The 284,634-nt window shown below is 39.2% G+C and overlaps 4 protein-coding genes, 2 non-coding genes and 1 pseudogene across 12 annotated transcripts; 2 read left to right on the top strand and 5 right to left on the bottom strand.

The window, feature by feature from the left end:
- Positions 1-13,190: 13,190 nt before the first annotated feature.
- On the bottom strand, positions 13,191-13,331 carry LOC118632824. Its single transcript, XR_004960084.1, has one exon. It is a non-coding gene; the product is annotated as a small nucleolar RNA SNORA48 (small nucleolar RNA).
- Positions 13,332-46,629: 33,298 nt separating this feature from the next.
- PARG (poly(ADP-ribose) glycohydrolase) lies at positions 46,630-213,509 on the bottom strand. 4 transcript variants are annotated; one of them, XR_004959961.1, is made up of 19 exons: positions 212,991-213,509; positions 207,734-207,800; positions 205,737-206,720; positions 204,667-204,850; positions 196,903-197,025; positions 196,701-196,784; positions 184,762-184,836; positions 145,026-145,118; positions 140,827-140,984; positions 127,993-128,072; positions 121,508-121,568; positions 116,191-116,266; positions 103,092-103,239; positions 84,395-84,473; positions 79,486-79,594; positions 67,889-67,994; positions 53,889-54,017; positions 52,885-53,100; positions 46,630-46,672 (listed from the first exon to the last, which is right to left on the bottom strand). XR_004959961.1 is itself a non-coding variant. In XM_036264636.1 (18 exons), the coding sequence occupies exons 1-18, from the start codon at positions 213,208-213,210 to the stop codon at positions 52,946-52,948; spliced, it is 2,931 nt and encodes a 976-aa protein (XP_036120529.1). In that variant the 5' UTR covers positions 213,211-213,509; the 3' UTR covers positions 51,923-52,945. The 4 variants fall into 4 exon arrangements, 3 of the variants coding, with proteins under 3 accessions (XP_036120529.1, XP_036120530.1, XP_036120531.1); XM_036264636.1 differs by lacking the exon at positions 46,630-46,672 and having other exon boundaries at positions 51,923-53,100; XM_036264637.1 differs by lacking the exons at positions 46,630-46,672; positions 212,991-213,509 and adding an exon at positions 207,982-208,170 and having other exon boundaries at positions 51,923-53,100.
- LOC118632663 lies at positions 123,780-125,462 on the bottom strand (annotated as a pseudogene).
- Positions 213,510-213,548: 39 nt separating the features above from the next.
- Positions 213,549-237,185, top strand: LOC118632530 (mitochondrial import inner membrane translocase subunit Tim23). 2 transcript variants are annotated; one of them, XM_036265722.1, is made up of 7 exons: positions 213,549-213,794; positions 215,990-216,048; positions 223,275-223,368; positions 223,572-223,656; positions 226,228-226,286; positions 228,514-228,624; positions 236,644-237,185. In XM_036265722.1, the coding sequence occupies exons 1-7, from the start codon at positions 213,689-213,691 to the stop codon at positions 236,757-236,759; spliced, it is 630 nt and encodes a 209-aa protein (XP_036121615.1). In that variant the 5' UTR covers positions 213,549-213,688; the 3' UTR covers positions 236,760-237,185. The 2 variants fall into 2 exon arrangements, with proteins under 2 accessions (XP_036121615.1, XP_036121616.1); XM_036265723.1 differs by lacking the exon at positions 236,644-237,185 and adding an exon at positions 228,942-228,985.
- LOC118632808 lies at positions 225,532-225,734 on the top strand. Its single transcript, XR_004960071.1, has one exon. It is a non-coding gene; the product is annotated as a small nucleolar RNA SNORA74 (small nucleolar RNA).
- Positions 237,186-237,879: 694 nt separating the features above from the next.
- On the bottom strand, positions 237,880-257,196 carry NCOA4 (nuclear receptor coactivator 4). Of its 3 annotated transcripts, none has more exons than XM_036265720.1 (10): positions 257,083-257,196; positions 245,780-245,931; positions 244,628-244,768; positions 244,400-244,488; positions 243,994-244,102; positions 243,362-243,451; positions 242,579-242,722; positions 240,333-241,343; positions 239,787-239,927; positions 237,880-239,428 (listed from the first exon to the last, which is right to left on the bottom strand). In XM_036265720.1, exons 2-10 carry the CDS (start codon positions 245,915-245,917, stop codon positions 239,423-239,425), a joined length of 1,869 nt encoding a protein of 622 aa, XP_036121613.1. In that variant the 5' UTR covers positions 245,918-245,931; positions 257,083-257,196; the 3' UTR covers positions 237,880-239,422. The 3 variants fall into 3 exon arrangements, with proteins under 3 accessions (XP_036121613.1, XP_036121614.1, XP_036121612.1); XM_036265721.1 differs by lacking the exon at positions 257,083-257,196 and adding an exon at positions 256,452-256,645; XM_036265719.1 differs by lacking the exon at positions 257,083-257,196 and adding an exon at positions 251,090-251,239.
- A 2,990-nt stretch (positions 257,197-260,186) lies between these two features.
- Positions 260,187-270,041, bottom strand: MSMB (microseminoprotein beta). The gene is made up of 4 exons (XM_036265724.1): positions 269,830-270,041; positions 264,972-265,077; positions 263,411-263,516; positions 260,187-260,432 (listed from the first exon to the last, which is right to left on the bottom strand). The coding sequence occupies exons 1-4, from the start codon at positions 269,830-269,832 to the stop codon at positions 260,303-260,305; spliced, it is 345 nt and encodes a 114-aa protein (XP_036121617.1). The 5' UTR covers positions 269,833-270,041; the 3' UTR covers positions 260,187-260,302.
- Between the last annotated feature and the right edge of the window lie 14,593 nt (positions 270,042-284,634).

The following is a 284,634-nucleotide window of genomic DNA, read 5'->3' as shown; positions in this document are numbered from 1 at the left end:
GCATTTCTCTTAAGATCAGGAATGAGATAGAGATGTCCACTTTCAGCACTCTTGTTCAACATAGTATTGGAAGTCTTAGAGCAATTAGACCAATTAGACCAAAAAAAAGAAAGAAAGAAAGAAAGAAAGAAAGAAAGAAAAGGTATCCAAATAGAAAAGAAGTGAAACTGTCATTATTTGCAGATGACATGAAACTATATAGGAAGAACCCTAAATATTTTATCAAATAATTATTAGAACTAACAAATGAATTCAGTACAGTAGCAGGATACAAAATTAATATTCAGCCCTGGCCAGTTTGGCTCAGCGGTTAGAGCGTCGGCCTGCGGTCCAGAGAGACCCGGGTTCGGTACCCGCTAAGGGCACGTACTTCGGTTGCAGTTTGTCCCCGGCCCTGGTTGGTCGTGCGGGTGGCAGCCACTCGATGTGTCCCTTCACGTCGATGTTTCTCTCTCTCTCTCCTTCCTCTCTCTCCCTCCCACTCTATCTGTACAAAAAATGGAAAAATATCCTCGGGTGAGGATAAAAAAAAATAAAATAAAAAAAATAAAAATAAAAAAATTAATATTCAGAATCAGATGCATTTTTATACACCAATAATGAACTATCAAAAAGGGAAAGCAAGAAAACAATCTCATTTTCAGTTGCACCAAAAAAACAAACAAACAAACAAAAAACTTATGAATAAATGTGACCAGTACTGTACTTGGAAAAGTGAAAGACATTGAAGAAAAGATACAAATAAATTGAAGCATATACCATGCTCATGGGTAGGAAGAATTAACATCATTCAAATGTCTACTCTACCCAAAGCAAACAATAGATTCAATGCAATCTGTCAAAATACCAATGCATTTTTCACAGAACTAGAAAAAATAATTCTAAAATTTATATAGAATCACCAAGACCCCAAATAGTCACAGCAATCTTAAGAAAGAAAAACTAAGTTGGAGGTATTATGCTACTTAAGATCAAACTATACTACAAGCCTATAACAATCAAAACGTCATGGCAATGACATAAAAACAGACACATAGATCAATGGAAAAGAACAGAGAGTCCCAAAATAATCCCACACCTATATAGTCAGTTAATTTATGACAAAAAGGTAAGACTATACAGTGGGATAAAAGCAGTTTATTCAATAAGTGATACTTGAAAAACTGGACAGAAAAAAAAAAATGAAACTAGACCACCTTTCCACACCACATACAAGAATAAACCCAAATTGAATAAAGACCTAAATGTAAGAACTGAAACCATAAAACTCATAAAAGAAAACATGGGCAGTAAACTCTCTGACAATGCTCTTAGTAATGTTTTTTTCCTAATATATTTCCCCTGGCAAGAGAAACAAAACAAAGAATAAACAAATGGACTACATTAAACTAAAAAGTTTTTACACAGCAAAGGAAACCCTCAATAAAATGCAAATATAACCTACCAATTGGGAGAAGATATTTACCAATAATACATTTCATAATGGATTAATATACAAACTTTATAAGGAACTCATATAACTCAACACCAAAAAAAAAAAAAAAAAAAAAAACTCAAACAATACAATTTTAAAAATAGACAGTGGACCTGAACAGACATTTCCTAAAGAGGACAAACACATGGCCAATCGACATGAAAAGATGCTCAGTGTCACTAAGCATCAGTTACTAGTGGTTGGTCAGATATATGGTTTGCAAATATTTTCTCCCAGTCTGTAGCTTGTCTTTGCATCCTTTTAACAGGGTCCTGCACTGAATAAAAGTTTTTAATTCTAATGAAGTCCAATTTATTATTTTTCGTTTATGGCTTATGCTTTTTTTTTTTTTTTTTTTTTTTTTTGCATTTATCTTCAGATAGAGTGGGAGGGAGAGAGAGAAAAACATCAATGTGAGAGTGACACATCAACTGGCTGCCACCCACACAATTCTAACCGGGGCCTGGGACAAACCGCAATTGAGGTACGTGCCCTTAGTGGGAACCAAACCCAGGTCTCTCTGGCCCGCAGGCCGACGCTCTAACTGCTGAGCCAAACCCGCCAGAGCTGTGGCTTATGCTTTTTCTTTCCAGTCTAACTTCTTGCCTAACCCTAGATCCTGAAATTTTTCTCTTCTATTTTTTCTAAAAGTTTTCTGGTTTTACATGTATACTTAAGCCTTTCATTCATTTTGAGTTAATTTTTGTACAAGGGGTGAGACTTGGATTGAGGTTTGTGTTTTGTTTTTCCTCTTCTCCCGCCCACCCCCCACCCCCCACCCCAGATGCCCAATGGCTCCATGCTCCATGCTCCATACTCCATGCTCCATGCTCCAGCACCATTTGTTAAAAGGCTCTTCTTTTCCCATTGATTACTGCTGCACTTTTTTGTTGAAGTTTATTTGGGCATATCTGTGTGATTCTACCAATGGACTAAGCTTTATTGAGATATAAATCACACCACAGAATTCACTCATTAGAATGCACCATTCAGTGGTTTTCCAAATATTCCCAGAGTTGTGCAGCCATCACCACAATCAATTTTAGAACATTTCATGACCCCAAAAATAAACCAAAAGGAGCACTTCTACCATCTTAAGAAAAACAAGTTGTTCCTGTGGGTGCCCCAAAGTGGAGAGCAGGCTTCCTCTGATAATCCTGTGATGCATCAGAAGTCTAGTCTAGGTCTGGAGTGGTCAGTTCCTTCAGAAGTTCCCAGAGCACTTTGAGAAGCTCCCCATGGTCACAGCTGCCTCCCACAAGTCTCACCTGCCCCCAGCATTGGGCCTGGTTCCCAATCTCCAGAGACAAGTAAGACTTTCATCCAAACCCACGCTGCCAAGCCTCTGCATCACCTCTTCACCTCCAGCTGGACCTTCACTCTGCCCCGGGCCATGTGGGGTAGGCATAGAGCCTTCAGTGACTGGGGCTTGTTTGGAGCAGCAATATCCAGCTGGAAGTTCAGCCCCAACCCCTGCAGCTTCCTCACCTGCAGCTACTGAGCACACTCACCTCCCAGAGCAAGCCAGCAGGTGGATCACCGCCAGGTTAGTGGAACGAAGGTAACAACAACCCAGGTGTTGCTCTCACTCCGGGTTCGGCATCTGCCACAGCCCTTCACAGGTGTCTGCACCTCAGGCATACAATTATTTTCCTTTCCTTCTTACACTGAGAATTTCCACCTTTCACTGAGAGGATGCACCTGTTACGGCTCGTTGAAGATCTGAATTGCCAGCGTCTAGCACGTTGGGACCATGGCTGAGTGAAATCAGGGCTTCTTGCACACAGCTCTGTAGTACCGTGAGTCAGTCCGACAACGGAGACAGCGCTTTGTGACTGATGAGTGGGGAGTGTCTAGAGTGGATATGCTGGACAAAGGGACGATTAATGTCCCAGGCAGGATAGAACAGGACAGCCTGAGGTTTCAACACGCTCCTCATAATGACATGCAATATTTTTGTTGTTTTGTTAATCCTTATCCGAGGATATTTTTTATATTAATTTTTAGAGAGAGTGGAAGGGATGGGAGAATGGGGAGAGAGAGAGAAACATTGATGTGAGAGAGACTGAACCTGCAAGCCAGGTACGTGACCTAGACGGGCAACCCTTCAGTGCACTGGCCAATGCTCTAACCTCCAAGCCACGCCGTCCAGGCCCAACAAGCAATTTAAAACTTATGAGTTTATTTCTGGAATTATCTATGTAATATTTTTGGACTGCAGTTTACTACAGTTAATTAAAACTGAGAAGAGCAAAACCTCCAAAAAGAGGGGACTACTGTATAACCACCAGTGTGTTAGAAGTTTGACGATTATATAAGGAAGCAAGGAAGGAAAACAATAAATAAGCTTAAGTGGTTGAATTTCAGTGGAAGGATATCAATATTTTTCCTCATAATTTTTTTGTGCTTTTAAGCTTTTCTATAATGAGCAGGCATTGACATGGCAATAAAAATTTTTCTTGACTCTAAAAAGTAATTCAGCCCTGGCCGTTTTGGCTCAGCGGTAGAGCGTCGGCCCGTTGACCAAATGTTGCAGGTTTGATTCCAGTCAAGGGCACGTACCTTGGTTGCGGTTGGTCCCCAGCCTTGGTCAAGGTCACGTGGGAGTCAAACAATCGATGTGTCTCTCTCATATCGATGTTTCCTTCTCTCTCTCTCCCACCTTCCCTCCCTCCACTCTATCTTAAGAAAAAAATGGAAAAATATCCTCAGGTGAGGATTTTTTAAAAAAGCAATTCAATTAAAAGTGCCTGCCTTCTGAATTGTTAACCACTTTAGTGCTCTTGCTTTTTGTTTTATTCTCTTGGTTTTTCTGTCCTGCTTTCTCTGCACATTCAGAGCTGAGGGCTCTACTGAACCGCCTGAGAGTGGGCTATACATACTCCGAAACCACCATGACAGCAGGGACTGTTTGGGTCTCTCTCCCCACTGAGCTCATATTAGTTCTCCAAAGGTAATGAGGAAACACAGTTTTCTTGGTGTCAAACATTAAGCTCTGCCTGAGGCAGGACTTTCTAAGAGCCACCTCCCTACTAAGCACGGGGGTCTTGGGCACACCTGCAGGGGGCTGGAATGCACCCTTGACCCTGCCTCCCTCATGATCCACTGCCAAACTAGCCCACCCCACCTGATCCCAGCTCTGTAATATTCTACCACGAGTCCCTACGCCTAGGCCTGCTGGTGTAGTCGCAGCTCACACAGGCCTCTCTGCCTCTCGGGACTGGGGAACCCGCCCTGCCCTGCCTTGCTCCCTGCCGGTCTTCCATCACCTTCCAGCAGGTTTTCACTAAAATAAAGTTACAATAAGTGCCCTATTTTTAAGCCCTGAAGAGGCTCCAAGGAACCTTGAGGACTCAAATGTCGGGTAGAAATCTGAGGTCCTTTGCTGGGCCTGGGTGATGTTGCCATTTTAACTTCGAGCCTGGCCACAGAGAGCCCTCCTCGCTTGCCTTACCAGATTTGGCGACAACACTCCCCTCCCCTCCAACAGCCTTTCCTTTTTGTTCAGAAAGCCCTCCCTGATACATCTGCCCTCACTCCCAGTCCCCAAGAGGGCAACCTGGGGGCATCAGGCTGCCTGTCTCCATTTTACAGGAAACTGAGGTCCCTTTTAAGAGAGCTGGAGCTCTCCCGAAGCAAGCCACATCTCTCCACATCAGGGAGCTTCCCAGGATAATCCCTCAGGGGGTTCTTCAGGGTGGGCACAGGTTTGCCTCCCAGGTGCCCACTCCCACACACAATGGGCACTGTCAACCATGCCAACCCATGGTCACTGGCGCCAATTCAACGCAAATAGGAATCCCCAACCAGGAATGCTGTGAAGACAGAAACTTTATCTAGTGCAAAACAGCTCAATTGTGAAACACCACCTAGGACCAGGCGGCCCGGGGGCCAGGTTCGTCTCCAGCTCAACAGTTCTACTCTGCTCTGCTCCTCAGTGGTCTGCTTTGTGCTGCGTTGGTGTGCTCAGGGGTGCTTGGTCTGCTCCGTACAGTGCCAGTCTGCTCAGGCCTATGCTGGTCTGCTCCTCCCTGGCAAGACATCTTTGGTGTTTCTGCTCAGCCACAGAGAGTCTTCCATGGAAAGGAATAGGGCACTCTCAGAGCCACAGTGGAGCTGGCTAGTACAGACAGAAGTCCCAGCCCCTGCTCACTGACTGGCCCATCCTCATGCAGAGGAGGACTCCAAATCCGCATAGTTTGATTGGTTCAGTGACTTAGAAACTACAACAAAGAAAGAACTCATGGACATGGACAACAGTGTGGTGATTATGGGGAACTGAGGTGTTGGAGGTAGAGGAGGGTAAAGGGGGGTTAAATGGTGATGGAAAAAAATGAAATATACATATTTAAAAGTGGGGTGTGGAGAGATTCCAAAATGGTGGCAGAGTGAATGGAAGCTACACAGACCATCTCCCAGGACCAAACTGGAATTACAACTAAAATAAAGACAGATTGTCGGGGAAAAGAAACAGAAAAGAACTGGAGAGGACCCATATAACCAGGAACAGGAAAAAAGGACACTGAATAGAGCTTGGTAGGTCTGCGGAGGGGTGAGAGTGTACGCTGGGAGCCCACAGACAGCAGCTGTTTTAGCTGTGAGCAGCTCCCTCAGGGTTAAAATCCCAAGCCAGCTCCACAGTGCAGAGGGCTGGCCCGGAGCACTAAATTAGCTACAGCCACTCACCTTGGGCTCCAGCAGGAGGGTGAACTGGACTGGAACGATCTGGGGACACCCAGAATTTGGAGGGTGCTCAGAATTTTTGCTGAGTCACACCCTCATAAGACAGTAGCCATCTTGCTTGGGAGCCCCTTCCCAGAGCCCTGAGGAGAAGCAGCAGCTCCTCCCTTTAACATTTTAAACCCACCCAGCTGGGTCAGAGAAATGCCAATTGAGGCTCATTAACAACCAGCATCTGTTCCACCTTATAGAAATCCTATTACCCTGAACACCTGAGGGAGTTTTTCATTCGGTTGAGGGCTACAACCCAAGGCTTATCAAGTAACTGAGACTAAAAAGCATTCAGGCAAAGAAGCTAGAGGATAACTGAACCTTTCCTGGGCTTGCAAATCTACCCAGGAAAGTAAGACTTGAGAGTGGGGTTTAATGTGGGTCCTCCCACACTCATCCAAACCCAGTAGAGGGAGCCACAAAAAGCAAAACACCAATACCCACAGGGAAAATTTGGCAGACTCTAAAACCCACTGAGATAGCCAAAATAGTGAAACAAAGAAACAAATCCCAAATGAAAGAACAAGAGAACCCTACTGAAGATTAGATAAATGAAATGCAGTTAAGCAAATTATCAGAGGTAGAGTTCAGAGCCATGATTTTGAGGAAGCTTAACAGCATGAGTAAGGAGCTCAACACCAGGAGTAAAGATATAGAAACATTGAAAACCAAGTGGAAATGAAGAATGACATAGCAGAAATAAAGAACACATTGGAAGGACTAACTAGCAGAGTAGAGGAAGCTGAGGACCAGATCAGTAAATTAGAAGACACAGTAGAAAAAAATCACCTAATCAGAAAACCAAAAGGCAAAAACAATTTAAAAACAGGAAGACAGATTAAGAGAACTATGGGACAACTGAAAACATAACAACATTTGCATCATAGGAGTTCTAGAAAAAGAAAAAAATGAGCAAGGGTTAGACAATATATTTGAAGAAATAGTGACAGAAAACTTCCCTAACTTGGTGAAAAAAGAAGGCATTCAAGTTCAAGAAGCACAGAGAGCCCCAAATAAAAAGAACCCAAACAGGCATACACCAACACACATAGTAATTAAAATGCCAAAACTTAAAGATGTAAATAAAATCATAAAGGCAGCAAGAGATAAGCAACAGGTTACCTACAAAGGAACCCCCATTAGGCTCTCAGCTGACTTCTCAACAGAAACACTACAGGCCAGAAGGGAATGGCATGAAGTAATCAAGGTCATGAAAAACAAGGATCTGAATCCAAGACCACTCTATCCAGCAAGGTTACTATTCAAAATAGAAGATCAAATAAAGAGCTTCCCAAACAAACAAACAAAAAGGCTAAGGGAATATATTAGCACCAAACTAGCACTGCAAGAAATGTTAAAAAAAAAAAAAAAAAAAACTACTGTAATTAGCAGAAGGAATAAGAACAAAAATATAACCACAATAAAGAAAAATGGCAATAAATAAGTACATATCAATAATAACCTTAAATGTAAATGGATTGAATTCTCTGATCAAAAGACACAGAGTAGGTGATTGGATAAGAAAGCATGACTCACATATATGTTGTTTACAAGAGACGCGCCTCACAACAAAAGACTCACATACTGAAAGTGAAGGGAGCATAACCCTTAAGAACGGGAACAAGACAGGGATGCCCACTTTCGCCACTCTTATTTAACATAGCACTGGAAGTCTTTGCCACAGCAATTAGCCATGAAGAAAAAATAAAGGGGATCCAAATTGGAAAGTAGGAGGTGAAACTGTCATTATTTGCAGATGACATGATATTGTACATAGAAAACCCTAAAGACTCCATCAAAAATCTACTAGACTTAATAAATGAATTTGGCAAAGTAGCAGGATACAAAATTAATGTCAAGAAATCGACAGCATTCTTATGCACCAATAATGAAATCACAGAAAGAGAAACTAAAAAAACAATCCCATTTACCATCGCAGCAAAAAAAATTAAGATACCTAGGAATAAACTTAACCAAAGAAGTAAAGGACCTCTTCACAGAAAACTACAGGTCATTAAAAAAAGAAATAGAGGAAGATATAAAAAAGTGAAAGCACATACCTTGTTCTGGATTGGAAGAATTAACATCATTAAAATGTCCATACTACCCAAAGCAATCTATAGATTCAATGCAATCCCCATCAAAATACCAATGATATACTTCACAGAACTAGAACAAATACTTCGAATGTTCATATGGAACCAAAAAAGACCACAAATAGTCACAGCAATCTTGAAAAAGAAAAACAAAAACATTACCAGATTTCAGGTTATACTACAAAGCTACTGTAATCAAAACAGCCTGGTACTGGCACAAGAACAGGCAGATAGATCAATGGAACAGGATAGAGAACCCAGAAATTGTCCCAAGACAATATGCTTAATTAATATTTGACAAAGGTGGCCCTGGCCGGTTTGGCTCAGCAGTTGAAGCGTTGGCCTGCGGACCAGAGAGTCCCGGGTTTGGTTCCCACTAGGGGCACGTACCAAAATAAAAAAAAAGAAAGAAAGAAATATTTGACAAAGGTGGCAAGAGCATACAGTGGAGTCAAGACAGTCTCTTCAATAAATGGTGTTGAAAAAATTGGACAGCTACCTACAAAAAAATGAAGCTAGAACACCACCTTACACCATACACAAGAATAAACTCAAAATGGATAAAGGACTTAAAAGCAACTCGTGAATCCATAAAAATTCTAGAAGAAAATGTAGGCAACAGAATCTCAGACATTATACGCAGCAGAATTTTCACTGATACAACACCTAAGGCAACAGAAACAAAGGAAAAAAATGAACACATGGGACTACATCAAACTAAAAAGCTTCTGCACAGTAAAAGAAACAACCATCAAAACGCAAAGGGATCCCACTATATGGGAGACCATAATTGCTAATGATGCATCAGATAAGGGGTTAATTTCCAAAATATATAGAGTTCTCATACAACTCAGCAAAAGCAAGACAAAGAACCCAATTAAAAAATGGGCAGAGGACCTAAATAAACACCTCTCCAAATAGGACATACGAATGGCCAAGAGACATATGAAGAAATGCTCAACATCACTAATCATCAGAGAGATGCAAATGAGAACAACTATGAGGTATCACCTCATACCTGTCAGAATGGCCACCATCACCAAGTCACCAAAGAGCAAGTGCCTGTGAGGGTGTGGAGAAAAGGGGACTCTAGTGCACTGCTGGTGGGAATGCAGACTGGTGCAGCCACGGTGGAAAACAATATGGTGTTACCTCAAAAAATTAAAAATGGATCTGCCATCTAGAATCTGCCATCAGTGATCCCACTTCTAGAAATATATCCTGAGAAGCCTGAAACACCAATCAGAAAGAATGTAAGCATTTATGTTCATAGCAGCACTATTTACAATAGGTAAGATCTGGAAACAGCTCAAGTGTCCAGCAATAGATGAGTGGATAAAAAGCAGAGGTACATATACACAATAGAACACTATGCGGCTGTAAGAAAGATCTCTTATCCTTTGAGATGATATGGAGGGACCTGGAGAGTATTATGCTAAGCGAAAAAAAGCCAATCAGAGACAGACAAATACCACATGATCTCACTTATTTGTGAAATATAATGAACAAAGTGGGCTGATGAGTGAAATAGAGCCAGAGACATAGAAAGCAGACTAAGAAACCTCAGAGGAGGGGGGCAGGCATATGGATGAAATGAACCAAAGAACTTATATGCATATTTGCATAACCAATGGACATAGACAACAATGCTGGGGAGGGGGCTACGGGGGAGGTGGGTGTCTAGGGGGGGAAAGAAGAAACTTCTGTAACAAAAATAAATTAATAAAAATAAATAAATAAATTGGGGCGTGGGGGACTACAGTAACCTGATGAGCTTTAGTGGGTCAAGGTTAGTTCATAAGATTGGGATCGTCTGCCATACATGGAGCCAGAGATGACAGCCTTAGGGAGTAATCAGTGCCAGTTTTGGTTGGGTTTCGATTTATTTCATAAGGAAAAACTGAACTATTGAAACATCAGATGGAGACGTTTTCTCATTTTTAAACTCCAGCAAAAAAAAAAAAAAGAGTTTGCAATATATTCTCAGTAGTTCACCCAGGAGAGGGAAGGAGATATCTGTCTTTATTCACACTGTGACCTCTCTGCTGACCTCTAAGAAAACTTTAGGGACTAGGCTCTATGTTTTTAGCTCAGAGAAGCAGAAGCACAAGTGCTCACATCTCCTAGGAACTGGGCTCCCCCTCATCCCTCTTCTCACTCCTCTGCTTGGGGTCTATAAACTAGAAGCATCAGCATCACCTGGGGCATGTCAGCAGGCCCCGTCCCAGACCCACGGAATCAGAATCCGTAGTCAGACAGCATCCCCAAGAGATGTGCACATTACATTTGGGAAGAAATGCTCTCTGTAGCACCAAGAACACTTCAGTCCTTTGCCGTCAGAAAAATTGACTATTATGTTCAAGAATTCCAATCTTCGAGAATATGTCTCCTTTTCTTCTTTCCAGAATGAAATTATTTTTCTACCCAGAGGCGTTGGGGAGTGTTTCCTACTGTGACTTTCCTGGAAGATTGGAGGAATATGAAATATGAGGGTCTTGCTTGTGTGTGGTTCATGGACATGTCTTCTTAGGAAGGTTTGCGTCGAATTTTCAGTAAATACATTTTCAAAGTTTCTGTCATTTCTGAGCATTTATGGCTAGCTATATTTCTTCTCCATTGGCTCTTATCATCAAGCAGACCCTGGCTCAGAGAAAGGGGCCCGTGGAACCGGACAATCCCCTTGGTGAGGGCATGGGGAGAAATACGTCTCTGGAGAGGCTGAGGAGCTGTGCTCTTAATTCTGTGGTGGTTAAGAGAATCCTGAACTTATTGCCTCCAACCTGCTGAAAACCCATTTCTTTACAATTAATCAGCACCTTGTTTCTTTATCATAGGAGAAAAGCCACGACGAAAGGAGAAGACTGAAGACTTAAATTGAAACCCCAGATCTGCCACTGAGTCGCCCTGGTCAAGTTTCAATCACCAGAGTGCAAACTGGGGACATGACAGCCACTGTGAAGCCTTTGGCATGCCTCAGGAGCGGGATAAAGGTGTGCAGCAGTCTTATAAAGATACAATTTTGGGTCACTAAAATCTGATCAGTTCTTCTACGAATGACTGGCAGATGTGTGCTGGCATTTGCTTTGATGAATTATGGTTTTCTTTGGTATTTCTCAGAATAAGAGCACTAACACCAATGTACAAAATGCTGAGTCATGTTGGAAGAGACCAGAGCAGGGAAGACGGGGCTTAATGATACACCAGTTGCTAGGCCACAGCCTAAGAGCACCCTTCTCCAAAAGGCTGGGCTAAGCCTGCAAGCAGACATTAGCCAGTGACTCCCTGATTGCCAAGCCTCTCCTTTTCCTGCAAGCAGATTCTCATTTTACTGGAGCTGTCTGTGTGCCAGACACTGTGCCGGGGACAGCGACCATGGCATAATCCCTGCCCTCAAAAGGCCCACAGTCCGTGCTGAGTCAGAGAAGTAAACAGGAAATTCCAGCCCAGCGGGATGAGTCATGTCTGATGGAAAGTGCAGGGTCCAGGGCCTGAGAAGAGGTTCAAGCTGGCATGATGTGAGTCAAGAGAAAGAAGAATAGAAATTTTGAGTAAATACAAATATACCTGGAACCTAAAAAAGGAAAATTAGCTTGCAGAGGCCCAGAGGGGACTCCGAGTCTCCTGGACTCAGGAAGCATGTGGTGGGGGCTCGTCTTTACCATCAGGTTTCTGGTCCTGGACGGGATGTTCTCTCCACCTGGTTTCTCTGCACTAAGTCCGAACTGAAAACAGATTTAGACCAGATGATCTCTGCAGGCTTTCCAGGTGGGGACATCCTGTGGCTGCTTAGTATTTTTTTTTTTTAATCCTCACCTGAGGATATTTTCCATTAATCTTCAGATAGAGTGGGAGGGGAGAGAGAGAGAGACAGAGAGAAACATCAATGTGAAAGAGACACATTGATTGGTTGCCTCCTGCACGACCCCACCAAGACCCGAGACCAAACTGCAACCAAGGTACATGCCCTTGACCAGAATGGACCCTGAGAATCTTTGGTGACTCTTTGGTCCACGGGCCGGTGCTCTAACAGCTGAGCCAAATTGGCCAGGGCTGCTTAGTATTTTTAAGTGGTACAGAAATGCATCATCTCAAATGCTCACTGCAATTCATACACGCATCTTGTATCTTTTTTTTATTCTGAACCCAGAAAAAGATAAGTGCTCATATATTAGCCACACCTGTACCAGGCCCCATTTTAAGTGCTTCTCATGGTTCGTCTCCCCTCAACTCAGATATGCACTATCATGGAAACACTTTTCAAACACATTCTGGTTCCTGAGAACATATGACTCACAATAACTGCTCTTGAAATAATTGCAATATGGCTGACCATACCAGACCCCACACGAACGTTCTGAAGTCCAGTCGTGGCCCACTTACATCCACCTCATAGCATCCAGTGTTACGGGTGGAATGACACATATCCATGTCGCATGGCACAGCTGCCACCAAAACTGTTAGGTGATATGTTCACTCTTAAAAAGCCTGGCCAGTGTGGCTCAGTGGTTGAGCGACGACCCATGCACCAAGAGGTTGCCGGTTCGATTCCCGATCAGGGCACATGCCCAAGTTGTGGGCCTGATCCCTAGTGAGGGGCATGCAGGAGGTGGCCAATTGATGTTCTCTCTCATCAATGTTTCTATCTCTCTCTCTTTCTCTCTCTCTCTCCCTTCCTCTCTCTCTAAAAATCAATAAAGAAAAAAAATTTTTTTTTTTAAAAAAGCGTGTTCTAGACCTGAGGGGCCTAGAATGGAGTTGTAGTAGAACTACTTACATTACCACAGAGTAATCACAACACCCCCACAAAATATTTTAAACCACACCTCCCAAACCTCAGTTAGTAATCTACTTATGAGACCAGTGTTTCTGATCGTCCAGGAATTATAATTTTATGTGCCTAAGGCACGCAGCTCTGGCCACCAACACAGGCATCAAGCTAGGATGGACAAGGACTGTGCATTTGCTCTGCCCCTGACTGATACAAGACCAACCCCACCAATCAGGTGTCTCCTTGCCCGATGTCAGGGGGTCGCATCTTGTATCTTTTCATGATATAATTTAGTTTTGCCTTTGTACCAGTTGTATATATCAGACTACAAAGCTGTGCAATTTTTTAAAAAGACAAGCCAGCCCGGCCAGCGTGGCTCAGTGGATTGAGCGTCCTCCCAGGGACCGAGAGGTCCTGGTTGGATTCCGGGTCAGGGCACGTGCCGGGTTTGCGCTCAATCCCCAGTAGGGGGCGTGCAGGAGGCAGCTGATGGATGTTTTTGTCTCACATCGGTGTTCCTATTTCCCTCCTCCTCCTCTCTCTCTGAGACATCGATAAATACACACAAACAAAACAAAGACAAGCCAGAGAGAAGGAAAAGAATGGCTTGGGACGTGACCCGGGGTGAGGACGCCAGACCCTTTAACTCTCGAGTCCTTGTCATGCAGAGAAGCCACGAGTGTCCTGGGACGGGGTAGACGACGGCCACTCATCCTTTCACAGCCGGTACCCTTCTTCCACCACCCTCAAAGCACATCTAACACTGGGCTGCACTTGGGCTGGAATCTCCTGAGGGTGACATCAAGCCCCGCCCCGGTCTGGGCCCCGCCCGAGGAGCAGGGACTGAGACCGCAGGAGGGCCGGTCCGAAGGCCCCAGAGAAAGCCCCGGGCTCTCCCCTTCATGACCTGCCGACCAGGGAGGCTTCTCTCCGGGTCTGTTTCCTGGGCGAAAAGGCAACCAGCAGCCTTTGTTTGCCTAGAAGTAAAGTGAACACCCAAAATGACAGGCCTCCCATGAAGACGAAGAAAAGACAGTGGCGTGAACATCTATAAGCGCCGTGAGGTGGGGGAGGGAGCGGGCGTTAGCAAGGTGAGGGGGGGGGGTCCGCATTCAGCAGATGTTGGACCTGTGCTGTTGGCTCTGCCCTCGGTGCTGGGCATCGGAGGTGGAACAGCCAGTGGCTCTTCTGCTAGAGCAGGAGGAGACTCACACACACACGCACACGCGCACACACGTGCACTCGCACACACATGCACACGCGCGCACTCACACACGCGCACTCGCACACACATCATACGCGCGCACACGCATGCACGCGCTCTCGCACACACACATGCACACGCACGCACGCACACTTGCACACATACAAGAACAAAACCTCGTGCTGAGCACTCCGTGTTCTGATCATTCAGTGTGTCGCCATGGACCACCAGCGTCACACTCACCTGGGTTTTGTTGGAAATGCTCCAGAACCAGAACCAGCATTTTAACAAGAACCTCCCAGTTTGAGGAGCATTGCTCCATACGGTGAGGGCTGTGGTCTGTAGTTTGGGGAGCAGAGGGGCTCTGGCTGAGGGTCGGGAGGCTTCCTCGTGGTGGTCACGTGTGGGCTGGATCTCCAAAGAGGAGTGGCACCTGGGAAGGACATTCCAAGTAGAGTAAGGGGCAGGATGAAAAGGCAGCACAGACTGAGGCAGGCGAAGCTGAGCTAGAAACATAGGCGGATCTGATTTTGAAGACACCTGCTGTGTTGAGGAATCTGTACACACTCTTACTTCCTAAGGGTGGGAGAGGCCCTCCAGGCACCACACCTGGACGTCAGGGGCAGGGCGTTGATTGCACAGCACAGGCAATGACCTTGATCACAGTAGAAATATGTTTCCAGGGAGGAAAAACCAGGACAGGCCAGGGCCCTGCAGGTTTGCTCACAGAGAGTGCAGAATGTCCGTGAATTTGAAAGGAAACAGAAGAGAACATTTCCAGCGAAGGACGTTTTTTACTAAAGGCAATAAAGGCAAGGAAATTATTGATTCCTCTAAAGAGTATTAAACAAACACAGTGCCAAGGGACTGGAAATTAATTTTTCTTAGAGGCAAAGTAGCAACTGTTTAATCTTTTAAACAACCTCATGAAAAGCCAAAGCAGATAGAGACATCTTGCCTCACTTTAGCTGAAACTTAGTTCCAACTCAGGACTCAAAAGTCTGGTGTTCTGATAAGGACAGTTGATCAATACCCAGGTCAATCAGATGCTGAACGGTTGCCCAGGATCTTGGCTCTGAGTGTGATTGCCATCCCCAAGAAGGCACAGGCCTTCCTTCATCTTCCACCTGGCTGGGTTATCTCAGTGAGGACCCAGAGAAAACCAGGGGGCTTTTCAATGTGGCAGGAGACATTTGTCCTACTCTGCTATTATAATGATTATTGATTTCTTAAGTGGTCCTGTGAGTGTGGAATAAGATAGTGCATCAAATCTAGCATGGATAATTCAGACAGCTCCCATCTTTAGAGAAAAATGTATTCTGGTGTCTGTAAGTGTCTCATAGCAGAAGCCCTGGCGCCGCTGGGGCTGTAAAGAGGCGGTGAAGCGTGAGAAGCGGAGCAGGGCGTCTGCGGGTTGGACGAAACCATGCTGCGGGGTGACCGGGCTGGCAGTGCTCGCACCCCGCACGTGCTTTGCAGTGCCCTCCTCGCTCCGGAGCCCTGGGCACTGCCATCAGCCCCAGTTTCAAACGAGGAAGCCCGGGCCCAGTAAAGGTGCTGGTTAGGGTCCCCAGGATGTGCGGAGCTGTGACTCACGTACAGGTCAGACTTTTTGTTGACAACTGCCCACGCCCCCAGCGTCCGGAGTGCACCGCCCTGCCTGTCCCTCAAAGTCCAGAAGCCTACGAGTTGGCTGCAAGTTTCTTTAGCCTTCAGAAAATTCTCCAGGACAGCAGGACAACAGGCAGAATCCGCACAGCTAAAACAGACTACTAAGCAGTAAGCATCAAATTTGTAAATTATATGTAATCATATATAATAATGATAGTTATATTTTAAAAAGCTTCACGTCACCCTGGCCAGTGTGGCGCAGTGGATTGAGCGTCACCACATGGCCTGAGAGGTCCCGGTTAGATTTTGAGTCAAGACACATGGCCAGGTTGCGGGCTTGATCCCCATTAGGGGGCGTGCAGGAGGCGGCCGATTGATGTTTCTCACATTGGGGTTTCTATCTCTCTCCCCCTCTCTCTCAAAAATCAATAAAAACATATTTTTAAAAAATTTCACTTTACAAAAACCTTCAGCATAAGTTTTATATATCCAGCTTCTAAATGCACTCAAGATCATGTTTACAGATATTTAGTTTTCATATCTCTGTTTTATACACGAATGAGTATTTCACATAAATGCAAATCAGTGAATCCACTGGTTCCTTGAGACACAATAATAATAGATAAATAAACATTTGTCTATTTATTCTATGAAAGACGCTGTGCTAAATCCTAGAAGAGAAATGATAAGGTCACAGGTCCTGCTCTAAGGAGGTGTCACTCCAGGAGGGGGGATAATCAAGCAAGTAAAGAATGATGTAAAAGCCCTGGCCGGTTTGGCTCAGTGGTTAGAGCGTCGGCCGTGGACCAGAGAGACCCGGGTTCAGTCCCGCACAAACCTCGGTTGCAGTTCCTCCTCCAGAATAAGGGGGAGGGAGGGGGGAAGAATGATGTAAAAGAGTTGATGTTTATGCTAGTGACAATAGGGGAAAAAAATAAAGAAAAAGAGAGAGGAAAGGTTTTACCAGACTAACTAGTATTTAGAAGATACTCAGAAAGGAGAGATGGATCAGAGACCGGAGGATTAGGGAAAGCTTTGTCGAGTGGACTCATGGCTGGATTTAGTAGGGAGATAAATCTTGAAAAGCAAAAAGAGAATGTATTTATCAGGCCCAAACAAAAGTATAGAGGAAGATCCCCTTAGAGAAGAGTAAGCAGTCTAATTTGAATTTGAAGAAACATTTGCAAATGGACTAAAGTTTGTTCAGTCAGAAGCAGGGTCCCTCACCACACACCACAGGTAAACATGAGCTCAAATGGGATCACAGACCTAAATGTGACAAAGCTAGAAAACTCTTAGAACAAAATATAGAAGTAAATCTTTGTGATCTTGGGTTAAGCAATTATATCTTAGGTACATCAAAAGCACAAATGATTTTTTAAAAAACCTGGTACATTGCCCTGGCTGCTTTGGCTTGGTGGTTACAGCCGTGGTCCTGGGACCCAAGGGTCACAGGTTTGATTCCCAGCCAATTGATGTGTCTCTCATACCCATGTTCCTCTCTCTCTCTCTCCCTCCTTTCCACTCTAAAAAAAAAAAAAAAAAAAAAAAAATCCTGATAAACTGAATTTAATTTAAAAAATTAAAATTTTGCACTTCAAATACCATCAAGAATAGAAAAAACCTCCCAGAGACTGGAGAAAATATTTACCGCCATGCCTTGTTTTGTTTCGTTGGGTTTTTAAAAAACCTTTTTCTTTATTGATTTAAGAGAGAGGAAGAGAGAAAGATAGAGAGATAGAAACATCGATTGGCCGCCTCCTGCATGCCCCTAACTGGGGATCAGGCCCAAAACCTGGGCACACGACCTGACTGGGAATCGAACCAGCGACCTCTTGGTGCAGGGGTCCACGCTCAGCCACTGAGCCACTGGGCCGGTTTCATTGTGCTTCTCTTTATTGAACTTTCAGACATTGCTTTTTATACAAATGGAAGGTTTGCGGCAACCCAGTGTTAAACAAGTCTATCAGCACCATTTTCCAACAGGCTCAGATGATGGTTATCATTTTTTAGCAATAAAGTATTTTTTAATTAAGATGTGTATACATAATGCTGTTATACACTTAATAGACTATAGTATAGTGTAAACATAATTTTTATATGCATTGGGAAAGCCCCAAATTCTTGTGTGTCACTATACTGTGATATCGCTTTATTGGGGTGGTCTGGAATCAAACCTTCAATGTCTCTGAGGTCTGCCTGTATATGTACGTGATACACCCAATGAGGAACTTAAATCTAGAATGCTTTTAAAAATCTTTTACAACTAATCATAAAAAGACCAAAAAAAAATTTTTTTATCCTCATCCGAGGACATTTTTGCATTTATCTTCAGATAGAACAGGAGGGAGAGAGGGAGGAAGAGAGAGAGAGAAACATTGATGTGAGAGAGACACATTGACTGGCTGCCACCCACACAACCCCAACTGGGGCCGGGGACAAACTGCACCAGAGATACATGCCCTTAGCAGAAACCGAACCCAGGACTCTCTGGTCCGTGGGCTGACACTCTAACCGCTGAGCCAAACCAGCGAGGGCGACAAAAAAATTTTTAATGGACAAATGATTTAAAGAGACATTTCTCCAAAGAAGATATACGAATGGCCAGTAAACACATAAAATATGTTCAACATCATTAGTCATTAAGCAATTGCAAATAAAAATCACAGTAAGATACCAATAAAAAGTCAATAACAAGTATTGGTGAGGATGTGGAGAATTAAAATCCTCATACACTGCTTGTAGGATTGTAAAATGGTGCTGCCACTTTGAAAAATTGTTCCTCAAAATGTTAAACATAGAAAAGTGACCCTACTATTCTTTTCTTAGAAAAATTCTCCAAGAGGAAAAATATATACATTTTCATACAAAGACTTGTGTGTGAATGTTCATAGCAGCATTATTCACGAGAGTCAGGATAGTGAAAACACAAATTCCATCAAACCCGATAGAGCAAGGGCAGCATATGGAATCTTATTCAGCCATGAAGGGAAAGCAGTACTACGCATGCTGCACTTGCATGGACCTCAGAAGCATTGTGCACAGTAGGAGTCAGACACGGAGACCACACTCTGCATGGCTTGACTTACCGACACGTTCAGAAAAGACACACATCTAGAGACAGGACTGGATGGAAGAGCAGGGAGTAAGTTGTCATGAAGTTTCTTTTGGGATGATGGGAATATTGTAAAATTATGTTGCAGTGATGGTTGCACAACTCTGTAAATAGACTAAAAATCACTGAAGTGTACACTTAAAACAGGTGATTTTGATGTTGTCAGTGTTTTTTGAGTTAGCTATTTGCAAGTTTTCTTTGATAAAGTTCAAAACTTTTGCCCAATATTGAGTTATTTCTCTCTGTGTTGTAGGAATTCATACATTTTGATACCATTCCTTTTTTTTTTTTTTTTTATCATCCTCACCCGAAGACATTTTTCCATTCTTTGTTCAGACAGAGTGGGAGGGAGAGAGAGGAACAGAGAGAGAGAGAAACATCGATGTGAAAGGGACACATTGAGTGGCTGCCACCCGCACAACCAACCAGGGCCGGGGACAAACTGCAACCGAGGTACGTGCCCTTAGCGGGAACCGAACCCGGGTCTCTCAGGACCGCAGGCCGACGCTCTAACCACTGAGCCAAACCGGCCAGGGCGATACCATTCCTTTATCAGATATTTATTCCTCGCCTGTGGCTTACCTATTCATTTTCTTTTTCTTTTTAAGATTTTTTTAAAATTGATTTTTAGAGAGAGAGGAAGGGAGAGGGAAAGAGAAACATTGATGTGAAAGCGAAACATTGGTTGACTGCCTCCTGCAAGCCCCCTATGGGGGATCGAGCCCACAACCCCAGCATGTGCTCTGACCTGGAATCAAACCAGCAACCATTTGGTGCACAGAAGATGCCCAACCAACTGAGCCACACTGGCCAGGCTCTATTCATTTTTTTGATGTGTCTTTTTAAGAGCATAAACAGTTACTTTTGACAGTATACTTAATCAATTTTATCTTTTATACTTAATATCTCTTTACCCTGCCTGGGAAATTTTAACCTACGTTCAAGTCATGAAGATACTCTTGCCCTGGCCTGTTTGGCTCAGCAGTTGGAGTGTCAGCTTGTGGACCAGAGAATCCTGAGTTCAGTTCCCACTAGGGGCACGTACCAACAACAACAACAAAAAAGATACTCTAAGTTTCCTTTAACAGTTTTATTTACAGCTTTAACTTTTATGTTTAGATCTGTAGTCCATCTCAAATTAAATATTGTTTATGCTGTGTGAGGTAGGGGTTAATGCTCATTTTCCCCGTATGGATACCCAGTTATTCCAGCATTTCCTTTCCCCATAGGATTTTTCAGGCAACTTTGTTGAAAATCAAATGACAGTGTAACTTAGGGGTCTATTTCTGGCTCTCTGTTCTATTCCATTGACCTACTTCTTGATCCTTCCTATAGTACCAACTGTCTTGCTTCCTGTAATGTTCTAACAATTCTTGAAGTTGAATAGTGAATTCTAACAATTTTATTTTTCTTCAACTTCGCTTTGTATATTCTAGATTCTCTGCATTTCCATATACATTTTAGAATTAGCTTATTACTTTTATATGTTTGATGGGATTTTCATTAGGACATGTTGAATCTATGAATCAGTTTGAGGAGAATATCAACAATACTGAACCTGCCAACCCATGGGGATGATATAATTCTCCACTTATTTAGATCTCCTTTAATTTCTTTCAGCAAGGTTTTGTGGGTTTTAGTGAATAGGTCTTACATATCTTTAGTTAATTAATTCCAAAGTAATTTGTGTTTTGTTGTTATTATTGTAAGTATAGTTTTAAATTTTTTTATTGTCAGTCATTTTATTATTGCTGGTATATAAAAATACAACTGAGTTTTAAAAATTATTAACCTTTATACTATGACTACAAAAGTCACTTATTAATTTTGTTAGTTTTTTTATTTATTCTTCAAGATTCCTTGTGTAAATAATCATACCATTTGAAAACAGAAACAGTTTTACTTTTTCCTTTCTGATCTTTATATCATTTCATTGTCTTGCATTATTAGAATGACTATAGGTCTTACATTTCAATATCGAATAGAAGTGTTAGCAGTGAGCATTCTTGCCTGTTTCTGTGGTTAGGGGAAATGTTGAATATGTCATACTTAATATGATATTAGTTGTAAGTTATTCAGAAATGCCCTTGATCACTCTGAAGAAGGTTCCTCTACTTTTGTGACTATGCATTTGACTACTCTAGTTACCTGATATAAGTAGAATCACACGACATTTGTCCTTTTTTATCTGGGTCATTCACTTAACATAACATATTGACGGTTTATGCATGTTGTAGCATATAGCAGAATTGCCTTACTTGTGAAAACTAAATAATATTCCACTGAATACATATATCACATTTTGTTGATCGGTGCATTTTGTAGCTGGACATTTGGGTTATTTCCACTTTTTTGTTATCTTGAATAATGTTGCTATGAACACTGTTGTGTAAATATCTGTTTAAGTTTCTACTTTCAATTCTTTTGTGTATATACCCCAGAGGTAGATTAGCTGGATTAAATGATATAGCAATATTCAGTTTTTCAAAGAACTGCAAGGTCATCAAGATTTAGCCCTATATTTTCTTCCTAGAGTTTTTGTTTTTGTTTTTGTTTTTTATCTTCACCTGAGGACATTTTTGCATTTATCTTCAGTTAGATGGGAGGGAGAGAGGGAGGAAGAGACAGAGAGAAACATTGATGTGAGAGAGACACATAGAGTGGTTGCCACCCACAAGACCCCAACCAGGGTGGGGACAAACTACAACCCAGGTATATGCCTTTAGTGGGAACCGAACCCGCGACTCTCTGGTCTGTGGGCCAACACTCTAACTGCTGAGCTAAACTGGCTAGGGCCTTCCTAGAGTTTTATAGTTTTTGTTTTTACTATGGTCTTTGATCCATTTTGACTTAATTTTTATATATGGTGCTAGGTAAGGTTCCAACTTCATTCTTGCCATGTGGCTATCCAGTTGTCCCACCACCACTGTTGAAAAGGCTATTCTTTCCCCAGGGAATGGTGTTGATGCCCTTGCAGAAAATCAGTTGACCTTAGATGTATGAGTTTATCTCTGGATTTCCAATTGTTGTAATGTGTCAGCGAGATAATCAGAGACACACAGCCAAATTGTAAAGGAGCACTTTATTCACTGGCGGGCTGCAGGGGGCATAGTCTCCACAAATCAACAGCCTCGAGCCTTCTTTGTTCCTTGCTTATATAGGCACAAACTACAGGGGGGAAAAACTACATTCTCTTGGTGCCGCTTTTGGCACCACTAAGGGGTAGGGGCACTGAAACAGAAGGGGCCAGAGGAGCTGTTACAGGGGTCAGGGCAACCATTAGTCTCTCTCTCTCTCCATGGTTCCTCTGAGTTTCCCAAGGCCATCGTTAACCCCCTTATCTTTATATTTTTCTCTGGGTTTCTCAAGGCCCTCATATTTACAAAACAAAAACAAAAACACCAGGCTGTGTACATGCAGTCACTGAGGGTCAGAATGGAGTTACTTCACAATCTATTATATTGACCTATATATCCATCCTGGTGCCAGTAAGTTTGAAACTGGGAAATATAAGGTCCTCCTACTTCCTTCTTCATTTTCAGTATTGTTTTAGCTCCTTGCAATTCCATGTGGAGTTTAAAATCAGCTCAAAAGTTGGTATGAAGAATTCAACTGAGTTTATATAGGGAATACCTTGAATCAGTAGATCAGTTTGGGGAGTACTGGTACCTTAATAATATTAAGTCTTTTGATTCATGAACATGTGAAGTTTTTCCATTTATTCAGATCTTTAAGTTATTTCAACAATGCATTACATATTTAAGAGTATAAGTTATACACTTCTTTTTTTAATTTACTCCTAAGTACTTTATTCTTTTTGATACTATTATGAAAGTAATTGCTTTATTAGTTTCATTTTCAAATTGATCATTGCAAGACTATAGAAATACACTTAATTTTTGTATATTGTTCTTGTATCTTGCAACTTTGTTGATCTCATATATTAGTTCTAAATGGTTTTCAGTGGGTTTTTAAGGGTTTTCTATATACAATATCATATAACCTATCATAGAAATAGTTTTACTTTGAGTGGTTGGTGTGGCTCAGTGGGCTGAGTATCATCTCATGGACAGAGGGGTTCCTGTTCAATTCCCAGTCGGGGCACATGTTCAAGTTGCAGGCTCCATGCCCATTAGTGGGTGTCCAGAAGGCAGCCAATTGATGATTCTCTCTCACATCGATGCTTCTATCTCTCTCTCCCTTCCTTCTCTTTCTAAAAAATCAATAAAAACATACTTTTTAAAAAAGAAATTGTTTTGCCCTGGCTGATTTGGCTCAGCAGTTAGAGCATTGGGCCTGTGAACCAATGAGTCCCAGGTTTGATTCTGGTCAAGGGCACATTCCTCAGTTGCATTTTGTCCCCAGCCCTGATTGGGGTTGTGCGGGAGGCAACCAGTCAATGTGTCCTTCTCATGTCAATGTTTCTCTCTGTCTCTTCCTCTACTCCTTTCCACTCTATCTGAACAAAAACCAAAAAATATCCTCAGGTAAGAATTTTTAAAAAAAGTTTTACTTATTTTCTAATCTAAATGTCCATTATTTCTTTTTATTTTTTTATTTTTTGCCTAATTGCCATGGGTAGCACCTCCTGTACAGTGTTGAATAGAAGTGGTGAGAGCATGCGCCCTTTTGTTCCTGATCTTAGGTGTAGCCACCCTGTCTTTCACCATTAAATATGATGTACACGTGGGGGGTTTGTAGATGCCTTTTATTAAGTTGAAGGAATCCCCTTCTGTTTCTAGTTTGTTGAGTATTTTTAGTCAAGAAAGGTTTTGGATTTTGTCAAATGCTTTTTCTGCATCTATTGAAATAGTCATGTGATTTTTGTTTTTATTTCTGTTCTTTGAAATATAAAATATTTATGTGCATTTATTTTTTTAATTAACTACTTTATTTTTGTTACAGATGTTTCTCCTTTTCCCCTCACTGGTTCCCTCCCCAACCTGTCCCCAGCTTTGTTGTCCATGTCCATTGTTCATGCATACATGCATATAAGTTCTGTGGTTAATCTATCCCCCCAACCCCTCAACTGGGGATTGTCAGTCTGTACCCCACTTCCACATCTCTGGGACTACCCCATTCCTCAGACTTTTATGTTCATTATATTCCATAAATAAGTGCAATCATATGATACTTGTCTTTCTCTGTTTGGCTTGTTTCACTTACAATAATACTTTCCAGGTCCCTCCACATCGTCTTAAAGGATAAGAGATCTTTCTTAAAGCTGCATAGTACTCCATTGTGTACCTGTACTACAGCTTTTCTATCCATTCGACTATTGATGAACATTTGGGCTGTTTCCAGATCTTAGCTATTGCAAATAGTGCTGCTACGAACATGGGAGTACATATATTCTTTCTGATTGGTGTTTCAGGCTTCTCAGGGTATATTCCTAGAAGTGGGATCACTGGGTCAAATGGAAGTTCAATTTTTAATTTTTTGAGGTAACACCATAGTGTTTTCCATAGTGGCTGCATCAGTCTGCATTCCTGCCAGCAGTGTACTAGAGTCCCCTTTTCTCCACACCCTCGCCAACACTTGTTGTTTGATGATTTGTTAATGGCGGCCATTCTGACAGATGTGAGTGATACCTCATTGTTGTTTTAATTTGCATCTCTCTGATGATTCGTGATGTTGAGCATTTCTTCATATGTCTCTTTGCCATTTGTAGTATGTCCTGTTTGGAAAGGTGTCTATTTAGTTCCTCTGCCCATTTTTTTAATTGGGTTCTTTGTCTTTCTTTTGTTGAGTTGTATGAGCACTCCATATATTTTGGAAATTAACCCCTTATCTGATGTGGCATTGGCAATTATGCTTTTCCATAGAGTGGGTTGCCTTTCCATTTTGATGGTTGTTTCTTTTGCTGTGCAGAAGCTTTTGAGTTTGATGTAGTCCCATGTGTTCATTTTCTCCTTTGTTTCTGTTGCCTTAGGTGATTTATCAGTGAAAATTTTGCTGTGTATGATGTCTGAAATTTTGTTGCCTACATTTTCTTCTAGAATTTTTATGGATTCATGAGTCACATTTAAGTCTTATCCATTTTGAGTTTATTCTTGTGTATGATATAAGTTGATGGTCTAGTTTCATATTTTTGCATGTAGCTGTCCAATTTTTCCAACACCATTTATTAAAGAGCTGTCCAATTTTCCCAACACCATTGTATGTTCTTGCCCCCTTTATCAAATATTAATTGAGCATATTATCTTGGATCAATTTCTGAGTTCTCTATTCTGTTCCACTGATCTATCTGCCTGTTCTTGTGCCAGTACCAGGCTGTTTTGATTACAGTGGCTTTGTAGTATAACCTGAAATCTGGTAATGTGATCCCTCCTACTTTGTTTTTCTTTTTCAAGATTGCTGTGACTATTCGTGGTCTTTTTTGGTTCCATATGAACATTTGAAGTATTTGTTCTAGTTCTGTGAAGTATGTCATTGGTATTTTGATGGGGATTGCATTGAATCTATAGATTGCTTTGGGTAGTATGGACATTTTAATGATGTTAATTCTTCCAATCCATGAACAAGGTATGTGCTTCCACTTTTTTATATCTTCCTCTATTTCTTTTTTCAATGACCTGTAGTTTTCTATGAAGAGGTCCTTTATTTCTTTGGTTAAGTTTATTCCTAGGTATCTTAATTTTTTTTGCCGTGATAGTAAATGGGATTGTTTTTTTAGTTTCTCTTTCTGTGACTTTATCATTGGTGTATAAGAGTGCCATCGATTTCTTTTTTTGTTTGTTTTTATCCTCACCCAAGGACATTTTTGCATTTATCTTCAATAGAGCAGGAGGACAAAAGGGGGGAAGAGAGAGAGAGAAACATCGATGTGAGAGAGACGCACTGAATGGCTGCCACCCACACAACCCCAACCGGGCTGGGGACAAACTGCAACTGAGGTATGTGCCCTTAGCGGGGACCAAATCCAGGACTCTCTGGTCTGTGGGCCAACGCTCTAACTGCTGAGCCAAACCGGCCAGGGCTGCCATCGATTTCTTGATGTTAATTTTGTATCCTGCTACTTTGTCAAATTCATGTAGTAAGTCTAGTAGATTTTTGATGGAGTCTTTGGGGTTTTCTACATATAGTATCAAGTCATCTGCGAATAATGACAGTCTCACTTCCTCCTTTCCAATTTAGATCCTTTTTATTTTTTCTTCCTGTCTGCTTGCTGTGGATAAGACTTCCAGTACTATGTTAAATAAGAGTGATGAAAGTGGGCATCCTCGTCTTTGTTCCTGTTCTTTTTTTTTTTTTTATCCTCACCCGAGGACATTTTTTCAGATAGAGTGGGAGGGAGAGAGAGGGAGAGAGATTGAGAGAGAGAAACATCGACGTCAAAGGGACACATTGAGTGGTTGCCACCCGCACAACCCAAGCAGGGCCAGGGACAAACTGCAACCAAGGTACATGCCCCTAGCGGGAACTGAACCCAGGTCTCTCTGGACCGCAGGTCGACTCTCTAACCACTGAGCCAAACCGGCCAGGGCTTGTTCCTGTTCTTAAGGGAAATGCTTTTAGTTTTTGCCCATTGAGTATGATGTTGGCTGTAGGTCTTTCATATATGGCCTTTATTATGTCGAGATATGATCCCTCTATTCTCAAATTGCTGAGCATTTTTATCAGAAATGGGTGCTGGATTTTGTCAAATGCTTTTTCAGCATCTATTGATATGATCATATGATTTTTATCTATAATTTTATGTGGTGTATCACATTTATTGATTTGCAAATGTTGTACCAGCCTTGCATCCCTGAGATGAATCCCACTTGGTAATGGTGAATAATTTTTTTTTTTTTGATGTATTGCTGGATTTGATTTGCTAGTATTTTGTTCAGGATTTTGGCATCTATGTTCATCAGGGATATTGGCTTGTGGTTTTCTTTCTTTGTGGTGTCTTTTCTGGTTTTGGAATTAAAATTATGCTGGCCTCATAAAATGAGTTTGGAAGTCTTTCTTCTTCTTGAAATTTTTGAAATAGTTTGAGGAGAATGGGTATTAGTTCTTTTTTGAATGTTCGATAAAATTTTCCCATGAAGCCGTACGGGCCTGGGATTTTTTTGCTAGGAGATTCTTGATTACATCTTCAATTTCTTTTGTTGTTATTGTTGTGTTCAAGTTTTCTATCTCTTCCCAGTTCAGTTTTGGGAGACTATGTGTTTCTAGAAATTTGTCCATTTCACTTGTATTGTATAATTGTTTATAATATTTGTTAACAATCCTTTGTATTTCTGTGGTGTCAGTTATTATTTCTCCTCTTTTATTTCTGATTTTGTGTATTTGGGTTCTCTCTCTTTGTTTCTTGGTGAGTCTAGCTAAGGGTCCATCAATCTTGTTTATCTTTTCAAAGAACCAGCTCTTTGTTTCATTGATCCTTTGAATTGTGTTTTTGGTCTCCATGTCATTTATTTCTGCTCTGATCTTTACTATTTCCTTCCTTCTACTTGCTCTGGGGTTTTTTTTGTTTGTTTGTTTGCTTTCTAGTTTTTTAAGTTGTGAGGTTAGATAGTCAATTAGAAAGCTTTCTTGTTTCTTGAGGTAGGCCTGTAGTGCTATGAATTTCCCTCTCAGAACTGCTTTCGCTGCATCCCATAGATTTTGTGTTGTGTGTTCATTTACATTTGTTTCCAGGAAGTTTTTAATTTCTTCCTTGATCTCCATGGTAACCCATTCATTGTTCAATAACATGCTTTAGCCTCCATGTTTTCAAATGTCTTTGCATGTTCTTGTTGAAATTGATTTCTAGTGTCATACCATTGTGATCTGAGAAGATGCTTGATATGATTTCTTATTCCTTTTTTTTGAATCCTCAACCATGGATATTTTTCCATATATATATATGTGTGTGTGTGTGTGTGTGTGTGTGTGTATAATTTTTTAGATAGAGTAGGGAGGGAGGGAGAAAGAGAGAGAGAAACATTGATGTGAGAGAGACACGTCAATTGGTTGCCTCCCACATGACCCCAACCAGGGCCGGGGATCAAATCTGCAACCAAGGTATGCACCTTTGACCGAGAATCAAACCCAAGACTCTTGTCCGTGCACCAGTGCTCTAACAGCTGAGCCAAACCAGCTAAGGCTGTTTTTTTTTTTTTCTTTTGCAATGATATATTACATTAATTGATTTTCAATGCTAAGCCAACCTTACTTTCCTGAGAGAAATCTCACTTGATCAAGATGTATCACTCATTTTATGTTTGCTGGATTTGGTTTGTAGTCTGTTTTCAAGGATTTTTGCTTCCATGTTCATAAGATATATTGATTAGTTTTTTTGTACTGTGTCTGGTTTCAGTATTGGGGTAAGAGTTGCCTCATAAGAATTTGGAAAGTGTCACTGCCTCTTCTAGCGTTTAGAAGAATTTGTGAAGAATTGGTATTAATTACTTGAATGTTTAATAGAGTTCAGCAGTGAAGCCATCTGAGCCTGGGTTTATCTTTTTGGTTAGTTTTTTAAAATTACATATTTGATTATTTTACTTGTTATAGGTATATTCCTATAGTCTGTTTCTTCTTGAATAAGTTTCAGTAGTCTGTGTCTTTCTGGGAAGTTGTTCATTTTATCTAAGATATTTGAGTCTTCTCTTTCTTTGTCAGACTAGCTAAGGGTTTGTCAATTGTGTCAATCTTTTCTAAGAGCCAGCTTTTTGTTTCATTGATTTTCTCTATTGTTTTTCTATTCTCTATTTCATTTTATTTCTGCTATCATCTTTATTATTTCATTCATTCTACTCAGGTCTGGTTTGTTCTGCTTTTCCTAGTGTCTTAAGGGGCACATGTAGATTATTGATTTAAGATCTTTTTCCTTACTGGAGGCACTTAGAGAGATAACTCTGTATCTAATCACTGTTTTAGCAGCATCTAAGTTTTGGTATACTGTGCCTTGATTTTTATTATCACAAAGTGTTTTCTGATTTTTCATTTGATTTCTTCTCTGACCCATTGGTTATTTAGGACCATCAATCATTTAGATTATACATATGTATATGTTTCTACTCTTTGAATGATTACTCATAAACATTTTAAATGCATATTAACATTCATATTTAGCAACATTTTATACCTCCACTTGAAAAATACAAGAATGTCAGAATATTATTTCTGATCACTTCCCTCCAAAATTCCATGATACTGCTATTCAATGTTTTACTTTAGTTCTTGTTTTTAACCTAACAAATTAGGCATTAATATTATTCCTGTCATATCAACAATGTTTTTTAAAATTATATTTACTCATACATTACTATTTTATTTGTTCAGCACTCCTTGCATCACTTATTCTGAAATCATGTACCACCTTCCTAAAGTATATTATTTTAGGATTTGCTTTAGTAAAAGCATAACAGATAAACACTTAATTTTTGTTTTATCTAAGAATGCCTTTATTTTTATTCTCCAAAGATGGTCAACTGGGTTAACAATTCTTTCAGCAGTTAAAGATATTATTTCATGAATTTTTATTCACTAATATATCATTTTAGTCATTATTATTATAATTTACTATATAATTACAATAATTTTCAAGAAATAAAAAGCAACACACAATATACTGTAACTTATTAAAATTATATTATCGTTAAATATAATGTTATAATAATATTTTTATTTCATTAATTGTATTTCTTTGCAGAGTTTTGCTTTTTTCTATTTTGCTGTTTTTAAGATCTGTTTGTAGGCTCTGCAGTTCTGGAAGTTCATGCTAATGTCTTCAGGTATGTATTCCATTAGTTCCAGAAAATGTCAACTATTTTCTCCATCCATTTCCCCTATTCTTTTATGGAACTCTGGCTAAATCTATTTTAGATCTAGTCTGTCCTCCACTTATCTTAATTAATTTCAATTTTTTTTCTTCTTTATTTTTGGTACGCACCCCTAGCGGGAACCGAACCCGGGATTCTCTGGTCCGCAGGCCGACGCGCCAACCGCTGAGCCAAATCCGCCAGGACTAAAATGTTTTTCCACATAAAAGCATCTTTATGGTTCCCACCTGGTCTAAGTGTGGAATGATGTCTGGGGAGCATGAAGCAGTGGCCCTGGGGATGGGGGAATAGTTCCGGTGGAATTCCAAGGCCAGGGGACTGTAACCGCGCCCGAGATGGCCACTGACTTGAGGAGGCCACCGATCATGCTAGACCGGAGTCTTTCAGAGAGGTGCTACCCAGGCTGGGCCCGCAGCTGTTAGAGGGTCAGAGCCACTGATGCTTTTCACGTCCTGCTTCAGGGCTTCTCCAAAAAGCACCAGCCCTGGAGAAACTCCTACGAGGACTTCCGGTCAGGGTGGCGGGTAGGTAAAGGCGGTATCACGTCCTCCCACAACCACATCAAAGTTACAACTAAACTACAGAACAACCATCATTCAGGGCCGCCTGACACCGAGCTGAATGGAAGTCCTACAGCTACGGAATTACAGCAGCAGCTGCATGGAGACTGGTAGGAGGGGCGGAGGGGAAGGGCTGGTCCCACACCCACGTGTGGCGGATAAAAATCAGGAGGACACCTCGGCTGGGAAGGTCCTTCCTGAGGACTGAGGGGTCCCCGTCCCACACCAGGTGCCCCACTCAGGGTTCCAGTGCCAGGAAGAGAGTCCCCATAACTTCTGGCTGGAAAAACCAGCAGGAACTGAGGCTCAGGGAGGCTGAGGCTGCTGGAGCCCCAGGCAGCTCCTTAAAGGGCCCGCGCTCGGACTTATCGGACTCTCTCCCTCTAAGCTTGGAGGGGAGGCAGCTCAAGGGGCACCAGAGACATACAGGGGAGAACTGAGCTGTTTGGCACTGGAGCGAGGGCTGGAGAGGGGACTTTCTCCGGGACAAACGTGCTGTCAGAGGCCTTTGTTCCTTTGGTGAGCCCTGCCCTGGGGCAGCAGACAGCTGCCATATCTGGGACTCCAGCAACCTGGGTCACACTGGTAGCCCCGCCCTGGTGACTCTCTGAGGCCCCGCCCTACCCCACCCAACTTTCAGGCCACCCAAGCTGTTGCCACTTGCTTAACCATAAGATTGGCCTGTCTTGGATCCTGCTTCAGGTTTTCCTAAATTCTTTCAAACAAGCAGCATCTGGTCTCAGCTAGCTCCATACCACTCGTTAAGTAATACACAGAAACAAACACAGGGAGGCAGCCAAATTGAGGAGACAAAGAAACAGGTCCCAAATGAAAAAACAGAACAAAACTCCAGGTAAAGAGCTAAGCGAAATGGAGATAAGCAACCTAACAGATGCTGAGTTCAAAATACTGCTTATAAGGATGCTCAGTGAACTTAGCGAGGGCCTCAAGAGCATTAAAAAAGACCAGTCAGAAAGGAAGGAGGCACAGTCAGAAATGAAGGAGGCACTAAATAAAATTAAAAATAATTCAATAGTAGAGTAGGTAAAGCCAAGAAGCAAACCATCGATTTGGAATATAAGGAAGCAAAAAACGCCCAATCAGAACAGCAAAAAGAAAAAAGAATCCAAAAAAATGAGGATAGTGTAAGGAGCCTCTGGGACAACTTCAAGCGTGCCAACATTCGCATCTTCGGGGTGCCAGAAGGAGAAGAGAGAGAACAAGAAATCAAAAACCTGTTTGAAACAATAATGGCAGAAAACTTTCCTAACTTGGTGAAGGAAACAGACATACAAGTCCAGGAAGCACAGGGAGTCCCAAACAAGATGAATCCCAAGAGGCCCACACCAGGACACATCATCATCAAAATGCAAAAGGTTCAAGACAAAGAGAGAATCTTAAAAGCAGCAAGAGAAAGGCAGCTAGTTACCTACAAGGGAGTTCCCATAAGGCTGTCAGCTGATTTCTCAAAAGAAACTTTGCAGGCCAGAAGGAAGTGGCAAGAAATATTCACAGTGATGAAAAGCAAGAACCTACAACCAAGATGACTCTATCCTGAAAAGCTGTCATTTAGAATCGATGGCCATAGAAAGACTTTCCCAGACAAGAAAAAGTTAAAGGAGTTCATCACCACCAAACCGTTATTATATGAAATGATGAAGGGTTTTTTTTTTTTTTAAGAAAAAGATAAAATATATGAACAAACAAAATGGCAATGAATACATATCTATCAACAATGGAATCTACAAATAAAATGAACAGGCAGACAGAAACATTCTCATAGATATAGAGAACATTTTGTTGGTTGCCAGATGGGAGGGGGTTGGGGGAATGGGTGAAAAAGGTGAAGGGATTAAGAAGTACAAATTCATTGCTAGACTGACAAACCTCAAAGGGAAAGGGGTTGGGGGTTGGGGGGTGGGAAGAAATAAACCAAAGAACTTATATGCATAACCAATGGACACAGACAACAGTGTGGGAAAAGGAGGGAGGGGGGCGGGAGTGGGGAGGAGGGGGTCAATGGGGGAAAAATGTGGAACATCTGTAATACATTCTACATTCAACAATAAAGATTTAAAAACAAAAAAGTAACAGCCCTGAGGGGCTGAGCTAGCAGAGCCCAGAGGGTGCAGAGCTGGCAGGGGGCGGGGGGGGGGGGGGGGGAGGGGGGAGTGTGTACAGCTTCAGATTCTCTCCTAGAACCAGGAAGGCCTCCAAGGCATCCAAAGTGTGACCTGATGCCTCTTGAGACAGCTTCTGCTTTTCTTCTAAGAAGGCACTGTCACCACACTAGATTCCCCAAGAGGCACTTGGTTCCCTTGTGTTTCTGCCTTGCCAGCCCACAGATGTGGCACACACCGTCTAGGGCATGCATTGCAAGTGAATTAGTCATCCAAAGAGACAGAGGTTGGAGGTCCACAAGCACAGGTTGGCCAAGGTAGTGGACAGTGGCTTTGGCTTCATTGGAACAATGCTGAAGGCTCTGGGAGCTCTTGCTGGAAACCAGACACTAACTACAAAACAGGGCGCTGGCTGCGCTCGTGGGGTGTGTCGTCTGAGACGCAGCCCGGAAGCTGAAGCTGGACGGGAGGCCGGTGGTTAGCGCCTAGAAGCGGAACAAGCCTGAGGTGTCTTCCATCCACTGCTGAATCAAGAGGCAGATCCATGGGGGCCTTCAAATACACCATCTCTTAATTATTTTAAATTTTTTTCCATGGACTTGTCTTTCTGTATCTCACTTTTAGTAATTTCTTCAGACATTTCAGCCAGATCTCAATTATTTAACCAGTTTTATATTGTTTCTTTAGGTTTGGTTTATTCTTTTTCTAATCTTCCCAGTTATTCCCACTTCCTTATTGGCCCCAATTTTATTAATGCAAATTATATTGTAATTATTGGAACCTACCCTTAGGATAATCCTATCTCCCTCATTTGCAGTGCTTAGCTTTAGTTTTAACTCACTTATGGGGAGGTGGGAGGGAGGTGCAATGTTTCAAGGACAAAATGCCATGAAGGCATGTTATATCTAGAACATAGTTGTTCTCAGCATTTACTCCACCTCACCGTTAGCAGCAGAATCCTCTGGGCCCCTTCATATTCGCAATGTCAGTAAACCAAAAATCCAGTATAGGGAGCAAATGCTTGTTGAATTTAGGCTTACTGGTTTTTGTTGTTTGTTTGTTTTTTTAGAGTGCTGCAATTATATTTGTATTATTTTTTATTGTTGCCAGTACCACAGATGTCCCCCAATTTACCCTCCCTTCATCTCTTGCCTCCCAGCCCCTGCCTCACCCTAGACCTTCACCACATTATTATCTGTGTCCACTATTTTCTGGACCTATTCTGTACATCAGTTTATTATGTTTGTTAGATTCCACTTTGAAATGACATCGTGTGATATTTGTCTTTCTCTGACTGGCTTATTTCACTCAGCATAATACTCTCCAGGTCCGTGCATGCTGTCACAAAGGGTAAGAAATCTTTCCTTTTTTACAGAGGTGCATTATTCTATTGCGTAAATGTACCACAGGTTTTTTATCTTCTCCTCTGCTGATGGGCCCTTGGGCTGTTTCCAGATCCTAGCTATTGTAAATGATGCTTCTATGAACATAGGGGTGCATATATTCTTTCTGATTGGTGTTTCAGGCTTTTTAGGCTATATTCCTAGAAGTGGGATCACTGAGTCAAATGGCAGATCCATTTTTAATTTTCTGAGTAAATTCCATACTGTTTTCCACAGTGGCTGCACCCGTCTGCATTCCCACCAGCAGTGCACCGGAGCACCCTTTTCTCCACACCCTCATCAGCACTTGTTATGTGTTGATTTATTAATAGTAGCCATTCTGGCAGGTGATATCTCATTGTTGTTTTATTTTGCATCTCTCTGACGATTAGTGACATTGAGCATTTCTTCATATGTGTCTTGACCATTTGTATGTCCTGTTTGGAAAGATGTCTGTTTAGCTCCTCTGCCCATTTTATAATTGGGTTTTTTGTCTTCCTTTTGTTGAGTTGTATGAGTACTCCATATATTTTGGAAATTAACCCCTTATCTGATGTATCATTGGCAATTATGCTCTCCCATACAGTGGATTCCATTTCCATTTTGGTGGTTGTTCCTTTTTCTGTGCAGAAGCTTTTGAGTTTGATGTAGTCCCATGTGTTCATTTTCTCCTCTGTTTCTGTTGCCTTAGGTGATATATCAGTGAAAATTCTGCTGTGTATGTCTGAAATTTTGTTGCCTACATTTTCTTCTAGGATATTTATGGATTCACAGGTCACATTTAAGTTTTTTATTCATTTTAAGTTTATTATTGTATGGTGTAAGTTGATGGTCTAGTTTTATTCTTTTTCATGTAGCTGTCCAATTTTCCCAACACCATTTATTAAAGAGTCTGTCTTTACTCCATTGTATGCTCTTGCCACCTTTGTTGAATATTAATTGAGCGTAATGTTTTGGGTCAATTTCTGGGTTATCTGTCCTATTTCATTGATCTATATGCCTGTTCTCGTGCCAATATCAGGCTGTTTTGATTACAGTAGCTTTGTAGTATAACCTAACATCTGGTATTGTGATCCTGCCTACTTTGTCCTTTTTTAAGACTGCTGTGGCTATTCAGGGTCATTTATGGTTTCATATAAACTTTTGAATTATTTGTTCTAGTTCTGTGAAATAGGTTGTTGGTATATTTTGATAGAGATTGCATTGAATCTGTAGATTGCTTTGGGTAGTATGGACATTTTAATGATGTTAATTCTTCCAATACATGAACAAGGTATATGCTTCCACTTTTTTATATCTTCCTCTGTTTCTTTTTACAATGTCCTGTAGTTTTCTGCATTTGGTCTTTTACTTCTCTGGTTAAGTTTACTCTTAGGTATCTTAAATTTTTTTGCTGCTGTGTTCATCATTGGTGTATAAGAATGCCATCGATTTTTTTTTTTTTATCCTCACCCGAGGATATTTTTCCATTTTTTGTACAGATAGAGTGGGAGGGAGAGAGAGGAAGGGAGAGAGACAGAGAAACATCGACGTGAAGGGACACATCGAGTGGCTGCCACCCGCACGACCAACCAGGGCCGGGGACAAACTGCAACCGAAGTACGTGCCCTTAGCGGGAACCGAACCCGGGTCTCTCCAGACCGCAGGCCGACGCTCTAACCGCTGAGCCAAACTGGCCAGGGCGCCATCAATTTTTTTTATGTTAATTTTGTATCCTGCTACTTTGCCAAATTCATTTATTAAGTCTAGTAGATTTTTGATAGAGTCTTTAGGGTTTTCTATGTACAATATCCTGTCATCTGTGAATAATGATGGTTTCACTTCCTCCTTTCCAATTTGGCTCCCTTTTATTTTTTCTTCATGACTGATTGTTGTGGCTAAGACTTCCAGTACTATATTAAATAAGAGTGACAAAAGTGGGTATCCCTGTCTTGTTCCTGTTCTTAAGGGAAATGCTTGTAGTTTTGCCCATTGAGTATGATGTTGGCTGTAGGTCTTTCATATATGGCCTTTATTATGTCAAGATATGATCCCTCTATTCCCACATTGCTGAGTGTTTTTTTTTTATCAGATTTGGGTGCTGGATTTCATTGAATGCTTTTTCAGCATCTATTGATGTGATCATGGGGTTTTTATCTTTTATTTTGTTTATGTGGTGTATCACATTTACTGATTTGCAAATATTGTATCAGCCTTGCATCCCTTGGATGAATCCCACTTGGTCATGGTGAATAACTTTTTTAATGTATTGCTGAATCCGATTTGGTATTATTTTGTTAAGAATTTTAGCATCTATGTTCATCAGGGATATTGGCCTGTAGTTTTCTTTCTTTGTAGAGTCTTTTTCTTGTTTTGGAAATAGAATTATGCTGACCTCGTAAAACGAGTTAGGAAGTTTTCCTTCTTCTTGAATTTTTTACAATAGTTTGAGGATACTGGGTGTTAGTTCTTTGAATGTTCAGTAAAACTCCCTCCTGAAGCCGTCCCTGCCTGGGCTTTTGTTTGCTGGGAGAATCTTGATTACATCGTCAATTTCCTTTGTTGTTATTGGTCTGTTCAAGTTTTATGTCTCTTCCCAGTTCAGTTTTGGGAGACTATATGTTTCTAAAAATTTGTCCATTTCAATTAGATTGTCTAATTTGTTGCCATATAATTGTTCACAGTATTTGTTAATGATCCTTTGTATTTCTGTGGTGTCAGTTATTACTTCTTCTCTTTCATTTCTGATTTTATGTATTTGGGTTCTCTCTCTTTGTTTCTTGGTGAGTCTAGCTAAGGGTCCATCAATCTTGTTTATCTTTTCAAAGAACCAGCTCTTTGTTTCATTGATCCTTTGAATTGTGTTTTTGGTCTCCATGTCATTTATTTCTGCTCTGATCTTTACTATTTCTTTCCTTCTACTTGTTCAGGGGTTTTCTTTTTGTTTGCTTTCTAGTTATTTAAGTTGTGGGGTTAGACAGTCAATTAGAAAGCTTTCTTGTTTCTTGAGGTAGGCCTGTAGTGCTATGAACTTCCCTCTCAGAACTGCTTTCACTGGACCCCATAGATTTTGTGGTGTTGTGTGTTCATTTACATTCATTTCCAGGAAGTTTTTCATTTCTTCCTTGATCTCCTTGGTAACCCATTCATTGTTCAGTAACATGCTATTTAGCCTCCATGTTTTCAAATGTCTTTGCATGTTCTTGTTGCAATTGATTTCTAGTGTCATACCATTGTAATCTGAGAAGATGCATGATATGATTTCAATCTTCTTGAACTTGTAGAGACTTAGTTTGTGCCCTGACATGTGGTCTATCACTGAGATTGTCCCATGTGCACTTGAGAAGAATGTGAATTCTGCAGTTTTGGGGTGTAATTCTCTGTAGATATCTATTAAATCCATATGATCCAGTGCTTCATTCAGAATCTCTGTTTTCTTGTTAATTTTTTGTCTACAGGATCTATCCAGTGATGTCAGTGGGGTGTTGAAGTCCCCTGCTATGATTGTATTGCTGTCAATTTCTCCTTTGAAGTCCTCCAGAAGATTTTAAATATATGTTGGTGCTCCTATATTGGGTGCATATATATTTACCAAAGTTGTATCTTCCTATTGGATAAATCCTTTCAATATTATGTAGTGACCTTCTTTGTCTCCACTTATGGCCCTCATTTTGAAATCTATTTGATCAGATATGAGTATTGAAACACCAGCTTTTTTTTCCTTTTTGCCTGCTTGGAAGATTTTATTTCCATTCCTTCACTTTCAACCTATGTGAGTCTTCTGTTGTGAGACGGGTCTCTTGTAAACAACATATATATGAGTCATACTTTCTTATCCAATCTGTTACTCTGTACCTTTTGATCAGAGAATTAAATCCATTTACATTTAAGGTGATTACTGATATGTACTTATTTACTGCCATTTATGTTTAGTGTGGTTATATTTTTCTTCCTATTTCTTCTACTAATTACAGCAGTCTTTTTAACATTTCTTATAGTGCTACTTTGGTACTAATATATTCTCTTAGCCTTTTTTTTTTTTTTTTTTGGTCTGGGAAGCTCTTTATTTGACCTTCTATTTTGAATAATAACCTTGCTGGATATTGTAGTCTTGGGTTCAGATTCTTGTTTTTCATGATGTTGATTACTTCATGCCACTCTCTTCTGGCCTGTAGTGTTTCTGTTGAGAGTCAAATAATAGCCTAATGGGGGTTCCTTTGTAGGTAACCTGTTGCTTCTCTCTTGTTGCCTTTGGGATTCTCTCTCTGTCTTTAATTTTTGGCATTTTGATTACTATGTGTCTTGGTGTGTGCCTGTTTGGGTTCTTCTTACTTGGGGCTCTGTGCTTCTTGAACATGAATGCTTTCTTTCTTCTCCAAGTTAGGGACATTTTCTGTCACTATTTCTTCAGATATATTTTCTAACCCTTGCTCATTATTTTCTTCAGGGATTCCTATGATGCAAATGCAATTATGTTTCCAGTTGTCCCTCTGTTCTCTTAAACTGTCTTCCTGTTTTTTAATTGTTTTTTTTTCTTTTCATTTTCTGGTTGGTTGATTTTTTTCTACCCTGTCTTCTAATTCACTGATCCGATCCTCACTTCCTCTACTCTGCTGGTTAGTCCTTCCAATGTGTTGTTTATTTCTGCTATGTCATTCATCAGTTTCACTTGGTTGGTTTTCAGTGTTTCGATATCTTTACTAATGGTGTTGATGTCCTTACTCATGCTGTTGAGCTTCCCCAAATCATGGCGCTGAACTCTACCTCTGATAACTTGCTTAACTGCATTTCATTAGAGTTCTCTTGTTCTTTCATTTGGGACTTGTTTCTTTGTTTCACCATTTTGGCTATCTCAGTGGGTTTTGGAGCCTGTTACATTTTCCCTGTGGGTGTTGGTGTTCTGCTCTTTGTGGCTCCCTCTACTGGATTTGAATGAGTGTGGGAGTACCTGAGTTAAACACCCCTGTCAAGTCTTACTTTCCTAGGTAGATTTGCTAACTCAGGAAAAGTTCAGGTATCCTCTAGCTTTTTGCCTGGAGGCTATTAGTCTCAGTTACTCAGGGCCTTGGCTTGTATCCCTCAGCTGCATGCAAAACTCCCTCAGGTGTTCAGCATACGAGGATTTCCAGAGAGTGAGACTGATGCTGGTTGTTAATGAGCCTCAATTTGCATTTCTTTGGCCCAGCTGGGGGGGGGGGGGGCTTGACTCTTCAAGGGAGGGGCTGCTGCTTCTCCCCAGGGCTCCGGGAAGGAGCAAAGTGGCCACGGTCCTGTGTGACCACAACTCAGCAAAATCTCTGAGCACCCTCCAAATCCCCAGTGTCCCCACACAGTTCTAGTCCAGTCTGCCTTCCCTCTGCCAAAGCCCAAGGTGAGTAGCTGTAGCTATTTAGTGCTCTGTCCCTGCCCTCTGCGCTGTGGAGCTGGCTTGGGATTTAACGCCGAGGACACTGCCCACAGCTAAAACCACTGCCGTCCGTGGGCTCCCAGCCCACCCTTTTGTGCACCAGTGGACCTACCAGGCTTGTTCAGTGTCCCTAGTTATATGATCCTCTTGAGCTGCTTTTCTGTTGATTTGTCTTTATTTTAGCTGTAATTTCAGTTTGGATCTCAGGAGATTGTCCGTGTAGCTTCCATTCACTCTGCCACCATTTTCCGATTTCTTTTGGGGTCTTTTTTGGTTCCATATAAATTTTGAGAATACTTGTTCTAGATCTGTAAAATATGCCGTTGGTATTTTAATAAGAATTGCATTTAGTCTATGGATTGCTTTGGGTAGTATGGACATTTTAATGATGTTAATTCTTCCAATCCATGAACACGGTATATGCTTCCACTTTTTATATCTTCCTCTGTTTCTTTTTTCAATGTCTTGTAGTTTTTAGCATACACATTTTTTACTTCCTTTGTTATGTTTATTCCAAGGTTGTTGTTGTTTTGTTTTGTTTGTTTGTTTTTTTGCAATGGTTAATGGGATTGGTTTTTTTTTTTTTTTTTTTTTTTTTTTTTTAGTTTCTCTTTCTTATAGTTCATTACTGGTTTATAAAAATGCCATGAATTTCTGGATGTTGATTTTGTATCCTGCTACTTTGCTGAATTCATTTATTAATTCTAGTAGTTTCTTGGTGGAGTCTTTAGGGTTTTATATGTACAATATCATGTCATCTACAAATAATGACAATTTTACTTCCTTTTTTCCAACTTGGATGCCTTTGATTTTTTCTTCTTGTCTGATCACTGTGGCTAAGACTTCTAGTACTATGTTGAATAAGAGTGGTGAAAGTGGACATCCCTGTCTTGTTCCTGTTCTTAAGGGAGGCACACTTAGTTTTTGCCCATTGAGTATGATCTTGGTTGTAGGTTTGTCATATATGGTCTTTATTACATTGAGGTATGATCCCTCTATTTCCACTTTGCTGATATCTTTTGTCATAAATGGGTGCTGGATTTTGTTGAATACTTTTCTGCATCTATTGATATGATCATGTGATTTTATCCTTCATTTTGTTCATGTGATATATCATATTTATTCATTTGGCAGTATTGTACCAGCCTTGCTTCCCCAGAATAAATCCTACTTGGTCATGGTGTATGATCTTACTGATTGTTTGCTGGATTGGATTTGCTAATATTCTGTTGAGGATTTTGGTGTCTATGTTCATCAAGGATATTGGCCTGTAATTTTTTTTTCTCTTTGTAGTGTTTTTATCTGGTTTTGAAATTAGGACAACGCTGGCCTCATAAAACGAGCTTGGAATTTTCCTTCTCGCGTTTTTTGGAATAGTTTGAAGAAGATAGGTGTTAGTTCTTCTTTGAATGTTTGATAAAATTTGCCTGTGAAGCCATGTGGGCCAGGACTTTTGTTTGCTGGAAGTTTTTTTTTATTATTGCTTCAATTTCATCAGTTGCTGTCAGCTTATTCAAGTTTTCTGATTCAGTTTTGGAAGATTGTATTTTTCTAGGAATTTGTCCATTTTGTCCAGGTTGTCCAGCTTGTTGGCATCTAGTTATTCACAGTATTTTTTTTTTTTTTACAATCCTTTGAATTTCTGTGGTGTCAGTTGTTACTTCACCTCTTTCATTTCTGATTTTATTTATTTGAGTCCTCTCTCCCTATTTTTTCATGAGTCTGGCTAAAGATTCATCAATTTTGTTTACCTTTTCAAAGAGCAAACTTTTGGTTTCATTGATCTTTTTGTTTTTAATCTCTGTGTCATTTATTTTTACTCTAATCTTTACTGTTTCCTTCCTTCTACTTACTCTGGACTTTTCTTGTTTTTCTTTTTCTAAATCTTTTAGTTGTGGGGTTAGATTGTTTATTTGAGCTTTTTGGTGCATGGGTCAACGCTCAACCCCTGAGCCACACCAGCCGGGCTATTTGAGCTTTTTCTTGTTTCTTGAAGTAGACTGGTAATGCTATGAACTTCCCTCCCAGGACTGCTGTGTCCCATAGGTTTGGCATTGGTGTGTGTTCATTTTTATTTGTTTCCAGGAAATTTTTTATTTCTTCCTTGATCTCATTGGTAACCCATTCATTGTTTAATAACATGCTCTTTAGCCTTCATGTGTTGGAATTTTTATGAGTTTTTTTAATTGTAGTTAATTTCTAGGTTCATGCCATTGTGGTCTGAGTTTTTTATATTATTCCAATCTTCTTGAACATTCTCAAAGATAGACCCTAACATGTGGTCTATCTTTGAGAATGATTCATGTGCATTTGAGAAGAATGTATATTCTGCCACTTTTGGATGAAATGTTCTGAAAATATCAATTAGATCCAACTGATTTAGTGTGTCATTTAAGGCTGATTTTTTTTTGTCTGGAAGATTTATCCAGTGATGTCAGTGGGGTGTTAAAGTCCCTTACTCTAACTGTATTGCTGTTTATCTTTCCCTTAAAATCCATCAAGAATATATATATGCTCCTGTATTGGGTGTATACATTTTAACAAGGGTCATATTTTCTTGTTGGGTTGATTTCCTTAGTATTATGTAGTGACCTTATTTATCTCTTGTTATGGCCTTTGTTTTGAAGTCTATTTTGTCAGATATGAGTATTGCTAACCCAGGGTTTTTTTTTCCCATTTACATGGAATATTTTTTTCAATTCCCTCACTTTCAGTCTGTGTGAATCTTTTGTTCTAAGGTGGGTCTCTTGTAGATGGCACATTACGAGGCATGTTTTCTTATTCATTCAGCTACCCTGTGTCTTTTTTTAAAAACATATTTTATTTTATTTTATTTTTTAAATATGTTTTTATTGATTTTTTTAGAGAGAGAGGAAGGGAGAGATAGAAACATTGATGTGAGAGAGATACATCAGCTACCTCCTGCACAACCCCTACTGAGGATGGAGCCTGCAAATGGGGTATGTGCCCTGACCAGGAATCAAACCAGGACCTCTCAGTCCATGGGATGACGTTCAATCCATTGAGCCACACCAGCCAGGCTATGCTGTGTCTTTTGAGCAGAGCATTTAGTCCATTGACATTTAAGGTTATAAATGATAGGTACTTATTTGTTGCTATTTTATTCTTTATGCCTGTGTTTCTCTCTCTCTCTCTCTCTCTCTCTCTCTCTCTCTCGTTTTTTTTTTTTCTTTTTCTTTTGAAAGCAGTCTCTTTAGCTCAGCAGTTCTCAACCTGTGGGTTGTGACCCCTTTGGGGGTTGAACCACCCTTTCACAGGGGTCATCTAAGACCATCGGAAAACACATATTTCCAATGGCGATTCATAACAGTAGCAAAATTACAGTTATGAAGTAGCAACAAAAATAATTTTATGGTTGGGGGTCACCACAACATGAGGAACTGCATTAAAGGGTTGCAGCATTAGGAAGGTTGAGAACCACTGCTTTAGCTGGTTTGGTGGTAATGTATTCCTTTACCCTTCTTTTGTCTGGGAAGCTTTTTCACCTTCAATTTTAAATGTTAGCCATGCTGGATAGAGTCCCTTGCTTTTCATTATTTTATATACTTCATGCCATTCCCTCTGGCCTGAAGTGTCCCTGTTGATAAATCAGCTGGAATTCTGATGGGAGCTTCCTTTTAGGTAACTTTCTGTCTCATTCTTACTGCCTTTAAAATTCTTTCTTTGACTTTAACATTTGCTATTTAGTTATTTAGTTATTTATTATTTTAATCCTCACCCAAGGACATTTTTTCCACTTTTTGTTCAGACAGAGTGGGAGGGGGAGAGAGGAAGAGAGAGAGAGAGAGAAACATCAATGTGAAAGGGACACATCGAGTGGCTGCCACCCACACGACCCAACCAGGGCCAGGGACAAACTGCAACCAATGTATGTGCCCTTAGCGGGAACTGAACCCAGGTCTCTCCGGACCGCAGGCCGATGCTCTAACCGCTGAGCCAAACTGGCCAGGGCAACATTTGCCATTTTAATTTTGATGTGTCTAGGTGTGGGTCTTTTGGGGTTCATTTTGATTGGAACTCTCTGTTTCCTGAACTTGTGTGACTTTTCTTCACCAGGTTAGGGAAGATTTTTATCATTTTTTCTTCAGACAGGTTTACTATTTCTTGCTCATATTTTTCTCCTTCTGGTACTCCTATGATGTGGATGTTGTTATAGTTCATATTGTCCAAAGCTCCCTAATCTATCCTCCTGGTTTTTAATTTTTTTTAGTAATTGCTACTCTGATTGGGTTGTTTTTTTGTTTCCTACCTTGTCTTCTAACTTGCTGATTTAGTCTTCTGCTTCTTTTTATCTACTGTTGATTCCTTCCAGGGCATTCTTTATTTCAACTATGTCATCCTTCATTTCTGAATGGTTCTTATTCATGGTTTCTACATCTTTTTTTATGCTAATGTAATTCCCACCAAGTTCCTTGTAGTTCTCATTAAGTTGCTTGCAGTTCTCACTAAGTTTTTTGAACATCCTTATAACCATTACTTTGAACTCTGTATCTGATAAATTGCTTGTCTCCATTTCATTTAGATCCTTTGTTGGAGATTCCTCATTTTCTTTCATTTGGGGGTCGTTTCTTTGTCTCCCCTTTTTAGTTGTCTCTTTGTATTTGTTTCTATTAAATAGAATATATCGTTGGGTCAGTCACGCCAGGTCATGAAGGCAAGTCCGGGCATTCAGAGGTGCTGGGTCATGGTGGCAGGGCTGGGTGTAGCAGGGGCACTGGGTTGCATCAGCAGGGCCAGATGTGCTTGTCTGTGGCCTTGGGGTTCTGCTGGGTCACTGCTGCTCCCCACAGCCTCCCCCAAGGAGGACCACGTGGATCCTCCAAAATGGCACACTCTCCAATACCAAGCAATGAGAAGCTCCCAGCTGAGCAGCACACAGCAGGCAGTCAGGCTCCCCCACCAGGAGCTTCTGAACTGCCCACCCTGAGTCCCCACACCAACAGACAGATGCCCAACCACACTCACATGCATGCGTGCTCTCCCTCGCACCACTCATCTGCTCACACTCACCCTTACTCTGGTCCTGCCCACTACCATGTTGGAATTCCAGAATGCTGTCCAGCTTACTATCTTTAAAAAAGGAATGGAGCCCTGGCCGGTTTGGCTCAGCGGTTAGAGCGTCGGCCTGTGGTCCCGAGAGACCCAGGTTCAGTTCCTGCTAAGGGCACGTACGTTAGTTTGTCCCCAGCCCTGGTTGGGTCATGAGGTGGCAGCCACTCGATGTGTCCCTTTCATGTCGATGTTTTTTTCTCTCTCTCTCTCCTTCCCACTTTATCTGAACAAAAAAAAAAAAAAGGAGGAATGTCCTTGGGTGAGGATAAAAAAAAAAAAAAAAAGGAATGGAGGAGCTGATATTTTCATAGATACATAAAGGTGTAGAGAATTACATTTCAATAGACCAATGAAAAAGTCTGATGACTTTCATCATCATTAAAAAGCCCAGAAATACTGGTGTTCAATCATAAAACCTTAACACTGGGCACTTATGTCCTACCAATGGCTCATTATTCTTAGGAACTGCAATCTTCAATGCAACTCAAAGCCATGCAAAGTCTGGTCCCATAATCAGTTCATACTATTCTCGCTCTCTTTTCTAAAAGAGACTATTTTTTAGAGAAATTTAACATTTACTGAAAGTTAAGCAGATAAAACAGAGTTCCCACTTCCCTAGAGTTTCCACTATTCTTGACATCTTGCATTAGTGTGGTATGTTTGTACCTGATAATATTTATACATTATTATTAATTAAAGTCTATATTTATGTTGGTTTCCCACTTTGTGTTGTTGTTTTACAAGTTTGACAAATGCATGATGTCATGTATCCACCATCACAGTATCATAAGTTATGGTCTCAATACCCTAACAATACAGTACTCCACCTTTTATTTATTTTTTTTATCCTCACCCGAGGACATTTTTTCCATTTTTTGTTCAGATAGAGTGGGAGGGAGGGAGAGAGAGGAAAAGAGAGAAACATCGATGTGAAAGAGACACATCAAGTGGCTGCCACCCACACGACCCAACCAGGGCCGGGGACAAACTGCAACTGAGGTACATGCCCTTAGCGGGAACTGAACCCGGGTCTCTATGGACCACAGGCTGATGCTCTAACTGCTGAGCCAAACTGGCCAGGGCACAGCACTCTACCTTTTATTTATACTTTTTAAATAGCTAATATTTCTTTTTAAAAATATGTTTTTTTGTGTGTTTTTATCCTCACCCGAGGACATTTTTCAATATTTGATTTAGATAGAGTGGGAGGGAGGGAGAGAGAAACATTGACATGAAAGGGACACATTGAGTGGTTGCCATCCACACGACCCAACCAGGGCTGGGGACAAACTGCAACTGAGGTATGTGCCCTTAGCAGGAACCGAACCTGGGTCTCTCCGGACCGCAGGCCAATGCTCTAACTGCTGAGCCAAACTGGCCAGGGCTTAAAATATGTTTTTATTGATTTTTTAGAGAAGGGAGAGACAGAAACATCAATGAGAGAGAAACAATTCGCTGCCTCCCACACACTCCCTACTAGGGATGGAGCCTGCAACCTGGGAATCAAACTGGTGACCTCCTGATGCATGAGATGATGTTCAGCCAAGTGAATCAAACTAGCCAGGGTCTGTGTTTCAACTTTTCACCTCTCCCCACTCCAAACTCCTGGCAACCACTGATCTTTTCACTATCTTTATAGTAATATAGTTGGAATCACACCATACATAGATTTTTCACTCAGTAATATGTGTTTAGAGATATTCTATGTCTTTTTGCGATTTAATAGCACATTTGTTTTTGTCACTGCATAATATTCCAATATATGGATATACCACAATTTATCCATTCACCTACTGAAGGACATCTTGGTTGCTTCCAGTTTGGACAATAATGAATGAAGCTGCTATAACCATTTATGCAGAAGACTTTCTATGGATATATGTTTTCAAATTATTTGGGGAAATATCTAGGAATGTGACTACTGGATTGTATGACAAGACTATGTTTACCTTTGTAAGAAACTGCCAAACTGTCTCTCAAAGTGGCTGTACCATTTTGCATCCTCACTAGCAGTGAATGAAGAGTTCCTGTATATCCACAGCCTCATCAGCATTTGGTATTGTCAGTGTGAATTTTAGCCATCCTAATACAGGTGTAGCAGTTATTATCCCTCTGATAACCACCATACTATTGTCTGTATCTATGAGTTTTTGTTTTTGTTCATTTGTTTTCAGTTTTATGTTCCACATATGAATAAAATTATATGGTTCTTGATTTTCCATTTGACTTCACTTAGCATAATATTCTCAATATTCATCTATGTTGTCACAAATCCCAGTATTTCATGTTTTCTTCACTGAATAGTATTCCACTGTTTATACATACCACATCTTCTTTATCCAATTATCTACTGACGGCCGCTTTGGTTGTCTCCATGTCTTGGCCACCATGAACAATGCTGCAAGGAACACAGGAGTACATATATCTTTACGGATAAATGTTTTGAATTTTTCCGATGCTGAAGGAAAAGGAACCCTCATTCCCTGCTGGTGCAAGTGTGAAATGCCTTGACTGGAAATCAGCCTTTGCTGTACAGGATGATACTCGATCCAATTGAGCCATACCAGCAAGGGTGGGAGTATATTTTTAAAATACAGTTTTAGAGCAGTTTAAGTTCACAGCACAATTGAACAAAAGGTACAGAGATTTCCCATATAGCCCCAGTCCCCACATATGCACAGCTTCCCCCACTATCAACAACATCCTGCACCAAAAAGGTACTTTTTGTTTGTTTGTTAATCTTCATCCAAGGATACTTTTTCCATTGCTTCTTAGAGAGAGTGAGAGGGAGGGAGGGTTGGGGGGGAGGGAGGGAGGGAGAGAGAGAGAGAGAGAGAGAGAGAGAGAGATCAATGTGAGAGAGACACACCAATTGGTTACCTTCCGCATGCAACCCAGGTATGTGTCCTTGACTGGGAATCGAACCTGCAATCCTTCAGTATACGGGCCAATGCTCTAACCACTGAACCACACCAGCCAGGGCCAGAAAGGTACATTTGTTACAATTGATCAACTATACCAACACATCATAATCTCCCAAAGTCCATAGTTTACACTAGGGTTCACTCTTACTGTTACAGCCACCCCAATAAATTTGATAAAATTTTTTAAAAAGGATGCTCAATGTTATATATCATTAGGGAATTGCAAATTAAAACACATGACATGTACACAGCTGGGCAAAAGTATGTTTACAGCTGTGAAAGCTTATTCTTGTATTATTATTTATTAATTATATTATTTTCCATATGAACAACTTTAAACCTACTTTTGCCTACCTCTATTTGGTGTCTGATGGGTACTAGACTTATTGGAGTGATCACTTTGTAAGTTATATAAACGTCTAATCCCTGTTGTACTCCTGAAACTAGTCTAATATTACATGTCAACCATAATTCAAATGTTTACATTCAATGGGTTTTGACAAATGTATAATGGCATGTACCCACTATAACAGCATACAGAATAGTTTCACTGGCCTAAAAACCCAGTGCTTCAACTACGCATCCCTCCCTACCACCTAATTTCTAATCAGACAACCATACAGTTGGAATCATACAGTATGTAGCCTTTTCAGCTTGGATTCTTCCACTTACTAATTTGCATTTAATTTTCCTCCTTATCATTTCATGCCTTGGTAGCTAATTTCTTTGTAATGCTGAATAATATCTCACTGTCTAGATATACCACAGAATATTTATCCATTCACTTACTGAAGGACACCTTGGTTGCTTCTGAGTTTTGGCAATTATGACTAAAATTGCTATAAATATCCATGCAGAAACCTATCTGTGTGGACATAAATTTTCATCTTCGATACCAAAGAGTGTGATTGCTGGACTGTGTAATAAGAGTATCTTTAGCTCAACTGGTTTGGCTCAGTGGACTGAGTGTCGTCCCATGTACTGAGAGGTCCCAGTTCGATTCCCAGACAGGGCACATGCATGCGTTGCAGGCTCAATCCCCAGTGGGAGGCATGCAGGAGGCAGCCAATAGATGCTTCTCTCTCCCCCTCCTCTCTAAAAAAATCAATAAAAGCATATATTTCTTTTTTTAAAAAGTATGTTTAGTTTTGTAAGAAATTGCCCAACTATTTTCCAAAGTGGCCGTACCATTTTATGTTCCCACCAGCAATGAGAGTTCCTGTTGCTCCACATCCTCACCAGCATTTGGTGTCGTCAATGTTTTGGATTTTCATTAATCTAATAGGTGTGTAGTGGTTCTTTTTAATTGGACCATTTTAATGTTGAGTTTGAGTTCTTTGTACATTCAGGTCTTTTACCAGATATGTCTTGCCAATGTTTTTCCCCAGTCTGTAGCTTGCCTTTTCATTTCCTTAATAGTGTCTTTTCAGTTATTCATTTTAATGAGGTCCAACCTATCTATTTTTTCTTTCATGAAGGTGTTTTTGGTGTTGTATCTAAAAACTCATCACCAAGCCAAAGTCACCTAGGTTTTGGCTTGTGTTATCTTCAAAAAAACTTATAGTTTTGTATTTTACATTAGTTTATGGTCTGTGTGTAGATAATTCTGCGAAAGGTATAAGGTTAGTGTCTAGATTAATTTTTTTGCATGTGGATGTCCAGTTCGAACATTTGCTGAAAAGACTGTCCTTTCTCCATTGAATTGCCTATGCTCCTTTGTTAAAGATCAGTTGATTGTATTTATGTGGTTCTATCTCTGGGCTCTCTACTTTGTCCCACTGACTATTCATCTATTCTTTTGCTAATAACACCTTGTCTTGATTACTGTACTTTATAGTAAGACTTTAAGTTGGGTCCTATCAGTCTGCTGACAATGCTCTTCTTGTTCAGTATTGTGTTGGCTATTCTGGGTCTTTTGTCTTTCTATATAACTTCAGAATCAGTTTGTCTACATCCCAAAATAACTCACTGTGATTTTGATTAAGCTTGTACTGAATGTATAGGTCAATATTGAGTCTTCCTATCTATGAATATGGAATCTCTCTCCATTCATTGAGATTGTCTTTTTTTGTTGTTGTTAATCCTCACCCAACGATATCTTTCCATTGATTTTTAGAGAAGGAAGAGAGGGAGGGAGGGGAGAAGAGGGAGGGAAAGAGAGACAGAGACAGAGAAACATCAATGTGAGAGAGACACATCGACTGGTTGCCTCCCACATGACCCTGACCAGAAAGGGGATCAAACCTGCAACCCAGGTATGTGCCCTTGACCAGAATCGAACCTGAGACCCTTTAGCTCTAACCGCTGAGCCAAACCAGCCAGGGCTAGATTGTCTTTGATTTGTTTTCATCCGAGTTTTGTAGCTTCCCTCAGATACTGCACATATTTGAGACTGATACTTTATTTTGGTGGTGCTAATGTAAATGGTAGTTTTTAATTTCACATTCCAATTGTTTGTTGCTGGTATGTTGAAATGCAATTGATTCTTTTTATATTAACCTTGTGTCCTACGAGCTTATTATATAAGCTTGTTAGTTACAGGAGGGTTTTTGTCATTTCTTTAGAATTTTCTACAATAATCATGTCATTGGGAACAAAATCAGTTTTATTTCTTCTTTCCCAAATTATGTGCCTTTTACTGTCATGTTGCACTAGCTCGAACTTCCAGCATGCTGGTGCACAGGAGTGGCGAGAAGGAGCCCCCTTGCGTGGCTCCTAGTCTTAGCAAGAAAGCATCTCGTTTCTCAATGTTAAGTATGACATTAGCAGTTATTAAACAAGAGTTTTCTGTCTTGTTAGGCTGCCCCTTTCCTGGCCCTTTGACTCGAGAGAGCAGGATTTTCTGGGATCTTGATTTGCACTCAAAATTTCCAGGTTGTCGCTTTCTCCAGTAATCAGTATAGGATATGTGAGGACATATAAAAATCCATGAAACTCACCACTGTATTGTTCTTTGGTCCCCCAGACCCCTGGCCAATCTGCCTCCTTCCCTTCCACCTGCCTTTCATAGTCTTATGTTTGTTTTATATACCATGTTCAAGATTTTTAGCTGCACTTAGCAGAAAAGATGGGGAAAAGAAATCTGGGATCAAAAGTCCTTTTTCTATTATTTTAATGTGTGTGTGCGACAATAATGTGGTAATGTCTTTTAGACATTCACTTCAGTTGAACTATAATGTCTGAGATAAACTTCAAATGCTTTGGGGTGGGTAATGGGTAGGCACAGAGCAAGCGAGGTTAGCTATGGCCTGGAACGGTTGAAGGTTTCTTCTGTTTTAGCTGGAAATACACTGTCTCAGCCTGAATACTACACATTGAATTGATGAAAATGAAAACAATTAGCTTAACAAATAAATTTTGATATCAAAGTATTTCAAAATATGGGGACCTTAAGGATAAAACAATAAAAGGGGTCCTTGGTGGTGAGAAGGTGGAGACCATCATGTCAGAATGTTGCAATTTATATTGAGGTCTGTGACAGTAATCTATAAACTTAGACATCAAAATTCAGTATTTAAGAAGAAATGTACTCACTACAGAACTGGTGACAACCTAAAGTATATGCCCTAATCTGTTGCTGAACATGTACGAAGCACCGTATTTCAGAGTATTCATTCCATAGATACCATATTTCATTAATTCTAAAATGAACTTTTTTTCAATTGTGGCATCTGAAATCCAAATACTTCTAAAAACTGTTGGTATACCATAATCTAATTTGCAGTAATTAAAAAAAAAAATGGTATACATAAAAATGTATTTTATGTGGGTGGTCTTCTTACTGGATATAACAACTTAGCTTCCAAGAGCCATCCTATACTTTTCAGTGTTTTAGAGAACTGTTCACTCAGTCTTGGGGCTGGGTGAGAGGGAAACATACAGAGACAGAATAAAGAAATAAAATATAACTTTGAGTGTTTACCAAAGCATAGAATGAGTTGGAAAGGAACAGGAGACTTTAGTACCAGGAGACTTTAGTACCAATAGAAATAAAGCCAGACACCTCAGATTTAGGGAGATGAATAAAAATCTTAGTTACTATGGTAAAGAGTTTCATTAATGCCCTGGCAGGTTTGGCACAGCAGTCAGAGTGTTGGTCGCAGACCAAAGAGTTGTGGGTTTGATTCTGGTCAAGAGCACGTACCTTGGTTGCTGATGGATCCTTGGCCCTAGTTGGGGTCATGCAGGAGATAGCTAATTGATGTGTCCCTCTCACACAGATGTTTCTCTCTCTCTCTCCCTGCCCTTACTCCCTCCCACTCCATCTGAAGATAAATGGAAAAATATCCTCAAGTGAAGATTAAAAAAAAAAAAGAATTTCATTAATAATAAGTGGCTGCCTTCAGATGCCAAATTCCATTAACCTCTCAATCTATACAAACAACAAAGTTACACACATTGGCCAAGCCCCAATTTTTCCCCTGCCAGTGCTGATACCCAGGAGTTCTGGGTCATCTACCAACACTCCTTATTGATAGGATCTGACCTCCAATAGCTTTTCTTGAGAGTTGACTATAAACCAGAACTTCAACAGTATAGTTAGGATTATTTTAGAAATAGAAATAAGTGCTTTTGTGATCGAACTCTACTCTATTAACATAGAATTGGTATTGGCTTCACTTGAAAACTTTGAAAGACATTATTTGTTTGTTGCTAGTTTAAATGGACACAATTGTAAATAAAGGATTTGAAACAGAGGCCCTGATAAAGCTTAAACATAATCATTTTCCACAACTCCAGTTTTATTTAGATTTTGTGTGGTTGCACACAGACACACTTAAAGAAGATATATTTATATTATATATAAAATATAGATAATGTGGGAGTTTCTGACAAATGATTGTTAATGAAAATTTATTAACTATATAACCTTGAATACCAGAGAAACTTCATTATGTACAAATCAGCACTAAGTTCCCAGTTCGTAAACTTTGGTTGTATGACGATGCCTCAAGCACCAAGGAAAACCAATAACCCTAATTTAAAAGGGAAAATAAATCCTAAGAAACAAAATATCCTTTACCTCTCTTGAATCTATTTTTTTTAAATAGGTTTTGTGGAAATTCTCTTTTATTCTACCTTTTCTTCCATCTTGGTCAGTTTCTAAAACCATTATCAATAAAAATTGGAGAGACAAACCATAACAGATAAAGGTGATGTCTCCAAAGAACTATTTCTGGACATTATTCTGTCTTAAACACAAAACTGTTTTAACCTTGATTTGCACTGTGTAATATGCATGAAAAAAGCCCTGACTCTCAATTTCCAAAATTCGAAAACTCAGACAATGCAATCATAACAAGAGTTGGGGATGACAGGCTCACGGAGAGCTTGTTAGCGAGTCCAGCTCAAGAGATTCTTGGATTCCAACGTCTTCCCTGGCCTCACTGGCATCTGCTGGCTGCAGAGGCAATTTGTACGAAATACAGTCTCAAAAAAGAGACTTGAGGGGATGAGCACAGCCTTTCGTGGGAGTTCACAACAAGTCTGATGCGCAAAAGAAAGAACAATCGAAGAGTGAAGACTGAAATAGAAAAAAGCGAAAAAATATACTAAGTCTATGTAAGTCAGGATGGAGGGGCTTAGAAGTACAAACTGACAACTGCATGTGTGTGGGTGGGACTGCATCCTTGCGCACAGTGTGGATTATACACATGTTTATATTAAGTCAGTTTATATATTACACCTGACAATTCAAACAGGCTGTTTCAGTAAGAGGTGGAAGGAGGTTCTATGCACTTCGCTACTCAGGCCCCAGTCCTCTGTCCTGGCTGGGCGGCTGTCTCTGCGCAGGACTCAACAGCATGGTATATGAATGGGTAGAGCTTCACGTCTGGTCCGGGGGTGGAACAGTTTCTACATTCTTCATTGTAATAGCGTAGCAACAGCTTATATACTTCTCCTGGGGAGTAAAAGGCCAGACCAATTTGCACATTAAGGTATGCAGATGGATTAAAACTACTAAAGAACACTCAGTTTTATCTTAATCTAAATAGCATATGCTTAAGTTTGACTACTGAAAATAGAGTATGAATTTCATATGCCTGGATGGCTTTTCTGACATAAAGATCATTTTTTTAAAAAATACCTTAAAGAAACTACTTATTAACTCATGTTACAACAGGGTAGGGCAAAAGTAGGCTTACAGTTGTGAATGCATGAAACAGTTTATTCTTATGTGATCATTTGTTATCAATTGCATTATTTCCCACGTTAACAACTGCGGAGCTAATTCTGCACCCGTGCCCCATTTTGGGGGTCTGCAGGGGCTCTCCGCCTTCCCCAGCTCCCGGGCAGCAGCTCATGCGCAGCTGACACACACTCGGCGAGCGTGCTGCACATCCCACAACCAGGGCTCAGCACGAGGCCTCATGGGTTTGAACTTAGCCCCCTACACTGTCCTTCTTCTAAGTTTCTGTACACACACACACATAAAAATGGACACTAACTCCAGCTTCTTAGCCTTATTTAATAAGCTGATATACTCTCTCAAGATTGTGGATGACACTTTCCCAGAAAAAATGACTCTACAAATGCTCTCTCTCTCTGTACCCCCAACTGTAAAAAAAAAAGAAAAGAAAAGAAAATCACACTTCATTCTTCTTATTCACTGTGATCCATCCAGATTTAGCAGGTGTTCCTCCTGCTAAATCCATTTAGATACCAGTGCCAAGACTGTCCCCGACTTACCAACAGTCAATTTCCTCTCAGTGAGAAAAGTGTGCATGCTGTAAATGTCTCTCATCAACTCGGAGTCCCCGAAGGTGAAATAAACCACATCTCGCTCAGCTGCAGCAGCTGCCAGTATCTGTATTAAGGCTGCAGAAAAGAGAAGAAACACAGCTATATTATGACGTGTCCCATGAAGACACCTTTAGTTCTTTCAACCAGCTAAATTATAGTGGTGTGCCAGGGACTTATCCTGCATTAAAGAGTTACAAACCCAATATACACATTATTAGAAAAGGCAAGTACAGGATAGGTATAAATTACCTAGTTGTGTGACTTTTCAGACATGCTGCTGAGACTGTCATTAAGCCACAGAATTCCCATCAGGCAGGAAGGGCCCTAGCCGGTGTGGCACAGTGGTTCGAGTGTCAGCCCGCCCACCAAAGGGTCGAAGGTATGAGTCCCGGTCAAGGGCATGTGCCTGGGTTGCAGGTTGGACGCCCAGCCCAGCTGGAGTGCGTGTAGGAGGCAACCGATTGGTGTGTTTCTGTCACATAGATGTCCACCCCCCCAGCTCTCCCACCCTCCCTGGAAAAAATATCCTTGGGGTTGGGGTTAACAGAAAAGGAAGGTGCATTTGAGGCAGCACAGTCAAGGCACTAAGGTGGCACTTCTTGCTTGCATCAATCTGGAACTAAAATGTCTGTTTGCACTTACCTAACTATTGTGTCTCATAGCCACTGGTCTTTTGTTCTGCAGGAGTCTCGGCGACTTTCCTTGCCCAGTGTACTTGGAAGGTTCTAATGCCCTCATCAACGCTACAGCCCACACTCTCATCTCTCCGGCCTCCCGCCCCCACCCAGGCACTGAGGAGTGGAGTGGACCTTACTGAAAACACTGGACAGTAACTCTGGCGCTGGAAGGGCAAAGTCACTCAGAACCCTGTCTCCAGGAATCAGTTACAAACACTGAGACTCAAGTATGTTTCTAAAAATTAAGTTTCTTTATAATCTTCATCTCAATAGACCAAATTTATTTTAAATAACAAAACTGAACATAGGTACAATAAATGCTCTTTTGCTAGGTATATATCTTTTTCCTTAATAAAAAAAGAGGTGGAAATCAAACTAAAACAAGGTAAGTTATGATTTTTGAAAGCATGTTAATATTCTACATTTCAAAAAATTAAATTAAAACAATAAGAATGGGCCCTGGCCGGTTTGGCTCAGAGGTTAGAGCACTGGCCCGTGGACCAAAGAGGCTCATTCGATTACCTCAGTTGCAGTTTGGTCTCGGCCCTGGCTGGGGTCATGTGGGAGGTAACCAATCGATGTGTCTCTCTCACACAGATGTTTCTCTCTCTCTCTCTCCCCACCTCCAACTCTATCTAAAAATAAATGGAAAAATCCTTGGGTGAGGATTTAAAACAACAACAAACAAACAAAAACAATATGAATGGGAATGAGGAGGAACTTATAATTGAAAGCAAACTAAAACAACTGAGCCTAATTTTATCTTAAAAGAAAAACATAACTACATTGAAGGGAAAGAAAAAAGGAAAGGATGAAAGAAAGAACTAGTGTAATTTATGAACACAATATTTGACTAATATACCCTCAGTCCTGGGCATGGAAAGAATTACAACAAATTCCTCACTCTTTTTACTAGGTTTGCCCACCACAGTAGTATAGGCAAAGCAATTCTGAAAGTAAATATATTTCAGGATTGAGCAAATGAATAAATGTTGATAATGTTGGGAGCTGGAGTTCTCTCTAATGGGAAAAGACAAAAAACTCTGAGAGGAGATGCACTGAAATGGAAGATAGTGGTGTGTGCTCAGGACATCTAAAATACGTGTGGGGGGGGGGAGAGGGAGAGGGAGAGGGAGGGAGAGAGAGAGGGAGGGGGGGGGAGAGAGAGAGAGAGAGAGAGAGAGAGAGAGAATCTCTTAGCTTTGTCTGCTGAAAAAGTCCAAAAGACAATATCCCAGTAGCAATGAGCACAACCAGTGCTCAGATCTTGGTATCTAATACCATCCGCCCTAAAAGGAGCAGGATTTCTCAGGGAAATGCCTGATTCCAGTGTTGGGACAGGACAGGCCCAAATGTTTTGTTGCACCAGAAAGTAAGGAATATTTTTTAAAAATCACTGGAGTAAAATTTGATGGGAGCTTGTCATATAGATATAGGAGCCAATTGCAGAATTTCCATTAGCCAAATCTGGAAGCTAAGCACCAAAATATTAAGTACAATAATAAATTACAAATGAAGGAAAACATGAGTTTCTGAGTCCACAGTGATCAACAACAGAGAAAAGGAAGGAGGCTCTGCTCACAGGAGAAAGCGGAAGACCAACCCGCACGCACGGAGAGACTGCCAGAATGACATAATCCTCTTTCTGGAACCTCTGTGGCAAACACTGGATCTGGCAAAAATTGTTAAAGGATATTAAATCCAAGGTAAATTTTGTCTTAGTGTTTTCCTATAAACTGCTTATTAACTACAAGGGAAAAAACTCAAAATCTATACAGTGGAGAAGTCAGAGAACATCTTCACTGGGTGATCCAAATTCACATCACCAGGGGGGTCAGATGGCATCAAGCCTCTAGCCAAATCACCCTCACAGGGCCCTGGCTGGGAACGCACAGCCTCCAGCGAAACAGGGGGAAACAACAAAAAAACTCAGGAACACTGTGTTCTTAAAACGTGTCAATGTCATAAAAGACAAAGAAGGCTGTGGAGACAGTCCAGATTCAAAAGGAGGCTGCAAGACATGACGATTAAATACAATACCTGTCTCTAGTCCCTGCACTGAAGGGCAAAAAGTCTATAAATGGTTGTATTAGAACACCTGACAAAATTGGAACATAGATAATAGAGAAAATAAGAATACTATCAATGCATGATTACAAAATTAATAACTAAAAGTGTTTTATATAGAAAATATTTTATTCTTAGAAAGCACACACTGAAATATTTAGGAAAAGGAGCATAATGTATATAACAAGCTCAAATGGTTCAGAAAAAAATTGTGTGTATATGTATACATATATACATAGGTACACACATATGTATGTATATACACAGAGAGAGAGAGAGAGAGGTGTTAATTTTACTTTTTGTAACTTTTATAAATTCAAAATTATTTTAAAATAAAAAAATTTTAAATTATATAGGAAGAAAAAATTATTTTTAACTTAAATTAGTAAATTTGATATAGTTGAGTTTCCCCAGATTTGAGGAAGAATATAATGTGAGATTCTTTTTTGTTGTTGTTAATCCTCACCTGAGGATATATTTCCATTGATTTTTAGATAAAGTGGAAGGAAGGAAGGGGGAGAGAGAGAAAGAGAGAGAGAGAGAGAAAGATCAATGTGAAAGAGACACATCGATTAATAGCCTCCCACACTACCCTGACTGGGGCCGGGGATAGAACCTACAACTCAGGTACGAGTCCTTAACAGGGAATCGAACCCGCAATGCTTCAGTCCTTGGGCTGACACTCTAATCACTGAGCCAAACCAGCCAGGGCATAATGTGAGGTTCTAAAATACCAATCTTTCCTAATTCCCAAACTAATATTTATTGAGTATCTACAACATGACTAGGCCTCATTAATCTCAGAGTACTGAAAGTAATTAATCTCAAAATAGAGATGTTTTAATTAAAACTGCTCAACCAACTTGTGCATACATTAAAGCTTCAATACACTCAATTTCAAAAGGTTCCTAATTAACCTAAACTACATATAAAAATGGAAACTAATGAATCGTCATCTTCCTCTACCAAGAGGTATCATTTCTTACCTTTAACTTTGAATGAAAATTTAGCTTTAAGTATTTTCTACTTGAAACAAAGAGAGAAAGCGAGAGGCCCAAAGAAATGTCCTTTTAGTCCTATTTTCTCCTTATAAACAGAAATACTACACAACTGGTCATTAGCCATTCAAGAAAATGAAATAATGGTAAAACATTGACAATTTATCTCCATATAAAGCTTATTTTTAGAGTGCTTCAACGGCCAGGAGCATCTGAGATCTTGTTCCCTGCATATGTTGTCAGTTTGGCTCAAATAAACACTTATAAAAATTTTTAAAGATGAAAGGCCCTGGCCAGTGTGGCTCAGTTGGTTGAATATTGTCCCAAGCACCAAAATGTCACTGGTTCAATTCCCAGTCAGGGCACATGTCTGGGTTGCGGGCTTGATCCCCAGTAGGAGGTGTGCAGGAGATAGCTGATACATGTTTCTCACTTCAGTGTTTCTCTCTCTCCTTCTGTTTCTTCAAATAAGATAAATTTAAAAAATGCTTCACAGCCCTGGTCAGTTTGGCTCAGCGGTTAAAGCGTCGGCCTGCGGTCCGGAGAGACCCGGGTTCGGTTCCCGCTAAGGGCACGTACTTCGGTTGCAGTTTGTTCCCGGCCCTGGTTGGTCGTGCGGGTGGCAGCCACTCGATGTGTCCCTTCATGTCGATGTTTCTCTCTCTCCCTTCCTCTCTATCTGTACAAAAAATGGAAAAATATCCTCGGGTGAAGATAAGAAAAAAAAAGGCTTCACAGGCCATTTGTCCCTGTGGACAGGGATAAGCCTGACAAAGCTACCAGAGGCCAGCTCCTAGTAAGACACCAACATTGCGTTCTTGACTTCACATCTCCTTCCGTTTGGGTGCACACTGTGACACAACGCGTCAGACACGCTGGGGCTGGAGACAGGAGACCAGCTCAGTCCTCGCTGTCACTTTCCCAGCATTTCCTCACCTATGCAGTGAAGGAGCTTAGCCAGATCCCTAAGACTCTCTTGAGTGTGGAATTCCATAATCTCTGCTATAATTTATATCCTTTCATTGGATACTACACTATAAATTCAGAAATATAAATTACATCAGCAATCACTAATAAAAGATCATTTTAAATAGAACTGTCTTTAGACACCATCTACCACATTCCCCAGACCTTAGTAAATCTAAAGAATTGTGTTCTGTGAGCTAAGTGAGCTCTCTTGCATCACAAATCTAATAGGATGTGTGGACTGACTCCAAGTATGATATAAAAGCATTAAATTCTAACTTCAAGCACAAGTAGGTGCCAAAATAATCACTTAAATTAATCTGCAGGGAGCTTGGTTTTAATTTGCTTTTTGGCATCAATGTTAAGCTATGAAAGAAGTTCAAATAAATATGAATAACACCAAAAAATAATTCACAGTGTCCTCGTGCAGCAGCCGAAGCAGACGAGGCGACGGACACACCGCAGGCGTGAGGCCACCGGCGTGCGGCTGCGGAGCCGAGCTCCGTCTCAGAGCATGTTGGGCGGTTCCCACAGCTCCAGAAGCACAATCTCAAGATTCACAGTGATTAATTCACCTAATCCTTACAAGAGCTGTAAAAGGTAAATATTAGTAGTGTCTCCATTTTGAAAATAAGAAAATACAGCCACCAAAGCTTAAGCAATTTGTTTAAGGTCACAGAGCCGAAAAGGAGGGCAGCTGAGAGTCAACCCTGGCAGTCCGACTGAAAACACGCCCTCCCCCACTAAGCTGTGAAGCTGCCCTGCCTAGTCTCACTGCTCTACTCCAAGCATGTCACTATCTGCCAGTCAGCAGAACTGCCTCCGAATGCTCATTTACATCATTTCCATGCACGCTGGCAGGCAGGCTAAAGCAGCACAGATCTGAAAATACTACGGATGTCCTTCTTCATTAACCCAGGCTGTTTTGTTAACTGACACACCTGCTTATCTTGAAATCTCAAGGACTGCTACCAGCCCCAAAGGCTTCAGCTACTCTTCAGCTACTCTTATCCTCGATTGATCTTGTCCTCTGGCTACCATTTTTAATCTTGACGCCATCTGCCCGCAATTCCCCACCAACCTCCCAGTGGATATTACTAAAGGCTCAATCTTTAGTCCTTTCATCTGCTTTAAAAGCTCCCTCTACGCCCTGGCCGGTTTGGCTCAGCGGTTAGAGCGTCGGCCTGTGGTCCGGAGAGACCCGGGTTCAGTTCCCGCTAAGGGCACGTACTTCGGTTGCAGTTTGTCCCCGGCCCTGGTTGGTCGTGGGGGTGGCAGCCACTCGATGTGTCCCTTCACATCGATGTTTCTCTCTCTCTCCTTCCTCTCTCTCCCTCCCACTCTATCTGTACAAAAAATGGAAAATATCCTCGGGTGAGGATAAAAAAAAAGTTCCCTCTACAAGAATTCAACCCACATTTCTGGAATGCCAACTCCTACGTCCACATCCAGATCCAGATCCAGATCCAGATCCAGATCCACATCCAGATCCAGATGCAGAGTGTGGGCAATTACGTAATAGCAAGAGCACAGACACCAGGCTCTCAGCAGCAATCCTGGTTTGAATCCCAGCGCTGCTACTTGATATCCTGGTGACCCCAGGCTACTTCCTTCCTTCTCTATTCCTCAGGTATCTCACCCCTAAAGATAAATAAAACCCACAGCCCTTGCTTAGTGGTTAGAGCATTGGCCTACAGATCAAAGAGTCTCAGGTTTGATTCCGGTCAAGGGTATGTACCTCAACTGCAGTTTGTCCCTGGCCCTAGTCGGGGTCATATGGAAGGCAACTAGTTGGTGTGTCCCTCCCAGGTCGATCTTTCTCTCTCTCTCTCTCTCTCTCTCTCTCTCTCTCTCTCTCTCTCTCTATCCATCCTTCCCTCCCATTCTATCTGAAGATAAATGGAAAAAAATATCCTCAGGTGAGGTCTTAAAAATAATAATAAAAAAAATAAAACCCACTTACTAGGCTGTTATAAGTGATGTAAGAAAAGCACTCAGTACAATTTCTGGAACATAGAACGTATTCAACATTTTAATAATAATAGCAACAAGAACATATATTGGTTTTTGAGGATGCAAAGTCAAGTTTGAATGTTGGTCCTGACACTTACTGGCTGTCTTTCTCAACAGGTTTATCATCCTCTCTAAAAACCTTGGCCTCCTCATCTTAGAAATGAAGCTACGAACTGAAGGGTAACTACACAAACTAAAGAAGAGAATGCAGCATTTCTTCCCCGTGGCTGATCATCAGCAACTTCCAGAGTTCAAAAAAACCCAAAAGGCATTTCCTAGATTCACTAACTCAGTGGCATCTCCCACGTGCTGACAATAACCACCCCACTCACTCCAGTCGCTTTGAAGCCCTACCATACAAGACCGCAGTCCAGGCACTGGGCCCACAGAAGAGAACAATGCAGAAATGTTAAGGGCGGAATAGCCACTCAAGTACACAGGAGCAAGGCTGTGAGCGAAATGGAGAGTATGATGTGTTCTGACAGAAGGAAGCAAAGAGGAGACAAACCTGTAATAGAAAAACTGGGGTGACCTGGGCCATAATTATATTCTTCTATTTTCCATTTTTTGTTGATATTTACCCCTCCCCCAATTCCACAATCATACCTCCCACAAAACCCAGCCAAAGGGATAGGCATGATAGAAAATGATTTATCAGCATTGCCCAGGTTCCAATCCTTTCTAGAACATTGGTTTTTCCAGAATTTAGCTATCTTGATTCCAAAATGGCAAAATAACTAGTAAACGCATCATTTGGGTTTGATATAAATGGAACATAAGTTATATTAAAAAAAATTTTCTATAAATCCAGAAAATTTTTTGTTTAATGTAAGGATGTAATAAAAATCAACTGGATATCTTCTTAATCTCATTATGGGATGTATTTATGCAGTCTTTAATGACTCCCTGGTTACAATGGTTTGGTCCAAGGGAGGGGAAAGGGATCTAAGTTGGTCAAATTAGATATTTCCACAGATTTTTTAATCTAAAGAGTCTTCCTTTATCCTAGGGACTCAACTGCAATATTGTAAGCCTGGAATGATTTGGTTATGGCTCCTGCCATGCAGAAACAGCCAAAGGAAGTAGAAGAGAACAAGGCCATCATCTTTAAAGAAGCACACAGGGCAGGGACCAACACACACAAGAGGAAGCATGTGATCTCAGGATCCAGTCATCCCAGAGCCCAACTCTACTCTGCCTTTTTCAGCCAATTAAATACCCTCTCATGCTTAAGTGATAAGGTACATTAGTGTCTCTTGATCCTAACACAGAGCTGTTTTGCAGAGTGGGATAGTGGGGTGAATGAGAAAGGAAGGGGGAATCTTTGTGGAATAGTGAACACTAGAGTGGAGTCTTAAAGGAACAGAAGGAATAAGCCAGACATAGACAGTTTAAGAATATGTAAAACTAGCCCTGGCAGGTTTGGCTCAGTGGTTGGAGCGTCAGCCTGCGGACCAGAGAGTCCTGGGTTCGTTCCCACTAGGGGCACGTACCAAAAAATAAAAAACAAATAAAAAATATGTAAAACTGAAAAAAAAGTGCAAAACTGTACAATAACAAAAGGCATACAGAAGTTGTTGAATAAATCTGTTAAATAGAAATTATTTGTGTATACTGATTTGCAAGTCACTTTTGGGTAATGAAAGTCAATATCAAGATACACCTTAATTATGGTAAACTACAAAGGCGTAATCTCTCACAAATCAGGTAACAAAACACGGAGACCTAAAAAATAAACACTGAAGGAAATGCAAAAAGAAATGGGTAAAAACACAAAACAAAAATGACTTGAGTGCACTACTCTATCTTTCTTGGTGCACTCAATCCCTTCACAAAGCAAGCTTACAAAATTAGAACAATAAAGGGTCTAATCTAATGGTATAAAATCTATTAGATACAGAATAAATTCTACACCATTCACAGACATCTTTCAACTACCAACATAATATCTACAACAAATGACTATGTTAGGCCACAAAAAGAAACTCAAAACTCTCCAAAAAGTAGAAATAATATTGTCTACATTGTTTGACTACAATGCAATAAAATTAGAAATAAGAAACATTAAGAAACAAAGCCAACCGTTTAGAAATGTTTTAAACGGCCTCCTAAGGCCTCCTAAAGTCTCACGGTGCCTGGTGGTGCACTGCAGGAGCACTCACCAGCCTCTGCTGAGAGGAGATAAATACAGCTGCAAAACAACACACTGCTTCCACTTTAACAATGAAAAAAGGCCAAGTGATCTACAAAATCATAACTTTTCCTGAGTCTACCAGGGAGCTGAGTTTGCAAAGTAACCAAAGTATGACAAGCTCCTTCAAGAAGAGATGAAACACAGATACTATTATCTCTGAAAGGGCACAAAAAAAGAGGGGGCCACCATACAAATGGGCAAAAATAAATCAGTTAAAACTAACAAAATGTTAAAAGCCATGTGGGGCTGAGGGGTCACTTTGGAATAGCTTGGAGCCTCAGAAATAAGAAGAGTTCACAATCACTCAAAAGCTTCCCACAGGCCTCTGCAGGGTGCTCAGAAAGATTGGGGCATGGTCAGGCAGGACAGAAAGTGCCCCTTTGGTAGCACTGGTGTGCAGGAAGCAACTGGTTGCTGCTGGGGGACAGGCACCAAGCCCCTCCCTCTTCCCCATGTCCCTTCTTTCCTACCCTCTGGCTCCTAGGGCCATTAGTTGCCTGGGACAGAAAGTTGTTAATAAGTGTCTGTTGAATGAGTAAATATGTGAAAACGATTCTCTTAATAGCTGTAAGCATAATATACAATGAAAGCAGTTCAAAATTTGTTATAAATTGCAAAACTGATGTACAACTAGGTAACATATATATTAAAAACATTTGTGCCTTATTTCTAATAAGAGAAGTACAAGTTTAAGCATGTTTTCCCTCTATGATTTTATTTTTTTAAACTATCCTTTCTTCTTTCTTTCTCTTATAAGGTAGGGAGAGCACCTGATGGTTCAGAAGAGTCTTCACGAAAGGTTCAGTAAGACCTAGGAACAGATAAGGATGGCCAGTTGAAAAAATGTTAATATTGGCCCTGTGTTTATCTGCTCTCAGGGGGTTTTAGTTTCCCAACTCTGTATCATCTACCAATACTCTGAGTTGGACGAGAACCTCTAATTCGTCTTTGTGTAACTGCTCTAGCTCCCGAATACTGGCTCATTAGCAAACATATCTCTCTCGGTGCTCTCTTCTCTTGGAGATTAATCTAGGAGTTAAATGCCCCCCTGCTCATGTCTGTGATGTGAGTAATAAGAAGGTGGGTGTATAAAAGGAGCTTATACTATTCCAATGGCTGACTTTGTAAAATCACAATATAACTGATCTATAACATTATATTAGTTTTAGGTATACGACATAATGATTTGATATATGCATATATTGAAAAATAAATGATCACCACAGTGAGTCTAGTTAACATTCATCTCTATACATAGTTACAAAAATTTATTTTCTTGTGATGAGAACTTTCAAGATCTACTCTTTTAGCAGCTTTGAAATATACAATATAGTATTATTAACTATAGTTGTCATGCTGTACATTACAGCCCCATGATTTATTCATTTTATAACTGGAAGTTGGTACCTTTTGATCCCCTTTACCAGTTTCACCAGTCACCCACCCAACTTCCGGCAACCACCAATCTGTTCTTTGTATCTGTGAATCAATGAGCTTTTTCTGGTTTGGTTCTGTTTTTAAATTCCACATGTAAATAAGATCCTATGGTATTTGTTTTTCTCTGTCTCACTTATTTCACTTAGCATAATGCCCTCAAGATCCATCTATGTTGTCAGAAAGTTTTTTGATAAGATTTTGTTACAAAACCAATGTACAGTGTAGGGCAAAAGTAGGTTTACAGTTGTTCATAAGGAAAACAATTAATAAATAATAATACAAGAATAAACTGTGTTTCACGTACTCACAACTGTAAACCTACTTTTGTCCCACCCTGTATGCTCGCAACAGAGAAATACAGATTAAAAAAAAAAAAGAACATTTATATCACTCACCTAGAGACAACCATAGTTCATCTTTGCATACAAATAAATCAACACAGAGAATTTCAAATTTGTGTATGATACTTTATGCTCACAATCTAATTTTAAAAATATATTTATATTATGTATACTGCGCATTCATCCCCAATTTGGGAGATTCCAAAAGAATCCTTCCATGTTATCAGTTATATTTCTGCAATAGTTAATAATGGCTGCATAATATTTCATTACCCAGATATACCATAACTTCTTTTCAAAATCAGTTTTAGTAAACAATCCCTCACTGAAGGACACTATGATTACTTCTAATTTTTCAATGATTATGAAAGCAGATATAGGAGAGAATGGTCAAAAAGTCACTCAAAGTTTAAATCTTGGTAACTGAGAAAATGAATTCAAGATGAAACTCTTTGAATACTATACTTGATAGTCACCAGCGGAAGCAATCCGCATGGAGTCTGAAAGGCTTTATGCCTTAAAGAAAAAATGAAAGAAACACATTTATAAAGCTTCCTAAATTGTCCATCACAAATGACCAAGGTTTATAGCAGATGTGGTTTCTGGATTGATGATATGAATATATTCATTCATTTTACTTAAAAGAAAAACAGAAAAAAGTGTCTGTCATAAGATCAATAAGTCCAGAGTGAAAAACAGATTTCCTTAAACAAATTCAGGATGATAAAGAATTTCATAAAATAAAACCCAGAAATTTTTTTCTATAGTCTTTCAAAACACTGAAAATAACAACATGCAATTTTTGTTTCTGAGTTGAAGAAAACAGGGGCAAAAGTCATTAAAATAAAAAAATAAAGAAGATTTTTCTAAATATGGCACAAAACTGCAAACATGTAAAAATTTACTTCATATGACAGGCATATAACAACCCAACAGGCTGAAATAAATGAAAAAAACAGAAAAATACTTGCACCATGTGACAATTAAATAATATTTCTTAATATACAAAGAGTTATTACCAGCAAATGAAAAATCAAAATAACTCCCTAAGAGCTAAGTGGGCAGAAGACATGAAAAAGCAATTTGCAAAATATTTTAAATTAAAATGGCCAACAAACATATGAAATACGTTGAACCACAGAGAAATTAAAAAGATTGACAATCCTATCTTTGTGAGGGTGCCCATGTAAGGAAGACAATGGAATTTGGAAGGACAATTTGCAATATGTGTCAAAATATAAAGTATATACAACTTTTGAGTCTTAATCATACTTCTAGGAATTAACCCTAATAAAACAGTTATATACAGCATACAATTATATACTGCAGTACTGCTTATCATATAAGATAAAGAAAATAAACCCACTGTCTATGAGTGAAGCATTGGTGAAATAAATTATGGTATATAGGTACCTACAACATTAAAAATATCAACAGCAGATCTACATTTGTTGGTGTTGAAAGCTATCCATGAGACTGTAAGGTTTTCAAAATAACGTTAGAGCATAGAGTATATGGTGCGATCTTATTAATGTCAAATAGTTACATAGAAATGTCTGAAAGGATGGTCACCAAAATGTTATCAGTGAATTCTAGTGATTTTCACATACAGCAGGATAACTGTCTGGATTTCAAATATAATAATAAACATGTGTCATGTTTATAAAAATAAGAGACTCATAAGTTATTATAACAGATTGTTTTATTCCCAAACAAGATGGATTTTATCTGTATCTAGTTTGGCTATCAAGGCCAGCTGGCCAGTTAATGTTTGCTCTGTTTTATTGTTACTTTGATAAATATAGTACAACAAAGCCTCTAGTCTTAGTCCTGGGTTCCTGGCAGAGACTTCAGAAACCCTTGGAATTTCCTGAGTGACCGTGTCTTTGATATGCTAATGAGGTCACACCTAGTGGGCCCCTCCATAGCTTGGACTTTCAGCCATTGAACTCCAGGGAATAAAGGGAGAGTTGAAAATGATGTGGCCAGTGTTCCAATTAATGACGTCTGTGTATGAAGTCCCAGTAAAAACTGGACACCAATGGTCAGTCGAGCTGCTTGGTGGCGAACAGCTCTACGTGCTGGGACAGAGTGCCCTGACATCACAGGTAGAAGGCATGGAAGCTCTGTATTCTTTCCTGGATCTCACTCTACGTATACTCTTAGTGATAAAACTGTGGACACCTTTCTGAGTTCTGTGTCACTAATGAATTATTACACCTGAGGGGAATCATAGGAAGCTCCCAACTTGCAGCCAGTTGGTCAGAGCTGTGTGTTGGCCTGGAGGACACACACTGACTTATTGGCTAATGTCTGAAGTAGGGGTGGTCTTGTGGAGAACTCTGTCCTTAACCTGTGAGGTCTGCACCAACTCCAGGTAGTCAGTGTCAGGATTATGTTGCAGTGTGGTGTCAGATCAGCTGAGTTGACAAAAACAGTAACCATCCTAAGTAATGATATAATACTATTTTCTATAACTGATACACTTGAGAGTAGATATGTCATAATCCGGTAAATGGCCAAAAGCTTTGTTGATTAGGTTTTGTGATTTTTATACACAAACAATAAAATGCAAGAAATGTTTATCCTTCTTGGGTACCCAAATGCCTCCTTATCTGTGCCACCCATTCATTCCTCCTATACACTACGTACCTCTGTTACAGCACTCATTCTGTGTGCTACAACTGTCTATGCCTCTCTCTCCCATGCCAAACTGAAATCCAGAACAGGAACACACACGCTGTTCACATTCTGTGTTCTCAGAGCCAGCCACCGTGCTTGGTCTTGAGCATGGTTTTGAGGCCAGAAACCTCAGTGTCTGTATTCCTGTCTGTATGAGTGACAGCTTGATCTTGCTGGGCCAAGAGCACAGCAAATGCCCCACAAGTTTGGTGAATGAATGACTGAGTCAACGGAATAGCTCTGTACATAAAAATCACTTCCGTGAAGAAACGTGTTTGAGGGGTACTTTGGTTTGAAATTCACAGCCATTTTGGATTCTTCTCTCTATTCAACTATGTACTGTGTCTGGCAGATCAGAGAAATAAGTAACCCCTGAAGGGAAATAGTAAATAAAAAGAAGAATTCTTTTAAACACAATAAGAAAAAAAGAGGATGGTGTCAAATATTCTTTTTCTCTTTTCTTACATGTAATCTCTTATTATGATAGACCATTAGAAACCTAGTTTGAAGGACTAACTTTTCTCCCTTGTCAGAATGCTATTATCTTTCTTATAACAACTTATCCACTCACCTTTTAATCTAGCATCGCCCCCAAAGGCACCGCAGCCCCAGTTTCCCGTGGCCACTGCAGACAGATTCTCTGAAGGAACCCCAGGGCGGAGAAACCCACAGTATGCCTGCAGGACGAGAGAAACATAAAAGCACATGAGTTGCTGACTAGCTGTGCTGGGAGCAGTGTCCATTATCAAGCTTATGTGATCTCTCTCTCTTTTTCCTCCGTAGGGGCATAAATAGAGAGGAAAACAGAAAAGTGTGGAATTATACAAGAAAGAGAGTAAGAAATGATTAATTCCAATATTTATTTGCTTTGATGCTGGGAAAATCAAAGCCCTTAAACCAATAAGCGTCTCAGTTTCTTTTTTCAATTCAAAGATATATAAATGAAAATATCAGAGATATTTCAAGAACTGACAGTATTACAATTGCAGACTACCAAAAACTAACTAAAGAAAGGAAAGACATTTAAGACACTGCTTTATTTGAATGCTTTTGCTCAACCTTTTTTCATTAAGGTAAAGGGTTATTACTGTTATATTTCCTTAGCACTCTCTCTAAATTATCAGGACTAGACTAACAACTGTGAATAGCTTTTAAATGTGCTTCCTGTCACTAAAATGTTTAACAGTGAACAAGCAACTGTATTATAAAAGGGATTCCTACACCTGGCTACAAAATAACCTCAAGATCCATTCCAACTCCTAGACTCTCTAGTTTCACAGCTGTTTGAAACTAGAACATTTTAAAATATTCCTCAGTATCCTGAGAAAAGAACAGTATGTCCTGAGGATGCTGGTTAAGTATTAATTACGTGAACAGTTCATTTTGCATATGAGAAGACTGCAGTTCAAGGTCCCAGAGTTTCTGATCTACATTTTTTGCTGTCAGCCTAGTTGATCTTCCTGCCTCCTAAGGGCTCTGTTTTCTAAAACTATCAGACTATATTAAGAGGTTGAATATAAGAGCAAAGCAAATCTCCCTGGGTTCTCTCAAGTACAAAACAAAGCCAAAAAATAGCTTATGCATAATTGTAAATAAAATAAAAATGATTCGTGACAAATATTTCCAGAGAAAAACTAAGGATAAAGATGCCCCACGGCCCTGGCTGGTTTGGCTCAGCGGTTAGAGTGTCAACCTGTGGTCCACGGAGGCCTGGGTTCGGTTCCCGCTAAGGGCACATACCTCGGTTGCAGTTTGTCCCCGGCCCTGGTTGGGTCATGCAGGTGGCAGCCACTCGATGTGTCCCTTTCACGTTGATGTTTCTCTCTCTCCCTCTTGCTCTATCTGAATAAAAAAGTGGAAAAATGTCCTCAGGTGAGGATAAAAAAAAAAAAAGATGCCCCATGAAATTCATGCATAGAAATATAGTAAATTGCTCTGTGAAGTTCCCACAAAGGTATAAAAATGTATTTTACCCACTGTCTGAGTGGATTAACAAGGCTATTCCTCCCACCCCTTCCTAGGCTGTAAATCCTGACAGATATTAACGATAAGTTGCTACCAGACCATTATTTAATGATGTGATACAGAGCTTACACCAGAACTCACAAATGACCTGCATAACCAGATATATGGAGCTTCTGGAAGTCTCTTTCAGGTAAAAAAAAAAAAAAAAAAAAAATTATCAAAAAGCTGAATTTTTGGAGCAGGTTCTTGAAAGATACAGTCTCTCTGCCTTCATGCCAATAAGAAGGGAACACACTCTCCGTCAGAATAGACAGGACTGGGTTCGGGTCTCCCCTGACAGGCAGAGATGAAGAGGGAGACCTCTTAGCTCCCTAGTCCATGTCATCTGTTTTGTGCTGTCTGATGGTTTTATCTCCTCCCCACCACTGTCTACATATCTGGACTAACTTTTCTTTAATGAATGAAAACAGCTTAGTGCAACTAAAGCCTAGCAACAGAGAATCTGAAATATTAGATTATTAGAAGCAAAATCTAATGTAAAGTATTACCCAATTTTACAAAAAAAAAAATCTATCTTAAAAAATGGCCATAACTAAACCAAACTATAACACTGAAATTAACCTGCATTTGGTGTTTTTATCAATAAAATCAAATAAAACATTTAAAAGATAATCAGAAGTTAAATGATATAAAACAATTACATAGTAATTAGGTATAAAGAATAACTGTTTATAATAACTGAATACAAAATGCTTTTATTCTGGTAAAGCCAAGCATTTCCACGGTCACAGAGAGGAGAGGGATCCCTCAGGTGCTAGAAACCAGGGCAGGGACACTAATCAGGGTATCCTTTCCTTTTACAGGAGTAACTGAGCTACTTAAAAAGAAACAAAGATCAGATAAGGATAGAGACCTTAGAAGAGTTGCCAGTTCTCACTTCATGGGGAAGGGTACTGGGAGTTCTCAAGAGCTCCACTCTGGCAGAGCCAGAGCACTTGCGATTAATCAGAGCAGTAAAAGAAAGCCAGCTTAAACTTGAGTCACAGCCTGACATGACACTGACCAATGACAGAGCTACTTATTTTTTACTAATAAACAACACTAAACAAGGGGAAAAGGCAGCGTCCCTACCTCAGAACAGTTAAGTAGAAGATACCAATGAACACTGCTATTTGATGGGAAGGGAAGATAAAAGGGAAGATAAAGGTAAATTTAGAGTCCTGAAGGTTTCAAAAAGCTTTAAGAGGCGCCCTGGCCGGTTTGGCTCCACGAGCGTCGGCCCACAGACCAGAGAGTCCCGGGTTCAGCTCCTGCTAATGGCACGTACCTCAGTTGCAGTTTGTCCCTGGCCCCGATTGGGGTCATGTGGGTGGCAGCCACTTGATGTGTCTCTCTCACATCGATGTTTCTCTTGCTCTCTTCCTCCCTCTCTCCCTCTGGCTCTATCTGAGGATGAATGCAAAAATGTCCTCGGGTGAGGATAAAAAAAAAAAAGAAGAAAGAAAGAAGAGGCAGGAGGAAAATACTGGTATCTAGAATAAAAACTAGAGCCCAACCAGGAAGCAGTTAGAAAGCTAGGAAGGAAACTAAGAAAATAGTTATTAAAAACCTATACCCCAGAAATAGAGGGTACTCGGGAATAGTCCGTCACAAGCATCCACGTAGGGACATGCATGAGCACACACAAACTTAAGTAAAAACTCAGTCGTCAACGTTAATTTTAGCAGGCTCAAGTTGATATAATTAAACTATGCTTGTCACTATACTACAAATACATTACATTGTGTGCTAGATTAATAATTTAACAAATATTATTCCTAAAGAGTTCCTTATTCATAGGAAGTCAATCTACCATAATTGTTTAACTTAAATTAATACATAGTTAGTACTGATAATGATTTTCCAAGGTTTTAGAATATTGTTATTTCTTAAAAACAAACTTAACATAAAAAGACCCTTAAGAATCTTGGGAACATAGTCAGTAATATTGTGTTAACTTTGCACAGTGATAGATGATTACTAAAATTAGTAGGGTGATCACACTACAAATTATAAAAATGTCAAATCACTATATTATACACCTGAAAGTAATATAACTAATATAACATTGCATACCAACTATACTTAAAATAAATAAATAAATAAATAATATTTTTAAAAGAATCTTTTGGAAGAGAATAAAATAATATTAATTAAGAGTCTTAAACTATCCTTAGATTCAGTATTAACAATTTTGTAAATTTCTTTTGTTACTTTATTAAATAGCAACTGTATAATAGGAAAAAACCTGGGACCACCTAATTGTTCAAAAACAGTAAAGTCACAGTGTATCAATCCCACCAATTTTATGGCCATTAAATATATTATTATGAAGATTATTAGAAACTAGGAAAAATATTTGTACTATATGGTTATATTAAATAGGTAAAATACAAAATTATAGGTAATTTTTAACACATTTATATGAAACCAAATATTCATGTGAAAGACCTACACAAATGAAAACAACTATTTGGATGACTTTTTTTCTTTAAAATAATTGTAATATTAGCACATTGATTTTGCTTTTTAAAATGCAGCACAAGCCTTGGCTGGTTTGGCTCAGTGGTTTCAGCATTGATCCTCTGACCAAAGGGTCATGGGTTCGATTCTCAGTTAAGGGCACATACCTGGGTTGCAGGTTCGATCCATGACCCTGGTCAGGGTCGTGCAGGAGGCAACCAATTGATGTGTCTCTCTCACATAGATGGTTTGTTCTCTCTCTCTCTCTCTCTCTCTCTCTCTCTCTCTCTACCTCCCTCCCTCCCTTCCACTCTACAAAAATCAGTGGAAAAATATCCACAGGTGAGGATTAACAAAAAGAAAATTAAAAATGCAATATAAAATGAAAAAATTATGCAGATCTTAGTTTACTTCCTCATGTGTGAAATTGAAGATTAGATTAGGTATCTCTTTTGGTTATTCTGATTATATACTGAGACACTAAAAATGGTACATTTTGGACTAATATTCCTGAAAAGGAAAGTAACACATATTTCAAGAACATATTATAAATAATCAGATGTTGAACTTCTTAGGCATATCAGCAGCAAGTTATTGATTGGTTTTGTTAATCAAGCTCTGGTTTAATAACAAGCCCCTTCCAAATTTGGTGATGAGTAATAAAAAAAAAAAAAATCAATAAATAAATCAATTTTAAAAAAAGGTAAATGGTAGTGATTTCCTGCTGGGGTGATCTCTTCACTTTGTTAAATTTCTGACCCAGAAGCCTCCACAAAACATATTCGTTACTTAATCCCACCTGATAAGTCTAACCATGGCTAAATGCAACTTTCACAGATGATTTCTTTCTTCCCTTGCTGAGCTATTTGCCACTTTTGTAAGCAGAAGTCATAAATCTTCCCAATCGCAAAGATAATTCTCCTCTAGAATGTCACCCAGCTGATCTCTCAGAGGATTAAACACTGCCTCACAATATCAGTTAGATAAAAGGAGACCGACTCTTCCTTTTAAAAAATGACTCTAAGGGCAAAGGGTGGGCAGAAGCAGGGTCGAGGGGGGTCAATGGGGCAAAAAAAAGGGGGGGGGAACATCTATAATACTTTCTACAATAAAGATAAATTAAAAACAAAAACAAAGAAAACCCTACTCTACTTGCAGGTCAATCCAATAGAACAGGTGGACCCTAGATGAAGCAGACTGTTTCCAGACATAATAAAGCACTTTGTGGAATTGCCCTTTCAATTATTTTCTGGTGAGCAATGGCTAAAGTAGCAGATAGGCCCCTAGAGTTCAAACACCCACACTGAATTCTGATGGTGAAAACTGGTCTTACGCTTATTACTTCATTTAGAAAAATGGAGTTATTCTTTTCATGCCTACTTTCTCTCTGGTATGCAAAAAAAGTAGAATTGTATAAGTCATCTCTAACATGATTAATGTTGACTTCTGCTTTAAACTTAAGTTGACAAAACACAGTGAGATGTAAAACATTTCATATTCTCTCCAAGTTGCACTGTCAGTTTTTAGAAAACTCCCTGTTGCTTGTACTGAAAGTTATAATTAACTTTATTTTAATAGGTACATGTAACTCATAAATGATGAAATGCTTCAATTTAGGAAACCCAAAGTTATTTGGATTAGTTTTCAAATTAAGTTATCTTTAGCAGTGATATTTAACAAAACCACTTACTGCTTTCCTACTTTCCAATGAAAGAATTACAAAACTATTTCTTAGCTGAAACAGCAAACGTTATGAACACAGTAGTGAATAAAAAACCATATATTTATCAAATGGGTTCCATATGCCAGGCCTTGAATTAAGTGCTTTCTCAGTGTTAGCCCATGTGTTGATGGGCTACTTTATACCTGTGGGTATTTCCTAGTCTCGTGGGAATTTAATAAAATTAAATTTTCATGGGGAGGGAGAGGAAACCACATTTTCTTTAAAAAGTATATCAAAGAGAAAAGGATACTGAGAAAAACATCCAACTGGAAGTTTGCTCACAGTACAGGACTAGGATTAAAGGAGATGTAAGCATGGCACACATGCTTGTAGAAGATCAAGTGTTAACCAAATGCAGGAAATATTCTTAATGATTTAAGATTGAAGCAGGTAAAAAGTCTGGAAAGACAGATATAGTAATTTTTATGTGAGAGGAATTAGATTTTTTAAAAGTAATTTGAATATAAAAATTTATTTTCTCAGTTGCCCTACCCACATTTCAAATGCTCACTAGCCACAATTCCATCATCACAGAAACTTATATTGGACTTTAGGCCTTAGATTCTTTAGTTGCAAATCAGTTCATGACTAGTGACAAAATCAATCCAAGGTCAGAGAAAGACCACTACAAAGCATTAGACAGAACAGTCTCTGTTAAACAGGGCCATACCTATGTGGTGTTTCCACTAGCTGAAGCAGAAATACCCTCTGACACCTGGGATACTGTGGAGTCCTTAGAAGGGTACTTGCCTCAACAATGGTGTCAAACCAGCCCTGGTCTAAAGGATTTACCTAACAAAGCAAGCCTCAGAAGGATTACATTGTTTCCAAGTCACTGATTTCTAAAACAAAGTTCAAAATTAAAGAAAAAAATAAAAAACTCCAGCAAATAATGCAAAATTTACAGCATTTGGCATCCAATCTCAAGTTATCAGGTATACAAAGATGTAGAGAATACAGTGGGTATTGTGAACAACCAGTCACTAGAAATAGGCCTAAAAATGATGCAGATTATAGAATTAGTAGACAAGGACATTGTAACAGTTATAATTATTTCATATGTTCAAAAACTACATGAAAGATTGAGACACAGGCCCTGGTTGATGTGGCTCAGTTGGCTGAAGAGCTGTCCTGTACACCAAAGGGTTTGATTCCCAGTCAGGGCACATACCCAGGTTGCAGATTTAATTTCTGTTTGGAGGCGCATGTGGGAGGCAACCAATGTTCTCTCTCTCTCTCTCTCTCTCTCTCTCTCTCTCTCTCTTTCTCTCTAAAAATCAATAAAAATATATCCTTGGGTATGGATTTAAAAATTAGAGACATGGTAGATATAAAAATGACTCAAATCAAACTTCTAAAGGTGAAAATTACAATTTCTGAAGTGATAATATAATAGACAGGATTAACAGTAGATAGGCACTGCAGAAGAAAAAAATTAATGAACTTGAAGACATAGCAATAGAAACATCCAAAATAAAGCATAAGAAAAAAATCATAAACGTGAATATACTGTGCTAAATGAATGATGAATGATCAGTGGGACAACATTAGGCAGTCTAAGAATACGTGTAATTGGAGTCTCAGGAATGTAGGGGTGGGGACAGGAAAATATTTGAAGAAGTAATAACAGCATGTTTTCTAAATTTAATGAAAACTATAAACTCAAAGATCCAAAAAGCGCATTTAAGATTTGCTCTCTTCATCATTGATTTTAAGCAATTTGATTATGATAGCTTTGGTGGAGCTCTTTATGAATTCTTTGAGCTGCTTAGATTCATAAGAACCCAAAACAGAAAAATATGAGAGCTACACCAAGGCACAACATTTTATTTTTAAAAAACATTATGTATTTTATTCATTTTTTAAGATTAAATTAAAATATATTTTCAGTTGTAGTTGACATTCAATATTGCATTCCTTTCAGGTGTATAGCATGGTGGTTAGACATTTCCGTAACTTACAAAGTGATTCCCCCAGGAAGTCTTGCACCCACCTGACACCATATATAGTTATTACAATGTTATTGACTATATTCCCTAAGCTGTACTTTACATCCCTGTGACTGTTTTGTAAATGCCAACTTTTACTTCTTAATATCTTCACTTTCAAGGCATATCTTAATCAAGTTGCTTAAAACTAGTGAAAGGATAGTCTTCAAAGCAGACGACAACACACACACACACACACACACACACACACACACAATATACAGAGGTGTTACAGGCTGAATTGGTATCCTAAAATCTGTATGTTGAAGCTAAACCCCAGTACCTCAGAAAGGCCTTTAAAGAGTAATTAAGAGGAGGCCTTTAGGGAGGACCCTAACCCATCTGACTGTGTCCTCACAGGACGAGGGAATCTGGAAACACAAAGGGATCCCAGGGGATGCACACACAGAGGATAGACCATATGAAGACAAAGCGAGGAGGCTGCCACCAGCAAGCCAAGGAGAGAGGCCTCAGGAGAAACCGAACACAAGGACCCTTTGATGTTGGACATCTAGCCTCCAGAACTGTGAAAAAATAAATAACATTTAAGCTATAGATAGATAGATAGATAGATAGATAGATAGATTAGACAGACAGACAGACAGACAGACAGACAGTAATTTGAAGGAAGGGGAACCTGGCTTTACTGCCTATTGTGTGACCTGGGGCAAGTTAGTCAACTTCCTGAGGCTCAGTTCATTAGACATAGCTTTTTTAATGCTAAATGTCTAGCATATAGTTAGCAATCACTTAATGTTAATGATTACTTTTACTACTGTTACTTGTATAATTTTTTAAAAGTTGCTACATGCATTTGGCTGAATCCTTTTTTTTTTTTTTTATCCTCACCCGAGGACATTTTTTCATTTTTTGTTCAGACAGAGTGGGAGGGAGAGAGAGGAAGAGAGAGAGAAACATCGACGTGAAAGGGACACATCGAGTGGTTGCCACCCGCACGACCCAACCAGGGCCAGGGACAAACTGCAACCGAGGTACATGCCCTTAGCGGGAACCGAACCCGGATCTCTCTGGACCACAGGCCGACGCTCTAACCGCTGAGCCCAACCAGCCAGGGCTTGGCTGAATCTTTTATGAACTATAAATTAGGCTTAATTGCATACTGACATTAGTAATGGCAGGCTGGAAACAAATAGTGAACTGCATTACTATACATTAGAAACCAATTCATCTGCTGCATGTAGTTTCATCTGTTTCACACTTCAGTCGACACTTGGAATTACTGGGCTTTATTTAGCATTTGAAGAATATTTAGGAAATATCTATAAATTTGTAACATTTTGAATGCTTTGAGATAATGCATTTTTATCTAGAAAGTTTACCTTTAAAAACTATAGTAGTAATATGTAAGAAGTTTAATTAATTACTAACTCATTTAACAAATATTTTTGAGAACTTCCTGTAAGCAAGGCAGTGACCTAGGCATTGACTGACTTGAATGAAATAAAACTTCTTCGTTTGGTTATTTAAAGACTTTTGTTTTCTATGAAGTGTATCTCATGAGTTCTCTATATTCTTTTTTTTTTTTATTGATTTTAGAGAGAGGGGAAGAGAGTGAGAGATAGAAACACTGATGAGAGAAAAACATCAATCAACTGCCTCCTACACACCCCCTACTGGGGACTGAGCCTGGAACCTGGGCATGTGCCCTGACAGGGAATCCAACCGGCGACATTCAAATAACTGAGCCACACACACTGGCTGGGCATAAAGTCTCTATATCCTACAAATAAATGTTTTTCAGTGTTGGTAACACAACTAATAACCTATTCACATATACCAAAGCTTCACATTTTTTAAATTTCTAGTGTCTCTGGGGATGGGTAAACTGAAGGTCAGTGCTATATAAGTAAATTCAGACAACATCAGTTGGCCATGGGGAATTAAAGAGAGATGTATGCTCATGGTTATCTTTTAAAAACCATGGTTATCATATTTGTTGCCCAGCCAGAGTGGCTCAGTTGGTTGAGCGTTGTCTCATGCACTAAAAGGTTACTGGTTTGATTCCTGGTCAGGGCACATCCTGGGTTGCAGGTTTGACCCCTGGTGGGACGTGCATGGAGGGCAGTCGATCAATGTATCTGTTGTACATCGATATTTCTTTCTCTCTCTCCCTCCCTGTCTTCCTCCCTCTCCCCCTCTCTCTCTTTAAGCATATCCTCGAGTAAGAATTGAAAAAATATTGTATTGTTGATAATTTCTAAAAGTGAATTATCTAGCTCCTTCAGAAAGTATTTGTGAGAATATAAACTTTATCTATTAAAAAAAGAACATTTAGCCCTGGCCGGTTTGGCTCAGCGGTTAGAGCATCAGCCCGCGGACCAGAGAGGCCCAGGTTCGGTTCCTGCTAAGGGCACATACCTCAGTTGCAGTTTGTTCCCAGCCCCAGTTGGGGTTGTGTGGGTGGCAGCCACTCGATGTGTCTCTCTCATGTCCATGTTTCTCTCTCTTTCTCTCTCCCTCTCTCCCTCCCGCTCTATCTGAAGATGAATGCAAAAATGTCCTCCGGTGAGGATTAAAAAAAAAAACAAAAACATTTAAATTTGTGTTAATTAATATATGATTATGCTTCAATACACTTCCTTTTCATATATATCTTTCCAAACTACCTACTGCTTATAAAAGACATCCTTCGGGCAAATTTCTGACTTTCAGAGTCAGGTAAGAGAAAAATACCTTGTTGATATAACAAAGAATAGTTTTTCTGGATAGTGACATTAATTTTTTTAAACAATAAACAAATAATATCTATTATACAAGTTCAACTTTGGAAAACAGTGCATTTACTCTTCAAACTTCTTATGAGATTCCTTTGCAAATATTAAAACATTAAAACAACCTAATAAATTATATGTAAGAAAATTATGTGCAACAATAAATTCTCAAGTAGATTAGGCTATAAGATAATAAATGTAATTATTACATTTATAATAGCTACTAAGTTGTTAGTATAGTAAAAGCCTTTTGAGATTATTTGGTTGTTTATTTTACTGATACTATGAAAGGCAAGGCAGTTCAGCTGGGATAAGCAGACCACTACAGTGAGAGACCATGTCTGTGGGGAGACCCAGGAAGAAGGTGTGAAGATGACACACTGAATGCCAGATACGCCAATCTAAGGGTACCCCAACGCCTTGCAATGATACACCCAGTCTGTTGTCATTATCAGAAGTCTGTGTAGGGACTGGCACATCTGTAACCATGTAAAACCACAAGCCTCATTATCTTAATAAACAATCTCATAACTAAATCCTACTCATAAGAGTTAAACCATGGTTTTCAGAATTGGGTCAGTGTTCTTAGCTGTGACAATAATTTGAGGAACTAAAGAAAAAGCCACTGTTTTGGTAAGACCCAAAATCTAGAGAACATTATCTACTGTATAATAATATATTTATTGTGGTTAACAGTGGCGAAAATTTGAACTAAAAACAGGAATGGCTCATTTTTATACTTCTGTAATACAATTAAAAAGAAAATAATTATAGTAGACAGCACTAAGCATCACAGAAAATCATAGATTCCATAATAAATACATCTAATTACTAAATCAGTAAATAATTCACAGGAATTTTACCTACAATAGAATAATTTTAACTTGACTTTTATGGTTTACCTGTTTTAATCCTGACAGTACCTTGCAGAGAAAAACGTCATTGGGTAGGTCTAAAAAAATTTTCAGGGCTCATTCACTTCTATAGAGTTTTACAATGATAATGTTCCAAAACAGCTAAAAGTACCTGATGAGATAAATGCACGTGTGGGGCTTAAAGTCTATCTGGCATCAGTAATCAAACAATTACGAAATGGAAAGTACATTTTGTACAAGCTGACAGATCCATTAAATCAGTAGAGCTGTGGGCAGACACACTGACACTGCAAGAATTACCAGAAAGCATTAATTTCAGCATTAATAAAATGAGAGTAAATAGATGACAGCTGCCAGATGAACTAAGAAATAAGGTTGCTGGCCTTGTTAAGCTCACGTCTGATTTTCTCCGGCACAAACTGGTCGAGGTAGCGCCTGAACTGAAGGGCATCGATGGCGACAATTTCAGTGCTGCGCCGCTGCCAGCCGTCCCTGGGGCAGGACAGAGGAAGAAAAGATGAGGGACGGGCAAAGGACTCACAAAGTAAAACCCTCACAGGTTTCTGAGACTTTGGCAGGGTTAAAATATTAAAAACAAACTACGGCACAGTTTTCAGAAAAACAGGAAGGAAGAAAACACCACTTTATTTTAGACTCCAAGATATACACATTGTGGACTACCAGGCATTACACAGCAAAATGAAAAATTATGAAAAGACAGCAAATATGACATATTATAAATGGGTACATCATTTACAGTGAGTCTCAGAGGTTAAAGGATTTGAGGGAAAACAAAAGAAACTTAGGTCTTTGTTTTTCTCTAATACTAAAGACATGGCATTTGTATTTCGACAAGAGCTCATTCCTCCTTTGTTTTGAAAGACCTGATCTAGGTCACTGGGGATGTAACATCATCATATATCATCCAAGAAATAATCCCAAGAAGTCAAGTGTTACAAAAAATGTGTAACGATTCGGTACAACATTCTACCTACTGTGCTCAATTGCTGACTGTGAAATTATTTTTAAAAAGAAAAAGAAAGCAAAGCAGACAATAACACATTGCAGACAATAAAACAGACAAAATAACACACTGCCTTTGGAAATACGAAGGAATGGGTGAGATAATGATTTTGGAAACATGAAACTCCAAATATTTCTTCCCTTACAAACTTGCATATATTGATATGCCAAGCAACTTTCCACAGTGAAGAACAGCAATAAAAACTTTCATATCAGTCTGTAAATAATTATAATAAACCCAACATCCACATGGGTAACTACTGCAACCATATATTTTAACCAAAACAAAGTGAAAGAGACCAGGGGCTGGACTGAGCTATTACAAAGAATAAATTTGTATGGCTGCATGGGCAATAGCTGATCCAGCCACAATGGCTCCTTTTTTTTTTTTTTTTTTGCTTAACCCCTTCACCTTTTTCATTCAGTCCCACAATGCTCCCTCCCTCTGACAGCTGTCAGTCTGTTCCCTAACTATAAGTCTATTTCTATTTTGTTGGTTTATTTTGTTCATTAGATTCTACATGTAAGTGAAGTCACATGGAATTTGTAATTCTCTGACTGGATTATTTTACATAGCACAATGCTCTCCAGGTCTGTCCATGCTGTTGCAAAGGGTAAGATTTCCTTCTTTTTTAATGGCCCAGTAGTATTCCATTGTGTAAATGTACCACAGTTTGCTTATCCACTCATCTACTGGTTGGACCCTTGGGCTACTTCCAAATCTTAGCTACTATAAATAATGCTGCAATGAACATAGGGGTGCAAATATTCTTTTTTTTTATCCTCACCTGAGGACATTTTTCCATTTTTTGTTCAGGTAGAGTGGGAGGGAGAGAGAGGAACAGAGAGAGAGAGAGAAACATCGATGTGAAAGGAACACATCGAGTGGCTGCCACCCGCACAATCGACCAGGGCCGGGGACAAACTGCAGCCGAGGTACGCGCCCTTAGCGGAAACCGAACCCGGGTCTCTCAGGACCGCAGGCCGACGCTCTAACCTCTGAGCCAAACCGGCCAGGGCCACATATTCTTTCAATTAGTGTTTTGGGCTTATTAGGATATATTCCCAGCAGTGGAATATCTGGGTCATAAGGCAGTTCCATTTGTAATTTCTTGAGGAAACTCCATACTGCTTTCCAACAACAGTGCCCAAGGGTTCCCTTTTCTCCACATCCTTGCCAACACTTGTTTGTTGATTTACTGATGATACCCATTCTGACAGGTATGAGGTGATACCTCATTGTGGTTTTAAAATCTTTTTTTTTTTTTTTTTGGTACGTGCCCCTAGCAGGAACCAAACGCGGGACTCTCTGGTCCACAGGCCGACGCTCCAACCGCTGAGCCAAACCGGCCAGTGCTCGTTGTGGTTTTAATTTGCATTTCTCTGATGATAGTGAGCTGAGCATCTTTTCATGTCTATTGGCCATCTGTATGTCCTCTTTGGAGAACTGTCTATTCTGGTCACTTGCCCATTTTTTTTTTTTTTCATCCTCACCCGAGGACATTTTTCCATTTTTTGTTCAGATAGAGTGGGCGGGAGAGAGAGGAAGAGAGAGAGAAACATCGACATGAAAGGGACACATGGAGTGGTTGCCACCTGCACAATCAACCAGGGCCGGGGACAAACTGCAACCGAAGTACGCGCCCTTAGTGGAAATCAAACCCAGGTCTCTCTGGACCGCAGGCTGATGCTCTAATCGCTGAGCCAAACTGGCCAGGGCAGCCATTTTTGAATTGGGTTGTTTGTTTTTGTTGTTGAGTTGTACGGTTCTTTAAAAATTTTGGATATTAACCCCTTACCAGATGTATCACTGGGGAATATGTTCTCCCATTCAGTAGGTTTTCTTTTCATTTTGATGGTTTCCTTTACTGTGCAAAACTTTTTAGTTTGGTCCCATTTGTTTATTTTTCTTTTTGTTTCCTTGCACAAGGAGATATATCAGAAATATTGCTGTAACAAATGTCCAAGATTTTACTCCCTATGTTTTCTTCTAGGAGTTTTATGGTTTTCAGTCTAACATTTAAGTCTTTAATTCATTTGAGTTTAATTCTTGTGTATGGTGTAAGGTGGTCTAGTTTCATTTTTTTGTATATATCTGCCCAATTTTTCCAACACCATTTATCGAACAGACTATCTTTACCCCAATGTATGTTTTTGCCTTTCTTGTCAAATAGTGACCATAAAGAAAGACATGGGTTTATTTCTGAGCTCTCTATTCTGTTCCATTGACCAAATGTCTATTTCATGACAATACTATGCTGTTTTGATTACTATGGCCTTGTAGTTTAGTTTAGCATTAATAGTGTGATTCCTCCAACTTTGTTCTTCTTTCTCAAGATTGTTGTGTCTATTTGGAATCTTTTATGGTTCCATATAAGTTTTTGGAATATTTGTTCTAGTTCTATGAAATATACTACTGTTATCTTCATAAGAATTACATTGTATCTATATTGCGTTGGGTAGTATAGACATTTTAATTATGTTAATTCTCCCTCTCCATTAACACAGTATATGCTTCCATTTATATGTATCTTCACCAGTATCTTTTGTCAGTGTCTTATAATTTTCCAAGTACAGGTCTCTTATAGCCTTGGCTAAATTTATTGTTAGGTAATTTACTTTCCTTGATGCAATTGTAAATAGGTCTGTTTTCTTAGTTTCCCTTTCTCATAGTCCATTAGTGGTGTATAAAATGCAACTAATTTCTGGACATTTATTTTGTATCCTACTTTACTGAATTCATTTGTCAGTTCTAGTCATTTTTTTTTAGTGGAATCTTTAGCTTTCTCTATACAGTATCATGTCATCTGAAAATAATGGCAGTTATTTTTATTCCTTTCCAATTTGGATGCCTTTTATTTCTTCTTGTCTGACTGCTGCATCTAGGACTTTTAGTACTATGTTGAATAAAAATCGTGAAAGCGGACAACCCTGTCTTGTTCCCGATCTTAAGGAAACACTTGTAGTCGTTTGCCCATTGAGCATGATGCTGGCTGTGGGCTGGTCATACGGCCTTTATTATGCTGAGGAATGTTCCCTCTAGTCCCACTTTGCTGAGTTTTTATCATAAATGGGTGCTGGATTTTATCAAATGCTTTTTCTGCATCCATTGATATGATCATGTGGTTTTTATTCATTTTGTTTATGTATATTGTACCATCTTTGCATCCCTGGAATAAATCCCAGTTGGTCATGGTGTATGACCTTTTTAATATATTGCTGGATCTGGTCTATCCTAGAAAATGTTCCATGTGCATTTAGAAAGAATGTATAATCGGCTGCTTTGGGGTGAAATGCTCTCAATATATCAATTAAATCTCTCTCACTCTCTTCCTTTATGTCCATCAAGATTTACTTTACATATTTAGGTAATCCTATATCGGTACATAAATGTTTACAAGGTTATATCCTCTTGTTGGATTCCTCCCCTTGTCATTATGTAGTGTCCTCCTTTGTGTGTTATTATAACCTTTGGTTGAGGTCTATTTTGTCAGATATAAGTATTGCTACCCCAGCTTTTTTTCCATTTCCATGAAATATCTTTTTCCATCCCAATACTTTTAGTTTGTGTGTATCTTTAGGTAGGTATCTTGTAGACAGCATATATATGGGTCTTATCCATTCAGCTACCAATCTCTTTTGATTGGAACATTTAAGCCCACCCTGGCTCTTTTTCATTAGAACACACACACACACACACACACACACACACACACACGCTTTCAGGTTCCAGTTCCATAAAAAGTCACCTCTATTAAACCAATTTAGTGGGGAACAAGAACATGTAAAAATATATTTCAATAAAAAATAGAAGATAGCAGCAGCAAAGTTCATTGTAATTTCTGCTGTCAATATTTTGTAGCAGTAGGAAAATTGTCTGAATACAGGTTTCTTCACCTATGTAATCTCCCAGAAAACTTAAGGATAACTACTTAATGCTGTTTAAGGGCTTTAAGCTATAACTATTGCCTATTCTAAATAAGTCTGGCCTTGGGAGTTAATCTCCACTGAATGCTTATAATTGGCAACTAAGATGTAGGCACTGTAGAGAGCTTTGCCCTTCCTGTTCTTGATTTAGACTTTTTGGCTTTTATTTTTCTTTTTATCTCTTTGGTATATGGTAATACTGTTTTAACTACTAATGAACCTATAATACTGAGTTTTAAAAGAAAGTTAAATTTCTGAATAAGAGTAGACGGGAGACAGAATGTACAAGGCCATATTCCTTAGCTTCTGGCCACACGATACTGAAGTCAGAAATGAACTCACCGTTCACTCTCATCTTCGTGGCTCCGGGCCCAGCGGTATGTTTCAGCATAGCCTGTGTATTCACTGTACTGTTCAGTACCTGAAAAAAAAGAATCTGCCAATATTATTTTTCAGAAATATTTTCTTAAAGGCTGTAACTTCTAACAAAAACAACAATAAAAAAACCCACTGGTCTTGCCCTGGCCGGTTTGGCTCAGCGGTTGGAGCGTCCACCTGCAGTCCGGAGAGACCCAGGTTCAGTTCCCGCTAGGGACACGTACCTCGGTTGCAGTTTGTCCCTGGCCCTGGTTGGTCGTGCGGGTGGCAGCCACTCGATGTGTCCCTTTCACATTCGATGCCCACCCCCCCTCTTCCTCTCTCTCCCTCCCACTCTATCTGTACAAAAAATGGAAAAATGTCCTCGGGTGAGGATAAAAAAAACCAAAAACAAAAAACCCCACTAGTCTTAATGATTTGTTATTATTTTCCATAAATAAAAAGATGCCTCCAAAAGCCACTACAATGTTTATAAGTGAGACTAAATGTCTCAATCAACACAAAAAAACAAAACATGCTTTCAAATTCACTTCCACCTTTTATGAGGAGTGCATAAAGACTGTGTTTTATATAAGTCTGTTGTTTTCCATGTCAGTATATTTAGTTTGTATTGTTGAGAAAAGAAATTTTACATAAAGACATTCCCTGCTAAAACAAGTGTCATTAAAATTAAATCTAGGCCCTGGCTGGTTTGGATCAGGGGTTAGAGTGTCAGCCCACTGACCGAAGTATCACGGGTTCGATTCCTGGTCAAGGGCGTGTACCTGCGCTGAGTTCGTCCCATGGCCCTGGTTGAGACATGTGAGGAAGGCTACCAGTAGATACGTCTCTCTCACATTGATGTTCCCCTCTCTCTACCCACCTCCATACCTCCCTTCAAGTCTCTCCAAAAAAATCAATGGAAAAAACATCCTCAGGTAAGGATTAACAAAAAAATAAAAGTAAAAAATTAAATCTAGGATTTGCCTATTAACAAACAAGATATTTCAAAAAAATCTTTGTAAAACTAGGATATTATGGCATGAGAAGAAAGGGAGGGTAAAGAAAGGTATACTTAATATTCATCTGATGAGGATATGCACCAAGTTTGCTATATAAAGATAGATTTCTAATTCATCATACCTGAACATATCAGGAGGGATGTTGTCAAACTGCTCCACTATTTAACTAAATAAATTCATTCAAATTCCTATGGTCAACTAAATAATCACTTGACTTTTCAAGAATTAAAAAAAAAAAAAAAAAAAAAAAGGTAAAAATGAAAAGCTGAAAACCCTGAGCAAGATAATACTTAGGCATATAACAAAGAAAAATAAACAGGAAGAAACAAGACAACATTAATAACCAAGATTAATAATTCTTAGTACAATTGCCCTAACTTTGCCAGTAAATAAAATACAAGCAGCCATGGCTGGTTTGGCTCAGTGGTAGTGTGTTGGCCCATGGACCGATGAGTTGCGGGTTTGATTCTCGTCGAGGGCATGTACCTCGGTTGCGGTTCGTCCTCAGTCCTTGTCGGGGTTGTGCAGGAGGTAACCAGTTGATGTGTCCCTCTCACGTTGATGTTTCTCTCTCTCTCTCACTTTCTCTCCCTCCCACTCTAGCTGAAGATACACAGAAAATATATCCTCAGGTGAGGATTAAAAAATAAATAAATAGAATACCAGCAGACTGACTCTTTTAAACAGCTGAACTACTATTTGTTAACAAATCACTACTCATATAATAAAGGTCCAATACTGAAATATTTATGACAAAGACTTACTATTCAGGGGAAAATGACTCTAGAATATGTGGTGTATGAGGAAATATACATTTATAAAAATAGAGAACATATTGCCTGGCAGGTGTGGCTCAATAGATTGAGCATTATCCCATGGACAGAGAGGTCCCAGTTCCATTCCTGATCAGGGCACATGCCCAAGCTCCGGGCTTGATCCCCAGTAGGGGACATGTAGGAGGCAGCTGGTCGATGTTTCTCTCTCACATTGATGTTTCTATCTCTCTCCCTTCCTCTCTCTCTCTAAAGTATCAACATGAACATTTTTTTTTTAAATAGAGAACATATTTAATAAAAATAAAAAGAACAAAAATCAAATCAGGACATGCTAATTATGAACTGTCAGTTCTTTATACAAAACCAAATTAATTCACTTTTGGGACTGGGTTAATGTCTTACATGTTTACTTAACAACTCTGAAGCTTTTATACACAAAGAATAATAAATGCAGTCATCAAGATTAGAAATGGTCTCTACATTTAACTATAGAGAGAGAACAGAGGAATATACTAAATACGACCATAAAAATGTAATCAGTAAAATTCAGACCAGAGAAAATAGGACCTACAGTATGGGTTGCTTATAAAAAGAAGGGTAAGGACAGAAAAAGAAGGAGAACCTATAAACTAAAAAACAAACAAACATGAAAACTCTGTAAGAAAGTGGTCACAGTTATATTAATTTTTGATAAAACTGACTTCAAGTAAAAAAGTACTATGAAAGATAAAGCGGAACATTTCATAATGATAAAAGGATTAATTCATCAGAAAGATATAACAATTATCTTTTATTTTGGTTTAACATTTAAAAAATCAATTAATAAAATTCATCATGTTAACAGATTAAAGACCTACATAATCATATCAAAAGTTGCGGAAAACAAAATTCAACACCCATTGATTGATTAAAATTCAGCAAAACCAAGACTAAAAAGGAACTTCTTCAATCTAATTAAAGATCATTACATAAAACCGTACAACTAATTTCATAATCAATGGTGAAGATATTCTGCCTAAGATCTATTAAAAAACAAAATTCTGGTCCTGGCTCGTCTGGCTCAGCAGTTAGAGCATCAGCCAGTAGACCAGAGAGTCCTAGGTTCAGTTCCCGCGAGGGGCACGTACCTCAGCTGTTGTTTTCCCCAGCCCCGGTTGCAGTTGTGTGGGTGCCAACCACTCGATGTGTCTCTCACATTGATGTTTCTCTCTCTCTCTTCCTCCCTCTCTCCCTCCAGCTCTATTTGAAGATAAATGCAAAAAATGTCCTCAGATGAGGATAAAAACAAAAACAAAATTCTGACCAACTGGTGTGACCAACACTCAGTGGATTGAGCGTTGTCCCATGGACTGAGAGGTCCCAGTTTGATTCCTGGTCAGGGCATATGCCCAGGTTGCAGGGTTCGATCCCTAGTAGGGGGCGTGCAGGAGGCAGCTGATGGATGTTTCTCTCTCACATTGACGTTTCTACCTTTCTCTCCCTTCCTCTCTTAAAAAAAAAAAAGAAAAAAAATTTAGCTGAGTAAATATTAAGGATCTTATTGGCTTCATTTAATGATTCATAATTCAGGCAGCATCCTATCTAGCAAGATACAAAGGAGCTCCAAAGAGTTATACAAAATGAAAGACTTTTATAGGAAGAAGAGAACAGGACAAGGATGTTATAAAAGCAAAGAGCAGATTTTTCAAGCAAGATCACCATTATGGGAAGGCAGAGGTCTATCAGGCAGATTATCTCACAAATGCTAACACAGTAATTCCAGATTGACTGGTTTAAAATTCCACTCCTGGGGGAGGCAAAAACTAAGTTAGGTATTAAGTCTTAGTTTAGTGATGTGGGCTTAACACAAGTGCCTATTTTGAGCTTGTTGTCTCTTTTTTAACAAATCAAGGTAAGGATCACCACTACTATAGTGAAGGTGCTAGCTACTGCAAATAGGAAAGAAAAGAAATACAGGTATAAAGAAAATAAAAAGCCCTGGCCAGTTTGGTTCAGTGGTTAGAGCATCGGCCTACGGTCCAGAGAGACCGTAGCGGGTTCGGTTCCCGCTAAGGGCGCATACCTCGGTTGCAGTTTGGCCCCCGCCCTGGTTGGTCGTGGTTGGTCGTGTGGGTGGCAGCCACTCGATGTGTCCCTTTCACATCGATGTTTCTCTCTCTCTCTCTCTTCCTCTCTCTCCCTCCCACTCTATCTGAACAAAAAAATGGAAAAATGTCCTCGGGTGAGGATAAAAAAAAAAAAAATAAGTAAGACTGCAGGTATTTGCAGATGTCATGATTGTTTATGTAGTAAATCCTAAAGAATCACTAAGAAAGAAAAAGAGGTGGTTTGGGAAGAAAGGAAGAGGGGGGGGGGGAAGAAAAGCTCATAAGTAAATGAAGGAAAATAAAACTTTTTAAAACCCATAACTGATAGACATGGACAACAAAGCTGGGGACAGAGTAGGGAGGGGAAAATGGGGTGGAAGATTTCAATGGGGAAAAAAAGAGAAACATCTGTAACAAAAATAAATTAATGAAAAAAAACATTAACAATAGCATCAAAAACCATAAAATACTTAGTAAATGTAACAAAAGGTGTAAAAGACACCATCGGAAAAAAGTAAAAAAGATCTAAATGGATGAAAAGATAAGATTATCTATGCTCAGGGGTTTCATAATGTCAATTTTCCTCAGATCTATGATAATCCCAGCAGACTTGTTTTAAATAGTAACTGAGAAAGTGATTCTAAAATTTATATGGAGATGCAAATAACTTAGAATCACCAAAACATTCTTGAAAGAACAAAATTGGAGGATTCAACACTTACAGTAGACCCTTAAACAATGCAGGGGTTAGGGTGCCGAACACTGAACAGTCACAAATCTGTGTATAACTTTTGACTCTTCAAAACTTATGTTGTTTCCTAGTATCCATGAGAAACTGGTCCCCCCTCAACCATGCAGATAAAAAAAAAATTCACAGATGCTCAAGTTCCCTACATAACATGGCGCAGATCGATGTATACCGTCATCCTTCGCCATGATCAGACTCCCGTCAAGGAGAGAAAACAGTACAGATATTACTGTACATTAATGCATATAAGTGGACCCATACAGTTCAAATCTGTGTTGTTCAAGGGTCAACTGTACTTGGCCGTCATCTAAGGAAAGACCAATGGATCAATGAAACAATATAGAATTAATAGGTAAATCTGCACCTGTACAATCAATTGACTTAATGTTGCTGGAACGAGTAGATTTTCATAGGAAAGAAAACATAACATAAACTTCGATTGCTATCTCACATTATGAATAAAAATTACATTGAGATAGATAACAAACATAAACATAAAACTTAAGAACTCTAGAAGAAAACATAGGAAAATGGCTTTATGACATTGGGGTAGGTAAAGATTTCCTAGACAGGATAAGTAAAACAGCAACCTCAATAAACTTAAAAAAAACAAAAACAAAAACCTAGATTAGATTAATATTAAATCACCATTAGGAAAATGCTTAGGCAAGACTGGAGGAAAAATATTCAGAAAACAAATACCTGACAAAGATTTGTGTTCAGAATTTTTGAAGAACTCCTATTAATTAATAAAAAGAACCCAATCTCAAAAACTGGGATAAAGACTTGAACATAAACTTCATAGCAGAAGATAAACAATTGGCTAATACCTACACGAAATACTGCTCAACATCACTAGGAAATCACAGAAGCATATATTATAACTATAGTGAGAGATCACTACATACCCCACAGAATGGCTAAAATAAAAAAGAATGACATTAAATGCTCACAAGGATAGAGAACAAGCAGAATTCTAATATATTGCTACCAGAACACAAAAGAGACAACAATTTTGAAAAATGGTTTGGCTATTTCTTTTTTTTTTTAATCCTCACCAGAGGATATTTTTCCATTTATCTTCAGATAGAGTGGGAGGGAAAGAGGGAGAAAGAGAAATATCAATGTGAGAGAGACACATTGATTGGCTGCCTCCCATATGACCCTGACCAGGGTCAGGAACCAGACCACAACTGAGGTACGTGCCCTTGACCGGAATCAAACCCACGACTCTTTGGTCTGCAGGCGGATGCTCCAACCACTGAGCCAAACTGGCCAGGGTGGCAATTTCTTATAAAATACATTCCTTAGAAACTGAAAATGCATGTCCACAAAAACTATGTACTGTTAGCTCTTAACTTCCATATTACTGCCCCAAACCTCTCATTCCAAGAAACCAAAACCTATCACTCTTATTGTTTAACCTTTCCCTAAGCCTCTCATTCCAGAAAACCAAAACCCATCACTCCAGTCAGGCGGAACGGAATGATGGAACCCCCCAAAGCCACCCAAAACTGCAAACGGTCACTCGACAAGAAAAACAAGTTTCAGAAGACCCCAGCCCCCCGACTAATCAAGAACTCGGGAGACCCCAGGCCCGACCAATCAAAGACGACCACATCTCCTCGGTTGAACGACCACCTCCCCAGCCCTAAATTTAAAAATCCCTAGTCTGTACAAGCCGGTTGCTACTCTCTCCTTAGACGTAGTCCGGCAGGCTAATTCCCAATAAACCTGCACTTCCGGAGACCCTGCACCGCCTCCTCCCGCCTCATTCTTACATGTACAATAATGTTCATAGCACCTTTATTAATAATAGTCTCATATTGGCCAGGGTTCAGCTAGAGGAAGAGAACCCGTAGGAGATACATATTAAAAGATTTATTGCAAGGAACTGGCTTATACAGTTGTTGGGGCTGACTAGGCAAATGGTAAGGACAAGCTCGCACTCTTGGGCACAGCTGCGGTTCACAGAAGGGATCTCTCCCGCAGGCACGTTTCAGTGCTGCTCTCGAGGCCTTTCAACGGACTGAGCCAGACCCAACTGATTATCTAGGATAACCTCCATTATTCAAAGCCAACTGATTACAGACTTTAATTACATCTATAAAATATCTTTACAACACCTGGATTAGTGTTGGACTGAAACTGGGGGCTATAGCCTAGCTAAGTTGACATATAAAAAAGAACATCGTAAGCCTAAAAGTGAAAACAATACAAATGTCCATCAGTAGGAAATTAGCAAGTGGTATAATCAAATATTACTTAGTAATAAAAAGGAACAAACCAGCCCGGCTGGTATGGCTCAATGGTTGAGCGTCGACCCATGCACTGGGAGATTGATGGTTCAATTCCCAGTCAGGGCACATGCCCAGGTTGGGGGCCCAATCCCCAGTGGGGGGCATGCAGGAGGTGGCCAATCGATGTTTCTCTCTCTCTCCCTCTGCCTTCCTCTCTAAAAATCAAAAAGAAAAAAATTTTTTTTTAAAGGAACCATTGATACTCAGAAACATAGATGAATCTCATATATATTATGCTGAGCAAAAGAAGTGAGGCACAGAAGAGTACGCACTATGTAAACTTATTTACGTGAAATTCTAAAAAGACAAAACAAATTTAAGAAAAAACAATATTTTTGATTGATTCTGGGGCTGGCCTGGATATTAACCAGAAAAGGGCCCAAGGGAATTTTGTGGGGTGATAGACATGTTGCCCTATGTCTTGACAGGGCTGTGGGATTACAATGGTATATCTCTTTGCCAAAATTCACCAAATTATATACTTAACATTGTGTTCTTTGGTGTATGTAAATTTTATCTTGGAAGGAAGAAAGGAGGGAAGGGAGAGAGAAAAGGAGGGAGGAAGGAGAGGGAAGAGGGAAACAAACTATACAAAAATACTGAACTCCACTTAACAGGTTTGCCTTTTGCAGTGACATGGTTTAGGTTTGAAACCATCTTTTATGTATTCTAGGTTTAAGCAAATAAAAAAATAGAGAACACTAGGAACCACATTTTTCACTATTGGGGAAGTGAGTTCCAAATATGGAAAAGAGAATGCGGAGAATGTATGATCCAATGTGAATGGGAATGGAAGATGTGTTTGTGTGTATGTATGCCTACATGTGTGTAACATGTATGACCTACTCGTCTGATGAGAGGGCACATATACAATGACACACTTAGTAGCAACTAAGCACACTGAGTATTCAAATCTTGATTTCTAAAAACTAAGTAAAATCCAGGACTCTTTGGAGAAATGGCTGATTCCAGAGCTGAAACAGGGAAAATACAGGATGAGCTTAGAACACCTTTTTGTGTCAAAAAAGAAGGAAGTGCATTAAAGAATGATGGCACATTCAAAGGACAGTAGCTAATTTGAAGGGGCTCTAACTGACCAAATCTGGGACAATTTAGCATCAAAACAGATGATAGTAATAGATTATAGCCCACTGAATAAAATAAGAATCCATATGTCTATACAAATATTTATAAACAAATATATATAAAAAAAGAAAGGAAAAAATGTTCTTTACAGTAGTGTACCAACTACTAAGTGTAGAAGGAAATGATGAAATTAAATAAATTATCAAGTGCTGCTAAAATTAGTGGGTAAAAGTTTGATGATGGAATATTTAGTTTCAAAGTAAGTAAAGTACATAATTACATATTCATTACAAAGACAAAGAGTAACTTGACAGTGGAGGAACCTAGCAGATCTTAACCAAGTCGTGACACCGAGTATCACAAATACTGGGACAAACTGCTACTACTCTCCTCAAAATAAACACTGAGTAGGACACATCACTTCAGACAGATTCCTACAAAAATGAATAAATTAAATCCAGTTATGAAGAAAACATTGGGCCAACCCAAAATAAGGAATATTCTACCAAGTAATTGGCTTATATACTTAAAAAATATCAAGGTGAACAAACACAAGGAAAGGGTGAGAAACTGTCCCAGTTTAAAGGATTCATGACAACCACATATTCTAGGTGTGACTCTGGACTGGATTACAGACTGGGAATAAAAAGCTACAAAGAATATAATTAGGATACTTGACAAAATTAAAAATACATGTATTGACTAGAAAGTACCGAATACTACTTTATCAATGTTAAATTTTTAAATTTTGATAAATGTACTCTATTGACAAAGGAAAATGTCCTATTTCTCAAAAAAAAAAAATACAACAAAATATTTGGAGTAAAAGGGCACATCTCCAATGTACTCTCAGTTCAGAAAATAAAGAATAATAAAACAGATGGGGCAGAAATGTAAACTAGTGAATATGGGTGAAGATTATATGGAAATTCCTTATATTCTTGCAACTTTTCTACAAATCTGAAATTTCTCATATACACACAAATATAAAAATATATATACAATTTAAATAAATATTAAATAAAGCTATGAAAAATACTATATTTTCATATACGATTAAAATGTTCTGTAATAAAACTTAAAAGATTAAAACTCAATACTACAGTTTCTAATCTATTAGCACACTGCTTCATAAAAATAATTTTTCAAAAATTGAAAATAATTTATACCCAATTCCTATAAATTCATCTAGAATTTTGGGTAAGGTACTCAGCTACAAATCAAGAAAATAACTACAAAATGCATGTTTCTGTGTGAGCCTTCCTTGACGTTGCACATAGATTTGGTTGTTCCTTCTCTGTGCTCCACAGTACTCAGCATAACGCACCAGTAAAGCATACTGACTTATTATCATAGTAACAAAACATATTAAATGGAAATCTGAAAATCAATTATATTTCTATAAAGTAGCAATGAACAATCAGACTGAGATTTGAAAAATACACTTATAGTAACAACAAAAAATATAAAATATTTATAGATAAATCTGAAAATATGTTAAAGTATACAATGAAAAGTATAAAATATTACTGAGCGAAATTAAGGACCTAAACATACAGAGAAATAGCTCACCATTTGTCAAAAGACTAAATATTATTAAAATGTCAATTCTCCCCAAATGAATCTATAGATTCAAAGCACTTAAGTAAAATTCCAGCAAGCTTTTTTGTAGCGACTGACAAACTGATTCTAAAATTCCCCCAAATACCTCTGAAGAAGACCAAGTTGGAGGGCTCACACTGACTGACTTCAGAATTATTATAAAACCACAGCAATCAGCCCTGGCTGGTATGGTTCAGTTGGTTGGAGCATCGTCCTGTGCACTGAAGGGTTGAGGGTTTGATTCCTGGTCAGGTACAGACCCAGGTTCCGGGTTTGATCCCCAGTACCGGCTCGTACAGGAAACAACCAGTCGGCACTTCTCTCTCACATTGATGTTTCTCGCTTTTTCTCTTCCCCCTTCCCCCTCTCTTTCTCTCTCTCCCTCTAAAATCAATGAAAACATATAGGGTGAGGATTAAAACAAAACACTACAGTAATCAAAACAGAAAAAATAAAATAAAAAAGAACAAGTAGCCCTGGCCAGTTTGGCTCAGCAGTGGTTAGAGCATCGGCCCGCAGACCAAAGAGTCACAAGTTCAATTCCAGTCAAGGGCACCTACCTCAGTTGCAGTTCATCCCCGGCCCTGGTTGGGGTCATGCAGGAGGCAACCAGTCAGTGTGTCCCTCTCACATCAATGTTTCTCTCTCTCTCCCTCCCTCCCACTCTATCTGAAGATAAATAGAAAAATGTCCAGGGGTGAGGATTAAAAAAAAAAGAACAAGTAAACTAAACTTCAAAACTTCAAAATTGGAAACTTCTGATCTTTAAAAATCACTGTTAAGATAATAAAAAGACATGCCATATATATTTGATAAAGGAGATGTATCCAATATATATATATAGTACTTCCAAAACTCAACAATAAAAAAAAACAATTAAAATATGAACAAAAGGTGATTTCATGTGTATAATTATATGTTCAAACTTATCTAACTTTACATTTTAAAATATACAGTTTATTATATGTCAATTATACCTCAATAAAGCAGTTTAAAAGTATAATCTAACTCCCTCACTAGACTGTCATCTTCTTGAGGATAGGGATGATAAATTATTAACATCTGTGTCTACATTAGTATCTTGTAATGCAAGAATATAGAAGCAGATGATTTAGTACTTGCCACAGAAACATGATAATTAACAAGCCAAACAGGAAAAATATTGTATTAACTGAGGTTAAAATATTGAATACAGAAATACAAAATCAAAAGTACTATATAACTGACACATTAAAAATTCACATGTACAAAGAGAGTATGGCAGGGTAAAAAGAACATCACCTGAGATTAGGAGATATGAGGAACACAAAGTGAATCCTTCAGTGACCAAATGTCATTAGATTTCACTTTGTCATGTAAAAATCAGGTTTTTTAATAATTCTTATCTTGTTTACCTAATAGGATTGCTTGGAAAATCAAATGAGTTTAAAATCCTTCAAAACCATGAAGGAGTTAGTATAGATATCATTAGACTTAACTTTGTAAGAGGGTAGAGAAATCAAAGATATGTGATTCCAAGTACATGGATTTCAAAGCAACCTGGTCTACTGGTCTGAGTGGGAGTACAGACAGCAGGAATAGTTGCATTCTTTTCCAGTTTCTGCCCTGCAATGGCTGTGACTCATTTGTCCTGTGTACATATATAACACACAAAAAGTCTACTCTGATCTTTTAACAAATACCTGTTCTTTCTTTCTTTTGAGAAGTGTTTGAAGAATACAAATATCAATTACATTTCTATTTCAAGTTAGAATGATTTCAGTCTTCTTTCCTAAGACAAACAAGGTTAGATTTATTTCCTTCAGTTATGGGAAATTAAAAAAATCACATACAGATGCTTCTGCTCTAAACAAATTAAATCCTGGGTTTTCTAAGTAGACATCTTTCAAAATTATGTCAACTATTCTGAAAAACTAATACTCTTAACTTGTTTTAAAATCAAATTTATTGATAAACTATGATGAAAATACAAAAGTAAAAAGTGATAACAGCAAAGAAGAGTCATAAGACTGAATGACCTTTATGACAGCTCTACCTTCACTTAGGTAAATAACTAGAAGAAATCCACTAAAATATTTTTTAACAGTTCATGACATCTTTTTTTTTTTTTTTTCGCCACCCCGCCCCCTCCATGACATCTTTATGTGTTTTCAGATTTAGCATTAAGAAACATTCTTTTTTTCTCTTACTAGAGAAAACATTTGTGATGAATATAGTAAAAATATTTGGAGATTAACAATATTCTACTTAACAATGGGTTGTGCCCTTAGAAAGAAAGGTTATATGAAAGCGACTTACCCTGATTTTATTAGTATCATTCATATAGTGGTAATTATGTGGCAGATAAAATAATATATATTTTTTTTTTTTGTGGGAGGAAGAGAGAGAGAGAAACATTGACGCGAGAGAGATACATCGAGTGGTTGCCACCCACATGACCTCAACCAGGGCCAGGGACAAACCGCAACCAAGTTAGGTGCCCTTGGCAGGAACTGAACCCGGGACTCTCTGGTCCACAGGCTGATGCTCCAACTGCTGAGCCAAACTGGCCAGGGCAGATAAAACAATCTTGCCTCATATGTCCATGGTTAACAAAAATGCATCTGGATCTTTCCCAATGAGCTGGTGTCATTTAGTTAGCAATGGCGCTGTTTTGTAGCAAGGGGCACCTCTAGTGTTGTTAGTCTATGAAAAGAACCAGTACTATATGCAGTGGTGTCCACTTTTGTACTTTCTATCAGTTCTGCTGACACTCACAAAAGATATAAGGACCTGTGATGTCTGGGAAGATTTGATTCATTAGAGTGAAGGTTTTATGCTAAACGTACAAATATTCTGTTCAGTAAGTTTCACATCTAGCATCTTTATATGCTCACCACACAGAAATAATGAAACAATCTCCTAGAAGCACTGTAACACTCTCTGGTATTGAAGCTAGTAGCTGCTGGTTGTTGTAGAGAGGGAAACATTAGAGAGGGAAAAAAGAAAATAAAAGATTGGAGTTTTAATTCTTTCCCTCTATACTTACTGAAAGATTTTAACTCATGGCTGGCTACCCCAGGGATCAAAGAAAATAGAGAGATAACACTGTATGGCTAAAAGTATTTGCCTGTTTGCATGACCTGTTTCATATTCATTAAACATCTGATACCAACCAGATGCCCCACAATAATGATAAATTTAATTTATTTCCAATTTTTCAAACTCTTCTACAGATTCAGGCAGCACAGTCACAGCCATTAGCTAGTCACAGCCACTGAGCCTAGATGAATCACTGAAGGAATGGAATTGATCAGGCAGATAGATTGCAATGCACGTTAAGAGTCTCCTAAGAAGGGAGATGGCAGAAATCCAACATCAAATAGATGATGAAATGGCCATTTCCATTAAGGGAACATCACATCACAGATATTAATTAGGAGGCTCTATAATAGAGCTAAGAGGATGTGGGGAAAAAATGCTGAGTTAAAAGTCACCCCAGATGTCCTTAGCCCGAAGCAATTACAGATATGAAGGTGAGTCATGGATCTGCAATTTTCCATTCATTTCACAAAGCCTGTAGGTAAGTTAGAGACCAGACATAGCTCCAGAGTGATGGAGTTTTTCAGAATGGGAACAAACTATCTTTTTTGTTTGTTTATTTAATTGATTTGAGAGAGAGGGGAACAAGGAGAGAAGGGGGAGGAGGAAAGAAAGAGAGAGAGAGAGAACACCAATGTAAGAAACATTCATTGGTTGCCTCCTGTCCGTGCCCGCATGAGCCCCAATCTGGGATGGAACTCACAACCTGGGATGGAACCTGCAACCTGGGCATGTGTCCTGACCTGGAACCGAACCCACCACCTTCTGTACAGGGCAATGCTCCAAAGAAGCCACAATGGCCAGTGTTGGGGACAAATTATCTTTAAAAAAAGAAAAAAAAAACTCTACTGTTTTCCTTTTACAGGGAAAATGCATCCTTTATTTACAGCAACATTAATGGCAGATGGTGAGAGACCTACTACTTTCCTAATATAAGAGAAATTAAAAAAATGAAACAAACTAGCTTTGAGTTTAAATGCCCAGCACTCTACCAACATTTTAAATTTCAAATATGTACAGCTGATCCTTGAACAACATGGGGGTTAGGGGTACCAACCCTCCCGCACAGTAGATAATCCACGTATAACTCTTGACTACCCAAAAATGTAATTACTAATAGTCTACTATTTACTGGAAATAAACAGTTGATTATTAATAAACATATTTTGTATGCTATATACTGTATTTTACAATAAAGTAAGCTAGAGAAAACATGTTAAGAAAATCATAAGGAAGAGAAAACACATTTACAGTACTGAACTGTATTTATTTATACTGTAAGTTTACATTGTCTATTTACAAAATGAATAATCTGTTAGTACCTATATCATATTGTCTTATATAATACAAAATATTGTAGATGTTATGTATTACTAACACTAGACATAAAAACTGAAAAGGTAGTATGAAAAAGTATAAAGATTCATGCATTGATAACAAAGAAACAGCAATATGGTTGTTTTATGGTAGCGTAGTGTAACTGATACAATTGTTTCATGGTAGTAAGTAAGGAAAGATCAAACAATTTTTGATATATTTATTTTTTAAAATCCATGTATAAGTGGACCCATGTAGTTCAAATCTGTACTGTTCAAGGATCAACTATAGATTCATCTAAAAAACTGATGGACCCTGGTCGGTTTGGCTCAGCGGTTGGAGCGTCGGCCTCCGGTACAGAGAGACCCGGGTTCGGTTCCCGCTAAGGGCACGTGCCTCGGTTGCAGTTTGTCCCCGGCCCTGGTTGGTCGTGCGGGTGGCAGCCACTCGATGTGTCCCTTCACATCGATGTTTCTCTCTCTCTCTCTTCCTCTCTCTCCCTCCCGCTCTATCTGAACAAAAAATGGAAAAATGTCCTCGGGTGAGGATAAAAAATAAAAATTAAAAAATTAAAAAAAAAAAATAAAAAACTGATGGAGACCTGGCTGGTTTGGCTCAGCGGTTAGAGCGTTGGCCTGTAGACCAGAGTCCCGGGTTCGGTTCCCACTAAGGGCACGTACCTTGGTTGCAGTTTGTCCCCAGCCCCAGTTGGGGTTCTGTGGGTGGCAACCAGTTGATGTGTCTCACATTGATGTTTCTCCCCCTACACCACTCTATCTGAAGATAAATACAAAAAAATATCCTTGGATGAGGATAAAAAAAATTTTTTTTTAATTGATGGAATATTTTTTCCTAAGTCTTCAGTTCAAGTCTAGCTTATTTGCTTAAAATTAAAATTATTTTAAAGCATTATTTGATACACCTAAACGCTGGAGACAGTCACATTCCAAACCTCCAGAGCTCTATAAAACAGTATAAGATCAATGAAGTATTTATTTGCCCAGTAATGGATTTATGACAGTTTTTTGTTCTGTAATTCCTTGTACTCTCTTCTCCCCTCATACCTTCCAACTGCATTCTTTGTATCTGCATACATAATAAACAACAAATAAATATAGCTAAATCAATATGTGAGCGAAGACAACACTGAGAATAAAAGGGTTTTATCTTTCCATTTCATTACAATTTGGATCACAACCTCCATCCAAGATGAAACTCTTTTGCCAAGGTTCCATTCTTAATTTCCTACAGAAACTCAGACAATTAACAGTTGTTATTTTTTGCCTTACCACACCAAATCAGCAGACTTACAATGATATTATAAAAAATAACACAGGAAATCTCAATGACGTGAAATAACTTGTTGAAAGCCTTTTAACCAACAAGTACTTATAAAAGATAAGAATATATCAGAGTAAAAATGATGGCATACAAAACCTCTGAAAATTCTCTCCTCCATAATTTTTACACTGGTAAAAATTGTGAGGATCAACACTTTCTGAACTGTAGGAGTTAATGAAAGGCTTGAAGCAGTCCAAGTTTATTAAAAAAAAAAATTGGCTAAATCTTGGTAGAAAGAGTGAGTTTTGTCGTGTTTTTATCTTGCCCTCCCACTCTCCCAAGCTCTTTGGTAACCTTAAAACCAAGAGCCTATAATCACAGTGAAAACCAGCAGCCTGGGAGCCACCAGAGGTGGTAGGAGAGGGTTGAAGCTCCTTCAAAGCCCCATTCTCAGAGAATTATCGTATGATAATTTTGGTGGCTCCCTGGAAGACCTCACTTACAAGACTATCTTTATTTAACCTGAATTAAAGCTTACCCAATAGGAAAAGCCTAATCTCCAGGGATGTTTGTTAAAAACAATTATAAGCAATTACTTATCACTGTGGCTGCTTGAAGCAGTAAATAATAGTTGGGGCAAACAACAGGCTAACTAAAAAGTTTCAAAGAAAAAGCTGAGAAATGAGACAGATATCTATAAGGGGCTTTGAAAAGTTCTAAGTATCCCCAGGAATGTAAAAGGCTACACGCATGCCCATGTAGGCTATACACATGCTCAGGAAAATAACTGATAAGGTCCTAAGATCTCTCTGTCTGACCCTGGGGCTCTGGGCAAGCAGGAATTGAAGTGTCAAGTACAAGCAGGAAATGTCAACTGCCTGGTGGAGTGATAGTGAGACCCAACAGCACAAAGAGCCCTTCAGCAAAGACTGAGAGACTTATTGGTTCTAGGTGCTTAAGGAACTCTCTGTCCGATCATTAGCTGACCATTAATCTAACCTCAGTGGTCTAATCTAATCTAAGCTGAGACTTCAGTGGCCATACACAAAAAAGAATACAATCTTTACAGAATTAGTTTAGAAAAGTAAAACAATACCAAACAGCAACAAAGACACACTCTGATTTCAAGAGTTTTTTTAAAATGTTTAAAATATCCAGTTTTCAACAAAAAGTTGAGACATGCAAAAATGAAAAAGTAGGATACATACTCAGAAAGAAAGAAATCAGCCCTGGCCGGTGTGGCTCAGCGGTTAGAGCATCCGCCTGCGGTCCGAAGAGACCCGGGTTCGGTTCCCGCTAAAGGCATGTACCTTGGTTGCAGTTTGTCCCCGGCCCTGGTTGGTCATGCGGGTGGCAGCCACTCGATGTGTCCCTTTCACATCGCTGTTTCCCTCTCTCTCTTCCTCTCTCTCCCTCCCACTCTGTCTGTACAAAAAATGGAAAAATGTCCTCGGGTGGGGATTAAAAAAAAAAAAAGAAAGAAAGAAATCAGTATAGTAACTGTCTCCAAGGAACCCAGATGTTGGACTTACTACACAAAAGCTTTAAATCAGCTATTTTAAGTATGTTCAAAGAAATAAAAAAATACATGTCTACAGAACTAAATAAAAGCATGAGAATAATGTCTCATAAATACAGACTCTCAACAAAAAAATAGAAATTAATTTTTTTTAAAAAGAACCAAACAAATTCTCGAGTTGAAAAGTTCAATAACTAAAATAAAATGTTCACTGGAGGGATTCAAAAGCAGATTAGAGCAAGCAGAAGAAAGAATTAATGCACTTTCAGTAATCCAGTCTGAGGAACAGAAAAAATAAAGAAAAAGGAAAAATGAACAGAGCTTCAGAGACCAATGGGACACCATCAAATGTACCAACATATGCATAATGGGAGTCCCAGAGGAGAGGAGAAAGGGGCAGAAGAAAGAATATTTGAAGAAATAATGACCAAAATTTTACCAAATTTATCTAAATATTCAAGAAGCTCAATAAACTTCAAATAGGATAAGCAACTATATCCATATCTAAACACGTCATAATCAAGCTATGGAAAGACAAAGACAAAGAATCTTGAAAGCAAAACAAAACATTCTCCTGAAGGCTGTCTACAAATGTTTGTGAGGTTTCAAAATGAGACCTCAGAGTCTTAGTTCTGTCATATACCTCTTTGGAGGTGTATCAGTTGAGTATACATTTAATATAACTCATAAGGGGTGGTTTTTCTGCCACTGTAATCTTTGAGACTATCAATCAACCAAATTCTCCAACGCAGTTGAACGGTAGTCTCCCACACTAATCTCAAAGCAGCAACAGATTTAAAAAGGAAGTAACAAATCCTCTTTTGCAGAAAGAAAAAGATATCATCAATTTATGAGTGATTATAGTTTTTATGTAAGAATGTGCTTTTAGGTACTTGAATAAAAGGCTTAACTTATCTAAGGTGATTGATTAAGAGTTTCTTAAGAGCTATTAACTTTTGTACCTCACTCACACAACACAATGATATCTCAATCCAAAAAAACTTAAAGAAAAAAGATTAAATCTCTATAACAGACATGAAGTATACATTTGACTGTATTTCCCTCTCTTTTTTATTAACTTAAATCAAGGATAGGTACTAAGATAGTCACTTTTTCTCTTAGTATTAGAAATTAGGGTAACCATAAGGTTACTCATTTATTTATCTTCTTTAAAGCTCGTTGGTGTACTGACTCTTTCCAAATACTGTAACAGTGCTTGTTGCATTTATATAACAGTGTCATCATACTGAAGTATAACAAATCACTTTGGAAAAATTATGGAATAATAATAATAGAATACATGCTCAAAGTCCTATCATTTTCTTCTTTTTAGGGGATTTATATTATAAAAATTCAAACTGGAGGACAACTGTTGCTCAGAGAATGATGCCGAGAAAACAAAAAAGGGAAGGATAAAATGTCATACCCAAGATTAGAAAAATAAAACTAGAAGTGGCCTTTGAAACACAAGTTTGAACAGTACAGTGCCACTTATATGTAGATTTTTTTCCCCAAGAAATACCTGTACTGTTTTTGATTCCCATTTGCGAGTCTGCAGATGCAGAGGGCCAACTCTATGCATTGATCTATATACCATTTTTATAGGGGACTTGAGTATCCTCAGATTTTGGTATCCGCAGGGGAACCCATACCAAGGTACAACTTAAGTTTTGGGGGAGTAAAAATTATACATGAATTTTCAACTGCATAACAATTTTAAAACACCAAGTATAAATTAATGAATAACAATATTGGGACTAATGCCCACACAGAGAAAAGCTTATCTGGGTAGCCTCTGGTCTTCATGACAGATATTCATAAATGGGGAAAACGACCCCTTTGTTCAGATTTCCCAAAACTAACCTGTGATGATAAGACATTCATTGTGATCCAGCACCTCAGTAAAGAGCCGTGAAACAATCAACTCAGGGTTGATTAAGAAGCGAATTTCTTCTTGCACAAGTCCTGCACTGGTTACACCACCTCCAACAAAACGGTTTGCAAAATCCACCTATTTGGGAAAATGTGGCATATTAAATGATGATCTAAAATACCTACATATATGATCAAATAAGTATGCTACCTCTAAGCTCTAATCTTGCTTTCCTTTCCCATATAAATTAATTTCCAAATTAGTAATCTTTTCAGGGAAAATAGACTGTGGTTGACTATACTCCTTCCTCTCACTGCAGTTAACATCTCTGCATATTTCTTAGGATCCCAAAACCTCAGAAGGAACCTGCAAAATAAAGCTTTTAGGCAAAAGACTCCATATAATTATATGGATTTTTGTTTATAAACCCTTTTTGTGCTCCAAGGGACACAAAACAAGAAAGGTTTTATCTGGAAAGATTCAAGATCATTTCCCCATCATTCACTACTCAATTTCCATTTATGTATTTCATAGACTTTAATATAACTATACCTTTCTTATATAATGTGGCAATCAAACACTTGTTCTTAAAGAACTGTAAAGTTTAGTAATTGACCTTTTTTGGGTAACGTTTTCTTCTGTGGAAGAATACAGGGATGGAAATTTTATCTTAAACTCCATCTTAAACCCCCACCTACATAAATATTACAAAATATGTTTTTAAAAATATACCTGAGGAAAATGAAGACAAAACCTAGTTTAACAATAAAGATTCAACTAAATATTTCCAATTTAGTTTAAAACTGTACATAAGCTTTCTATGAAATACTAAGATTGGATCCCCAAACTTCTATTAAGAATGATGAGTTACACAATTATGAAGAGAAAGCAAACTCAATTTGCCATCATTATTTATTTGTCTTAAACTTATTAAGCACTCCAAAGTGTCCAACGCTATGCTAGGAATTATGGGGAAATACATAAAAAAATAGTTTCCAACTTTGCCTTAGATTATTTTATTTGAGCAGTGATATTACACACATGTATACAACTATGTACATACATAACCATACATACATGCAAAAAACCCACAGAATTTAGCAAGTAATGTAATAGAGATATATATACAGTGTAGAAAAACCACATTCCTGTATCTCTCTAACTCAGTGGTTCTCAACCTTCCTAATGCCACGGCCCTTTAATACAGTTCCTCATGTTGTATGTGGACGTATCTGCACGTGGGAAGACCCGCCTGGAGACAGATAGAGGAGCGGTGTCTCGGTTCCTAAGACCATCGGAAAACACATATTTCCAGTGGTCTTAGGAGACCCCTATCAAAGGGGTCTCGACCCACAGGTTGAGAACCGCTGCTCTAACTTCACACTGCTACCAAACTCACAACACTTCTGACATCAAATGTGTGGGTTTCGACATAAAGCAATTCTGCAACACCACTTAGGTATCCTATAATTCAATTCAGTTCTGACACTATCTACCTGGAGTTAGCATCAGATTCCAAAAGCTAAGGGTTCAATCCCACAAGACTACCCAACTTCAGTTGCCAATTCTAAGTCCCAACTTCTACTTGATTGGTTAGTAGGGGTTTTCTCATGACCCCGTCCTGGGGGTTGATGATTTGCCAGGGTAACTCACAGAGCTCAAGGTAACACTTACATTTACTGATTTCTTTAAAAGGATATAGTAAATGATACAGATGAACAGCAAGATGAAGAGCTACACAGGGCAAGGCATGTGGGAAGGGGCACAGAGTGTCCAGGCAAGTCACTCTCCCAGCACCCCCACATGTTCACCAACCTGGAAGCTCTCTGAATCCCATACTCTTGAGGTTTTTATGGCACTTCAGCACATAGGCATGACTGATCATTAACTCAGTCTCCAGTCCCTTTCCCTTTCTTAGAGGATGGGAGGTCGGGTGGAAAGTTCCAAACTTCTGAGCATGGCTTTGTCTTTCTAGTGACTAGCCCTCATCCCGAAGCTATTCAGCAGCCCAACAAGAGTCACCTCATTGGAACAAAAAACACTCCTTTCACATAGAATATTCCAAGGAATTTAGGAGTTCTATCTCAGGAATTGAAATCAAAGACCACATATTACAATTAGAGATGCCCTCATGCTCTTATCACTTACGTAGTTACCCAGGTTTTAGGAGCTCTATGCCAAAAGCTGGGGCAGACAGATATATATGTTTTCTATTATTTTTACATATATTTTCAAATATAATACTTCTTAAAATTTGTTTGTGTTCGCCTGGCCAATGTGACTCAGTGGTTGAGCGTCAACCCATGCACCAGGAGGTCACTGGTTCGATTCTCGGTCAGGGTTGTGGGCCAAATCCCCAGTGGGGGGCATGCAGGAGGCAGCCAATCAATGTCCTTGCTCATCGATGTTTCTCTCTCTCTCTCCCTCTCCCTTCCTCTCTCTCTAAAATGAATAAAGAAAAAAAATTCTTTTAAAAATATTTGTTGGGCTCTCCGAAAAATGGCAGTGGAGTGAACGGAGCTACACAGACCATCTCCCAGAACCAAACTGGAATTACAACTATAACACAGACAAATCGACGGGAAAAACCAACAGAAAAGCAGCTTGCGAGGACCATACAACGAGGGACACTGACTCCATCCCGGTAGGCTTGCGAAGGAGCGAGACGGGGGCTGGGAGCCCACGGTCAGCAGCTCGGCAGCGGCCTTAGCTGGGAGCAGCCCCTCGGGTCACACTCCCAGGCGGCTCCACAGCACAGAGCCGGGACAGAGGCTGAAACAGCCACAGCCACTCACCTTGGGCTCCGGCAGAGGGAGGGCAGACTGGACTGGAACTGTGTCGGGACACTCGGGGTTTGGAGGGTGCTCAGAGCTTTGGCTGAGTGCTGCCACCCAGGACGGTGGCCACATTGCTCCTTCCCAGGGCTCTGAGGAGAGGCAGCAGCCCCTCCCTCCAAGATCCAACCCCACCCTGTGGGCCATTGAAGTGCTAATTGAGGCTCACTAACAACCAGCATCTGCCCCACCCTCGTGAAAGCCCCTTGGCTGAGCACCAGAGGGAGTTTTTCAATCAACTGACAACCCAAAACTCATCAAGTAACCTAGACTGCTAGCCTCCAGGCAAAAAGCTAGAAGATAACAGTACCTTTCCTGGGCTGGCAACTTTAACCAGTGGTGTTCAACGTGGGTCCTCTCTCGCTCATCTAAACACAGGAGAGGGAGCCACAAACAGCAGAACACCAACACCCACAGGGAGAACTTGACAGGCTCCAAAGCCCACAGTGATAGCCAAAATGGTGAAACACAGAAACAGAAGCCAAATGAAAGAGCAAGAGACCTCCACTGAAGATGAGATCAATGTGGAGCAATTAGGCATGTTAACAGAGCTAGAATTAAGAGCCATGATCTTGAGGAAGCTGAACAGCATAAGTAAGGACATAGAGACACTGAAAATAAGCCAATTGGAAATTAAAATCAAACAAGAAGAGATAAAAAATGACATATCAGAAATGAAAAACACATTGGAAGGTTTAAAAAGCAGAGTGGAGGAAGCTGAGGACCGGATCAGTGAATTAGAAGACAGGGTAGAAAAAAATCAACCAATCGGAAAAACAACAGGAAAAAACTATTAAAAAACAGGAAGACATGCCCTCGCCGGTTTGGCTCAGCAGTTAGAGCATCCGCCTGCAGTCTGGAGAGACCCGGGTTCGGTTCCCGCTAAGGGCATGTACCTTGGTTGCAGTTTGTCCCCGGCCCTGGTTGGTCGTGCGGGTGGCAGCCACTCGATGTGTCCCTTTCACATCGATGTTTCCCTCTCTCTCTCTCTCTTCCTCCCACTCTATCTGTATGAAAAATGTCCTCGGGTGAGGATAAAACAAAAAACAAAAAAAAACCCAGGAAGACAGCTTAAGACAACTATAGGACAACTGGAAACGTAATAATATTCGCATCATAGGAGTCCCCGAAGAAGAAGAAAATGAGCAAGGGTTAGAGAATATATTAAAAAAAATAGTGAGAGAAAACTTCCCTAATTTGGTGAAGGAAGAAGGCATTCAAGTTCAAGAAGCACAGAGAGTTCCAAGTAAGAAGAACCCAAACAGGCCCACACCAAGACACATAGTAATTAAAATGCCACAAATTAAAGACAAAGAGAGAATCCTAAAAGCAGCAAGAGATAAGCAACAGGTTACCTACAAAGGGAACCCCATAAGGCTCTCAGCTGACTTCTCACAAGAAACACTACAGGCCAGAAGAGAATGGCATGAAGTAATCAAAGTCATGGAAAACAAGAATCTGAATCCAAGACTACTCTACCCAGCAAGGCTATCATTCAAAATAGAAGATCAAATAAAGAGCTTCCCAGACAAAAAAAGGCTAAGGGAATACATTAGCACCAAACCAGCACTGCAAGAAATGTTAAAAGGACTGCTGTAATTAGCAGTAGAAATGAAAAGAAAAATAGAACCACACTAAACAAAAATGGCAATAAATAAGTACATATCAATAATCACCTTAAACGTAAATGGATTGAATGCTCCCATAAAAAGACACAGAGTAGCTGATTGGATAAGAAAGCATGACTCATCTATATGTTGTTTACAAGAGACCCACCTCTCAACAAAAGACTCACATAGGTTGAAAGTGAAGGGATGGAAAAAAATTTTCCAAGCAAAAAAAAGCTGGGGTAGCAATTCTCATATCTGATAAAATAGATTTCAAAACGAAGACCATAACTAGAGACAAAGAAGGCCACTATATAATATTGAAAGGATCTATCCAACAGGAAGATATAACCTTGATAAACATATATGCACCCAATATAGGAGCACCAAAATATATTAAAAATCTTCTGGAGGACTTCCAAGGAGAAATCGACAACAATACAATCATAGCAGGGGACTTCAACACCCCACTGACAGAACTGGATAGATCCTCTAGGCAAAAAATTAGCAAGGAAACAGAGACTCTAAATGAAGCACTAGACCAAATGGATTTAATAGATATCTACAGAGAATTACACCCCAAAACTACAGAATACACATTCTTCTCAAGTGCACATGGGACATTCTCAAAGATAGACCACATGACAGGACACAAACTAAATCTCTACAAGTTCAAGAAGATTGAAATCATATCAAGCATCTTCTCAGATCACAATGGCATGAAACTAGAAATCAATTGCAACAAGAACATGCAAAGACATTTCAACACATGGAGGCTAAATAGCATGTTATTAAGCAATGAATGGGTCACCGAGGAGATCAAGGAAGAAATTAAAAACTTCCCGGAAACCAATGAAAATGAACACACAACACAAAATCTATGGGATGCAGCGAAAGCAGTTCTGAGAGGGAAGTTCATAGCACTACAGGCCTACCTCAAAAAACAAGAAAAATTTCTAATTGACTGTTTAACCTCACAACTTAAAGAATTAGAAAGCAAACAAAAAGAAAACCCCAGAGCAAGTAGAAGGAAGGAAATAGTAAAGATCAGAGCAGAAATAAATGACATAGAGACCAAAAAAACAATTCAAAGGATCAATGAAACAAAGAGCTGGTTTTCGAAAAGATAAACAAGATTGATGGACCCTTAGCTAGACTCACCAAGAAACAAAGAGAGAGAACCCAAATACACAAAATCAGAAATGAAAGAGGAAAAGTAACAACCAACACCACGGAAATACAAAAGATCGTTAACAACTACTACGAACAACTATATGGCAACAAATTCGACAATCTAAGCGAAATGGACAAATTTCTAGAAACACAAACTCTCCCAAAACTATTCCCGGAAGAGATAGAAAACTTGAACAGACCAATAACAACTAAGGAAATTGAAGAGGTAATCAAGACTCTCCCAGCAAACAAAAGCCCAGGCCCGGATGGCTTCACGGGGGAGTTTTACCGAACATTCAAAAAAGAACTAACACCCATTCTCCACAAACTCTTTCAAAAAATTCAAGAAGAAGGAAGACTTCCAAACACGTTCTATGAAGCCAGCATAATTCTAATTCCAAAACCAGAAAAAGACACTACAAAGAAAGAAAACTACAGGCCAATATCCCTGATGAACATAGACACCAAAATCCTGAACAAAATATTAGCAAATCGGATCCAGAAATACATCAAAAAAATTATTCACCATGACCAAGTGGGATTCATTCCAGGGATGCAAGGCTGGTACAATATTTGCAAATCAATAAATGTGATACACCACATAAACAAAATGAAGAATAAAAACCACATGATCATATCAATAGATGCTGAAAAGGCATTCGACAAAATCCAGCATCCATTTCTGATAAAAACGCTCAGCAATGTAGGAATAGAGGGATCATATCTCGACATAATAAAGGCCATATATGAAAGACCTACAGCCAACATCATACTCAATGGGCAAAAACTAAAAACATTTCCATTAAGAACAGGAACAAGACAGGGATGTCCACTTTCGCCACTCTTATTTAACATTGTACTGGAAGTCTTAGCCACAGCAATCAGACATGAAGAAAAAATAAAAGGGATCCAAATTGGAAAGGAGGAAGTGAAACTGTCATTATTTGCAGATGACATGATATTGTACATAGAAAACCCTAAAGACTCCATCAAAAATCTACTAGACTTAATAAATGAATTTGGCAAAGTAGCAGGATACAAAATTAACATCAAGAAATCGACGGCATTCTTGTACACCAATGATGAACTCAGAGAAAGAGAAACTGAAAAAACAATCCCATTTACCATCGCGCCAAAAAAATTACGATACCTAGGAATAAACTTAACCAAAGAAGTAAAGGACCTATTTGCAGAAAACTACAGGTCATTGAAAAAAGAAATAGAGGAAGATATAAAAAAGTGGAAGCACATACCCTGTTCATAGATTGGAAGAATTAACATCATTAAAATGTCCATACTACCCAAAGCAATCTATAGATTCAATGCAATCCCCATCAAAATACCAACGACATATTTCATAGAACTAGAACAAATACTTCAAAAGTTCATATGGAACCAAAAAAGACCCCGAATAGCCACAGCTATCTTGAAAAAGAAGAACAAAGTAGGTGGGATCACAATACCAGATATCAGGTTATACTACAAAGCGACTGTAACCAAAACAGCCTGGTACTGGCACAAGAACAGGCATATAGACCAGTGGAACAGAACTGAAAACCCAGAAATGGACCCAAGGCAATACGCTCAATTAATATTTGACAAAGGTGGCAAGAGCATACAGTGGAGTAAAGACAGCCTCTTTAATAAATGGTGTTGGGAAAATTGGACAGCTACATGCAAAAAAATGAAACTAGACCATCAACTTACACCATACACAAAAATAAACTCGAAATGGATAAAAGACTTAAATGTGACCCGTGAATCCATAAAAATTCTAGAAGAAAATGTAGGCAACAAAATTTTGGACATCATACGGAGCTGAATTTTCACTGATACATCACCTAAGGGAACAGAAATAAAGGAGAAAATGAACACATGGGACTACATCAAACTAAAAAGCTTCTGCAGAGCAAAAGACACAATCATCAAAATGGAAAAGCAACCCACTGTATGGGAGAACATCATTGCCAATGATGTATCAGATAACGGGTTAATCTCCAATATATATAGAGTGCTCATACAACTCCACAAAAGGAAGACAAAGAACCCAATTAAAAAATGGGCAGAGGAGCTGAATAGACACCTCTCCAAACAGGACATACAAATGGCCAAAAGATATATGAAGAAATGCTCAACATCACTAATCATCAGAGAGATGCAAATTAAATCAACAATGAGGTATCACCTCACACCTGTCAGAATGGCCGCCATCAACAAATCATCAAACAACAAGTGTTGGCGAGGGTGTGGAGAAAAGGGAACTCTAATACACTGCTGGTGGGAATGCAGACTGGTGCAGCCGCTATGGAAAACAATATGGTGCTACCTCAAAAAATTAAAAATTGAACTTCCATTTGACCCAGTGATCCTACTGCTGGGAATATACCCTAAGAAGCCTGAAACACCAGTCAGGAAGAATATATGTACCCCCATGTTCATAGCAGCACTATTTACAATAGCTAAGATCTGGAAACAGCCCAAGTGTCCACCAGTAGACGAATGGATAAAAAAGCTATGGTACATATACACAATGGAGTACTATGCAGTGGTAAGAAAGAAAGATCTCTTATCCTTTGAGACGACATGGAGGGACCTGGAAAGTATTATCCTAAGTGAAAGAAGCCAAGCAGAAAAAGACAAATACCACATGATCTCACTTATATATGGAATATAATGAACATAACAGTCTGAGGAATACAGTAGACCCAGACACATGGAAGTAGGGCACAGACTGACATCCCTCAGAAGAGGGGATGGGGGGGTGGGGTGGTGGGAAGAGATAAATCACAGAACTTATATGCATGTATGCATGACCAATGGACATGGACAACTAGGCCGGGGACGGGGCGGAGGTGGGGTGGGGTGGGGGGTGCCAATGGGGTAAAAAGGTAAAATATCTGTAATAAAAAAAATAAATAAAAATTCATAAAAAAAAAAATTAAAAAAATTAAAAATAAAATAAAAATATTTGTTGGTGTTCTCTAAAGCAATTATGATTTTAAATGATAATGTTAAGTCTATTTTACAAAAGAGTAAACCAAGAATATGAATCTTGATATGGAAAAGTATGAGAAAAGACAGAAATTAACAGAAGGCAAAATATTATTTAACTATGGAAGAAGCTGGAAAACAATGAAAATTATAACTAGACAAGTTCTTGCAATGAGTTACCACAGAGAATCACATACAGTTGGGTTTATATTCTGGCATACTAAATCAATGGTAAAAAACAGAGAAATTCTTTAGCTTTTATAGAAAAATAATTTTGGTTAAACTAGTCCACTGATTAGAATTAGTTACCTACTGCATAATAAGATCTTTATGTTCTGGGTGATTTATGGCTTAAACTGTTCAATTCAACAAATATTGATGGAATCTTGTGCTGGGAACCATGGGATACAAAGATAAGTAAGACAGTTTCATGGCATTCACAGTCTAGATGGGAGTCAGAATGATAAGCAGAATAACAGAATAATTATTAAAGAACTTATTAGTATTAATTTGATACTGCCTAAATAATACATTTAAATAGGATGGGAGAGAGGATAGGGAGTAGTGCAAGAGGACATTTCCTTCAATCTGGGCTTTGCTGACATTCAGGCTGAGGGAAGAGCTGCACAAGGACACAAGAGAAAGCAATGTAAAGAGCAGTCTGAGGAGAGCGGTGAGCAGTTCCTCATGCCTGTTTACAATGTACAGTATGTGGAGGGTTACAGTTGGTGATGGGGTCATCTGGTGTCCAGGAAATTTTTACTTAATTCTGAAGGTTCTGGGAAAAAGTGTATAAGAGAAAAATAACAACAAAGGACCTGTTCTTTAAGAAGATAATTCAGTCTAGAGTTTAAAAAATAAACTGGAAAAGTATAAAATTAAAAGCAGAGGCTGAATAGGTAACTTGCATAGTTTATACAAGCACTATTAGTTCCTCAAATAGGTCAGTAGGAAAGAATGTGAAGGAAAGAGAGACTCAGCAAAGAAATAAAATGGACAACACTTAAAAATTGAGAGACTAAGTATAATAGTATTATAAATAAAAATAAGAAACTACGAAGGTTTTAGATTAGCTAAACTTAATATTTATTGGAGCAAGGTAGATAGCCAAAATAGAAAGATAAGCACTATCCGTACATCAAACTAAAAAGCTTCTGCACAGCAAAAGAAACAACCATCAAAATGGAAAGACAACCCACTGTATGAGAGCATAATTGCCAATGATACATCAAATGAGGGGTTAATTTCCAAAATATCGAGTGCTCATACAGCTCAACAAAAGGAAGACAAAGAACCCAATTAAAAAATGGGCAGAGGAACTAAATAGACATCTCTCCATAAAGGACATACAAATGGCCAAGAGACATATGAAGAAATGCTCAACATCACTAATCACCAGAGAGATGTAAATTAAAAGAACAATGAGGCATCACCTCACACCTGTCAGAATGGCCGCCATCAACAAATCATCAAACAACAAGTGTTGGTGGGGTGTGGAGAAAAGGGGACTCTAGTACACTGCTGGTGGGAATGCAGACTGGTGCAGCCACTATGGTAAACACTATGGTGTTTCCTCAAAAAATTAAAAATTTAACTGCCATTTATCCAGTGATCCCACTCCTATGAATATACCCTAAGAAGCCTGAAACACCAATCAGAAAGAATATATGTACCCCCATGTTCATAGCAGCACTATTTACAATAGCTAAGATCTGGAAACAGCCCAAGTGTCCATCAGTAGATGAATGGATAAAAATGTTGTTGTACAAACACACAATGGAGTACTATGCAGCTGTAAGAAAGAAAGATTCTTATCCTTTGAGACAACATGGAGGGACCTGGAAAGTATTATCCTAAGTGAAACAAGCCAAGCAGAGAAAGACAAATATCACATGATCTCACTTATTTGTGGAATATAATGAACATAACAGTCTGAGGAATAGGGTAGACCTAGAGATGTGGAAGTAGGGTACAGACTGACAGCCCTCAGAAGAGGGGGTAGTGGGAGGAGGAAAGAGATAAACCACAGAACTTATATGCATGTACGCATAACCGATGGACAAGGACAACAGAGCCAGGTACGGGATGGGGAGGAGAGTGTCAATGGGGAAAAAAAAGAGAAACATCTGTAACAAAAATAAATTAATAAATGGATTAAGAGTCAAAAAAAAAGGTAAGTTCTATCCAACTTACCTACTACTTGATAATGATAAATTAAATATATTCAATGTGCATGCTACTGTTCGTTTTTTAAATAAAAGGCCAACATTTATTACTTGAAAGGTATGCATAGAAATAAATACACTAGCCCTGGACAGTCTGGCTCAGCGGTTGGAGCGTCGGCCTGTGGACCAGAGAGTCCCGAGTTCGGTTTCCACTAGGGGCACGTACCAAAAACAAAAACAAAAAAAGAAAGAAATACACTAAACTCAATGTGCCTCTGAAAGCAGGAGGCGTCTTTTAGAAAATCAGTTTCGAATACTTAAAAAGTTCTTAATAAAAGGCTATTACAGGTGAGAAACCTGTTCAAACACATGAAAACAGCATGTGAGCGCTTCTTTATTTTTAGCCAGTCATTTTCCAACTCGCTTTAAGCTACTTACTCAGATTACTCAGTTTCTGAATTATAACTTGATGAAAAGAGAGAAATGATAACACTCCTTAGAGGTTTTGTTGTTGTTGCCATTCAGCATAATGTAATCTATGTGCTACACAAGAAGCTTTGTGGCACTGCAATACAATATTCCCTGCTCTCCTGGGGACACATGGCACCAGCAGGGAGAACAATTAATAGAAGCCTTCATGGTATTACTTTAATCTTCTGAGGTTTCATATTTCATCTATAATACATTCCTCCAGGAAAGTGGGGGAAATCTCAACCTTAAATGTTGTTAAATAGCCTTGGCCGGTTTGGCTCAGCGGTTGGAGCATCAGCCTGCGGACCAGAGAGTCCTGGGTTTGGTTCCCGCTAGGGGCACGTACCAAAAAAAAAAAAATGCTGCTATCTATTTGTTGAACAGTACTATAATGAAAAGTCAGCATTCCTGCAGTCCTAACTGGCAGCTTTGTTGCTTTCTTGTGTTTTAAAACACCCTCAATTAATCCAAGACTTTAATGTAGGAAAGAATGTTATCAGGATGAAAATGTGGGGAAAAAGTAATATTCACTTGAAACAAAATTTTAACAATACATCAAAATTAATGAATTTAAAACAATTTTTAAGTTAAGTCAGTTATCTTAAGTACTTTTGTTTATTATCTCAAATAATTACTGGGAGGTGATTTAAAACAAAACATAGCTTGTCTCTTTGAAGATTTCAATTACCAATATGTCTAATTAAAGGCAATGCTAAAAAGAATCTATATCATTAGGCACTTAGAGCATCACATAGCTAGCCCAATGCATATCAGACCAAGCATTTTACATTGTTATTAAACAAATCAGTCTATTCTCAGGCAACTGCTTTATTTAGCTTTGACCCAATACAGGGTAGGGCAAAAGCAGGTTTACAGTTGTAAGCATGCAAAACATAGAGTTTATTTTTGTATTATTATTTATTAATTATTGTGTTATTTTCCATAAAAATAACTATAAACCTACTTTTTCCCCACTCTGCATAAGCATCAATTAAGTAATGAAGAAAAAAAATCAGCCATTCCCAGTATAAATGAGATGATATACAACATTCTTTCAGAGAAAAATGATTATTACAATGCTCATAAAAATGGGATAAGAACATAAATCACTAACATTTTCTCTGATCAGTCATTTTAAATAAAAATCATTAGAAAGCAAAAGGAAAACACATGTTCAAGTTAGGTGTTGAATCAACTTAAAACTAGATACACAGGGTGTTTTACTTATTAACTCTTTTATCCAAAAACATTTTTAAAAGTAAAAGCAGTAACAGATTAATAACAAAGATTGAGACATGGACAAAATTTCCTGCTCTACCACAGGGAAAAGACAGCAAGTATAGTTGGTTCAAGTGCCTAAAACAATTACATATGGGAGGAAGGACTTTCTCATCAATCAGTTTAGACATCTGCCTCCTAGACCTAAACAAAGTTGGTGGCAGAAAAACATCTCAAGCTGTTCATCATTTAGGGCAGAGCAAGGGCCTTTAAAAAAAATGAACAGAACCTCTTGGTGACAGCTTGTCAAGACCATACCCCGGGAACTTCATCCACTGTCAATCCACAATATATGTCTGAACCAAGAGCCCTGGTGTTGTTCAGATCTTGGAAATTTCTGTCAAAGGCTTTTTAAAAAGAGGCTCATGTAAGAAACAGAGAACATACTTTGGCAAGTAACAATATTACCACAGCTGTCAAGATGATCTGTTTGGTGTTTTTCTCCATTCTGCTATCATGCTTCTTTGCATTAAACTAGCTTAGAAGATAAATAAACACTTTCAAATTCCCTTTGCTGTCAGAAACCTGACAGAAGTCCCAAATACAAGCACACTGCTGTGACTCACCTACCTGTAGCATGCCTTGACCATTGCCTTCTATTGTACCTTCATAAGTGACATGCAGTCGAGTCAGGGATTTTTCACATCTGCAATTTAAAAAAATATTCTCTTATTTATTTTTTAATGACAGGTATTTCACTACAGAAAAATCTGAAAATATATATTAGCTACAAAAAACTGAAACCACTCCAATCTCAAAAACCAGAAACAGATGCCTACTGTTAACATTCTTGGTATAGAAACAAATATTTTCTAATTCAAATATATAAATATAATTTTTAAAATTAAAATGAGACAATATACTGTTTTAAAACCTGTTTTCCTCTACAAAATATCAGTTTCTCCTCTTTAAGTGTTGAAATATTCAAAATATAAAAAAATTATGGTATATATAACATTTTATTATCGTAGAGTTGACAACCTAAGGAAAAATAAAAATTTGGTAATAAATCATATATGATTCTCAAATGGACTTTATTTTCACTAGTTTGATAACTGTGTGTGGGCGGGGGGGATGTTTTGATGAAAATACATGACACAGAAATTCTAATCTATGGTATTTTTATATTAATAAAATTGAAGGATGAACCTAGTACCTGTAAGTTACAATTATTTTCTTTCATTTTCATAAACCATAGTCACTGAGGTGGTTATAAAGTTCAGAACATGCTATACCTTGACATATTCAATATTTTAAGCTGAAGAGGTTTGAGAAAACAGCAGAAGGTCACTCGAACCTCCCTTCTTCCCTGAAACAGGTCACAAAACAGTCCTGTGAGAGGAACGCTCCTTATACCCAGGGAAAAGGAGCATCCTTTGAACACAAAGGAATCCCACAAAGAATCCTAACAAAGACAAAGGGGTCATGCTGTCTCCCCATTTACTACAATTATCTCATATCTCTTAACCCATCCATGACTGCTGCTTTTTTTTTTTTCTTTTTTTTTTCTGGTATGTGCCCCTAACGGGAACCAAACCCGGGACTCTCTGGTCCACAGGCCAATGCTCCAGCCGCTGAGCCAAAGTGGCCAGGGCCATGACTACTACTCTTTATCAAACCTAGCATAAAAGTACACGTCTATTTCTTTAGGTCTTCATTTCCTTTTACAGGCTCCCATGTCATGTAGACGTATATGAAATAAACTTGTATGCTTTTCTCCTGTTAACCTCTTGGTCAGTTTAATTTTTAGACCCAGCCAGGGACTCTAAGAGATTCAAGGAAAACCTTTTTTCTTCCTTACAGTGTTTACCTGGCTTACGTTATGTTAAAAAACCAGTTCAATTTTATTAATAGCATTTGATATTTTTTCCTTAAAATACCCCCGATTAGTTATTGAATAAAAAATGTAATTTATAATAGAATGAAAAAGATGAACTCCAAACCCCTAACTTAAATAAGGGTGGTATTAATTTTTCAGGGGAGGAGGGAAATTATATATTTTAAAAAACAATTATATATTTTTAAAAACAGGCTGAGGAAGCACTATTTACTTACTGTGATTTGCTTTTTTTCCTGGTTTCAATGAGTTCAAATACATTTCAGGCTAAGCTCAGTCCAACAGACTGATAGCCTTAAACTCAGAGGGCAATTCAGTATAGGTTCTGTTCTAAGAGCTTAATTTGTATTAACTCATTTAATCCTCACAACAACCCTATCACTACCTCCTTTCAAGATGGGAAAACAAAGCACAGAAAGCAGTCAAGGAATGTGCTAGTAAATGAAGCAAGAAAGATTTATACCCAGGGTAGCCTAAATCAATGGTCCAAGCTATTAATCAACATGCTATACTTATAGAAAAATTCCTTCAAAGATCTCTTGTAGAAAATAGTATCATATGCCCTGGCCAGTTTGGCTCAGCAGTTAGAGCATTGGCCTGCGGTCCAGAGAGACCCAGGTTTGGTTCCTGCTAAGGGCATGTACCTCGGTTGCAGTTTGTCCCTGGCCCTGGTTGGGTCATGCAGGTGGCAGCCACTCGATATGTCCCTCTCACGTCGATGTTTCTCTCTCTCTTTCTTCCTCTCTCTCCCTCCTGCTCTGTCTGAACAAAAAATGGAAAAATGTCCTTGGGTGAGGATAAAAAAAAGAAAATAGTATCATAAGTTTGATTTTTTTTAACTTCCTTTTTTTTGGGTGAGAGTCCTACTTTCTTAGTCATTTTACTCCATGGAAGACTACCTATAAGGATAGTACTGAAAAGATTAAAAAAAGCACCCAGAAACCTCTGACTTGTCAGTCAGGAATTCAAACAGAAATCTCAACTGTCATCAACAATTCTCCATGACTGAAGCTGTTAACTTAGAGCACAGTTCTTGACACAATTATGAAATTACTAAAGACTGAGTTGTTGTTTTTTTAAGCATCCTCCAGCTCTTTGATAAGTCCCCTTTCTAGTCCCAGAAAATTCTCCATTCCGCTGTCCCAGGAATCAAAGACAGCCTATTCTGGCCCTGGCCGATTTGGCTCAGCGGTTAGAGCGTTGGCCTACGGTCCTGAGAGACCCGGTTCGGTTCCCGCTAAGGGCGTGTACCTCGGTTGCAGTTTGTCCCTGGCCCTGGTCGGTTGTGCGGGATGTGTTCTTTTCGCATCGATGTTTCTCTCTCTCTCTCTGTTCCTCTCTCTCCCTCCCACTCTACCTGAACAAAAAATGGAAAAATGTCCTCGGGTGAGGATTAAAAAAAAACACAAAAAAAAACAAAGACAGCCTATTCTGGCCCTGTGATTAACTAAGCCTGGCTAAGGTATTTACTGATAATCAAAGGGTTAATTATAACATGTCAGAAACTTGGAAATCAGGAAAGCCTCTAACTTCCTGGCACCCATTTAGCTCTTTACTCTTGGAAACACCAAGAATCCTCTTCTTCATCCTCCCTCTGTAAGAGAATGCACATTTCTGGTTATTTGGAGTCTGGGAGATTGATATTAATTATATCCTGTAACTCAGTTATGAAGCAGCTAAAACAAAACAGAGAACAAAGAAATTTTTTAAAAGTTACAAAGGTTTCCCTGGCCAGTTTGGTTCAGTGGTTAGTGTGTCAGCCCACGAACCAGAGTCCCAGGTTCGGTTCCCGCTAAGGGCATGTACCTCGGTTGCAGTTTGTACCTGGCCCCAGTTGGGGTCATGTGGGTGGCAGCCATTCAATGTGTCTCTCTCACATTGATGTTTCTCTCTCTCTCTTCCTCCCTCTCTCCCTCCCGCTCTGTCTCACGATAAATGCAAAAAAATGTCCTTGGGTTAGGATAAAAAAAAAGTTAGAAAGGTTACCAAGTTAAATTCTATCTATCAAAAGTTAAGGGGCGGGGGTGTATCTTGATCTTATTTAGGGGCAAAATTATCTCCCTGACACACAGCCTTACAGACCTCTGCATTCAGACCTATCCTTTCACTCCCGGATGGTAATGTATAGTGAGTATTCTTTCACATAAGCGCAAAATAAATGTCAAATGCAGAGTAGAGATCCTGAGCGGAATTAAAAACAAGCCCTCTGAGTGACCTATAAAATCTACATGGAAATGATATTAACAAAACATCTGTATTCCTATTACAGACAAATTGAAGAGCTAAGAAAAGCAATCCTCTGGTCTGGGCAAATAACATAGCAGATTGTTACTTTTAGTTCTAGGCACCATATTTTAAGAGAAACCAATGGTCTGGGCTATGTAAATAGTAGAGATAAAGCATTTAGAATTCGTATTATATGTGAAACAGAAGAAATGAGTAAGATATGTATGTAACTTTGTGCATTGTTATAGGTGTGGTGAATGAAGAAAACATTTAGATATACAAAGAAAGGCTGAATGTTCGAGAAAATTAAATTTATTTATTGTAGCTCTAGAAGGAAGAACCAGGAATGAGAAGAGGATGATGACTGGAAAGACAGACTTTTTAAGTGAATGAAAGTATTAGATAATAACAAAGCAGTCAACCGAGGTGAAGTTGTCAACTCCCCACTGAAGCTGTCTAGTCTCCATCATAGGTATTATAGAGTTGACAATATTTTTAGTAGGCAGCTGGACCTGATGACTTCCTGGGTCATCTCTAATACGCCATGACTCTAAAATGTTGTGTGTGTTCTCTTCCTTTCTGGCTCAATTTTGTTTTTCTTCAGATGTTTAGTCTTTTATCCACTTCCCTCTGTAATAATCATCTCAGCCATGTACTCAGCCTCCTAAAATAATTTTGTTCTTCTTTCATCTCACAAACAAACATGTTGAATAAATGAACCACCACGAGAAAGCCACCTAAGCAGGTGTGCCTTCTTAAGTTAACTCCCTTAAAAGTGAGTCTCTTTAATCACTAATTCCAAACAAAACAACAACAAACTACAATAAAAATTATTAGCCCTGGCCAGTGTGGCTCAATTGGCTGGAATGCCGTCCCATGCACTGAAGGGTTGCAGGTTCAGTTCTCAGTAAGGGCACATACCCAGGTTGTGGATTCAATCCCCAGCATGGGCCATACGGAAGACTAGGAATTGATGTTTCTCTCTCACATTGCTGTTTCCTTCTCTCTCTCTCTTCCTCCTTCTCTAAAATCAATAAAAACATATCCTTGGGTAAGGATTAAAAAAGAATTATTAGGAATTTAAATGAGAGGCACTGGTTACCAAGAATGCACACTCAAAATATACATTTAGTATGTCTAATCATGTCCTCCTGTGTGTTGAAAAAGTTGACCCATTCTTCTTTAAGTGCTTTGGGGATTTGTTCTAGATTAGAAAATGTGTTAACTATTCTAGGACACTAAAAATTTTAAGTCTGATGAACTCAGAGTGGTTAATATTCTGCTCAGTATTTGCAGGTAAATAACACAGTAAATTAACATCTTCCACAAAATCTGACAATAGTACACATGGAAAGACAAACCTCAAAATTCTGATCCATCAGACAAATTCTAGATAATTACTATTTACATTTTAGTTTAATAAAAAAATAAAAGTTTTCCAGTCTTGTTCACCAGGGAGAAAAGCCATAAAATACAAACACTAACCAAAAATGTAGGGTGAGAAAAAACATTAAATATTGGTGTTCCATTTAATATTAGTGTCTTTTCAAACAAAGGTCCTTAATTCTAAATAGGACTTTGTTTCAGAAGACAAAACCAAGGTAAAAGAGTAGAAGAAGTCAAAGGATTGCAGACTTTGATTCAAAAGGCATAACCTTTCTAACAATGAGAGCTAACAATGGATCACTTTTGAGAAGAAACTCCCTAGCAAATAGGTAATAAGAGGTTGGAAAAACATCTTCCCAGAGGCTGTAAAATAAAATCCTATCATGGTAAAAACAGTCCTTTTAATTCTATGATTCTAGCATTATTTTTTATCATTACCTTTCCCACTCTGGAAAATCTTCAAGACTCTGTCTTGTAAATGTCACCAACCCAGTAGGTTCTACAAAAGCAATAAAAGAAAAAATACACCCAAAATAAGTTTCAATTTTGCAAAGATTATATATATTCAGTAAAAGGATGGGCCTAATAATGGCTATAAAATTAGTTTTGTAATACAACAGAAGATTAATTTAAAATATTATTATCCTTACAGTAGGAACTCTTTCTATAAAATAGTAAATCCTCACTAAAACAAAAATCCTACACAAACAGTAGCAAAACAGGAGGATGTAAGCACTGTTATGTTTAGTGACGTTTGCTAAACTGCAGACTTTTAAGAAATAACTGGGGGAAAGATGCATAATAGGTATAGCTTACACAATAAAGAAAAAACTAAATTTTAATCTGTAGACTCCTTCTCAAAGAAGAACCTTAACTCCACACTTATGTGTTTTATAATGAAATAAAATGTCTAGGATTAAAAGAAGGAAATTGTAGGCATGCCTTTGGAGGTGACACAGCCAAATCCAGGGCTTAGACGATATGCAGTTGCTCTACTTATAAGGTGCCTTAGCAGGAAAGAGGAATTAATGTGTTCTAAATGGTTAGAGAAGAAAGATGACATCATTTTCAAGTAGCAATAGATATAAGAAGATCAAAACGCAGTAAATTTTAGAGGATAAGATTCTTTTTGTTAGATTTATTTTTTATTTTTTAACTAGTAGCAAAAGTAACAAATAAATCAGCTGGCCAAAAGTAATTTGTTTCATTCGAATCAAAGCCAGGCCATTTTTGTTTTCTTCTTTTTTGTTTGTTTGTTTTTTGAAAGCTCTTAAGCAAAGAGAAATATGTCAGAAACTATTAGTGATAATGGTGGTAGAGTCCCAATGAAAGCTTAGCAATCATTTCATTCCTTTGGATGAGTCTACATTTCTTTGCTTTCAGTCACAAGCAGTAATAACTCAAACAGCATATGGAGTATTTATATTAAAAAACAAAATTTTGTTAACATGAGTTATAAAATATTCTTTAGACGTCTAACTATCTCTAAGACAAATGGATAGTATATTTAAAACTCACAAGTAAGAAGTCAATTCAAACACTAGAGAAGTAATTCTATTAACAGGAAATTAATGTTAGCATCATCGTTTAGTAATTTAGCAGAGAAGAACACTGAATATCTTTCATATATACTAGGAGAAACCAAAATAAATTCATAAATAAACATTGCTGGCAAAGCAAAAGAAAAGGCAGATAAACATGGTTCTTCAGATATAATTAATAACAAAACACCCTGACAGCGTGCCTATTACTTTTCTTCCATAAAAAGGCACCTTTCATGCAATAATGTTATTTTGGTTGATTAAATATTTCCCTTAATAAATCAAAATATATACTGTATATGAATCATTAATTTTTAAATACTGCATCTATAAGATACTTTATTTAAAACTATACTGAAAATAATTTAATTCAGAAAGCTCTTTAAAATCTTTCAGTCTCAAGATCCTCATTACAAATATTGATGTTTGGCAACACCCAAAAGTTGGTCCTCATGGAATTATATTTTATCAAGTCGAAAAGCACAGTTTTTCATGTTTTAAGTTTCTGAAAATGGAATATGTCTTTCACAGTCCAAGGTATCTAGCATTGCCTTTGGGAAGGAGTCCATTTTTTCCAGAAGATGCACACCTACTTCTGCCGTCATCTAAGAGCACCGCCAACCTGAGAGGTAAGTCAGTCCTCTGTTGCAGGCTTTTGTGGATCACACTGGTAATATGACTTCAGACTCCCAAGTTGGTTCAAGTTCTCAGGGGAGATTTTTTTATACCCTCTCTGCCTAGTGCTGAGGTTGACAGTGCAATCTGTTTACTGTCCCTTTTCTGCACAGCCAGATTAACTTTCATTCCTCCTCAGAATAAAGGTGTACACCTTTGGTGTACCAGCTTTGTTAGAGAGGTCTCCTATTACTCCCCATCCTGAGTGTTTTTTCTTTCTAAGTGGTACATAGCATAATGGCACTTCCTACCATCTAATATTTGGTACTTTACACTTTTTCCATTTTTTAAAAACAATCTCGTTTCCTTAAATGTAAAAACACTTCAGGACATCAGAGACAGACATGAAGGGCAAGTGGGTAGGTTTTGTAATTTAATTGTTTTGAATCTCAAACGAACAGAATTGCTGTTATCACTCAGGCCTTCCAGAGCCACTGGCTACAAAGGTTCGATCTTCCAACTGGGATCTCCGAATGCCCCTGTGGCTGAGCTCATCACAGCAATGCAAGAGGGTCCCCTGTGCAATGATAATGGACACTGAGCCACTTGCCATTCTGGTGGTGCCAGACCCAGGTCTACTCTGACTGCCTGGTGCAAGGCGGACCCTGACCATTGACTGTATTGGGTAAAGTGGATGTAGGCGATGCAAGCTGCGTCTTCTCCAATCACATGGATATGTGGGTTCAGGATAGTGGTGTAAATGGGCTGGCTGTCCTTGGACAGAAGATTCTCAAAGTAAAACTTAAGGAAATCCATTCCCTCCACAAGGTTACCAAGGGCTTCAGGATCAAAGGAAGTTAAGTCCTAGATCACAAATCTTTGTGTAGGCCTCAAAATCTCCATTGTTGATGGCCTCAATCGGGTTGTTCTGTGATTTTAATGATCTCCTTTTTTCACACTTTGAGATCCTCATCTTGAGCCCTTGATCCCATCCGTAGCGTTATGCTCCATGGTGGTTTTTGCTCCTTGACACCCGATTTCTTGTTCAACAGGCTTTAGGCAACTAAAAAGTCCCTGGAGACAAGCATGGTCATGAGGATAGCACCTTTTAGTTTTCCCTGGGCTCTGAACTTGTGCAAGACTCCACAGTCTCCTGATGATATGTCATGGATGCCACCGTGGACTCTTGGCAGACCCATAAGTGCTTGAGAGCCTGGTCGGCTGCGATAATACGTTTCACAGGGTTTGCGGTCAGCATCTAGCTGATCAGTTCTTGGCTCCAGGGGTCACTGTGTCCCATTCTGGAAATCATAGGCTCTAGCCCTGATCTGCTGAAAGAGCTGTATTTATTCTCATCCCAGAAGGGAGGATATCCCACCAGGAGACTACAAGATGACTCCACAGGTTTTCATAGGGATTTTCATCAAGACCTCAGGGGATGAGTAAGCTGAGGTGCCAGCTGAACCAAACCACGCCCTCTGCTCTCTCTATACTTGGATGGCTAGGCCAAAATGAGCCAGCTTGCAGCACCCTTGTTTTTACTGGCCAAGAGCAGGCTCTCAGGGTTCAGGTCCCAGTGGACAATGACATGCTGGTGTATGTGGTTAATGCTCTCCAAACTCTGATGTATACAGTGGCTGGCATCAGCTTCACTGGCCGATGTAGTATTCTCTGGCCATGATGTCTTCAGAGAGCTCTCCACCAGTAACCAAGTCAAACATGAGGTAGTGAAACCCTTCTTCAGAAATACTCTCATGGGGGCACACAATGTTTAGATGTTTCAAAAGCTACAGATATATCTGTAGCTCACGTTGGCATATCTGGGCCTCACGTTCTAATTTCTGGTAAACCTGGGCAGACTTCTTGGTATTGATGATTTTTACTAAATACTCCTGCATGGAGGTTTTCTTCACACACCTGTGGACCACAGAGACAGCACCCTCACTGAGCTCCTTGAAGAGCTGGTAGTTGTTAGTGAAGTGGGTGCAGGTGGCAGTGGTGGCCAAGATGGTGGGCGGGTGGGTGGTTGTGGCGATGCAGCTCGTGCTGAAGTTGGTGCACAGTCATTGCCGCCCGGCCGAGGGAGCAAGAGGAGGAACCTAAATACATTTTTATAGTTTCTATTCAGTAGATTGTAGAACTTCTACATAAAGTAATCATTAAATTGAAAACCCCTTTTATTCCACTTAGTATTTCCTCCTTAAGCCTGTAGCTTTATATCTGAAAACCTACAGCATACTTCATTCTATTTCTACAAAAAAATTAATTACCATATACAGTATAGTGAAAAAGCCATAATACAAAGTGTCTAATTACAATTTATTTTTTCAGTGTGATTAATTCCTAACATTTTAGGATAGTTTAGAAATTTCTAGCTGGGAAAAAAAAAAACTTCAGCTTTTTATTTAAAATCCTAAAATGTAGAGAGGCAAGTTAGCCTTTAGAAAAGACATACATGATTTGACTCTAAGGACAGGAAAGAAAATGCTGAATTACTTAGGTATAATAATGAAATTCATTCTATTTAGATTTAGAATAGCAAAAATGTACTCATTTTTCTAATGAGTTATTACAAATTCTAATTTGGTTCTATATATCATAGCCTGAATAAGCCTTCATTTTCTTTAATATTTCTTTCAGTACAGAACACAAAACTAAAAGTTGATAAGCTAAGAAATGAATAACCTTCTATCAGAGAATATATAATTTTTCCCCTTAAATTCCAAAATCCTAACAATTAATTTCCTTAAATAAAAAATATGAACAATGTCCAATAACAATACATTCAAGGGGGTGAAAATGCCAAGTATGTATACTATAATGGGAAATTACTTACTAAAGGAAGTAAATAACCTTAAAATGATTCAGTGAGCCTGGCTGATGTGGCTCAGTGGTTGAGCGTCGACCCATACACCAGGAGGTCGCCGGTTCAATTCCCTGTCAGAGCACATGCCCAGGTTATGGGCCCAATCCCCGGGGGGACATGCAGGAGGCGGCCAATCGATGTTCTCTCGCATCGATGTTTCTATCTCTATCTCCTTTCTTCTCTTTCTCAAATCAATAAAAAAATTTTTTTATAAAAAATGATTCAATGATATGTTTTAAGACAATCCCACAACTTGAACGACCAAAAATAAAACAAACTTATTTCACTTGACCAGAGTTGACTTGCCCTATTTAGCAAAAGCAAACTTTTGAGATGTTTTGGTTTTCTTAATAAGCAACTTGCAGGAAAGGCAACCCACCCATTGATAATAGCTAACATTTATTAAGCATGTATGTAACTTCTCATTTAATATTTACAACTAGTCTATGAGATAATCATCACTATTTTAAGATGAAGAAATTGAGGCTGAGAGATGTTAAGAAACTTGTCTGTAGCCACCCAGCTCCTAGGGTAATAGGGGCAATAGCCACTATAATCAGGTGGTCACGAAGAGCACTGGTTAGATATTTACCACCACTGATGCAGTTGCTACAATTAGCTTCTGGGAAAATAGGATGGTTGAGATTCAACGGAGGAAGACAGACATGTGAACACTAAGTAAAACACCATTTTATAAGAACTCTACAGCCCTGACCGATTTGGCTCAGCGGTTAGAGTGTCGGCCCGCAGACCGGAGCGTCTTGGGTTTGGTTTCCGCTAAGGGCACGTACCTCAGTTGCAGTTTGTCCCCGGCCCCGGTTGGAGTCATGTGGGTGGCAACCACTCGTTGTGTCTCTCTCACATTGATGTTTCTCTCTCTTTCTTCCCCCCTCTCTCCCTCCTACTCTATCTGAAGATAAATGCAAAAAAGTAAAAAATGTCTTTAGGTGAGGATTAAATAAAAAAAGAACTCTACAAAGGGTTTAAAGGGGACAAAAGAGAGGGGTCTGTAGGAGGACAATGAATTGATTACTTCTACAAATAAACTAATTGTAATAGTTAATGCTTCTTTAAATAAAGAACAGCAAAAATGTATTTCCTGGTCAATATACTTTCTTTTGAAAGTACTAATTTGGCCCTGGCTGGTTTGGCTCAGGGGTTAGAGCGTCGGCCTGCGGTCCAGAGAGACCCGGGTTTGGTTCCCGCTAAGGGCACGTACCTTGTTTGCAGTTTGTCCCCAGCCCTGGTTGGTCGTGCGGGTGGCAACCACTCGATGTGTCCCTTTCACGTCGATATTTCTCTCTCTCTCTCCCCCTCCCATTCTATCTGTACAAAAAATGAAAAAATGTCCTCGGGTGAGGATTAAAAAAAAAAAAAAAAAAAGGAAAAAAGAAAGTACTAATTTGTTTTTATTCATGAAAACACATGATGGTATGTTATACTCGTCTAATTTCAGAACATATAAAACCTCCCACACACTCATAGCACACACATATATGTACATCCTCATGTATATAAAATCTAGATTAGCCCTGGCCGGTTTGGCTCAGTGGTTGGAGCGTAGGCCTACGGTATGGAGAGACCCGGGTTCGGTTCCCGCTAAGGGCACGTACCTCGGTTGCAGTTTGTCCCCGGCCCTGGTTGGTCGTGCGGGTGGCAGCCACTGGATGTGTCCCTTCACATCGATGTTTCTCTCTCTCTCTCTTCCTCTCTCTCCCTCCTGCTCTATCTGAACAAAAATATAGGAAAATATCCTCGGGTGAGGATAAAAAAAAAAAATCTAGATTATACTACTGAATTATTTGGTTTGGGAAGGAAGGTGTACTTTGAACACAAAATGTTCTTGATCTGAACTGTCCCCATCAGTGATAAAAATTATAGTAAGAATGAAAGGAATTTACTTTTCTCTGTGACTCTTCTAAAGTAACAGAAGAGAGTTTTAAGCTTCTCTGGTTTTCTTGAGGAGCGTCCTTCAAACAACCTGAAAGAAACCAAAAATAAAGATTCACAAAGAATTAAATCTGTATTACTACCAAGTAATAAAATAAGTAATTCTTCTAGAAAGCAATTCCGTAATAATAGAAAACTGGAAAACGGTTTGGATTCAAATGGCATCCAGAGAGGACTGAAACCAACTAGAACCAGGCTTCTTAGAAGTTGTTCAAGTCAGATGGCACTAACAAGTACGTCTCTCCAATCTCTCTTCCTCCAGGGAGAAGGCACCATCTGGTCCCTCAAAGTCAATTAAGCCAGTGAGTTAATGCTCGATGATTTTCCCAATGGCAAATACTATTTATAATTCACAATACTACTAGGTAGTTGAATGAACAAAAATAGTATCTGAAAAAAAAATCCACGATTGTGTTGGGGAGGCAGTGGAGGAGGTGAGAATGAGGACAGTGATGAGCAGGTATAACAAGATGTTGGAGGACTGACCAATCCTTGGTAACTGAACACATATACCCTTTGCATGGTCACCAAAACAGTGCCTACTCTCTGTCACGTAGTTTCCAGAAACCTGGGCTTGCACCACTTAATTTCATTTTCTTTGAAATGATGTGGCATTGTTATTGGTAACACATTATGCAATTTATCCTGAGGAAAGAAAAGCAGAGCTTTAGAAGCATCTGACCTGAGTAAATAGTTCACTAAAAGATTTCAAACACAAAAGCATGCTTTTAGGCATAAGATCTACTTTTCCAAAAGCATTTAAAAGTTACAGAGAAATTCTGTGGCTATAAATGAGGAGATATTCATATGCCTCTAGTCATATACCCTGGCTTTAAAACCAGAAACACTTCAAGTGAAAGTTTACTTTAATAAGTGCCAAAATTGGTAAACTTTTTCATAAAAAAGCAAGCTTGTATCTATGCAGAAAAGAAAAAGTTAATTCCATGAGAAAATCCTACTGAGCAAGTAAAACAAATTAGGAAAAGGGAAGGAAATGCAGATTTCAAATTACTTGTTTTCAGTGATCTGAAATTCGGTATTCAGGGTTAATTTCTGAGAAAACAAGTTATCTGAATACTTAGTTCCTGAAAAGAAAACTAATGTCATAAAACATTTTAATCAAATCTAAAATCTAACCAATTTTTAAAAGAATAGCGCCTGTGTAATAATTTCTACTCACCTAAGAGAACTTATTTTTATAAAATGTTTATTACAAATATTCTTATAAATTCAGCTGCCTGCCGAAAGAAAGGACCTTTGAGATTGTGGGTTTCAGCTTAGTTTCTTTTATAACATCAACCAGAACAGAGCTTATTTAAATCAAAATGATAGTCAAAATGAAGAAGCCCCTTGGCAGTTTAATTAAACATCCCGTAAGAAATAAATCTGATTTACTAAATGAATACCTTGGGATCCACTGCAAAATCCCTTTCTAGGTTTACTACTTAGTAGAAGGAAGCAGTGTTAATATAAAGGCAGCCCCTACCTTTTCTTAGAGATGAACTAATGTACTATAAAAATTTCAATTAAGGGGGAAAAAGGTCCTCTTCCACAGAATTGTTGCATGTGAGAAATGACTGCTGACCTTAAGAAATAATTTTCCAAAACATAGAAAGTACCTCTAATTTCTACATGTGGTCAGCTATGTGTAAAATCACATGAAAGTTCACATATTTCATAACTATGATGACGTATTAACCTTAGGAGCCCCTTGGGAATACAGATTTATCACCCTAGCAATACAAACTTTCTGGAAGATTATGTGGCTATTATCACCAGCTATAAATGAGCACCATTGTTTATTTTGCAGGTCCAAACCTGAGAGATACAAATTAAGCAGAATATCAGTGTATTCTGTTAATACATTGAGTTTCAAAGCCTAATTTCAAATCACTATGTAACCAAACATGCTTTCCCACCTTTCCATGGAGCAGGGAAGTATGTGGAGGGTGGAGGTACAGAGGGAAAGTCAGGAAAGATGGAGCAGGTTTAAAACCCTTTGGCCAATTCTCAAACTTCACTGCTGTGAAATTTTATAGTACTATGTATAGCTACCAAAATAAAATGAATTATCTTGTACGGAAGCAAGTGAAAAATAACACAAAAACACAGGCAAACAGCATGGGTGAAAGTCATTAGAAGAGTGATGTATTTTCTGAGGGACAGTTTTTGGGAAAGAGAAGGAAGACAAAGTAATGGAGGATGGAGCCAGAAAAATGAGAGTCAGAGTCTCAGAAAGAGAAGCTCACACACAAAGACACTCTGAGAAAAACTCAGAGAGAGAGACAAGAGACTCAAGAGACAATTCAATTTCTCATAATAATCAAGCACCATCCAATTTTTTAAACTTTTCAACACCAATTTTTAAAAAATTTATTCTTTGCTAATCCTCACCCAAGGATATTTTTCAGTTGATTTTTTTGATAGAGTGGAAGGGAGGGAAGGGGAGAGAAAGAGAGAGAGAGAAACATCAATGTGAGAGAGACACATCGATTGATTGCCTCCCGCACTGCTCTGGTCAGGGCAGAGATCGAACCTGCAACCTAGGTACATGCCCTTGACCAGGTAGCCAACCCCTGACCCTTTGGTCTGAGGGCCAACACTCTAACCACTGAGCCAAACCTGCCAGTTTTGTTTTGTTTTTTCATTTAGATTTTCAGGTCCTCAATTTGAAGGCATACTTTGAGTCAGCAGGAATGCATGTAAACATGAACGTAAACTATGCCAATCAATACCCCTCTGCATGTTGGGAAGACATTTTGGCATTTAACTGAATCACTACAGATTATTAAAGAAATCAAACAAAAAAGCTAGTCAGGCAACCTCACCTCTGTTCTAAAAAAACCTTTTTATTTTCAAGGGAATAAGTCAATCAAGGTCAATATTTGTTAACTGCATTTTTCTTTCCATACACATAAAGAGAAACATAGTTTAATAAAATCATTCCCTGAATGACATATTGATAACATTACCGGAATTGGATTCTACACACACACCCATGTGATTTCAAGTTAAGGATTAATCTCATTAGTATATAGTAAATCAAACCCAAAGCACTATAACCTCCACTTTAAAATGGAAGCAAATGATAATCCAAAACCCAGCCAGAAAGTCACTCTTGGCTTTTCTGTGAAGCACTGGCCATATGGCCCCAGCAGCATTTTCAATCCAGGGAAGAGGCAGATGTAAAAGCCTCCTGGGCTGACCACTGTGGCAGCCCACAATTAATCTCTGACCATCAGTTTCTAAGCAATCTTAGAAGCATCAATGTTAATCACATTGGAAGCCTTTATATGAATGTTTAGGCCCTGAAAGGCAAGCAGGGGAAAAGGTCAAGGATATTTAACATAACTAAGCAGGGCTGTAAGAACACAACAATAAATTTAAAAAGGAAGACTTATTCAATTTATTGACGTCAGCCTCCCACCACACACCCTTAACCATTTTTCTTATTCAATCAACGAGCTAGTCATACCTCTTTGGAGACTAAATACGCATGTATGCACACACACACAACTCCCAACTGCCAGAAACTATAATTGTAAATAGCAACTATGCAAAAAAGGAAACACAACAACGTGTTCCATAATCAGCTTACCAAATGGTACATCAAATTAGGTACTTGATCTTTCCTATGCTACATAAAAAGGGGGAACTTTTGGTTGTTTTCAGTTTCTGGAGCACACCACTCAGTGCATTGTGTTCTTGAGAGAAAGTGAGAATAATGAAAGAGCATTGAGTTTGAACAGAAGACAATGTTCAAGTCCCAGTTCTGCTGACAAGTCATGTACTCAAACTGAACCTATGAGGACAGATGCTTCCCCACCTAGAAGCGTGCATCAATAGAATCAAAATGAGCTGTCAAGAGACTGCATCAGTGAGCATGTATAATACTGCTGGTTGCTAGTTTAGGCTTATTAAAACACCTGCCACCTCAGAGACAAGTGCAGACATCCTGGCTGCTGAAGAGTCCCTCAAACAACTGTACAGACCACCACAGGCTTTACCTGCCTTAATTTTCAGTGTTTTGGTGACCAAAAACAAAATATCCATCAGTCAGGAAGACAAGAGTATGCCTGGTTCAAATCTTCAGCAGACCTACTTAAACTCCCACTTAGTGAAAATGCTACTGGGATACTTGAGTTTAAATTTCTCATGGTCATTTTGGACTGACAAATGGCTACGGTTCATTTTACAAATCAAGAATTATTTCTAGGGATAGTTCTAATTTCTGACTAGCTATGAGGTAAGAAGCATTAACATGGTTCAATGAAAAGAGGTTGTATGTAGAATGGTTAAGGGATACAGCTTCCAGAGGCTGCTGATATACTCCTGAGTTTAATCCTAATTATACCAGTTAACTTGGTGATGTAAACTACCCTCTAAGCCTTCATCTCCTCATCTGAAAAAATGAGAAAAATACCTAAATTATAAGATTAATTCAAGGATTAAATTAAAAATGGCATAGTGATTGGTAAATGGTAAGTACTTAATAAATATTAACTATTATAAAGATATTCTCACGCAAAAAAAAAGTCAGATAATACTAAGTAGGCAGAGGTGCATGTGTTGGAGTGAGGCATTACATAATAGCCAGCAAAAAAAAAACAATTATCATTAACATAAAATGCTCACATTGTTCTAATCCATATTCCCTTCATTAAGAAAAGTGGCTCAGCCCTGGCCGGTTTGGCTCAGCGGTTAGAGCGTCGGCCTGCAGTCCAGAGAGACCCGGGTTCGGTTCCCGCCAAGGGCGCATACCTCGGTTGAGACTTGTCCCCGGCCCTGGGTGGGTCGTGCGGGTGGCAGCCACTCGATGTGTCCCTTTCACATCGATGTTTCTCTCTCTCTCTCTCTCTCTCTTCCTCTCTCTCCCTCCCACTCTATTTGAACAAAAAATGGAAAAAATGTTCTCGGGTGAGGGTAAAAAAAAGTGTCTCAGCCCTGGCCGGTTTGGCATCAGAGTGGGGACCAAAGGGACTCCCAGTCAAGGGTGGGTCCCTGGATTGCGGGTTTGATCCCTGGCCCTGGTCCCTGGTCAGGGTCATGCAGGAGGCAACTAATCAATGTGTCTCTCTCACATCGATGTCTGTCCTGTCCGTCTGTCTCTCTCTCTCTCTCTCCCGCCCTCCTCCCCTCCCTTCCACTCTATCGAAAAATAAATAGAAAAATATCCTCAGGTGAGGATTAACAACAACAAAAAAAAGTTGGCTCAGCCCCTTTCCCCATCAAGCCTACATGCTGACACCCAAAACCAATCAGTTCAATCTTCAGGATAAATGACCATGCACAATGAAAAAGATAAAGATGCCAAGCTTCTAAGAAGTCCCAGCATTGTCAGAAGTTCAGCTGAAAAACAAACCTGTGATGCATTTTACTGTTGAGAAAAGGCTTCAGTGTTACAGGTGCCCAGCCCTCAGAGAGCCCTTGTGTTTCTTATACATGCTAAATGGAAAAGTTAGGGTAAAAAGGAGGTAATGATGCTGCGTCCATGGGGCTGTAATTAGGAAGGAATAAACTACGGATACTAGCTATCTGAGAAAGGCTCAAAAAAAACCCTGTGGGATTCCACCCTCACAGTCAAATTACAAAAATTGTCCATTCGTTTTAGTAACTGTGCCTGTTTTTTTTTTCCCCTTAAAATTAATTTTATTTTTTCTAGTTTCATTTTTTTGCAAGTATCTGTCCAATATTCCCAATACAATTTATTCACTAGATTGTCTTTAACCCTTTGTATGTTCTTGCCTCCTTTGTCAAATATTAATTGACCATAAAGTCATGGGTTTATTTTTGGGCTCTCTATTTGTACCATTGATCTATATGTCTGTTTTTAAGCCAGTACCATTTTGACTTGTTCCTCCTATTAAGTAACTATTTTTCTTCTGATTATAAAATATATGCTCATTATAAACAGTTTGAAGATATAGAAAAGAATAAGTAAAAGTGTTAATGTTTTTATCTCAATACCCAGTGGTAATCATGTTGTGTTTTTTTTTAATCCTCACCCAAGGACATTTTTCCATATTTTATTCAGATAGAGTAGGAGGGAGAGAGAGAAAGAAACATAGATGTGAAAGAGACACACCGAGTAGCTACCATCCACACGACCCAAACAGGACCGGGGACAAACTGCAACCGAGGTACGTGCCCTTAGCGGGAACCGAACCCGGGTCTCTCTGTACCGCAGGCCAAGGCTCTAACCGCTGAGCCAAACCGGCCAGGGCATATATTTTTTTAAATGCTGCATCAAGCTGCAATTTTTAAAAAATCCTCACTTGAGGATATGTTTTTCATTTTAGAGAGAGAGGGAAGGAAGGGGGCGGGGGGGGACATCATCAGCTGCTTCCTGTATGTGCTCTGACCAGGGATCAAACCTGCAACCTAGGTATGTGCCCTGACTGGAAACTGAACCTAAAACCTTTGGTGTACAGGACATCGCTCCAACTGACTAAACCACCCAGCCAGGGCAGTAACCACATTTTGATTCATTTTTCTGTCGGTCCATTTCTCTGCTCACACATCTACCTATATATACGCACAGATGTGAATACAGAAGTATATTAATAGACACAGATATTTTAACATAATTGAGATTATATTCTATTTACAATTTTTTATTCCTTGTTAAAACCTACGATGGCTGATTCTAATCACATTTAACCTTTTGTTCCCTTTCTTGTGCTTTTTCTTGTTTTACTGATCAAGAATGTGCATTTATAGTTCTCCAGAGAACCTTAAGCTTTTCAGAAAAAGAGACTATAAACACTTAACCAAGACATAGGAATAAAGTTATTTGTGAAGAGTTTAAATACTAAATTCTTAATATTGTTTTAAAATATTCTAGAAAATAGTGGTGTTGGATAGGTGAAAGAAAAGAGCAAAAAGATATGTACTGCTAAGAACTGAAGCTGGGAGAATAAAATATGGGTTCATTTTGGTGTTCTCTTTATTTTTTGATATGTTTGAAAATAGCCATAATATAGTTTTAAAAAATAACTTTTTAAGAAAAGAGGGTTTCTGCCCTGGCCGGTTTGGCTCAGCGTTTAGAGCGTCGGCCTGCAGTCCACAGAGACCCGGGTTGGGTTTCCGCTAAGGGCACGTATCTCGGTTGCAGTTTGTCCCTGGCCCTGGCTGGGTTGTGCGGGTGGCAACCACTTGATGTGTCCCTTTCACGTCGATGTTTCTCTCTCTCTCTCTCTCTCTCTCTCTCTCCCTCCCACTCTATCTGAACAAAAAATGGAAAAATGTCCTCGGGTAAGGATAAAAAAAGAAAAGAAAAAGTAAAGAGGGTTTCTGCTCTAGCTGGTTTGGCCTGCGGACTGAAGAGTCGTGGGTTCAATTCCCGATCAAGAGCACATACCTGGGTTGCAGGTTCAATCCCTGACCTCCATTGGGGTCATGCAAGAGGCAACCAGTTGATGCTAACATTGACATCTCTCTCTCTCTCTCCCTCCCTCCCTCCCTCCGACTCTATCTAAAAAAATAAATGGGAAAATATCCTCGGGTGAGAATTAAAAAGAAAAGAGGTTTTCTGATAATCTTGACTTAGTAAAAGAACACACAACTCCTATCAAATAAAAAATTGGAAAAGTCTACAATTAAGTCAAAGAATCAATATTCCAGGAAAGCTTGTAACTAAGATGGCAAAGGATTATCTTAGAGACCATCAAGATACATGTACTAGCTGTTACTCTTTCCATAGAAACAAATTGTAAGTGGCAACTGAAATACTCATTTTAAAGCATAATTAATTAGAGCTATGTCTTTCCAAAACCCAAAACCAGAAAAACCTAGAACCACTGGGATAGTCTTCAGAATTTTGCACAGATTTTTTATAATTTACAGCATCTCTGCAGAACCTAGGGCCAATCAGACATTAATTCCAAATAAACATAAAGGCTACTTACTGTTTGGAAAATTCTTATTATTAATGTAAGAATTCTCTTCTTAGAAACAGATAATTATATTTCTATAAAGTGAAATGTCCTCTACTTACACACAAAATTTGACCATTTCCTTTTCTTTTTAAAAAAATATGTTTTTATTGATTTCAGAGAGAGAAAGGAAGAGGGAGAGAGAGAAACAGAAACACTGATGAGAGAGAAACACTGATCGGCTGCCTCCTGCACGTCCCTACTAGGAATTGAGCCCACAACCAGGACATGTGCCCTGACAGGAATAGAACCAGCAATCTCCTGGTGCATGGGATGATGCTCAACCAACTAAGCCATACCAGCCAGGCCTATTTCCCACAAGAGATATCAAGCCCTTAATTACTAGTGAGTGAGTCTACTTATATAGTAAATATTTAATAATTTTTAAAATAGTAAAAAAAACTGCATTTAATAAATAGGTTCTTTATACAATGGCAACTGCAGATACCAATGTTCTTTGTTTTCTCTCAATCCTACCCCAAAAACTACAGACATCAAAGATAAAAACAGTTAATTAATTATATGTAGCTTAAAAATAAAACACTTCCTAATTCCTAAGAACAAAATGCAGTCTGAAAAGTAAAAGACAGGACAGGAAGCCTGTTACAGTCCTAGTACTCAGCCACTAACCAGTCACTTGATTTCTCAAATACTTCATCTTCAAATGAAATGTGGATTTATTTTCATTCATCCACAAGGATTTACTAAAGGCCTACAAAGCATGTGATTTAATTTAAAAACAACAACAACAACAACAAAAGGACAGAAAAGATCCCTGTCCCACTGAAAGAATTAAACAAGCAATTATAACAAAACAGGGTAGAGTGCAGTATGAAAAGCAGAGAAAACAAACCTAGAAAGTATCCTGGACGCCTCTCTTCCTCCAACCACCAATCCAGTCCATTCCATCACACTGACTTGTGCTTCAAATGTCTCCACAGCTCCACTCTCACCACTACACTATCCCAGCTACCATCCTCTTTCCTGGTGCACTGCAACAGCCTCCCTCTCCAACTGGGTAATAAGCTCACTGTAATCTGGCTCCTCTTCACTGGGTTCCCAATTCCAGTCAACACAAACTTTTGAAAATATAACTCTGATCCTGTACAACAGCCTAGCTCCCCTCCCCCATATCAGTCCCTGGGCCTACTGTGTCCTGCTCACCACAGTGCCTTTGTATATGCTGTTCCCTCTGTCTAGAATGCAATCACCTCCCCTCTCCTCCTTGGTAAAAACACTTACTCACTCTTTCATAGTGCAAAAGTTATTTCCCCCAGTAAAGTTTCACTTATTACATCATCTCCTTTACTAGTACAGTGTCATGATGCTGTGCACCTCTCCTTTATATTAACACAGGTACAGACAGGAACCCAGAGGAGTAGGAAACCTATCCTGGCAGGATCAGAGAGCTATCAGAAACAGTAATGCATGAACTGAGGCTTAAAGGACAAATAAAAGCCATGGGGAGGGCAGAAAGGCACAGAAGTCGGAAATTAGCTTGTCCCTTCTCTTGTAATCCCAAGGCACTTAACACACTGTGGACAATATTGTAACTGTTCACTGTATATTAGAATTAAAGTAAATGCCTAAATACTATTCTCTTATTAAACAAATTTAGCTAATGTACTGATTTGGAAACACAGGTTAAAAACATGCCCCTCACAACTGATATTTATACAACCAAAGCAGACATGCTATAAAATGGATACCATCTTGTTGAAATTTTAAAGACATTCTCTTACACAGACATCATTATTTTTCATTCTTTGTTGCCCCACTCCTCCTTGGTGTTGATAATGGAGAGTAACTATATATAACAACAAAATTTTTCATTGATATTTTAATGCCTGAATCCTTAAAAATACAGGCCAAGAATTATTAGTCTAAAATTATTCTTACATTTAAATTATCTGCTATGGTTTCATTTGCTAAACATGTGAATAACAAAACGCGGTAAGTTTTGTTAAAGTGTGTATGGCTTGGTTTTAATAAAAATTTATATTAAGCACTAACCAACTAAATTCTAGAATCTCTTTTCAAGAAGCTAAATATATTGCCTTTGGGGCTAACATCCCATGTCACTGCAGAGACCTGTGAATCCATTTTAACTCTGCCTGTGGAACTGTGATTAATCCTGCCCATATGAAGTAAGTGGCATTAGAAATAATGATAGTCTAGTAGCAATGAGCACACTTATCACGCAGATCATGGTTTCCAAATATCATTCTCCAATAAAAGAAACCAGGGTTTCTTGGAAAAATGATTGATTCCAGATCTGGGCCATGGACAATATAAGATGAGCCTGGAACATGTTCTGATGCCAGAAAGTAACAAATGCTCAAAATAAATAAAGGTTGGAGCTGTTACAAGAACACAGAAGCCAACATGAAGGAGCCCTAATGGTCAAAAGTAGAACAATTTGAGTAGTAAAAAAAAAATGACAATGTTAAATTTTAACTCATAGAATGAAATAAATATCTGTAAGTCCATTCAGATATATTTTTTAAAAAAACTGGAAAGAGAAGGGGATGGGATAGAATTCCAATAATTACGATAGAATTCCAATTGATAAATGTAGAAGGAAAGATGGAATTTAAAAATTACAATAGGCAAACACGACAGTAATAACTGTTGTAGACAAGATCCACCAATAGATACTAAAATTAGTGGGGGTAAATGTGAGGCAAAACATCCGTATAGTGCCAAATTATCTCCCCAAGGTATTCATTAATCCAAAAGGAAAAGCCAACAACTGTACAGTGGAAACCAAGCAGATACCAACTTCGTCAGGTGATCACCAATAATAAGACAAGTCAACATTGTGAGCCCAATGATATTAAGCTCTGAGAAAGACACAACATCCGTTCTGTGGTATTTCTGCCAAAATGTATGACATCATTCCATTTGTACAAAAATGCCAGCCAAACCCAAACTAAGGAACATTCTATAAAGTAACTGATGAATAGTCTTCAAAAGTGTCAAAGTCATGAAGGGGAGAAAAGAAAACTAAATACGATGTGGAAACTGGGAGGATCCCGAAACTGAAAAACAAGGTAAAAAAAATTGCTGGCATTCAAATAAGGTCCATAGTTTAGTTAATAGTATTATAACAGTTTTGATAGTTTTACTATGGTTATGTAGCATGTTACACAGTATAGTTACATAGTATTAACATAAGTTGAAGCTGGGTGAGTTGTGTACAGAAATACTCAGAACTATTTTTTGCAACTTCTTACATGTCTAAAATTAATTCAAAATTAAAAGTTTAAAAAAACGCCCTGGCCGGTTTGGTTCAGCGGTTAGAGCGTCGGCCTGCGGTCCTGAGAGACCCGGGTTCGGTTCCCGCTAAGGGCGCGTACCTCGGTTGCAGTTTGTCCCCGGCCCTGGTCGGTTGTGCGGGTGGCAGCCGCTCGATGTGTTCCTTTCACATCAATGTTTCTCTCTCTCTCTCAGTTCCTCTCTCTCCCTCCCACTCTACCTGAACAAAAAATGGAAAAATGTCCTCGGGTGAGGATAAAAAAAAAAAACAAAAAGTTTAAAAAAACATTTAAAAGATAAACTAAATTAAGTGGCATTAAATGCATCGTTCAACTTTGAAGACAAAAACAGAATGGCACACAAGCATACTTTGCTCCTTGATGCACCTCCTACTCTGACCTTGCCTACACTGTCTACTCTCAGAGGCAAGAGATGGGGATTAGAGGAGGTAGTGGAGGACATTACACACAGCCTACTGGGAAAGAGGAGCATATATCGTAACAATTTTCTGAAGGCCCACCCTTGATATTAGGGAAGAAAACTTATATTTTGTCAACAAACGCCATAGGATAATTCTCAAGTAAAAAGGAATTAGAGGTTTGCCCTGGTTGGGGGGGGGGGGCTAGGAGTGGGAGAAAGAGAAAACATGATATTCATTTGCCAAGAAGATTTTACAATACTTTTGTTTGTATAGATGATGGAGAGAGTTACATTTGGGAAAATTGGTTAGAATTTAAAAATGTATCAATACCTTCATAATGTATTATTTTAGCAAATAAAATAAACATTCTTTTGTCTTTTAAAACTATTACATTGATAAATTAATTGTGTCTATAAAAAGTCAAAGTCAACTTTCACTTTTCATCTTAGCAAGCATGTTTTTCAAGTCTCATTAGATAGTCAGTCTCATGACTTTAAACTCAGACTTCACAAAAAGGAGGACTTGCATTCCAATTCTAACATTTTTCAGCATAAAAAGAATATAATGTACAGTAAATGTTCCTGTGAATAATCACATTGAAGAGGCATAAAGAATCCAGGGCAGCCCAGCCCATATGGCTCAGTGGACTGAGTGTCATCCTGTGAACTGGGAGGTCCTGGTTCAATTCCTGGTCAGGGCACATGCCCGGGTTGTGGGCTTGATCTCCAGTAGGGGGTGTGCAGGAGGCAGCTGATCAAAGTTTCTCTCTCACATCAATGTTTCTATCTCTCTCTCCCTTCCACTCTCTCTAAAAAATCAATAAAAACATATTTAAAAAAAAGAAGAAGAAGAAGAATCTAGGGCACTCAAGAGGAGGAGGACAATCTGACAGTATAGAAAGAACATGGACCACGAAGTAAGAAAGACCTAACCTCAGCTTTGTGACTTACTGGCTCCTGGACCCTAATCAAGTTCTAAAAATTTTATTTGTCTTGCCTGCAAAATGGCAAAAATATCACTAAACTCACTTTATTGTAAGGAATAAATTAGGTAAGTATACATAAAATGTTTAGTCTATTGCAAATCACTCGATAAATACTATGAGTTCTTTCCATCCTTCTCTATTTCATTGTTAAAGGGATTTTTCATTGTTATGTTCTCCGAAAACATACCGATTGAAGTTAATGTCTGGGTAACTGGAATACTCCGATTTCATTTTAGCATTTCGACGTGGAAATGTGCAGAAGAAAGCATTAGCTAAAAGACTGGCAATCTGTTCCTGCGACATTGTGATGGAATGATTCATCTTCTGTTTCAGCAGTGGTATTGGCTGATAGAGGGAACAAAAAATACAGACAAGAAGTGCAATAATTAGTTTAGCAATTTCAAAAGCAGAGGCACCAAATCACACTTCTAACTAGGAAAAATTTCAGGCCACTCTTGAATTCTTAAATCAGCAAAACCGTTAGAAAAATGTACCTAACTGCAGATTTCTAATCAATAATAATGATAGTGAGGAGAACACAAAACATTACTTATTAGTGAAAAACAAGACTGCTTAAATAACTAAGAAATAAAAACACATTACCCATGTAATACAAAATTAAAACAGGACAAAATAGAAAAATACAATGTTGAGTTTACTATTGCATATGCAAAAATGTTTTTGTCATTCACATTAAAGATTGCTGGAGAGAGCAATTTTTTTTCTTTTCGTCCTAAATAAAATAAGAAAAATAATTCAATAAATAAGACTTTTCCTTTTAATTCTGAATCATGCTTCACATTGACAATTTCTTTATAAGACTCAAATCTAATTTTATGACAGCAATGAAAAGGATATATGTATAGAGTTATGTATATATAACTTATAAGATAGGGATTTCCTACATAATAATTCCAAGTAAAGGAAGAAGCAGGACATTTTTACCTTCAAACTGTTGATGTCTGAAATGCCTTCTATTTGTACCAAACCCAAATTTATTGATTTTTTTCGTTTCAGTATAATCCACAGGACCCAATTATTGTATCAAGTAGGTTTTATTCTAATCTAAATGTTTAAACAACATGTTTAAAGACACAATGGTAAGACCAAAGACCAACTGCCAATATCTCTTTTACGTATCAATTGTTAAATTAAAAATGTTCCAGGGGATGCTTTTCCTTATCCCTTTCAATAAGAGGCAGAACTAAGAACCCTGAATACCTGCATTAACCACAAACCAGTACCCAAAGAGAAGTGTTCTGATCATACCTCAGGAATCAGCATCAGAATCGACACTGAGGAAGGCAGGCAAGACTAATCAAACTGCAATACTATAAGAATTAACTTTTCTCCAAGTAATAGAAAATACGTATCATTGCTAGCATGAGAGTTTTCTAGAAAAAGAAATAGTTAAACTTGCAGTTCAACTATTTCTCTTGAAAAAAATGTAAACACAAACAATTCTTGTTCCCCTAAACACTAAATAGTATAATTTAAAACAGAGCGATGATTTCTGTTCTCTCGGTGAGGAAAAAAGCCTGAAAGCTCATTTGGGAAAAACCAGAGGATGTGAACCTTACCGTCAAGCTCTCAGCTAAATAAAATAAGAGACTGATTAATATAAACAAAGATCTTCCCAAAAGTGTATGTTCAAAATTAAATTTTCTTTTTATACATCTAATATTTACCATTCAGATTTGGTCTACAGAATTTAATCAAATAACAACATATGCAATTTAACTTGCCAAAGATATATTTTGATAGCAAATTGAAATAACTTTTGCAGCAGAAATGTCCTTTTCAGTAGACAGAGCACAGAATTAAAATGTTCTCCCCATTACTACACTAATGGGAGAGCAGTTATTTTAAATCAGGACAAAACATAGGGAGCCACAAGTCTGATTTTGGTCTGATGAGTGACTTGTTACAGCTTACAAATTTAGATGCTTTTGAATACACACACACACACACACGTGTGTGTGTGTGTGTGTATGACTAAATAAAATATGAAAACATTCTCTCCTAAAGCCTGAGGGGAAGAGAAGATTAGGTGGTTCATGTCTAAAGACAATATATTGTCAATTATGAACTAAACACTGACTTATAAAAGCATTTAATTATGTGGAATATACAAAACAATATAAACAAACAAAATAGAAGTGGACTCATAGATACAGAGAACAGACTGATGGTTGCCAAAGGGGAGGAGATTTAGGGACTGGGTGAAAAAAGTGAAAGGAATAAAAAGTAAAAATTGGCAGTTTTACAATATTGTCACGGGGAGGTAAAGTACAGCACAGGGAATATAGACAATAATATTGTAATAACTTTGTATGAGGCCAGGTAGGAACTGGAAACATCGGGGGGAACACTCTGTAAAGTATATGATTGTCTAACCACTATGTTGTACACCTGAAACTAACACGATAATATTAAATGTAAACTGTAATTATAAAAATAAAATACAAAAGCATTTAATTAAGCACCATGTTAAACTTGAGGCCACAAAGAGGATCTCCCTGGAAGAACATCATCAGAGGAGATATATAAACACATAAATTACAAAATAATGTGCTAAATATGACGGAGTGCTATAGGAGAGATCAGATCTGGCTGGGAGAGGCAAGGAAGGCTTTGCAAGGGAAGCAGAAGTTAGAGCCGAGGCAGCAGTGAGAGATTTCACAAGGTAAGGAAAAAAGCAAGGAGGGAAAGGAAAAAATAAACATGAAACATAAGCAAGCAAATACAGGCAGACCTTGTTTTTTGAGTTTCACTTTATTGCACTTCAAAGATATATATATATATTTTTAAACAAACTGAAAGTTTGTGGCAACCCTGCATCCAGCAAGTCTATGGGCGCCATTTTTCCAATAGGCTCAAATAATGCCTAGCATTTTTTAGCAATAAAGTATTTTATAATTCAGGTATGTACATTGTTTTTTAGACATACTACTATTGCACATTTACTAGACTATAGTATAGTGTAAACATAACTTTTATATGCACTAGAAATCCAAAAAAGTCATATGACTTGCTTTATTGCGATATTCAATTTATTGCAGTGATTTGGAACCAAACCGTAATAGCCCCAAGGTATGCCTATAACTTCCAACATAAACAACCAGATGAGTTTTAAAATATATTTATCCTGCCCAATAGAAAAACTTATTTCAGACAAAATGCATCAATGAGATAAAATCAAAGTTATATAAAATTGGAAATAGCACAGTGAAATGCTAACAAATACAGCACACTGAAAAGCATTCAATGGTTCTCAATTGAAGGTGGCAGGATGGCCCACAGGCATCTGGACATGTTTATTTGTTTTTTGTACCAATGACTATACTTGTGGTTTTTGGGGTGTCCCAATGACAGATTGAAATGTACGAGACTATCCCATACATTCAGAAATTGTTCCACCCAAAATGTCCCCAGGGCCTCTGTGGAGCAACAGTGTTAAGCAGAACCCTGGCTAGCATCCATGCAGCAAGGGGCGGCCCTAGAAATAAAAGACAAAGGCAAATTCAAACCACTGTTGTGAGAAACATGAGAAGAAAATCATGAAGAACAAAACCAACAACCTCTTGTGGAGGTTTGAAACTATGTATGCAAATTCTTTGATGACTCCTTTATAAGAAGTAGAGTTTAATTACCATCTCCTTGAGTGTGGGCTAGATCTAGCAATTAACTTCTAATGAATAGAAAAATAACATTAATTTCAAATGAATAGAAAAATAACATAAGTGATGTTAGGTGCCTTTAAAAATTAGGTCCAAAAAGGCACTGACACTTCCTTGTTCTCTCCCTTAGATAGCTTGTTCTGGGGAAGTTAACAATCATGTCATGAGGACACCCAATGAGCTTATGGAGAAAGCGCCTCATAAGGCACTAAATTTGGGAAGTAATTTGCTATACAGCAATAAATAAAAAAACTCAGACAAAATGGAATATTACCAGATTATTTCTTCTATTTTTAAAAGTTAAGAAAATACCATGAGCTCATGTGTTATACAATATATCACTTTGGGAGTAGGGGAGGAATTAGTGAGTAGTACTGATCCATTTGGAAGATTAAATGTTCTAAATCCATTAGTATGTTTTGAAATAATTACTACTGTTTTTATTTTTAAGGTAGAGACTGTTTAAAAAGAGAAAGAAGTCTGAGCAAGCAAACTTCAACAGTGTAAACTGAAACTCAGAAATTGAATGCTGCATTTTTAATGTCCTTTTGTAGCATTCTCTTTAGCCTCTAACCTTTTCTAGCAAAACCAACATACTCTTTGGCAAAAACTACCCATCTCTCTCTTCTGCCTCTTTGACCTTGATCATTAGAGTTTATTTGTGAGTCACAAGAGAGCTACTAGGGAAGAAGTTATTTCCACTAACCTGAGTGCAAATATTTGGCAGACAGAGTGCAATTTTCACCATATCAGGCAAAATGGACTGATATAAATGTTGGGCTTCTGCTTCTTCAAGTACCTGAAAACCAATGAAATATGTTATCAGTGATGTTTGCAGTTAATTTAAATTACATACCTGCTTTTCATAGGATCCCATAATAAGGCACATTATCAGTACCAACAGGTATACTAAGGTGAACTTATAAATTCATTTCCAAATGTATATAATTCACTATAATGCCCTCTGAAAACTAATTAAGTATCCCAAATATCAATAAAACACTTGCAAATAAAAAAATAGAAGGCCTGGGGTGGGGCGGGGGCTGGGTGGAGAGGGAAGTTGGGGGAAAATAAGGAACGTCTGTAATACTGTCAACAATAAATAGTACATTCTGCCCTGGCCAGTTTGGCTCTGTGGTTAGAGCATCAGCCTGCGGACCAGAGAGTCACGGGTTCGGTTCCTGCTAAGAGCATGTACCTCGGTTGCAGTTTGTCCTTGGCCCTGGTTGGGGTTGTGTGGGTGTCTCTCTCACATTGATGTGTTCCCCACCCCCCCCCCCGAAGATAAATGCAAAAATGTCCTCGGGTAAGGGTTAAAAAAAAAAAAAAAGTACATTCTGCCTTTGGCTACATCAACTAGAAACAGCTTGGTCATCAAGAACTCTTTCAGAAGCCCTCAAGGACTCATCTAGCTTCAATGGTCTAGAATTTAAAGAGAAATCATAAAAGTTACACTCATTATTTCAGAGCATATTATATGTGTCAGATCTAACCTACTGGATAGTAAACAGTAAAGTTTCTGATGACCTTTCGCAGGCACCCTTGGGAAGTTAAAACCACAATTTCCCTTTTATAATTTAAAGCACAACAATGACAATCATGGCCATTGTTGTCTTTTATAATTTCCCTTCTTACTAGGTTTTAGAAATTACTTTATGCCTTCTAATCCAATTTTACTCTAAATATCAGGGTACTTCTTTAGAAGTCCTGAAAATGACAACACTCTTAATTTAAAGATACAGTCAAGATTAAAGTAAATCATGTATCTACTTGAAAACACACTTGAACTAGAAGAGGTCACATTTATAATGCAGTCTGATCCTGTCATTATTACAGAGAAAAGAAAACTGAGGTAAAGGAAGTTACCTGGTCATCCTAGATTGTGAAGGTCAATTAAGCAAATAATCAGAACTAGAACCCCAAGTGTTCTGCCTCTATTCCACAGCTCTCCCCACTTCCCTATGGTACCAATGTTTGGAATTGATGAGATATAGACTTTTCATAAATATCTATAGGTTTCCTCTGCTATTAGAATACAGATATTCACAAATATCTATAGATTTCCTTTGCTATAAACTGAAATAAAAAATATCCATTCATCTACCTGCAGCTGGACAGTGTTTGTGTGTAAATTAACAAAGATAATTATATTTACTCTAGTTTTACAGGGAGTTTCTAACACTAAGAACTGTCTTTATACCAAAGCTTAAAATTTAACTTATGCTTACCCCCCTCTTTAAATGAGGACAATGGGAAACTGCCATTCAAAATGAACAGAAAGATATTTGCAATTCACAGATATACAGATATATCTATTAATCATAGATATAAAGAAAAAACAGCAAATGAACAACACAAGACAATTATTAATTTGGGGAGGGAAGTTATAGAAGAGTAGAAAAGCAATCATATCTTAGATGTAGTGTTTTTACCACCCTACTAAAAAAAAAAAACAACCCAGAATATTGATCTAACTGAAATAAGTATGATAACTATAATGGAAAAATATAAACAAGGCTTGTGTTGTTGGTGATGGGGGAAGTGAATGATAGCTAAATCCTAATCTTCTATAACAGGAAGTTAATACATTTAAAAAAATAGCTAAAGAATTCAAAGTGGTTAAATTGCTGCCTCTTAATTATAAGCGTCTTTAAGGCTAATAAAAACAAAAACTAAATTAAAAAAATAATATATTTATAGAAGGCATTCTACTATTTTAGAGACACACAAGATGACCTTAAATTTTTTCCTTTTCTGGGCACCCTTGGGATGTTAAAACCACAATCTCCAAATCATAAGTTGAATCATAACAAAAATGACATTCATGGCCCCTGTTTTGTTTTTTATAATTTCCCATCTCAACTTGCTCTCCTATACCTGGAAATACATAAAATTAGTTCCTTTTTTTAAAATATTCAAACTCTTCTTATAATTTATCTTTTTGCTTTTAAAACAATTAATTTTGAAATAATTATACATTCATTGAAAGTTGCAAAAATAGTATACAGAGAGGTCCAGTTTACCCTTTACTCAGTTACCCTTAATGGTTACTTTTTCATAACTATAGCACAATATCAAAACCAAGAAATTAATACTGAACCAGTGTGTGTGTGTGTGTGTGTGTGTGTGATTTTATGCTATTTTATCACATGTACATCCATGTAACCACCACCAAAATGAAGATACAGAACTGGTCCACTACAACAAAGATCTCCCTCATGCTACCTGTTTAGTCACAACCTCCTTCCTCCAACCATTCCTAAACCCTAGCAACCAGTACTCTGCTTTACATCTCTATAATTTTTTTGTGTTACATAAATGAAATCAGAGTATTCGGTTTTTTTAAGGTTGACTTTTTTCACCCAGCATAATGCCCTTCAGATCTACTTAAGTTGATGCAAGTACCAATAGTGAATCTCTTCTTATTCCTAAGTAGTATTCCATGGTATGAATATATAGCAATTTGTTTAGCCATTCACTTACTGTGGATATTCTGGTTGTTTCCAGTCTTTAGCTATTATGTACAAACAAACTGCCTTGTACTTTCAACCTGCTTATATCATTGTCTAAAATGATTTCTTGTAATCAGCACATAGTCACTGAGTACATTATAGTGTGTCATTTTTTAACCTACTCTGTAAATCTGTCTTTTTTTTTTTTTTTTAATCCTCACCCGAGGACATTTTTCCATTTATCTTCAGATAGAGTGGGAAGGAGGGAGGGAGAGTGGGAAGGAGGGAGGGAGGGAGAGACAGAGAGAGAGAGAGAGAGAGAGAGAGAGAGAAACATTGACAAGCAGCCTCCCGCATGACCCCGACCAGGGCAGAGACAGATCGCAAGCAAGGCACATGACCCTGACCGCAATCGAACCCGCAACTCATTGGTCTGAGGGCCGATGCTCTAACCACTTAGCAAACCCCGCCAGGGAAAGTAAATCTGTCTGTTAATTGATGAATTTTAGACCATATACATTTAATCACTGATATGTAGGAACATATTCATTTCACTTTTTATCTATTCCTTTTTCTTTTTCCTTCCTTCCTGTGAATTATTTCAACATATTTTAGAAATCCACTTTTATTTATCTAAATGTTTCTGAGTACATCTCTTTGAATCAATATTTTTACTGGTTGTTCTAAGCATCATATTATATATAACATCACAATTTAATGATGTCAACATCTTACCAGCTACACTAAAGTGTGGAAATTTTTACCTTTTTTTAAGTCCCTTTACCTGTCCCCATTTATAACATAATTCCCTTTAATATTTCCCTCCAAAACTAAGAAGCATATTAGGCAGTTATAATTTTTTTAAACATACTGATTTTGAATCTTGGACATTCTATCTATCTATCTATCTATCTATCTATCTATCTATCTATCTATCTATCTACTTATTTATTTATTTAACCCTCACCTGAGAAAACATTCATTGATTTTTTTTGAGAGTGAGGAAGAGAGAGAGAGAGACACACACACACACCGATGTGATAGAGAATCACTGATCGGCTGCCTCTCGCATGCTCCCCAACCAGGATCAAACCCACAATGTAGGTATGCGCCCCTACTGGGAATCAAACCTGAAACCCTTCGGTGTGTGGTACAACACTCCACTAACTAAGCCATACTGGCCAGGGCAACTTATAACTTTTGAAAACAGTAAAAGAAAATGTCAAACATAATTTAGAGTGTTCAAGGAAAAAAAGTCTATTATATTTACTATATTTTTACTTTTTATGTTGTCCTTCTTCCTGATGTTCCAACATTCCATCTTTTATCATTTCCTTCCTGTTTCAAGAAATTCCTTTAGCCCTGGCCGGTTTGGCTCAACGGTTAGAGCATCAGCCGGCGGTCCTGAGAGACCCGGGTTCGGTTCCCGCTAAGGGCGCGTACCTCGGTTGCAGTTTGTCCCCGGCCCTGGTCGGTTGTGCGGGTGGCAGCCACTCGATGTGTCCCTTCACGTCGATGTTTCTCTCTCTCTCTGTTCCTCTCTCTCCCTCCCACTCTACCTGAACAAAAAATGGGAAAATGTCCTCGGGTGAGGATAAAAAAACAAGAGCAAAAAAGAAATTCCTTTAAATATTCTTTTAGGAGATTCTAATAACAAATTCCCTTCCTTTCCCTTCATCTGAGAATGTCATGAAGAAAGTTTCACTGGATATAAAATTCCAGGTTGGCAGTTCTTCTCTTTCTGGCCTCCATGTTTTCTGATGAAAAATCCCAGTCATTTATATTGCTTTTCCCTATAAGCAATGTCATTTCTCTCTTGATGCTTTCATTTGTTTGCCTTTAGTTTTAAGAAGTTTGGGTATGATGTGACTTGCATTGGACTTCTCTGGGTTTATCCTGTTTGGGGTTTGCTCAGCTTCTTGAAGCTGTAGGTTAATGTTTTTCATCAAATTTGGGAAATTTTCAGCTATAATTTCTATTTTTCAGCTATTATTTCTTTGAGTATTTTTTTTCAGCCCTGCTCTCTTCCTTCTCTTTTTTCAGTATTAAATGACATAAATGTTAGATCTTTTGTTATAGTCCCATAGGTCCCTAAATTGGTTTTTTTTTAAGTATATTTTCTTTCTGCTGTTCAGATTGAGTAATTTTGTTGTTATTTTTTCAAGCTCACTGATTTCTTTCCTCTGTCATCCCATTTCCCCAGTAAACTGAGCCACTGTTTTTTTTTGTGTGTTTTTTTTTTTAAGTTTCAGTTACTGTATTTTTCAGTTCTAAAATTTCTATTTGGTTCTTCTTTATGACTTCTATTTCTCTGCTGGGGAAATTTTTTCATTTGTTTTAAGCAAGTCTGTAATTGCTCGCTGAAGTCTTTTTGGGATGGCTGCTTTCAAATTTTGTCGCATAATGCTAACATCTGTGTTTTCTCACAGTAGGTATCTGTTGCTGGTCTTTTCTCATTTCAGTTGAAATTTTGCTTGTTCTGGGTGATGAGAGATTTTTTTTAATTGAAATCTGGATCTTATTTAAATCTTCTTTTAGTAGGCCTTCTGTGACAGGGGAAGGACTAGCCAACTCATTATTATCAGTTGAAAGTAGAAACTGAGGTTCTCTACTTGGCCTTTATTGACTCCCAGAGCAAGAAGAGAGAGGCATCTTGATACCACTGGGTCATGGTATGAGTTCAGGCTCACCACTAGCCCTCTTCAGATACCAATCTGGTATTGTATCTTTCCTAGGGCCTCACAGATCCAAACTAGTGAGTCTTCTCTGCATCTTTCAGAGCCTTCTTATGTTTACATAGTATCCAGAGTTTTAATTCTATTTTGCAAGATGGATAGGAAAAGGTGTCTATCCAAACATTTTTAACCCAAAGACATTTAACCTTAAAGTGTCAAAAATATTTTAAACAATAAAGATAAATTTTAAATTAAAAAAAAGAAGAAGATGCCATGCAAGCAAAAAAGAAAAGAAATTGGCTGACAGCTTTTTCTCCTTTGGGTACCTGTCCTTGTCTTTTAAAACTCACATATGAGTAGCTGCTGCTGTGCTTTACTGACTGTCACAAGCTTTACAATATCACTTATTTATCTGATAGAGCATTACTGTACTGGACTTCTTCAAAACTGTAAATGCTCCAGATCCATGTCTAATGCTGCTTTGGAAACACTAAAGAACATAAAAAATGCCATTTTAGAACATAACCAACCTAACTACTGTTTGAAATTAAATGCACAATTTAAAAAATTAGCATGACCTTATCCCTTGTCACATATTATTAGTATTTTTATGCAATTCTAACTTATACAAATTTTTATTTTATTAATCCATACAATGCAAACCAAGATATAAATGTAAAAGGTTTTAAAAATGTACATCATTTCTTAAAGAGTAGCAAAAACCTTAAATAAACATTTATTTGTAATATTATGTTGCTTATTTATGATATTATGGTAAAAAAGGAAAGCTTCATTAAATTCTCCCACAAGTAAAGCCCTGTCCTCAATTGGATAGTCTGCATAAATAATTACATGTAGTAAGTATTTCTTTCCTTTTTTTTTTTTTTTTAAACCTCACCTGAGGACATTTTTCCATTTTTTGTTCAGATAGAGTGGGAGGGAGAGAAAGAGAGAAACATTGACGGGAAAGGGACACATAGAGTGGCTGCCACCCGCACGACCCAACCAGGGCCAGGGACAAACTGCAACCGAGGTATATGCCCTTAGCGGGAAATGAACCCGGGTCTCTCTGGACCGCTGGCCAACGCTCTAACTGCTGAACAAAACCGGCCAGGGAGTAAGTATTTCTACATATATGTGTATTTACCTTTTTATTCTAGTCTCACAAGTCAATTATGCATATGTCTCATTCAGAATTGATGTACTAAGTTTCAAAATCATAATGCTCATAATGCTCTTTTGCCCATTTCCTCTCTTTAGACTATAGATGTTTATTTATTCAACTGGCCAGTAAACAAATATTTGAGAATTATGTGCAAGATTCTGTGCCAGGAATAAAGATAGAACCATAAACAGTAATACACATGATCACTGACCTCATTAATTTCACAGAAGAAAGTCCTATGCTCTTTCTGTGACCCCTCAATACGTCAGCCCTAAACTTCAAAGATAGTAATTACTACAATCTCATTATTGTGACCATGAAGAGGCTATCTTCCTTTCTTCCTTCAGCAGATAGAAACATGAGCAAACTACTAAAAGAGTAATGAAATTTGTCAAATGTCAAAAAATTATAAATTATTTAAATATAAGTATACAAATAGAAGTGATTTTTGTTTATTTCTTCTTCTTTAGAATAGTACTTGATCAACTAAAAATAAATCTATAAACAGTGCTCTAACTCTAAAGACAGACACATGGCTAAGTACAGTGTCTGGCAAACAGAAAGTACTTCATAAAAAATGACTACTGAACTTTGAGTGAATAAGTGAAATTCATAGCCAATAGAATTAGGAAGCTAATGTCATTTTACTAAGGAAGAAAATCTCCAATGATCTACTTCTTCAAATACTTCACAGCAAACAGCTTTTTAAAAGCAACCAATCATGCCTAGCTGGTGTGGCTCAATGACCCATGCACACTGACCCATGCACCAAGAGATCACCGGTTAGATTCCCAGTCAGGACACATGCCCAATCCCCAGCTGGGGGATGCAGGAGGTGGCCAATCGATGTTCTCTCTCATCAATGTTTCTCTCTCTCTCTCTCTCCCTAAAATCAATACAGGAAAAAAAAATTTTCAAGCAACCAATCATGCCCTGGCTGGTGCGGCTCAGTGGTGAGAGCGTTGGATGCCACACTGAAGGGTCTCAGGTTCAATTCCCAGTCAAGGACACATACCTGGGTTGCAGATTTGATCCCTGGCCCCAGTTGGGGTGAATGAAGGAGGCCAGCAACTGATGTATCTCTCTCACATTGATGTTTCTCTCTCTTCCCCTCCCTCCCTTCAACTATCTCTTAAAAAAAAAAAATCAGTGGACAAAATATCCTCAGGTAAAGATTAACAACAACAAAGAACATGACCAATAATAAATCAATCAATGCAATAAACACCTCAAGCTAGTCTATTTTATCTACTGGGCTAAACCTAGTTAGATCCTAGTAAAATTTTGAAAGCTTACTAATAATCTTCTTTAACAGAAATTCTCTAAAAACTTTTAAGAGGTCTAAAACATTAAATTTTTTTAAAAACTGATTTTTAGAGAGAGAGAGAGAAACATCCATGTGAGAGAGACACATTGACCGGTTGCCTCCTTTATGCAGCCCAACTTGGTATCGAACCTGCAACCTAGGTATGTGCCGCAACTGGGAATTGAACCCGTGACCTTCTGGTGCACAAGACAACATTCCAACCAACTGAGCCACATTGGCCAGGGCTAAAACATTACATTTTTATGAAACAATTTTTCATTATAAAAAATATGTCACCCCAAAATCTACACAGAGGAAAAAACTCATAACTCTATGATCCTGAAATATTAATTCACCACTTAAGTGCTTGCTATATTTTTTTCTTTTTATACATATGAAACCACTTATATTTATGTTGCTCAAACAATTCAATATGTTTTTCTATCTAATATGACAACAAAAGTATTTTCTTTTTTTTTTTTTATCCTCACCTGAGGACATTTTTCCATTTTTTGTTCAGGTAGAGTGGGAGAGAGAGAGGAACAGAGAGAGAGAGAGAAACATCGATGTGAAAGGAACACATCGAGTGGCTGCCACCAGCACAACCGACCAGGGCCGGGGACAAAATGCAACCGAGGTACGCGCCGCCCTTAGCGGGAACCGAACCCGGTCTCTCAGGACCGCAGGCCGACGCTCTAACCGCTGAACCAAACCGGCCAGGGCAACAAAAGTATTTTCTATTCTGCTATATAGTCTTCACTGACATCACTAGAAACAACATGTTTTTTAAAACAAGTCATATATTTTCACTGTAGAAAATTAACATAATGATCAAAAAGTCCCCAAAAGTAAAAGTCCAGGACCAGATGGCTTCACTAATGAATTCTACCAAACAGTCAAATATTTAATACCTATCCTTCTCAAACTCTACCAAAAAATTGAAGAGGCAATACTCCCTAACACATTTTATGAAGCCAACATAATAACTCTGATCCCAAAACCTGGGAACGATAACACAAAAAAAGAAAACTACAGACCAATATCTCTGATGAATACAGATGCAAAAATCCTAAACAAAACACTAGGCAAAGTGAATACAACAATACATTAAAAAAAAAGATATCGTGATAAAATGGGTTTCATTCCAGGGCACAAGGATGGTTCCACAAATGCAAATTGATCAGTGTAATACACCACATTAACAAAAGAAAGAATACAAATCATATGATCTTTTCAATAGATGTAAAAAAGCATTTGATAAGATACAACATCCATTTATAATTAAAACACTCAATAAAGTAGTTATAGAAGGAAAGTGTACCTCAACATAATAAAGGCCATATATTACAAACTTTCACCCAATATCACTCATTGGTGAAAAATGTAAAGTTTTCCTCTAAAATCAGGAACAAGACAAGGATGCCTACACTCTCACCACTGTTATTCATCATAGTTCTGGAAGTCCTAGCCAGAGCAATCAGGCAAGAGAAAGAAATAAAAGGCATCTAATCCTAGCCAGTTTGGCTCAGGGGTTACAGCGCTGGCACATGGACCAAAGGGTTATGGGTTTGATCACGGTCAAGGGCACGTACCTGGGTTGCAGGCTCAATCCCCGGCCCCAGGGGAGGCAGCCCATCTATGTGTCTCTCTCACATCAACGTTTTTCTCTCTCTCTCTCCTTCATTCCCTTCCACTCTATCTGAAAATCAATGGAAAAATATCCTCGGGTGATTATTAACAACAACAAAAAAAGGCATCCAAGTGGGGAAGAAATAAGTAAAAGTGTCACTTTTTGCTGATAACCTGGTTCTGTACATAGAAAACCCTAAAGACTCCAACAAAAAAACTACTAGAAACAATAAACAAATACAGTAAAGTTGCAGGATACAAAATCAATGTAAAAAATCCACTGCTTTCCTATGTACTATGAAGAACCTATATACTGAAAACTATAAAGCAATATTAAAAGAGACTGAAGAGCCCTGGCCAGTTTGGCTCACCGGTTAGAGCATCGGCCTGCGGTCCAGAGAGACTCAGGCTCAGTTCCCGCTAGGGGCGTGTACCTCGGTTGCAGTTTGTCCCCAGCCCTGGATGGGTCGTGTGGGTGGCAGCCACTTGATGTGTCCCTTTCACGTCAATGTTTCTCTCTCTCCCTCCCACTCTACCTGAACAAAATATCAAAAAATGTCTTCGGGTGAGGATAAAAAAAAAAAGAGAGAGATTAAAGAAGATACAATGAAATGGAAAGATATTCTGTGTTCATGGACTGGAAGAATCAACATAGCTAAAATGGCCATATTATCCAAAACAATATACAAATTTAATGCAATCTCTATCAAAATCCCAATGTCATTTTTTTTAAAGAAATAAAACCAAAAAAATCATCAGATCTGTATGGAACCACCAAAGACCCAGAGCAATCCTGAGAAAAAAGGAACAAAGCCAGAGGTATTACACTACCTGACTTCAAATTATACTACAGAGCTACAATAATCAAAACAGCATGGGCCCTAGCCGGTTTGGCTCAGCGGTTAAAGCGTCAGCCTGTGGTCCAGAGAGACCTGGGTTTGGATTCCGCTAAGGGCACGTATCTCGGTTGTAGTTTGACCCCGGCCCTGGTTGGTTGTGCAGGTGGCAGCCACTCGATGTGTCCCTTTCACGTCGATGTTTCTCTCTCTCTCTCTCTCTCTCTCTTCCTCTCTCTCCCTCCCACTCTATCTGAGCAAAAAATGGAAAAATATCTTCGGTTGAGGATAAAAAAAACCACACACACACAAAAAAACAGCATGGTATTGGCAGAAAAACACACACAGAGAACAATGGAACAGAATTGAGAGCCCAGAAATAAAACCACATGTATATAGGCAGACAATTTTCAGCAAAGGATCCAAGAACACACAATGGAGAAAAGAAAGCCTTTCAATAAATGCTGCTGGGAAAATTGGAAATCCACCTGCAAAAGAATGAAAGTAGACTAAAGCTTGTCCCTATGTACAAAAATTAATTCAAAATGGATCAAAGACCTAAATACAAAATCTAAGAAAACAAATTACATAGAAGAAAACATAGGCACTAAACTTATGGACCTTGGTTGTAGAGAACATTTTATGAATTTGATCTCAAAGGCAGGGGAAGTAAAGGCAAAAATAAATGAATGGGACTATATGAAATTTTAAAAAGCTGTACAGCAAAAGAAACCATCAACAAAACAAAGAGGAAACCAACTGAATGGGAGATGATATTTGCAAATAATAGCTTCAACTAAGGGTTAATATCCAAAATATATAAAGAACTCACACAACTCAACACCAAATAAACAAACAATCCAATTAAAAACCAGACAGAGGACCTGAAAAGACACCTCTCCCAAGAAGACATACAAACAGCTAATAAATAGATGAAAAGATAATTCAACTTCACTAGCTATTAGGAAAATGCAAATCAAAACTATAATGAGATACCATCTCACACCTGTTAGAATGACTATTATCAATAAGACAAGTAATAACAAGTATTGGAGACCTCATTCATTGCTGGTAGGAATGCAAAACTGGTATAGCCACTATGGAAAACAGTCTGGTGGTTCCTCAGAAAATTAAGAACAGGGTTACCATATGACCCAGCAATCCCTCTCCTGGGTATCTACCCGAAAAACTTGAAAACAGGTATTCGTAAAGATATATGCACCCTTATGTCCACTGCAGCATTATTCATGGTGGCCAAGACGTGGAGACAACCAAAGTGTTCTTCAATAGAGAACTGGATAAAGAAGATGTGGTACATATATATACAATGGAATACTACTACTCAGCCATAAGAAAAGACGAAATTTGTGACAACATGGATGGACCTTGAGAATATTATGTTAAGTGAAATAAGACAGAAAAAGTTAAGAACCATGTGATTCTCACTCATATGTGGGATATAAAACTAAAAGCAACAAATAAATAAACAAGAAAAACAAACAAACAAAAACTCATAGACACAGACAACAGTATGGTGGCTACCAGAGGGAAAGGGGTTGAGTAGTAAAGGGTAAAGGGGGTGAAATATATGGTGATGAAAGATGATTTGACTTTGGATGCTAAACACACAATGCAATATACAGATCATGGATCATAGAAATGTACACTCGACACCTATATAATCTTATTAACCAATGTCACCACAATCAATTTAATTTCAACTGATTGCATAATCATAGGTCTATTTCTGGGTTTTATATAGATTAATTTGATTCTTATGCCACTACCAAACTATACTAGTTTCCTTGGGATGCTATAACTAAGCGCCACAAACTGGGTGGCTTAAAACAACAAAAATTTATTTTCTCACAGTCTTGGAGGCTAGGAATCTGAAATTAAGGTGTCAGCAGAATCATGCTCCCTCTGAAGACTCTAGAGAAGAATTCTTCCCGGTCTCTTCCTAGCTTGTGGTGATTACCAGCAATCCTTGGGACTCCTTGGCTTTTACAAGCTTTCAACAAATAGTAGCTACTATTATGATGGTGATGTATATTTTACCCTCTGCCTTGTTTAACATTTTACTACAGTTAAGCCACTAATAATGCATAAAAACTTAGTTCACATCTCCCTGTGAAGCCTTCCCTGATTTTCCTAACTGCTCCTTCCTCTGCCACATGCAGGTACCTGGACTGTTGTAGCACTTACTACAGTTTATTATAATTATTTATTTGTGTTTTTCTATTCTCCTTCTCTAATCTATGAAACACTGCGAAAGTAAGGATTGTATTTTATACATCTTACATTCCAGTACAAGCAGAGTAATATTATTATTTGCTGAATAAAGAGTTAATAAAAATAAAAAATATTCTATTTATCCTGAAATTATCCCTGCAAAGTAAAAAGCATAAGAATATCTGGAGAAATGAAAGCTTGAAGAAGGAAAAGCAATTTCCCACATCCAAATTCATCGGCATACATTGGGACTAGATGCTAGGGCTTTTCTTCCAGGTTCACAAGGAAGGGTATTTTAGAAAACAGAGCACTGGCCAAGAAACTGGAAGACTCCAGTCAGAGGCCCAGATCTGCATTTAATCTCTGTATTAACACAAAAAAATCCCTGAATTCTTTATTTCTTCATCCATAAATATAATTCTAACTCTGTTTAATTTACAGAGTTATGCAGGCTCAGGTATTTGTGTTTTATAAGTTCTAAAGCTCCATATACAAACGCAAAGTATTATTATCTAATGGGCCAGTAATTCACCACCTTTCTGGAGCCTCCTCCTTCTTTCATCACCCCCACATCAATTAACTGCCAAGTCCCACTGATTGACCCAGCAGGGCCTTACATATTCATTACCTCTTTTTAATCACGACTAAACTACCAGGACTCAGCTCTTCATCCAATTTCACCAAGATTACTACAATAATCTAACTGCTGTCCTGCTGCTAGCCCACCTTCAGTTTCTGCCCAGGTACACCCCGGTGTGCCCTGCTCCACTTGAAAGCTTTCAATGCCTTTCATTGCATTTTCAATACAGTACAAACTCAGTAAACTAATATTCAAGCTATCTGGCTCTAGATATGTTTGTCTAGTCTTATTAAGTAAGTGTGTGTGTGCGCGCGCGCACACACACACACACACACACACACACACACACACACAACCTTCTGTGCATTTTATATACTAGGCAACTCAGCAATTTACTCTTTTCTAGCATATGCCTGTATTTTCAAAGATAAAATTTGCACTATGCCTGGAATATCTTTCCCACTCAGCTCTAAAACTTACCCAACCTTTTAATGTTTTGCTCAAGAACATGTTTCTTCAAAATCTATCCAAATTGACTTACCAGCTAGAAGGTAGCTCTCCTTCTTGTAATTTATCTGTACTTCTTTCCACAAGACACTTAACACTTCCTGCCTTATGTTGTAGTTATTTATGGATATGCCTTATAGTGCTTACTAGAAGATCCTTTGAGACAAGATTTATGTACACCTACAGTAGTGATGTTCATTGGTAACATTCGCAATAAGAATATTTGTTAAATTAACTGACACTTTCTATCACAGGTAATTTTACAAAGCTCCTTTCTCTTCCTCCTCTCTGCTGCCAACCAAAATCTCCATCGCTGAGGACAAATACTAGAGTTGTTTGTTTTTAAATAAAGGTAAATTAAATGGCATATGGATTGAGCTTTCTATAACATACCTTAAACTTACTGGAGCTACCTCTAGAGCTTCCAAAGTCCGACAGATAGGTTAATATTTCAAAAATTTTAAAAATAATAATAATAACGTAAGTCAGAATTACTAAGATCTTTCAGATTCACCTATTCCTCAGGCATGTTTTTAGGCTACAAAAGTTAAACAGAAGAAACAAACAATTATAGTACTAAATTATATAAGGAAAAAAAATCAACTGGAGAAGGTGAATGTTTCTAACATTTATCTGTTCACGTCTCAGGCTGACACTTTGAAAAGAACGTGACAGTCTACAAGACAATAAATTCACTCATTCCCGGTAATTTCTGAAGACTCATGCAAGTCTGACAGGCCAACCACAGAGTAATCTCTCATGTGTATCACCCATGACAATTATGGCTTCAATAAAAATATTCTCTATATTTTAATAAAGTCCAATTGGTTTTCAGGAAATAGCTAGCTTAATATTTTCATATTTAATAAGAATGCATATTTCACAAATAATTGAACTAATTTATGGGCCTAAATAAAATAGTGTGAAAACTGTATCTTATGGCATTAAAATGGTACAAAAATGAATGTGGTACAGAGGTCAAGATGATATGAAAGGCTGAGTGCTAAGAGGGGTCAGCAGTGATGACAAAGGAAAAAAAGACTATGCTGAGAAGCCATCCTCCCTCTCCATCCTTTTGGTTAGTTTGATTTTCATCTTCAAATAGCTATTGAGTTTCCCTGTGAATTTTCAAAGTCCCATGTCTTAAATCTGGGAAGCAATGATAAAAATCACAGCTCATTATAAGCATCTGAAATAATTTTAAGGAAAATACAAAAGAGACTTTAAAGTATTTGTCCTATAACTTACACTGGACATTGTCATTATATTAATTTTATAGTTGTTTAATATGAGATAAATCAAGCTCCTATAGACACTTCCCCATCACTGGTTGCCAGCAGAAGGACAAGAAAAGTGCTGTGATGAAACCTCCTTTAATCCCTACTTTCCTATTCCATAGCCAAGCTCTTATTAGCCAGTACAGGAAAGAGGAAGGAGGAATGAAGTAAGAAAGCCCTTCTGCTCATCCTCACTATAACTCCATATCCAGTCTCTCCTAATCACTGTTCTGTTTCTCACGACGTAACTCTGCATTAGTTTCTCACTTCATTCAGAAAACAAGTCATCAGTGGCTTAAAAACTTACAGGCTTTTGTAGATAGGTGTAGAAATTTTACCATCATGTACTCCTAAAACCAAATAATTAACAACTAATCTGAGAACACAAGCATTTTAGGAAGAATATCTTCATCCAATTCTTAAAACAAGATATGCATCTAATTAAAAACAGCCACACTATTACCTATAAAAATTTCATTAGATTATACATGAAGAATAGATAGGGTTATGAAACATGAAGGAAGCTCTTCTCTAAACAGTATTTACAGATAATCATCATCTCTTTTTCATGCTAATAATAAAATTCACACAGCATTCTTACCTTGGAAAGAACAAACATAATAATACACCCTCATTATCTGCTGTTTCCAAAGAAGAACTGACTTCACAATACTGTTATGGTGAATGATTATCCTTGGGGAATAATCCCACACTAGTACAAGATGCTCTGACAGGTCTTCCCATCTCTCATTTCTATTACTGTATGACTACATGGCCATATCCATCAATCATTTTAGCAAACACCACCAAACCAAAATGCTATTACATATAAGCCAACAGATTTTTTCAATACCATACAGTCACACTATTATTCATCTTTTATAGACAGGCAATCAAACTCAACATGACAGGATTTCAGTGAAATAGATAATGGTAATATAAATTTTCTAGTCCTAGAAACAAAATAAACATAATTTGTCTAAGAAATATAAATGAGCAATAACTTCAATCTTTTATTATAGCTTATACTTTTAAATTTGGTAAGACTATTTTAAACTATAAAAAATACTTTTAAATTACTTATTTTTACTTAAAGGTAATTTTTAAGATAGTTCAATGATAGCTTCTCACATTCACGTAACTAGGAAAATAATCTGCCATACAAATCAAGTAATATACACACATGCATATCAGTGTTTAATTCTTAATTTAATTCTTAAATTATCCATATGAATTAATAACCAATATTACAGTCTGAACTTCATTCTTATTAATAAGACATAAAAAAAACAACAATTTTCCCAAAAGGTTTGAGGGCACCCCCTGGTGGCAGATGCTTTGGAGAAAAAAATACAAACGCATTAGTAATAAAAAGAAAAGCTATTACTATGAAAATATCTTTTTTGAAAATTTGACCAAGTTCTGCTCACCCACTCAAATTATTTCAGGTAATATCCAATCTAGAAAAATTCAAAATGTTCCCTGTGAGGAGATCTGACCAGCCGCAGCTTCCAGTTAGCAAGAACAACAGTGTCAGAATGAGAAGGAATCTCAGAGATGACCTAACTCAGTGCATAACAAAACTTGCACTGTCCAAGATGGTAACCACCAGCCAACTGTGTTAACTGAGCATCTGGAATGTGGCTAGTATGACTAAGGAACTGAATTTAAATTTCATTTTACTTTATTTCAATCTAAATAGCCATATATGGCTATTGGCTACTGTTCAGACAACACAGATTTAGTCTACTTGCTACTCTACTCCATTCTGATGGTGGCAGGTGTTCGGCCAGTGGTGTCAGACCAGACCTTGGTTCAGCAACCTCGGTAGTTGAGTTCTGGCTAGGAAAGAACTCAGCTAAGATTCAAACTATAAGCGAAAGTTAATTTAGAAAGTCACAGAGGCAAAAGAAGTGAGCAGTAGAAGAAATTGGCTCGGGAAACAAGTTTCAGAGGCCAAAGAAGGACCCTTGGAGTTTAGGAGAGAGAAAAGCAAGGAAAATGTGTTGGGCAGCAGGGGGAGGGTTGGCGAGGGCGTGCTCCTTGGAAGAAGAGCACTGGGTCCTTCATCCTAAGGGCTTTTAAGGGCTGGGATTTTAGGGGAGATCCCAGGGGAAGATCTCAATAGACTATTCATCAGCTTTCTGGGCCTGGAGCTGAAACCCAATGGAGGCTTAGATATGTTTGATGGCCTTCAGAACCTCACTGTCCTAGGCGCTTAATTTAAGGGCTATTCTGTGGCCCCGTTGTTCATTCCCCCTCTAAGGGGGTCTAACTTGCATGACTAGCAACATGCCAGGGGAAGAAAGGTCAGGGAAGGGTCCAAACCACACTACCAGCAATAAGAAAAGTCAGGGGTTCTAAACTGCATGACCCGATATGCTAGGAAAGAAAAGGTTACCCTGGGGGCAAGGTCATTGTTTGCCCAGTTTTGCCCATTGCTAGGTACCCTGGGCTTTCTGCCCTGGTGACCTGTATCTGGCCCATCGTCCCTGCTCTGCTCATGTCTGTCTAACTGCCTATCACACATGGAAGCATGCACAGGTACTACTGTGAGCACAGAGTTTTTAGGCTAGGACAACACAAAGAGGTCTGGAAGATAAAGTCTGAGCTACATCTATCTAAAAAGATGAATAAAGAACAAGCAAACAGACCTGGCTGGTTTGGCTCAGCGGTTAGAGCGTCAGCCTGTGGTCCAGAGAGACCCGGGTTCAGTTCCCGCTAACGGCATGTACCTCGGTTGCAGTTTGTCCCCGGCCCTGGTTGGGTCGTGCGGGTGGCAACCACTCGGTGTCCCTTTCACGTCGATGTTTCTCTCTCTTCCTCTCTCTCCCTCCTGCTCTATCTGAACAAAGAATGGAAAAAAACATCCTCCAGTGAGGATTAAAAAAAAAAAGAACAAGCAAACAGCATGTCAAAGAACCACAAGCAATTGAGAGTTTTCAAAATATCAGCTTTGGAGCAGGAAAATGGCAAGAAATGATGCTGAAGAAGTGAGCAGAGGCAAAGCCATGGAATACTGTCAATATCACCTAACAGAACTGAAAATAAATTAAGGTGTCACATAAGGTCTGAAGATGTGTGCTTCAGATAGCTCACTGTAGGTGAGCAGCATGAAGGATAGATTCGAAGGGAGCAACACTGAACACGGGGGTCAGCTGGATAACTGTTGCAATATACCATCTGAGTCATAATGATGGCACGATTAGACAAGTGTAAAAGAAATATGGGTGAGGCTTGAGAAGTTTAGGAAGTAAAATTATTGTGTCTCTATAAGAAGCTGACAGAAAGAGCTGAAGATAAAAGATTTAAATGTATCCAGCACTGAGCGGTAAAGCTCTTGACACTATGTTAAGTGACAAGACATAACAAAGAAGACATCAGAGCCTCCTTTATGGAAAAGCATGGGAGATGGACAAGTAAAAAGTCAGTAACAGAATTAACAGCTATACTGAACACTAAAGGACAAGCAAGAGTTAACCAGCCTTTGAGGAAAGAAGGATGCGGCCAAAAAACATATTGTAACACATGTATCCTAAAGCATAATTCTGGCCCTGGCCAGTGTGGCTCAGTGGTTGGAGTTCCAGCCTTTGTACCAGAGGGTCATGGGTTCGATTCCCAGTCAGAGAAGAATACCTGGGTTGCAGGTTCAATCTCCAGCCCTGGTTAGGGTGTATACAGGAGGCAACCAATTGATGATGTCTCTTTCTCTCTCTCTCCCTCCCTCCCTTCCCTTCTCTCTCCTCCTCCTCCCTCCTTCCCTATCTTGCACTCTCTTTAAAAAAAAAATCAATGGAAAAAATATTCTAGAGTGAGGATTAACAACAACAAAAAGTATAGTTCTGTTTTGTGCTGAGTTTGAGGAATGGAATAAGACTAGTTTTTCTTTTGAGATATCAAGAAAGAGATGAAAAATATTGAAAACCTAAAACAAAGGACCTGAAAGAATTTACCTTTTTAGATGGTCTCAAATCTCTCAATGTGGTGTGAAATAGGAGCAGATAGAAAGTAGAGTTTGGGCAAAAATTAGAGAATAATGAAAAGGTTCAGAACCACAGAATAATAAAGAAATAAATAAAATATGACAAAAACAACCAAGAGCCAACTTAAAATTCAATAACATGAACTCTCAGTAAGGCCGATCAGTAAAATTTATGACTTATTTCCTGCCTTCTTCCCTTCCTCCATCCCTTCCTCTTTTAACAAGTATAACCTACTTATTAAGAACAAAGGAAGCAAGTAGCTGGATGGTACCAGAAACTAGCAGATACCAAAGGTCAAAGAGGATCTAGATGAAAAAGCAGACTACACACACCAGGTTGGACACTTAGAGATAGAAAGGCAGAGGAAAACCAGTAACTGTTTTGCACGGTATGTTCCACAGAATACTAGCTACAAGGAAAACCATATGCTGGTACACAGAAAGGGGTTCTGCTTATAAAAAGTTTGAGAAAAATGGTAAGTTAACCAAAACTAGGCAGGTTTCTTTACTATAAAATTCCTCAGAATTATTCCCAGTAGGAGGACATAATACGCAACATAATAGCCTGACCCTTTATTTACAAAGTATTTCAGTAAAACAACCTGGGAAACAGTGGTCCAGAAGAAAAGGAATAAAAGCAATAGCCTTAAAAACAGAGTGGAAAAGGGATAAGAAATTAGAAAACCAGGAGGCTATGGTAGGAAATTCAGAACTCATAATCTTAAAGAAGGAACTGGCCCAGTGAATAACCAGGTCCAATTTGTGATCATGTGTTGTCATACAGGTTAATACAGTAGAGGGTCTCACATACAGACTTGAGTCACATTAGCACATGGGTTATCAACATGAATACCAACAAAGTTGCCCAAATTGAAGTCAGGGGCTAAGAGGAAAAGCTGTTAAAGATGGGCAGATAAGAATGGAAAGAGGGATATAAAAAGACGGCAAAGGATTCAAAAGAACAAAGGCTGCTGGATGTTGGTAGCTGCCCTACCTAAATCAGTGCTTTTAAATGATGTCAGATCTAAGGCCACAGGACACTAAAGCCACCTTTTTCTAGAGAATTTTTCTAAGCTCTTCTTCTTTCTACCTATAAGTCAAACCTTTGAACTATTGGTCTCCCCTAGCTTTACTCAATTGGTTTCTGTAATGATTCTGCCCCCTTTCCCAACCATTTCCAGCTGACCTACTATTTGAACAATATGTTTGACTCAGTTCCTCTCTGGCTCTGATGGAATGCACCACAGTGCACAAATAAAAGCTGAGACCCACCTCGGCCCAGATCTACAAGTATCACCCTAGTTTTTTACAGGTCTAGAAAAGGGTCAAATAATTTAATATTGGACAAGAATCAGCAGTGGAGGGTGAGGAGAAAAACAACTTTTCATTCTAATAAGTTCTTTCTGAGAAGGAAAAACTGCCTATGTACTTTGTTTTACTTTTATCCAATCCCAGAGATTCCTCGCTTTACTTTCCTCAGCCCCACTAATCTATCACCAATGAATTTCATGTAACCCCCTTACACTTCTTCCTGTGGTTGTAATGAATAAAATAAGGTGCAAAACTACCATTCTATGAAGCATTTTCTTAATCCATTAAAATTGTTCTTCCTGGCAATTGTCATTTTGGCTCAGATAAACTCATAAAAAATTCTTCCATGTTTGGACATTTTTCACGTTGACAATTATAGGATGTTTAGTGGCAGCCATGGTCTCTACCCACCAGAAGTCAACTGCACCTTCCTCCCAGTTGTGAGAACCAAAGATGTCTCCAGGCATTTCTAGATGTCTCCTAGGAAGCAGAATCACTCACAGATGTGAACTATCCCAACACAGTAAAGAGCTAACACTCTGGAATGAGAGGCACCTGGGCTGAAATCTTTGGTTTCATCACAAGCAAGTTACTTAAAGTCTTTAAACCTTGGTATTTAGTTCATTTGTAAAGTGGAAATATTAATAGTGTCTACCTAATGGATAGTTGTGAGAATTAAATGATAGAACATACTGCTTTCACTGTACTTAATACACTGTAAACCTCCCAGTAATAGGCACCACCACAGTCTCTACCACAGATAATCAAATAACATGTTCCATCAAACACTAAGATTACCTACAAGGGTAGAAGTCTGGGAGGAGATAGAGCTAAGCCCTTAAGGAATAAGAGTTTGCAAGTGAACTGAATCTGAAATGGTCTGCAATGTAAGCAGCAGGAAGGGAGGAAGAAAAATATTTTAAAGGGCATCAAAAGTCGACGGTGAGGAAAGAGACTGTACGAGGCTGCTCGATCCAGTGCACTATGCCAGCGAGCACTTTCAGCATTCCACTCCACATGGAAATGCCCTTGTGCTGTAGAGAATGACTGTGTCTCCCCAACATTCCTATGTTGAAACCTAATCCCCAAAGGGAGGGTATTAGGAGATGGGTCCTTTGGGAAGTGATTAGGTCATGAGCATGAAGTCCTCAAGATTGGGGTTAATGCCCTTCTAAGCCAGACCAGAGAACGAATCTGCCAAGATCTTGATTTCGGACTTGGCCATCCTCCAGAACTATAAGAAATAATTTTCTGTTGTTATCCACCACCCAGTCTATCATAATCTGTTACAGCAGCCTGAACTGATTAAGACACCTTGTGTATCTTTGAGCTGGCATTCCCAGGGCTGAGGCATTCCCAAGAATAGCATCACTTGGGAGTTCATCTGAAAATATTCCATATTTCACTATGCTGGAAATGGTTCTTACTGCAGCAAGTCTTTTTATAGTGCTTTTCATGTATCAAAGAGCATCGGGGGCAACAAGGTACTATGGCACTCAGCTTATTACAAACTTCTTCAACACTATAAAGAATAATTGCTTAGACAGCTTAGAATCTGACTGCCTTGTGCAGTTAATCATTACCTGTTACTACCACGGCTAGGAAATTTCACTAGTACCGATAGCAAAATACGGAGAAGACTTTTGGCTCAGTCCTCAGCAGATTCGGCTACTGTGGCGCTAATGGTATACTCTCTGAATCAAGAGGACAATGGACCTATTTAGTCTTTTTGACCAAGTTTACTGTACTGTTTATATAGGCTACACACTAAAACAATATATAAATTTGAAAGATAGGTTTATAGTTTTTATTTCCTCTTATTATTTTTATCTTTAGATAATATATATTACAAAAATTCTTCTAGTGTTAAATGAGATTTTACATGTAGATAAAAGTATTAGGAGCTTACCCAAAAGGAATACAGAATTTATTTTTAATGAGTAGGAGCATAAAAAGAGTAAATGTAAATTAATGTAGCAGAAATTATTAATCAAGATATTATGTCAAATTGTGTAAAAAAAAAAAACCATCTCAGGGTTTTTTGTTTTTTTAAATCCTCACCCGAGGACATTTTTGCATTTATCTTCAGATAAAGAGGGAGGGACAGAGAGAGGAAGAGAGAGAGGTGGAGAGAGAGAAACATCGACATGAGAGAGACACATCAACTGGTTGCCACCCACACAACCCCAATCGGGGCTGGAGACAAACTGCAACTGAGGCACGTGCCCTTAGCGGGAACCGACCCTGGGACTCTCTGACCTGTGGGCCGATGCTCTAACCGCTGAGCCAAACCGGCCAGGACCATCTCAGGGTTTTAAATCATGGGAGAGATTAAACACGAAATTATCATCACCCCTCCAACAGTGTCGATTTCTGGATAATCAATGCCACACCAGTATTTAAAAAGTAATGGCTTCATAGCTATTTGAACCAAATGAATAAGGTTGGAGTTAAAGGACATTAATGTACCAACTTAATTTCATTATTAGAATATAGTAGGAATTCTACTGAATGATTTCCACTTTGGGGTAACTGCAATTTCCTTCCTCTTTGTCCTCCACACATATAAATACAACTCAGTGTTTCACAAACACAAAATAACAACTCGAATTTCATCAATGATCTAGTGCAGGTCATCCCGTGCAGATCTAAGACTGGTCATCCATAATAACTTAGCAAGTTTATCAAGCAAGGTGCATAGTTCCAATTACAGCAATTAGTCCTAAGGGATCATGAACATGAGACCCTCAACACAAGCCCCAATTCAAAAGTATATATTAGCCCTGGCCGGTTTGTCAGTTTGGCTTAGAGGTTAGAGTGTCAGCCCGCGGACCAAAGGGTCGCAGGTTCAATTCCTAGTCAGGGCACATACCTGGGTTGCAGGTTCGATCCTTGGCCCCAGCTGTGCAGGAGGCAACCAACTAATATGTCTCTCGATGTTTCTCTCTTTCTCTCCTCCCCCCCTTTCCATTCTATCTAAAAATCAATGGAAAAATATCCTCGGGTAAGGATTAACAAAAACATAACAAAAGCATACATTAACCAAACCATGTGGGTGGAGGATCCACATATCTCATATGAATCTAACATTTAATATTTTAGTGGCTCTGATTAGCTCTCTTTTGGCTCCTCCAGTTCTCATGAATTAAATTAAGTCAAGCTGTAAAGCAATGCAGACCTTATTGATTCTAGAGACTATGACTCACCAATGGAAGAAGTCCAAAAAGGTTAAATTTCCACTGACCTCCAAACCAGAGGTTCAAAAGCTAGAGATAAAGACATTAGCTGTAGTCTTACGAAACATTCAAGGCTGCGAGGCTGCTTTCATTTTATTAGGAATTTGCTACAGGCTCTTTATGACAAATTTAACAAGGATACTTTAAATCTTTTAAGCTTTGAAGAAAGATCCAGAAAATAGATTAGCTATAAAGAAATTAAATTTGGAACTGGAAGCTAAGGAGTAATGTGTTTATATACATTCAGAAACTTACTTCTACATTACCAAAGAACAAAAGGCTATAATGGAAGACCACAATCTTTATTGGTTATCAGTTAAAGAAATGTGTTCTGATTTGAAACACTGGTTACAACAACCTATTACCTTATATCAGCTTTTCCCAAATTCTCCCCCAAAACACTCATGTTTCATGAAATGTTTACAGAAATTCTGGTGGTGGGTGCAACAGGGAAGAGGAGTACTAACAAAGAGAAAAAAGAAACAACCCTCTAATATTTTTGTTCAAAGAATTTTAATACATAAAAAACTATATTTGATATAGTTATTGGATAAGCTGCCCATAATAGTATACTCCTCTCCAAAGACCAGAAGTCCACAGACACCATTTATATATGAAAGCGCTGATGGCCCTGGCCAGTTTGGCTCAGCGGTTAGAGCGTTGGTCTGTGGTCCTGAGAGACGCGGGTTCGGTTCCCGCTAAGGGCATGTACCTCGGTTGCAGTTTGTCCCCGGCCCTGGTTGGGTCGTGCAGGTAGCAACTACTTGATGTGTCCCTTTCACGTTGATGTTTCTCTCTCTCTCTCTCTTCCTCTCTCTCCCTCCCACTCTATCTGAACAAAAAAAATGGAAAAATGTCCTTGGGTGAGGATTAAAAAATAAAAAAGAAAGCACTGATGGTCAAGTGATGAATAAATATACAACTATTGTGTTTTATGCTACTTAATGACAGTTGATTTATGCTACAATTTTTGCCTAATAATTTCAACATACTATATTTTATCATTTATCACATAATAAAGATATAAAAACTTGACAATTTCTTCTAATCATTACTTTATATATGTGAAATGACTTTTTTGGTAATCTACTTTTTTAAAATATTTTTTCTTTATTGATTTTAGAGAGGAAGGGAGAGGGAGAGATAGATAGAAACATCGATGAGAAAGAACATCGATTGTCCACCTCCTGCATGCCCCCAACTGTGGATTGGGCCCACAACCCGGGCATGTATCCTGACTGGGAATTGAACCGGCTACCTCTTGGTGTATGGTCGATGTTCAACCACTAAGTTACACCAGCTGGGCTGATAATCTATTTTAATACAAGTTTATATTTACTTTTTTTTCTGAGTTTCTACTGATGTTCTATCAATAATGATAATTTTAAATTTCTCGTGGTCACATGAGTTCAAAAAATGTTATTTAATTAAACACAGGTACACAATACACACCTCAATTTTAGGGACAATAAATTCTGATGTACCTGCTTTTAAAATTCAAAACTACACAAGAGCCCTGGCCTATTTGGCTAAGCAGAGTGTCGGCCCTCAGACCAAAGGGTCACAGGTTAAATTCCAGGTCAAGGGCACACACCTGGGTTGCAGGTTCAATCCCCTGCCTCTATTAAGGTCGTGCAGGAGGCGACCAACAGATGTCTCTCTCTCACATTGACATTTTTCTCTCTCTCTCTCTATCCCTTCCACTCTATTTAAAAATCAATGGGAAAATATCCTTAGGAAAAACTACACATGAACTCTGAAGAAAAAGATGACTTAGGCATAATCTGCTGCTCTTAGTTTGCATCCTTCAAAACTCAGTACGACCTTCATTTACATTTTAAAATTTACTAGAACATAAGCAAAAATGCAAGTTCATTATAGACAGATTTATACACCCTCATTTACAAGGAAAGAGACTTTATACAACCTTTGTCTGTTAAGTCATAGGACAACATATACCCAATATTTTAGTAACTATAGCACAGGCAAAAGATGCACAATTTTTAAGTTGCAATAAAGAATTTATTGTTTATATATGACTTGAGGTATACATTTCAAGCTATATATACAAAATAAAAAATTACGGCTTCCAAAGAGGAATATATTAATAGCCTAACAATGGCAACAAGACCTTTCTATGTTAAACTATAAATGTTCCCATGTTTTATTTTTTATTTTATTGTTAATCCTCACCCGAGGGTATTCTTTCCATTGCTTCTTCAGAGAGAGAGGAAAGGGGGGTGAGGGAGAAGAGGGAAGAGAGGGAAAGAAACAGACAGACAGACAGAGATCGATGTGAGAGAGAGACACTGACTGGCTGCCTCCCACACATGTCTTGACCGGGGCCAGGGATCAAACCAGCAACCCAAGTACATGCCCTTGACTGGGAATCGACTGAGACTCCTCGGTGTACAGGCCGATGCTCTAACCACTGGACTTCACCAGCCAGGGCTCCATTTTTTAATTTTTAAATGCCCTCTCATTCCTGTACTCTTAGCTCTCACTCTTCACTTGTGACAGCCACACATGTAATTTAAAAACAAAACAAAAACCCCCTTATTTTGTTATTTACAGCAAGTCTTTTGGATAAATCAACAGAAATGAGGAAATAAGAGGCCTATTCACTCCTATCTTTTCTATTCCAGATATAAAAATAAATATGGAAAGAAAAATAACAGTTATTAAAAACCTTAAGTTTTTTTCACCAACTAACACATTTACTGTACAAATCAATTTTAGAATTTAAGGCTCTTTATATCGAATAAACTGACATTTACATTTATTGTGAAATGTATATTCAAAAAGTACATAAAATCTATATGCATGACCTAATGAATAATTACAAGGCAAACATCCCTTTTTAAACTACCATCCAAGTCCAAAAATAGAAGCTAGGACCACGGAAACAGACGTAACCTCTCTTAAACATACTCCTACACCCATCTATAATCACTGTGGCTTCAATGTGCTATGTAAATTTCATAAGTTAATTCACTGAGAATGAAAATAGTGCCACAGGTGTTATAAGATGAAAGTATTTAAAATACCCATAAAATACATTAATAGGGGAACTTTTGTAATATATAGGACATTTTGTTAAACTTTCCTGTGGAAAATGCCAGCAATAAGTGTATCGATCCATTTAGAATTCAAATTATTGAAGTGTTTGAATTTAATTTTGTGGAACACCACACAGGAGAGCCATAAAACACAGATTATTTGTTCCTACCATTCCAACAGCTGGCAGCATAAACCAATATTTGCACTCGAGATGCGAAAAACACTAAATAATGGCCATTTCGACTCAGTAGCATCTAAATATTTAACTATAAATTACAAAATAACAGATTGATCTCTGTGATCTTTGGTGTGCTCTAACAACATAATAAAAACTTAGGCAACACTCCTCACTTCCATCCAAAATAAGGATGTTCACATAGCAGGATTATCAAGATTCTGGTCTCCTACTTCTTGTACTAGATACTAGTGTATAGGTAATAACTGTAACATGGAATCACACTACAGGACTGTTGATACTAATGCTTCCTAATTAGGTAGTTTGGGTTACAAAATCTTTTACTCATAGAATTATCCTAAGCAAGGTTTTAAGGAGATAAATATTAGCCCCAAAATAAACGTAACTGTAAAACATTTAAGTTGATGAGTCTAATTTGAACTTCATTATTTTTCCATAGCAAAGTAAGCCACTCAAGAGCTCAATGTGACATTTAAGTGAAAAATTTCCAAATACTGTTAATAAGCAACATTTAGGAACCCCTTTTAAAGAAGTACTCTGACTCCAAAATGCAGAGATAGATAATGCAAAACAAATATAATTCATTTATAATTTAAAATCTAGCCAGACAATTGTTTCCCTTGCACTAAAGATATTTTCTTCCTCCAATTCTTCCCATATATATGTCTAATACTTACTTTTCACTAACCACTGCAGCCTGGGCAATGTTATTACTGTGGGCCCATCTTAATACCTTTGGAGATTTGATGGGCAGAAAAACAACTGTGTTACATATCTGAAGGTCATCTGTTAAGTACACTGCCAATGATAGAATAAAAAGCCACAGGGAAGAAAATCTTTCAATCTCTAGGTATTCTTCCACAAACAGACTTCTTTAAATCTCTAACACTGCAATGGATGAGCAAATTATGTATCAATTTGATGGAATATTATGCAACCATTAAGACTAAAAATAAAGCTAAGTAACATAGATTTTATAAAATATTTTTAAAATACTTTTATATCTGGATGTAACTATAAAATATATATGAGTAAAACTTAAATAAAATAATAACAAATAAATAAAGTACAGTGTGGAGACTCCTCCAACCCTCCGCACATTTACAAAATAAATAAAAATCAGAAGGTCAAAAATGCAATAACTCCACTCTCTGAAGAACTGTAAAACTATCATCAGCACCTTGGTAATCACCTCATATTTATGATCTACACTAAACACACCAAAACTTACTATATATTACCCTTACAGGAATGCTTCTGGGGAAGGTCACTTGATAAAGAGGAAACAAGGTCCTGTGTAAGTAGTCTGATTAAGAAGGGGGGATACCTTCTGACTATTTTACCTCATAGCAAGGTGACAGAAGTATTTTAACCAATGGCATGTTTGATTGCCATCACAAGGTATCAAATTTAACATAAATTTGGATACCAAAATTAACAACTGTATCCAATTTAATCCTAAAATATTATAAAATGCAAATAGAATGTATACACACACACACGTATTTTATCCTCACCCGAGGACACCTTTCCATTTCTTGTTCAGACAGAGTGGGAGGGAGAGAGAGGAAGAGAGAGAGAGGGAAACATCGACGTGAAAGGGACACATCGAGTGGCTGCCACCCGCACGACCAACCAGGGCCAGGGACAAATTACAACCAAGGTACGAGCCCTTAGCGGGAACCAAACCCGGGTCTCTCTGGTCGACGCTCTAACCGTTGAGCCAAACCGGCCAGGGCGAACACCTATATTTTTAATTTAAGTGACAAAAGATTATATCAGTTTGGTCAACTTTTCATTGCATCAAAAATTATCTCTCTTTAAGAGTAAGAAATAGCTAGATTCAAGGATATTCTGATACAAGCATAGGCTTCTATTACTTACATTAGGCCTGCCTCTAAACATCACATGAGTCAAAAGCTCAAAAAGGTACTCTGGAATCACTAGCCCTAACTCAAGATGAATAATTAGTTTGGATTCTATTTATATTATTATTAAAATTGCTCTTCACAGCTAACTTTTTGTAGAAATTAACCAAATGACCAAAAATTCACAGGAGATACAAAAGATCCCAAGTTGCTAAGATAAACTAGAAAAGGAACAAAGTTAGAGGAGTCACACTTCCCAATTAAAAACTTACTATAAAACTATAGTAATTAAGACTGTGGTAGTGGCATAAACATAGATACACATATCATTGACATAAAACTGAGAGACCAGAAATAAACCCTCATGTTTATGGTCTACTGGTTTTTGAAAGGTGTCAAGAAAATTCAATAGGGATAGAATAGTCTTTTAAAAAATATATTTTTACTGATTATTTGGAGAAAAAGTAAGGGAGAGAGAGACTGAAACATTGATGTGAGAGAGATACACTGATGGGCTGCCTCCCGCACATCCCCTACTGGGGATCAAGCCTGCAACCTGGGCATGTGCCCTGACAGGGAATCAAACCCAGACCTCTCAGTCCATGGGACAATGCTCAGTCCACTGAACCACAATGGTCAGGCCTAGAATAGTTTTTTCAATAAATGGTGCTGGGACAACCAGAAATCCACATGTAAATTATTGAAACTGGACCTCTACCTCATACAATGAACACAAAATGATTATTCACATGAAAAACAATAAAATTGTATCCTTAATGTACACCACATATAAAAATTAACTCAAAATGGGTCATGGAGCTAAGGGTGAGAACTAAAACCATAAAATTCTTAGAAGAAAGCATAGAAGTAACTCTTTGCAATCATGGATTAGGTTCTTAGGTAAAATCACCAAAAACAGAAACAAAAGAAAAAAAATAGAGAAATTAGACTTCATCAACATTAAAAACTTTTGTGCTTCAAAGACCACCACTAAGAAAATGAAAAGACAACCCACAAAATGGAAGAAAATATCTGGAAATCATATCTGATAAGGAATTTGCACTTAGAACTTATAAAGAACACTTATAACTCAATAATAAAAAGACACATCATCCAATTGTTCAAAAGGACAAGGTATCTGAATATTTCTCAAAAGAAGGTACACAAACAGCCAATAAACCATGAAAAGAGGCTCAACAGTTGTCATTTGAAATGCAATTCAAATCACAATGAGATACTACTTCTCACCTAGTAGGATAGTTAAAATAAAAATGACACACATTAACAAATAAGGATGTGAGAAACTCGAACTCTTGTGCATTGTGGGTAGAATTGTAAAATGATACATCACTTTAGAAAACAGTTTGGAAGTTACTTAAAATGTTAAACAGAGTTACTGCATAACCCACTAATTCCTAAATATATGTACCCAAGAGAACTGAAAATATATGCCCACACAAAACCTGCACACAAAAGGTCACAGCAGCAGCACTGTTAATAGCCAGAAAGTGGAAACAACCCAAATGTCCATTAACTGATAAACAACATGTGGTATATTCACACAATGGAATATTACTCAGTAATAAAAAGTTATGAAGACTCTCTTAGAATATTTCTTCCACCTAACGATTACAGTAACCCATGGCCACGTCAGTGCCCCGGCTTTCTGAGGATAAGACTCAATCAATTCTGTATCTTTCATAGTACAATGCCTTATATATAAATGTGTTCAGTGTTCTTTACAGATACAGTTGGCCCTTGTTTATCACGGTTAATCAGTTTTAGACTCTACCATGATAAATGAATTTCCACAAAGTAGGATTCTTTATTTATACCAATGTCATTACAGAAAAAAAAAAAAGGAAACATAGTCCTGCTCTGGCCCATGTGGCTCAGTAGTTAGAGCATCAGCCCATGCACTGAAGGGTCTTGGGTTCTATTCCTGGTCAAGAACACATACCTGGGGTGCAGGTTCGATTCCTTGCCCTAATTGGGGTCATGTGGGAGGCAACCATCAGTGTGTCTCTCTCACATAGATGTTTCTCTCTCTCTAAAAAAAAATCAATGGAAAAAAATATCCTCAGGTGAGAATTAACAAAAAACACAGTCCTTACAGTCCTTCATGTATTCAGTGAATAGTTACTGGTCACCTATTTTGTCCTAGAACTAAACTGAGCTCAAATCTAGATTCATCTGTTTAATGTTGAACAATTACTTAACCTACTTTCCCCTCTCAATTGAATGAGTATACTACCCTACACTTCACAAAAGTGTTTGAGGACTAAATTCAGTAATATATTCCTTTAGGTACACATATGTCCTCCATAAGCATCATTTCTTTTTCTTTCTCCTTTCCTCATAAGTAACTGAACACATTTTGTTAGGTCTGTAAAAAACATAGAGGATATATATACCCAGGAGAAAAATAATCTCAAACTTTAAAACAAATAATTTCAAATTTGTAATTTATATTATAAACCCGTCTTATTAGTAAAATTATTTATTCAGCCCTGACCATTCCAGCACATGTCTCTCTCGCTCCCCCTTCCTCTCTCTAATAAAATCAATAAAAAATTAAATAATTTATTCAAAATCTGAGAAGTAATATCATTAAAATATAATGTCCCACACTGGTATTATATAATTGCTAGGAAATTACTTTATCCTAATTATAATTCTTGAATGTTATAGGTACATTTACCTAGGCAACAAATTGAACAAACATATTAAGCCTTTACTCTGCAGAAGACAGTGTACAGTGTGTGTTATATATCAGCACACTTTGCAAGTAAATATACTGTGGAGGGGCAGTAATGTGGAACTCACACTGCTGGTGAGAACTGAAAACTAGCACAACCTTCTAGGATGTAAACTGGCAGTATGTATCAAAGGCCTTAAAACTGACATGTCTTTGATACAATAATTATATTCCTAAGAATCTATTTTGAGGAAATACTCAATAATACAAACCAAGACATTCATTGTAAAACAATAACATTTTCATTTATTTTTTTTTAAATATTCTTTTTAAATATGTTTTTATTGCTTTTTTAGAGAGATAGGAAGGGAGAGAGAGAAACATTCATGTGAGAGGGACACACAGACAGGTTGCCTCCCATATGACCCCAACCAGGGCCAGGGATGAGCTGCAACCGAGGTACAAGCCCTTGGCTGGTATCTAACCCGCAACTCATTGATCCACAGGGCCAATGCTCTACCACTGAGCCAAACCAGCCAGGGCTACTACAATTACTTTTTTAAAAAAATGCTGCAGAGCCCTGGCCAGTTTGGCTCAGCGGTTAGAGTGTCGGCCTGCGGTCCGGAGAGACCCGGGTTCGGTTCCCGCTAAGGGCACGTACTTCGGTTGCAGTTTGTCCCCAGCCTGGTTGGTCGTGCGGGTGGCAGCCACTCGATGTGTCCCTTCACGTCGATGTTTCTCTCTCTCTCTCCCTCCCACTCTATCTGTACAAAAAATGGAAAAATATCCTCGGGTGAGGATAAAAAAAAAAAAAATGCTGCAGAGTAATTGTTTCTGGGTAGCAAAATCACTGGCAATTTTTATTGTCTTTTTTGTAGTTGCCAAGTTTTCTGCAATTTAGAAATGTAAATTATAAAGAACATGTTTTAAGTGGCAAAACAAACTGTTTTTAGAAGTAACAACGTATATGATTATGAGTCCAGAATTTTTTCTTCTTCACTGATTTTTAGAGAGGGAGGGAGGGAGAGGAAGAGAGAGATAGAAACACCAATGAGAGAGAACATTGATTGGCCACCTCCTGCATGCCCACCACTGGGGATTTGGCCCACAACTTGGGCATGTGCCCTGATTGGGAATCAAACTGGAGACCTCTTGGTGCATGGATCCATGCTCAGCCACTAAGCCACACTGGTCGGGCTCACTCAAGAATTTAAAAGTGATTTCGGACACATCAGTTATTCATTAGTTAGCTGGATTCTTAAAACATGCCATTAAGGTGGATAAAGTGGTTATTTTGTCCATTTAACAAATGATGAAACTAAATAGTGTCATGTGGTTTGTCCAGAGTTGAGACTAAGAACCCATGATTCTCATTTCTTTATGTTCTTTTCTCTACTAGGGGTTCTCAAACTGTGGTCCCTGAACCAGCAGCAGCAGCAGAATCTAGGAACCCATCAGAATGCAAAGTCTCACTCAGCCCAGCCCTGAACTTACTGCAGATCTGCTCAAGGGGAAGAACCAGGTTGCCACCTGCACTCCCTGCACCTGCAGCTCCAAGGAGCAGAGATACAGTGAGTGTAAGCCTTCCTGCCTGACTGTTCCATGCATTTTGCAGGTAAGCCCAGTGATGAAGATGGAGACAAAGGGCAGAGACGCAGCCCCTGTTGTCTGGTGACAGTAACTGCCAATTGCCAGGTAAAAAAAAAACAAAGTGTGTGTGTGTGGGGGGGGGGTGGGTCCTGGCCATCTCCTCTTACCCTCCCAGAGTTTGCCTCCCGTCACCCTCCCAAAGCCAGAAGCGGGCCCCAGAAGAAGCTGTAGCAGTGAGTGCCAGACAAAAGAGCACATATGTGCAGCCCTGAGAACCAGAAAGGCAGAAGCATTTTTCCCTGAGCAGCAGGGGCAGCACATTGTTGCTAATCTCTGACAAGGGTGCAGATACAGAGGTGAGGCAGCTGAGGCCTGGCAGTCTCCACTGCTGGGAGAAAAACAAGGCCAGAAATGCACCAGCCAGCTTCACGCAGATCACCCAACCATTCAGGCTGAGCCCAGTGGGGGCACTTGGGACACCTCCTGCAGTGCAATGCTGCTGGCAACATCTGGTCACAGGGACAGTGCTGGAATTTCACGGGCTAGGAACTCTATCGGCTACCACACTCCCCTACAGGGGTGGTACCCTGAGACTGAGGAAACCTGGTCACAGAGGAGATGCCCATCTGCCCAGGGAAGATAGGGCACCATATTTTCCACAGCCCAGCAGAGATCTGAGAAGCCAGAGCAGTGCAAAAGAAACAAAAACTGTGCTTCAGTGCCACCTACTGGAAAACAAAAGAAACACTTCTTAGCAATCTACTAAATAAAGAATGCTGTTCAAAGAAGAAGAAAAAAAAAAAGTACAGATATCATTCCCATAGATGCATAGGCAGAGAGAGAATCCGTCAAATACCACGAATAACCAAGGTAATGAGGCAGCTCAAAAAGAAAATGAGAAATCTCCAGAAAATAATCTTAAGGACACAGAAATACGTAATTTTTTAAAATCCTCACTCAAGGATATGTTTTTATTGATTTAAGAGAGAAACATAGATCAGTTGCTATGTACACACCCTGACCAGAAATCAAACCACAACCTAGGTATGTGCCCTGACCAGGAATCCAGCCCACAACCTTTTGGTGTATAGGATAACAGTCCGATTTTCTGAGCAATCCAATCAAGGCAGATTTTGATTTAAATAACAGAGAATTCAAAATTGTAGTTCTAAAAAAACTAAACAAGATACAAGAAAAGACAGTTACTTTAATGAACTCAGAAATAAAATCAACAAACAAAAGGATTATTTTACTAAAGAGATTAAAACTTTGCCCTGGCTAGTTTGGCTCAGTGGTTGGAGCGTCAGCCTGCGGTCCAGAGAGACCCGGGTTCAGTTCCCGCTAAGCGCATGTACCTCGGTTGCAATTTGTGCCCAGCCCTGGTTGAGTCGTGCGGGTGGCAGCCACTCAATGTGACCCTTTCATGTCAATGTTTCTCTCTCTCTCTCTCTCCCTCCCACTCTATCTGAACAATCCTCCAGTGAGGATTAAAAATAATAATAATAATAATGATAATAAAACTTTAAAAAAGAACCAAAGAGAAATTCTGGAAGTGAAGAACTCAATAAAAGAGATGAAGAATAAACTAGTGAACATAGGAAATGAAGCTGACCAGATGGGAGGAAAGAATCAGTGATATCAAAGATAGAAATCTATCAATGATTCAGATGGAAGGAGAGAGAGACTTGGGAGTTTTAAAAACAAAAGAAAGAAATAACTCTACAAGAAATATCTGACTCCATCAGAAAGAGCAACACAAGAACAATGGATACTCCAGAAGAGAGGGAGAAGGGAACAGTGCGCCTACTCAAAGGGTCGAAGAGAACTTCCCAAACCTATGGAAAGAGCTGGATCCTTGAATCCAAGAAGTGAATAGAACACCTAATTATCTCAGTCCAGAGAGTCCTTCTCCAAGGTACATTACATTAAAACTACCAAAACTTAAAGAAAGAATTCTCAAGGCAGCCAAAAAAAAAAAAAAAAGACAGTAACCCATAAAGGAAATTCCATTAGATTATCACTGGATTTTCAGGAAAAAAAATCTATAAACTAAGAGACAGTGAAATCATATATTCAAACTATTGAAAAGACAGAAATTACCAAACAAGAATAATATATCCACCAAAGTTATCCTTTAGATATGAAGGAAAAATAAAGATTTTACAGATATAGAGAAGCTGAGTAATTCAGGATCTAAAGACCTCCATTGCAGAAAATATTGAAGGGGGAAATTCTGCCTTAAACAAAAAGACAAAAGAATACAAAACTGTAAGTAAGATGACTAACAGACAGACAAAAGCAGGAAATTGCAACTCTTTTTCTTCAGAATAGGGTATTATACACTAAACATAACATAAAGGTTAAAGGAGGTAAAACCATTAAAAATGGGGTTACCGTACCTACCCCCAAATTTTATTAGTAAAGATTTATGTACCCCTATGGTCATTACAGCATTATTCATGGTGGCCAAGACATGGAAACAACCAGTGTACTTCAACAGATGATTAGATAAAAGATATGTACAGCACTGGCTGGTTTGGCTCAGCAGTTAAAAGCATCAGCCTGTAGCCCTGGCCGGTTTCGCTCAGTGGTTAGAGCGTTGGCTTGCAGTCCAGAGACCCAGGTTCGGTTCCCACTAGGGGCGCGTGCCTCGATTGCAGTTTGTCCCTTGCCCTGGTTGGGTCGTGCGGATGGCAGCACCTTGATGTGTCCCTTTCACGTCGATGTTTCTTTCTTTCTCTCTCCCTCCCACTCTATCTGAACAAAAAATGGAAAGGTGTCCTTGGGTGAGGATTAAAAAAAAAAAAGCATCAGCCTGTGGATCAAAGAGTTGCAGGTTCAATTCCCAGTCAAGCGCTCGTACCAAGGTTGCAGGTTTGATCCCTAGCCCCAATGAGGATTGTGAGAGAGGCAACCAGTTGATGTGTCTCTCTTACACCAATGTTTCTCTCTCTCTCTCTCTCTCTCTCTCTCTCCCTCCCTCCTACCCAATCTCTCTCTCTCTCTCTCTCTCTCACACACACACACACACACACAAAATGGAAAAATATCCTCAGGTGCAGATTTAAAAAGAAAGAAGATATGGTACATATACACAATGGAATACTACTACTCAGTCATAAGATGAAATATTGCCATTTGCATCAACATGCTTGGATCTTGAGAATATCACACTAAGCGAAATAAATCAGACAGAAAACATCAAGAATTGTAATTTCACTCATGTTTGGAATAGAAAACTGAAAGCAACAAATGAACAAGACAAACAGAACTCATAGACACAAAGAACAGTGTGGTAGTTACTCAAGGGAAAGGAGGGGTGAGGAGAAGCTAGTAATGGGTAAAGGGGATCAAATATACGGTGATGAAAGGGGATTTGACTTTGGGTGGTGAACACACAATGCAATAGACCCTATACAATTTTATTACCGAATGTCACCCCCACCCCCAACAACAACAACAACAAAAGCAAAGTCACAGGTCCTACCCCAAACCTATAAAATCAGAAACTCAAAAGGATGGTGATCAGCATTCTGTGTTTTAACATGCCCTCCATAGGATTCAGATACACAATAAATCTGAGAGCCACAGATGTGTATCATACTGTTTCACAAATACTTTGTGAGATAATCAAAACATTTCTGGAAAAAAAGTAATGTTATGTACACTACTGTCAATGGCATCTTCACATATTCAGGCTCTTCTGAATTAACAGGAAGTAACTAAAAGGATTCACACGAATCTTAACTGTTTGATTCCTGACAATGTAATTAACGAACCACCTTCTTTTGGATTATCACTAACAGTCCAGAGGACAAACAAATCAGGTATAGTAATGTCAGAGAAAATTAAATGATGAGAACACTTGAACGTCACTAGCAAAAAATGCTCAGAGAGGAAGAATATGTTATACTAGATGTGTTCTGTAGTATGAACAGGGGGAGTGGGCAGGGGGTGTGCGTGTGTCAGGAATCAGAAACATAAAGAGTTTTGTTAACTTGCACCATTACTTCTAGATAATATTCTCTGGTCCTTGGTAACCCTGAAAACCAATATGACTACCTGATCTCCTGTGAAATCCAGTCTAGAACTACTTACAAAGCACTCAGCATATGTAAAGCATTGTACAGCTGCTATAGGAAATAAAAAGCTAAGAAAGTCTCTGCCCCATGAAACTTTTAATGTACGAGAAGATGTCAACATTTTATCAAGAATAAAACAAAGCAAAGAGCAGGAGGGCCACATGATTTTATTTAAAAATCTGTCATGAAAATTCCAAGAAAGGTGACATCTCATTTTGGAGGGAACAGACAGAAAAATGAGTCTGGGAGATAGAATTTCAGCAGAGAAAAGTGGAGGAAGGGGGCATATCAGTTTCTCACTGCAGAGAAAATAAGGTAGCAAGTAGGAGGCAGGGGTGTATGCAGAGGGACAACATACTGTAATTGCAGGCAATAGTAAAAAGAACACTGATTGGGTTACACTGCTCTGCCAGGGACAATCTGTGTCACTCTGGTCAAGAAAGTCCATCTCTAAATCAAAATAGTTATTTACATTACAAATAATCATCATCTTATTCTCATATAGAGTTATTTATCCCAGTATAAAAAATATAGAATTGCCCTGGCCAGTTTGGCTCAGCGGTTAGTGCATCGGCCTGCGGACTGGAGAGTCCCAGGTTCGGTTCCTGCTAAGAGCATGTACCTCAGTTGCAGTTGGTCTCTGGCCCTAGTTGGGGTCATGTGAGTGGCAACCACTCAGTGTGTCTCTCTCACATAGATGTTTCTCTCTCTCTCTTCCCCCTCTCTCTCCCTCCCACTCTATCTGAAGATAAATGCAAAAAGGTCCTCAGGTGAGGATAAAAAAAAAATATATATATATATATATATATATATATAGAATATGTTCAAAGTTCATTAATTATTCTCTATTAGGTACATCAAAATTATATAATATTGAAAATATTTCAATTCAAAATGTTTCCATTTCAAAAATTACTTACAGTTCCTGTTATTAATAAATGAAACATATATGAATGATTAAAAATTGTTAAAGAACGTATATAAAGACTTTCTTTTGGAGGCTTACTAATCTAGCAAAAGTATACTGGCAGTTTTTTCTAAAACTTAAAAAAATGTCTCAAACAATCTGACAATCACACTCTTGGGCATTTATCTCAAATAAATAAAACCTTATTCATGCAAAACCTGCACACCCTAACCCTAGACAGTACATGGTAGATTTGTTGTAACAGCCAAAAATTGGGAACAACCCAAATATCCTGAAATGTGTCTATGATTAAACATTATGATACATCTACATTATGGAATACTACTCAGCAATAAAAAAGAACAAACTATTTGTGTATTTAATGGAATTACACTGAGTGAGAAAAGGCAGTTTTAAAAAGTTACACACTGTAACCTTTTTGAAATAACAAAATTACAGAGATGGAGAGCAGATTAGTAGTTGCCAGAAGTTCAGAGCATGTTGGTATGGCTACAATGGGCAATACCAGTGAGCACTGTGTGATGGAACAGTTCTGTATCTTGAATATAGATGTGGCTATATGAAGCTGCAGTTACATGAATAAAATCTAAATAAGCTTTTATGTCAATTTCCTGATTTTGATAGTGTATTATACTTAAATGATCAACACTGGGTAAGGTGGAATGAAGCGTACATAGAACCTCCCTGTACATTTCTTCATAATTTCTTATTAATCTATTATTATTTCAAAATAAAGTGTTTAAAAAAAAGGTACACTGCCATTTTTTCATAATGGATGATGCCCTTTCCTCCAAGAGTTGTATTCTTACCCAGTGCTGATGGCATACTAACTTGCTAGTCTCCTGCAGAAAATGATTTTATAGCATAAATCCATGGCCACCAAATTTTGTACCCTTTGACCTAGTCATATAATTTCAGGATATCACCTAAGGAAACAATATCAAATTTGGAGAAACATATACAATTTCAGTAAACAACAGACCACATATAATGGAACCAAAAAAATTCCTATCACCTGGTGGCATCGCAGTATAGAGCAACACATTACGTGTTTTTGGTGATGTAGGCATAAACGAACCTACTGCACTGCCATTCATATGAAAGTATAGCACATACAATTATGTACTATACATAATACTTGGTAATAAACAACTACATTACTGGTTTATGTATTTATTATACCATACTTATCATTAAAGTGCACTCTTTCTACTTATAAAAAATATAAAATGTGCTGTAAGTGCAGCCACCAGCCTCATATATCTCGTTTTACCACATCTCTTGATTGTATCATTTTCTCTTGTACTTGATTTAATCTCATGCTATTTTGTTTTGTACAGTAACATGTTGCATAGGCTTGTAGTCTAGGAGCAATAGGCTACACCATATAGTCTAGGTGTGTAGTAGATTATACTATCTGATTTGTGAAAGTGCAAAACATCTATGTTCACACAACAAAACTGCCTAACGGTGCATTTCTCAGACATATCCCATTTGTTAAATGGTGTACACTGTATGTGTGTGTATATATACACATAAACTGGATACAACTTAGATGTCTGAGAATATGGGAATCATTAAATTCTCAAAAACTAGTCATGATATATACAGCCATTGATAATGATGATAATGGTACAATAATATAACAGAAAAAGAGAATAAATATAATCAGAATTAGTTCCTAAAACATGCATATAAAATAACAGAAAATATTTTTCACAAAAATAAAAGATGATAATTGTGTTAGCGTGACAGAATTATGGGTATTTTTCTTGAACATTTTTATAGTTGTCATATTATTTTCATAGTTAAAGAAATAAGCATACTCTTACCTTATCCCAGAAATCAATCAAAGCTGTAAAATCCCATTTCTTAGAATATGCCACATTGTATTTCAGAATAGCATCCTATGAAAAAAGCATAAACAAAAACCTCATGATAGAGTCAAGTGAATTATCTACCAATGGCATGTCTCCTTTATGAATTACTTTCAGTAAATTTCTTAATGCTGGACAAACTTCCCCCTACCATTAATTGCTCCATATCAGTAGCCATAAACAAATAGAATGCATACTAATTATCATTCATTTAAGAAATATGAGATTAGCCCTGGCCGGTCTGGCTCAGAGATTAGAGCATCGGCCTGCGGTCCAGAGAGACCCAGTTTTGGTTCCTGCTAAGGGCACGTGCCTTGGTTGCAGTTTGTCCCCAGCCCTGGTTGGTTGTGCGGGTGGCGGCCACTCGACATGTCCCTTTCGCATCGATGTTTCTCTCTCTCTCTCTGTTCCTCTCTCTCCCTCCCACTCTACCTGAACAAAAAATGGGGGAATGTCCTCAGGTGAGGATAAAAAAAAAAGAGAGAGAGAAAGACAGAAATATGAGATTGGATAGGTCAGGTAGCCAGAGAAAAACATCATTATAACTCTAAAGCATATATTCTAAACAGAGGTAATATAATCGAAGTAGATAAAAATTAGACATTGGGGATTTAAAAAAATTAAATATTATGATTTCTGGCCATTGGAATGGTCACACTATGTATACAGATATACAGTATACTTATAGTATTAAAATTTCATGAGGACAGTAAATTAAGAAACAAATGTCGAAAAAGGATCCCTGGTGGAAAGGGCAATAATAAAAAAATACTTGGGAGAGACCTTGCCCTAAGCATAAAATGGTATTTTTCCTTTATTATCAGTTGTTTTATAAGCTACATATTAATAGTTATCTTCCGCCAGTAATTCACACAAACTACATATTTAGGTAGAGTAAAAAGTTAAAACAGTACACCATCTACCGGTATAACATTTAACTGTATGAATAGGCAGTATTTTATATCTGGTTATCAGCATTAAAAAAAGAAAAAAGAGCCCTGGCCGGTTTGGCTCAGCGGTTAGAGCGTCGGCCTGCGGTCCGGAGAGACCCGGGTTCGGTTCCCGCTAAGGGCATGTGCCTCGGTTGCAGTTTGTCCCCGGCCCTGGTTGGTCGTGCGGGTGGCAGCCACTCGATGTGTCCCTTTTACATCGATGGGCCCAAAATGGAGTCACTTATGCTGAGCTCCACATCACCAAACCAAAACTTAATAGTTTTGGTTCTCCCAGAGACAGAATTTTAAACCAGCCAATCAGGAATCACCTAGTTGGCTCTAGTGAAGTAATCTGCCTGATAGACCCTTACCATTCCCTAAAGGAAAGTGACCTTGCAACAACCAATTCACTTTTTGCTAATAAACTTCCTTGTTCCTGCTCTCTTCTTCCTAATAAAAGTCTTTATTTTACAGCTCCTTGGAGCTCCTTTCTATTTGCTGGATGAGATGCTGCCCAAATTCATGAATCATTGAATAAAGCCATTAAGATCTTTAAAATTTACTCAGTTGAATTTTGTTTTTTTTTAACACCAGACTGAGATATGCATAAGATAACCCATTAGTTATGCAGAAAGATTATTTATAATGATACATATAACAAAAAAATTTTTGTTAATCCTCAAAAAAATATATATAGATAGATATATAAATCCTCACCTGAGGATACTTCTCCAATTATCATAAAGTGGGAGGGAGGAAGAGAGAGAAATATTGATGTGAGGGAGACATATCGACTGGTTGCCTCCTGCATGACCCGACCAGGGCCAGGGACAAACCGCAACCAGGGTACATGCCCTTGACCGGAATCAAACCCGAGATGCATTAGTGCTCGGGCCAACACAATTAACTGCTGGGCCAAATCAGCCAGGGCGTTATTTTAAAGTTTTTTTTTCTTTTGAACCTCACCTGAGGATATTTTTCCATTAATTTTTTTTAGATAGAGTGGAAGGGGATTAGGAAAGGGGGAGAGAGAGAAAGAGAAACATCAATGTGAGAGAGAGAGACACTGATTGGCTGCCTCCCGCAGCTAGGAGCCAGGGATCAAACCTGCAACCCAGGTATATGCCCTTGACCAGAAATCGAACCCATAATAACCCTTTGGTCAAAGGGCTGACGTTCTAACCTCTGAGCCAAACTAGCCAGGGCTCACGAGGATATTTTTTCCATTGATTTTCAGACAGAGTGGAAGGGAGGCGTGGAGGGGAGGGGAAGAGAGGGAGAGAGAGAGAGAGAGAAATATCGATGTGAGAGAGACACATCGATTGGTTGCCTCCTGAACACGCCCCAACTGGGCCAGGGATGGAACCTGAAACACAGTTATGTGCCCTTAACTAGGAATCGAACCCACAACCCTTCAGTGCACAGGCTGACATTCTATTCATTGAGCTCCACTGGCCAGGGCTACAATTACATTTTATCTCATCCTATTAATTTCTATTTGAGACATTGAAAAAAGAAATAAAGAAAGATACAAAAAGGTAGAAGCATATACCTTGTTCATGGATTAGAAGAATTAACATCATTAAAATATCCATACTACCCAAAGCAATCTATAGATTCAATGCAATCCCCATTAAAATACCAACAACATATTTCACGGAACTTGAACAAATACTCCAAAAGTTTATATGAAACCAAAGAGACTCCGAATAGCCACAGCAATCTTGAAAAAGAAGAACAAAGTAGGAGAGATCACAATACTGGATATCAGGTTATACTACAAAGCCACTGTAATCAAAACAGCCTGCTACTGGCATGAGTACCAGCATATAGATCAATGGAACAGAACAGAGAACACAGATCTTGACCCAAGACATTATGCTCAAGTAATATTTGACAAAGGTGGCAAGAGAATACAATGGAGTAAAGACAGCCTCTTTAATAAACGGTGATGGGAAAATTGGACAGCTACATTCAAAAACATTAAGCTAGACCACCAACTTACACCATACACAAGAATAAATTCAAAACAGATAAAAGACTTAAATGTGACTGATGAATCCATAAAAATCCTAGGTGAAAATGTAGGCAACAAAATTTCAGACATAATGCGCAGAATTTTCACTGATACAACGCCTAGGGCAAGAGAAAGAAAGAAAAAAATGAACACATAAAACTACATCAAACTCAAAAGCTTCTGCACAGCAAAAGAAACAACCATCAAAATAGAAAGGGAACCCACTGTATGGGAGAACATAATTGCCAATGATGTATCAAATAAAAGGTTAATTTCCAAAATATATAGAGTGCTCATACAACTCAACAAAAGGAAGACAAACAATCCAATTTAAAAATGGGCAGAGGAACTAAACAGACACCTCTCCAAATAGGACATACAAATAGCCAAGACAACATGAAAAAATGCTCAACATCACTAATCATCAGAAAAATGCAAATTAAAAAGACTATGAGTTATCACCTCACAACTGCGAGAATGGCTGCCATCAACAAATCATCAACAATAAGTGCTGGCGAGGGTGTGGAGAAAAGGGGACTCTAGTATACTGCTGGTAGGAATGCAGATGGGTGCAGCCACTATGAAAAACAATATGACGTTTCTTCAAATAATTAAAAATTGAACTGCCATTTGACCCAGTGATCCCACTTCTAGAAATATATCCTAAGAAGCCTGAAACACCAATCAGAAAGAACACATGTACCCCTATATGCATAGCAGCACTATTTACAACTGCTAAAATATGGAAACAGCACAGATGTCCATCAATAGATGAGTGGATAAAAAAGCAGTGGTACATATACACAATGGAATACTATGCAGCTGTAAGAAAGAAAGATCTCTTATCCTCTGAGACGACATGGAGGGACCTAGAGAGTATTATGCTAAGTGAAATAAGCCAGTCAGAGAAAAGACAAGTATCACATGATCTCACTTATTTGTGGAATATAATGAACAAAACAAGCTGATGAACAAAATAGACCCAGAGACATAGAAGCAGGGTTCAGACCGACAGACCTCAGAGGGGAGGAGGGGAGGGAAGAGATAAACCAAAGAAGTTATGCATATAAGCATAACCAGTGGACTTAGACAACAATGCTGTGAGGTGAGGGGTGGGGGGCATAATGGGGAGGAGGGTGTCAATGGGGGAGAAAAGGAGAAACATCTGCAAAAACAACAAAAATTAATTAATTTTACAAAACTTACTACAAAGCTATAGTAATCAAAAAAATGTGGTTCTATAATTATGTGACATGATAGAGGTATCAGCCAATGGTATGGTGGTCAACATTGTGCAATATATAAATGTATCAAATCAACACTGTACACCTTCAATTTACACGTGTTAAATGTCAATTATACCTTAATTAAAATATTTTAAGTGAAAAAAAATTTTCTATTTTGAGTATATTTTATTATGTGTATATTAATAAAGTAATAAATGTGCAGAATTTATAAACAACTGTTCATACTCATAATACGCATCCCAAATTTTTTTTTACTGAAGGCATAGGTAAACCTGGAAAATATTGTTAGATTATTATTATAAATCTTCCAAATTCCTTCATCATTAAAGAAGTTTTTAAAAAGTAACACTCTGCCAAAGAGCTTCCTGAAAAATACTTCATGCCATATAAGTAATCGCCAACCGCCTATCTAGGTCAGTTTGGTTCAGCAGTTAGAGCATTGGCCTGCGGTCCAGAGAGACCTGGGTTTGGTTCCCACTAAGAGCATATTGCAGTTTGTCCCTGGCCCTGGTTGGGTCGTGCAGGTGGCAGCCACTCGATGTGTCCCTTTCACGTCGATGTTTCTCTCTCTTCCTCTCTCTCCCTCCCACTCTATCCGAACAAAAAAATGGAAAAATGTCCTCGGGTGAGGATTAAAAAAAAACAAAAAATGAGCCAACAAAACATGTATTATTTACTTGGAATCAGGGGATATTCAAGTTTTCTCAAAAAGGGGAAAAACAAAGCATCAACCATAAAGTAATTTGCCAAAAGAAGCTTTTATTTTTCTCTCACAGCCACAATGTAAGACTTTCCATTAGAAAAATAAGATTTTTGCCCTGGCTGGTTTGGTTCAGCGGTTACAGCATTGGCCTGCAGACCAGAGAGACCTGGGTTCGGTTCCTGCTAAGGGCATGTACTTCGTTTGCAATTTGTCCCTGGCCCGTTGGGGTCTTGTGGGTGGCCTCTCACATCAATGTTTCTCTCTCTCTCTTCCCCCCTCTCTATCTGAAGATAAATGCAAAAATATCCTCGGGTGACAATAAAAGAAAAAGAAAAAGAACATTTTAAGGATTTTTTTTTTTCCTAATCACTTATAATAATTTCAGAATCTCACACTAGGTATTAAATAGCTGTGCCTATCAACAGGTGAATGGACAAACAATGCACATACTGGAACAAACAACTGATACACTCAAGAACATGGATAAGCCCTGGCCGGTTTGGCTCAGCGGTTAGAGCGTCCGCCTGCGGTCCCAAGAGACCCAGGTTCGGTTCCCGCTAAGGGCATGTACCTTGGTTGCAGTTTGTCCCCGGCCCTGGTCGGTCGTGCGGGTGGCAGCCACTCGATGTGTCCCTTTCACATCGATGTTTCTCTCTCTCTCTCTTCCTCTCTCTCCCTCCCACTCTACCTGAACAACAAAAAAAAAGAACATGGATAAATCTCAAAAATCTTTATTCTATATACTATGTAATTCCATTCATATAAAAATGTAAACTAATCCACAGTAAAAAAGCAGACCAATAGTTGCCTGGCACCAGTGCAGAAAGAAGAATCAACTACAAAGGGGTAAAAGGAATCTTTGGCAGTGACAGGAATATTCTCTATCTTGACTGTAGTGGGCTTAACATATGTATTCAAATGTCAAACCTCATCAAATTACAGATTTTAAAAGGATGCAATTTCTTATATGTAAATTATTCCTCAAAGTTGGCAGGGGAAAAAAAAACTTTAAGTAGCATTTACACTCTTATTTAATGGGGTTTTATAATTAGCATGATTCAGTCTGCAAGTCTCAAAAATAGTCTACCACGAGGTCTCCTATCATTAGAAAAACTGGATGCTATTCTATATTCATAGCTATCAACTTCTAGGTGAGTTTTTAGTTCAAAATTTGTATTAATACAATTAAATAAAGCACAAAAAAGTCCACTCCTTGCAAATTATCAGACACATCACTTACAGAAATATTACTGTGAAAATTAACTTTTGAGGACATTGCTCCTTTTTCAAAATTTTAAGATCTCTAATCTCTCTTAAATCAACACCAATTACACAACAACAGCAAAGAAGTATATATGCAGGGTGGGGCAAAAGTAGGTATATAGTTGTTCATATGGAAAATACAATAATTAATAAATCATAATACAAGAATAAACTGTTTCACATACTCACAACTGTAAACCTACTTTTGCCCCACCCTCTCATAGTGTTCTTTCTTTTTTGTGTGTGGTACATGCCCCTAGCGGGAACCAAACCTGGGCCTCTCTGTCATAGTGTTCTTTCAGCAAAGGAAACAATAGTAGGGAAAATCTCAAAGGAGTACTCTGTTCTGTTGAATCTACTGTAAAACAAACAAGAAAGGAAAATTCAAATTAGTTATCCTTCCTAAAGTAATCATGGCACAACACTAAGGAATTGCTAAAAAGGTGAGCAACGTAATTTAGAACACTAAGACTATTCTGCGTTTAAGCTTTAATGAAATAAAAAAATTCTTCAATACTCCTGTTTTTAAAGCCAAAAAGGCCCTAAGACAGTGTTTCTCAGAAGGGGTTTGGATAGTATTCTTGGGTGGCCTGTTTCAGTGTTTGTGAGTTTCTATTATTAAACTGTGGTTTTATAATACAATGGCCAACTAGCCGATGTGACTCAGTGGTTGAGCATCAGACCCATGCACCAAGAAGTCGCTGGTTCGATTCCCAGTCAGGGCACGTGCCCAGGTTGTGGGCCCAATCCCCAATGGGGGGCATGCAGGAGGCAGCTAATTGATGTTCTCTCTCATTGATGTTTCTGTCTCCCTCTCTCCCTCTACCTTCTTCTCTCTCTAAAATCAATAAAGAAAAAAATATATATATGTATGTTTTATAAATATATATATATATATATTTTATAATACTAAGGCCAAAAGACAACACACTGTAGGAATGGAGGCTGGTACGTTAAGTAGATAAAAATGATCAAAAGATTAAGCCATCCTAAGATACACTGCAGTACAGGATGTCAAACGCTAAAGAATCTGGATCACTATATTTATTTGCAAGTGGATATTCTGCGTACAAATCCCATTTTTGCATCTACCAACATCCAACTGTGATTAACAAGAAAAGAAGTAAATATAAAATTAAAAATTTTTTTCTTTATACAGCATTTTTTAAAGTTTCTTAGCATACTATTTTGGGGTTCAAATCAGTGGTTTAAAAACGTCTATGCAGAAGGTGGTGCTTCAGGCAATGGGACAACGGCAGCTCTCTTCAAAGCACAGCCAGCCCCTGGCTGGTTTGACTCAGCGGTTAGAGCATCGGCCCGCGGACCAGAGAGTCCCAGGTTCGGTTCCCGCTAAGGGCACATACCTCGGTTGCAGTTTGTCCCCGGCCCCAGTAGGGGTTGTGTGGGTGGTAACCAGTCAATGTGTCTCTCACACACTGATGTTTCTCTCTGTCTCTCTCTTCTCTCCTCTCTCCCTCCCGCTCCATCTGAAGATAAATGCAAAAATATCCTCAGGTGAGAATTAAAAAAAAAAAAAAAAACTGCTGGAGAGCCCTGGCCAGTGCGGCTTAGTTGGTTTGGCATGGTGCCGTGCACCAAAAGGTTGCCAGTTGATACCCATTCACAGCACATGCCCAGGTTGTGGGTTCGATCCCCAGTAGGGGGCATGTAAGAGGCAGGTGACCAATATTTTGCTCTCACATTGATATTTCTCTCTCCCTTCCATCTCTTTCTAAAAATCAATTTTTAAAAAAATACTTCTGGAAAATCAAAAAGGGCTTAATGCCTAACATGCAGGTTGAAGGAGTCTTCTATATGAATGATGCTCTGGAAAAATTAATATTTGAGAAATTAAGGAATGCCTGTCGCAGGTTATGGGTTTGCTACTGGGAATATGGCAGTCTTTGATATGAATGACCCTGAAGCAGTGGTGTCCTGGGTGGTGTCAGATTTTACATTAACTGTGGTGCCCACTTGCTAAGAAGCAATTTGGATGATAGTGATGTCCAGCCTGCAAAGCAGCAACTTGCCCAAGTTATGTTTGACCACATTCCTGTTGGGGTGGGGTCAAAAGGTATCATCCCAATGAATGCCAAAAACTTGGAAGAGCCCTTAAAGACAAGTGTGGACTGGTCACTAAGAGAAAGCTACACCTGAGCTGAAGACAAGGAATATGGAAGAATGCTACAAGCTGACCCCAGTAAGATCTTTGTGAAGGCTAAAAAAAAAAAGAGGCCTTCCTCAGTTGGTGACTCTGAGAGCAGGTCATCACTATGCAGAAATCCAGGTTGTAGATGAGATTTTCAATGAGTATGCTGCTAAGAAGATAGATATCAACCATAAAGGACAAGTATGTGTGATGATCCACAGTGGAAGCAGAGGCTTGGGCCACCAAGTAGCCTCTTACCCTGTTGCTATGGGAAAAGCTAAGAAAAGAGACAAAATTATAGTGACCATCAGCTGGCTTGTGTTCAAATCGTTTCTCCAGAGGGTCAGGACTACCTGAAGGGAATGGCAACAGCGGGTAACTATGTCTTGGTCAACCAATCTTCAATGACCTTCTTAACCATCAGGCTTTTGACAAGGTCTTCAACACAACCCCTGATGACTTGGATTTACACCTGATCTATGAGGAGTTTCACATGGGGAAGAACATGTGGTGAACGGAAAGGAACGGACCCTGGTAGGGATCCACAGTACACAGGAAAGGATGCACCTGAGCTTTTCCTCCTCACCATCCCCTCATGGCCGTTGATTACCAACTCACTGGACAACCAGTGCTCATTGGTGGCACCATAGGACCTATAGTTATGTTCTTACTGGCACTGAATAGGGCATGACCAAGACCTTTGGAACAACCTGTCATGGAGTGGGCTGTGCACTGTCTCCAGCAAAATCTAGATGTAATGTAGACTTCCAGGATGTCTTAGACAAATTGGCAGATATGGGAACTGCTATTCGTGTTGCCTCACCCAAACTGGTAATGGAAGAGGCTCCCAAGTCCTTTAAGAATGTGACAGATGTGCCCTGGCCGGTTTGGCTCAGCAGTTAGAGCGTTAGCCTGTGGTCCGGAGAGACCTGGGTTCAGTTCCCGCTAAGGGCACGTACCTCAGTTGCAGTTTGTCCCTGGCCCTGGTTGGGTCGTGTGGGTGGCAACCACTCGATGTGTCCTTTTCACATCGATGTTTCTCTCTCTCTTCCTCCCACTACATCTGAACAAAATATAGAAAAATGTTCTTGAGTGAGGATAAAAAAATTAAAAAAAAAAAAAAGAAAGTGACAGATGTGGTGAACATCTGCCATGATCCTGGAATCAGCAAGAAGGCCATTAAACTGAGACTGACTGTTGTTATCAAAGGATTGAGCTCTGACTGTGGCCACCAGGCTCCAATGACCTTTACTGAAGTGGAAGTGAACTGAAATGCTCTTCAGACATCAAGACCCAGAGACCTGACAGGTTCCAAAGCGGGGCTGCAACGGCCCACTGCAAACTGGCGAACAGGGAGGCTGTTGCTTCAGGAGCCAGTGGTATGTAATTACCTTCAGGGAGGAGTCACAGGGTCCAATTTGGAAAGGGATATATATGCTTCCTCCCTGGTTATCCCACAGACTTTTAGAAAAATCTATTAGCAGGTGGGCATAGTTCAAGAAACTGCCTTACTCTGTCACACAAGTCTTTAACCATCAGAATGAACTTCTTTACATCAAGCTCTCTTTACATCCTGAGAGGTGTCATGAAGAACATTCCATAAAATGAGAAGGTTTTATTTAAAATGTTCCCTTTCTGCACTCTTTTTGTCACTCTGCCCATTCATCCTCCATCTACCCTCTTCCCCTGCATTGAGCAAAATCCTAAATACCACTCTTACTTGGAGAGTATCCATGGGGTGTTAGGATGTTAGATGATGGGAGGGAGTACATGTGGCAGTGTAGGAGTAAGGACCCAAAAGAAAAAAATAATTGTTCATACACTTGCTACCTTTATTATTGTAAATATAAGGCCGAGTTTTGACTTAACTTGCAAAATGGCATCAGCTGGTGTCTGTCATTAACTAGATCTGGACTACTAAACTTTTCTTGAATAATAACTGGCACAACAGCAGCAACATCTTTACAAGGGTGATCGAATCATTATAAAAGTAGGAAACTACTATATCTGTGATGTTAATGTTTGCTCTCTGTTGACAAGTTGACTAATCTTACGCCACCTAATTAGATTTCATGTTATATACTGTGACACCTTGAAGATGTTAAGACTATAGATTACTAAGGCCTTGGTTGAGCCCAAATAGCCAATAAAACAGAAAAAAATCAAATAAAGTTGCAATATGTTGTTAATAAAAATAAAAATCTTCTGTGTAAAAAGGAAATACTGACTACAAATTGTTTTCACTGTGAGAAGGAACATGACTCAAATGATATTTCATAATACGTCAAATGGAAAAAAATCAAATTGACATAGCTCTACACTATAAGTATAAAGAATTTATATTTACTTTTGTTCATACATGTGTAATTAACATACTAAAAATAAGTAAACTCTGGCAGACCCGTAGAATTTCTTTCATTTAAAAGGACATTACAAGATTGAAAAACAGTGTCCCTAAGAAATAAAATTTTCAAAATACATTATGGCACAACATATCAATGTTTTTTATGTTAAGAGAAAAAACAAACAGGAGCTACAGACAGGTATAGAAATTTAAGAATAACTTGCAAGTATAAATGGAAAAACAGTATAAAACCTGAGTAACTATATACAACAAATTAAATCTTTCAAAAAAAATGAAACCCATTTTCACAGTATAGAAATATCTCTTACTGTTTATAATTATAAAAACTTCCAAGTTTACATAATACCCCAAAAAAAACATATATTCACTCACACTTTAACTATTAGAAAAGCAATCTAATGTATGCCCTTACGGTCTTAAATGAAATATTTTTTAAAAGTCAAAAAAATAAATGATTGTCAAAATATTAGATTAATAAATTATTAAACTGCTAGAAGCTATATTAAAAGCAATAAAAAACAGAATGCTTAATGTATACTTTAATCATTAGGAAACTCAGCTTCCCTTTGGGCAAATATTGCTGAAGTCATAATTCTTTCCTCATTTACTTATGAAGACATTTCAGAAACATGATGATTCTAAAACAAAAATAAAAGAGAAGCTTGGATAGAAGGAAATTGGATGGGGAATCAAGAAACAGAGGTCTAATTCCTGGTTCTCCAAATTATTCTCTGTGGCTCCAGGCAAGTCATTTACAACTCTTAATATTTCTACTCATTTCTTAGTAATGAAATGGAAATCAAGAATGTCGCTAAATAGCCCTGACCGGTTTGGCTCAGCGGTTAGAACATTGGCCTGCGGTCCAGAGAGACCGGGTTCAGTTCCCGCTAAGGGCACGTACCTTGGTTGCAGTTTGTCCCTGGCCATGGTTGGGTTGTGCGGGTGGCAGCCACTCGAAGTGTCCCTTTCACGTCAATGTTTCTCTCTCTCTCTCTTCCTCCCACTCTATCTGAACAAAAAACGAAAAAATGTCCTCAGGTGAGGATTAAAAAAAAAAAGAATGTCTCTAAATAGAGTTCTTCAGAAAGCAAGCACACTGCATATAAATAATGTTGTTACCTGAGTCCATGCAAGATCAAAAAATGTCTTTGAGGGAGGAGACACAGGGCCTATCTCTATAAACTCCATGTAAGAGTCAAGAATAGCAAAAATAAATACCTTCAGGTTTTGGGGTCGTGTGAATTTGTTGAGAAGTGCAGTCTGAATGAGCTCCCACCTGCTCCCTGCAGTTCGCTCACCATTCTTTGAGGAAAAAAAAACAAATGAGGAAACTACTCTTAAGGTTTTTTTTGAAACATAGAAGCAGGAGTCAAACGTACTAAACTATTAGAGACTTAAAGAACATCAGTTTTGTTTTTACCTCATCTTCCACAGGATACAAGTTTTGTTCTGAACAAGGCATCTTTACATGCTTATTGTCCCACAAATCCTTAAAATGTGTTGGAAACGGTTTAGGAACTTCTCCTGCTCGCAAAAGATCTACCTGAAATAGAGATTAACAAGAAAACTGTAATTGCATAAAAACTTGGTGTACTGTTTACAAAACAATTCAAATAAAGTAGCCAAAGCAAATGCTATGAAATACATACCAGCTCCTAGGCAAGACATCTTCAGGTGTTTTCACTCCTTACCTCCATTTAATCAATTTCCTAGTCACCACATCCTGAGGATTCTATCTCCATCCCATCTAGGCCCCTGATCCTCATTATTCCTTGCCTGTATTTCTGCCAACAGCCTTCTATCTCTTTCCCTAACTCCAACTGTTCCCAGAACTTTCATTCCCCTTTAACATCTCATGCTCACTTGGGAATGACATTATCTTTTTCAAGTATTCCCAGGATTCTAATTTATAATGGCTCCTCTCTACCTAAACTCTGATTCCAAATGATGTTTCTAGTTTTTAACATCTTCTCTAACCCAAACACTATCTGGGGTTAAACACCTATTCTTACCTTTAACACTCAGCTCCATTTTCATTTCCTCTAAAAAGTCTTCAGAAACTTTTTAAAGGTAGGTAGTTTATTCCCTTATGTTATTAGATCAGTATCATACTAGAACACACTGGTCCTTCCTTCCCCAGCTAGACTCTAAACTACTAGAGAATAATAACCACATTAACTTTGTATTCTGAACATTTACTAACGAGCATGGCAGGTGTGTTTTTAAATGTATAGTAAATATATATATAAATGTACACATTTATTTATATGTATTTATATACATATACACACATTTATAATAAGAATTCAATAAATGTTTGAGGAAAGAGATATTTTAAAACACAAACTTTTACACTTTGCCCATTCCGAACATTTCGTATAAATAGAATAATCCAGTATGTGGCCTTTTGTGTCTAGCTTCTTCTACTCACCATATTGTTTTCAAGGTTCATCCAGGTTGTAACATAAATCAGTGCTTCACTGAAGATAATCAAATAATCACATAAATAAATATAAAATTTCAATTGTAATATGCTATAAATGAGAGGTTCGTGGTGTTAAGAAAATCTAGATAATTTTAGCTTAATGTTTGTGTGTTTGTATGTGTAGAAAAGGCTTCTTGAGGAAGCGGCAACTGAACTGAACTCAACTCAGAAGGATAAAAAGAAGCTAACAGGAAAAGAAAAATTGTTCCTCAAAAGGGGAACAGCTTCTTAAAAAAAAAAAAAAAAAGGCCATAAAATAGGCAGCTTCATGACTCACTGGAGTGGCTCCGTTGGTTGAGCAAGGTCCTATGCACTGAAAGGTTGCCAGTTCAATTCCCAGTCAGGGCACATATCTGGATTGTGGGTCCGATCCCCAGGTGGGGCATATACAGAAGGCAACTAATCGATGCTCCCCCCCCTCCTCTCTCTAAGCATGTCGTCAGATGAGGATTTAAAAAAAGGGGGGGGGGGGGCTTCATAAAAAGTCTGCAACTCAAGAGAAATAAATTTGTAGGTCACCTATATAGGTGAACATTAAAACCCAAACACCCTGAGAATGAGAAGTAAAGAGGACCTATGAATAAATCTTGAGGAATGGATACAAAGAGAACAGCTAAAGGAACATAGGAAGTAGCTAAGGAGGTAGGAAGAAAACTAGGATTATACGGTGTCACTGAAGCCAAAGGATGAGAATATTCCAAGGAGGAAAGAATAGTCACGAATCAAAAGTGGCTGAGTCATCAATCATGCTGAAAATATTTTCACCTCCAGATGGAGGCCCCAAAGGTGATTTTGTAAAGATGTTCCATGTAATCTGAGGTGACAGAACAGGTACCAGTCCAGCTTCTACACAGGGAACACATATATGAGAATATGTTTTTGAATATGCTTGTGTGTGTGCATGCATGTGTCTTATGTATGTGCATCTGTGTGCATGTTTGCATGTATGTGTGTGTGTGTATTTATAGATAATCTATGTATTTATAGATAATCAAGCACTGAGTGTCATGTCCATGAAATTTCAGATTGCCTTACATTTCTAATGCTAAATATCAGCTTTACTTTATTACTTCAAATTCTGTAACTATTAATATCTGGCATCTTAGTAATGTAACTAAGAAATATTTACTTAATAACTATTTAATATACACATATATTACCATATTCAGGAAAAAGAATCTAGAAAAAAAGGTTAAACTCTTAAAATAGAACTAAGAGATTTAGGTTTCCTGAATTATATACTTTCATATAATAGTTGCATTTATTTTTCAATGATTCTGCACTGCTTTTGTAATAAAATAAAAGTATTTTAATATTTTTGAAATTCATGGGTCACTGGATATCTCACAAATAAATAATAATTACAGAAATTAAATAATGATGGTATAGGATACTTTGGGTTTCTTTGTGGACAGTGTAAAGGAAGGAAAAGTCACAATATCACTTACCTCCCAACTGACCTTTTCTCCAAATTTTCACTATTTAACATATTCTCAGTAACCAAGTCTTTTCTTAATTTTACAGGCATTATCATGCCTCTTTTTCCCTTACCATCTAATCCTTAAGAATTCACCGTGTCCTATCAATTTTACCTCAAAACCAAGCAATCGTCTATTTTCGCATTTTTGGCTCCACAATTATTACCCTATCTCAGTGATTTAATTTTTTTTTTTCAATAGCAGACCACCTTTTAAAACGAAATCATTAAAATCAAATAAAAACTTACCCTAACATCAATAAATGAGAATCACTGTTTTAAGAAACGCAAATATTTGAAATTGGGAGTTAGGGATGACAGCTAAAGCAACTATTAATTTATTTTTATATTTCCTACACATTATTTTTAAAAAGCCTACTCACATACCTAAATGGTTGCAAATAGTAATTTTTTAAACTGCTATTTTGATGTTAAAAAAAAACTTCAGCCCAACTGGTAAAGCTCAGTGGATTGAGCAAGCAACAAAAGGTCACCAGTTCAATCCCGTCAGGGCACATGCCTAGGTGGGTTGTGGGTGCAATCTCCAGGAGGGGTGGTGCAGGAGACAGCAGATCGATGTTTCTCTCACTGATGTTTCTATCTTTCTCTCCCTCTCCTTTCTTCTCTAAAAAAAAATCAATAAAAACACACACATGTCCTATCAATTTTACCTCACCCGAGGCATATATATATATATATATATATATATATATTTTTTTTTTTTTTAATCCTCACCCGAGGACATTTTTGCATTAATTTTTTCAGATAGAGCAGAAAGGAGAGAGAGAGGAAGAGAGAGAAACATCAACATGAGAGAGAGACATCGAGTGGTTGCCCCCACACGACCCCAACCGGGCCCGGGGACAAACTGCAACCAAGGTACGTGCCCTTAGCAGGAACTGAACCCAGGAGCTCTAGTCCGTGGGCTGACGCTCCAACCGCTGAGCCAAACTGGACAGGGCTAAAAATATATTTTTAAAATAAATAAACTCTACTGTCTGCACAAAAATGAGTTCTCTTGGTAAATCTGTTGGTTAAAATATAATATTAAAATAAATAAGGTATTAAGCATTTCCAAATTTGAACTAACACAATTTAAAATTGTTTGTTAGAGTCTAAGGAATACAGTAGACCCAGAAACATGGAAGTAGGGCACAGACTGACATCCCTCAGAAGAGGGTGTGGGGCAGGTGAGAAGAGATAAACCACAGAATTTATATGCATGTATGCATGATCAATGAACATGGACAACTAAGCCGGGGACGGGGCAGGGGTGGGGTGGGGAGGGGGGTGCCAATGGGGTAAAAAAGGTAAAATATCTGTAACAAAAAAATAAATAAATAAATTAAAATAAACAAATAAATAAATTGTTTGTTAGTTCTTTTACTATAGGTTTTTCATAATTAAAATATCATTTAGAAAAGAAACTTGAGTTAAACTTCAAAAGAACCCCTAAACCACTTCATGCAGCTCAATTTGGTAATTACTATCTCCTTACTTTTCACCTCTTATTACTTTTCCCTGTTTCCAATGCAGCCTCACTTAAAAATTTTTTCTTTTACATACAGCTGTTTGATTAATCTTGCTACAACACAACTATGGTCTGCACAAGCATTTGAATGATTTCCATGACCTATGGAGCAAGTCCAGATCCTGGCCCCTGAAGCCCTCTATGATATGAACCCAGTACACTTTTCAAGTCTTCTCCTCTACCATTTCCCAGGCAAATTCTAAACTCTAGTAAACCAATTGTTTTCCATTCCTAAAACAAATGTTTCAACTACATAGCCTATTCTTATAAAGGTTACGTATCTGTTCGGGATTCTCTTGCCTTACCAACTCTACCTCAGAAATATCTGCGCATCTTTTTGAACTCTGCACAAACCCCACCACCCTGCTGAACATCGCTTCTACTCTAACTACACTAAAGATTTCTATACTTTGAAATACTTAATCACATCTAAAAAGGAATTTTTTTAAAGTAGTCCCTATAAAATCTAGTAACAGAGACTGACTAATAAATCAAATGAATATTTAAAACTATCCAATGAGCCCTGGCTGGTATGGCATAGTGGATAGAGTGTCAGACTGTGGACCAATGAATTGTGGGCTCAATTCCCGTCAAGGGCATGTAACTCAGTTGCGGTTCATCCCCGGCCCTGGTCAGGGTCGTGCAGGAGGTAACCAATTGATGTGTCCCTCTCACATGGACGTTTCTCTCTCTTTCCCTCTCTCCTTGCCTCCCACTCTATCTGAAGATAAATATAAAAATATCCTCAGGTGAGGATTAAAACAATAAAATAAAAACATAAAACTGTCCAATGAGTGATAGAAATCTTCGAAAATTGGATTATAGTAATAGTTGACTAACTCAGTAAATTCACTAAATATTACTGGATTGATTAATTAAAGTGAGTAATTTTATATACTTCAATAAAAATGTATTTTAAAAATAAAAACTCACAGAAAGTATAAAAGAAGATACCAGGGACTTTCAAGAAATGGGAAATTATTGTTTAGTAAGTACCAAGTTTATGTGTGGGATGATAAAAAATTTCTGAAAACAGATAGTGGTAACAGTTATATAACACTGTGAATGTATTAAATGCCAATGAAACATACATTTAAAAATGGTTAAAAATAGTAAGTTTTATATTATATATATTTAACCACAAGTTTTAAAATGAGGTTGGTTTTACACATGTTGAGTTTCAGATACCTGTGGAACAGGGATGGAGATGTCTAGAAGAATCTAAAGCTCTGAAAAGAGGGCAAAACTAAAGAATAATTTGAAGATACTGAACCATAACTTTGAATTTAGGAACTAACAGAATACCTAACATGTTGTGCGTGCTCAATAAATACTGTCAATTAAACTTTTTTCTTAAAAAAGAATCCAAACTACTACAAATACTCCAAAAGTTTATATGGAACCAAAAAAGATCCCAAATAGCCACAGCAATCTTGAAAAAGAAGAACAGAGTAAGAGGGATCACAATACCAGATATCAGGTTATACTACAAAGCCACTGTAATCAAAACAGCCTGCTACCGGCACAAGAACAGGCATGTAGATCAATGGAACAGAACAGAGAACCCAGAAATTGACCCAAGACAGTATACTCAATATTTTACAAAGGTGGCAAGAGCATACAAATGATGTAAAGACAGCCTCTTTAATAAATGGTGTTGGGAAAATTGGACAGCTACATGCAAAAAAATAAAATTAGACCACCAACTTAGACCATCCACAAGAATAAATTCAAAATGGATAAAAGATTTAAATATGATTTGTGAATCCATAAAAATCCTAGAAGAAAACGTAGGCAACAAAATTTCAGACATCACACACAGCAGAATTTTCACTGATACGCCTACGGCAAGAGAAACAAAGGAAAAAATTAATACATGGGACTACATCAAACTAAAAAGCTTCTGCACAACAAAAGAAACAACCATTAAAATGGAAAGGGAACCACTATATGGAAAACCATAATTGCCAATGATACATCAGATAAGGGGTTAATTCCCAAAATTATATAGAGAGAGTACTCATACAACTCAAGAAAAGGAAGATAAATAATCCAATTAAAAACAGGCAAAGGGCCCTGGCCGGTTTGGCTCAGCGGTTGGAGCGTCGGCCTGCGGTACAGAGAGACCCGGGTTTGGTTCCCGCTAAGGGCACGTACCTCAGTTGCAGCTTGTCCCCGGCCCTGGTTGGTCGTGCGGGTGGCAGCCACTCGATGTGTCCCTTCTCATCGATGTCTCTCTCTCTCTCTCCCTCCCGCTCTATCTGAACAATAAATGGAAAAATGTCCTCGGGTGAGGATAAAAAAAAAAAAAAAAAACAGGCAAAGGGCTCTGACCAGTTTGGCTCGGCGGTTAGAGCCTCAGCCCGTGGACCAGAGTCCCGGGTTCAGTTCCCGCTAGGGACACACCTTGATTCCAGTTTGGCCCCGGTAGGGGTCGTGTAGGTGGCAACCAGTCGATGTGTCTCTCTCACATCAATGTTTCTCTCTCCTTCCTTCTCTCCCTTCCGCTCTATGTGAAATGCAAAAAAAAAATGTCCTCGAGTGAGGATAACAAAAAAAAGAAAAACGGGCAAAGGATCTAAACATACAGCAATCCACAAACAGGACAAACAAATGATCAAGAGACATATAAAAAATGTTCAACGTCACTAATTATCGGAGAAATGCAAATAAAAATGACTATGAGGTATCACCTCACACCTGTCAGAATGGCCGCCATCAACAAATCATCAAACAACAAGTACTGGTGAGGGTGTGGAAAAAGGGGACTCTAGTACACTGCTAGTGGGAATGCAGACTGGTGACGCCACTATGGAAAACAATATGGTGTCTCCTCAAAAAATTAAATATTGAACTGCCATTTGACCCAGTGATCCCACTTCTAGGAATATATCCTAAGAAGCCTGAAACACCAATCAGAAAGACTATATGCACCCCTAGTTCATAGCAGCACTATTTACAATTGCTCGGATCTGGAAACAGCCCAAGTGTCCATCAATAGATGAGTGGATAAAAAAAGCTGTGGTACATATACACAATGGAATACTATGTAGCTGTAAGAAAGAAAGATCTCTTATCCTTTAAGATGACATGGAGGGACCGGAAGAGTATTATGTTAAGCAAAATAAGCCAATCAGAGAAAGACAAGTATCATATTATCTCACTTAACTTGTGAAATATAATGAACAAAATAAGCTGATGAACAAAACAGATGCAGAGACATAGAAGTAGGGTACAGACTGACAAATCTTAGAAAGGAGGGAGGATGAAAAGATAAACCAAAGAACATATATGTCTGTATGTGTAACCAATGGACATGGACAACAATGTTGGGTGTCAATGGGGGAAAAAGGAGAAACATCTCTAACAAAAATAAATTAATAAAATATTTTTTAGAGAATCCAATAAATTTTCTTCAAAATACAAAAAAATAAATTTCCTCTTTAGTTGACAATGATTCATCTTACAGATTTGTTAAGTACTGTATTAAGCTATCATTACATTTCTACATTCTGCAGACTTCTCAATATTTTATATGTAAAAAAGAGAATCATTTTCAATGCCTTGGTCTGTTTCACACATTAATGGATAAAAAAAGCTGTGGTACATATACACAATGGAATACTATTGAGTATCACAAGAAATCAAGACTTAAAGTCTTCTCTCTTTATAGGTGAGAGGTAATACCTACCCGAATAGTTACTGTGTGACTAGCAGATGGTCTCAAGAGAGGCAGCTGGATCCCACACCTAGGCATTCTTCTCATTTCCTCAATAGGAGTTCCAAGCCATTTTTTATCTGGCGAAAGGTGAGGTGGAACGTATTTAGGGATCCTCCTGTCTGTCCTTTGATGTTTGATTTCACATTGTTCTTTTCTAAGGTCAAAACAAATGTATTCAGTCACATACTACTTTCTGTTTAAATTCACTTGGATATACAGTACAGAATTTACCTAGAATTTTATTGTTTAAAATGTAGCAAGCTTGTTCTTTCTCCTTAGTAATTAAGAAAAAAAAAATTAAAAACCCAAGAATTCAGTTTCAATAGTCTTGGAAGCAATTTCTAAACACATGCAAATCACTTTCTGAAAAAAAGGACCATGTAAAGAATATGAACACTGCCAAGTAAGTCATGGTTCATAATATCAGCTACTTCTCAGCACTCTAGATAGTAATCTTCAATGAAATGAAATGAACTTTGATAGAAATAAAATCACAGAAATAATAGAGAGTGGGCTTTAAATCTCCATATGGAATAATTGCGAAAACATAATTCTTCATATTTTTTGTAATTAGACAGACTGGGATTTAAATCCCAGTGTTACCACCCACAAATTATATAATTTCAGTGAATTCCCTAACCCAAATTTCAGTTTTCTCATTTGTGAAGTGAATACACTATCACCTGCCTGCCCCTCAGATTATTATTAGAGAAATGCAGTATACAATGGCCTAGGAAAATGGCTAAACAGTAGCTACTATCAATCAAGTATTTTTATGCCATGATAATTCACATAAATTTCAGTAGGAAGCTCCTGAAACTAAAAATCTGATTAACAGTACGTTAATTCATCTTATTTACGTCCATTTCTGTTTCTGGCCTTTTTAGAATTTAAAATTTTGAGTTTATATTTAAATTTAACATAAACAGATAACAAAAAACACAACCGTTTTTTTTTGCTTCATCTTTGCTTACATGCCCTCCCTTAAAAAATTAAAAAGTGCATTACACTATTGGAGATAATCCTAATGGAAAAATTACCTTTTGTCCTCTGCTTTAGGCATTTTCATGAAATGATCTGTGATTTTAGAACCCCTTTTCCCATGTTGCTTGGAATTTCTGCATTCTACATTCAGGCTAGAAGTACTTCCAGGAAGTCTAGCATTTAAATCATTCATTCCAGCACAACTCTCTCCTTCAAATTGGAAATGTAATCGAATTTCACCTTCCTTAGCAGAGGACCGTTTCCTCAATTCAGTGTTAGCTTCTTTTGCTTGGAACTTCGAAGGTTTATTTGTTGTTTGGGAGGAACTACTATCTTCTTGTTCATCAAATCCTGGACTTGTCTCTTCATCTGCTTCTGAGTCCTGACAACTATTTTTGGAATTATCTACATCCATTGGTGATTCAAGTTCACTTTCTTTCTCAAATGGAGGAGAATTTCCTAGGCTACTTTCTTGTCTATTCAATTTATTGGCATTTTTCAGTCCAGTACTGACATCCTCTGGACCAATGTCTGACAAGGGACTCTCTGGCACCACATCTATCTCTTCCAGCTGACAATCTGCACAGTCTTCCACACGGTGGCAAGACTTTCTGCACTTCTGGTAGCTTCTGGCTTCTCTGGCCTGTTCATCTTCTGTAGTCTGCTTTACATTTGCAAGCTTTACAGGTATAAAAAATTGTTGATTATCTCTACTTTCCTCACCATATGTGTCACTGTGATCATCATTTTGAGGTGACTGGTCAACATTAGCATTACTGAACTGTTCCGATACCAGAGTTACTGTTGGAGGTTCACCTTCCAAAAGCTGGTCTGTGTGTTTTCCTTCATTTTGCCACTTACACATAGCTGCAGTCTGATGCTGGTTCAAATACTGTGTACTTTTTTCAACTGGTGATTTATCAGTACTCAGCTGAGAAACATTTTCTAATTTTTCCATGTTATGTTGATAAAAGTTATCTTTTTGTACAGAGCTCATCATGGATTCTACTCTTGTATTGTTGTTTTCTTTACTATGCAAACTATAAGGAAATAGAAAGAACTAATGACAAAACAGAACTTACATTATAATAGAAAGAACTACACTCCAACATCACAGCAATAATTAAATTACTTGTCATTACCTGAGCATATAGCATTCTCATTCATGACTTCATGTCTTTGCACATATGCGTATAATGCTCTTTCCCCAACTATGTGCCCAGTAAATACCTGCCAGAATGAAGTGTTAACCTTCACTCATTTTCTGTGCAGTCTTTCCTGCAAAGGTAAAGTGGATTGCTTGTTCTATATGCTAACTACCCCTGTACCTTGTTTACACCTTTACTATTACATTTATCATACTAAGAAATATAGCAAGTCCTAGAGTAACGTCGTTTCATTCAATGCCATTTTGTTATAATTTTTTTTTATCCTCACCCGAGGACATTTCTGCATTTGTCTTCAGATAGAGCGGGAGGGGAAGAAGGAGGAAGAGAGAGAGAGAGAAACATCGATGTGAGAAAGACACATCGAGTGGCTGCCACCTACACAACCCCAAATGGGGCCGGGGACAAACTGCAACCAAGGTACATGCCCCTAGTGGGAACCGAACCCGGGCCTCTCCAGTCCACAGGCCAACGCTCTACAACTTAGCAAGCTGGCCAGGGCTGCCATTTTGTTATAACGTTGATAAGATACAACAGGAACTTAACTCTTATTTATATCAATTAGCCTAAAGGAAAACTGGTTTCATTATATGTCATTTTGCTTAAAGATGCAAAACCTACTGAAAACATTAAGTGAGGACTTACTGTTATCATGTCTTTCTGTATCTGTCACCACCAGTACAATATCTTAAAGACAGAACTATTTCTCTCTCTCTCTGTATCTCAAGTATACAGGACAGTCCCTGGAGTAGAGGAGACTCTAAAAAATTATTATTTATAAACTGAAAGAACAAATGTGGATTTTAAAAACTGAGAAAATAGCATGACGCAAGATAAAACATCCATGTTATCACGTTATTCATTTCTCTATATACGTGTTTCTGTACCTTTCTGATTCAGCTGTCTTAATTCCTTTAGTATCCATCCAACTGGTAATAGTCTTTTGTTTGAAAACTGTTAAAAAGAAAAAAAAACCCAAAACATTAATGTATATGCACACGTCTTCAAAGAGAAAATACTTATAGCAGGATAAATACATGTAAGGCACTATATTAGGTTCTGTGGGTTAAAAAGATTAATCACTCTTTTCACACTCAAACAATGGGAGACAATACGGGAGCATAAATAAAAATACCTTTGTTATAGAGTAGAAAGCATTCAGCCTCTAAGAGTTGGTATGGTCTAATGGATGAGTATAGGCTCTAGAATTCAACCACCTGGATTCAAATTCTGACTCTCCCACTGGATTCCTATGTGACTTTGTAAAGGGTCCTTTCTCTGAGTCTTAGATTCCTTACCTGTAAACATGCAAATTAACAGTATCTCTCCTGAAATTATAAAAAAAGTGTCAAAAGTCACACTTAGAGCTGTAATTCCAGAATTCAAATCAAGGAAGCTCCCAGTAATGCATGATACATGTAGCCTGGAGGGCAAACCTGAAGGGGTAAGAAGAAAGCCCATTGACAGAAACCAGCAAGAAAGCTATTGATCTAGGGCAGTTGTTCCCAAACCATCAGAATCACCAGGAAGCTGCTAATAAATGGATCCCAGGGCCACACTCAGCTCTACTGAATCAGAATTTATATGTGTGACAATGGAGGTGTAAGGGAAGCTAGAATCTGTATTTTTTTCAAAAATTGATTTTGATGATCAACTAGGTAGAAAAACTATTGGTCAAGAACCAAAACTAATCCTTATGAGAATAGAGAGGAAAAGCTGAAAAGTGAGTCATCACAAGCTTAATAATCATAGAAGTTAAAAGTAACACTAAGTTTTAAGCTTGAGAAACTTAAAAGATGGTGACAGCATTAAATAGCAATGTGGGGGTGATCTGGATTTAGGGGGGAAATATGATTAGGTCAATTCTGAACACACTAAATTTCAGTTGCCAATGAAATAACTATATAGAAATGACCAGCAGACAGTAGCAAAAGTAGAATCAGTGGCTCAATGGAGAGAAATGCAACATATATAAATGCAAGCCACAACTTAATAAGCATTAGAAATAAGCATGCTTTCAAAATGTAATGTCCTTCATGTAGATTAAAAGTATATGATATTTTAGTATAAAAACACAAAATCTTTAACAGTCTCAACTACTGTCTATATTGCAATGTAAAAGTCTAGGTATCTTAAATCATAAACTCATTCTCAACTACCTATGTCCCCTCAAACATAACGTGAACAAAACAGATGCTGTCCCAAATATATGAAAATCAACAGCTTATTTATCACTGCAACTGAATGCTACATATGTGTAACTTCCACAAAATGCTAACACTGTAGCTTGTAAAAATCTATTCAATATTTTAGTTTCTTTCAAAAAAGTAATTACATGTATATTTGATATTTCTTGTGAAACACCACTACTTTAGTAATAAGTTAGTACTTCAACAGCAAATCAGGCTTCAGAAATAAATTAGTTTCAGTCAGAAAGGAGTAAAAGATGAACCACTTAAGACTCTTTCTCTAGTTCCATCTTTGCTATTTCATTATATTGATTACAGTAAGTATAGAAAATCCTCAAATTACAATCCAGCAATAAACCAAAAAAATTCATTTTTTGAGTCAGTCTAGAATTTAAAACAGCTTTTTCCATAAATTTAAGGATTAAATGTTATGCAGTGGCTAGGTCCCTATAATACACATGAAACAGTACTTACAATGACAAGTCTATAGAACCTAAATACTGCCTACATCATTTCGTAAAAAATTATGAAGTGTTCTAGTGCAGTTGAAGTGCAAGGCTCTCTCCTGAAGCTCTGGCACTGAACCTGGGTTCCTTCTCTAGCTTCAGGCTTCCTATTATCATTCCTGCAACCTGAGAACAGGATGAAGGAGGTGAAGCAACAGGTGAGGGATGGATATTTCCAGCTAATAAAATATTTCTCGGTCCTTCTGAGGGCCCCAGAGAAAAGCCTGCCTACTTCTCTTCCCAAAACTACTACTTCTGGCTTCCAAAGGTTTCATTCACAACACATCACAGGACCGTTTCAGTTTTACCCCTCTTATTACTGAAGTAAGCATGAAATGATGCTTCCCAGGTTGCCTGGGAATTTCTTCCTTTTAACTAAAACAAAGCACAGCAAACCAAAAGAGAGGCAAAAGGTGATGCAAGAGATCCAAGATCTGGAGTCAAACAAGATCTCAGATTGAGATCTGTTCTCAGTCACTTAATAGTACATCATTTCTGTAAGTTTCTATTTTCTCATCTACAAAATGTGGTTAATAATACTGCCAAAGCTAATGCAGATTAATGAGAGAAAATATTAAGTGTCCAGCCTCACAAAGCAGAAACTCAACAAATGTATTATCTTCCAACACCTCCACCCAATCTCTTTCTTAACTGAGATCAGTAGTTATCCAACTTTATTCTGATTTCACACAACTTACACATAATCTCATCAGCAACATCACTCAGTAATCAGCAATATTTCAGTGAGCAAATCATTCAATTAGGTGCAAGCAAAAGGCACCAAATCCGTAAAATTCACCGGCACATTAAAGGAACACCCCACCTCCATAAAAAGTCTCTTTCCTCCAGCAGCAGCAAGATAAGGTATGGGAAGGAAGGATGTGGTGAGGACCGATCACTAACCTACACTTGGACCATCTCTGCAGTGGGGAAACTCTAGGTAGTTATAACAGGCAGAAAAAGGGAGCTCCCACAGCAATACAACTGGACAAATCATTCTCTATCAGAATGTGAATGTCATGCTAGAATCTGCTTATATGCAGACATGCAAATTTCAATCAATATAAGAAATATGCCTAGGAAGATAAATAACACAAAATTTAAAGATACTGAAAAATACCCACTTCCTTATCCCGCCTACTTCTCCTAGAAAAATTATACAAAAAATTTTAAATACTAAGCTCCTTTAAAAAAAAAGTTCCAAAATTTGAAACAATAATTTTTGATAGATTTAGACTTTGAACATTTTATTCATTGGTGTCCTGTGCCAAGTATACTGAAAACATTTAAACACATAAAGTACAACTCAAGTATTAATTTGATTCCTATTTTCTGCAGAAAATCAGAAAATCCAACCAGTGAGGACTGATTGCCCCCTACTACCTGCAACTAACTCCTCCTCCTTTATCTACAAATAAATTAATAGGACCACAGATTAACTTGTCACTTCAGATACAATACCTAGAGGTCACCCTTAGTTCCCTGTCCCCTCCACTCTCCTTCACAAAGTCCTCTGAAATCTGTATCTGAAATCTGAAACCCATCCTTTCCTCTCCACCTTCAAAACAGCACCAAAATTAAACAAACAGGTACATCAATTACTGAACAACTGCACTTGTATCTTGCAACTGGTCATGTCTTCACTTTCTCCAACTGTTTTATAAACTACAAATGACTAAAAATGTTTAATGAAACAATTCAGACAACATAAAATGTAATATACATAGTATGGGTAAGTATTATTTCATGAAAAATTTGTTTTAAATATGGCATATTTAACAGGTTACATATATTTCTTATTCTGTGTACTAAGTGAAATTCAAACCTTGGATTACAGTTACAAGAGTCCAAAGGCCACTGCCTAAGAAATCTTTTCCAGAACATTAACCAAATGATATTCCCCTTCTCAAAGGCTTTTTAGTGGCTCCCCATTAACCACAGAATAAAGTCCAAATGCCTTGAAATGGCACTCGAAGTTGTCCATAAGCTCTTGCCCACCTTCCCAGAGTCATCTGACACTGTCATTGTGTGCTCCAGTCCTACCACCTTTTGCACATGCTGTTCTCTCTGCCTATACAATTTGTGCTCTCTTTGATTTATGCAGCAAATCCTACTCATCCTTCAATACTTAGTTTAGGTCTGCTCCCCACTGCCTCTCAATCCTGAGAGAAGTAAGTGTACACCAGAGGACTGCCTGACCTCCTTTTTGAAATGCTATCCTCCCTGTGTGACATAACAAAAGCCAGGTTTTCCTCCTACTTTTCTGGCTGCTTCTCTTCAGTCTACTCTTAAATGGCAGTGTTCCTAAAGTTTCTGTCCTAGGTAACCTTTATTCCTCTACATGCCTTATATGATCTAACTTCCATAGCATCAATGATCACATTTATGCCAAAATCTCCCAAACCTTCATTCACAGCACAGATATACTTCTTATGAGTACAAGCCCACTTACCCCTGCTCTCCCAAAGGGAACCACTTCTCCCCTTCCCTACTGCCCAAAGCTAAGTACAAACCATCTTACCTCCCACCTAGACTAACTCCTTAATGAATCATGGGACAGCCCTTCTGCTCCCTTTCCATCCATTCATCATTTTCCACACACCAGGCACAGGCACCTTTATCCCCACTCCCAAAAAAGATATACTTATATAAAATCAAGCCACTCCCTTACTGAAAATCCTTTATTAGCCTCGTTCCCCTTATATATAAAGTGCAAAGCTCTACAAGTCCCAATAGGAGCTGATCTTTGCCTCTCTCTCTCAGTCCCACCTCTCACCACTCTCCCTTGATAGCACTCTGGGAATACTTTCTTACTTCCTCTTCATCGAGCTAACTCATCATTCCTCAGTCCTCAGATCAGGCACCTCATCTTCTGGGAGATTATCTTTAATCCCAGACTGGACTAGGTATTCCTACCATCTATCAAAATACCCATTACCCTTTATTATGTTGACCTCAGTAACCGTCTCTCTCCCAATAAACGTTAGGGGCTGAAGGCAGACGCCCAGTGACTCCTGTTCAACCACGTACGCCGGAGTGGAGTACAGTGCCAGCTAAGACTAACAGCTCTGCACCCAAGGAACCAGAATTTGAACTGAGGGAAGTTGTGTTGTAGTTTCTTTCAGTTCTAGAGGCTGAAGTTTCACATGCGCAATTAGACCTCCTTAGCGACTAAAAGAATTTCTCAGCCAAACCCGAGTAAAGTAACCAGTGGAGTCCCCTGTCATTTTCGGCCCTGTGACTGCTCATCAGGGTTTCTCACACCATCGACTGCAACGGGGAAAAATGTGGCCCTACTTCCCCACCAGTGGCCTTGGTGGCTCAGCAAGGGGACCTCAGAGTGATGCGCACTAGACCAGAAGGGGTGACTGGAGTCCCGGGGTCCTCACAGAGACCAAAAGGAGGTTTGGGCCGAGGCGAAGAACAAAAATCTTTATTTCCCCACGTACCAAGCGAGGTGGTGCTGCCTCTGTGCGGTCCCGCCCACCCCGGGACGCAGCCTGACGAGGAGGGTGGGACCCTGAACCGCACAGCGGCGTCCTTGGGATCGAGGACGCGCCTCTGCCTGCCGGGGAAGCTCCGGGCGTCCGAGGCGGCCGGCGGAGAAGTTGCAGAGGCGCCCCAGCGGGGTCGCTTGGTGCAGGGCTCACAGCCGGGGCCCGCACTCATGCTGGGACCCGCACCGCACCGTCCCCGGGCCGGCCCGGGTGGAGAGCCTCATTCACTAACCCTGAGGGGCGGACTGCGCCTCCTTCTCGGCGCCTCCGGGCACCATCCCCTCTCTGCTGTGGCCTGCTGCTGCAGCTGCGGCTCCGCCGGCTTCCGAGCCAGGCCCTACCCAGTCACCTGCCTTCCCTCTTCCACAGCGAACCCGCCTGCCTCGGGATGCGCCGCCCAGACTCTCGTTTCGTTCACTTTCCCACCACCGGAGAGCTGCCGTTAGGCGCGGCCGGCTTCCGGGTCGCACAACGTCGCAAAGCGGAAGTAGGGCTTCGCGGACGCCAGGCTTCGCGGACGCCGGCGCCCGGAAGGTCAGCGTGTGAAGGAGTCCCTGGAAGCGCTGCTCCCCGCTGTTCCTGAGGAGGAACGGCCGACGATCGCGGCCTGAGGCGGTGGTGAGAAGAGACGGGCAGTTCGCTGCAAGACCATGGAGGGCGGCGGGGGAAGCGGCAACAAAACCACAGGGGGCTTGGCCGGCTTTTTCGGAGCCGGCGGAGCGGGTTACTCGCACGCGGACTTGGCCGGCGTCCCGCGTAAGTACGCCGCGCAGCTTGCCATCGTTTCGGACTGATTCCTGGCGTGCGGCGCGCCCTGTTGTCCTTTTCGTTGGTGTGCACGGTCTGCAGGGTCAGTGGTGCCCGGAGTGAACGAGCCTTTGGAGACATGGGTCCCCGAGAAGCTGTGTGGTTGCCCTGGACCCAGGAGATGTTCCCTGTTTCCTCCTCGGTGTCCGAGCCTTGGGCCTTAGCTTGCGCCGCCCACGTGTCCTGTGCGATGGGCTGTGCTCGGCCCTGCGTCGAGGAGCCCCCTGCACAGAAGTGCATTCCAGGCAGCGTCCCGCAGAAAACATGCTGGCGCACGTTGTGCCTTATCTTCCACTTCCCCAAAGGAGCCGCCAGGGCAGACCCCACGAGTACGCGCGGGTGGCAGCCGGAGGAGAGCTCCGTGGAGGGTGCTAGGGACACCGCGCCTCTGCGCCCCGGGCTGCCGTCCGCGCCTCGGAAGCTGCGGGGTTCGACTGCAGGGACGGGGCTTGAGCTTAGAGATAGTAGCAAGTTGGTGGAGAATAAGTACTTTGTAAAACATTAATTTTTTGAGAATTCTTGTGTTATTTCTCTAGGTCCTTTATGCTCAAGAGCAAAATAAAAAGCCCTTTCAAGTTTCTAGTGTCACCTGTGTCCAAACTGAATGTAGAACACAGTTTATATATAGTAAGTCTTAGGAGCTCCGAGTTTTGGAGCACAGAGGGCACTGCCTTAATGTGGCAAAACATCGTTACATTAATTTGATTAAGATTTGAAGGCCAAGTGAGAGATTGAAGGGGGAACCCCATTCACGGAGCACCTACAAGGAGCCAGTGACTTTTATGGGCGCAGGACTCAGCAGTTTAATTTTTTTAAATGGCTGCTGCTTTCATGGAGTTTACATCCTGTTGAAGCAAGCCAAGGGGCAAACACATTTCCATAAGTGATAAGTGTGTGTGAAGGCAGTAACGCGGGATCATGAGAGCAGGAAGCCACTTTAGAATGGGGCAGGGAAAGCAACTCAGGTGTTGACATTTGGGCTGTGACCTGAATACAATACAGATGCCTGGGAGGAGGCAAATATACCAGTGGAGATGTGGGATACAAATGTCCTGAGAAAAAAAAAAAACTTGGCATATTGCAGGAACAATCGTTAGGTGTGTGTACAAAGTTGCAAGAGAGTAGGAGTTGTAGGAGATAATGAGATGAGAGGGGCAAGGAAGGGCAGCTAATGTGTTTTGTAAGCCATGGTGAGGAGTTTGGATTTGATAATAAGTGTAAATGACAGCCATTAAGGCTGATTTCCTTTTCTTAAAAAATAATTTTAGTTGCTTTGTAGAAAGTGAGTTGAAGGGACTAGAGCAAATAAGTAGTCCAGTTAGGTAGGAGATTGTTACTGTAGTCTAGGTGAAATTTAATGGTTGCACTAGGGTGGTAGCAGTAAAGATGGTGATAAGTAACAACACAAGATGGCTATTGAATGTGGAACTAATCGGACTTTCCATTAATGAAAAGACTAGAATCGTGGATAATGCATAGATTTGTGAACAATTGAGATACATAAGGTTCCAAAGATTAAATTTAAAATGTGAGAAAGTCAATTTTCCTTGATAGGTTTTTCTAACTTCAGTTAGTGAGATTCAAGTCTAGCCCTCTCGAGTTTCCATTTTCTTTTGCCTGATCCCCATCGCATTGTTGGGATGGCCCAAGAATTCTCTACTCTGCCACAGTAAATCAATTCTGTCAGCAGCTGTTAATACTAAAATCTGAAGGACCTGCCACAAAATATTATGCACAACACATAACCCAAACACTGTTTTTCCCATAGAATTGATTGGTCTCTTGTCAGTCTTATTTTGCAATTTGTACACTTGGCAAGCATTCTTGTAGCAAAGTCTAAAGAAATTAGCTTTATAATTGACCTTGGCTATGCTTTCTTATACTTTGATTATTCAACACACGTTACTGCCTTTACCTTTGTGTGGGAACCAGCGTCACCACTGCAAGACCTGGTTTGGTATTGAAGACAGCAGAAGGCAGCCCAGAACTGCCGGACAAGAAGGATAAGCATTGAAAAAGGGAGAAATGTTCACATTCAGTGAGTCTGTAAATCAAAACTGCAAGACATGAAACAAGCAGAATTAATGCTAAATTTCATAACTTTAAACTTTTTGTTGCAATATGATGCTTTGTTTTCTCTTTAGTGACGGGTATGAATCCTCTGTCTCCTTATTTAAATGTGGATCCACGGTATCTTGTGCAGGTAAGATTAAGACCAGTCCTTTTTTGATTTCATAAATTAGGTGCTTGACATTAAAAAAGTTTAAAATGCCAGGTATTTATGCACCTGGTCTGCAATATATACTTTGGAGACACCAGTTCTCTGGTGTCCACCCCATTTTTCTCACAAACCCTGGGGATTTGGCTGCAACTCTCCCTGACACTAGTTAATTAAATCTCTTTAAAGGGTTTTGGGGGTTGGTTTTTTTCTTTGTTTGTTTGTTTAATCCTCACCCAAGGATATTTTTCCATTTATCTTCAGATAGAGTGGGAGGGAGAGAGAGAAAAAAGGAGAAACATCGATGTAAGAGAGACACATGGATTGGTGGCCTCCTACATGACCCTGACCAGGGACGAACCGCAACCGCAACCGAAGCGCGTGCCCTTGGCCGGAATCGAACCTGCGTCTCATTGGACTGTAGGCCGATACTCTACCGCTGAGCCAAACTGGCTAGGGCTTGTTTTTCTTCTTTAAATGTTTGGTAGATTTCACCAGTGAAGCTATCAGATCCAGGGCTTCGCTTTACTTTATTGTAAGATTATTTTGTTACTGATTCAGTCACCTTACTAGTTATAGGTCTGTTAGGATTTTCTATTTCTTGATGAGTTTTGTGTACCTAGGAATTTGTACATTCATCAAGCTCTTCCCAGTTCTTGGCATTCATGTGTTCATAGCACTTGTAATCCATTTTATTTCTGTAGAATCTATAATGATGTCCTCACCTTCATTTCTGATTTTAGTAATTTGCGTCTTCTCTTTCTTTTTCTTAGTCCATCTAGCTAAAGGTGTTTAAAAGAAGCAACTTTGGGTTTCATTTCTTTTTCTCTGTTTTCTTATTCTCTATTTCATTTATCTCTGCTCTAATCTTCAATATGTCTTTCATTTTGCTAGCTTTGGGTTCTTTTTCTAATTCTTTAGTTTGTAAAATTAGATTGTTGATCGGAGATTTTTCTTGTTTTTTAATAAAAAGCATTTATAGCTATAAATTTCCCCATTAGCGCCCATTTCGCTGAGTCTCATAGGTTTTGATATATTGTGTTTCCTTTTTTACTTAGCTCTAAAGTATTTCCTGATTTCCCTTTTGGTTTCTTCTTTGATCTCTTGATTAAGGAGGTGTTTAATTTTCACAATTTTGTTAATTTTCCCATTTTCTGTTATTTCTTACATTCTGTTGTGGTCCGAGAAGATACTTTTTATGGTATATTTTATGTCTGTCGGTGCTCAATTTGTGGCCTAAGATAAGGTCTATCCTAGAAAATGCCTCACATGCACTTGAGAAGAATGTATTGGGTAGAATGTATGTCTCTGAGATCTAGTAGGTTTATTGTGTTAAGTTCTATATCTGGTTATAATGGTTGCTATCTATTAATCGAGAGTGAACTGTTGAAGGCTCCAACTATTATTATTGTAGAACTTTTTATATCTTTTTAATTCTGTTACTTTTTCATATATTTTGATGATTCATTACTATCTTCTTGCTGTATCAAACCTTTTATTAATATAATGCACTACCTTGTCTCTTGTAGTCTTTTTTTATTTAAAGTCTACGTTTTCTGATATTAGAATAGCCACCCTGCTCTCTTTTGGTTATTATTTGTCTGGAATATCTTGTTCCATCCTTTGACTTTAATCAATTTGTGTCTTTGTATCTAAAAGGGAATCTCTTATAGACAGCATTGTAGTTGGATCATGTTTTTTTAATTCAGTGTGCCAATCTCTGTCTTTTGGTTAGAGAGCTAATCCATTTACTTTAAAAGTGATTGCTGGTAAGGAGAGATTTTTGTAATTTTCTATATGCCTTCTAGCTTTTTTCCTGCCTTTCTATATTGCTGTCTTCTTTTGTGTTTTCTTGTTTTCAGTAGTGAAATCTTTGTTTTGTTTTGTTCTCATTTATTTTTGTATATAATCTATAGGAATATTTTTTGTGGTTACCTTGGGGATTACATTTAGCATCCTAAAGTTATAACACTGGTATAAATTTGAATTTATACCAGCTTCAATAACATGTAAAAATGCTGCTCCTTTATAGCTCTGCCTCTACCACCTATTAAGTGTTAATGTCACAAAATTGTATCTTCATACATTGTGTCCCCAAAAACATGTCTAATAATTCTTTTTTTTTTTTTTTAATCCTCACCGAAGGACATTTTTGCATTTATCTTCAGATAGAGTGAGAGGGACAAAGGGAGGAAGAGAGAGAGAGAGAGAGACATCGATGTGAGAAACACATCGAGTGGTTGCCACCCACATAACCCCAACCGGGGCCAGGGACAAACTGCAGCTGAGGTACGTGCCCTTAAAGGAACCAAACCCGGGAGTCTCTGTTCTGCAGGCTGACACTAACCACTGAGCAAAACCGGCCAGGGCATAATAATTCTTTTAAATGGTTTAATCTCTAAAATTGTGTAGAAAACAAAATGTGGAGTGCCAAACCAAAGTTATAATAATACTAACGTTTGTAATTGCCTGTGCATTTTCCTTTTCTGAGATCGTCTCTCTTCATAAAGCTTAGAGTACTGTCTAGTGTCCCTTTCACTTTGCAATGCTCTCATTTTTTTTCTTAAAAATTTTTTTATTCATTTTCAGAGAGAGAAGAAGAGGGAGAGAGAGAGAAACACCAATGTGAGAGTGAAACAGCAATTGACTACCTCCTGCACACCCTTGACCAGAGATCGAGCCCAAGACCCGGGCATGAATCAAACTTGCAGCCTTGCGGTGCATGGAAATACACCTAACCAACCTAGCCACAGCGTACTCCCTTGGTCATGTCTTTCAGGACAGGTCTAGTGGTCATGAACTTCCTCAGCTTTTGTTTAACTAGTAATGTCTTAATGTCTCCCTCACTTTTGAAGGACCATTCTAGTAGATACAGGATTCTTGGTTGACATTTTTTTCTCTTAGCACTTTAAATATATTGGCCTACGGCCTTGTGGCTTTTCAAGTTTCTTCAGAAATCTGCTGGTAATTTTACTATGTGATGAGTTCCTTCTGTTACTGCTTTCAAGATTCTCTCCTTACCTTAGGCTTGTTTGTTTGTTTTTGTTAATCCTCACCTGAGGATATTTTTCCGTTGACTTTTAGATAGATTTGGAAGGGAAGCAGTGAGGGAGAGGAAAAAAACATCAGTGTGAGAGAGAAACGGTGATTGGTTGTCTTTCTATGGTTCGCGGGCCAATGCTCTAACTGCTGAGCCAAACTGGCCAGGGCTGGTTGTCTTTCACACGCTCCCCAACTAGGGATCACACCCACAACCTATGCCCCGGCCAGTTTGCCTCAGCAGTTAGAGCATTGGCCTGCGGACCAGAGAGGCCCAGGTTCAGTTCTCGCTAAGGGCACGTACCTTGGTTGCAGTTTATCCCCACCCCAGTTGGGGTCATGTGGGTGGCAACCACTCAATGTGCCTCTCTCACATCAATGTTTCTCTCTCTCTCTCTTCTCCCCTCTCTCCCTCCCGCTTTATCTGAAGATAAATGCAAAAATGTCCCTGGGCGAGGATTAAGAAAGAAAAAACCTGCAACCTTGGTATGTGCCCTGGCCAGGAATCAAACCGGCAAGCTTTTGGTGCACAGGTCAATGCTCAACCAACTAAGCCACTCTGGCCAATCTGTTTTGGTTTTGGTTGGTTTTTGTTTTATTAGATTGGGACTGAACTGATCAAGAAACTTCAAAGAGTTTTGTTGGATATCTCAGGAATGCAAAGTTGATTTAACATTTGAAAATCATTATACTATGCCATATAAGTAAAAGAAAGAAACTACATGATTAGCTTAATAGATGCAGAAAAAGCATTTGACAAAATTCAACATTCCTTTGTGATTAAAAAAACAAAAACAAATGGAGAGACTCAACTAGGAACAGAAAGGAACTTCTTTAATCTGATAAAAAAAATATTGTAGCACAGGAGGTAGCCGATTGATGTTTCTCTTACATCGATTTTTCTATATCTTTCTTCCTTTCTAAAAAATAAAAAAAAAATTTAAGACAAACAATACATTTTTTGGAGGAAAAAAACAACAGTGTGCTCAATATGATTCCAACTGTGACAGAAATTATTGTTCATATAAAAATATGTTTGAGCAGGGAAATGTCTTGAAAAATATAGTTATCAAACAGCAATAGTCTTTGAGGATTATGGGTAGCAAAAGAGATGGAGGACAATCACTTTATTTATAGCCCCTGTACAGTTTTGTTGTTGTTGTTGTTTTTCCAAATTACTTTTTACAAGTTTTAAATAAATAAAAACTACCCATTAAAAATATGTATATATTGCCCTGGCCAGTTTGGCTCAGCAGTAAGAGCGGCAGCCTGCGGTCTGGGGAGACCCGGGTCTGGTCCCACTAAGCGCACATACCTCGGTTGCAGTTTGTCCCCGGCCCTGGTTGGGTCATGCGGATGGCGACCACGTGCTGTGTCCCTTTAACGTCGATGTTTCTCTCTCTCTCTCCCCCTCCCACTCTATCTGAACAAAATGGAAAAATGTCCTCGGGTGAGGATAAAAAATATATATGTATATATTTTAGCAAAATTTCAAAAGCTATGGGGATTGGGTAGAAGTGGGCAAAGGAGGTTGGTGGGGAGGGATGGGGACGTCTGTAATAGAGTCAACAATAAAAGTGAAGTTTTTAAAAAAAATCCTAAGAGAACTCATGAAAAAAATTCAAAGTTAACATCATACTTAAATGGTGCAAGTCTCAATACTTTCCCACTAATAAGGAACAAGACAAGGGTGTCCACTTGCTTCACTTTTTTCTTTTTAAATCTTCACCCAAGGATATATTTCCATTTATTTTCAGATAGAGTGGGAGGGAGAGAGAGAGAGAGAAACATCTATGTGAGACAGACACATCGATTAGTTGCCTTCCATACTACTAGGGCCAGGACCGAACTGCAACCGAGGTACGTGCCCTTTATCGGAATTGAACCTGCAACTGTTTGGTCCACAGGCCAATGCTTTAACCCCAGAGCCAAACCTGCTAGGGCCACTCTCTTCACTTTTATTTAGCATTGTCTAACCAGGGCAGTTAGGCAGGAGAATGAAAGGTATCAAGACTGATAAAGGAAGAAGTAAAACTATCTAATTTCAAGTATCATGATCTTGTGTATACAAAATCCTAAAGAAACCACACAAAAAAATTTTAATATACAGTTTCAGCAAAATTGAAGGATACAAGGTCCATGTATATAATTTTTTTTTTTTAATCCTCATCCGAGGACATTTTTCCATTTTTTGTACAGAGTGGGAAGGAGAGAGAGGAGGAAGAGAGAGAGATGGAAACATCGATGTGAAAGGGACACATCAAGTGGCTGCCACCCGCACGACCAACCAGGGCCGGGGACAAACTGCAACCGAGGTACATGCCCTTAGCGGGAACCGAACCCGGGTCTCTCTTGACCGCAGGCGGACGCTCTAACCGCTGAGCCAAACCGGCCAGGGCTATAATTTTTTTATATAATAGCAATGGACACCATGAAAATGTAAAAATTCCATTTACAGTAACATCAAAAAGAATAAAATATTTAGGACTAAATTCAATAAAAATGCAAAACTTTGATAACTACAAAACATTTTGAAAAAGCTTAAGACAAATAAATTGGAAGATATTCCAGTTTCTTGGAAGGTTTAATATTATTTTCAAGTGACTGTATGTGAATTGCTGTATATTTGCTTGCAACCCTCATATTGTTGACCCTAACAGAGTAAGTTGTTGATGACTTATACTTGTGCTTACTAATGTTTATAACGACCTTTTTTTTTTTCAATTTACTCTTTGTAATTAGTGACCCATTTCTGCATTGAAAGATAATTATTTACCTCATCAGATTAAATAACGAATTTCAAAAAACTTCAAACCAGAATCACAATTTAAAGTTAAGTCATTAGCCTGGCCAGTGTGGCTCAGTGGATTGAGCATTGATTGTCCCATGGACTGAGAAGTCCTGGTTCGATTGATTCCCAGTCAGGGCACATGCCCAGGTTGTGGGCTCAATCCCCAGTTTATGTTTCTCATATCAGTGTTTCTATCCCTTTCTCTCTAAAAATATCAATAAAAATATTTTTTATTTTATTTTATTTTTATTTATTTTTGTTACAGATGTTTCTCCTTTTTTCCTCATTGACACCCTCCTCCCCATCCCCCAATAAAAATATATTTAAAAAAAATAAAATTTATTCATTAATTTAAAAGTCAGGAAGCACCCAAACTTTACAAAACTATATAACTATATTATGGCATGGCATTTATTCAGACTTTCCTTTATTACCCAACAAACCATTTCTATGTGATAAGAGTAGATTTGCTTGCTTATTTATGCAGTTTTTGCTGAGAATGTGTGCAGAAGCCAGAAATAAAAAATCCAGTGCAGGCAGGGCTGTGGTTTTCCTAATCAGGAATGCATTTACTAAACAAAGGTCAGTATTTCACAAAGGGACCGAGTGTGTGTGTACTACAGGGGCTTTTTCTAACCATTTTTGTGGAAAGCTTGGCAAAAATGTATTGAACATGTTCTTAATAAGAGTGTATTGTATTGCGCAATTTAACATATTGTGCTCTTAACAGTAGCATTTCTTAACCTGGGTTTCTTGGATAATAGCCTGTAAAGGGTTCATACCAAATTTTGTTTATGCATTTATTGGAAAGATGATTTATAGCTTTCTAAGACTAGCAAAGTAATAATTGTTAAGAAGGCAATTTTGCCTTTACATAATTGATCCAAACTGTTGTGCTTTTATAGTTCCTTTTTTTTTTTTTTAATAATCATTTAGTCTTATAAATTGTTAAATGGTGCTTGTTAAATAGTAGCTATGGAATGAAAGTTATTTTCTCCTTCTAGATTGTTACTGTGTTATTGCCTTTCTTTAGGGCTGTTCTTTCTAAACTGTTGCAGTGTTGCTTCAAATTTATTATTACATAAGGCAAATTACATGCACTTTGTAAAACATGGAGAAGCATAGTTCTGAATAAGAATCCCTCATCAGAACTAATCCCTCCTAAGAATTAATGAGCATAACTGTATATGTTGTATATGTCATTTCACTTTGGTTTAGGTGTTGCTGTTGTTGCAGAAAGTTTTTGTTTGACTAAGTATAGCTAAGTTTTAGTTGATGTAGGGTTTTACTTTCTGTGAAAAACTATTTTAACAAATTAAAAAACTTGCAATTACTCTGTTCTGAGGGGAGCTCAGCTTGGTTTTTATTATTACCCCTTTAGGATACAGATGAGTTTATTTTACCAACCGGAGCTAATAAAACCCGGGGCAGATTTGAACTGGCCTTTTTTACCATTGGAGGATGTTGTATGACAGGTGGGTGTAACAGTTTTTTTAAGTGTCCTCAATCCAAGTAGTCAAAGATGCTTAAAATCAAAAGCAATTAGAATATTGCTTTTACGTTGTTTTAAAATTATTACTTACATTTTCATCTTTTCCTATTATATAAAAAAATAAAAAAGAATCAGAAGTGCCATTTTTAAATATAAAGATGTATTATTTGGATGAATTGTTACTAGGGGCTGCATTTGGGGCAATGAACGGTCTACGGCTAGGATTGAAAGAAACCCAGAACATGGCCTGGTCCAAACCAAGAAACGTACAGTAAGTCTCATGATGTGGTGATGTGTGAATATTAACTTCTACTGTGTTGGCTTGATGAGCACTACCTTGAGATTACAGATATTGCAAGTATTGATATATTTTTTGGTAAATTTTTTTTTCTTGCTCAAAATAAAAGGAACTAAGGAATCAGGTTACTGATTCTTAAGCTTTTAAAAGGAATGATTTTTGAGCCAGTGTCCCTCAGTCAGCTGGTCCTACCCCAACATAACTTCTCAGCTGCACTTGTTTTATTCTGCAGGCCTATATAACCTGCTTTTCAAATTATACAATTATTAGTACATTATTGGGATTGTTCAGGGGCATACAGACCTGTAGGACGTGGTAGTGAAGAAATAAGAAGCACATAGAGTGGTTGCTAGATCTGCTATTACTTGACTTGGATTTTAACTTTACTCTCTATTTCTGAAATGGAAAGCTGCAGCAAATTTAAATGAAATTCCTAGAACTTAAGAGAGAGTTCCAAAAGGACAGTAGTCTTCTAGGAAAATTGATTTGCAGAGAAGGGAAAGTACAATCAAAAAAGGTCAGAAAGTATATATCTTCACCCACCTAAAGAAATAAACATGACCAGTCCCTGTTGATATTCCCTTGCTATATTGTTTAGTTTTGCATGTTTTTATACTTTATATCATTGTAATCACAGTATATATTAAATGGCTCTCAGTTATGTTTTAGGACACTTGAAACTCATTCTTCATTATTTTGTTGCTTAACCAGCAGATGGCAGCAGGTGTCTGCTAGAATTAGACCTTGGGAATCCTGAGGCATATTCCTGTTCCTGTGTGTATCGTTGCCCTTGCTTTATTAGCCCAGATTATTGACTATTCTATTTATATTCTTAATATTTGTCTCTTATTCTAATAATTTTCTTTTACTTTTTGTATTATAGAGAATGTATGCAAAAGTAGACAAAATAGTACAGTGAACACCTGTTAACCATGACTTATGCTCAACAACCATCAACCAAGACCATTTGTGTCCCATCTCCTTCCCTTCCATATTATTATGAAACAAGTCCCCAATGTTATATTATTAAGTATCAATTTGAAAGTGGAAGATCTCCTGAAAAAGATAACCTTTGTTTTTTAGAACAGTAATAGTTGATTTTTTGGAGAGTCAAATTGGTTTGCATTTTTTAAAAATCTTATATACCATTTTTCATATAATCGTGCCGCTCTACCTGAGAGACAGCATATTAAAATGGAAAGAAGATAGGGTTTCGAGCTAGACAGATCTATGTAGCTTCAAAGCCTAGTTTTATTACTTACTATTTTGTGATCATAGGTAAGCTTTCTATACTTTTTGCCTTTAAGAATGGTTGTGAGGTAAATGAAGGTATGTTGCTCAATTACATCCCAAAGAATTTTACCAGTTTGCAGTACGATCAGAAGTACAGTACTATGAAAATTAATAATTCTAAAAGCCTGTGAAAGCCCTCGCTGGTGTGGCTCAGGTGGCTCAGTTGGTGCATCCCATGCACTGAAAGGTCACTGGTTCAATTCCCAGTTAGGGCACATGTCCAGGCTATGGTTCAGTCCCTGGTCAGAGTGGATACAGGAGGCAACCGATTGATGTTTTTCTCTCACATCGGTGTTTCTGTCTCTACCCCTGCCTTTCCTCTCTAAAGATCAATAAAAAGCGTGTATTTTAAGAGTGACTTCTTTTTCGCAGAATTTTAAAAAAAATTGTGATGAATGTAAAAGCAATGTGTTAAGTTTTAAATATATTAGTAAATAATTGATTAGAAACAGTATACTTCGCCATAAACAACCTCTTGTGAGTAATAGAAATTTTTGTTATTGAGCATTAATTTAAATCAGTTCTTTTTCTGTTTGTTACTGTGATTCTCTAACCTCCAGCAGTAGTCAGCTGTCCAGACAGAATGTTCTTGTGATGGTGTTACACTGCTGGGAGAGGAATGTCCTGTCTTCTTCCTCCAGTTGCCTCTGTCATTGTTCTGATGGCATCAGGCACTGGTGCAAGGCAGAACTATGCTTCCTTGAGAGTATGCTAAGCGTTCACTTTGGCTGCTTAGTTCTAGTGTGGGAGCAGACATAGAGTGTCCTTCCTCGTGTATTCTGGTTTGCTCTTTCCTTCTCTTCGAGTATTTATTAATTCTGTATATTCTGTAATACTCCATGCTTTGATTCTAGTTAATATTTTCAGTATGTACCCCTCACCCCACCCCCCAAACAAAACTTAACAGTAAACTAGTTTGTTCATTAAAATGGCCTTTTTTTTAAATGCAGATCAGTTTCTGTAAATGTCTTATAAAATACATTTCAGGCTGTCATTCAAAGCCTTTATGTGTTTGATATATATTTAATAAGTTATATATTTAATAAGAAATTTCTTTGTTGCTCAGAAAGGTTGGAGTTTTTAACCTACCTTCGTTTATATTTCTGTAAAGTAAGTCATTCTTAATTTATTTCAATGAAAAAAACTGGGAATCGGGTTTATACTTTTTAAATAGCTGCAATTAATGGTTTTTCACGTTACTGAAGAATTAATGATTCTAAATACAGAATTTGTGTCTTTCTGCCCTTATAGGATTTTGAACATGGTGACCAGGCAAGGGGCACTTTGGGCTAATACTCTAGGTTCTCTGGGTAAGTAGAGATTTTACTTTATAATAAATTGTTAATGCAAGGAAAGAATGTACACATACCATGAAAAATTTAAATTCTAGGAAGAGACCAAGAACTACATAAAATAATCCCAAAGTGCTACTACCATCTTATATACCATTTCTGAATGTTTTGAATCTTTTAGAACTTTGAATTCGCTCCTGTCCAAGCGTGACACCAAATAAAATCATGTTTTAACTAAATGAAATCCAAATAATTTAGGTTCAAGGCAAATGGCTTTGTATGGTAGGAAAGGCTCAGTGTCCTGTAGTTAGATGTGATGGATTAATCCAGCCCTCTTGCTCTGTTTCCCTAAGGCTGGTTCATCATTAGGGCCTTTGAAGATACCTCTAAGCAAGGGGTAATTTGGTAGTACTTAGGGCCCACTGCTTTCCTACTATATTGTTTATGAATGACTGACTCTTTACTCACGACTTAAAATAAACCTGCTTGTGGCACTGATGTCCTAACATCAAGGTTTTCTTTAGAACTTAGTTGAAAGCCTGAAAATCTTTTAAATATGGCAGATTAAATAAGGAAAAATTTAGGCATCTCATTGAAAGATAGAAAAGGCTTTTGACACAATGAGATCCTAGCCTTGTCATGAAGTTTGGAATTAGTACATTTTCACACTATAAAGTCAGACTGTCATTTGGGCCCCTAGTAGATGGCTGCTTCCATGTTGCTCATGTCCCCTTGCCCCACCCCCATACATCATCACCCGCCTTTGCTCTGTTTGATTTGCTTGTGTACCTAGAGTAATCAGCCATCCTGTTCTACCCAGAACTTTCTTAGTTTTAGCACCGAAGGTCCCATGTACCAGGAAATTCTCAGTCCTGGGCACACTGGGATGGCCAGTCACCCTGTGTGCTCCTTTTGTGATACATGATTAATCACATGTTCTGCTCAAGTTCAGTTTCAGTTAAATAAGTGAAACAGAAAAAAGAGCCTTTGTAAACTTCTAAAAACATCACAACATGCCCGGCTAGTGTGGCTCAGTGGATTGAGGGTTGTCCCACGAACTGAGAAATCCTAGTTCAATTCCTGTCAAGGCACATGCCCAGGTTGCGGGCTCAATCCCCATTGGGCAGCCGATTGATGTTTCTCAGATTAATGTCTCTATCTCTTCTTTCCTCTCTAAAAAACTCAATAAAATCATATATTTTTTAAAAATCACAACAAAGGTTGATCTTGGTGAAGTACAGGAACCAAACTTCACCTTTTTTTAAGTTATATTTTTCTTACAATAGAAATACATGTGGCCCTGGCCGGTTTGGCTCAGCGGTTGGAGCATCCGCCTGCGGTCCGGAGAGACCCGGGTTTGGTTCCCGCTAAGGGCATGTACCTCGGTTGCAGTTTGTCCCCGGCCCCTGGTTGGTCGTGCGGGTGGCAACCACTCGACGTGTCCCTTTCACATCGATGTTTCCCTCTCTCTCTCTTCCTCTCTCTCCCTCCCACTCTATCTGTACAAAAAATGGAAAATTGTCCTCAGGTGAGGATAAAAATAAAAAAAAAGAAATACATGTGTTTTTGTTTCTAAATCTGAAGTACAGCTACTGTAAATAAAATACAAGTGAAAATTAAAGATACTCTTCATGGAGGTCCCCATTGGTACTTTCCATAAATAGCTTTTGTTAGTCCAGCCAGTGTGGTTCAGTGGTTGAGCATCGACCCATGCACCAAGAGGTTGCCAGTTTGATTCCTGGTCAGGGCACATGCTCAGGTTGTGGGCTCGATCCCCAGTGCAAGGCATGCAGGATGCGGCCAGTCATTCTCTCTCATCTATGTTTCTATCTCTCTCATTTCCTCTCTCTCTAAAATCAATAAAGGGAGAAAAAATTAAAAAATTTTTAAAACAAAATAGCTTCTGTTAATATTTCTTCTGAATCTTTCCAAACATCATCTTTGCATAATCAGAGTTGTAATCACTTGCCTACGTTGCATGATAGTGAATGTAGCTCATCCTCCATTCTGTTTTGAGTATATATAGTATTCCATCACATGGAAAGTTCCTTTCTGTATCAGTCTCTTCCTGATGGGCATTTTATTTGTTGCCGGGCTTTTGCTATTACAGTATTCAAGGAATCACTCTTTATGTGCCTTTGAATACTTATAGAATGATGTCTGTAGGATATATTTATCTAAATATAATTTCCATACTGGCTTTTAATCACTTTTTTATTACTGATGAGTTCCATTTCTCCTGTAGCTTTGCTTTATAGTGCATTTGGTGTCATCATTGAGAAAACACGAGGTGCAGAAGATGACCTCAATACAGTAGCAGCTGGAACTATGACGGGCATGTTGTATAAATGTACAGGTAGGAAATTTTGAATAGAGAGCTGTCCTTTAGTACACTTGAAGTATGCTTTTTAGTCATAGTTTTCCAAGAAGGCTATACTTTTTTTTTGCAGTATAATCTAGTGTTCTTAGAAATTTGGTGATTGTTTTGGTGTTTTTTTTTTGTTTTTTTTTTCAGTTTTGGTAAAATACATGTAACATAAAATTGACCATCTGAACTGTATTATAGTTCAGTAATGTTAAATGGGTTTACATTGTTGTGCAATCAATCTCCAGAACTTTTCTTCATTTTGCAAAACTTGAAATCTCATTAAACAACTCCATTGTTCCCTTCAGCACCTGGCAACCACCATTTTGCTTTCTAACTATGAAATTGACTACTTTAGGTACCTCATGTAAGTGGAATCATACAGCATTTGTCATTTTGTGACTGGCTTATTTCATTTAGTGTAATGTCCTCAAGGTTCATCCATGTTGTAGCATGTGTCAAAATTTTTTTCCTTTCTAAGGCTGAATAGTACCATTGTTCATAATACTACATTTTGCTTATTCACCTCTCAGTGGACACTTGGGTTGCTTCCTGGCTGCCTTGAATAATATTGTTATGAATGAACATTGGATAAACTAAATACCATTCAATTTTGTAAAAACAAAAGTCCTAAGAGTGGAACCAGAATGGTCTGGGTGAAGATCAGATATTAAATTCTCAAAATTGCAAAATTACTAACACTTACTGAGTTATAATTATACTCTCAGCAATAAACAATATATAATACTCTGTGAAGTGATAATCACACTCAAACTTTATAGATGAGCATAGTATTAAGACAGTTTTTTTTCAAAATGTCATATGAGCCCTGACTAGTTTGGTTCCATGGTTGGAGCATCGGCCCAAGGACCATAGGGACTCAGGTTCAGTTTCCAGTCAAGGGCCTGTACCTGGGTTGTAGGTTTGATCCCCAACCCCAGAGTCATGCGGTAGACAACCAACAATGTGTTTACCTCACATCCATGTTTCTCTCTCCCTCCCTCCCTTCTACTCTATCTAAAAGTCAATGGAAAAATACCCTCAGATGAGGATTAAAATAAAAAATGTCATATGAGGAGTGACAGCTCCAAATTTTTCATCACACTTCAGTTTTTGTTGTTTTTGTTGTTTTTGTTTTATTGTTATTAATCTTTACCCGAAGATATATTTTTTCCATTGATTTTGGATAGAGTGGGAGTGGGGCATTGATGTGAGAGAGAGACATCAATTAGTTGCCTTTTGCTCTACCCCTACCGGGGCCGAAGATTAACCTGCCATCCAGGTACATGCCCTTGACCGGAATCAAACCCGAAACCCTTTGGTCTGAGGGCTGACACTCGAACCACTAAACCAAACTGGCCAGGGCCACACTTCAAGGTTTTTTTGTATCTTTAATGTGGGAAGTATTCCAGATGTCCCTTCTTCTTTCCCCATTGACACCCTTCTTCCTGCTACATGTAAGTTTTAAATGGTTTAATTAAACTGCATAAGTTCTATATTTCTGCCTCTGAAAAGCACTTTTGTTTGATTGCTTTATTATGTATTAGATATTTGATTAACTGAGTCATTCTGTTTGTTAGGAATTCCTCCATCACACATATCAGGTAGTATTTTTGCTTAATTTTTACTAGAAAGAAATGAGAGAAATCTCACATGATTATAAAGTCAAAGTTGTCCTAACATATCTTAGAGTAAGAGGCTTTTCTATATTGAAAATAGATTGCATTTGGAATTTTATTCCTAAGAGCTCACAAAACTTCTTGCAACACTTATGTGTGTTTACACACAAACAGCTTCACATAGAATATGTCCCTGAACTGTTGCCTTGGCATAGAAAAACCTTGTTAAAAACCTAAAAATACTTTGACATTGAAAATCTGTAGGGTCAGACAAAAGAATTAAAATTTTAAATGGCCTCACAAAGGTAGCACTCATCCAGCAAAGATTTTTAAATGACAAGTTAGTATTTTTAAAAATGGAGATTTCACAAAAATCTGGAATTTCAGCTGTTTTTGACAACGACACCCAGCTCACTCCACGTTATGGTGGCAAATGGCTGGAGCAGAGTGGAAAGCTGCTTCTACCCCAGTGGGTAGGCACTGAAGCTCCAGTTGGGTCCCCACCATTCCATTTTCTTAGAGTAAGCCATTGTGCCATTTCCTGTGTTAGGAGAAGTTCTGAATATAAGAATACAAATTGTCATCTAATTTAAAGCATTATGCATATTTTTTAAAAATAGGGAAAAGCTAAACAGTTGATATTATCAAAGAAATGGGAGCCTTGTTTTCTGTGTCAAGGACTTTCTTGCAGTAATAGCTTGGGGCAACTTCAACATAAATTATGGAGTGGAAAGCCCTTGGCTCAAAAGAGAAAAAGCAAAAAGGATTGTTCATTAACTCCATCAGGTGGTAAGTTGGTTGCAGTTTCCTTTCAGTTGTGGAACATAAAGTAAGTAAATGATCTGCTGAACCAGAATTCCAGCATTGCTTCACAATTCCTAGCTCAGCACATCACAGTCAATCTAACAAAGGCAGATCAGTGTCTTATTGATTTGTGTGGCAAGAATATTAATGTAGTTCAACTTTCATGTTTAGAAAATAGTTTAGGCACTCTTAATCTAGAAATAGCATAAACTGTTAGGGGAAGAATTTTACATTTGGCAAAGAGCTAATTCCTACTGACCTAAAATATTTCCAGTCCCGTGTACTCTTCAAAAATAGATATTTTTTTGCCCTGGCTGGTTTGGTTCAGCGGTTAGAGCGTTGGCCTGTGGTCCAGAGACCCAGGTTCGGTTTCTGCTAAGGGCATGTACCTTGGTTGCAGTTTGTCCCCAGCCCTGGTTGGGTTGTGTGGGTGGCAGCCACTTGATGTGTCTCTTTCACATCCGATGTTTCTCTCTCTCTCTTTCCCTCCCACTCTATCTGAACAAAATATGGAAAAGTGTCCTCAGGTGAGGATAAAAAATAGATAATTTTTTTAATAAAAGGAAGTAGGTTAGCCCGGCAGGTGTGCCTCAGTGGTTAAGCGTCATCCCATGCACCAAGTAGTTGCTGGTTCAATTCCCGGTCAGGGCACATGCCAAGGTTGTGGGGTCAATCCCCAGTGGGTGGCATACAGGAGGCGGCCAGTCGATGTTCTCTCTCATTGATGTTTCTATCTCCCCCTCTCCCTTCCTCTCTCTAAAATCAATAGGGAAAAAAATATATAAAAAATAAAAAGGAAGGAGGTTAGCCTTGGCCAGTGTGGTTTATTGGTTAGAATGTTGGCCTATGCACCAAAAGGTTGCAGGTTCAATACTATGTCATGGGCATATACACGGGTTGCAGTTTCAATACCCAGTCCCTGGGTGGACTCATGTGGGAGGCAAGCAATTGATGTTACTCTCACAGTGATGTTTCTATCTCTCTTCCTCCTTTCTTTCCACTCTCTTAAATCAATGGGAAAAAAATATTCTTGGGTGAGGATTCACAACAAAAAATTAAATTAGCCTTGGCCGATTTTTCTCAGTGGTTAGTGCGTCAGCCCACAGACCAATGAGTGGAGGGTTAAGTTCCAGTGAAGGGCACATACCTGGGTTGCGGTTCATCCCCGGCCCTGGCAGGGTCATGCGGGAGGCAGCCAGTCGATGTGGCTCTATCACATCGATGTTTCTGTCTCTCTCTCTCTCTCCCTCCCGCCCTCCCACTCTAATGATAAATAGAAAAGTATCCTCGGGTGAGGAATAAAAAATAAATTAATTAATAAAAGGAAGGAGGAGTTTAGAATGAAAGTAGTATGATTCAATGTAGTAACTTTAGTACATGAGTAATACTTTTAGAGAGAGGAAGGGGGAGAGAAATATCAATTGGTTGCCTCCCACACGTGCCATGATGGGATTGAACCTGCAATCTTTTGGTGTATGGACAATACTTCAACCAACTGAGCCCCCCAGCCATAGCAAGAGGCTAATTTTTTAAAGTAATAATTCTGATGATACGATATTTTTAATTTTTTATTTTTTTCATTACTGTATATCCCCCCTCTATGCCTTCTTCCACCTCCACCCCCCTATGTCATCCCCCGCAATCACCACAGGGTTGTCCATGTCCGTGAGTTTTTCTCTTTTGCTCACCCACAACCCCCAACACTCCCTGAGCTGTTTGCCTGCTCTCTATGAGTCTTTCTCTTACTTTGCTTGGTAGTTCACTTTGTTCATATGATTTTAGTTCAGTTAGGGAGGCGTGAAATGTCGTTATTAGATTTTTCTGTGGCATATGAAAGTGTTTAATAATGATCAGTATTCTGCCAGAACAAGAACAGCTGTAGTTTTGCTGTCATCCATTAGTTTAGGAATGTTTAAGAGGCCTGGTGACTTTCTTTGGGAAACAAGGCCTTAGAGACCAAGACACGGGCCCCTCTTCCCATTCAAAAAACATTCCTGATCTGTTAATCTTATTTCTTCCATAAGAAAGTCATCTTAGCCCTGGCCGGTTTGGCTCAACAGTTAGAGTGTCAGACCCCGAACCAGAAAGGCCAGTTGGGGTTGTGTGGGTGGCAACCACTTGATGTCTCTCTTACATCTATGTTTCTCTCTCTCTCTTCCACCCTCTCTCCTTCCTGCTCTATCTGAAGATAAATGCAAAAAAATAAAAATAAAATAAAAAATTTTAAAAACAGAAAGTCATCTTATAGCCCTGGCCGGTTTGGCTCAGCAGTTAGAGCATTGGCCTGTGGACCAGAGCATCCCGGGTTCGATTCCCGCTAAGGACATATACCTTGGTTGTGGTTTGTCCCCGTCCCCATTGGGGTCATGCAGGAGGCAGCCACTCGATGCGTCCCTTTCACGTCCATGTTTCTCTCTCTTCCTCTCTCTCCCTCCTACTCTCTCTAAACAAAAATGAAAAAATGTCCTCAGGTGAGGATAAAAAAAATATTAAGCGTTAGATTGAGAAGGTGGAGGAGGAGGTACTATTTCAGGTACAGAGTTTCAGTTTTGCAAGATGAAGGTTCTCTGGAGATGGATGGTGATGATGGTAGCTACTGAACTTGTACACTTTGGTAAATACCATATTTGTATTTTACCACAATTTTCAAAAATAATAAATTTAACCAAATTCTTTTAAGTTAATGAGAAAAATATTTTGAATGGTGTTTAGTAGCTATATCAGTGTATAGGTAAGTCTGTTCCTCTAAACCAGGGGCCCACCAATTCCTGTTTGCCAGATGCCTACCTGTTCCGTGTGTCTACATTTTTTTAAAGTGACATTTCAAATGCTTTTATAAGTACTACATAATAGCCTTTGGTCTCAAAGCCTAAAATACTTATTTTCTGGCCATTTTAAGAAAAATTTACCAATTCCTGCTGTGAAGTAATTATTAATTTAATGTATAAGCTCTGCCACTAGCCAGCCCTGGGCTTCATTTCCCCATGTTTAAAGAAGTAATATTTGCCCTTTCTGGAAGTGGTATAAGGATCCAAAAAAGATGGAAGGTAAAACTTTGTGAAACACACATCTCATGTTTGTTGTGCTTTATAGAGACTGACCGTTGGCCTTATTTGATTACTCTCTGTTCAAAACAAGTATATTTGCTAATCAACTTCCTGTGCTTAGCTAGCCAGAAGTTGTTTGATTACAGAAAGCCTAAAGCCAAGGTCCTCAAACATTTCACAGAGCAACCAGTTGGAAAACTCTGAAAGTAGTAGTAAGAGTTAAAACTAAAACATGGCTGCTATGTGATAAAAGGCTACCCTTGAGTCAGGATTAACTGCTTAGTAAATCAAACACTGCTTTTTTTTTTCTTGCTGGAAATAACTTTTTTCTAGTCTTCAAAGAAGTAATTTAATTGATTCGAACTGTTTATTTCAGTTTAGTTAGAAAGTAGAAAGCTTTTCTATTATTATTATGTTTTTATTGATTTTTTTGAGAGAGGGAGAAAAACATACATGTGAGAGAGATACAGCAATCGGCTTCCTCCTTCCCGTACTGGGGATCGAGCGAGCCCACAACCCGGGCATGTGCCCTGACTAGGAATCAAACTTGGACCTCTTAGTCCATGGGGCGATGCTCAGTCCACTGAGACACACCGGCTGGGCAGATAAGTTGTTCTTAATGAACACGTAATATGCCATTAATGTTCCAGAGACCTGAAAGTTTTGTAATTCTGTTACCCAGTGCCTGTGCCCTCCAGGAGGCTTATTTGATGGCTGAAAACTAGTGTGAAAATCCCTCCAGAAGGGCCAAGCAGAAACAATGTTTAGATACTCAAAACAAAGTGCCAACTGGCAGAAACAGTTTGCAGCTATTTCCAAACCCAGTAGGCAGACTACAGAGCTCTGTGGTTCTGTAATCTATATACTAAAGGTCCAGGGGCGTTAGTCTGAGTGTCTGGTTCCAGGAAATAGTATCTGCAGAAACTATTGAGCTTTCAGTTACCTGCCTTCATCATTTTTCTAATAAACAGTGGTGACGTCACCTTAGCTTTTGCTTTGTGTTGACTCAAAATGGGTTCGAGTATGAAAGTTTTGTAACCTGTTTGAGAGAACCCTCATTACACTCAAAGTTGAGGTTTAATAACTGAGCCATAGTGATGTTCTTGCAAACAGCTTAGCTTTTATTCTCCTGTACTTTGTAGTTTATTTTTCATTTTAGGAATTTTCTAATTATAGTTCACTTGCATTCCATAAAACTTTTTATTGACTTACTGGTCAAAGACATGAAGCAGATCCTTCTAGACTGAGATTGTTTTTAATTAGCACATTATACCTTAGTTTTATGTTTCAGTCATATTGAATACAGTTGCAAATCCAATTGCAGTGCCTAGTCTAACTATAGCAAGATGATATAAAGAGATCTTGACTTCAAGGAGGTATCTCCTATTTACTTTAAATTTGTTTTCTAATTATAGTTCCTGGCTTATTTATGTATTTCTGATTCCTCCCTCCTCCATATTTGACATCTATTTATAGCTGATGTATGCAGTTTGTATTTGGGTCTGTTTGAAAGAGATAATTAGGGTATTTCATAGTAGAAGTCTAAGCAGGTCAGCTATCAGAACTCTTCAGACTAGAGGCTCCTGGAAGGAGTGGCCATTTGATCTATCAGCTGAAGCCGTCTGGCAGGATATTCACTGCAAAAATGTTTGGTGTGAAGTGAACTCAGCAACATCACTGAATTTCACAGAATTGACTGTCCCACACCTCTAGTGAGATAATCAGTGGACTATAACTCCATATTCCCTTTGCTTTCCTGACACAACTTGAAAAATAAACTCCATAGGTACAGTATAGGTTGCCTGAAGTTTATGGTCCCTACTTATTTATGAAACTGTAAGGAAACATCAAGTACTTAAGTTTCTTTAGGTATCTGTCTTGGGGCTATTTTCAGATAACTGGTTGAAACATTTTTGTTTCTGCATTTCAAACAAAGTATTGCTTACCCTTTTCCACAGGAAAAATATTTTGTGAAGCAAAAATAGTTCAGTCTAACTCTTCAATGTTTTTCAATTAATGTGATGATGCTAGAAGCTTCATTGCTCAGTAGTTATAGACTGTTTTTGACACATCTGTGTAGGAATGTGGGGGGTGGGCGAGTTGGTGCTTCATCAGCGCCTAACTCAAAGCTTCATAATAGCCATCTTATCTCTACTTGAATCTTCCAAGTTGTTTTGAGAGCCAGTGCAGAGTCCAAAGGCTGTTCACTATTTCCAAAAGGGGTGTGGCCTTGATTATACTATAGCCTCAAATCAATTAACAGTGACAGTGAAGTCTAGAACTGTATTTAGCACAAGTCAGATGGAGAAAAGTCAAGAAATTGTTAATGCTGATTATCTTAGGTAAAAATTGTGACGTTAAAAAAAAGTTTTTTAAATGTGAAACAGTATGGAATTTATCTCCTGATTGGTTACTCTGCTGTTTGGGATGGAGTATTTATAAATATGAATGGGGGTATGTTTTAATTTTATGATACTCTTATTTAATCCTTTGATGCTAGGCCACTATGCAGTACAAATCTATTTCTCTCTCTCCCCCAGGTGGTCTTCGAGGGGTAGCACGAGGTGGTCTAGCAGGACTAACACTTACTAGCCTCTATGCACTATATAACAACTGGGAGCACATGAAAGGCTCCTTGCTCCAACAGTCACTCTGAAGATTTTGCCAACTTGTGAATAGAGGACACTTTAGTAGTTATCCAGATCAATTTATGAGTCAGTCTGGAGTTCTCTCTTATACCTAAAATTAGTTTGAAAAATTGTGCAGATTCTGATTTGCTGTGATGAAGATGGCTGACCAACTGGCTCTCCTTCCAGCCATTAGTTGAGGCCAAAACCTTTCAGTGGCTGAGTAATCTGGTTCTTTGAAGATCTTGCACCTGTTCTGTTACCCTCCAAACTGGAAAACCACTTACTCCCATAATTGAGGTCATTCTTATTGTCAATACTGTATCACCACGTTTGTTCATTTAATGATCCTAAACTGTAATATTGCCCTGTATTCCCAATAAAGGGTGAGAACAGAACCAAAGTCCACTCCAGTGGAAACATAGTGGGTGTCTCCGTTTAAAAGCATCGTTCTGGGTTTAAAGTGAAATTTATTCTTGGCATTTTTTTCTGCTCCAGCTAGGCTAAAACATGTTTTCATTTTTGTGTTAAACGGTTACTGGCAGCACTAACAGCTAGGTTAAGATTTTTCTCCAATAGAGTTGACACTAAATAACCTCAAGATATTTCAGATTAAACATTGTACCATTAGTGTGCTGGAACGACCTGTCCAGTGATCATGCTTAATTCTGTATACATTAACTCATCCCCTTTCTGGGGACAGTTAGGAAAAGAGATGAAATAGACAAAAAGTTTTTAAGGAGGCCTTCGAAAAGCTCAAGGAAATAAGGGCAAGTTATTTGTTTTTTCATCTATGAAAAAATGAAATTGCACTGCAGGTTATACATATACATAAAAGTAAAGTTAGGGCCCTTTTGGATGAATCTACTGAGGGATTTGGCAGAAAAGCACTGGACTTTAGCAGATTAGAAATTAAATGAGTAACAAGTAACATGAAGAGTTTGCAGCAACAGACTGAAAATGGAAGTTAGTAACAACATAGCTGGTTCTTGCTCATTTGAGAGTCATAAAATACATTGATATTTTATTAAATATAAAAAGCTTTTGTTGTTCAGTTGTTTATCAGCTGTACTAGTAAACCAAAGGTTATCACATTTACATGTGATAGAGTATTTTGTTACAAGGTACTCTTACAAATACACAAACTACGGCTGTTAACGCTTTTAATGGAGGTACAAAATGCATCAATGCAAAGACTGTTTTACATACTCATTAGCATAGTGATTAATTTAAATTTAGGAGTACACAGTGTTAAACCTCAAAAAAAACTACACAGTTTCCTGAAACCTAAGATAATGGGAAGGCTGCTTAAGTTTTTACCCACCACCTTTATTAAAGTTCTAAGTGGTGTCTGGGTGAGACTAAAAATAATAAAGGGCTTTTTCCAGCTGTGGTTCAAGAATTCCAATGAAGCTGTATGACAAACGACGCTGTCAGACTGAATTGTCCCCAAAAAGGCTTTTTCTAGATGACAACATCACAAACTTTAAAAGTATTTCCAATACCATACACACCAAAGCAAGTTGAGTGGCTTAATAATTTAAAAGCCTGGAAAGCAGGTATAGCAGAAAATTTAAAAACATTATAAATTCCATTTCTCTCCTACAGAGAAACTTTTCTCAAGCATGGATATGACTTGAAGGATCTTGAGAAAACATCAGTTTCCATAAAGCTTCAATAAACACCCCAAGGCACAAGTGTTCAAAACGGCCAGTTCACTAAAATGTCACTGCAAGTACACTTTTAGAGGTAAAGGTACACTATGCCTAAAGTAAGAGGACATTTAATTTATCCCTAGGTAAAAGCACCAAGTGTCGATCTCAAGCTCAACTTCCATTTTACACAGGATGCACCAATAACCAACCCTTAGGATAATGAATACTTTTAAGTACTACACTTCCAACACGTCTTGCTTTTTGCTTTGATTAGTCAGCACCGGGGCTCTTTTGCCTGTATTTCGTCAGAATATTTTCAAAGAGGTTAGGACTACCCAGGACATCATTTTGAAGCAATTCAGAGTCCCAAAGAGCTCACTAGATAATTTAATAACATTTACAGAAGAAAGACAAAATTTGCAGTACCTAAGTTTCTTCCAAAAGAAAATGTAGAATCTGATGTGTGGACTGTTTTGTAATTAATGTCAAAAACTTCCAAAATGTTGATACACATTTTGGTTTAAAAAAAAAATCACTATATTCTCAAGGTTAATTATTTATGTGAAATATGCTCTAAATGACTTCTACCACTAGTGGAAAGGAAAAAAACCCACAGCAAGGGAAGCATCTAAAGAAAGGTTAAGGAAGGTTACTAGCTTTAATCAACACCTTGATTATAGAACTATTTCATTTTTAAAGCTATGTTTTAATGAACTAATAACATTCCAATCTAAGGAGCCATGGAGGCTTATGAAAGAAATATCCACCAAGATGCTGTGTTTCTAGTGTAGGGGTGAATTAAGTTAATACTTTGTAAGAAGGAACTGAACCACCTCAACATCGACAAACAGCCTTTTTCTTTTATACAGTAACTCATAATTTGATGACTTATTCTCTTTAGTTCAAAATTAGGCAGGAAAGGAACTAAGCTGACTGTTCACACCCAGAAACACAATGATTTGGCAAGCTGCAGTCACTCGGCTCATGGAAGTGTGATATTTTGGAAAAAAGTTGCTTGACTCTAGTACTCCATTCCTTCACATCTGTAAAGAAAAGTCCACAGATGAAAAGTCACTTCACTGTAGGATAAAAGCATTTCTCCCCACCTTAAAGCATGGCTCATTCATTTCTCAGTAAGCTATTCAAATCCACACGGGCTCCAAAAATTCACCTGACAACTACATCATCTTGAAACATCACTTCCAAGTATGTACTAGTTATTTCATAAAGCAAATACAAGTGAACTACATGAAATTTTATAACCTCCCTCTCCCACCCTCACTTGCCTAATATTCGTTCCATTAATATGAATATGGTTCAATGGGCAAATTATTAATTTACATATAAGACAAAACATAAGCAGTAAAATATGTAGTATTTACACTAGTGACATGTACCTACCTGTAGAGGAGTTCGATACAACCACTTTTCTTTATCAACTTTAAGCTGCATACAGGCAAAGAGATCACAAACTGCTGGGAGGTCATAACAGTCTGGGGGGAAGTTATGTTCCTCCTGTAGGGGTGAATTAAGTAATGCTTCCTGCAAGAAAAAAAGGGTGGATTGCTACAAAATCTTCCTAATAATATATAGTAATGTAAATGTTGGGCATTCTCTCTAATAAGAGCAAAGGTGACAGCTGCTTCCTGTGCCCCTAAATCTTTTCCATAAATAGCAATAAAACAGGCTGGACTTTCCTTTGTGGGTATTTGTTTGTTTTTCTCTGCAGGCTAGGGACTGTGAACGGGGAAAGTGAACAAAAAGTTCAGTCTAAATAATCATAAATCCTCCATTCTGTTGCTAACATTGCATCAAAATTAATACTTAAGCCAAATTGAATTTTTAACATATTTAAGGATCTGGGGCCATTTGCAAGGTTTGGGATTAAGAAAATAAAAATCTATTAAAATATATTGTAAATGGTACTATTTTGATGTCTGCACTTACCTTGGCCTTCTTTCGAAGTAGCCACTTGTCTTCTCCTGAGGATAACTGGCTGAGGTTTCCTGTCTTCTTTCCTGGCAAGACCCAGTCAGCTGTGTTAAAGGGACACCAGGACGTGGCCATGGGACCCATAAGCTTTTGTTTGCCAGCTCTGTCCTCGGTACTAGGCACTTCCTTGGGATGTCCTTCTTTGCATGAGGGTGTGATGAGCCACTCTGACAAGGGACTGTTCTTTATCACTTTGAAGGAATCAGCAATTCTCGAAGGAGCCTTTGATGTCTTAGCTTGTTCTGTTGCCTCTTTTCTGGAAGGACACAGCCACATATTCAGGGACTCTGTGAGCTTCTCGGATTCAGGTTTTGGTTCCGCAGGCATACCATTTTTATCCTTCCCTTCTTTCTCCAGCAGCCACTTCCACACAGCTTCCCTCTCACAATTTTCATCACATACACATTCTGCAAAGCTTGTGCAGGGCTCATTGGCTTTGCAGACCTCTTCTATTTTATATGGGTCCTGATAGTTCTGGACAAGCCAATCCTCAATAACCATGCTGGAAGTGGACGAGGGTTTCTTGACCTCAATGTAGTCATTCAGGCACTTCAGATTGCCCAGGTTTTCAATCTCCACACCTTTGGGCTGGTTGCCCCGACAATTGGTACAGGAATCAGGCTTGATGAGCCAATCATTCACACTATAGGCCTCCTGGAACACCTGGAACAAGAGCTTAAACTTCTCTCTGGTTTCACAGCTACCATTCCCAGGCTTCTCCAACTTTTGGGATTCCTGGGGAGTCAATAGCCAATCGGAAAGATCCACCTCATCTTGATCAAGAAGCTCTAGATGTTCAACCTTTTCAGTATCAACGGAGTAAGAACTGGTGGTAGAATAGCTGTTACCCTTTTGGTAACTTGGTTGTTCAGGAACTTCTTGTTGCTGACTCTTATGGAGCCAGTTTTCCAAGCCTTTTAGGTTGCCCCAGATATTATTAAAGAAATTGCAGGATCTGGCAGAAGTCTATGAAAAAGAGCACAGTATTAGTTCACTAGAACACTGAGTGCTTTGGGATTCAATGATAACGTTCTATTTGCCTATGTACTGCACTGCCCAATGTTTCTAAATTTAAGAGACAGGGAATTTCTCTGTTGCAATGTTAAAATATATATTTGTATTTTTTGCAAGCTAAAAAATAATAAAAGGCAAAAAAGGAGGAAGCATCTGTAGCACAGACAGAAAAAAGAAGTTAGTTCTATATAATATACCTTTATGAATAAAGACAAAAATGAGCAAAAGATATGATTAGGCAAATCATAAAAAACGGGTGAATAAACAGGAAAAAATACTCAATTTCCTTAATAAGCAAAAAAAACTCAAAATTATTTTGTGTCAAATTCAGGAAAAAAACTTATAAATAATTACTATTAGAGAAGTTTCAGGGAAAAGGGTACACTCAATACTGTGCTGGTGGGAATATAAATTGGTATCAATTTCCTGGAAAGCCAATTGGCCATATGTATCTAAAACTGTAATCCCGGAATACAACTTCTAGAAATTTACTCCCTAAGGGACGTACACAAATAATTAGCCCCTGGATGTTTAGAACAACTTTGTTTATATCCAGAAAAACTGGAGATTAAGTTATAGCCAATCGATGAAACATTGTATTCTATTAAGAGTTTTATGGAAGAATTAAATGACAGAGAAATATATTCATGCTCTATCAGTGAAAAAATTTGCTAGCCAAAACAGGTTTTCTAGGATAATTTTTTAAAGTACATGTATGCACAGAAAAATAAAGTATATAAATAAACATTTTAAATTGGTTGTCTCTGCATGCTCAGATTATGGGTTTGGATTTTTCTTTTTTTAAATGTTTTTATTGATTTTTTTAGAGAGAGAGAGGAGGCGGGGAGAGAGAAACATCAATCAGTTGCCTCCTGCACACCCCCTAGGGGATTGAGCCCACTACCCGGGCATATGCTCTGACTAGAAATTGAACCCAGACCTCTCAGTCCATGAGGTGACAGTCAATCCACTGAGCCACACTGGCCGGGTATGGGTTTGTATTTTTTTATATAGTTCTTTGTTTATATAGTTCTTTGTTTTCTAAACTTTCTATCTGTGTTGAAGAGGTATCACCATTGTAATTAAAAGTTATTAAAAATTCATGTTTCCAGACTAGAACTAAAAACTAAACAAAGACATACTATCTGTTAGTAACTTACATCTACCTCAGAAACAAAGCAACACACCTGACTATTCTCCAAGGTCTGCTTTTGGGTGAGCCAGTCCTGGAGATTGGTGCTGGGTGAGTAAGCAGCCTGATGACCATTAGCAGGTTTGCTTCCGAGGAGCCATTCACTGAGAGGGACAGCTGTGGTGCTGGATGCTGACTTCTGTTGATCACACAATACTTTGCTGCTTAACAAGATAATGTCAAACGCAGTAGAAAGTTCACCAGGAAAAAAGGAGACCAAAGCTCTCTAATCTTGGCTTGCCACTGACCCTTCACAAGTTACATGACTTCCTTCCCTAAGCCTCCATTTTCACAATTATAAAAGGAGTATGGCTGAGCTCCAGGGTACTTTTCAACTCAAAATGTCTAGAAACCTACCTCTGAATTGCCTTTAGAAGTAAATCATCTCTATGAATTGAAAAGGATCCCCAAGATAGCCCTGGCCAGTTTGGCTCAGTGGTTGGAGCGTAGGCCTGCTCCAGGGTTTGGTTCCCGCTAGGGGCACGTACCAAAAAAAAAAAAAAAAAGGATCCCCAAGATAGAACCAACCCAATCAGAGAGCTGATGACAATTTCTTATGAACTAATTGATAACAATGTTTTGTCCTACTCAACACTGACATAACCTCTAAATTTCTATTTGACATTCAGTCTCAAGAGAACTATTTAACTGTATAAACTAACTCATTACTACTGATGCCCTTTTACAAATAAATGGCAGCCAAAAAAAAATTTGTTGAAACCCAAAGAAATATTAGCCAAGTAATAACTCAGTTATCAGAAACAAACTTACACTTTACCTGCTCTAACAATGGAATATAGCCTCTTTTCTCCATGAAGGGCCCAATATTTGATGAACTAGCATGAGCCATCAAGTGTTCAGGAATTTGCTATAAAATAAAAGCAAAATAATCATGTTTATTGTTATACTTTCATACCAAAAAAGTGAAATTGTAATTCCTAAATTTCAAGAGTATTAAAGTATTACCATTTCTATAGAATAAATATTCTTTACACTAAGTTCAATGACCTACAAAGTAGTTATCAAATCTGAGAATTCTCTACTGTATAACTATCATCATACAAGAAATTTCACCAGAATTGGTAGTATTACTACTTTTAACAAGCCCCAAATGACACCACATTTGGTTCTTTATATGAAACACCACTCAAGCAATAAATTTTATAAGAAATATGTAAAAGATTTTAAGAGATACAAGATGAATTCTTGAGATTATCCATGAGTCAATACCACATCCCAAGAACTACCAGCCAAATGCTCTGTCGACTTAAACAGAACGTGAAATTTCTGAAGTTCACCAAATTCTCAAGAAAGCCACTATTCATAGTAAAAATATGATTTTTAAGACCATCTGTGAAGCCACAGACCTAAGAAGCGCACTATGAACCATCTGAGATCAACATTACTCACGATGGTCTTGAGGGACCCAAATGTGGTGATGGCCTGGCGCAGAGCAGTTGTGTCTGCTTCAAAGAGTAGGACCGTCGAATCTTCAGGTTTGAGGGTCAAATTGCCCAGTCTGAAGAAAAACAAAACATAAAATCTATTTTTAAGAAACATCTATTTCAATCTCATCCAAAATAAAAGCCAAATTGTGACTTATTTGAAATGATTGTATTTTTTTAACTCTCAACCAAAAGATGACTTAACATGCACCAAGTATAATATTAAATATATAAAACAAAATGATCTTATCACAGGAACAGAGAAGTCAACTTAAATCCAACAGGTGAAATAAGTTCCAAAATTGACTTTTTTTTTTTAATACACCCAAGTCAAAATGCCAAAAAGCAAAACAAGGAAAAACAGTCTTTACCTCTCCAGGCACACGGAGACTTGATTGGCTAAATCTTTGTTTTGGGTGCACTCCAGTTGATGAATAAGACAATTGAACTGGCCCAGTAACTATAAAAAAAAAAAGAACAATGATACTAAAAGCACCAAGTGTACAAGTTAACAAATAGCAGTTGGGGTTAAACTTTGATCTGATCTATATTCATGCTGCAATACAGAGAAGACATTCTCTAGAAACCAGCTACCTTACCCAGTAGAGCTGTTGGGCTTGCTGCTGAAGTGTCTCCTCTTTAAGCTGATAGATGAGATCTACCTGTTCATACAACCACACCTCACGGCTGCGAAGGCATTCCAAGTGACGGCTTATGCAGCTGTGAATCTGGGCTTTGATCTAGGAAACACAAACATTAGCTTCACTAGTGTTGTAAGCCCAAAGACTATATAATTTCTTAGTGTCCCCAGGCTCCAAGGATCCAGTTTAAGACTTTCAGCCATATAGGCATACCTAAGCTCTAAAATCCTCCCACAATTCTAAGAGAATCAGATTTCTTTTAGGGTCCTAAAATAATCAAGAGAAAAATATAAGGATGTGTCTGTCAGGTAATACTGATCCCCCTCAATTTTTCATATGAAAACCTATAGTTTTTTAAATTTATAAGTGGAATAATATGAGTATTAACTCTTTTCTCACCCTACACATGAGCAATCCATTTATAGTAAGCCAACGTAAAAAATGTGCCATTACATGTCAGCAGCCAGAGACCACTAAGGTAGACAGCTTAATGAAGATTATAAACTAAATGCTTCTGGAAGTATAAACAGTGATTCAAAGAGGGGCAAATATAGACATCACAAGGAAAAAAAATCAAAACAGTTAAACTATTTTAAAACATTTTTCTGTATAATAAAGTTGTATTTCAAAGTCGTGTAACCTAGTCTACCCACTCACCAAGCGAATACTATTAACCCAATGGAACAAACATTTCATTCTGGCTTGCTCTGATATAGTCATTTACAGAACCGTGCCACCACCAAAACCATGCCTACCACCAAGTTAAACGATGGTAGGGGACAGGATCTAGAGCCATTGTTTATGCAACAAAGAAAGAGATGAGCAGTATACTGCTCATTCATTTTGTTATTTTTTTATTAACAGCAGAGCGACAACACAGAAGTGCAATAAAAAATGCATGCCAAACTAATTCTCTAAGGTGGTAAAAGGTTCCAGACTCTTCCATCTGCTTTATTTCCCTCTGGAATCAAAGACATCAACATTTCAGGCAGACCATGCAAAGCATGGGTGAAACTTCTTGGTTGGCACTGAGAAACCAACCCTTGGCTGTGCTGTAACCACCCCTGTGCTAAGAGTCCAGACATGGCAAGAGAAAAACACACATCATACCTCTCGCAAGTTATCTTTAATGTGCTGTTCAGCCCGGAGAACTCCACCAATAGCAATCTCCAAGTCCCTCTGTGCATCACAACACCTCAAAAGGGGTTCTCTCTTAGTGGAGCCATTCTGGTCCTGTGAGGTACTCATTCTGCTCACTGTTCCTTTAAAAGAAAACAAACAAAATCCAAATAATCCACATTGCACCACAATTACAACCAGAAATCACCTTTCAATTCTCCCCCAAACGATTGTTCCAACCAGCTCCCAGTTACTAACTGCTTAGATTACCTCCGACATGGCCTGGCACATAGTACACTCTTAATAAATACTGCCTCCTCTCCCTGCCCACCACTGCTGTGTTCCGGCCATAAATTCTATGCATCTACTTCAATGATACTTTACATGTGAACAGATATTTCTGAAAAAATATACCAATTTATTTATTTTCTCTCTTCTTTTTTAATAATTTGTTTTAAATTTAGGAACTTAGGGATGTCTTCATAACTAGGAAGCTCTCAAGAACATAAATCTAATAAAATAATTTAATAGGATTCTGACATAAGGGGAGGTACTTACAGAAATCAGTGTGGCAAACTACAGAGATTTCTCTAATAAGCTTAGGTTTATGAGAGGTAAATAGAAAGAATAGCACATAACCAATGATGCAATGATGGGAGACTGAGACAGAAGAGTGTAAGAAATGCAATGAAGGAGAGCTTGACAGAAGCCACTGGTATCTATCTATCCTGGCTAGATCTAGAATCAAAGATGGTTTTTAAACACTTAGAAAAAGAAAACAGTGATCGCTGTAGCCCAGCATGGGTTCACTAAGCTCTAGGACACTACCAAAGTTGTTTCCTTCTTGGATATTTTACTAAACTAGCCAGTCAATGTAAAGTCATAAACACCACATATCTGGATAACAGTAAGACCTGTGACAAGCTTGTATGCTATCTTTGTGCACAAAGTGAATTTGGGCTAAACCGAAATACAATTAAGTCATATGATAATTTTTTACAAAATACTCAGACTGAAGCCAGTCTGTAAGGTTTTTAGAGGTATGTCCCTGTTTTCCCCAGTTACTCAAATGTTTTCCCTAATGACTTGGATGAAAACAGAAGGCAGACATTCAAGCTGGAGATAACATGGGAATGTGAGAGAAACAGATTCCAAAACAATCTCCACAAGCTGTTAAACTTCATACAACAAAATGTAAATTTTTTTTTTATCCTCACCCAAGGACATTTTCCCATCTTTTGTTCAGGTAGAGTGGGAGGGAGAAAGAGGGAGAGAGAGGAAGAGAGAGAGAAACATCGACATGAAAGGGACACATCAAGTGGCTGCCACCCGCACAACCAACCAGAGCCGGGGACAAACTGCAACTGAGGTACGTGCCCTTAGCGGGAACCGAACCCGGGTCTCTCTGGACCGCAGGCCGACGCTCTAACCGCTGAGCAAAACTGGCCAGGGCCAAAATGTAAATTTTTAAAACTTGAATCGGGGAGGACAAGGTGGAAGAGTATAAATTTTTTAAAGGATGCAGATTTTTAACTGAAAGAGTCCTATATGAGGCAGCAGTTTGCTGGGTCTGAGGGGAAAATAACTTACTGAATTCATCAAAAGGATAGTGCTTGTCACAGGACTAATCTGTCCCATGTTTATTAAACTATATTTGAAATTTATTTCTGAATAACATACTGTAGAAGAAGCATTTAGAAAAGGGAAAGATGCTTCGCAACCATGACAAATGTCTCCAGAAGGAAAGCTGTTCAGCCTTGACAAGAGAAGTCTCTTCTCAAATATGTGGAGATATGTCATAGAATTAAGCTTGTTCAAAATAACCCAAAGTAAGGGAAGGATAATTAATAGGAGACATCTGAGGCAATATATGAAAGAACTTCCCGAAAGAACTTCCCAACAGTCCTGAAAGCAATGACCTCAGGAAAGCCAGCTTTCAACTGAACAGCAGCCTACCCAACACAATCCTTGAAATGGCTGAAACAGGCTCTTTGGCTTACACCGCCAAAGGCCGAGGGCCAGGAGACTAGCTACAAGCTGGAAAGGGACAAAAGTAGTAAGAGCCCCACCCTCAGAAATAAAACAGTGAGAGGAAGAAGCCCAGTAGGCTTTCTTTTGACCATCTCAGCAAAAGATTCACATTCAGCAACTATAAACTTCCTGTAAGAAACTGAAATATTCGGGAAACTTTCTAACTTCACCTTGGTATTTTGTTACCTTCATCTGTCTCCCCAGGATTTGACAGAAATCCTTGACAGTTTTTCCAACCCTTGCAACACCAAGCTGTACCTACTTTGCTGCCTTCTTTCTTCACACTATAAGCTGTGCTGCTTTAAATATAGACATCAGTGTACACTTGGCACACACTGCAGGGACTTTGAAAGCCTGCATGACACGAGCAAGATGTTGGCTCAGCTCTCCCCCTCATTACCACAAGTTGCTTCACTTTGCACTTAGGTTAGTCATATGCCAGGCATGTTTAGCTGTCTTTCAGATGTATTAACCAAATTTCACCTGTACCAAATGTCCCACTCTTAGGTTCTCACCATTTGTGTGAGATGCCACAATGCCTGGCACAGTGCAAAATTTAATCATTAAAATTAAATTAAAATTTTGCTTCATAATGTCAAAAAACCCAGAGTTCTAGATCATATGGGAGACAAATTCAAATGCATGCAGTGCTGACTGTATTAACAGATCCCTAAATAAGTCTTCTTGATTGAATCACAAACACTATACACTGCCTAATAAGAGCAGAATGTTGCAGAAGTGCACGACTTAAGATTTTTCTTTTATCACTTATGAACAGAAGGTAGGATGAGATTTAAAAGTTACAAAACTGATTTTTCCACACACACCTATCAAGTTTTCAAACTAAAATGAGTGTTATTCTTCAAAACAGGCATCTTGTTAGAATGCCATTTGTCAGCAACTAAGAAAACCAGTTTCATTTCTTTATGGCCAGTCCCAGGGTGATTGTCCCTTCACTGCCCTTGGCTCTGCCCCCGCTCCCCCTTTATGGGACAGTTTCCACAGCCCAGATCCCAAGATGGGAACTATGTAATGCTTGCCTTCTTATACTGCAGTGAGGAAGAAGCTCTCAGAGCTTAAATCAAGAACTCCACTACACGGGTGAACTCCAATCACAATGCGGTGAAGCCTGAGCTAGCATTATGAAATGCCACCTCCAAAGACTTGTTTGAGGTAACTAGTTCATATAGCCATTTACAACAATTCACCATCTGTTTCAGGTTCAAGTGCCAGTGAAGCAAGCGTAATGGTTCAGATTACTCTGGGGTCTGACAAACCAGAGTTCAACTGCATTTGCAAGCTTGAAACCCATGAACTTCGTAACTTAACTTCTCTGGCCTCAATTTCTTCTGGAATAAAGGGAGAAAATGACAGTAGCTACAAAGGGCTGCAGTAAAGTTAAAGTGAGACATTATCTGCCTATAAGCACTTGACCCAGCCCCTGCATAAATATTTTTTAATATTGTGTTTATTATTATGTTTACCTGGGTTATAGTAACCTTAGGAACCTCCACCTTTGGACTATAGAAAGCAGCACTGACACTGGAAAAGGTTTTGAAGTGAGGAGGCCCTAACATAATAATTTAGCCATTTATTAACTCAGTAGTCTAACCTAAGTATACTCAATAGTCTAACCTAAGTATGCACACCATTGCCTGTTTTCTAACCTGTAAAAAGATTGGACCAAATAAGCTCTAATTCTAAAATTCAATCAATAAAAGACTACTAAAAATGTCTTTTCATATTCACCTTTATAATCCAAACTACTGCCCTACCACTTTCCAAAGAGGACTGCCTGAAACATGTGTTTCTGAGACAAAGTTAAAAGTTTACATGTTTCTAAAGAAAACTTCCCTGCCTCTAGGATTCCTGCCTGAGGTTTTGGGGGAGGGGGAAAACCTGGAGCTTTCCTCAGAGGAAACTATGTATGCCATATTTGCACAATGCTTTGCACAAATCTCGTTATCAAATCCAAAGATCACGGAACCAGAATTGAGCAACTAACCACAAAAAGCTAAGTCATTATCATATGGTTTAACCATAAATTTTCCAGAGTTATGACCCACGTGTAACCGACATAAACCACAATCTGAGGTCGCAAAAAACTCACCTTCTCTTTAGTACACTACTGTTCTAATGGCCACAAAGGACCATTTAAAGGGAGATTTGGATTCCTAAGGTCTAGTACTGGATTCGCTCTCTCTGACCAACTTGTTCTTCCTTTAGTATATTATCACCCATAAATTATTTTTATTTACCAACACTAGAACTTAACATTCCAAAATTATCATTCCAATTACCATTCAAATAGTAACATTTAGGTTACTATTCAAACAACTTCCATTAAGCTTCTCAGTCCATTTTCATAGCCCTCAATACATTTTTCAGAACCTTCTTTGGATAATGCTAACAAAACAAATACTACCTTTGCATGTCAGAATCAAGACACTGCCAAACACCAGTGACAAGTATGAAGGACAGGAGCAAGAGCCCTGGGTTCTGATCCCAAATCTGTTATCACAACCACTCAGAGTTCCATTTGTCTGAATGAAAGCTTACTCGAGATCATCTCTAACTGCAGCTTCCAGCTGTTTGTTCCCACTTGCCACCCATCGCTTCTCCAAAAAAAAAAAGTCCACTTTTTATTTATCTTCCTGGCATCCAAATCACTGCTAGAAGCCCAGTCCCTTAAAACACATGTTCCTTCTTTAAAAAAATAAGATTCTTTTTTATACCACATTCATTAACTCAAGGGTTATATATATCTTATCCTAGTGCCATTCCACTTTTAATTCTTTAAGACAAGCTGTTTCAGAAATTCAAGATCTCATTCCCTGTAATTTTTAAAACCACACAAATAAAGGTCAATGCCTTAAACAAAATAAGGTAGTAATAAATTCACAAGAACATATTTTAAGGTTGTTTAACACTTCAGAGATTACTGAACTCAGATCTATCTACCTTTATACAAGTAATTATGAGCAATCAATCCCAGCTAATCAACTTTCCGGAACAGTAACTGAAAACTGACCACAAAATTGGTATTTACCATCTAATGCCAAGAAGGCTTATCTAGTTCGAAAGCAACAGTGACCCATGAGACTTTCCAGGTTCATCAACACTTTCATTAGAGCCAGAGCCCCGTTCACACTCGGCTTCCGAGCTGGCAGGGTCACCGCTCAGCACGCATGCGCACAGCTCTAGCCGCAAGGCCCGGTGAGGCCAGCCGACCCGAAGGCTGCAGTTTCGATCCTGAGATGCCAAACGTACCTCGAAGACCAGATCCCCGCTGCGCGTGAGCTGCCGCAAGAGCCTAAGGCTGCTTTATCCAGGAGTTGGGTGAGGAAGGTGTCCGAGCCCGTGGGTGACGCTAGCCCCGCTCACGCGACTGACGGCAGGCAGCCACCAACAGTGGGGAGCGCAAGCTTCTGCCGGGAGGCTCCGCCCACTCGGCCCTCCCGGAAGCAGGAGGGGCCCCTCCCCTCTGGCGAGGAGCCTCCGGAGGTCGGCTGCACGGTTTAAACTCTAAACTCCCTGCCGGGCCTGTCCCTGCCCGCCCGGCTCTGGGCAAAGCCGGTTCACAGAGGGCTCCTCTCCATCCTCTCGGTCCACCTGCTCCAGTGTTTAGCGTGTGTCCACTCACCCCGCTGTGCCCCAAATCGTCAAGACGTCCATGATTTAAGGATTTTGCTGCTAATTTAAGATTTTGTTGCTAATTACTACAGAGAAATAAACGTGGGACAGGCAGAAGCTTACCGAGTTATTGTTGGAATGTTCCTGGTCAATAGCTTAAGACTCCCTCTGAGATTATCACTGTTAGCCCAGCTGGAGGTTCAGCCCTAGTTTCAGGTTCTCAGACATCTCCTCACATCTCTGACACACCTCTACCTGTAATGCCCCCGACCCCCCACACACACACACACAAACACACACATGCCCGGTGTCTATGGTTCGTTCTTTCTCTCATACACATACACACTCCCACACGGTCTCAGTCCAGTGCTGCTTTAACACTCATGGATACTTTTCATTGAACAAAAGTTGACTGAGCACCTTCCAGATGCCAGGCACTATTCTAGGTGCTGTGACTACATAAGTGAAATAAAGCCCTATCTGGAAGACAATACGTTACACGGTGGTTAAGAAGATGGATCCGTTTTGGTACAAAACCTGGCTCTGCCACTTAGATGCTGTGCAACCTTAGGCAAGTCACTTAACCAATCTGTGCCTCAGAGTCCCATCTGTAAAATGGGGACAATAGTAATGGAACTAATTCTAAGAGAATTACATGAATTAATATGTGTAAAATGTTTAGGACAGTGCCTGGCACCCATTAAGTACTTCCTGTCTTACGATTATCATGTTCATGGTACTTTCAATCTGGCCAGAAGATAAAATCTAGCCAGCACTGACATTCACTTTCAATTAATTTTTTTAAATGTAAAATACTCTTGTCTACGCATATAAACCTACTTTTGTAAACAGGGAGAGTAAAGCAAAACCACATGACCAGAAAAGGAACCCTAGCCCTGGCCAGGTGGCTCAGTTGGCTGGAGCATGGTCTCCAACATCAAAAGGTTGCAAGTTCAGCCCTGGCCGGTTTGGCTCAGCGGTTAGAGCGTCGGCCTGCGGTCCAGAGAGACCTGGGCTCGGTTCCCGCTAAGGGCACGTACCTCGGTTGCAGTTTGTCCCCAGCCCTGGTCGGTCGTGCGGGTGGCAGCCACTCGATGTGTTCCTGTCACGTCGATGTTTCTCTCTCTCTCTCTCTGTTCCTCTCTCTCCCTCCCACTCTACCTGAACAAAAAATGGAAAAGTGTCCTCGGGTGAGGATAAAAAAAAAAAGGTTGCAAGTTCAATTCCCAGTCAGGGCACATAACTAAGTTTCAGTTTGATCCCTGTCTGTCTCTGTCTGTCTGTCTCTCTGTCTCTCTCCCACTTCCACTCTCTCTGAAAGTCAATGAAAAACATCCATGAGTGAACCCTAAAGGCCATCACCCTCAATTAAGCATCCCTCAGATTTCAGATGAATAGTTTGTGGAGGAGCCTGCTTTAACTGTGATGCCCACAATTTCTTGGATCCCATTTCAGGCATTTATTACCAAAACTGAGAAAACAATTTCTCTCTTACTTCAAAATACTTTCATTGAATAACATTTTGTGAAGATACAAGAAGAAAACTAGATATACCTCCGAATGATGAACAGCTAAATTTTTATGGCCCTTTCTACTTTCAGTCAATAGCTAGAAAGGAGGGATTTTTCTATTAAAATATAACTGATGCAAAGAACTTTCATCTCTCTTTTATGTGCCCCTTTAAGTCACCTACATAACCAACAGTCTCTAAGCTCTTTCTAAAAGATATTGACCTATGTTTCACTAAATGCTCCAGCTCTCCCTCACCTGAATTCCCACTGAGTTACACAATTACTGAGAGTCAGTGTTTATTTTGTCAGTTTATGCCAGCTTCAGCTGTTACTATAATGATGTGATTTTTTAAAATATTACATAAACATAAAAAGGCTGAGGAAAAAAATCATAAAAATCTATTAGAATTCTGCAGTTAGACCAAATTGCAAGCACTTCTTCACTCCCTTAAACTGCATTATTTGTCCTTGGATCTTTATAAAATTTTTATGTTCTAAAGGGGAAAAAATTCATAAAGCATCTTACTTCTCTTTTGCTTCAAGAGTTCTATGCTGTCTCATTTCCTAGTAGATCAGCTCATCTAGAGAGAGCATAAACTATAACTCCCCAATGACTTCACAGTTGCCTACAGGATAAATTTCTTATAAAGGCAATAAAATTCTCTATTTTCTGGCTTCAGCTTGACTCTCCTGCATTCTCCCCAGAGCAGCCCCACACCATGATCTTCCAGACAGCTTGTTCCATGCATTGCCCAGGCTGGTTCGCCTTGTCCAGCTTGGCTCTCCCACTCTCTCTGCCAGCAATGCTAGTTCCTGCCTGTCCATTTTTCTAACTACGCTCAAGTCACAGCTACTAATGAACCTTTCCTGACCAAGCACCCCATTCCTCAATAGTTTTAGACAGCAGAGTTAGCAGCTGCTTCCTTTGTAATATGCATGGGTTTCCAGCATGATACCTGTAATACATGTTATTTTATTTTTACTTATTGCTTCCTTAGCCTTAGAGTTCTCCAAGAGAAGGGTCCATGTCTTATTTGGCTTTGTACACCCTATTGTTGAACAGATAGCCTGGTATCAGTACCTTGGCATTACTAACTCCCTTTACATTCTATGTGCAACTGACAGAAAGAGAACAGTGGCCCTAGAGTTGTGCACTGCTGTGGCCCTAAACTCAAGAGGCTTAATACATACTTAAATAAATGGATGGATGAAAAAAAATGATAAACAAATGCTTAAATTCAGACCTACAATAAGTATGGTATAGTTCTGCTTTAAACATATAAATAATATACTTGGTGTCCACCAAGGCCTTCATTAGTTGAGGAAGGTTTTTCAGAAGTAGAAATGTTTCCATTACTTTTGTTTGTTTTAAAACAAGATAAAACTGGCAAGGGTATTGCCACTGAAACCATGATTCTAGGACAGACACTGAGATAAAGTGTCTTTTCTGATGCCAGACCCTTCAAAGTTTAGCTAAACAGATCCATAAGCCCCAGCAGGTCTGTCGGTTAAAGGGGAAACATGACTGTATTTACAACCAACTCTGGATTTTTTTTCTCAGATTTTGCAGTGCCACAAACATTCCAGCTGACATCACAGAAGTTTGGCAGGCTTTCAGAACTGGGGCTGTGCCCTAACTTCAACTTGATACTTCTCACCATAATATAGTCAAGGATAGGAAAACATGTATTTATCTATCATCACAGTAATAATACTATTTTATCCCTGATTTTATATAGTAAACATCTTGTGGTTTTTCCCATATAAGTAAACAAGTGACAAAATATTTTCTTTCCTCTAAAGCCTGTGCGACCAGCAATAATGCCAAAATAAAACTCAATATATACCCAATATTTTGTTCTCATGAAATCTGTAATCATCCAAGTATTAAAAGACTTAACTTCCTATCTATGACCAAACAGACAAGCAAAAAAGTTAACCTATTCTGTCAGTTATTCACTCTGTGAATGAAAAAGGGCCTCATGCTAACCTGACAAGCTCAGCCTGTGTGGTGGCCTTGCAAACTCAAGTAACCACAAAGGATGGTCTGAATTAAAAATAACTTTTTAACTAAAAGCAGTTTATGTCAGGTACTCAAATCTAGGCTAGACTCTTCCTTGACAAAAAGTTCATCTTGACCTTAACTAAGCCTGTCTAGTGTCTTTTGCATCTACAATAACATTGCTTTGGAATGCAGGGTAACTCTCTTTTCTCCAGACCCCTCAAGGCACAATCAATTCACCAGGAAGGAGACTATAAATCCTCTCATTGTTATTGTTATCACAGTAATTGTTAACTGTTAAATGTACTCAAAAGATGTATGTGTCTATCATTTTACTTTTCATCCATTCCCAGAGTTTTCCCGTTTGCTTTCTCCCACTTCCCTAATCTATCACCAGTGGATTTGAAGTAACCCACTTGCATCTTCTCTTTTGATTATAATGTATAAAATAAAGTGCAAAACTGCCATTCTGTGGAGCATTATCACAATCTGTTGAGATTTTGCTTCCGGGCAATTGTTGACAGTTTGGCTCAAATACACTCACAAAAATTCTCTATAGGTTTGAATGTTGCTTAAGTTGACAACTTCACTGAACTGAATTGTTACCCTTAGTTATTAAGATATTATGTATTCATTCAACAATACTTACTGAGTGCCTAAACTGACATATACAGTGTAGTCCCTGAGGACATAATGGGGAACTTGCCACCTAGAGAATTTGTGCCACTGATTCACCAAAAACTACAAAAAATACTAATTCAATGAAACAAGAGACTAAGATTTAAAAGTCCATCCGCAGCCATAAGTGGCTCTGAATGTCTTCCAGCATGCTCACACTCTATGAGGGAAATTACTATAAAACACTAGCCAATAGGCTCTCAGATGTGTATCAAAATATCCTGTGCAATTTTATGAAGTCCCTACACAGGTTCCCGAGATTCTGGCACAGCTAAGCAGATTTGATTTAAAAAAGGGGGGGGGGGGTCCGAAAATTCGGTATCTCCTCCCGCTTCAAGAATCACATCTTCCTTTCCTTACACAGCTCTCCACAGTTTTCCACCTTTGAAATACCTGTTTGCCCAAAAGTAGTAATGTAATTGTAAAGGTTTATTTAGACACAAAATATCATAAAACTTTGAGACCCATAGGATATTCCCTAGGAACCAACAGATCGAAAGTTCCATAGAAGGGGAAGGAGAAATAAAATATAACAAATGTCACCGTGCTGGACTTCCCATATACTATCTCACTCAATTATCTTAACAAATTTGCAAGCTAGCAAATCTTGGCAAGTGCGAACCAGGTAACTTGCCTAAACCACAAGGTACACGCCCCCTGCCCCCACCTGCCCTGCAGCATCTGGGTAAGTCTTCCTCAAAGGGTCTGATGGTCATTAAAATTCATAAATGTCACACGAGGATCGCAGTGCAAAAAGAGCCAACTAGGATTACCTGCCCATCCTCACCCAACCATATTTCCAAATTACCAAGTGGGTGGTGCAAAGCGATGCCAGGTGCACCTGACCCGGTTAGAAACAAGGCAAATGTCGGTGGGAAGCTGCCGCGATCGCGTCCCCCGCCGCACCACGCGGCACGGAGGCTATTTATAACCACCGTTCCTCCGTCGCAGGAAACCAGGTCCACGAGAGTACCGGCTGCGACTACTTTTCACTGCCAGTCTAACGCCCTGAACACAGGCAGAGACACGTGGCCACGGGTGCCTGAGGCAGGGCCGCGCCCGCCTCGCCCCTCCCGGCCGGCCGGCGGGCGCTCACGCTCGGGCCGCCGGGAGAATGCACGAGGCGGTGGACACAAAGGGCCGATAGAAACAGCGTCTTCTTCGCGCTCCCAGAAACAGGCGGGACGGGCACCTATTCTGGGCACTCTCTGGGAAACGGGCCCTCCTCGCTCGCGGAGACGCTGGCGAGGCGGGCAAGCACCAGGCGCCGTCACGGCGGGGAGGCGCGGGGAGGGAAGGGGCCCCGGGCGGCGTGGAGAGGACGAGGCCGGCCGCAGGGCAGGCCCGAGCCCGCAGGCAGGCGGCCAGGGCGCCCGGCCCAGCCTGCGGAGCGAGAGCCGGAGGAGGCGCGCCGCTCTCCCCGCCGCTCCGGTTCTTACCGGCTCCAACGGCGACTCCGGGCGCTGCGAGGGGACCTTCAGGAGACAGGCGCCGCCTGACACAGGCCAAGGGCCGAGGCAGAGTTCTCGCGACAGCACAGCCTTCCTCTCACGCCTCACGCACACGTCTGACAGTCTCGCGAGAGCTCTGCTCGGGCCGGCCCAAAGGCCTTGTCGCCTGCAGAGGGCGCAGAGCGCAGGCGCACGCTCTTGCCTGTGCTCTGGGTCACTGTCCTTTCGTCCTTCCTGAATAAATCAGATTAAATGAAACAAATATTTTTGAAGGCGAACTTTGTACCGACTGATAGCCTCAGTGATCCTGTCACATCACATGTCCTCGCCAGGTGGAGATCATTTGGCCTTCGCGAATCGATACAAAAGGACAAACACTGCATGAGTCCACTTACTTGATGCACCCAGAGGAGTCAGATTTGCAGCCAGAACAGAAGGGCGGTTGCCACAAGCTTGGGGACGGTGAATTACTGTTGCCCGGTACAGAGTGCGGGCTGGGGCGCGGGGGACTTCTGCAGTGTGTGATGCGGTGATGCCTGCGCAGCGCTCTGAATGTACTCAGCGCCACTCCGTTGTGTTCTAACAGTGGTTAAAAGGGCAAATTTTATGTTACGTGTATTTTGCCACCATTTTTTAATTCAGTAAATAAATAAATAAGTAAATGTCAGAGCCCGCATTCCAAGCCCCGTCATCTGACTCCAAAGCATGCCTGTAGCAGGTCACAGCAGTTTTCTGCACTCCACCACTCTGCGTCTCCTCACACTCTGCCCACTGTGGGTTATCCACACTGGAATTTTTTTGTTTATTTATTTGTGACCAGATATTAAAATAGGAATCTTTCCGTCTCTGTTTTGACAGAGGCCCCCAATACTGGGTGCTAACTGCACCCCACCTTTCCCAGAGAGGTGAAGGGCCATCTAAGTAGGGTTTGCAAAGGAGATGATCATGATAGGGTTTTATGGATCCCACCCAAGAGTGACTCCTGCAAGGGGCAAGGCGAGCTCAGCCAGAAGCAACAGGAAATGTAGATTCATATGCAGAAGCTAAGGAGGCATAATCAGTCTTTAAGTGGAAGGGCAGCTGTGGAGGAAAGGGGCAGTAGGGAATGTCAGAGGCCCACCGGAGCCTGTGAGGAAGTACTCACTCTAAGCATTGCTACAAGCCCAGGGAGCCAAGACTGCATCCTACCCTTAACTCACCCCTCCCCTACTCCCTTTTCAATTCAGAAGCAGATTCACTAAAAGTAACCAAAGCACTTTTTAAATTTTTTTCTTTATTGATTTTAGATAGAGAGGAAGGGAGAGAGAGATAAAAACATCCATGAAAGAGAACATCAATTGGCCGCCCTGCATGCCCCCCACTGGGGACCTGGCCCACAACCTAGGCATGTGTCCTGACCTGGAATTGAACCAGCGGGAGACCTCTCAGTGCATGGGTCCATGCTGAACCACTAAGCTGCACCTGCCGGGCTCAAAGCACTTTTTTATTATGGTAGAATGACCTAAAAAAAACTAAGGAGCCTACCTAGAATTGCTCAACTAGCCCAATAGCATGTTTGAACAGATAGGGTTAGGGGGCAGAGGAGAAATAAAGCTCTTTACCCATTTGCCCGGATTATTCAATAGAGGACAGTTTGCTTGCTTGTGATCTGTCACGTACACACACAACAGACTCCACGCCCCAGGAAAGCAGGAACCTGGTCTCTCTGGTTCATTGCTGTATCCCCAGGTCCATAGCACTGCCTGGCCCAAGTATTAGTAAAGATATGTTGAGTGAACAGATGTTTTCTAACACATAAGCAAGAGATGATCAACATTGTCACTGTTTTTGTTGTTGTTTTTTTAAATCATACCTTTGTAAAATAAGATGTTTAGTTTTTTAAAATATGATTTTATTGGTTTTAGAGAGAGAGAAAGAGGAACATCAATCAGTTGCCTCCTGCACACCCCCTGACCAGGGATCAAGCCGATGCCTGGACCAGGAATCAACAAACCTCTGGTGCATGGGACTATGCTCAACCAACTGAGCCACACTGGCCAGGGCGACATTGTCACTGTTTAAGTCCCTAAATTTTGGGGTGGTCTGTATGCAGTCAGAGACAACTGATACTGGAGCCTTGCACTCAAGCCATTCCCCCAAGCCAGAGCCCCTGGCCTTTTAATACCCCATCAGGTTGCATGTGGTCTCAGAGCTACTGTTTCCAAGTTGTCCTGCTCTATCTAACCTGCTCTGACCTCAGGTGAACACAGAGGTATGTGAGGGACGCACCATGGAGGACGTTCTCTGAAGAAGAGGAAGGAAGGATAAAAATGAAAAACAGCCCTGGCCGGTTTGGCTCAGCGGTTGGAGCGTCGGCCTGCGGTACAGAGAGACCCGGGTTCGGTTCCCGCTAAGGGCACGTACTTCGGTTGCAGTTTGTCCCCGGCCCTGGTTGGTCGTGCGGGTGGCAGCCACTCGATGTGTCCCTTCACATCGATGTTTCTCTCTTCCTCTCTCTCCCTCCCACTCTATCTGAACAAAAATGGAGGAATGTCCTCGGGTGAGGATAAAAAAAAACAAAAAAAAACGAAAACAAAGAAAATAAGGGATCTGATTTCTTTTTAAAAATTTTTTTTTCCTTTATTGATTTTTAGAGAGAGAGGAAGTGAGAAGAAGAGACAGAAACATCAATGAGAGAGAACATTGTTTGGCTGCCGTCTGCATGCCCCCCACTGGGAATCGGGCCCACAAGCTGGGCATGTGTCCTGACTGGGAATCGAACCAACCACCTCTTGGTGCATGGGTCGATGCTCAACCACTGAGCCACACTGGCTGGACCTGATTTCATTTTGAAGACATATTTATTTTTTTAATTGTTCACCAGATAGTGGGACACTGGGGCATTACAGCGCAGATAACTGTATCTGAAGCAACAGAAGCAGCAGTGCCTAAGTGGGGACATAGAATGATTTATTAGAGTATAGGAACATATAACCTTTATTCATATTTCTTTTTGTTCTCTCCATTAAATGTCTGAATGCTTTATAGTGGGTATAAAAATCAATGCACACATAATTCATAAATTACAAGTACACACATATTCAAGTGTTTGCTCAAATTTTATTTTATTTTATTTTTTACTGATAGGTAGGGTTACACAATCCAGACTGTAAGAGGCCACAGGAGAACGAGGCCTGGCCTGGGAGGACCCGGGCCCACTAGAAGCACATTACAACACCCATTTACTGACAACACAATGTCGGTCTGGATTCTCCTGCTCCACCACGATAAACTTGCAGTTGTCCTTGTCAAAGATTTTCTTGCACTTGCTAATGTCATAATCCTTAGGTACAGCAACACTGTCAGTGAGACAAGAGCAAGGCATGTTAGAAAGGATAGGATGCCCAGCCTCCTTGGGGCCAGCTCTGCTCCATAAGCAGCCCACACTCCAGCCATCAGGAATGCCCCTCACCAACTTAAGGTCACCCCTTGACCTGCAACCCTGAAGTGCTGCCTTCAGAAACCTGAATTTGAACACATGGAACCTGGTCTATGAACACACGGACCATCCCTGTCATCATCCCTAAGATCCACCCTGCATGCCAGGAGGGTAGTAAGTTCCGAGAGGCCCAAAGGCAGGTCTGGGCTACTCTGGGGCCACGCAGCTTGCTCTAGCCTGACTTGTCTTGTTGTCCTTGCTCAGGAAGTGGCCAGCATACCGCTGCTTGAAAGTGGGAAGGGAACAGCTGTCCCATTCTAGTAGAGAACTATTGGAATAAGCTGAATAAGCCAACAGGAACAAGGTGTCACTCCAGGCCAGGATCATGAAGCCCAGGGACAGTCTCTCCAGGAAAGTCCACCCACACAGTCAAGGGTACAAATAATGTTAGGGCTCATCACTCTCTTGGAACCCATAAATCCCAGATCTGAATCGCCCCTGCACAAAGTGTACACAGAAGTAGCTGCCACCAGGGCCCTTTGTGAGAACATTTTTTTCCGAAAGTTGACCTTTGACTTATTTAAACAGAAGAAGACATTTCAATCCTCCTCCCAAAGGGTAATCTGGGAAACAGAGTGAGGACTGGAAATAGATTTCCCAGGGCACCTGGGGTGGGGGGCCTTGGCAGTGGGCGGCCACGGGGCAGCTTGAGATCCGAACAGTGTTCCCTAGAGAGTGCAATGAGTTAAAAAAAATTATCCTAGAGAAAATTTAATCAAAAGCTGTATTTTGCTATAGCAAAAAAAAAAAAAAGATGAAAAAAACGTGGTTGGCTATGAGGCAATTACAGGGGAAAGGAGCTGGCTTTGAACGTCGGAGAGAAATGTGCACATTTCCTCCCTGCAGAGCAGTGTGCTAAATGGAACAGGCACATGGACAGAAGGAGAGAAGGGACACGTGGAGTTCCAGCTAGGTGTTCATTACTGCCCCAGGCTCAGGGGACACAGGCTGGCATAGAGAAGGCATACATATATGTTGACTTAATAAATTTATATACAGAATCTCATTTGACTATCATATACACCTGATTATCCCTATTTTACTGTGGGGAAACTGAGGCTAAGAGAGATTAAGAAATGTATTCATGGTCAGACAGCAGGTGTACAAGGGAACGGAGATTCAGACTCCGTTACTCTACTCCAGCATCGACGCTCATCCCACTTCACTCTTTTCTGCACTAGGTCCAGGGGAACCCTAGGCTGTATAGCCCAACTGGCGGGTGGGGGTGGGGGTGTCAGATCCTGGCGACATGCATGCTTTGGCCACTTTGGAGGTATGCTGCAATGTTAGGGAGGTATGGTTCCCTAGCCCTTAACTTCGCTGATACAGTCACATGCAGAGTCACACTGACACTTGACACAAAGACAATGTCAGATTTCCAGAGCTACAAAATCAAGGTTCAGTTGTAATGTCAAGATCAGCTGAGGCAATACCTGGACACCTACTCTGGCAGCCAGCCAGAAAGTCTCCTGCTCTGATATCCCTCTTGTTCCGTGAAGTACTTAGCATGGGCCATGCTTCATTATATGTGTTAGGAACTTTTAGGACATTTAAACTTCTGTACCTCTCAGATGTTCTGATTAAGTCAATTGCTTGCTCCTCTGCTCAATGGTGGTGCCACAGACTCTCTGAGGTACTTGTTACAATTCAGATTCCTTAGGCCTCATAGCCTCTGATTCAGTAGGTTCTCGGATGGGCCCCAGGAGTCTGTATCTCATTAAGCTTTCCCAGATGAGTCTGTGATCAGGCAAGTTTGGGAAACACTACTTGATACCAATGCTTCTTTCATCAAAACCACTCCTGTTCTTGTCAAACACTATAGGCCAAGGTTAAAGTGAAGGCATCAGATGGATTTTGCAGGGGAGTTATGGAATGGAGTAGCTAGATGGTGTAGCTGCTGAGGAAATAGAAAAATTAGGCCCATGCTGGAGGTATGCTCTGTTCTATTGGCCCAAGTACCAGACATTTGGTGTCCACAGCAAGCCAGCAGGAAACATCTGCATGATCTTTGGGCTGACGCAAGTTACACATAAGCAGTGAAGAGTTTAGAGCGCACGGAACACTGCAGATCATCCTTGATACCTCACACCCGTCCCCTCTGCCTGTGTCCAGATCCACTTCAGTTCTTGCAAATCGCCACAGACCCAGGCGGAAGTGAAGGCCAGCTACATTCTACAACAGCTTCAGACCACTGGGTACCATTCCCTACCTCCAGCAACTCAAATGTAACTATTTCATAATAAAGATACTTATCAAGTTTCGAAAACAACTTAAAAGAAATAAGACTGAGGTGAAAGCAACCCAAATGTCTATCAACAGGTGAACAAACAAATAAAATGTATATGTGTATACATTTTATTTTTGGAAGGAAGTTCTGACACACACTGCAACACGGATGACCCTTGAGGACATTATACTGAAATAAGCCAGTCACAAAAGGACAAAGACCGTACAATTCCACTTAGAGTTGTTAGGGTCATAGAGACAGAGAGTAGGATGGTGGTTGCCAGGGACTGGAAAGAGGGGAAACGGAGAGCTACTTATCGGGTAGGGAGTTTCAGTTTGGGAAGATAAAATCTGAAAATGAATGGTGGAGATGGTTGCACAAAAAGGTGAATGTACTTAATGCCACACAATTTTATACTTAAAAATGGTTAAAATGCTAAATTTTATGTTATGTATATTTTACCACGATAAAAAAAGAAAGAAAAGGAAAAGAAAAGAAGCAGGACTGAAAACTGAACCCCTTCAGGGTGGGATGCTGGCAGAGCGGCAGCCGCGGCCCCGGAGACAGCGCCCCGCAGCGGCGGCCCGTGGCGCCGCTGGCTCGGCACTTACGTGCTGCAGCAGTGAACGCCGTCGGGGCCACAGGAACACTCCTTGCAGTCCTCGGTCTTCCAGGTGGACTTCAGTGCGTGTTTGACCCCATTGGCATCCGTACATTCTGAAATCAGACATGTGGCATCAGCAGTGGTGTCCCCAAGTCATGCAACTGGAACAAGACTTGTAGGACATTGGGGCCAGCCCTGCCATCTGGACCCCTACCAGAGAGGGAAAATCTCATCAATTTTAAGAGCATCTAAAAAAAGCGGCTGGCGTGGCTCAGTGAATTGAGTGTTGTCCTACAGGCTGAGAAGTCGCAGTTCGATTCCTGGTCAGGGCACATGCCCAGGTTGCGGGCTCAGTTCCCCAGTGGGCTGCGTGCAGATCAATGTTTCTCTCTCGTTGATGTTTCTATCTCTCTCTCCCTAAAAAATCCGTTAAAAAGAATAAAAGAGCCCAGCCAGTGTGGCTCAGTTGAGCATCGACCCATGCACCAAGAGGTCAACGGGTCGATTCCCGGTCAGGGCACATGCCAGGTTGTGGGCCAAATCCGGGGGAGTGGGGGTGGGGGGCTGGAAGTGGCCAATCAATGTTCTCTCTCATCGATGTTTCTATCTCTCTCTCTCCCCTTTCCTCTCTCTCTAAAAATCGGTAAAGGAAAAAAATGTTTTTAAATAAAAGACAAGTGCTTCTGTGCTCACCCACAGCAAAATTCCAGTACTGTCCAGTTCATGGCACTGATCATGTTTTCTTACAGCAAGCTGAAACCCTTCCAGATTTTATTTCAAAATAGACATTACAAGAAAAAAATAAGGCCTTCCTCTTTAATCAGATAGCTATTGTGAGCCTAGAGGTACTTGGAGCCAAGTTTTGGTTGGTTGGTTGGTTGGTTTTTTCCTGCTGGATTATCTCTGGATAAATGTCTCATTTTTCAATTTCCCTTTGTTTTGCTTCTCAACTCTAAAAGTACATGTAAAACATCTTGGATATATATATTTTTTGAAGCTATGCCTGGGTCCCACCCCAGAACAATGAAATCAGAATCTCTGGGCATGGGGCCCAGGCTGCCATATTTTTAGAAAGCTCCCCAAGTGATTCAAATATTGAGCCAAGGGTCAGAACCGCTGCTTAACCCTTTGTGGTCCAGGTGTGCTCCCGGAGACTGCATTGGACGTGCAGGCCCACAGCATGGACCTTTATTTTAATGAGATCCTCAGAGGCACATGCACCTTGAAGTTTGAGAAGTACTGCTTTGGAATAATCGATGGCTCTTTGCCTGCATGTAGGGGTCAATCAAGAAGCTTTAAATGTGTGGCTCCGCCCCACGGTTTCTGAGTTGCCTGGACTGGGATGGCCCCTGAGCACTGGTAGGTTTCATTAGCTGTCCAGGCAGTTCTCATACACCTCGGGCTGAGAAACACTGTCTTATATAAATGGCAAACTGAAGTCTCTCGTTTTACTCCCTTTGATATCTTCCCTAACCTTCCTTCCCATGTGGTTTAAAGGCCTTCATCTATCAACAGGTTATATCTACCGGGCTGCAGTAAAATAATAAACTTAAAAAGCCAGGACTTACCATTAGAGAGATCGCCTGGAACGTATGTACGAGGTATGAACATACACTGGGCATTGCATAAAGTCACAAAGGTGGCCAAAACCACGAGGCTTCCCAGAAGAGCATTCTGTATTGTAAAGAAGGGTCAGGAAGAAAAACAAATGACATAAATTGGTAGTCAGTGACAGAGTGTCCTGTGTGAGGATCCCTGCTGGGTTCTGGCAGGTGGTTTAAAGGTGGAGCTTCAAAGGAGCAAGACCCATACAAGTTACTAAAATAAGCTGGAAAAAGGAGCTAAATGTGAGTCAAAGGTCATAGACCATTAAATAATGATAGTGTGCTATTTTTAAAACCTCACCTGAGGATATATTTTTATTGAATTGAGAGAGAGAAAAAGAGAGAGAAATTTCTCTGTGAGAGAGAACCATCAATCGGTTGCCTCCTGTACGTGCATGAACCCAGGCTTGCGCCCTGACCAGGAATGAACCTGTGACCTTTTGGTGCACCGGGCGATGTTCCTACCAGCTGGGCCACACCAGCAGGACATAGTGTGCTATTTCATTACAGAGGAGGTTCAGGGAACCCTTGCGGATAGTTTATTTTTAGTTGCTTTGCAGAGTGTGTATAATTTAAAGGACAGAAATGGAGGAGCAGAAGAGAGTTTCAGGAAGATAATAAAAGACTGACAAAAAGTTGAAGTAAGCACAGTAGGAGATTTGATGGAGCTAACTGGGTTAGTCGGAGTTCTTAGACCATGAGGCTAAGGACTTCATTTTCCAAATGATAAAGGCATTGTTGGTGGCTGCATGAACATATCAGTTCATCTGGCCGATACTGGAGCTACAGGACAAAGAAAGTATCAAGTTGCTTTTGTCATCATTTTGAGATAAGCAAGCCAAAAAAGCAAACTTTAACGTTGGAACTTCCAGGAACCTTTTAAAAAAGAAGATGGGGTGAGGGTACTTGTTATGCAAGATGTCTAAGATTCATTATGAACTGATGCTACCTGAAGCAGTGTATTACTGATATAAGAATAGAAAGACAGGTAAAGAAAACAGCATAGAAACCCCACAAAGTATATGGATAAGTGCACATAGCCCAGCCGGTGTGGCTCAGTAGACTGAGCAGTGCCCTATGTACTGAGCAGTGCCCTACGTACTGAGAGGTGCCCCATGGACGGAGAGGTCCCAGTTTGGTTCCCGGTCAGGGCACATGCCCGGGTTGCAGGCTTGATCCCCAGCAGGAGGCAGCCAATTGATGTTTCTCTCTCATGTCGATGTTCCTATCTCTCTCTCCCTTCCTCTCTCTCTAAAAAAATCAATAAAAACATATTAAAAATAAACAAATAAAAGTTTATTATAAAAAGACAGTCTTTGAAATCTGTAGAGAATGATTAATCAATAAATGGTATTAGAACAAATGGTGGGCAAATTTGAAAGGAAATACAGTCAGTTTTCTATTTTAGTTCCCACAAATAAATTCTAAAAGGATTTGAAGGTAATATTTTTACAATAAGATCATAAAACTAACTTTGTACAATGACAGATACACCTGAAACTAATATAATATTGTATGTTGACTGTACTTTAATAACAAAAAATTTTAAAGATCATAAACCAATCAGAAAATATAAGTAAATATTTATCTTATTGTAAGTATAAAAAAGATAAGAAATAGATTTGAAAATGTAACAGGTATAAGTCCATAAACAAAATTAAAAAACAATTACCAAATTTGGAGAACAACATCATCCTATGAAGAATTTCTGTATATCAACAAGAAAAAGAAAAACATCCTAGTAGAAAAATGGCAACGAAAATAAAGTGACATTTCTCACACACATACACAAATAGAAATGATGAACAAACATATGGCAAAGTTCAACTTACTGATGAAAAAGCCAGTGTAAATATGTACATAAAATAGAACCACATGGGATGACAAAAATAATTCTTTCACCTCTAACATCCAGAGGGAATCAGAGGCACATCTGGGAAGTGAATGCACAGGGCTGGTTTAGGCTGTAATACTCTTTATGGAGCACAGCTTGAGAGTGTATATCCACATTCTTAAAACTGTCTACAACGTTCGACTTCATGTTTTTACTGCTAAGACGTGATCCTAAGAAGAATGGCAGAGAGAAGGAGACGGACTTCTTTTCAAGGATGCTCACTGCAGCAGGGAACTGGAAACAACCAAAATGTCCCCAAATAGGGCTGTTTGAGAACATAGTGATTCCGAAAAAGAGAACTGGTAACTTAGGAGGTAAGAGAACATGAAGTAGCATAAATGATCACTATTATGAGTAAGTGAAAAATTTGCATTGTGTAACTGCTATGAGGTGAAAAAGACCCATGTAGAGAAAGATGCTCAGAAAGAGACTGAAGTTTTGTACCATCTTTTAACAAGTGATTTTTGACATGTGGGATTTTTCTTTGGGCTTTTCCTCTTATTATCTAAATTGTTTACAATGAAATGCATTGGTTTTATAATAAAAAGGAATAAGTCGATTCCTACAATAAACTCTCAATGTGCTTAGCTCAGAACTCAAGGTTGCTCCTACTCTCTCTATTTCATTCTTTTGCATAATCTTCAGCTTAAGATCATTGTGGAAATCTGATATTTTTCCTGCAAAAAGAAAACAAAAAAGCAACAACACATAAGACTAATTTAAAAGCCAGCCTTATTGACAGAATCTCTTTTCCCTTCATCCAGAAAGGGGGCTCCTGGGAGGCGCTGATGATCACAGGAATCTTGGAGATCTCGTTTTATCTAGTCACAGAACAGAAGCATCAATGGGTACAAACCCGGGCTGCAGCCCAGGGTGAGTGAGGGGCAGAAGTCCCAGATCTCCCGCTGCTCTGAGTGGAGGCACCCAATCGAATGACTCAGGGATGGCGTTCAAACACGGTGACAAGAGAGAGCAAAGTATTCAGCTTTGAGATTAACCAGTTGACAATATCTAAACATGTAACCTCCATTCTCTTTCTCTCATTCTTTCTCCCTTCCTTCCCTACTCTTTCTCTCTGCCTCAGTTTCCCCCCTGTAAAAACAGGGGTCTCATACACGGGCAGGCATCGTAGTAACCTAGGCTGCTAATGAACAGTCTCAAGCTCATTGAAGAAGGACAGGGCTAAGGCCTTCGCACCTGTACCAAGTCCCCCAGGCGAGGAGCACAAGAAACACAATCACAACAGTGCTGCTTTCGTGTCGATATGGATCCCTGGGACATTCTGTAAAATAAAATGCAGATTCTGCTTTGGTGGGACTCGAAGAGCCCTAATTTCTACAAGCTCCCAGGTGACACCCATGCTGCTGGGCTGAAGACCACCTGAGCAGAGAGGCTCTCGAGTCCTTTCTGTTGTCATATTCTGTTCCTCCACCTCTTTCCCTCCCTTCTGCGCTTCCTTTCCTGCATTCAGTAACGATGAGCACCTGATGTGTGCAGGCACAGGGGACAGTGCAGCCAGGAGGCAGGCTTCTGTTAGACTTTCCAGAGAGCAGCTTCATGCCAGCCTTGGCGTGAAGCAGGCTAGCAGTGCCCCTAGAAATAGTGTCCTTTAGGGTAAGTTGCTGCTCTTTGGGTCTCCCTGCATCATCAAGAGTCAGGCATCTTTAAGGGTCCTAAGCAGGGCAGGGATGTTGCCAGGGCTGCAGTTTACAAAGTTCACTCTGAGGATCCCACCCACCATTTTCCTACTATTCCCAGCTTCACCTTTCTGAGGCCATTTCTGAGGTGTGACCTGAGGAGGCCCCAGCTCCACTCAGAGAATCCAGCAACCTCTCTCTTCTACTCCCAGCTGTGGCCCTTCCTTCCTCTTCTCCTTCGCACCCCAAGAACAGCCCAGTTCATTCCCTTCTACTGGTTCTAGCAAAAGATACCTTTAAAGGATCAAGTTCAAATTGAAGACAGAAGGAGGACTAAATGAGTTTTCATAGATTTTGATGCAAAACTTGTTCTTAATATGACATGATACATTGGAAAGGGCTTAGGGTGATGGTTCCCAAATTTTGCTGAATATTAAAATCACCCGGGCAGCCCTGGCTGGTTTGCTCAGTGGTTAGAGCATCAGCCTGCACACTGAAGGGCCTTGGGTTCAATTCCTGCTCAAGGGCACATACCTGGGTTGTGGGTTCCATCTCAGTCCTGGTCAGGGTCATGCGGGAGGCAACTAATTGATGTGTTCCTCTCACATCAATGTTTTTCTCTCTCTCCCTCCCTTCCTTCCACTATCTAAAAATCAATGGAAAAATATCCTCTGGTGAGGATTAACAAAAAATAAAATCACCTGGGGAGCTTTTAAAACCCTCAATTACCAAAGACACACTGCAAACCAATGAACTCAGAGTGTCTGGTGTGGGGTGAGTTATCGAAGTCATCAGAGGTGCCCAGGTGAGTCCACTGTGCAGCCTGGTTTGGGAGCCACCGGCCTAGACAGAGGGACACCTGGACTCCCGTGTCAGCTGCCACCCGAGAGCAGGGAGACCCCTGGCAGCTGCTTCCCCTCCCCAGGCTCGCTTTCTCACCCGTAAGTCGATGCAGTGCTGTAGCTCTGAAATTATATTTAATTCACAAATCACTCACCTCGGGCCCAAGGATGAGAGACACATATGAAACCTAGTTGAATCCCAAACTTAGTGGAAAAAACAATAGCTTTGATCTTAGAGAACAGAAATAGTGCTAACCTCATTAAGATTTTCTCTGCCTCCCAGCCTCTCATCACCCTCTACACATTGAATTGCAACTAATGTAGAGAAGATTCCGAACTAGCTCACATTTACCATTAGGTTGTGTCTAGCAGAAGCACATTTCACAGCACATTAAAATAAGGAATAAACGGCACGCCCTTTTTCCTTTTCCTGGCCTTCGTGTACCTACCATTGTGATGAGCAAGGGTCCTCACAGGCCGTGCACCCAGGGACAGCCACAGCAGACTTATGTAGGAGACGGCTGCCACGTGTCTGCATCGCTGGGAGAGGTAAGCCGCCAAGGACACACTGAGTGTTTACAGAGGGCTGACTGTGAACAGGAAACTGGCTTCAGATGATTTACGAGTTGTTCATAAATCAGGTCTCCACCCTAATTGTGTGTTTCCTCCACCCCTGATATGCACTTGCCCTGACATGAAGAGGAGAGCTGCCCTGGGCTGAGCCTGCCCCTGCGCCGGGTGCGTGGCTGGGCATGTGACATGCTATCTTGTTTGATTTCATACAGAAACAGAGGCTCGGGGATGCCAATCACGCGCCAGGCGGTGGCTGGACTTCAAGGAGGCACTTGAACGGTTCAGCGGGTCGGCCCTGGGCCTAGCAGGGCACCCTGAGGGCCTGTCCTGAAGGAGCAGATGGCAGCCGTTTCCCTTGACAAGCCACTTGTGCTCACAGAGCGCTTTCCAGAACTTTCCGGAACTCTTCTCGAATCTGAAGCCTTTGCTCTCTGCTGCACCAAGCCAGCCATATCTTGCTCAACAATGCTCTTCAGAAGCACCTGCTCGCCCGCCTTACGCCTTACGCCCAGGAGGGCACTGGGGGCGGCAACCAGCTCCCGGAACATTGAAGGGGCTTATCACGTGGGTGTCAGCTTGGGCTGCCATAACAAATCCCTCCGACGGGGCAGCTTAAGCAACAGAAACTCTTTTTCTCACAATCCTGGAGGCCAGAAGTCTGAGATTAAGGTGTTGGTTTCTTCTGCTTGGTTTGCAGGTGGTCACCTGCTCCCTGTGTCTTTCCAGGGCCTTCCCTGTCCGTGCGTCCGTGTCCTATCCCCTTGTGTATGAGGACACTAGTCGTATTGGGTTAGATCTCGAACTCACAGCCTCATTTTAACTAACCTCCTTAAAGGCCCTCTCTCCAACACAGTCCCGTTCTGAGGTCCTAGGGGTTAGCATTTCAACATATGAATTTCGTGGGATGCAGTTCAGTCCATGACACCATTTTGTCCCCGAATGGTTCCCCCCACAGCTTGCTCAGGGCCTAAATCCCACTCTGGATTCCTTGTCCCCACGGACGACAGCTCAGGCCTCTCTGGTTCTCAGAGCTCTTCGGAGCTGGCCACGGGGGTTCTGTTGTGCCCCTCTTCCACTCCGACCCCGGGCTCGCCAGCTCCAGTGCCGCGAGTTCGCTCCTCCGCTCCCCTGGAGGGCTGCCCCCGCTCGCCGGGCTCCCGCGCTCCTGCTCCCACCTCGGCCGTTCCAGCTGCCTGGGGACGCAAAGTCCCGGAGGTCCGGGCCGCTCATCAGGGCTGGTGGCCCTTCCGTGTCTTCTGAAGCACCAAGTTTGAAGAATTTCTCACAGAGTGAGTCCCACCATACCTGTGCGGTAGCTGGGCATCTGTGTCCCCCCTTCCTTGCCACAGGCATGTGACCTGAGCTCCACAATCAGACACACCGAGCGGGACCCCTCAAAGAGGATTCATGGAAACTGGCATCATGCACAGTGCCCTGAGAATGATGATGGGGGACATGTTTCCCAGGGCGAGGGTCTTGGCAGACCAATGTGCAGTGCCAGTCATGTGAGGGACAGTGACTGGGAGAAGGGTCAGTGAGGTCTTGCTGAAGCAATCAGCAGTGAGGTTTGGGGTCACTCACCTGGCCTTGTGGCAGCCAAGTCTGTCTGTCTCTGGCCCTCCACAAAGCCTGTGAGCTGGGTGACATCTTTCATAGATTCTTTCCTGCTCACACTGGAGCAGGTCCTGTTGTTCACAACTAATACCTCTGTGACCAAGATGGTGACCATTACCTATTCCTGTCCGTGTCCTTCCCAATGACTGGCCCAGTGCCTGGTATAGTGCACCATGCAGAATAGAATCATAGCTGCTTTAATGCAGGTATCCCACATTGCCAGTCAGTGCCACGACGAGAAAGAGCTCACCTGTCACTCCTAGGTGCTGGAAGGAAGGCTGTCCCTACCTGCGCTGCCCCATCCCCCGCAGCGAGAGCTGTGGCTTGTGATGGGAAAGGGATGTTGTGAGTAGGTTTGGGTGCTGCCTATTGGGACTGGGGAGAAAAAGAAAATAAGCAGCATTTTCCACACGAGTTGCAACCAGCTTTGTCCAAACATGCCTGATTTTGATGCTATTGCAATTTTCATCTTAATAGAATGAACAAGCCTTATTGTTTCATTTATTTAACCCCCCCCCCCACACACACACACACACACTCACACACCATATGCATAGGCAAAAAAGAGAACCAAGATAAACAAAAGAAAAAATGCTCTGTTTGACCTGTCCCAAGAGAGCCACGGTCAGCATTTTGGAGGGTTTCCGTTCAAAGCTTTCTAGATATATTTTCATTTAGGAGAGACAAAAATCATATGCACTTTTCCCCAAGATGGAACATTGTATCTAGTGCTAGACATAGGTTTTTAGCAATTGTTATATAATCTGATTTATTCACTTAGCAGTGCTATGACCATCCTTGCCTATCAATAAATATAGGTCTGAACACTATTTTAATGGCTACATTTTATTACACAGAATAGCTAAGCCCTCATTCATTTGATCAATCTCTTCTTGTTGAACAATCAAGTCATTTCTGAATTTTTTAAATTAGAAATTTTATCCTTTATATAAAAATTTCCCCATGCAACGCTTATTTCCTTAGGATAAATTTGTAGAGAAAGAATTTCTGGGTAAAATGTATTATTTCATTTTTTGCCAGTCTGATTGGTGGGAAATGCTATTTTGCTGTAATTTACCTTTCTTGGAAGTTTGGCGAGAGTAGACATTTCTTGGTATATTTATTGGCCAAATATACTCTTCTTCTGTGAGTAGCCCATCACTCATATCCTTAACCAATTTTTCTGTTTTGGGGTGTTTATGTTTTTCCTCTCTATTAGTAGATAGGCTCTTAATATTTTAAAGGTTTTATTTATTTATTTTTTATTAATCCTCACCCAAGCATATTTTTCCATTGATTTTTCAGATAAAGTGGGAGGGAGGGAGACAGAGAGAAAGAAAGAGAAACATTAATGTGAGAGGGAGACATCAACTGGTTGCCTCCTACATGACCCCGGCCAGGACCGGGGATCGAACCGCAACTGAGGTACATGCCCTTGACTGAAATCGAACCTGCAACTCTTTAGTTCATGGGCCAACACTCTAACCACTGAGCAACTGGACAGGGCATATTTTAAAGATTTTAATCTTCAGCTGTCACAGCTGCTACAAATATTTCCCTCACTTTTTTTTTTATCCTCACCCAAGGACATTTTTTCATTTTTTGTTCAGATAGAGTGGGAGGGAGAGAGAGGAAAAGAGAGAGAGAGAGAGAGAAACATCGACATGAAAGGGACACATTGAGTGGCTGCCACCCACACGACCCAACCAGGGCCGGGGACAAACCGCAACCGAGGTACTGCCCTTAGCGGGAACCGAACCCGGGTCTCTCTGAACCGCAGGCTGAGGCTCTAACTGCTGAGTCAAACCGGCCAGGGCTCCCTCACTTTTTTATAATCAGAACACTGACTCTGGAATTAGACCTAAGAAATGAGAAAATTTCCTCATTTCTTTTTACCTTTAAAGTGATTTTAACATATAAAGATTTTAAACTTTGACTTAGATCTATCAAGCATTTATTATATGGTTTCTTGCCTTTATTTATATATGGCTAATAGCTAGAAAGGTCTTGAGGCTTCTTTTCAGGGTTCCTCACATTTGAAAACATTTTACTTTTAAATAGGTAATGCATGCACCTTTATGTTAAATTGCTGTAATAAAGAAAAAGCCTCTCTCCCCTGCCTCCCAGCCTCCGGGCTCCGCACGCTGGAACGCGTGCTTGCAGGAACGTTCTCGGCGTCACCGCGGTTCTGCACCTTGCTTTCTTCTCTCCGTGCTCCGTTCTTCCTAGCGGCTGCCTAACACCTGATTGCATGCATGTGCCAGAATCTACGAAGCCAGTCTCCTGTCAATGAGGGGGCTGTTTAAGTTGATTCCCAGTTTTGCTATTACCAACCATGCTGCTACAAATACGTGTTCACATGTCTTTGAGCCACATTCCCATTAAATAAAAACAACAAAACCTTTTTATCTTGCCTTGGTTGGGTAGCTCAAGTTGGTTAGCGCATCATCCCGATATGCCAAGGTTGTGGGTTCAATCCCTAGTTAAGGCACATACAAGAATCATCCAATGAATGTATAAATAAGTAGAACAACCAACCAATGTCTCTCTCTAAAAAAAAAAAAACAAAAAACCTATATATAAAAAATTAAAAAGAAACTTTTTATCTTAAAATAATTTAAGACTCAGCCCTGGCCGGTTTGGCTCAGCGATTGTAGCCTCGGCCTGCGGACCAGAGAGTTCCGGGTTTGGTTCCTGCTAGGGGCACGTACCAAAAAAAAACAAAAACCAAAACAAACAAAAAATAATTTAAGACTCACAAGAAGTTGCAAAAATAATGCAAAGACTTCCTGTGTACCCATCTTCTGCAATGATAACATCTTAAATAACTGTAGTCCATTTTTAAAACCAAGAAAATGGCATTAGTACAACAGTGCAACACTATATATAAACTGTAGACTTTATTCTGACTTCATCAGGGTTTGTTTTTTTTGTTTGTTTTTTTTAATCCTCACTTGAGGATGTGCTTACAGAGAGGAAGGGAGAGAGGGAGAGAGAGAAAAAAAAACCTTGATGTAAGAGAAAAACATTGATCCGTTATTGCAACCTAGGGTTATATGCCCTGACCAGGAATCAAACTAGCAACCTATTGGTGCACAGGACGACACTCAACCAACTGAGCCACTCCAGCTGAGCTCAACAGCTTTTTGGTTGTTTGTTTGCTTGTTTTTGTTAATCCTCACTGGAGGATATTTTTTCTATTGATTTTTAGAGAGAGTGGAAGGGGGGGAGGAAGGGGGGAGAGAGAGAGAGAGAAACATTGATGTGAGAGAGACACATCGATTCATTATCTCCTGCACACACCCTGACCAGGGCTGGGGATTGAACCTATAACCCAGGTATGTGCTCTTGATGGGGAATTGAACCCATAACCCTTTGGTCTGAGGGCTGATGCTCTACCCACTGAACCAGACTGGCCAGGGCTGGGCTCATCAGTTTTTACATGCGATTTTTGTTGTGTTCAGTTCCCATTTAACACCATTCCTCTTGGCTTTCTGGGCCTTTTCTACCCATGTTACTTTCAAAGCAGGGTTAGGTAAGTAGAGGCACATGGACACATGACACCTCACACTGGCTCTGTCACTTGCCCAAAGTAATATTGGACATGCCCTAACCTCTTTATAATTGACAACCTCCATTAGATGGCCTTTATACAGTTCCTTAATACATTTCTATTTATTTCTGTGTGTGTGTGTGTGTGTGCGCGCGCGTGGGCGCACGAGCGTTAATCTGGTGTCATAAGAAAAGTCTAGGGTTCATACCACTTTTAAAATATTTTACATATTTGTTCCATATATTCTCCCCATAAAGATGAAAATTATAAAATATTAACATGTATAAGTTAAGTATTAACAAGTATAAGTCTTGGAGATCAGTCCAAGAAAAACAAAAAGATTTCAGTGAGTCCAACTACTCCATGGCCTCCTGGGCGTGTGATCCTGGGAACATACTTGAAACATGGTGCAAGTTTCCTTGGGCTTGAAAGTCGGTGCCACTTAGGGAAGGCTTGGACCGTGGGCTGTGCAGGCAGACAGGCCGGAGCTGGGATCCTGGTTCCAAAGTGCTTCCCACATGGTCTTGGGCAATTTCTTTAATCTTCCCGTGCCTAATTATTCCTCTAATATGGGAAGTATAATAACACCTACCTTGAGGAGTTGTCCTGAAAACGAAATGAGATAAAGCATGCTAAAGTCAAGTCAGACCAGGCCTCTCTCAGTCTTCCCATCCTGCTCACAGTCTAAGCTGGGGCCCTTCCCAGTCCCATGACCCTCCGCCCCCTGCCCCTCTGGCCTTATCTCCCCTACAGGCCCTCACACACTCCCAGCTGCCCTCACACCTCCTTGTTGGTCGTCTGACACCTCCAGATCTTTAGTCAAATCTCACCCTCTCAGTAGGTCCCTCCCTGAACTGCTATATGACATCTGACCTACATGCCTGCCCCCACACTCCCCTTCTCTGCACCTGCTTTGTTTTTCTACAAGGCCCTGATGCTCACCCTACCTAGGACACAGTCACCTGTTGATTTGTCATTGTCTCCCCGCATCCCTCACCACCCAGCTAAGATATCAGCTCCTTTACAGAAGACACTTGGACTCTTTTGTCCATGGTTTCATGCCCAATACTTAGCATAGTGTCTGGCACAGATGAGGGGCTCAAACAGTACTTGTTAAATGAATGAATGGCTAAGAAGGACATGCACAGGCTTTAACTGTGCTCTGTAGAGCGCCATGCTGTGCTGCTGCTGTTGTGCACACTGAGAACGTGGTCGCAGACACCAGGCCTGCCGCGGGACTTACACGGAGCCATGTATGTGCAGGGGTTGTGGAACATGTAAAGTACTATACAAATAGGCGAGAGTTATTATGACAAGGCTGTTTGTTGATAACCTTTCTACTCACACAAGACTGTGTTCATTGTTTGGACTACTCCCCATGTCTCAACAGAACTACCAACTTGTCATAGAATACTCATGCACAGATTTGTTTGTCCCCAGCAGGACGCCAGTCTCCTGCTCCGTGTTCTGCCTGACCAGTTTGCCACTATAAACGCTGTTGGAAGTCCCTGGCCAGTGTAGCTCAGTTGGTTGGAGTATCGTCCTGTATACTGAAGGGCTGTGGGTTTGATTCCCAGTCAGAGCACATTCTGGGGCTGTGGGTTCCATCCCAGTTCGGTGTGTGCAGAAGGCAGCTGATCGATGTTCAATCTTTCATCCGTGTTTCTCTCTCTCCCCTGCTCCCCATTTCTCTAAAATCGATAAGCATATCCTTGGGCGAAGACCAAAATAATAAATGAATAAGTGCTGTGGGTGGGGCATGTGTGCTTTCCCCCTGGTGCCAGGAATCTGGCCTCTATGCCAGTCTCTTCCTCCACTGGCCTCTGAGTGTTTGTTGTCCGATTCCAGGTTCTAACTCAAGGCAGAAAAGACCCCATTATTCTCCTCCGACATGGACTCTCAATGCAATGAGAGTTGTGCCAGTGTATTTAATGTTGCTATAGTTTAAGAGGGCAACGTGAAGACACTCTCCTGGGCAGTGGGCTTGCTTGGCTGCCAGGTCTTTATGGGGAATAGTGTCCTGGTAGGGTTACAGTGTCCTGGTAGGGTTACAGTGTCCTGGTAGGGTTACAGTGTCCAGGTAGGGTTACAGTGTCCTGGTAGGGTTACAGTGTCCAGGTAGGGTTACAGTGTCCTGGTAGGGTTACAGTGTTCTAGCTGTGATGCTCGGAATCTAAATATATGGACAAAATCACTGCTTCTGATGTGTGACCTCACAGGTTGCACCAAACACCCAAGAAGCTCATCTATAAATGTCAACCCAATGAGGTCCCTTCATCACACTGTGGAGGGGAAGGGAAGGGAGCAGTGTGTATGGAGAGGCTTCCCTGCAGCATACTGGAAGAGGGGTTTCCCCGTGAGCATCTGTGGATCCCTGCTCTGCAGATGAGGAAACTGCAGACCGTCTCAGGATCCCATAGCTCGTAAATGAGAGTGCCTGCAATGCAGCTAAGTCTGCGAGCTCCCACCCTCACTCTCTCCTGTGCCCCACTGTGTCCTGACCACAGTCTCCTCCTTTACAAACACTGCCTGGGGACTGAGGTCGTGTAGGGTCAGAGCAAGGAGACTGAGTGCAGAGGTCAGGACAGGAGCAGATTCTAATCCAAGTTCTGTCCCTACATAGCTGTGTGACCTTGAGCAAGAGATGATAATCTCCCCCAAAAAGGTTGGCATAAAAATAAATGAGCAATGTATCTAAAGCATTGAGCCCAGTGCTAGATAAAGGGTGATGTCATCATTTTTTTATAATGGTAGCACCTTAGAGCAACCACAGTTTGCCGCATCCTTCTGCCCTGGGAGTTTGGTGGCTGAAGCCCCCTCTTCTCTAGGAAGTGTTAGCGAGGCCCTGCTCAGGTCTGTCTCTGTGGTCTGTCATCCACCTCTACACCGGGGAGAGTCCCACAAGCCACAAGCATGAGACCACCCTCCCATCGTGTGGTCTGTAGCTGGTGGTTCTGGGAAGAGGAAAGGTGAGAGCAGCTACCCTGTACAGGTGGATGATCTTGGTACCTGTGCATGTTTACTTGCTGATTTCTTCTCAAGGAGATTCAGTTTTACATTTTATAAGTTACCTTGTGCCATCCCATCATATCTGCTGGGTAAACCATCTTTTCTGATGGTCTGCACACCTCACTTTGTGTAGTTTGGTCCTCTTCTATAATTTCACAGGTGGGCCTTTGATAGAAGATGGGCAGAGCATTGGCATATACAGGAGTTCTGATGCGTTTACTTGACATTTTTGAGTGCCATTCAATACCTTCTGATTGCACAGTAAGTCCTCCTTTTAAATCCCAATCCAGGATTTTCTTATTTTCAGAAATACAACTTTCCTGACCTTAACCCAGGGGGATTCATGTTTGCTAAATTGATAGGTGGCTGGAATTAAAATAGACTCCCATGGGAGACAGATGCTGTGGGGCGGGGGGGGGGGGGGGTAGGGGTGTGACATTGCTGGACCTTTATGTGTATCTATTCTTTCTGCAGAGTTGATTTTACAAGTGAGTTGATTTTACAAGTGAGCCTTTAAAATGTTTTACTGTAACAAACTGTATTATGTCTGTTAAACAGCAACCATTGTAATCAGGAGCATCTCGGGGCTGGCGGGGCCCTGCAGGGATTGTGTGCTCTGACTTTATGGGCACAGATTGAGTTTGAGGGAATCCAGTGACTAGCTAGTAAACTACAGAGTTCCAAATATTGTCAGAAGGAAATGACTATGGTCTTAGGGACCAGGGCAGGGACGGATGAAGAATAAGAATGGGTGCACCGCCTGGCCGGTGCGGCTCAGTGGTTGAGCATCAACCCCTGCACCAAGAGGTCACCAGTTCGATTTCTGGTCAGGGAACAGGCCCAGGTCCCCTGGGGGGTCATGCAGGAGGCAGCCAATCGATGTTCTCTCTCATCGATATTTCTATCTCTCCCTCTCCCTTTCTCTCTCTCTAAAATCAATAAAAAATATATAAATAAAATAAAATAAAAACAATGGGTGCACCATGGCTATTGTGAAGACTAGGCTTTTCTTTCTGTGCTTTTTCTTTCTAAACTAGGCTTTTCTTGCTATGGTTGTAACACAGAATGTTCAGGAATTTCTAGTGGCCACCATCGATCTCATTTTTAATCTTTTGAGATGAGCTTTGAAATGAGAAACACTGTTTGCCAAGCAGAAGCTCAGCCCTGATAACACATGATTGACCAGCAAGCAGTGGGAGAGAACATGCCAGAATCTGTCCCTACCTAAAACCTAACAAGCTGCTTTAAGGTGGCCTGTGGAAGCCAGGCTTGGAAATGGAATCTTCATAATGGACACCGTTCCTGTTGATAATTTGTCACAGAGCCTACAAAGCCAGACAAAGGTGGTCGGGGCACATTTCCCACTATACCTTGGGCCACTCTTGTCTCTTTTAAGTTGTTATCTTTGAGAATTTTTGCTTCTGTGGTAAGAGGTGTTACCTCCCCTGACTGCAGTTTGCCACACAAGGGGGGTGGACTCCAATAGAATATCAGCCAGAGTATAAGCTCCTCGGCACCCCACTTTCCACTGCGTGACTCTATGCCCACCAGTGGGTCAACCCTACAGGTTCCTGCCCCAGCCCTGCCCCCAGAGAGCTGCTCAGCACTGAGAGCCCCGGGCTGAGGCTGCTGCAGGACTGGCTTCCCGGGGTCAGTGGGGCCCCCACTCACCAGTATTCAAGCTGATTACTTGTCTGCACACTTCCCCAGAGCCTTTCCAAGTGGTTATCGGTCTCTTAAACCTCCCACCCACCTGTGCCTCCTTCACACCCTGAAGATAATCTCGCTGCTTATCTCGCGGAGAACAGAGTGAGAACGGCCCTGTCTGTCCCGTGCACGTTGGCCTCACTTTCTCCCAATCCTTCAACAGGCCCAGCAGCGATATCTGTATCTACACCCCCTTGCCAAACACACACACACATGCCTTCCCAGGGACTTCCTCCAGCCTCCCTGGTGACAACTGGATTTGTGGGAGCAGATGGAAAGTATCCAACGCATGTGAATTGCCAAGTTTGAAACCAGGGAAAGAGAGATCAAATCCTCTATCAGTTTTTCATTTTAGAGTCTGATACTTGTGATACCCCATGGCAGGACCAGGTTCTGCAATTGTCAGGATATTGTCAGTTGTGTTAGAAAAGTGAACTCAAATGAGCATAAGCAAAAGGAAATGTTTTGGGTTCAAGTGCTCAGTCCAGAGGTGAACTAGCTTCTAGATTTAGGGACCGAGACTATGTCAGACCTTATGAAAGAGCTTTCACTCTCCAGAAATCAGAAAGATGAAGGCCAATGCTATCATATAATTTCATTTATGTAAAATAAATGTTTCCATCTGCTTCAGTACAATAAGACACATCCAGTACATATTCCAAAAGACATAGCAGAGTGTCTTTTACACTATCAGGGATGTAATGTGAACCACTTACACTGGGCAAGGGCGACATGAAACAAAGATTCTGCAGTTCCAATGGAAACTTATAGTGAGACTATGAAGCCATTCATAGAACAATAAGAACTGTGGCAGGTATAGGTTTTCTGGGGCCAATCAGGGACCTGTAAATGCCTTGAGCCTTGTTTACCCGGGGGAGGTGTCAAAATAATGATTTTGAAGTTAAGAAGCCAGGGACCTGGAAGACTTCTAGTAAATATTTTTTTTTCCTGTAAGATAATAAGAAAGCTTATCTAGAGGACTATGAACACAACAGATGAAACACAAACAAAGAAATGGAGCTAAAGCAAACGTGTGGGATGAACCGCTGAGAAACCTAACCAGACATTGTTCCAGAGAAGGGCAGATGCAGGCCTCTCCTAGGAGGCTCAGAAATCTTGTTTGTCTAGTGGATTAAAGACAAAGAATACACTGGAAAGAATCAAAAGTAGATTGAATGGGGTAGAAAATTGAATCAGTGATTTGGAAGACAAGGTTGAAAAAAAACAACAACAACAAAAAACACCCAACTAGAGCAGCAAAAAGGAAAAAGAACTAAAAATCAGGGGGATAGTTTAAGGGAACCTTGGGAAACAGAAAAGATACAAACATCTGCATCCTAATGGTACCAAAAGGAGAAGAAAGTGAGCAAGGAATAAAATAATAATGACAGAAAACTTCCCCAACATGGAGAAAGAAAAAGCCACCAATTTCAGGAAGCACAGAAAGTTCTAATCAAGAGGAACTCAAAGAGAACCACTCCAAGACACTTCATAAATAAAATGACAAACATTAAAGAAAACAAAGAATCTTAAAGGCAGCAAGAGAAAGACAAACAGTAATCTACAAGGAAGTACCCACTAGAACATCAGCTGATATCTTAACAGAAACACTTCAGGCCAGAAGGGATTGGCATTAAGTATTCAAAGTAATGAAAAGCAAGGACCTGAATCAAGACTACTCTATTTAGCAGGCTATCATTTAAAAATAAAGAGCTTCACAGACCAAAAAAAAAAAAAGGCTAGATGAGTCCAATTAAAGGAACTAGAAAGAAAGCAACAAGAAAACCCCAGAGTAAGTAAAAGGGAGAAAATAATGAAGATCAGAGTAGAAATAAATGGCATAGAGACTACAACAATACAAAATATCAGTGAAACCAAGAGTTGGTTCTTTGAAAAAATAAACAAGATTGATAAATCTTTAGCCAGAGTCATCGAAAAACAGAGAGAACTCAAATAAATACAATCAGAAACAAAAGAGTTGAAGTAACAACTGACACCAAAGAAATACAAAAGATTGTAAGAAAATACTTTGAACAACTATATGCTAACAAACTGGACAACCTGGGTGAAATGGACAAATTTCTAGAAACATACAATCTGCCAAAACTCAATCAGGAAGAATCAGGCAACCTAAAGAGACCAATAACAACTAATGAAGTTGAAGCAGTAATTTTTTTTTTTTTTTTTTTTAAAGAAAAAACTCACAGCAAACAAAAACCCTGACTGGATGGCTTCACAGGTGACTTTTACCAAACATTGAAAGAAGAATTAACACCTATCTTCCTCAAACTGTTCTAAAAAAACTCAAGAGGAGGGAAAACTTCCAAGCTCTTTTTATGAAACCAGCATTATCCTGATTCTAAAAGCAGATAAAGACATTACAATAAAAGAAAATTACATGCCAATATCCCTGATGAACATAGATGCCAAAATCTCAACAAATTATTAGCAAATCAGATCCAGCAATGTATTAAAAAATTATTCACCATGACCAAGTGGGATTTATCCCAGGGATGCAAGGTTGGTACAATATTCACAAATCAATAAATGTGATAAACCACATAAACAAAATGAAAGATAAAAATCATGTGATCCTATCAATAGATACTGAAAAAGCATTTGAAAAAGTCCAACACCCATTTTTTATAAAAACTCTCAGCAAAGTGGGAATAAAGGGATCATACATCAACATATTAAGGCCATATATGGCAAACCTATGTCCAACGTCATACTCAGTAGGCAAAAACTAAAAGCATTTCCCTTGAGATCAGAAACAAGATAGGGATGTCCACTTTTACCACTCTTATCCAACATAGTACTAGAAGTTCTAGCCACAGTGATCAGACAAGAAGAAGAACTAAAAGGCATCTAAATTGGAAAGAAGGGAGTACAGCTCATTATTTGCAGATGACACAATATTGTACATAGAAAACCTTAAAGACTCCACTAAAAAACTGCTAGATTTAATAAATAAATTTGGAAAAATAGCAGGATACAAAATAACACTCAGAAATCAATGCCATTTTTATACACCAATAATGAACTCTCAGAAAGAGAAACTAAAATCAATCAAACAAAAACAATCCCATTTACCATTGCAATAACAACAAAAATAAGAAACCAAAGAATAAACTTAACCAAGGAGGTAAAAGACCTGTACTTGGAAAACTATAGGATATTGAAAAAGGAAACAGAGGAAGATACAAACAAGTGGAAGCATATACTGTGTTCATGGATTGGAATGATTAACATCATTAAAATGTCTATACTTCCCAAAGCAATCTACAGATTCAATTCAATTCCTATTAAAATACTAATGGCTTATTTCACAGACCTAGAACAAATATTTCCAAAATTTATATGGAACCAAGAAAGATCCCAAATAACCACAGCCATCCTGAGAAAGTAGAACAAAACTCGAGAGATCACAATACCAGATATCAAATTATACTAAAAAGCCATTATAATCAAACCAGACTGGTACTGGCACAAAAACAGGCATATTGAAAAATGGAATACAACAGAAACCCCAGAAATCAACCCACACCACTATGGTCAATTAATATTTGATAAAACAGGTAAGAGCATACAATGAGTAAAGACAGTTTCTTCAATAAATGGTGTTGGAAAATTCAACAGGTATGTGCAAAAAAAAAAAAAAAAAAAATTAGACCACCAATTTATACCATACACAAGAATAAACTAAAAATGGATAAAAGACTTAAATGTAAGCTGTGAAACCATAAAAATCCATAGGCAGCAAAATCTCAGACATCTTACATAGCAGAATTTTCACTGATACATCACCTAGGGCAAGAGAAATAGAGGAAAAAATAAGCAAATGGGACTACACCAAACTAAAAATCTTCTGCACAGGCAAAGAAACCATCAACCAAATGAAAAGGGAATCTATTGTATGGAAAAACAGATTCACCAGTGATACATCTGATAAGGGGTTAATTTCCAAAATCTACAAAGAACACATATAACTCAACACCGGAAAGACAAACAAGTCAGTTAAAAAATGGGCAAAGGGCCATGGCTGGTGTGGCTTAAGTGGTTAGAATGTTAACCTATGCACCAAAGGGTCATGAGTTTGATTTCTGGTCAAGGGCATGTACCTGGGTTGTAGGTGTGATCCCTGACTCTGTTTGGGGTGCATACAAAAGGCAACTAATCAATGTGTCTCTCTAACATCAATGTTTTTCTCTCTCTCTCTCCCCCCTTCTCTCCCTCACCCCCCTCCCTCCCTTTCATTCTCTCTAAAAATCAATGGAAAAAATATCCTCTAGTGAGGATTAACAAAATAAAAAAAAATAAAAATAAATGGGCAGAGGATCTGAACAGACACTTCTCCAAAGAGGACATACAGATGGCCAATAGACATATGATAAAATGCTCAATGTTACTAATTATCAGAGACATGCAAATTAAAACTATAATGAGGTATCACCTCATACCTGCCAGAATGGCTATCATCAATAAATCAAACAACAAGTGCTGGTGAGGGTGTGGAGAAAAGGGAACCCTAGTACACTGCTGGTAGGAACGCAGACTGATGCAGCCACTGTTGAAAACAGTATGGAGGTTCCTCAAAAAATTAAAAATGGAACTACTGTTTGACCTAGCAATCCTACTTCTGGGGATATGTCCTAAGAATCCCAAAACACCAATCAGAAAGAATGTATGCACACCTATGTTCATAGCAGTATTATTTACAATAGCTAAGATTTATAAACAGCCCAACGCCCATCAGTAGATGAGTGGATAAAAAAGCTGTGGTACATGTACACAGTGG

The sequence above is a fragment of the Molossus molossus genome, unplaced genomic scaffold (assembly GCF_014108415.1).
Source record: "Molossus molossus isolate mMolMol1 unplaced genomic scaffold, mMolMol1.p scaffold_m16_p_17, whole genome shotgun sequence".
NCBI lineage: Eukaryota > Metazoa > Chordata > Mammalia > Chiroptera > Molossidae > Molossus > Molossus molossus.
Note: the sequence above shows the minus strand (reverse complement) of the source record. Positions and strands in the feature narration are given on the sequence as shown.

Coding starts and splice junctions, on each gene's coding strand:
- PARG (XM_036264636.1), bottom strand. CDS start 213,210: ATGAGTGCGGGCCCCGGCTGTGAGCCCTGCACCAAGCGACCCCGCTGG. Junction 207,801..212,990: donor AGGCAGCACCACCTCGCTTG/GTACGTGGGGAA, acceptor TCTTTTTAACAG/TTTTCAAACAAAAGACTATT. Junction 84,474..103,091: donor TGAATGTCTTATCATCACAG/GTTAGTTTTGGG, acceptor CTTTTTTTTCAG/GTACTGAACAGTACAGTGAA.
- LOC118632530 (XM_036265722.1), top strand. CDS start 213,689: ATGGAGGGCGGCGGGGGAAGCGGCAACAAAACCACAGGGGGCTTGGCC. Junction 216,049..223,274: donor ATCCACGGTATCTTGTGCAG/GTAAGATTAAGA, acceptor TTACCCCTTTAG/GATACAGATGAGTTTATTTT. Junction 223,657..226,227: donor TCCAAACCAAGAAACGTACA/GTAAGTCTCATG, acceptor CTGCCCTTATAG/GATTTTGAACATGGTGACCA.
- NCOA4 (XM_036265720.1), bottom strand. CDS start 245,917: ATGAGTACCTCACAGGACCAGAATGGCTCCACTAAGAGAGAACCCCTT. Junction 244,489..244,627: donor AAGCCCAACAGCTCTACTGG/GTAAGGTAGCTG, acceptor TTTTTTTTATAG/TTACTGGGCCAGTTCAATTG. Junction 242,723..243,361: donor ATATTCCATTGTTAGAGCAG/GTAAAGTGTAAG, acceptor TGTGATCAACAG/AAGTCAGCATCCAGCACCAC.
- MSMB (XM_036265724.1), bottom strand. Junction 263,517..264,971: donor TCCAGGCGATCTCTCTAATG/GTAAGTCCTGGC, acceptor GTCTGATTTCAG/AATGTACGGATGCCAATGGG. Junction 260,433..263,410: donor GGCGTTCACTGCTGCAGCAC/GTAAGTGCCGAG, acceptor TCTCACTGACAG/TGTTGCTGTACCTAAGGATT.